We start from the raw sequence: 288,358 nt of genomic DNA, 5'->3' as shown, positions 1-288,358 counted from the left end.
TTGCTTTATCCCATGTTCTACATGTAAAGGTGTAATAACCCAGGCTTTAACTTAATACACGTCTAGGAAATATAACACAGCACACTGCTCTGGCACTATAAACATGTAGAAGGGAGAACTCCACTCAAAACATCAGTAAACTAATCTAATATACAAATATCGACTTTCAATCACATCTTTCTTTCTTTCTTTCTTTCTTTCTTTCTTTCTTCCTTTCTTTGCTGATTGTTCTTCTTGTGACACTGAACTGACCTGATTTGGTTACCCTGAACGCGCCTGTCCGTGTACGGAGCCACAGGGAGTATGAAAATAAACTGTGACATTCTCCCCCAAGGGTGGCTAACGAGGCCCTGCAGCACACCAGAGCTCCCCCAACATGCTGTGATCTAATTGGGAGCCCTAGCCTGCTCGTGGAGGTGTGCTGGGATTGGCATGAATGGCAGGGCAGTCTGCTTTGCCATTCGCCGTCGCCTGCATAACATAGGAATGCTGTTTTATTTGTGTTCCAGTTCTACAGTGGGTCAGCTGCATGAAAAGTGAATGCAGTTGTGGAATTGTGAAGCTATTCTAAGCAGATGCTTCAAAATATAGGTAGTTTGGAGTTCATCTATATTTAATATATAAATATATTAATATTTAATAACTATTATTGGATTGTAACTACATAGTTAATGTACCTGTTTTTTTTAAGTGTTTTATTATTATTATTATTATTATTATTATTATTATTATTATTAATTAGTCATTTAGCAGAAACTTTTATCCAAAGCGACGTACAGAGACTAGGGGGTGAACTATGCATCACAACTGCTGCTGCTTCTTACAATAGGACCTCAGTTTTATGTTTCAGTAATACAAACTTTTCTTTTTTGGATAATTAAATTCTGTAACTGTTAATTTCTTCTGTTGTTTTGAAATAATAATAAAAAATGTAACCACTCATTTAACAAGTGAGCAGGGTGAATGGGTGATTTAAACTCCTACTTTAATAATTCCTCCTGCTAATCCTGCTTTGTTCCTCTATGACTGCCAGGCCACACAACAATTACCCAGCCTCTTTTAAACTGTGCTAAATTGCAGGTTGCTGCTGCTGCATTTATTGCTGAACATTCAACTCAGAAGCAAAGGAAAACAATTGCATTTCTACCTTCCTTTTATTATTGTTTGAGAAGATTTGGAAAAAGGTTGTTTGTTGTGTGATTCGACTTTAAAAAAAAAAAAAAAAGCAATATTATTAATTGAGCCTGTTTGTTAAAGCTAGAATTATGTCTTCTAATTAGAAATTCATCCAGTGATAGTGTTTATACACTTAGAATATCCGTGGCCCCACGAGCATATCTACACGACACACAAACTGATAGCATATTACCAACCTTGTTATACACAGTGGAAGCCCAGGAGGCTACCATCCTGAGAAATAATGAAACAGCAACCTAAATTGTAAAGGTATGAGCCTGACCCTTATTGGTGGTTAGTTTATATACCTGTACAGATACTTCTGAAGTCACAGATGTGACTGGGGTCTGTTTCACTGGACCAATCAACAATCTGTGACTCTTTGATAAGTAGAGCACCAGCTTGCATGCATATAATCTTGTAGTGAATAATGAGAACATGCATACAGCATCGCTAACTTATAAAAGGATACAGAAACTTGTTCCAGACGTTTTGGATCAACTATTATTAAGTGCCATACGCAGCAAATTCACTGTTTGGTTTACTGCAGTACAATTCACTTCTTCACTTTGAGGTCCCCGATATATTTAATGGATAAACACAGGATTAGTCTGCAACTTTTGAGTTAGCTTTTCTAGACCTCCAAACGGGCCTGCAGTGTTGAAAGAGTTAAATGAGTTTTGTTTTTGAGATTTCAGTGTATACAGCACACAGCAGGCAGACCTTATGTGGCTTGAAAGAGAGAAATTCAGGGTTAGAGAAGAGTGAGGGGGGGACATAAGAAAGAGACAGGGTGGGGGGGGGGGGGGTTCTGTCTGAGGAGAGGCAATGGTTATGTGATTTCATTGCAAGAGCATTGGAAACATTTCCTTTAGAAATTAATTGGAATTCAGTGCATCGGTATGTTAGGTTCTTGTCCACCTTTAACTTGACAGCAAACATGTGGGGTATACCACACTCCAAAGCCGCCGGTCTACTGCAGATGGTATGTTTTGTTATTACAGGTTCTTTATAAGAAGAGTCGTATCAATAGCAGGTTAAAAATATAGTAACAGCAGTAATGGCAAGGTCAACTTGCTACAACCTCTCTATCACCATAGGCTAAAATGGTAAAAGATTCCTAGATCTAGAAGGCTTGTTAGCTGCGCAGATTTTCTCTGTGTGTTTTGAAAAGATACCTTAACACACTCAGGTGAGTGGGGGCTGGGCAGTATCCCCTGGCCTGTCTCTGTCAATGTCCTGTGATGGGGAGACTGAAATTAGCCAGCAAAGTATTACAATATTGATGGCCCCCATTCTGTGGCCATGCCTGGCCCATCCATTATTCATTTTACCTTGAAGGTAGCATGTGAGATGGCCCTCATTTCATCCACTCTCTGCACAGTTAGATATTTGCTCCTTTTTCATCGTTATTTAGATTCCAGTCAGCGCTGACATTTTCCACTGCCCTGGCTTTGCTAATTCACAGACAACTCAGTCCGTTTCTGATTGAAGTGGAGTGTGTGTGTGTGCGTGCGTGTGCGTGTGTCTGTGTGTGTGTGTGTGTGTGTGTGTGTGTGGACTCTACCACAAATACCAAGATCCTCCAAGAGCTCACTTAGGTAGGAGAGTTATGGGCATATATTTTCAACTATTGGCAATCTGCAGGCAAATTGCCTACTCCATAATAAATGTATGAAGTGTGCAATTTACCCATAGTGGAAAAATGGGCCCTTGGTGCTAAGAATAGTACTTTTTAAACAAAACTTAGCAGACGTAGTTTTTATAAAACAAATATAGCGCAGCAACATATTTGGGATGTGTCTTTCTTTTGTCTGGAGGTTCAATTGACTAGCACCGTAGGAAAGAAAATTACACTGGTCCGAAATTGGCAATGTATGTTTTGATTGAATCCACCCCCTAGCGTGCATTTTAGCAGCTTGCAAAATGCACATATTACACAGTACTGCTTCTCCAATATTATAAGTGTTTCCTTAGAACTGTCTCTCACTGGCTTTAAGCTATTTTGACTGCTAGGTGCTGACCAGTGTTTAATTTTCCCTTTCCCAAATGTCATGTGATGTTGTAACCTTTAAAATGCTTCATACTATACAATACTATACTATACCATACTGATGAGAAGATGGAGATTAAAATGGATTAAAATGGAAGCTATTTGTATATATATATATATATATATATATATATATATATATATATATATATATATATATATTGTAACACAGCAGGGAGGGGGTTAATCCTCCCTGCATGAAGACAAAAACACCTAGCTCTTTACGAGCACTAACTGAACTTTCAGGAACACCCTGACTACAAGTAGGACAGCTAAGCCGTTTCCCCACCAAACTAAACCCAACAAACTAAAACCACACAGGTTTGACACGGCACTTACTTCGGTATGACTGCTCGGAGACAGAGCACACTATCTGCCTCCTTCTATACAGCAGCCGTGAGCAGACTGACTGCACCCCTTATATACCCTGCACCTGGTCCTAATTTAACAATAATTACCAGGTGCAGGGGATAATTAACAATTAACACAATGTGCATTCCGCACATGTTTTTTCTTCATGCAGGGAGGATTAACCCCCTCCCTGCTGTGTTACACTATATATATATATATATATATATATATATATATATATATACTGTATATTTGTAATGGTGACTGTAACATACAGCAACTTAAACACCATTTTTTGAAATCTGCTTCCCTAGTTGCTGGATGGAATACAATGTAATTGAAAGCCTCAATATCCTCTTCTTGGTGTTCTTGGATTTTTGGAGCTTAGTTTAAGTAGTACCCATATTTACAATTGAACCATTCCCAAAAGTAAGATCTCTTTGAACCTCAACTGCTTGCCACGGTTTTTGTTTAAGACCAAAGAAACCTTTTCCTGGATAAGAGGAACAAGGTGCGGGTTCATGCCAGGCTGGGATTCTGGAAGGGAAAACAGATCCAGATTTGTGATGAGGAATTAGCCCTCTATATACACAATATATTTTCAATAGGGTTAAATTGCTGTAAGCATACCAAGTTCCTCACATTTAATATATATATATATATATATATATATATATGCAACATGCTGTTTTTATGTTGATGAGAGTTGTTATATTCATGGAGTAACTATAACTGAATGAACATCACTTACAGCAGCCCCATGACCTACAGTGCTAGTCCTGGAATCAGCTTACAAGGCAATATGGAGCTCGCCTTTCAAAGTGTTTTCCAGGTGCAATATTTGCTGTCATAAAATGGCAAAAACTTGGGGAGACTCGGGGCTCCTTTCGAGCTTGATTTTTCCTGTTCTTCCTGCAGGGGGCAATCTTGTCTATAAAACAATCCGGACAGTTACTTTCGGTTGAAGGTTAGTCTATTCAGATCACAGATTGTGGTTTCCTGCAACTATTAACCTTCAGCATGACTTCATTATAATGTATTTATTATTTTATCCATTTGAATTGTTGAAATTTGTACTAAACTGGTCACATTTTAAAATACACCACACACACACACACGCACGCACACACGCATGCACACACACACGCACACACACACTAGCACCCTCACCAACACCCACATGTTTGTAATAAATCTTTATTGCAATACACACCCTGGGTGCAAAGGGGTAGTGAACAATATATTTTCCCATTAACAAACTTTATTTGCAGTGCAAATGAGAAGTGAAAAGTTAAACACCACCATATTTTATTTTAACCCATTTAAACTAAATCTTTGTTAACAACAACAACAACAACAATAATAATAATAATAATAATAATAATAATAATAATAATAATAATAATAATAATAATAATAATAATAATAATAATAATAATAATAGGTATATTACATCTGTTTTTGTTCATTATAGAGAAAAGTTTTAAAGCATCATAAACAACTTAACTTAACATATTGAAAAGATAGTGTGTGCAAGTCTTTTAAAATATTATACTTCAGAGGGGTTTTTTTTAAATTATTTTATTATTGTTTTCACTCAAGGTCTCCATTTCCATGATACAATAATTATAAAGAATTATGGTGGAAATGAGCAATTATTGTTTTCTAGTTACATTATAAAAAGGGTGAGAAAACATTGAGAAAACATTGCTTATTCATTTTTTAAAAGTATTCTAATTATTTTTACCATAAAGGTCAGAAATACCTCAATTACAATCTGCAAACAACTCACAATTTGTTCTCAAACTAAAAGCAACTAAATTCAATGACAAACATTTCCTGAGTTTAACTTCAGTAGGAGCCTGCGGTGAGAAAGGATGTTTTGCCAGCTGTATAGCCTGCATGTACAGTGACTATTCTAATATTATTATTATTATTATAATTATTATTATCTTTAGTAGTAATCATAGTAGTCACTGTGGTAATAGTTGTAGTTGTAATACATTGTGGTAAATATGACTCTTGTTGACAAACATAATAGTAAAACAATCTTACTAGAAATATGTATCATTTATTATTTTTATCATTTTTGTTTGCTGTTTGTGAAAAATCTGATTTCTGATTTACAGATTTTTTAAAAGAAGTGTGGTTTCTTGCTTGCTGGCTGTCTCGCTGTCTCGCTGTGCATTTTGTGGTGGTTGTGAGCTGTGTGAAGAGGAGCCACTGTGGCTTGCCTTCTCGTTCGCTCACTCCTCTATGAAGACACTTCATCTTGTCTGACAGCCTGACCACTGCTGCTTGTTCTGATTCATTCAGCATACCTTCATGGCATCATAAATAAATCAGAGAAATTGCTCTTTTTTCCCTTTCCAGGGCAGACTAAGCTATAGAAAAATAGGAAATGGTGCTTACCAGGGTTTTTTTGTGTGTGACTGAGTAATTTTAGGTGTAGAAGCATGAGAAATCCATCAGTTATTCTTAGCATAGTTGTTACTATATTTGGTAGTTTTTAAAATCTGTTATTAGGACAGTGATGCCATACATACAATGTAATAATAGCGTTTGTTCTATAAGATGGACAAAAGGGAGTATATGTATATTATACACTAGTCATAAATACATTATCAGTATATGTGTGTGCAGCTGCCATAGGATAATACTGTACTAATCCATATTACAAATGATAGCTGACAGAAAACTGCACATATTGTGTTTTCCCATTCCTGTTTGCGTCTTATGTATATTTACAGCATGGGTATATTATGTATATGCACCTACGTGTGTCTGTGTGTTGGGGGCTGGGGTGGGGTGTTCTTCCTTGGAAGAGAAAAAGGAAAAAAATGTAAAAATGATTGTCGACTCAGCCCCCCCGAGTAGCTTGAATGCTTGTGTTTGTCTACCGCCAGCCAATTACCTTGAAACCCAGCCCTTATCCCAGACGCAGACATGATATTGCTGCATGATGGGGTTTTTGTATATTGAATTCCATCTCCCGGAGAGATAAAGGCAGCGGGAACAGGGGTCTGCCGCTGCTTCAGATAAGTGTTGCTCGCAAAGCGCTGCTTTCTGCTGCCTGTGACACTGATAATAGAGAAAGGAGACATGGGCGAGGGTGGGGGGTTGTGCAATTAGATTTTTTTTCCTTTTAATTTGCCATAAAACTGAGGAGAGAAGATAGGAGTCTAGTGGAGTGAAAAAGAAAGCGGACTCATTTTTATTTAGTTACTTAATGGTTATGTAAGTTGCAGACAGGCACTCTGATTGAGCTCACTCTGGTATTGTCTACAGCTTCCCTCATTTATCAAACAGTTCCCTGTCTGCTGTTCAGGACTGTATTAAGGTGTGGGGTTATAGGGCCTGAAGATCCCACTGAAAAATATTGAACACCACACTATATTCATTCTAAAGTGTGAATGAAAGTTTTTATCTACAGCACTGCTTTAGTGTTCTCTTTGTCTTCCCACTTACTAAATTGTGCAGATAGGTAGTATAGGGAGTTTCAGATTGAAGGAACCATGATTTTTATTGTAGGACTGACCTAAACCAGTGCATGAACGATTCTACTCCTATAGAAAAGCCACCTGAAATTTGTATTCTGCAGTAATGGTTAGCTGTTGCTATAAACGTCAGCCACAATTTTCTCTTGTTACAGGCCTGAATTAAATCAAGAGTTTATGGTGCCACCATTATTTCCTAAGAATAAAATATACAGCATTCTGTTTATTTCACTGATGTTTTGAAACCAGTCTTGCTCAGTACCACTGAAAGTGGAGAGAGAGTGGATCTCGCCAGCCACATTGGTCACTCAACTGTGTGCGACCTGGCAGGTGTTAATGGAACTCATAAACAAAGGCTCTGAATTTCAAGAACTCAGCCCTTTTTTACAGGTTTTAGAAAACATAAACAGCTGGTCAGGGAAAATAATTTCTCAACCTGAGATCTTAGACAGGGAAAGAAAGAAAGAAAGAAAGAAAGAAAGAAAGAAAGAAAGACAGAAAGAAAGAAAGAATTATTCTATACTATACTATACTATATTTTATGAAGATAACTAAAAGATATGCAATAATGTAAATAAAATCTATACTATTGCTAATATTTATTTATCTGATTTTAATGATTTGAAAAATGTTCTTTTCCCTGAACAATAATTTATTGTATTTATCATATAAGGTATTATAATTGCAAGACCATTTGAGCAATAATAATAATGATTTATTATTATTATTATTATTATTAATTTCTTAGCAGACGCCCTTATCCAGTGCGACTTACAATTGTTACAAGGTATCACATTATTTTTACATACAATTAGCCATTTATACAGTTGGGTTTTATTGGAGCAATCTAGGTAAAGTACCTTGCTCAAGGGTACAGCAGCAGTGTCCCCTACTAGGGATTGAACCCACAACCCTCCGGTCAAGAGTCCAGAGCCCAACCACTGCGCCACACTGCTGCCCTTAGATTTAAATGAGCAGGATTTAGCCCAAAACCTGCTCATTTAAATCTAAGTCTGCATCCTGATAATTGAAATCCAGATGATTGACAAAGAAATCCTGATGGTTCAACTCCAACCTCAAGTCTCAATGATTCAAGTCCAAGTTCATGCCCTGAAAATCCAAGTTTTGAAGAATTTACTTCACTCTGCTGTTTGCATCAATTCACAGCACTTTCACTGAGGCTCCTACCTTTCCCAACATCAGAAGGATTCCTGCTGCCAATGTGTTCAATTAGAGCCCGGCTCTTTGAACCTCATCTCTCCCTTTCCCCACTGAACTTCCCATAAACTTTTCAATGTGGGTATAATTCAGCGTGAAATTACCTACAATTTATAGCCCTTTGGTACAAACTGTCTTTGAGCATTCAAATCAATGAAATCATTTAAAAGAACTCAGTGGAGTGTCTTTGCTCAGCCAGAGACGCTGAAGTTAGGGTAATTCTGTAATGGCAAGGGACCAGGTCTGGGTTATCTACCCTTCTATCTGTCACAGATCAATGTTTTACAACAGCGTGGCTTAACCCTCGCAGTGCTGCTCTCGATGCTGTGACTCTGTAGTGTGACTGTTCCTTAAGGTTTTAATCCAGTTCATGTAACAGGAAGGCTAGGTGGAGCTGTTAATGGGTTAGTGTACTAGCCTTCAGGCTCAATCTTATAACAGTATTTGTCTGGGCTGTGTGTCCATAATATTATACCATGGCATTGATAATCTTCAGTGGTACTACACTACCCAATGCTTTGTTTCTGGGGCATGGTAGCACAGTGGTATCATTTTCAGATTACTGTTGAACCGATACCCACTGGTAATCCATTGCTACAGTATCAGGATGGCTGTGTAAAATCTATCCAAAGTCTATTGTGTTGCCTTTGCTGGGTAATGTAAAGGGTTATAGTGCTAGCTCAATTATACTTTTCCTTTACTTTTATGTATTTCATATACTTCTTAAAGTGGTAAAAATGAGAAGATTCTTCTTAGCAGTGATATCAGTTATCAGTTATCAGTGTTCGGATGTACACGACTAAACCTGGCTGTAGTAACTTCCAGCTCCCTAAACATATTCAGCCAGCCATAGTCATCATTCTCTGAAAGTCCAGGTTAACAAAATATTCAGTTTTTAGCTAGCAAGAAGCCATTTGTAAACTCAGTGTGGGATTTTGTGTGGGTTGGTGCTGGTTTAGTGTGAAATATTGCAGGTTTAGCTGCGAGACACAATTTCTTGTGTATAAAAGGAACTCATTGTGCCTGACTGATTGGCAGCAACAGCAATCACTTGTTTCTGATATATTAGATAGCCGAGGAAATTAAATTCATTCCAAAATGCATGGTCGGAAATTAGATTGCGAAATGTCCTGAAAGAATCTGCAATTGTTTTCCACATCGTGCCCCTGGAGTTGCTGATAACCGCTGATCTGAGCGTTATTAATGAAAAACTTATTTTATATAGAAATAGAAAAGCCTTTTTTTTTTTTTTTTACCAAAGCTGTAATTAACTTCACTATCTTCAAGTCTGGAACCTTTTCTTAACAAGTGATTAGAATCCCAAAAAAGAAAGAAAAAACACCAAGTTACTCAAATCCACTATCTTCCACACTGCAGCCCAGCACTCTAACCACTGAGCTCCTCAAACCTACAACTTTCCACACTGGAGCCTTGCACTCTACCCACTGAGCTAAAGCCCACTATCTTCAAAAAGAGAGTGAGCTAGGTTAAAATAGTCTAGAAGTAAGAGTGAACAAGGTTAGCTAATCAGTTGCATACAGCCTAAACGTGAGAGTGAGTCATTACTGTCTAAGTGAGAGGTGTACTAGAACAGAAGCTGGTTTGGAAGGGTGAGGGACTAAAAGAGTATTCTCCATCCAGCCCTTTCCTACTAACACCCTTCTTACGAGCAGGCAGGCAGGCAGGCAGGCTGTAGCTGGAACGGGATTACTACTAGCTTATAACCTACCAGCCGGCTGATCAGAAATTCATATTGCAGCACATCTATTTCCCCACTCAGCAAGGTTGTGCGACTGAATTTAAATAAGCAAATGGCAAGATGAGGTTTCTTTGACATCCTTAGTCCCTCTCTCTCTTCCTCTTTCTCTTTCTCTTCCTCCCTCTCTCTCTCTCTCTCTCTCTCTCTCTCTCTCTCTATATATATATATATATATATATATATATATATATATATATCACACACACACACACACACACACACACACACACACACACACACACACACACACACACATCCAGTCCAATACAATATTTGATTGTTTTCCTTTTTTCTTTTCTATCTCTCTACACTTTCTCGTCACCAAGGCAGCGCCTCCATTTTCTAGTAGTTGCATGCAAATTGGAAGCAACAGTGATCGGAACTTATTACAAAATGGAGTCTAGCTTGCTAGGAGAGAGTGAGGTAGAGGGGGGGTATGGGAGGGGGGTGCAGCCTGCGCGCAGAATGTAAACAGTTTCAATCACTCTGTGCTGGGGACGTGGAAATTAGATTTCTTTTTTGATGGGGGGGGGGTGTCTTGGTGCGTTTTTTCGGAGAGGAAAAAAATGAAAATGATTTGTGACTAGGTCAGCGTTGCCATTTCTGTTTCTTTCTCGCTCTCTCATTCTGTCACCATTCTGATTGTATCTGCGTTCCTCCCCCCCAGCCCCCCCAGCCCCCCCAGCCTCAAATCATAGACAAAATCCTAGAATAGAGAACGTCCACTACACTGGACAATCAAATAGGTAGTTCACATTAGCAAAACTTTGGAAAGTGTGCTGTTTCTGCATTGAATTGTACAGTCCCCTATGCAAAAGTATAAATGGAATACACAGCATATGTATTTTTATATACATATGTATAGTATATTTGTATATGTATTATATAGTAAGTAGACACTGATGATGATGTGATCTGAAATTTGTATGAGAAAATGACGTCACATATGATTAGCTCTAGTGTTTAATTATTGCAATTTAACTCTATATTTCTAATTAATATAGGATGGATATCAGCTTTTACCATATAGAATCCTATACAATATTATTGTATACATCCTCTTGTCCCAGGCATCCCTTGTGTCTTAACTCCCCTGTCCATCACAAAGAAATGTAAAATACATTTTTTTCAAAACTGAGAGCGTGCGTCCATGTGCAAGTGATTATGTATAATTGAAGTAGTTATGTCACTTGTCCCTCTGACCTTGAACGTATCAGTTTTGCACCTTGTCAAGAATAAGGTCCAGCTCTGGCTTCTAGAATTTCATAGTTGTGTTTGTTCTTTCTGTTTTCTTTTTGGTTTAATTTAGTTCACAATCAGATTTCATAAACTTCTTCAACCAACTGTAACGCTTTTATTATGTCTTCCTCTTATGCCCTGTCTACTCTGTCCATATGAAAAATATATCAACGAAATGGGACTCAAACCCACATCCTTCCACACTGCAGCCCAGCACTCTAACCGCTGAGCTACTCAACAAAATAGGACATATAGGAATTACAAATTCTATATTGTGTATGTAAAAAAATATTTTTGGACCACTTTTAATTATTTTAAATATATTCTATATACAAACTATGTCTTAAATATATCCTAAATATGTTACATTTTCCTGAATGTGCCTCTATATATTGTACCTATGCACTGTAAAAGTAATTGATAGCAAAGTAAATAACATGAGCAAAACGGAACACTTCACTATACAAACAGAAATTCCTTCATAGTGGAAAACACAAAATGACACGATATTCAACAATCTATTTATGCAAAATGCAAAATATTCAATTCTTGTACAAATACAATGGCATTTCTGCTGCTGTAACACTAGAGGGTGGCGTTTGTTTAGAATCTGATCCAGGAAAAACACAATCACGGGGTGGCAGTTTAAACAAGCTTGAGTACTATAAAGAATAGAAATTATATAAAAAAAAAACTGACATATAGATAGATCAAACTCATCCCTCCCTTATCTCTGTCTCTCTTGGCTGTCTTTGTATCTTCCCTCTCTTTCCCTCTATCTCTCTCCTTGCCTCCTTCCTCTTCTGCTCTCTATTCCTCCACCCCATTCGTTTCCACAAGGCTGGCAAGTGATGGGTTACCCCAGAGCTAACATTGCAGAAAAGACAGAACTGTAACTGGAGCTACAGGCTACCAGAAAGTTACCAGTCTGTCACGGTTACATTGCTGCACTTTCCAATAATGTTCTGTAATTCTGCGTGCAAATACAAGGGCTTCACAGCCTACCACTTTGAACACACACTCACTCAAACAGGGAGCCTGCTGGCTTTTATCCTTTATCTTTCTGTGCTAGCTCTGATTTATGTATATAAAAAAAGAAGTAGTGATTTTTGACTAAAGCATGATGGTATGAAAAGAACATATTCATTATAAAGTCAGGCATGTTATGATGTTAGAAAATACTCATTTGGATGTTGAGTATTATTGAGTCAGTTGATGAGAGATGGCAGTTCATCAATGGCTTCCTCGATTAGTTTTGTCCACTGCAATTTGTATTTTAAAGGGGGATGAAAATCAAGGTTTCAAAATCCCTTTTCTTATTAATAATCGCAACAGAATCACTGGAGTCACTTTTCACGTGTAGAAGATCTTTTGGTTCTTTGTTCGCTTTTTATACTTGGTTTCAGGATATGCAATACCTTATCACTTCATCTGGTGTAGGTCAGTTTTACAAACTAAATGTATTTAGGTATCAAGAAACAGAAATTACATTTCTTGGTAACCCTTTACATGAAGTGCCTCTAATTACTGTGTATTTACATAGTAGCTACTTAGTAAATACATGTGTACTTACACATCATTACAATGTTATTATGCACACTCACAATATGCTTAATGTGTAAATCTTTTTGCACGATATACACAATTGTATCAGAAAAGGGTTATGGTTAGGATTAGGGTTATATAGTACAAACAGATTTACACATTGTGTTACCCATTTCTTGTCATGAATGCATTGGTTTTGATCACAATAATCGGGGGACCAGTTGCCTGAAGAAGCAAAAACATATTTTTTAAAGGCTGTCTCAGTTCCTTGATTTCCAGTTAGGGCTGACTGGGGCTGTTCAATATCTTGTGGGCTACCAACAACAACAACAACAAAAAAGTTCAACTACACCTGCATCTGTATCCAAGATAAAAAAAGAGTTACCTGTAATTGAATTCTGTATTCTGAGTCAAATTGTGTGTCAAATGACACTTCCGTGTTTCGTTTACACGTCAATTCAGAAGATTTAAACAGTTTGTAGATCATTTTAAGTCGTTGTTATTGTTTAATTACTACAGTTTAGTTAATAAATTCAAGTATTAATACAGCCGAGTTGAGAGGCTGATAGTATTTGTCAGGAACTGTATACAGTACATACAGACACTTGCTTTCAAGAACACAAGACCACAGGCCTCATTTACATGTACACATGTATAGTCATTATTAACAGTTTATTATTTTGTTTGGTTTAGGATAAAAATGAACTACTCAGTAGTTTTTTTTCCCGTTGATTTCGGAGTCGTTTTTTTTTAAATATTATTATTATTATTATTATTATTATTATTATTATTATTATTATTATTATTATTATTAAAAATACATTTGCAAATGTGGCTTTAAACTTAATTCAATATTTATTAGGACTCAGAAGATTTGTTGAGGATTCAACAGTGTGTCCTTCCTGCATCCTTTTATTTAACAAAAGTGAGCAGCATTCTCCGAATACCCCATCACCAGATCATTCAAGCTGAGGAGGAAGAGCTGGTCAAAATAAGGTCCGGTTTACACCTGCATTTATAGATTGGTTTTCATCATCTCAACACATTTTTGTGTGTAAGTTACTTAAATATTGTGTCCTGTATTTATTTAAGAAAATGTTTTAAAAACCAACAACAAAAATGATGTTGATTGCTGTAATTTGTCCATGAACTCCAAACGGTAAACTTGGAATACCTGTCTGAACATGCTTTTGTATACAATATGCTTTGATTACAGTATGTCTTTTTCAAATTTCAGGTACTACAAACCAAAATAAAAATATCAATTTTATTCTATTTTATTTGTATTTGTATTTGTAATTTAGTTTATTTAGCATAAAAATCAATTCAGAAAGCTGATGTCTGTATTAAACTTCATGAAAGCCCCCTGGTGACAGTTGTAAAAAATGAAAAACACATACATTGTGGTAATGTGTGTAATTAAAAATGCATGGCCAATACAACACGTAGTGTTGATTATAACTGATTGATACAAAAATAATCAAAAAAAAAATACAATGCAAAAAAATGTTGTGCAAAAAATCAAGGTCAATTATCTGTCATCTGGTGATTCCCTTGAAAAGATCTTATTTTATTGTAGTGTTTTTTTAGACTTGGACTCCTGTTTATCATGATTATCATCATATAACATGAAAGAAAATCTAATGGTGAGGGGTTACAGTTGCTAGTTAATTGTTTATTTGAGGATTTGGTCGTTTGAGTACCGCCTTTTACCTCTCCCATTCTGCTCTTTCAAATCTATTTACACAAATACAAAGCAAGACAAAATGTAGAGAGAAGGCATTTCAGTCCAAATGTCTCCTGTTCATCCCTGTGTATTTTAGAGTTGGGGAAGCTGCTCGTGATTATGTGCTGCATTTGTTTAAATTCATGACCAAAAAAAGAAAAAAGAAAAGGAAAAAAACATTTCATTTCGGTGCAGGTCATATAATATGGTCTGACTGCACTGAACCCCTCCCACCCTAGCCAATCAGCAAACCAGTCTGTGACATCCCTGAAAATGAAATATTGTGTTTCAGAGCATCTATCCATCAAAAAAATCTATCAAATAATATTAAAAAGTGGAAAACAAACAAGGTCTTTGCTTTGATAAAAGCTTACATTTAGTTTTAGAATGGTTTCAAGTAAATTGTTTTATTATTACAATGAATTACTGTAATAAAAAAGAAATAAAAATAATAAGCATGCAGAATATCTTAATTAAACTGCAATATGTTAAAGGAAATTCTGTGTTAAATCACTACAAAAAAAAAAGATGACGTATGTGTTTTTTGTGTATACAGCAAATAACAAAATAGTAGGTTGTTTCTTTATCAAAGGTTTACAATTATTGTATCTTTACCACAGGAAGAGCCTTAACATTAATTATGAAATATAAGCAAGTCAATCTGTGTGCATTTTGTATATTTATACTGTATATTTATCAATGGCGAGAAGTATTTTTCTTTATACCTGATTGATCAGGGTGGTAGAAGAGTATCTATATACAGACACCTTCTTCTTCTTCTTCTTCTTCTTCTTCTTCTTCTTCTTCTTCTTCTTCTTCTTCTTCTTCTTCTTCTCTATATAAAACAAGTGAAATGCTAAAAAGCCAACTCTGCTGTGTTTCTGTCCTCTTGCCCTTCCATTTCATCTGCTGCTCTGGCAGCCATGAATCTTGTCACTCACGCTTTTCATCAAGCCTGGCCGTGTGCACAGCGTGGTAACGGAGCAGCTGATAGGATCAGGTTAACCCTGTACTGCACAGCGTCCAGCTCGCAGGGCAGCAGTCATTACAACCAAGCCCGTTTTTTTAATGGACTTTTTAAAGTATGGTTGTGACACGAAGTTTAAAAACAAGATGGGGGTGGGTGGGGGTGCTATCAAGAAAAATGGTCAATATAAAAAGTGTCTTGCTGCAAACCACATCAGAATAAATGTTTATAGAATAAGACAGCTTGAATCATATACATCTCTATCTTTAAATCTTAAAGAAAAGTTTCTGTTACTGTAGGTACTTCTATATTGATTCACATGCACTCTAAAAATGGGCTCTAAAATACAAAAAACTGTGATAAAGATAAGACTTTTTTATTTTTATTTTTTTAGCATAATAGGAATTATTTTCACCACAGCTGTTGTCACTATAAGCGCCAGTATAATGCTGCCCTAATTAAAATATAATCCCCACCTATTTGTTTTTTCAAATACTGTATATTTGTTCTTTAGGACAAGAAGTTGATCTTAAAAACAACACAGTGGTTACAAACACAAATCACAGATTACCAAGGGCACTGTTTAATATCCATATCGGCCCTACAGTAAATGTCTGTTTCACATGACTGTTATTGAGACACCTTAATAGAGTTCTAGTAATTTTAACACTCCAGCAGCTATATCATTAACATATTATAATATACTAATTATGTTTTTAATTTCTTTAAAAAAAAGATAAAAGTTCAATCTCGAAAAAAGAGCCCCTTTTCCTTCCCCTTGAGGTCTAATACTCAATAGAATTCTTAATTAACACCCCAGGTAGGATCATGGATAGTAATGTCTCACCTGAAAGGAACAGTGGTGTAATTGGGCTGCACAGCAGACAGATAGACTGCTTAGTGGGTTAGTTGCTGCGAGGATTTTGTTTCTTAATTGTTCAGATGCTTGAAACCCCAGCAAGAACAAGCCTGTGTGCAGAAGTGAGATACTTTAAGACCTGTCATACTTTTTTGACCTTAATAAATTAATTAAGTCATGCCTTAGGTAACCCTATAGCTGCAAAAATGTAAATACATAGTCCAGACAGTACTGGGATGAAATTAAATTGAGAAAAATGTGTACTGTAATAATAATAATAACAATAATAATAATAATAATTGCAAGATATTTTTAAAAAATGTGCTGTTCATTCCTCTCTCTCTCTGTTGCTATTTGTTTGTTTAATGCTTTCTTTTATGTCACTTCTTTTCACCCATCTCTCCTTGTTAAATTGTATCCCTGTAAGATGGATCTTTTTTGTTATTAATGTCAACTGGGGAAGCATGCTTCCCCCCCCCTTAACAAAAATAGGGAAAGCCGCAACATCAAACAGCACGCTGACACCCGCTGTCTCTCTCTTTCTCCCTCTCTCCTTTTTCTATTTTTCTCCCTCCACACTCATTTTCTGCACTTTTTACGACATGAGAAATTTGCGTTGTCACAAGCAATGTACAGGTAACAGTAAGTATACAAAAATCAGGAAGGTCCAATGAACAAAGTGCACTGCATGTATTTGTCTGTTTAAGACAGGTGGCAGGATATTCAAGATGGATGCCACTTGTAAAAAGAGAGAGAGAGAGAGAGAGAGAGAGAGAGAGAGAGAGAGAGAGAGAGAGCACATAATGAAAATTAAGACCGTATTCCATAAAAAGATGAAAATATGCTAGCAGTCAAACTTTTGGTTGTATTTAATCAGTAGTCAATAGTAAGAGTGACCATTGCTGTCTTCAAGAACAGCTAACGAATGAGACCCCTTTAGACATAAATATAGGCCTGTTTTTCAACTTTTGCTCCAAGGCACATATTTCACTAAATATATTATACATATTCAACATATATATTTTTAAATATTACACATTGGACTATATTGCATGACATAATGGTGTATGTACAGTACATCTGCACATATCATATATTTTACAGTATATTTAAGAATAGAATTAAGCAATTCATGAAGTTAAATAAAAAGATATATATACTTCTATATACTAAAATAAATAGACAATTTAATATTGAATAATACGGCTCACATAGATCATATGCAGGGGTTGAGTAAACTGTCTAACAGTAAATCATTTTAGCTCCTGTTTGTGTGACTGTTTGTTTGTGTGTGTGTGTGAGTGTGTGTGTGTGTGTGTGTTTCTGCACACATTTCCTGTCTCCTCATCATGTGTGATACTGTTTTTCACTTCTGTAACCTGAAGGCATATTACACTACTCTGCTCGGCAGCATCTCTGCCCTTCTTCTTTATATTAGGCAGCTAACCTTTTCAAAAGCAGCTGGACCTGGTAAAATCTGTGGCAGCGATGCTCATGAGAGAGAGAGAGAGAGAGAGAGAGAGAGAGAGAGAGAGAGAGAGAGAGAGAGAGAAAGACAGAAAAATGAAAGAAAGGAATAAAAAAGGTCTTTAAGTTCCCCTTTGTAGAGCGTTTAGCTTTGACCCTCCCTCCCTTGCTTTTTAACTCCCCCCCACACACAACCCCCCCAGCCCACCACCCCAGCGACATATCTACAGGATATCATACCCGCTAGCTTTTTACATCTAGTACAGTACTTGTGTTTTTTTTTTTTTTGTATTATTATGTTTTCTATAGCTACACTATATATGCACCCAGACGGTCACAACAGACAGGGGAAAAGAGGGGCACAGAGAGTGAAGGAAAGGAAGAGAGAGAGGAGAGAGAGAGGAAGAGAGAGGGAAGGAGAGAAGCCTTAGGAAATTGTGGATGGCTATAAAAAAAACATTACAAAGGAAAGAAAGAAAGTGAATTTTACTTCACTACTGGCACAGAAGAAAAAAAAAAACGAGAAAGCTTCTAAGCGGTGAGTACAGGAGTTAGGTTACTTTTTTAAAGGCTGGTTTTGAAGGCTGTTGGATATTAGCTGTTAAGGATTATTATTGGAATTGTTTCGAAAGAAAAGAAAAATAAATAAATACAAAAGTCCTCATGTTGTTGTGACCTGTTCTGCTCTTAACTGTTCTGCTTTGCTTTGCTGATAAGAGCGTGTGCTTATCTGCGTGTGGCGGTTGTGAATATGCAGATGAGGGAACTGTGCAGCATAGAAAAAATACACCACACGTGCCGCTGTTTATATGGATTTGCGTTCTCTATAGGGTGTCTGAACCTCATTAGATTGATGTTGTTTGGTGTGAACGACGACACTGGTGGTGGCACAGGCAGAGACTAGGGTGGGAGGGAGGGAGGGAGGGAGGGTGGGTGGGTGGGAGGGAGGGGAGGTAGGCACACAATAGAGAAAAGGGGGAACAGGGGGCTCCAGGGCTTTTTTTTTTCAGCAGCAGTAGCAACTTGACATGATGATTGCTGCTTTATTTTTTATTTTTTTAACGCGCCACAGCTTTTTTCTAGCTCATTTGCATGTCAAAGCAATGGGGGCTCCGTGCAGATTAGTATGGAGATGACATAATGATGTAATGAACTAAACGCACTTGTTTATGCGAAGCTGTGAGCGGCAGAGAGACCGAGAGGGGAGGATGAGGGAAAGAGAAACAAGGGAGCGAAGATGAGGAAAAAGAGAGGACACAAGGAAAGAGAATAGGAAAGGAAAGTGACAGAGGGATTGATAAAGAGAAAGGGAGGAGGGAGAAAAAGTGAGAAATGGAGGGAGTGAGCAAGAACAAGAGGGAGAGAGATGGAGAGGGCTCTGTCTGTACTAAAAAATATATATTTCAAATAAATATGAAGTAACACATATTTTGTAATGTAATACATCTGCATCTATACAGGAAATAATGAAGGGGTCAATGTTGTATTTGACATATATGGGCAACATTGTTTTTTTGCATATATGGTGTGAAAATACTAGTGTAACTAGTGTAATCAATGAGCTAGGATTGGTTTATCATATCACATAGTAATTCCTTGTAGTGCAAATCTCAAATGATTCACAAATTATTTTGAAAACATTGATAGCAATCTGAATATACAGGATGTGGTACAGTAGTTGTGCAGATTTTTAGGAGTTTATAAAAGTTGGCTTTCTTTCTTTTAATGTTATCTACTGTAAAACAAAAATCAGCCCTTAGTGAATCTAGCAGTTGGTATTGAATTTCATTAAGATTTATAATATTTACAGTTTTAAAAGTCATTTTACATTGTTGCATTGCAGGTTACCATGTGCGTGCGTGTTAATGCACATTTATAAAGGCTACTGCAGGTGCAGCGTCTGGTTGTGCAGGTTATAAATCTCCACTCTCATAGTACTGGGCTGTGTAGCTGTGTTTTAATGGCTTTTAAACCTTTACCCTTCGACTGGCCTCCGTTACCTAATTCTACTGCTGTAGATCAAACAGGGCGAGGAATTGACATTAAAGCTAGATGGACACTCACAGCACCTGTGTAAAATCCTATAAAACGAAGTTCAAGAAATCACTCTCAAAACAAAACAGGATTCATCCCTGGATTCTTGTTTATTAACTGTTAACAACGACTATTACCAAATTCTTTTCAGATCCTAATTTGTGTTAATGGTTAATTAATATACCGTTAACTATAAAGAAACTAATCAAAAGGTGTATTATATTAATAATATATCAAATACACATTCATAATAAAAAGCTTTATGTGATGTTATAAAGTACATTATTTAAGTAGTTTTCTGATATAATGCCTTAATTACTTGTTTATAATACTGTAAGGTTATAGCCATTTAGTATTATTGACAACCATGTAATATTATTCATAACAACCATTACTGTATATCACATTATTAAATGCATATTAGTTAAAATGAACAAAAACGGTGCCTTTTAATGTGCCTTTAAAGAATTATAATAACGATAACCCTAAACGAAAAAGCGTTCCATCAAATAATTTTGCTTAATTCAACGATCTGAATTGATAATATCTTGTATCAATTCTATTGGCCTGTAAAGAAAGAGTATCCTTTATAGATCTTTTTTTCTTATTGAAATACATATTTCAATAAAGACAGATTTATTTTTGCGCAACTCTCCCCCCCCGAAACCCCGGAATACAAAAATAAAAATACTTCATGTGACAGTCTGGCTCGCAGTGGTGACGTCACGGACCAGGAAGTAGAAACCAAAACAATGGATGGGCGGTTGAAGCTGAGTGCAATGGCACTCAGCGTATTTATTAATAAACAAACAAAAGATTTAAACAAACCAACAAAACACAAAACAAAAGGGCACAAGGGCCAAACGAATCAACAAACAAACAAGTAAGTGTCGTGCTGGAGAATCCAGCACGCTTTAGCAATTGTTTTTTAAATGTGACTCGCGCTCTCCGCTCCCCGTACTCTCCTCTGTACACCCAACCTCGAGTGCAGAGAGCTGCAGGTTTATATACTCTGGCCGAGGGATTAACTAGTTGTTAATTATCTTATTATCTCTCGGCCAGAGTCTGCACGCGTTTGGTAAGGATGCATGACTGTCAGCTAGTTAAATAATCAGTAGCTGATCAGCCATGCATCCTCACGGGGTTTTTAAATATAACAATAAAAGACGCTGCGCTTTTACCCGCGCCGCAAACAAAAATACAAATAATAATACATAGGGGCGGGACACTCCGCCACACTTCACCACTGACCTTTTGTTTTATTTTTATTTTTGTGATGTTTATTCATGCTACAAAGATTCAAGAAAATGTGCGGTACCTTCCGTTCTGATGTGCCGTTCCAATAGTGCATAACACAATGTCCACCTAGGCTGTCTCATGAGAAATTAGATGTGATCTTTTGCCAAACATATGCAAAACCTTTTCTTAAAAACAAAGTATGAACAAGGCAGATTTATTTTAGACTGAAGATTACAAAAACGCTAGAAATACAGAACTGAGTTATTTACAACATTCAATGCCCAAGATTTGGAAAGAAATAACACATCTAGGATATCCATCACATTTTGTTTTCATTGCTGGAATCAATGCCTTGCAACTATGGGGCCACAAAATGCTAAAAATTACAAGCAGACCATGGGAGGAAATTCTCATTGCTCAATTGTTACACATTTGATTTCCACAAGCTTTTGCGCCACTGCTATATTTGCACTATTTTGTTCTAAAAGCAAAAAATACATTAAACAAAAATCTATTTTGTATCTTTTTAGGGTCTCTCACACTAACAATATTGTTTTTCTTTCATAAAAATATATGGGTTAACATTTTCACTTGATCAGAAGCTCAAGAAATATGGCCCCAGGGAATCCGATTATCAAACCTGTCCTTTATTTTCTCATAAGAACATAAGAAGAACATAAGAAAGTTTACAAATGAGAGGAGGCCATTCAGCCCATCTTGCTCGTTTGGTTGTTAGTAGCTTATTGATCCCAGAATCTCATCAAGCAGCTTCTTGAAGGATCCCAGGGTGTCAGCTTCAACAACATTACTGGGGAGTTGGTTCCAGACCCTCACAATTCTCTGTGTAAAAAAGTGCCTCTTATTTTCTGTTCTGAATGCCCCTTTATCTGATCTCCATTTGTGACCCCTGGTCCTTGTTTCTTTTTTCAGGTCAAAGAAGTCCCCTGGGTTGACATTGTCTATACCTTTTAGGATTTTGAATGTTTGAATGTTTTATTTTAAATTGTTTCACTGAAATTAGTTCAAAGATCCCCAATTAGTGGTTAAGAGGTACAAATTATGCCCATATGGCACAATACAGTATTTATTAATGGCAGAAAAGTGTTTCCATTGGTGTAAGGTCCATAAAATAAAGTGACCTCTCTTTTTTATAAGTGGAAGGCACATGCCATTATTGAGTGCAAGATTGTATTTGTCTTATAAAAATGGCTTAACCTGTGCAAAGCAACAACAAAGTATTTTGGCAGCACTTGACAAGATCCACGAACCAGACAAATTTCAAAGCTCTTTCTTTCAATCTAACATTTACGTGCATGGTATTGATATTTTAAAGATTATGGATTGCTCATCCTGTTGGGAGATCTTGTATATATTGGGTGTATACAAAGTTAGCATGGAAGAGCAAGCAAATGTATTGATCATATTATTGTACAATGTGCAGGATCCAGTAAGGGAAACGTGGAAAGTGAAATCCCTTGCAGTGGTGGCCTTTGACCATAGGGGGCGCCACCAGCATCACGTGTGAAGGAGCTTCCACTGAGGGGATAAGCTAATAACAGAATTAGGTGGATTCTTCATTATTTATTCTGACACAGATCATTTTCAATGCATAAACTCTTATGCTAAATCAACAATACAGAAATAAAGCATTTATAAAAAAAAAAAAATACACACACACATATATATATATATACTTCAAGTTATATTACATGAATATGTACAATATTTAAATAAATGTCTCATTCATAGATGTATTGTTAAGCAATGTATTAAAAGGGTATAAGTGTATGAAATGCAACAGTACAAAACGGTGCTTAAAGGTGTAATGGATAACTACAATTATATATAAATATATGAACTTAATCTAATATCAGAGATTGATATCCTGTAAAATGAGGAATTAATTAGATCTACACTCACATTTTTCTCCAATTTAATATTTTAACTGGAGACAGACCCAAAGGATGAGTGTCAAGCAAGGGTAGTGTAAGCATTTTAGATGTACTGAAATTGGACTCAAACCATATTTTATTTATAAAAACAGATTATTTTTCAGGTCCCAAAAATAAATGTGTTGTATATTTCAAATATACATTTTCATATATATATATATATAGCAATCCTAGTATGTATTTTTCATAATGGGATAAATGTGTGTTGTAGATGCTTTTGAGTTTTCAGATCAGTGACATATAATGTATCTTTATTCTTATTAAAAGAAAAAGAAAACTGAAAAGTCTATGTTTAAAAGATGATGATTTAAATGGGGATGCACAATGGCAGAAGGTTGCGTATGGATACATTTATGGGATGTTTTGAGAATAATGCACATTTCTCTGACAGCTGACGAGAGTGTATTGATGTGTTTTGTGGGAGTAATGAGCTGTGTTTTGATTGTCTGAAGGATGTGTGATGCTGGTGTTCTTTGGTAAGGTGATGTGATGGTTTGTGACGTTTTTTGCCCAGAGTGTTCCACGTCCAGGGATCCAATCACTGTCTGTGTGACCTTCCCTCTCAGGCTCGCTCGGACGGACACAGTATCACTGCTGGACATTGCCGGAGCATTAAACCTTTATTGCACAACAGCTTTCTAGACATCTAATAATGACCCATACTGGAAAGAATATTTATATAGCACAGTGATATATCAGAGGCCTGAATAAATATACTCTGCATCTACAAGGGCACAAAAAATGATTCACACAGTTACATTTTAATATCCACAGTTAAAATCAATTATGGTAAAAAAGAAAAACTACCTTAATATAATTCTTTAAAAAAACATTTGTCTAACACTAAAAAAAAACCTTTCAAGCTTGGAGCTTTTAGTGCTCAGCTTGCCTTGCCATAGTGTGTAATGTTTTTTTTATAGGCCATTACTAATGAAGTCCTGAAACTTGCTGTATAAACAGTTTGACAGATTGCCACTCATTAGCTTAATTAGCAATATGTGTCTCTAACACCGTTTAAGGCACTGGTATGCAGTCAGAATAATGTTTTGCTTTAATGTAGATGGCTTCACGGTTTGCAGGCTTGTGTAAAATATCTAGGTGATTTGCACACATGTTTGTGTAACACTGCTCTGTGTTTTGCACGTGCATGAGTAACTGAGCAGCGTGTGAATTCACAGAACTCTCTACAGAACCCTGACAGTCTCTGGTCTCTATTGTCAATAACGAGGATAGGCAGGAAAGAGGATTATTGGTATTGATCCACCCAGGGGGATCATTAGGCATCACTATCAATCCCATGCTCTGAGCACACAGCACCGTCCCGCACAGACATTGACAATTTGACCCTATTAGAGAGCCCTGCCTCCAGGTGTCTGCTCAGACAGAGCCTGGCTTTACAACCTGTGTGGGTCTCGGCACACATGCATGCACACTCCTTCATACACACACAAACACACACATTCCCAGCACAAGGACACCAGCGAAAGTCTCTACCGTTTCACCGCAGAGCAATAAAACTCACCAGGTGGCAGCCCCTAACAACCTGTATGGGTCACAGAGGTTACATGAGAATATCAAAAGCCTATAAATTATATCTCATTAGCAGCTTAATATGGCCACCTTTTGTCCATCGTTGCTATGTTATAAATCGCAGCATTTTTTGACAGAGGCATGTAGCATTTCTTCAAGGGAGCCATCCTTCAATTTAGTAAGGAATGTACTTTTTCATCAGTGACTTTATAACAAAATTCCTCCACTGTTTAACTCTACTCTATGGTGTTTTCCCCTTGGGGTTACACCCTTATTAACATTACCTAATACAATAAAAATGCTGAGGAAAGAGGTCTGTGATAAAACTGGTTTATGAGTTTTAGGGCTTTCTTATTAAGATTCATTGTCATTTAGATCGCAACATACACCTTGCGATTGCAAAGCCTCAGGTGCTTATGAACTAGAAACCAGTGAAGATACCAATTCAAGATTTTGATCCAATATTCAGGCCAGGACTGTTTGTTACTGGTGCTTGGCAACTGGGATTGGAATCACAGGTTTATACCATTCAGATGGCACTCTGCGTGTCTGTGTGTGTGCGTGCGTGTGTGTGTACTGTGTCTGTGTGTGTGTGTGTGCGTGTGTGTGTGTGTGTCCTACAAATTACCGACAAGATCAGGTCTAATTCCTGGTTCTGTCAAAGGCCTCATTCGGGCTGTGATGGATGGGAAACAGAAAGTGCCTTCCGTGATCATTAATGGCAGCTATTTTAGGTGCTTCAGACATGACCTTATTTTTTGCTCACCCTTTCCTCTGGGGTTTGTTTGTTATTTAAAAATGTTGAAACAGGAAAAAATCTCAAAAATCTTCGAGATGTGTCATCATGCTACCAAGATCACAAATACTTCCACTTCCATATTGTAACACCCGCTCGCTCAGAGGGGCTACAAAACACAGGGTTATATTTTTAATATGTGGTCCGACTACGCCAGTTCAGTTATTCAGGTACAGAATTAAAATACGGAAACAATGTCACCAAGAAAAAAACACAGAGTCAAAGGATACATATAACAGCAATGAGAATGTATTTATTGGACAGCACGGTTAAAAGGAGCAACAACACATTGTTGAAACATACAACTGTCATTTTTAAATGCCACAGTGCAAACTGCAATATTTAGAAAGTGCTTGGTGCATTTAGGAAAGGTACAGCTCGTTAACCAGGCTTAAAATACAGAATAAAACAAACCATTATAAAAAACACAAAACGTCTGACACGTTGTCTGTGCAGGGGAGGGAACATCAGGAAAATATCTGTATAAACAAACAATCTATTTGCTTTCCATACCATAGGCTCCAATCAGCTACCAACAAGCCAAAACTCTGAATTCACTCACGCTCATTGTTTAAACCGGCACACTGTACACCAGCCGCATACTTATCATCAGGAAAGTCCATGTACAGGCTCATTTCACAGACACAAACCCCCAGGATGGCCATCCAGATTACAATAGATGTGTGCTATTTATATTCAGGTGCATAAAACTATCAATAATTCAATCAGTCAGTACCCAAAGGCATTACAAGTGAACTGGATGGAGAAGCTAGTAGAAAGTGATAAATCAATTACAAAGTGTTAATCAATAATATATAAAACGTGCACTAATCAAATCAAAGTGTAAAATTATAAAAATAAAACATACAGGTGACAAATAAATACATTATTGACCCTGTTACAATATCACCCCAATATATTGCATCCCCACAGTCTGACTGGCATAGAGATATATACAAGGGTTGGACAAAAATTAAAAACACTGGCAATAGGGTGTGGGTCCACCAAGGGCAGCCAGGACAACACTACTTCAACATGATGAGTCTTCAATGTGTGGACATAGTTCTGGCCATTCATTAGGGATTGCTGTCTTAATTCATTCAGGGGATTTGGCAGCGAAAATCTGCATTGAATCCCTTAGGCATAGGGTCACCACTCTTCAATTTGGGCACACCTGCCAACCTAGGGCCTACTGTTATCCCTGCCTGTCAAATCTGAGGTATTGCCCATAGTGACTGAAGCAGGGACATTTTATATGTTACAGAATACTTGGCAGCGAAGCCATTTGAATAACTAATGATATCAGTCATGCAAAGTGCAGCCCCTTTCTCTAAAATTGTGTTCAATGCTGTACTGGAGCCATTGCCATCACACAATGACACAGTGTTTAATGGCTGAAATCTGACCCTTTTACCTGGCGCACATATAGCAGGTACTGCATGTATTATTTACCAGGCTGTAATTCCACCTCTAATTGAATACAGTGGCTTCTAAAATCCCTTCTTTTCTGCTTATCTTCCAAAGCTTGGTGTTATCAGGCATAAACCAGATTTAGTTCAGAGAGAGAAAGCCTCCCATCGCCTCTGCCAGGTGGAGTGAGAGAAAGTGAGCTCAGAGAGGCGGGCACTTATTGGGCAACAAGCAGATCCTGTGTGCCACTCTAAACGTTGTGTTTTGACATCATGTCGTAGGCTGTTGTCACCACTCTGATTTAAACACAACCCAAGCAGATTATTAATGCTCCTTAGTAAATCTACAGTAGCTCAATTCATTGCCTTCCTTTTATAAAGGTTGATGAAACGATTAGAGGAGGGCTAAACAAGGCAATAAAAGCTTATTTCAGTAGCTGATCTCTTATTTTTATGCAGAACTTTTTATTATTATTATTTTCATTCTTTTTGAGATATGCAGCTGTTTCAAGCACCAGGCTCAAGCAAAAGAAAGTCTTTGTGGTAAAGGTCCATTTTTATTGTCCATTTTTGACACAGGAAGTAAATGTGTACCAAAAAGAGCAGTCAAAGCGGTACAGAGATACTGACTGGCTCATGAAGAAATATAGATATATCTCCAATCACAGTAAAAGAAAAGATCATTTTTCAGTATGTATTTTATCACAACAGTGATGTGATTTTGTTGCATTTTTAGTTATCAGCAGTCACTCCTTCTGAGGGTCATGCTGGTCTTTGTCACACAGTTACATCAGGTAAACGACAGGAAACATCCAGGACAAGGTCACAGCAATACAGTAGCAGGCCGATCTTCTATTTTCATCTGGAAGAACAACCGATTGGCAGCACTTTAGATGACAGGGCAAGAATAGCCATGTAATTACATTGCAATAACAGCATAATACCAACGGTTTTACATGGAACTTGTCATGTAACAGCGTTGTGTATCTGTTGTAATTACGTGGTAGCACCGTGGTATAGGTGATTTCTATATAATTATACACTTATCCGACCAGTAGCTACCAGGTAAGAGTGGAGCACATGGGTAGTTATTACCATGTTAATACATGGTTATGTACGCCCTTCAGTCTAAAATGTTACCACAGCTACAAAGACAAAAAATGTCCTTTTCTCTTTTTTTAGCCTGTCTAGAAACAGGAGTAGAACCGATGCTTGGGTTTGTAGAAGATCTTATTACAATTACAGTTAGGTGCCCACTTGGTGCCTATTGATTTTCACGGAGATCTGTTAATCAGAAATAGGTCACACCCACCATCTTTCGCAAAAGCACTGTGTAGATGCTTTGATGATGATATTGTCTGCTGGCTGTAGATACCAGAAGACATAGTTCTAGTTTGTATTGGAAGGCTCCATCAAATTCCAGATTTTCTCTCTTGCAAAAACCTTTCCCTTCTAACATAAAAAGGTAATAGAGGTTTCTTATTGCTTCGGGCACTTGCTTTTCTTGCTCTAGGTTGGCTTTCAAGACCACAAAGGTTTGTTAAATGAGAGGCGTAAACTGAGGCTAAAGAAAGAACGTTCTTATCATCCATTAAAGATACAGCTCCTTATAATAGTCTCAGGCCTTGGTCATTCATTGTTAACGTTTTGGTGCCATATAGGAAACACAAAACAGAATAACCCACGAAAACAAATAATAATTGAATTATTTCTTAAAAGTTCTTATATCTCTAAAATTGTTCTACTGGTCCCCCCAAATTGCAATCAAACTCCAAAAAACGGTTGACCAGTCCCTTTGTTGATTGTTGCAAATTGCTGGGTTGCTGGGTTTGCATGTGAGCTCTTGCGTGTTCCTGCTTGCAGTATACCAGTCTGCAGTACAGTGTACTGTGGTCTGCTGAGAGCCTGGTAGCTCAGTCTATGCAGCAGAGCAGTGGTTATCATTGGCGCAGAGGGAGGTAATGTTTGATTATTGTACATCTTTAAATATTACTCTTTGTTGTTTCAAGCACACACACACACACACACACACACACACACACACACACACACACATACACATTTTCTTCCCTTTATATTCAGACCAATTCTCCATGGTTACAAGAAAAAGTAGCTGATTGCAGCAGCAGTGTACCAACTATATTAGTTCATTTGAAATGATAATTTTCCTTTTACTGTACTGGAATGGGATAGGAGAGGCCCTTAGTCATATGTGAAGAAAGAATAGAATTTCCATCAAAAGTGTGTGAGTCGATTTCTTAAACACAAAAAACAATGGTTTGATTATTATGCATATATCATTATTATATTACATAATCTAAATATGTCTTTTTATACTCTAAATATGTTTTTTTATAATGAAAATATACCCCTTCATTTGGTGATTGTTTTATACATATTGTCATATATTATCCATTGTCCAATTAAGAAATGCGAAAATTAATATTCTAATATATACACACAATTTATATAACACATGTATATACTTACACACTGTAACCAGAATATAAAATGTGACACTATAACACTTTCATATAAATATAATTCCTAGGAATTGTCCTTTACAGAAAAGGCAACACAAGATATATAGATAGGAGTTAATAAAGACTGGAGTAAACACTTTGAAAATATGTCCCTGTGTATTGTAGTAACAGATAGACAATCTAATATTTACAGGTAAAAAGCAGCTTTAAGCAGAAAGTGATGTTATGCTATTTACAAAAATGTTTATGGTGCATGATAAAAATATAAATTGATAATTATTTTTTTTATCAATAAAGAAAAACAATCTTGTAATTTTTATTCTCGTTATTTTTATATTTGGAATCAGTGCATTAACTCACATTTTTGTATATAAACGTGGACAACATTTCTATATTGCTGTCTATATACACACACACACATTCTTATTATGGCATAGAAATCAAGTTGCATGACATCATTAATTTTGATCATGCATATTCCTGTTTTGCTTATATTTAAAACAAATTAAGAATATATGTACATCAATAATGGATATGTGATGCATATATGTAATGTGTGTATATATATATATATATATATATATATATATATATATATATAAAATACAAGTAGGTTTCCAGTTAAGGTGGTAGAAAGCAATATATATATATATATATATATATATATATATATATATATATATATATATATATATATATATATATATATGTGTGTGTGTGTGTGTGTGTGTGTATTTCCTAGCAACTGTTTTTCGGATATTGTAGAACGTTGTCAATTGTATTACATATGTTATGCAGTAAATGTATATGCTACAAATGCTGTATAAAAAACTAAATTAATATGCAAGAAAAAATATCATAATGCTAAGCAATTGTAGATTTTTTTACAAACATATACCGTATTTAAACAAGTTTTGGGCAAGATAAATACATGTGAAGTGACACGGGCTGGTCATTTATTGTCCATTTGACCCCACTCAGACCTCTTGCTCCCGTCTTGATATCCTTTTATAGATAACCATCTCCTCTTCAAACACATGCGCAAGATTGGAACCGTGCCACAAGTGCAGTTGTACTCCAATTACTATCCAATTCCAATGCAAAACATTTTGCTCCAAATGAATGGCAAATGCCAAGACTGGTGTGAAATTAAACATGGTATCAATCTTGGCTCTGCTTGTATTGTACCACGGCTCCTGGCAGGGAAATTTAAATTGCAGTTATGGTATTAAAATCGATGTATTATTGGTGACAACTGATATTACAGACAAACACAAATTTAAATGTATATATTTTTGAATTGGGCAGTATCTGGGATCTCTTATTTACAGCTGGGTGTAGAATCTCCATCTATATAGTAATGCAATGTGTTTTAAAGGGAATGGATAGAGGAATGGGGATCAGGCCTGGAGCTAGGGTCAGTGCTGCTATTTATCGTGGTTGCTTGGTAGGTAAACACAATCCTTCTCTGGGTTGATGTCTGATGCATAATTAAAGCAGCACCTCTCCCCCCTAGCCCCCAACCCCCCAAGCCAAACAAAGAGGAGAGGGAGAGGGAGAGGGAGAGAGAGGCTAGTTTGCACCATATCTATACCGCATGATTAATATCTTTCAATCTCTTTTTTTTATACAAGGGAGCTGAATAACTTGTCTAAATTGACCCTGACGTGAAATATGCTTGATGTCTGCAGTCAGCACGACGTTGCAAAGGTTTTTTTTATTAAGTTCAGCTTGAATGAGAGGTCCCACCAGGACCATAACATTTCTCAGACTGAATTAAAACAAAAGCTATAGAAGTGGCTTCTGGCTTTTGCCGCTGCATGCAGGACAGGAGAGAAAGCGCTACTGTCATTGCTTTAGGTATAAATATCGGAAAGCCCCTCACAGCCTCGTAGTGCCTCTGCATATTTTGTACCACGGCTCTCATCACTGCAGTGTCTTATAGGCTACAGCTTAACAGTGGCATAGCAAAATACAGGTGAGGTTTAGATCATTTAAATGAGGCACTACAGGACTGAGGTTGGGTAAAGCAACATCTACATGCAAGTCCTTTAGGGTGTTTCAGTATATGATAAATACTAGACAAGGCCCCTCTTAAATTACTTAAATGGCACCGTTGTTATGATAATATATTTTAATATAAAAAAATTAATTTGAAATAAAAATTTTAAAAAAACTATAACAATAAGTTCTCAAAATGGGCCACACAAATTTTTCTTTTATTCAGTTTAATGGGAGAAACTCATCTTGAATTAACACCTGTTTTGAGCAGCCACATACATCCATTCAGTCCCAGTTGATTCAGGTTTCAATATATCCTTCCCTTGACAAAGGTAAGTTAAGTATACTGAATCATTTACTCATGACTATAATTTTTTTTTATCTTTAAGCAAAATAGATTGATGAATAGATAAACAGCGATGGACAATGTGTAAGTATGTATCCGCTCTCCACCTATCCTAAATAAAATGCACATACCTTAGTCATTTAGGCTGTTTCTCAGTAGATGCTGATTGATTAGTATATCTACATATCTAAATACAGTTTAATACCATTTAAAAATATTTACATACAGTATCTTTGTACAGTAAGAACAAATTACATCCAAATGGGGAGTCAAATAATAACAGGTTGTAAAAATGACAAGCTGAATCAATTTACACACACTGACACACACCAATACCCCCACACAAATACTGGCGCAGACACTTGAATGGATTTTTAGTATGGTGTTTTTCTATTTATCATTTACTTTTAGTCTGCAGTGATTAATTGATTTTCATCCTTTTGGGATCCTGCTAAACCTGTAATATATAGCGCTGTTTTTATTTCTGTTCACTGTATCTATATAATTACTTTTACATATCTATCTGTCCTGTATTTCCATGACAACCCTGTGTGTATGTCAGTTCCTTTTTTGACATTTCCCTATTTGGTGTGGTTTTGGAATTGCCTCGCCTCCCTGCCAGCCAGCTTGTCATATGAAAAAGAAAAAAAAAATGTATGAAGAATCTAATGCATGTCTGGTCTGATTTTCCTCTGCCATGGCAGTAGAGACAAAGCAGATGAATTGTGAAATGTATTCAGAGAGACTGAAGACAAGTGCATGTCAGAGCCCCCCTCCCTCCATCTCCTTCTCTCTCTCTCTCTCTATCAATGCCCCAACAATTTAATTTCTCCTGTTTCTTTCTTCTTGTCTGACATGCACGCCACATTTGTCCTGACAACAATTGTCTTTTTTTATAACTATATATTATAAAATACAGATAAAAAAAACATAAACATTTTCTCTCTTTCAAATCAATATAATTTTTTAACACTGCGTTCTCTTTGCTGAATATTAAACACAAAACATACCGTACATACTCTCTGTCAGATTAAAATGTTTCAGATATGTATTTTTTAATATTCATTTTAAAGTAGAAGTATTCTACTTTAATACAAAGTAATGATTTTTATATTTTGATGAATAGCAAAACACGAATTACAACGTATACATATTTTTTTCATTTTTTCTAATATATATATATATATATATATATATATATATATATATATATATATATATATATATATATTAACTATTTCATATTCCAAAGCAGTAGGAGAAAGCAATACCTTCTAGATTTCGTTCTGTAGCCTTTTTAATATTTTGTAATATCTTTAATACTCAGTGCATGGAGAGGGGGGAAGAGGAGAGATACAGAACTGGTTATTTATTGGGAAGATAGCATCGTCATGAAAATAAAGTTGGAGGGAGCAAGGTAAAGGGGTGCTGGGAGGGCCTTGTTTATCCCTCTCTCGCTCCCCGCTCGCTCGCAGGGCTTAATAACAGCGAATAAATCAAAAGCCTCCTGTCAGCTCTGCAGCCTTCATTAAAATAAAATGGGAAACTGGCCTCTTCGGATACAATTTTAATAAAACCAGGTAATCAAATATGGGTTTAAAAAATAGGTCATCTTTTCACATCCTCACTGATCTTTCTAGCTGCAAGCGTGTTTTGTGAGCAAGTAATGTAAACCACACTACACATCAATACATATATATATATATATATATATATATATATATATATATATATATATATATATATATATATATATACACACACACACGCAACCATTGTTTAGTATAATGAGATGTTAAGAAAAAAATGATCATGCTGAAAAAAAGCCAGGGATTGCAAGCAGCCATGCATTGTGATCTACAACACAGGTCTAATCCTGCAATGCGTGTGTGTGTGCGTGTGTGTGTGTGTGTGTGTGTGTGTGTGTGTGTGTGTGTGTGTGTGTGTGTGTGTGTGTGTGAGGGATAACAGTATAGCAGTGGTCCAGGCCACACAGTATTGCTCAGATTTTGAGATACAGAATTATACACTTGCTATCAACCCACTAGAATAACAGTGGGCGAAGACAGCTTGTGTTGTCCTGGTGGAGTCTAGTGCTCTATGCTGGCTGTCACTGTGTTGCTGCAATGTTCTGTTCAGCAATATTCTGTTTTTCAGCGCATTATGTTTCAGATACAAAGTGTGCTGTTTGTACTGTATCTAGGGCTAATGTATGCTAATGTGTGCGATACTGGATCACAAACTCTGGGCCACAGAGTATACCGAAGTCAGGTTAAAGCTGGCTTATGCATTGTCCATACCATCTATCTATATTTGTGATCTGTCTGCTGTATCTATTAATTTGATGTTTGGCACCCTAATTCTCAGAGCTTTCTTTCTTTTCCCCGGATAAGGATCCTGCTGTTTATATTGAGGGATTCATGTTAACATCAAATGTAAGACAAGCAATTGTATTCCTTACATTACTGTATTTTTTTTTTTTACTCTAATACTGACTCTAATACAATCAACTTCATTATCTCAGTTCATTAAGTTTCAAGCTTTTTTTTCTATGGTTATTTTCTTTATTTATCCTAGTGTATACCAATGGCAGTAATATTTTATTTACAATTGGGAACTGGGTCAAGAGCTGTAGTATAATACATATTGCATTGTACTTGTTTAGTTTTGAACTTTTACATAGGATTTCTCTCCATGTATTGTTTTCATGCACTGTTGCCTGCTATCTTGAAAGAAGTCTACATTTCTTAAATACATAAAATCAAAACATTTACTTAAAGCAACTTACAGAGAAACATTCTGTGATTCCAAAATTCAGAAAAAAGGACATTTAACTGTATGAATATTATATTATATTATATTTTATTATATCATATCAAAACCTTAATTAACTGCTCACAACAGATTCTGAACATTTGTGGCTGCATAGAGTTTTATTACTGGTTGGTAAGAGGTGTTGCTTAGTTCAGGTGACAGTAAAGACAGTCTACAGTACTAAATCTACAATGCTCCATTGTTTTTGCTATGGCACTGATTTAGTGAAGGGTCCTTACACAGGAAAGTATAGTACCTCTATATGGACAATTTACTGTCAACTTGGCCTAATGGGGAATTAGTTGTACAGGTATTCCCGAATAATTAAATAACAAGGGGCATTACATTTAAAGGCTATTTATTTATTTATATAATGTTTTAAGTGGTAATTTCATACAGGTATTAAAAAGACACCTTACAATATTTTTTTTTATTATTTGGTTTCATTCCGATGGTGAAGGTCTTATTTAAGGTAGTATTTAAGAAGGAGTCTTAATATTTAAAGAGAGAGAGGAGGGGTGCAGGTGTAGTGCTTGTGTATAAATATTATTCTGCTATTGTAATAAAGCCTCCTGACTTGTTTCAGCAGTGATTCAGTACCTTATTCAAAGTCCCGGCAGGGCAGTCCAAACTTCATACAGAGGTGCAAACCATTTCTTTACATTCTTGCATGTACACTATTTGTGCACCAGAAAACACACAAGCATGCTCTTGTTATGTGAGGCTGGCAATATACAGTAAGAACCTCCAACTCTCAGTATTACTGTTGATCATCACAATTCTTTTTTTTTTTCATGGGCAAATACTGTACAGCTATACCTCACTCAGGAAAATATTATTATTACTATTCTTCCTGAATGTTTTATTTTCAATCAATTGAGTTCATTATTTAAGCATTGTAGCAATTAAACAATGTACTTTTTTTTTGATATGTAGAAAAACTACTCTGACGGACACACAAGCATGCTCTTGTTATGTGAGGCTGGCAATATACAGTAAGAACCTCCAACTCTCAGTATTACTGTTGATCATCACAATTCTTTTTTTTTTTCATGGGCAAATACTGTACAGCTATACCTCACTCAGGAAATTATTATTATTACTATTCTTCCTGAATGTTTTATTTTCAATCAATTGAGTTCATTATTTAAGCATTGTAGCAATTAAACAATGTACTTTTTTTTTTTTGATATGTAGAAAAACTACTCTGACGGACACATATAATACATTGAAGCTTAATATGAGCTGTTGCTAGCATTAAAAACATTCCCATAGAAAACAAGTATAGTAGTATATTAGTTTTGCCACACAGTAATACAGTGGATGCCACGGTATTGACAGAAATGATTTCATATGAGATATATACATATACAGTACACAGCATGCATGACATGATTAAAATCAATAGACATTGTTGAACTTTTTTGTTGCAGTGTGTTTTGATGGCTAGCAGAAAACTGAAAGCTGGAAGCTAAGAAAATGTAGTAAATGGGAGAAGTGTTTTTATTGAATATACCTATGTCAAATAGACACATTTAAAATACTGGTATATACAATACAAAACACATGTATCTGTGTTACAAATATAAATTGAACAGATATTATTGCCCATTTGGGTTTTGGTTGGTAGTTTATAAAGATGTTTCATAAAAATCATTAAGTTCAGTGTTTCTCTAAGAATAGCTTGGGCATCGATTTAACTGCTAGTTCAGGTTGCCATGTTAATGCCGCCTCCCTGCTGCTAGCTCTAAACTTCTCTCCTTTATATACATCTTCATATCTGCTTTAGGGAAGGTGTTGGGAACAGACAACAATAACTCTAGCGGGGGGATGCCGCTGAAGGAACGGGGCTGCTGAATACAGAGAAACACCTACTCTGCAGCTGAAACTGTGTTATATATACACTGCATATAAAAGCACAGCCCAAAGGGAAACTGTGTGTTACAAATTAAGAAATATCAATCATATTCCTGCATCCAACATGTGTTGGATAAATACTCTATACATATACTAGATATACTGGATATAAAAGTATGTGCTACACATGAAAGGTGTTTCTAATTGGTTGTCTAATCCCTTTATACACTGCATACAATTAGTTGTTATTCAGCATGTACAGTAAATTATTAGTATTAGTATTAGTATTACTACTACTACTACTACTACTACTACTACTACTACTACTACTACTAATAATAATAATAATAATAATAATAATAATAATAATAATAATAATACAGAAGAAGCCTGAACTTACAAGCACATGAGGAATGGAGAATGTTCCTAAGACTGAAACATCGCTAACTCTGGAACTTGTATTATTTTCAATGATTTAATGTACGAGCATCTTTGACATGACTGGCTTTCACAGTAGCCAGGAGCCTGGTTTCGGGTGCTGTGTTTAGTTGACTGGTCATTTACAAGTGTGGGGTTTGTAATAATAATATTAATAGTAGTATTAAACAAATGTCTGTTTGTGTCCCCTTTGAAATACAGTACACCCTCTGCTCTCATGCCTTTGACCTCTGGAAGGTTCAAATCCAGCTCCGGTCACAAAACGAGTTGGAGTGTCTCAAACTAGCCTCTAGTGGCTGCTTGTCCACATTACAAAGCAGCCTTTGCTTGAAAGGGGCCCAGGACAGAATGGCAGGGGGTGTACAGGTTAGGATTGAGATGTGCTTGCTTGCAGAGCTGTGAAGGGAAACTCATGCCAGTACCGTCCTTGACTATAACCAAGTGCCTTGCTGCTTATCTTTTTGATCATTGAGTTCTGTGCTGAAGCCTGGCTTGGTCTATCTTAGCCTGGCTGTGTTGTACACTGCTCAGCACTTCCCTGCATTATTTCTGAGAGGGGGGGAGGAAATGCTGGGGGAGGCATCGTCAATATTGGAAACTGCAGGGAGACACACAGGCTAGAATGGATGGCCTGTTCTTACGGGGGACCCAGCTATATCATGTACCTCAGTCATTTCTCTTGTGTGCTTAGAACTCAGTCAGGGGTTTAATTGGAATCCAGACTTGAAAGAATCCTTTCACTGCCCCCCTTCTCTCACTCCTAGTCTGCCAGTCGGACTGTATATTACATACATATACAACTATGGAAAGATAGATAGATGAATCAACGTTATCAACACCAGAAATCTTGGTTGTTTCAAAGTTATATTTTATATGTATTTTAATAAAGCAAGCACACAGGAGTTTGGATCAGTCAGTATATATATGTATATGAATTAGAAATGGTTTGTGACACAAATAACGAAAGTGTTGAATTGGGGCAGTCTGCAGGTCTTGTGTCTAGCTTAAGACTACTGTATATTATTTCAATTTTCATCACTGTGGGCCCTATTTTGAAGCACAAAGGTTTATTTTTCTCAGTTTTAAAACAACTGTACTAGCAAGAAACTGTACTAGCAAGAAACAACATATGCTTAGTTATTGGAGAAGCAGTTTGATTATTATATTGACTCATTCCTTTCTAGTTTTTAATTTAGTGCAATTTAAAACGTGACCCTATTTGTATCACTTGTATGGCAGATCCCTTGAGTAATGTTGTATTATAAACCAGGGATATTTTATTAACCACTTTTTAAAAAAGGACATGTTTGTTATAGTATTATGGATTTCAAACCTGTGTTGTTTGTAGACTAAAATAAAGCCTGGTCATTATTATTATTATTATTATTATTATTATTATTATTATTATTATTATTATTATTATTATTATTATCTGTATTTTAAAACATATTTTAAACACATTTTGCACCCCAAAAGAAATAAAAACACAAAATATGAAAAGAGAAAATGTAATTCCAGTATTAAAAACCTGCGACCGTGAGGTTAAATTATTATTATTTTTTTAATATTATTTTGTCGGAGCTAAAGATGAGAGCAAGGGAGAGTCCGAAAGATCAAGGCTTGACAGGATAAAAAAAAGAAGAAAAAAGAGAAAAAGAGACAGAGAGCCCCTCAAATCACAGGAACGTCTGCAGTGCAACACAGCAGGACGTTAGGTTAAAGGCCCTGGACCATCCTTACTACCCAGGCATCAAGCAGCTCACAAACACCACTGCTCAAACATAGAGCTGCAGCAAGCCTAAACTTCAACTCAATTATTTATAATTTTTCATGTTTTGTAAAACTAGTGCATCTACTCCTCTTTCTTTCTTTCTTTCTTTCTTTCTTTCTTGGAAATCTGTAGGATATTTCTTTTGTCAGTACCTTTCACTTCAAACGCATTTAGAAGTGCTCAAAACCAGTCTGGAATCATTAGGAACACCAGATTCATAAAACACAATAAAATATTCACAAAGATGGGTTACATTAGAGTTTTAATTCAGCTAAAGTGGTTCCCTTTCACATGCAGAGACAGGAAGATCATTAGAAAGATGGGGAAGATACACGACAGTTCTGCTTGATATCTATCCCATCTTTATTTTTAAATGAAAAATTAAATATGAAAGCTAAGATGAGGAGAGCGCTCACACCATTAAACGTTACAAGAACAGGCCACCACTTTCTTTGTTTCTTTCTTACTTTCTAAAAAGATATATTAAACACATTTGCAACTGGAACATTCCAAACCAAAAGCAGCCTTGCCCCCACAATCATGTTCAGTTTAACAAAACAAGATCATTCACTTCTTGTTACAGTATACTTAGGGATACCGCCCTTGTTAACCGGAAATGCAGATGTTGTAATCAACACTCATCACAAATATCAGATTTAATATCACACAGGTAAATGTTGCTATACTATAGTTTCTGTACATCACATGGAACACCTTGGAAACACATTTCTCTGTTCATTTTAATTGTTTGAGTCTAGCCTTTAGACTCACGAAAAGCACAGGTGTTTCCAACATAATCATTCCACGTGTAAAGTATATAAACAATCAAATGTGTTTCAAATCTGTTGTGTGAGATTGATGTTTAAACATTTTCTATTTTCTGAAACTGAGAATTGCTATAATAGGTATAAAATGAAGCTTTAATAAAATAAATGTACATATAAAATAAAGAATTCAGTATAACATAATTTTGTTTTGCCTTTATAATCTGACATTGAAAAATTGTTAAGATGATTACATTTTTCTGAGTGCCTCTATGTAAGAGAATCAGTGCATTACAGCTTTGACCAGCTGGAGGCAGCATTCCCACAGACCAGCCTGAGAACACACTCAGACATGCAGACATCCACAGCTATCCACTACACAAAGGCCTGCCACTGCATTTTTTAAAATACAGCTACAGTATTTCTGATAAACCTAAGGAGTAAACATTGGATTAATGCAACAAAAAAAAGAACAGGAATTCCATTGGAAAAGTCCATACAATGTGACTGTTAATGTTCTTAAAAAAATAGCTTTGTGTGCATTTAAAGAAGTGGTAACACAGGCTTTATAATTCAACCCTGTGTTAGAACTAGCTGTGTTACTACTGGTTCTTATGCTGGAGATCTATGCATTCTGCATTAGGATTGTTTTTTTACATCAATGTAGGAAGGACTACACTGCCTTTTCCTGGTTCCTACGCACTTCCTGTGCTGTCTTACCTCCAGTGATCTAGCTGCCATTAGACCATGTGATCAACACACGCTTAAGTATATTTAAAAATCTGCAAATCCGTTAGGTTAAAAAAAAGAACAAAAAGATATTCAGAGCTGTGATGAAGGGGCCAGTAATAATGTCCCTGGTGCTCATGAGGTGAAAGAAAATGGATTTTAAAGCCTTGGTAATCACCCATTTAAGTATTATATTAATCATATATCGTATATCATCTGATTAAAGAATGAAGGGGGTCACTGTGCATAATATATCACTTTTCAAATTGATCAAAGTAGACTAATTTACCTCGAGATCATACTGAATTCAAACCCTGTTTTAAAAGTTTGTACAAGTATGAGCTTTTTCATGCTTAATCTGAATACATACAAAATCTATAAAATTATTAGTTCAAAGCTATTGGCTAAGATAATAACCAAGTTCTGTTACTGTGTGTCATTCCTGGAGGTAAAACAAGCACAAATACTTTTTAGCATAACACATGTGAATAAATTTGCTTAGCAACAGCGGTCTGATTGTTTGGATCAGGAGATGAAATTTTCAAATAAAATGACCCCCCTTACCATTCGTTTTTATTTTGTAGGAGGACGGGGGGTAGCGGTAATCTGTAATTGTAGTTGCAGCAACGTCAGAAGAGCAATAGCAATTCAATGCAGTTTTATTGTCCCTTCCAGTAAGCAGAATTTGTACTTAATATTCCATGAAATTAGGCAGCTCATCAAGCCATTGTAATCGCGTCAGGTTAATAGAAGAAGTAAAATTGTCTACTCTCCCTCTCTCCCTCTCTCCCACCAAGACTTTTGAGCCTGGCAGTATTACTATAGCTTTTTTACATTCTTTTTTCCTTTTTTCGTTCTTTCTTCGTTTCTTTTTCCTTTTTTTGAGGGTAGACTGCTAAAATATTGTGTGAGTGGCTGACATAAGTCCTTTTCAGACAGGGATGACAGCTTTTCAAATCTTAATAGGCTGTTCATTTTGGAGCTGAGAGGGTTTCAGCGTTCTCTCCCTCCCTCACTCCTTCCATCCCTTCCACACACACACACGCATGCACGCACACATGCGCACACACTCAGGGTGACAGGCTGGTGGGGAAGCTGACATTACGAATTGTCGCCTTTTATCTAAAGCAACCCTCTCGTTAAGTGGTCCTCTCCAGAATGGTGTCAATAAGTCAGCAATTAGAATTTGCATCTCACCAGCCTTGTGGAAGAGCGTGGGCCTATCGCAGATTTGTTGAAGTCCTATAGTCTGTATTATATATGCATACAATATACATTGCATTCCACTTCACTGCACATCTGAGACAGGACTAGGTAGTGCTGTATAGAGGTAAGGTTGGTTCCAACTCGATAAAAACCTCAAAAGGAAAATAGATCAGCAGCAGTTGACATGTTTGGCTTCATGACTACATTCCAGCCTAGAAGCATGACTAACTAATTGGCTCTATTGTTTTCTTCAAGAAGTACAGCAAGAGTAAGCACTGCTAGCTATAAAGCCTACTTCAAGAACAGTAAGATAATTAGCTGCATAGCTGTGATGGGCTCTTGGAATAAGAACTATATATGGAAAATTGAACTATGCCCCTGTGCAAGATTTGGTTTGGGGATTCTATAGTTGGTGGCAGAGTGGGATGTATAACCTGGAAAATAGCACAGTTGTTTATTGGTCTCTTGAACATGTTTATTGTGATACTATTCCTTGATTGTTAGAAGAAAAATGCCCAGCACTAAATTGCCTTAAATTAAGCTCACATTTCTCCTCAATTTATGATTCATTTTGGCAGTGTTTGTTTTGCAATTTCTGTTCTGAGATTGAAAAGTATCACTACAACTTTAAGTGATCCTAGTATAAGGCTGTTTAATTTAGTTTTACATTACTGTCAAGTCCTTGGACGGTAATTCCTTCTAAAACAACAATGAAGATACAGTGAGGATTAATTAAGTGGTTCAGACAAATTTGATTCTTCACAGATGTGCAGCGTGACAAGGCAAGGATTAAAAACGCAGAGGCAAAGGAAAAAAATAACTCTTGGTAGTTTAGAAAGAATGTTTTGCCAGGAGGGAAACTGTGACTCTAGTGCTGTAGAAGACTAATTTTGAAACAATTACATGTGCCATGTAATTTTTGGACAATTTAAACATGTTTTGTAATTGGCTCTATATTCCATCGTTTTTAAAATGGTTGTTATATGTGTTTGGTAATGTCACAGAGAAATTATGTTTCTTTGCATGTCCTAAAAAATTATCCAAGATCCACTTTGTGACCTGTCTGTCAGCATCAACTTAAAGTTGAACTGCCTTTCTTTGGAGTGTACTCAAGCTGCTCAAATCCACCACCTTCCACACTGCAGCCCAGCGCTTTCTTTTTGAAACTGCTGAGCTACCTTAACCGAGGAACAGCCATACTGTGCCCATACGGCTAAAGCTAGAACTGTGACCAGCAGGATCTTTTTTTCATGTGAGTCCCAGAGATGTATCATCCATCAGAGGCTGAAGAGGGGGCATGGTTTGGCCCTTTGAGATTAGCAAGCCTTCTCTTTTGCCATTAGCAGTTATAAACACATACATAAATAAGCTGTTTTGTTTTAACTCTTTGGAGGACCAGTGTCACCCCAAAAGCAGAGAGAAGAGAGAGAGATAATCTGATTTATAGCCGGGCCAGACATCACAGCCTTGGGTGCGCCGTGGCAGTGCTTCAAAGGGAGATTGCCAGTGGCCTTCTGCTTGATTCGTGACCCAAGGTGAGATGCCAAGTGATTTATCTGTCCTGTTCCTCTCATCTCCTCTACTCTCCACTCTCCTCCAGCCTGAGGGCTGTGGAGAGGCCACTCTGTAGCAAAGGAAAATCAGAGTGATATTCCAAGTCCTGATGATTTAAGCCCAGGCCCATTTACAAAATATGGACCAGCCTAGACCTGTATTTGAGGACCTAGACCTGTATCTTCAGGCCATGTATCATAAGAACTTGGACTTGAATGATCAGGGCCTGGATTCAGTCATTTGGACTTAAACATTGACTTGAAGTGTGGATTCTTAAACAAGCTTTGGGAACAATGGTAATAAAATGCTCAGGTCTTTTTTGCTTAACTGAATTTGTCCCAGTGTTCGGTCAAGTACGCAGACAAAGAAAATAAAATAAATGTTTTTTTGTGACTGCTTGAGGTTGAAAACCTTGGAGAGGGTGTCAGGTGCAGTTTGTACAAAGTGTTAATTGGCTCTCAGCCTGACTGTACCTCTTGAAAAATATGTCTCCAGCTGTGAGATTGTTTTCTTTGCCGAGAGACAGGACCGCAGTATAGCTGGGCCGTGCACAACGAGGTGAAAATCACTGTGCCAGACAGGGCCGGGAAAGTCCTTAGCTCAAGGGGCCATCACTGACTGGGAGGCCATCCAAGTATAGGGCAAATCCAAGGGGTCACAGGGGCCAGAGAAATACAAGAATATTAATTCTCATTAATTTCACTCTATATCTTGATGCTTCAAGTCCAAATTCAGAAAATTCCTGATGATTCAGACCTCATGGTTTAAGACAATGTCCTGCAGCTTCAAATCCGAGTAATTCAACACCGAGTCCTAATAATTCAACATCAAAATCTAATAAGTCAACATCAGGTTCTCATTATTTAAGATGAAGTTTTGATGCTCCAACTCCAAACCATGATGTCCAACTCCTAATGATTGCAAGTCATGAAGTTTTAGGTCCAAGCCTTGGTGAATCAAGTTCATTCCAAGCAGTTGTGGCTTAGACTTGGAATTAAACCATATAATTTTAATATAATTGTATATCTTAATTCTTGTATACCCAGCTCTGTGTGTCTTGTATCCTTGTTGTTAACGATGACCTCATTAGCATAAGGTTTTCATCGGTCCTGAGCGTCAACCTGCTATTCATAAATGACAGCAAAATGCTGTCAATAACTAGGAGCTATTGAACGCTTTCTACAGTCAAGTCTAAACTAACGACAGCCTCGGCAGACAATTTTTTTAAAGACATATTTTATTACTACACTTGCTATGTTATACAGTTTGACACACCCATGATTAACACTGCCTATTTTGAAAAAAATAAAAAAAAAATCTCTAGCTTTATATGAAGGAAAATGTTTAATATAAATGTACTCACACAAGAACATATTCTCTGGCATAATCATTTTGCAACAGCGCTGTGAAGAGGAGAGCAAGTGGCAACAGTGTGGAGTAGTGGTTAGGGCTCTGGACTCTTGACCGGAGGGTTGTGGGTTCAATCCCCAGTGGGGGACACTGCTGCTGTGCCCTTGAGCAAGGTACTTTACCTAAAATTGCTCCAGTAAAAACCCAACTGTATAAATGGGTAATTGTATGGAAAAATAATGTGATATCTTGTAACAATTGTAAGTCGCCCTGGATAAGGGCGTCTGCTAAGAAATAAATAATAATAATAAAATAATAAGTGAGAGACTGAGAACAGACAGTTATTTTATTATTATTATTTCTTTGCCGTGATTCGCGGCTGACAGCGGTCGTTTTCTTTTTATTTCTTTTACCTGTGATCACAATAAACAGTTTGGACGAATACTGCCTGTGTGAACCTGTTTATTTTCATGCAGCGTTACAATATAGAGTATACAGTCAGCACTCGGATATCCGTTACCCAGACATACAGTACGTCAGTCGCGTTTTACCGCCCTTGTATTAAGAATAAAATCAATCCCCTATATATATATATATATATATATATATATATATATATATATATATATATATATATGTAACAAATTAATGCACTTACCCATCACTTGATTTCCGACTCCGTCACCAGTTTTCTGATACAAAGCCCATCTCTTCAATGTTACAGTTTATCTGAATATCCGTCACAGCTCACGTTTTTAAAAAAAAATCTCTTAATGCCAAATCAGTCTGTCTTGTATTGTGCAGTTACACAGCGCTTCCTTCAGTTTCACCTGACGAAAATGCTGCCAAAACAAAGGGAACGAGACAGGCTAGGGTAATGTAACAGTTAATCATTAAACAGTTTTAGATACTGTGATGTATTTTTATTTTTTATCTGTGATCTTTTGTTGCTTTTGTACATTTTCATTTGCAAGTGAACTGTGAGGCCTTATCGAGCACTATATTCTGCAATTTTGAATACTGACTTTGGATACTGTTAATTCTGGAAACTGATTTTTTTTTTTATCTTTTGGTTTTGCTAAATTGCATTGCCTTTTACATTTTACGCAGTTCTGTGCATGTATAACATTTAGATTTCATTTTGCTGCTAGGTCGCTAATTGGAAATTTCACATACCGCTACAATGCGTACCCAATGCGTACTGCATTACAGTTAACATGTCGTCTCCTTAGTTTTGGCAAGTGATATTTTCAGAATCGTATCGTTCTGAATTAAAATACTACTTCTGTTAAAAATATATAGTACTGTACCAACAAAACCAATACAGTACATCTAAATGGAAGCCTACTTATTTTAAAACACAGTCCTTTCAGATATGTATTTTTGATATTGTCTGTTTTTCAAGGAACACAAAAAAAGATACAAGGGTTGGAACGGGCCAAAATGAAATAATCAGATATGCATCACACGCATTTAACCGTCACTGAAGTCAAGATTTTATAGGGTCGGATATGTGAGTGCTGACTGTACCAGTGCTGCTGATGCAATCAGTGGGAAATTTGGGCTTGCTTGGTATTGCAAAAAAGCGAGGCTTGATGAGAGGGGTATTGCTGCGGAACTAAGGCTTGCACAGCGTAGCTCAAACAGGGTAGTGCTGCATGCGCAACTAGTAATAGCATCATTATATGCTACAGCCCGATCACATGATAAGGGTGATACATTTAGGTACGCACCACAAAACGATCCATTTTGTGTACAGTGTGCAATATGGCTTGAAACTTTCACTGATACATAAACATAAATTGATTCCCTGCTTTAAGCAGGATTTATTATTATTATTATTATTATTATTATTATTATTATTATTATTATTATTATTATTATTATTATTACTAGAATTGCAGTATTATTACCTCCTACAGTGCTTTTTGTTTAGTTTTTTTTTTTTTTTTGGTCCTGCAGTTAAGACTGGAAATCTTATGTGTGTATATGGAAAAGTGTTTACCAGCGTTGCCAAACAAAACGGAAATCCAAAATATTTATTTTAAAAATACTTTTTTTTTTCTAAATTATAACATGTCCCGAATTTTTGGCAGATGCGATAGGGGCATCGGAATCAGGTTTTGCAAACTGCCCGTGACTGGCAGCTGCAGACTCGGGTTTCGGTAGTACTGTTGGTGGATTCAGTTTTTCTTTTTGCAACAGCTACCGACACCACCCAGGGAACATTAAAAATGCTGATGACGTCATCAAAAAGAGGTGGATTTTCATTCTTGAATGACTGTATACCCATTCATAAAGTGCTTTGCAACAGTCGCCCGTTTGCTGAGATCATTTTATGAATAGCAATATGAACGACTTTTGTTAGTTTTAAACAGAATTTGTTTTATTACGGCAGTCGGCAATTACTTTTATGAATAGAGCCCTATGTGTCAGACTTGCATAACCACTACTCCGAGGGCCTTTCTGGACACAGCTTGACAGAATTAACAGGCGATCTACTGGTGTGTGGACTTTATGATGACCTGCAGGGATAACGTTTTCTAGAAAAAAAGGAAAATAACCCACTAGGCTTTAGTACAGAAGCAAAGCGCAGCGATTCTGCCTATACCGATTTATCCGAAGTGGGACCCACATGTAATATGCAGTTTATCCTGAATGTACCTCCCTGACCCTGACCCAATGGCCCTGTCTTTGACAGTGAGTTGTCTTGCTTGACTGCAGCAGCCACTTTATAAATTAGCTCGGATATAAAGCTAGATTGCTCACATTCCATAGACACTAAGAACACTTAAGATAGGTTTGTTGATTGTTTGAGTAGTATTGTTCCTTGGGATAACAAAATACTGAGCTCAAGTCATGTGATTTCATAAAAGCGGCCAGTGTTTGGTATTTGAGTTGAGTTAAAATTGCCAAAATGACTTGATTAAGAATCTGTACAAATAGCCATTCGAAAAGACATGATTTTAATTCACTCAATGAAGTAATGAAGATTGCCTGGTTGCTATCAGCATGACTGAAGGTGGCCTGTCTGTGAGAGAAGTTGCCCAGAGAATGAGATGTTCTGCTTCAACAATCAGCAGACTAGTCCAGAGAAACCAGGAAACCGGCTTTGTGAGGGACATGCCACGTCCTGGAAGGCAGAGGGTCACCACACCGGCCCAGGACCATCACGTCCGACTGATCCATCTGTGTAATCGTTTTCAGACTGCAGTGGCTACAGCGCGAGAAATTCCAGGAAGAAATAACCCGCGCATCAGCAGAATGACTGTAGCTCGCCGTCTGCATGAAAATGATTTGCATGCTCGGAGGCCATTCAGGGATAACATGTTGATAGCTGAGAGATGAAATCATCATCTTCTGCGGGCCAGAGAACATCTGAGGTGGCGGCAGAGAGAGACGTGGAGTGTTTTATTCACCAATGAATGCCGTTTTGCCCTTGACAGACCTGACGGAAGACAACGTGTTGGAGACGTCGTGGTGAGCGTTATGCAGACTGTTGCATTGTTCAAGCCAACCGGTGGAGCGGTGGAAGTGTGATGATGTGGGGATGAATCTCCTTTTACACAAGAACGTCTTTGGTGCAGATTGAGGGCAACCTTTCTGCTCAGCGGTACATTGACGGAGTCCTTGAGGCAACAGTTTTTCCTTTCCTGCAAGCCAATCTGGAAGTGTCAATTTTCCAGCAGGACAATGCAAGACTACACAGTGCTAGGATTACAATTGCACTACTTCAGAAAAACAATGTCGAGGTCTTGCCATGGCCAGCTTTTTCTCCTGACCTGAGTCCAATCTGTGGGACCAAATCGCCAGTGCCATCCACAGGAGACAACCTTCGCCAGCTGGCTGCAGCTCCACAGGAATAGTGGCATAACATCCCACAGCAGTTTATCCAGAGGCTGATCCGGTTTATGCGTCAACTCTGCCAGGATTGTGTTAATGCTTAGGGAGGTCATAACTGATACTAACTGATATGTAATATTTTTATTTTGACAGTGTGTCACGTTTCATACTGAAAACTTATCATGATTCTTTGATCTGTATTTTTGTTTTGTGTGATTTTGTTTGATATCTATGTTTAAAATATTTGTTTAAATCCATAAGACCTAAGTGTTGCGTTTCTTTTCTGCAACATGGTTGTCTACATTTATTACACAAAGTTTCTGTTGCGCTGAAGTGTATATATACAGGAACCTAAATTCACAACATTTTGAACTCATTGCATATACAACAGAAATGCATTCCAGTCTGGAATTTTTTATGATTGAACAGGAATTGAATCATTAGAAATTTGACATGAATATTCAGATTTTGAACTTTGACAAGAATCATAAGGACGTGGATTAGACTTATTTAAACATGGATTTAAATCTTCAGTATATAAGCGTGAATCATCAAGACTTGGACTTTTTTTTATCATCTGGGCTCAAATTATGTGTACTTGGACTTGAATCATTAAGACCCTATGACTTTAACTTGAATCATCTGGATTTGGACTTGAACTTAAATCATCTGGACTTGAAGTGCAGCAGCAGGTTTTATTCTATAACATCTTCTCTGCGGTCAGCATAATTCTTGTAAGGATCTCCCTCCTCCCTCTCCCTGACACATACATTAATGTCAGCAGTCTGGGTTGCAATGGGGGAATCAATCTAATTGATACACAGCAAACTATCCGTTTAAACATGAGCTCTGAGGTGCATGGAGGTGATTACTGTCAAGCCTGACCCTCTCTTTATCTGCTGTCTGTCTGTGGGGAAGGGGGTTTGTTTAGCCAATTTGTGTTTATCTACATGTCTATATTCTTGATTTCATATGCGTCTGCACATGCTGTTGGAACTCCAGGGTTTGCCTGAGATTATTAGTGATGGCTGAACAACAGGAAATATAACCTCTCATTTAATATTCCAGAGATGGTGGGGGTCATTTTGGGAGGGGGGGGTGCAATTTGCTGCAGTACAGTATAATGTGGTAAAGTGTAATAAAGCATAGTTAAACCATGGTAAAGCACAGAGGAGTATCATGTGAATACTATCAACACAACAAATTACAACCTTACCATTTCAATTTACTCAAGTATACAAAGTATATAGAAAATAAGAAAATGTATCTTAAAACATTGGTTGGCACTCCTATAATAAAGTATAACAACAACACGAGCCTCTATAGAACATCAGACTTACCACCCAATACACAAGTATTGAGACTTTTTGTTGAAGAATAGTGTGTATTTCCAACTGGAAGAGAAGTAATATCAGTGCTTTTCCAACCATGCATTGCTCTTACTAAATGTCATGTTTACCTGTCAAGGCGATTATTAATGCGAACTATAATCAGATATATGATTGCTACCCACCAAGGCAGCACAATGTTTTGAGGAGTACAACAAAGGAAACAAAACCACAAGAAAAAAAAAAAGAAAAAAAACATTTGATTGTCTTCCCTATCTGTTCCATTTGTTTTAATGTATGCAGGCATAACAATGGCAGCTCATAATGAATTCTGTTAAATTAAAGATTGTATTTTGTCCTGCCAACGCTGGCTTTGATCTAGGTACCAATTGCGAGTGGTAATTATTATTTTTTTCTTTTTAAAAATCACACAATTGGAATATTCTCTGGGGAGTAGAGTGCTGGCACCCTGGTGACAGTTTTTTTTTCCATTTTTGTTTTGTTTTAGCATTATTATTATGCATACAAAGCTTTTTTTAAAACTGTTTTTTTTTAAATGTGTTGATTCAATTGGAAATTTCATAGAGGGATATTTAACCTGAAAAGAAGTATGTTGACTCCGCTTATGAGATTTGACAGATAAGGCTGTCTTCATCTCAGCAGAGGTACACAAACCAGGGCACGTCTGTATAAATAGTACATCTAAAAATAAGCAAATAAAATACATAAACTAACATTGAGGTTGAGGGAGGGAGGGAAGGTGGGGGTCTGCTTGACATTGTTTTCATAAACAATACATGAGTTGCTTTTTGCAAGTCAAATCCTTAAAGAATCCTTAAAGAATCTGTGACTTTTAAGAAATAACATTGCACGCGAAGGGCTGGTATGAGACTAGACAACTACGAAGGCTGAGAGAGTGGGTATGTATTTTAGTAATAAACAGTACATTAGGAGATAACAGTTGACATGAAAATTGCCCAAATTCCTCAATGTGCAAAGCCTTTTTCCTGAAGTACTCCACAAGTCCCACACGTCCCACTCTGGTCACAGATTCCTTGTGTGTGTCGGTAACGAGCATAACAAATAACATTTATATGTTTGTTTGTTTATTTATTCATAAGTGTTTGTGTTTGGGAATTTTAGAGCTGAAGAAAGGTGAGAGCACTGGCTACGGTCAAAGAAATGGCTTTATTTCAGTGTGATGCACTATTATGGATTGTCTTCCCTGTCTTCAGATGATATAAAGTTAAAAGCTTGATAACCACAAATGCAACTGGCTCTTTTGCATAGTGGTTAAAAAGCATGCTTGTGATGTGTGCGGGGCCAGTCCATGCTCAGCCTCCTCCCTGTTACGTGAGTTATATTCAAGCCCAGTCCTCCAGAGCTGCAAGGCATGACGGCCTAGTTAATTAACCCACTAACTTCTTTTATTTCTTCATTCAGAACACTCAATCGAATATCCAAGGTCAAGCAAACAAAGTGCCTTCATCAGTGTACTTGTCTTGACACTACATGGTATTGTAAATGCATTGGAAAAGTATGGGTTATATTTACTGCAGTCATTTTTTTTTTACAAAGGCTGTACTCTCCTCACTACATGGTCCAATGTAGGGCACTCATACAGAGTTTGTTCTGCTTGCCGGGTGTGCTTTACATGCCTGCCATGTATCCTGGGGGATCCAGCTGTTCCTGGAAAGAAATGCTGTTTATTGTGCTTTGAATTGTCTTGGTGCTCTGAGTCTCCCATATGTTGGTTTCCATTATAATAATTCTTGTTTAAAGAGTAAATAGCTTCAAATACCATTTTAATGTGTGTTTGTGTTTTTATTTTGTTTTGACTTTGTTATTCATATGCAGTAACAGCCCATATCCCACTTTCAGCTTTAAGCACTCTCTCCCTCCCTCTGCTCTAACCCCTAGGCTATATTGCCTCCCTACTAGTTCCTCAGCTGTAACCACTAGGCCACACAACCTCTTTCCCAGACCCTTGCTCGGCCCACTATCTCGCCCCCCCCCCCCCCCCCCCCCCCCCCCATTCTGGAAATCTAGGCCATTTGAACCAAGCAACTGTATGGCTGTTTGAAGACTCACAGGGGGAATTGAAGGTGAATTAAAAGTAAATTAGCTATCACAGCCATCATTCTTCCACCTGTTTTTCTATATTTTTCTGATTACTGAGCCCCCCTTCCTGCATACACTGTGTCCAGAAGGCATTTCCACTCATTTCCAGCTCTCAAGCTCTCTGGCTGGTTTTCTCTCTCTCTCTCTCTCTCTCTCTCTCTCTCTCTCTCTCTCTCTCTCTGTCTTTCTCTCCCTTTTTTCACTCGTCACCAAGGTGAAAATGTATTTCTTTCTATTTTTGGTTTACTGGATTTACTAGATCAAAATAGGTTGTGTGGGCTGTCCTCAGTCCCTCAGCACTAACCACTACTCCTGCTGGCCTTCAGTTATAACCACTACGACACACTTCTCTACCAATCTTTTAACTCTAACCACACTGCCTCCTTCCCAGTCCATCACCTGTAACATCCACGCTCACTGCCTTCCTCCCAGTCCCACAGCTCTCTGTTAATGTTTTTGTTATTGTTTTGAATGCGCCAGTAGCTTCTGTCTGCAATTTGCACATGTGTGCAGCGAAGGGCTTGTGTGTGTCTGCTGTCAGGCAGCGATCCCTCATTGAAAACCTGTTTCCTCTCCTTCGTTCTCTCTCTATCCTTCTAAAAGAGGGAGGGAGAAAGAGATAGAGAGAGAGAGAGAGAGAAAAAAACACTCACAGTGTCAGCGGCCACCCAAGCCGTCCGTGAATTGGTTTCCATGCTTGCATTGACAGATTGGCAAAGCAGTTTGTTCTACCAAATTTAACAATGATATATCATTATCGCAACTTTGGGGGAAATCTATAAAATCAATGGGGCTGTAGGCTGAGAGGGATTAGTATTGCTTACACGCTGAGAGGGTGTCAAGGCGCGGGAGTATGGATTGAGTCGCCGGCCGGATCAATGGCATTTGTGGACACTAAGCTCAATAACAAGTCTTTTTGAATGAGAAAATAAAGAAAGAAATAGATGTAAAAAGGACATTTACCGGGAGACGACCTAATATCCTGTACACGGCTCGTTGAGCTCAGACTCCATTGCAGCTGACGAGAGAGAGAGAGAGAGAGAGAGAGAAAGGGGTGGGGGGGGGCATGTATGCACTGCAATAGCTATAATATATTGCTATTACTAATATATACATACAGTGCCACCAATGAATATTCAGACTTACACCATGTTTCAGTATGCATGTTTTATACACTACAGTGTTAAACAAATCTCCCTCTTTTCAATTTTTTATTCAAATAACTTTTCCAAGCCATGTGTAAAATTGGATTTAATTGTTTAATTGAACTTTTTCATTATTATTATTATTATTATTATTATTATTATTATTATTATTATTATTATTTTCGGAGTTTTACTATGTTTACAGTATAGGTTACTTAGCTTTATTGGAAATTAAAAAAACATTTAAAAAATGATAAATGAGAAGAAAAAAATGTGTGCTAGCAGTAACAGGTGACTTTAAATAATAATAATAATAATAATAATAATAATAATAATAATAATAATAATAATAATACATATTTATGTAGATAATTAGAGTATGTTTATTTCTGTCTGACAATATTTACTTTACAGTGGTTGAGTTATAAGGACAGGGCAAGTAACTGAGTGAGATGGAGGGAGCTGGGAGAGAGGGTGAGAAGGAGAAGGATAGAAGGTCGGGAGGGAAGGAGCCATAACTTCTCATGTTGGGGGGGGGGGGATCCTTACATCACTCTGTTGTGACAGTCAAAGAAAAGAGTTGTAATTAAACAGCTTAATGTGTTTGCAGCTCTTTTGTAGAAAAGATTTTAAAAGGGAGAATAAAAAGTAGAAAATCTTCTCTTTCAATACAAGTAAAGAAGTTTCTTGTGAAGCAGTTATCACAGCATGGGAAATTGCTCTGGCTGCTGAAATAATTTGGATCTTTTTTATCTCCCAGGGCTTGCAAAACAAAAGGCTCCCCTTGGGTCTAATTTGCTCCTCGGGTCTCCCGGGGTGGGGGGTCTGTGTGGACAGAGAGGGCCCAATCTGTGTGTAGGGATTAGAGGGATTGGGAGGTAGAAGCTGCCTGCAATTTAACCCAAAATACTGCAATTGTGCCAGAGATTGAACAGCATCATGCTCATTTCATTTGCCTTTCATTATCCATAGCATATTTATTAAGCTTCATCTCAAAATAGGAGAAAAAAAGCATTTCTTGTAGAGAAGGGTTTTAAACAGCCTCGAGTGTATTATACCCTGGCACTGTGATGCATTTCAATACTGTATGCATGAATAGGTGTCGGTTTTGTTGATGTAGAATCAGAACCATGTCAAATTGTTAAATATATGACTGTGAGCCTATTATCAGTAGAACAGTTACACTCGCCTGCAAACATCAAGCTTTTTAAAACTGTTTTCTTACTACACAAAGGGAGAGAGAAAGCAAGGTGACAAGAGCATTCTCGAATAGTAGAGATGTAACAAGTAAGACTGGCCAGAAGAACAGTACAATTATCCATTTTGAATTTTAACACTATACATTTGGACAACTATAGTGTAAACATTAAAACCATGGGGTAGTTAACATGGGGAACAAGGGTCAGTTTATACTACTACTACTACTACTACTACTACTACTAATAATAATAATAATAATAATAATAATAATAATAATAATAATAATAATAATAATAATAATAATATAATTTTACAATAATAGAAGCCTTGCAATATTGCATTGGATAACTTGAGCCTCACTCAAATAAGGATATAGGCAGAATTTTAATTTTCTTTTGTTCAAACTTAATTACTGCTATTTCTCTGTAATACGTACCCTGATATAAGCGAGATAATGAATTGGGATATTGCGGAGGGACTCTGGGGGCCATGGGCTTGTTAAAAAGGGAGAGGAAGGGAGACACCATCTTTTAAAATTATTCTAGGTGGTGAGTGCTCCCAAGCAGCTTATACAGCTAAGGCCTTGTAATTAAATTGTAATTCAACCTCCTGGTTCAACAGTGAGAGGGCTAGGCTTGTCCGGGGGTGGGGGAGCCAATCGGCAGGATTTACACTTAATGAAATAATAAAGAAACACAGTGGTATTACTCAGAAATAAGAAGGGAGCTTTATTTATCCTTTACTTTATTCTGTAGGGATTGGGGTGTGTGTGTGGTGGGGGGGGGGGGGGGATCGCAAGCTTGTACTGGGACTTGGGGACTATAGTACATTATTGTATGTATTTATTAATTTATTTATTTTAATATTTCAGATTTTTTCGTTTCTGTCCTCACGGCAGTAGTAGCATGAGGCACGGTCCCACAAGCAAACTTCAAGCCCACCCTGGACTAGAGGGGAGCAGTTCAGTCTCAATCTCAGTCTCACACGTTAAAAACTTACAGTATACTCTAACTCCTCTGTCAGCAAACACACAGCACCAAAACATCTACGTATGACATCCAGAAAACAACCTGGGGTACTGAATACTAAAAATGAATTGAGAATGAAGAAAAATTATATTTGTGTAGTTTGTTTGTGGGGGGGGTAATAATTAAATTATTATTATTATTATTATTATTATTATTATTATTATTATTATTATTGTTCATGCTGTAAATCAAGTGACCAAAGCTCAAAACCCAGCTTTATTTTTTGGCAAACTTATGATGATTAGAATACAGGAATGTTAGGCTGGATTTTTAAAATGTTTCCACCCTCAGTGCTCTCCGAATATAAAACCAATATTTTGTGTCCATTAACAGAAACCTTTTCTTTTGGAAAATGAAAGCAATGTTACAGCATCTTTTTGATAGGCAGGTGAGGTGGGCCTGTATACTGAAATATGTATTGAATATAAACATTACAAATTTGGAACACTACGCTATAAGTACAAGGCAGGTAACGTAAGAAAGCAGGATTCGATGTATGTAAATGAGCAACACATCTGTGTTTGTTCAACATTCATTTTTCTGGATCAAATTGATGTGTCAGGGGCTGAGGGGTCTAATTTGATAGAGGATCTGTTGTAATCAAATACTAATTGTGTTCTGGAGAGATGACTGAGTAGTGTGACATTTACAACAAGAGTTCTGACACTTCAGATTCAGGATATACACTGTTAAGAAAGGCTGTCAATTTTTTTGTTAAGTGTGCAAACTGGAAAGTTTACCGTAAGCTAGCAGTAAAAATACAATCTAGTGCATTTTTACAATGTCTTTAAATGGTGTCCAGACATACAGAACATGAATACATACATAAATATATACATACAATTTGTAGGTACAAGTCAGTGACCAGAACTAGAAATAGTTTTCAAAGTGGAGTCCAACTAGAGCATTGTTTAATCTGGGCATAGTTTATCATAGACTCGTATCGCACACTTTTGGCTATGTGGTCCAGTGGTTAAAGAAAAGGGCTTGTAACAAGGAGGTCCCTGGTTCAAATCCCACCTCAGCCACTGACTCATTGTGTGACCCTGAGCAAGTCACTTAACCTCCTTGTGCTCTGTCTTTCGGATGAGACATAGTTGTAAGTGACTCTGCAGCTGATGCATAGTTCACACACCATAGACTCTGTAAGTCGCCTTGGATAAAGGCGTCTGCTAAATAAACAAATAATAATATGTACCCTTCCATTTGGTTAACACTTCTCCCACAGATCATACTTACTCAATTTTTAAAGTACAGCGCAGCATATATTGCATAGTGTTCTTATATAGTACAGTTAACCCTGGCCTCTACCCCCAAATATGTTAATGTGATTTATATCAAATAAAATCACATTAATAACACGTTAAGAGAAATACAATTAGTGTCTGAAACGTTTGAGGGATTTGTGCTGGGTGTTGAGAATTGAAATCGGCTCAGTGCTGCAGCAGGGAAATATTTCAAATAAGAATAATATCATCATGAAACAATTTGCAGCCTTAAAGGTCCGCTTGCAGGCAGTGATTGCAAGCCCTCCAGATCACACAACAGAAACACAGCAGCCCTGCTTGGAGGGTGTGATGTTTGATATTTCATCCTTGTCGTTTTATTAAAGATTTAAACAGTTTTGCATCTGCAACAAATACATATTGAGCAATTTCTTTGACATGTTTTTAGATCTAGCATTGGAGTTTCGTAAGAACCGAGTGCAGCAAAGGGGAGAGGTGGGGGTGGGGATTATTATATTTTATCATATTTTCGGATGTGAATTTAATAAACATAAAGGATGCATTTTTTTTATTGTATTAGGAGTGCTAGGGGCCTTGTGTTAGATTTATCTGGATATGATTCTTGTCAGCTAAACATTCTGCTTTGATGAAAACCTCTCATCTGTTGTGCCTAAATTATTATTATTATTATTATTATTATTATTATTATTATTATTATTATTATTATTATTATTATTATTATTATTACATCAAGGGTTTTTTACTGATAAACCATGAAAGGAAAGAAAATAAACATCCACCATAATAATACTACTACATCTACTATGATTAGTACCACTGCAACTACGTCTAATGCAAACAGTCCAAAATGATACAGTTGTAAGCTTTCTTTTTTTCTCTCTTTCTTCTTCTGCTCTGTTTTTGATTGATTTGTCTCAAGCGTTGGTTCCTGTTTGCACCAGGTTACTGCTAGTATCTTTTTCCCCAGTCGGATGACTTTCGGACCCCCCCACCCACCTTCTTAAGCCTCCCTCCACCATCAACCCCTGACTCTAATTGCAGCATCAATACCCATGCCACTGACGTGACATTGCCAAACCTACATCAATAAACATTTCGGAAACTAAGATTTTTTCTGGAGGTGAATAATTTATAGTGCATGATTAGCAGCTATATTTTGTCGAAATACAATCCCTGTTCGAGGATCTTGTTGCTTGTGTGTTTGTCTTTGTTCTGGAAAAAAACCTTTTCTCTGTCTGACAGGGGGCAGAGGTGGTTCAGCAGAGCAATGCAATACCTTGATTCCTGATTCTAGGCTCATTTACTTATATGTCAATGTGGTTTTGTCAAACTGGGGTCTTACATGTGAACCAAATCAGTTTAAAGGTACAGTTGTCATTACAAAAATGTGTATTGCTTACAGGATGAATTGTAAATGACTGCAATTTCAGTATACTAAGTAGAAGTACAATGATTCAATCTGGCTATAAGAAACAGTCCAATAACAACAATGAAGAAGAAAGAGACATGAAGTCAACTTGTTGTGTGGTTTGCGTTTTGCTCTTCCTTTGTGTTAAAAAAAAAGCAGCGAAAGCACATACAATATCTGAACTCCTCCCCATGATGAGAGGGACGGGGGCTGCTGTTCATTAGCAGAGCGAGCAAGCCAGCATGCAAGCATGCCCGGGGGCCGGGGTATGGAAATTGACCAGTGTGCTCTAACTGTCCGCCTGGTGTACGCCTTTGAAGTGAGCTGTTGAACACTGCTGCTGCCTTTGTTCTTGGTAATTGCCTAAATGATCTTCGTGGAGCGCAGGGCTGCACTACAACTGAACTAATCCTGAGGATCCTACTGTTTCCACAGCAAGCCCCTTTCTCTCCCCCTCTGCCCAGGCCCCCTGTTTTAGGGTTTTATCAGAGGAACACGGCTGGGGGTCCAGGGGATCTGTTGTCGGGGTGAGGGGTGGTTATGTTACAGCAGGCTCTGCCACACGTTTACCCCCCACTCCACATTTAAATGTAAATCAGGAGTCGCTCCATTTGCAAGTCATGGAGGAATAATTGGTCCGGAGCACTTAGCAACAGCAACAATAAAACACGCCTCTGAGTGGAGCTGATCTGCACTTTCTTTCTGATTTAACCCCTTGCCGGCAATCCGACAAGCCCTCTTTCTGTGCCTGTAGAGCCTCACAAGACAAACTCCATGCATTTGCCTGCTGTATATACACCATGGTTTATAGAGTTGTCACGTGACCATTGTCATGGTGTACAGGACAACGAGGGTTAAAACCTACAATCCAATCTGCAACGTAGGTAAACCGTAAAAATGACTATAACATAATGCATCTTTTTTTTTATATTTCCCCATTTATGAATTCACCTATATACAATTTTCCCTAATATGTTGTATATTTCATATTTCACAGACTTCTGTTCTGCCATTGTGTTTATTTCAGCAACTTGCCTCATTGGACGCTCATTAGGTGACTTGGAAAGGACATTTTCTTGATACAAGATGATACAAGACTTTTTCTTTTTTTTTCAAGACTTTTTTTTTTTTGTAGGTGTATGTACATCTCAAGAGATCGTCTTTACCATCATGCATAACAGACAAGCTGGTGTGCAGGTGTGGTTATAGAGCTTTGAACCTCATCTCACCCACAGGGGTCAGACTCCGTAACAACTGTGCATCACGCAACACTACCTGTTACATGGGCATTGCCGTTTCTCTTACACTACACGTAGCAGTAGAAAAGCATTAGACCGTGAATATCTCTCATCTACCATATATAAAAAAGAACATGGTAAATTATTTCATTTGAAGTTTTTGATATATATATGCCTGTCAAAGACATGCAGTATGTTTATTTTGTACTGTGTAGAAGCAGGTTTCAACAATGACTCTGGCTGTGATGGAAGCAGACCAAGCCAGTGACGCATTCTAAACTTGTTTGATCTTGACCTGCTGATACACAGACAGATTTTTAATTTTCAAAACTCATGTGACATGTACATACTGAGAAAATAGAAATACCAGGCGTGCGTTCAAGAAAAAGTATTTGAAAGTAATTACTGCTCTTATTATTATATATGTACAGGAGCACTCCACTTATAATGGACTCCAAGGGACAATGGAAATATGTTGTAAACACAATTAAAAATGCTGTATGAAACTATGAACATAAGTACCTTAAATATAAACAATACAATAAAGCTTAATTGCCAAAGAATGGTAGTTTATTATTTGTACAAAACATGACTCTGTGGGCCGTACAATGTAATAAATAGTACCATTTTATGAATGTATATTTTCACTAAATGTAATTAAAATTGTAAACGTTATATGTTTAAACTGTACAACGGTTGTGCCAATAAAAACATAGAAGAATAAAAGTAAACAGCAACTGTTTTTCCTGCCTGATGTCACAAATGCCACCGTGACTGTCATTTACTTTTCCGGATGTATCTTATTTTTGCAAAATCTACCTTTGGAACAGGAAAACTGTACGTAATAAAACGGTAATGTATATATTAAACTGTACATATTAAATGCAAAAGACCTGCCAGTGGAACAAGAAAACTGTACGCATTAAACGCAAAACATCTGCCTGTGGAACAGGAAAACTGTACATATTAATTAAATGGTATATACATTATAAACAAGTTTGTTTTAACCAGAGTAATTCTCCATTAAAACCCATGTTGTTTGGCAGGGACATGCCTCCTCAATACGTTGTAAATGGAACTCTGTTCTAACAGGATCCGTTATAAGTGGAGTGTACCTGTATGTATATATATGAGGGAGTTTGTGTTTAAAGGGAAAGTTGAAACAGAGGTTTAATACCATCAGTAACAAAGAGCCCCTCAGTGTCCCGGGACAGTGGCAGTACAGGGGGTATCAGGTACTCCTGGGTCCCATATAAAAGCGGCCCCTATGAATTATAAATCACAGGCCATTGAAGCCATGGCCCCTGGGATCGGTGGGGGGGTTCCCGGAACAAAGGATTGGAGGGGGTTGGATTTAAAGGACCATTTCAATTGAATATTTAGCTGGAACGAAACATTTGGGAAATAGCATGTTCAAGCAATAATCTCTTGCTCTCTCTCTCTCTCTCTCACACACACACACTGCACTGACACATTGTTCTGGAGATATTTCTATCAATGTGAGGAACTCATCACTGAAGAACACAATTCATACGTTTCTCATTAACAATTGCACATGCAAATCTAACTATTTTTGAAAAACGTCAAAGCAGAAGATAAAGAGTGAGATCAGAGCAGTTTATTTCAATAGCAACTCAAAACAATAAACAGGCATTTATTCATTGAACCTAACCCAAAGACTAAACCCAAGATTTTGCTGGTTGGGTCTAAATTCCTAAGCTGTAGGGGGCTCTGTTTCCATATGTACCCCTATTCCGGGGCATCTAGGCTCCATTGTTAGCCCACCATGAGTGTTACCCATGTGCCATTCTGAATAGGCAGTGTGAGAGCTAGAATAGCCAGCCCACAGCTTGCTCAGCAGCAAAATAATGAAAATATATATATTTTTTTTTCACTGGGCAGATGAAAGGTTGATTGATGTGGTGTCAGACGCTCTGTGATGGATTAAATTGTGTGTGCAGGTGGCTGTGGACCCGACCAGCCATGGCCATTGCTGTCGTTCTATGTGCCACTGCAGCAGCAGCAGCAGCAACAGCCTCTTTGAGAAAATGTGATTTCCGCAGCTCAGAAACCCACGGCAGAGCCCCTCTCTCTGCTGCCTGAGTTCCATTTAGTTTGAGAGTGCACAAGTGATTCTTTATTGGATGAAATCTGTGCTGGATTGGATAAAGTGTTGGAGCGCTGAGCCATCTATCACTATCACAGCCGCGCCTGGGTTCCGTCTTTAGAGAAAAGGAGAAAAAAAGCCCAGTTACAGGATATCTGGGATTTTTTAAATGAATTGTTTTCAACACAAATCACAGTCCCTCAGCTCTAAACTCTAAACCATATTGCTACCATCCCAGTTCTTCAGCTCTGCTTGCCAGTCTCTCATTTCTAACCACTAGGCAACACTGTTTCAACCAGTCCTTCTATTTTAACCACTAGGCCACACATCCACCCTCCCTATCGCTCATAATTTGAATCCTTAAAATACAGAGTTTCTAGTTAAGTTTAAATTTAAGCCATTTTGTACATTGGGGTAAAGACCTTGATGTAAAGACCTTGATACATATTTCCCTCTGTGCCTTGCTTAACCATCCAGAAATCAAAATATTCACAGAGAAAGAAGTAAGCATATATATACATTATTTAAAACCAAAACTTTAAAGAATTTTTCTGGTATTAATAATGTAATGTTAGCTTTTTTTATGCAGGCCGTATTCTGACCCTTTTCCCCCTAAAATGTCTTTCTGATGCGAATGTCCTCAGGCTGAATAACCTGTAAGGTGTTTTTTGTTAATAAATCATGATTATAGACTGAGAACCTCTTATCTGTGTGGACAATGAGTCCACAGAATGGATAAAAACAACCTCAAGAAACCCACTGCACTCTTTTATTGAAGGTGTTTAGACAGGACTGATACACTGAGGTGCTACAGCTCATTTTCAGGGATGTCTGATGCCTTGATTTCATGGCCAAAGGTTTACTCTTAGTTCTCTTTGTATGCTGTGTGACTACAAACTTGATGTTAATACATATGGATACCATTTATTGTCTCAAGTTCATGATGATGTTCATATATTTGATTATTTGTATTTATTAAAGTAATACACTTGCAAAATAAATGTCCATTACAGGCCAAAACTGGGATGTTTTGAATGACTAATATAAATAATAAATTAATTTTGAATGGATCTTCAGTGGTGTGTGATATCAGCGATTAAATCACTATGCATTAATTTACTCACCTCTGTTGCTAAATTGGTGGGGTGCACCAGTCTGTAAAACTAAATCTGAACTCAGTCCAGTATCTCACTCCATCTGAAGTCTTTGTATAATTACATTTAAAAATGAATTAGTCTAACAGTAATATTTATATGATAGTATAACTAACTTACAGCCAACTGAGGCTTGTCTAAGCCTGCAATTATACTATGTTGTATTGCACTGTACGTAATGGAACATGAAGGTCTTCATACCTGGTGCATCACGCGCATCATCATGAATAGCATACTGTATATCACATCTCAACAGACCCAATTGAACAACGTGTGGTGGACTGCTCATGCATCTCCTCACAGATCTTTTTTTTCTCGCAATTTGAGGCATAACACCTGCCTGTAGCATTCATTGAAGGCTCAAAACAGTTTGATTTTAGTCTTCTGCCAATACAGGGACTGATTTCCGTGACAGATGGAAACATTGCTTTAGCCCCCCTTCCCCCCCAGGACAGACCAGAGAGAAACTCATACACTCAGTACTTCGACACATTTCCTTGAGCCAAAGAGAAAAGAAAAACTGGAGACATTTCTTTGTTGACACATAAAAGATGATAACTTGGAATGCACTTGGAATGGGATCTAAAAAGTAGTAAGATTGGAAATAAAGATGATAAAAAAACAGAAAGTAGCAAGTACATATTTAAGGAAAAATGTGGGCTGGCATGTTTTATTTAGTCTTTTATTTCAAGTTTGATTTAAGATGACAAAAATTAAAAAATTGACACGTTTTTTTATTATTTTTTTTTTTATGGAATACCTGCCCTGAGCTCATCCACTCATAAACGGAATTATATATGTTATAAAATCATTTTGAAAAAAGAGAGAAAAAATCACTCAGAGGATGGAAATCAGAGAAAGATATTAATCTTAATAATTCCTAAAGAAGTTCCTCAGTCCATTTTCCCCTGGCTGGTATTTGATGAAGAAAAAGTATTATTTAACAACGTGCTGGGTTAATGTTATGAGATCAGAACTGCAGATTTCCCTTTGATAGCAAAACTACAAGCCAAAAACTAGCTTAACTCGGAAACAACATTATCTGTACAGAGCTGCGTTTGAAAAGATATTTGGTTTGAATCACAGGCAAAGCCTGTGGAATTGGAAGAAAAGAAATCATGCTAGATTATACACGGCTATAAATTAGCAGGATGCTGTTTGCCTTTACGTCACTCCTTTATAAAAGTTTAGCATGGTAAATTTCCACAATCATTTTACAGTTTAGCATGCTTTATGCATACTTATACAATGTATTCACAGAGCTTCTTTTTTTACCATACCTGTACTTTATGTGATTAACTATCCTTGCCTATGCTTGACCATGGTATGCCACAGTAAACCTTAAGAATGGCAGGCTGATTTTCAATGGTGTGCTGGGATATGCAACCACTGAGCAACCCAATCCCACTGCCTTCTACGGTGCAGCCCAGCAATGGTTTTTTCTAACCACTGAGCTACTGAAACCCATGACTTTCCACGCTGCAGCCCAGCTCTCATACCACTACCTTTCACCCAGCAGCCCAGCAATCTATATTAAGATGCTCACACTCAGGGATTGCAGCCTGTGCCTGGCTCACAGATCGCTGATTGCACCCTTTGACTTGCTGTTACATGTTGACACTGTGTTTTGGAAACACTCTGTGATAATGCTGTTCTATTGATCAGTTATCTGTAGCCCGTGCTGTGAAGAGGTCTGAGGTCTTAAAGCTAGACTGATTACGGATAACAATGTCAACCAGACTGACTTGCAGACCCTAGTACTCAAACCCAAGCCTCCAGAGGTGAAAAGCTAGTGCATTAACCAATTATGCCACCTAGCTCTCTGTGTCTGTTTTAGGCAACACACACACACACACACATACATACACACACACACACACACACACACACACACACACACATATGTGTGTTTGTTTGCTGTAGTTCAACAAAGTTTTATTGTTGTCACATGAACTTTGGCCAATGTACAGGTAAAACGGAGAATCAGTTATTAATTCTTTCAATACAGCAGGCCTGTATAACACCACTCATTACAGCTCACCAGTTAACTGGTCCTGGTCTTGGGTATGGCCCAATATCACATTGATTTGACTAATTAAAACTGCTTAATTAGATACAGTAAGGTTGTCTTTTTGCAAAGTTACTTATTGCTGAATGCTCTAAACAGGGCTCATATTACAAAGTAATTACCATTTAGGTGCAATGTAATATCTGTCTAATTGCAGGGTATTTACTTATTAATAACAACTGGGTAACATGTAAAAAATATCAGTGAAAAGGGCCAAAGTCATTCAAGGTTTATAAAGAAAAGATTGATAATTCTGGTGAACACAAACATAATCATTTTTTGTCATGTTTTAAGCAATGATGGGATATTTTAGTGTACCATGCAGTGCCTTGATTTTATCTGTGCTTTTTGTGCAATATTAACCTAACCCAATTTCCAAGACTCTTCCTCCTGGTCACTGTGTGTGTGTGTGTGTGTGTGTGTGTGTGTGTGTGTATGTGCGCTAGACAATGAGACCCGCTCCCTCGCAGGCTGTGGCAGCGTGAAGGGGCAGTAGTGTGTGAGCCTGTGATAAATCTCACGTGTATCAGTCATGGTGTCAGGATAACTCAGCCGCTCACTCACACAGAGGCACATCTTTCTGCTTCAGTAGCAATGCTGGGCCCAGAAGAAGCCTTTTCAAAATAAAATCTAACATTGGGGGTTATAGGGATGGATAATTAGATAAAGTGCGGATGACCAAACGGACTGCCACTGCTTCGATTTGCAAACCAAGGTATCCCCTTTTATTCTTCATTATTATTGCTATATCAACATTATCTGGTCAGTTTCAAAATGCCAATTCTGATCGCTGCACTGTACAGTACCTCTCTCTCTTCGGGATAAAAAAAATCATATTATAGTACGCTAGTATTATAATGAGTTGATGTTCTGTATATTTCTAAAGGGGGCTGGGTGGCAGTGGAGAGGGGGCTAGGGGCTGTGTTTCAGGCAGATATTTCCTTGCTTGCTCCTTGGAATTACTTTTGGGATTCTGATCGTCCACTGCCTTTCCCCATAATATTCTGTCGTCCCTCTTTCTCTAGATCTCTCTTTAGTCACGTATACTTGTTTATACTGTCCTGGGTGTATTACTTCTAGGGTCTAATTCATTTTAATTTGGTTTTGTATTCAGCGATACATTCAGACTTTTTGCATGGGTTTACCTAATTGCAGTTTACTAATAGCTGTCACATTTTAATTCAATTAGGCTTCATCTGCCAGCACATTTCATGTGATTAGTCTAATTAATGTTTATTTGGATTGATAAATGATGTGTAATTGAATCCAAATTCATATTGCTCCGCCTTTGCTTCATTTATTACACAAACTTGTCATTTTCCAAAACAACTCCCTCCAGTAACAGTAAAAGGTGAATTTAATTTGGCTCTTAGACTTGGATTGAACTAAAACCACCCTAGGCCTAGACTTGGACTAAATGACTTTGAGTTGAACTTAAACTTGGACTTGAATCATTAAGACTTATAAAATCTCTCTTTAAGCTATTGTTTGTGAATTGCCATATACAATCTATATTGTGTTTTCTCTTAGATTATATCAAGAATTTTATATTATGTTCTTGTAAAATGATTTAACAAAGACGTTAACAATGTACCCTATGATTGTAATGTCTCTGTACTACATTGGTTTGTAAAGAGATGTCTTAATAAGAATGATCAATGTTCTTCTAAAATATTAAGCACTTCTCATAAGAAATGTATTTAATATACCTGAATAAAAGGAGATTACAGACTGTTTCTTGGCAGTAATACACATAATTATCCACAGACTTATTGGCAAAACCGGACTGTAATCTCTAATATTTCCAGATGCCAAGGATATTATTACAATTATATGCCAAGACATTTGCAAGTAGGTGTGTAGGGATATTACTTCTGTTGATGAAATCTCAGGAAGGTTCTAAAGGGTTACTGAGCTTTCTTTTTTTTTTTGGGGGGGGGGGGGGGGGGGCAATAAACTTGTAGGTTTTACATTTAGTGACTACAATGAGGCAAGTGTACCCAGATGTATTTACCAGAGTGCACAAACTAGTTACGGTGTTTGTTTTTTTTTTTTTCTTTTCGATAGCTGATTTAACCAAACTAATATTGGGAGATTCTAGTTAGAACAGCCTCTTCTGCAGCATTTCCCAATCCTCTACAGTATGTGGTCTGGGGCAGTTGTGAGATGTGCGTGGAGGGTTAGAACACACTGCAGCCTCATCAGGGGCACACACATGTCTTTGAATCTTCAATATAGCCACGCTTTAATACAAGAGAGACTTTATTCTTTTAGACATCCTAGAAAACTATGTTTGTTTTCTCCATATTGCTCCCTTAAGTGATACTCGATAACCAAACAATACAAGTGTTGAGGTTTAGGAAACACAAGTCAGGATAATCAGCTGTACCATACACAAAAGAATAATCTTTTGAGTAAGGTACTAAAACGAAACTGTGGCTACAGAGTTTATTTTCTTTGTACAACTATATCTTATAATTGAGTGTTTCAAATCCTCTATTTTGAACAACAAAACATAGAGTAGCAAATGCAGTGGCACTATACCCATGGTTATTGAAACTTAGGGTAACTAACTGTCTGTGTTTTGGTGTCACTGTTGGGGGTAGGTGCAATGCTTCCCACAGAAAGCCCCTCAATAATCATAGCCTGAAGGACCATTACCATGCTGTTCTTTTCTAAGCAGAGACTACAAATGATACAGAATTGTATTCAGTTGTGTGGTGTATGAGTAACTGTTTTATTAGTTAATAATAATAACAAAATAATTTGTGCAACTGTGACTTAGATTTTTTTCCTATTTCCTCTTCCAGATTCTGCTGTGTACAATGCATGCATTACATTTACGTGTGGTGAGCAGTGTGTGCCTCAAGACAGATCACTAGCACTGTGTTGGAGATAACACTGCTCTGCACTCTTGTATTACACTGCACTTAGTATGGGTTCTCCAGGGCTGGGATACACAGCTTTTAAAATTAGAAACTGTAGTTTTATTATTCAAAAGCACACACACAGAGACACTCACACAGATACCTAGACTCTGAGAGTCGTTTCTATGAGTTGTAGATTTTTTTTAAAATTTTTTTTAGCAGTCATGATACACAGTCAAAAGATAAAAATATAGTATAACAGTATAGGAATCAACATGATAAATACAGTAAATATAGCAGGTATAATATAAAGCATAGCATGTCAATAAATATAATGAGAATGAAAACCAAATTATTACATGTGGTTAAAATATACTTTTAAAAAATGTAATTCAGTTTTATAAACTTGAATTATATTGTAAATTAAAATAATTGTGATATTGCATTTTTACTAAATCCCCCCTCCCCCCAAAAAGGTAAGTATTATTATTATTATTATTATTATTATTATTATTTATTATTATTTATTATTATAATAATAATAATAATAATAATAATAATAATAATAATAATAATAATAATAATAAAATAACTGATATAGGCCTACCTAGAATTTATTATATTTTGTGTGTGATTGACACCTGCCATCCACACGGCAGTTGTATTGCCATTACATACAAGCAAATGCTCAGGCCTTGCCGAGTTAGTTTAGTTTGGAAATTCTGAAATGTATAATAAGGGTTACAGGAAGGGGGCTTTAGTTGATTAATTAATTTTTGCCACTAGTTTCTTTGTACAGTGGGTGAAGTATAAAGAGCGGTTAAGATCGGTTGCTTTGAGAGGTCTGCAAGCGATGCTGTGGTTTGAGACGGCTTGCTGCAGCTACAGAACCCGGCCTTCAGTAACTTTGTTGTGGGGTGGGAATTTGACAAGAACGCCTGTCGCGAAATAAAAGCCATACGGCGGAGTGTCAGTCTGTTTCAGTCACTGCACGAGATCGGGTCAAGGGCAGGTTGGCTGTGTTCTAACCAAACTATTATTATTATTATTATTATTATTATTATTATTATTATTACAGTAGGCATATTTGTTCTGCAGTCATATTGCCAAAACATGTATTTATTATTCGATAACAAACGCCTATAAGCACATATTTTGAATGCACCTGACAATGCAGTAACTCGGTTCTTTCACTAATTTGTTATGCATTAATTAATTTGTAATGCATAACTATATATCTTGTTGGCTACTATTACCACTACTACTTTTAATATTACTACTGATAATAATTTGAATAATAAATGAGGACTAGGGTGATTAAAGTATGGTTTTATTAAATAGTTGAACTAAAGTATTTGGTTCCATCTCGGATACCTAAAGTAGCGTATGTATACTTACTAACTATTATTTACTTACTAAATATAATTTTTCGTTTTTAATTCTCTAATTTGTATTCAGTCTGTTAAAAATCTCAAACAGCACTAGTTTATGTTTATGATATGAATTATTGCACACATGTAAAATTAAAACTCACCGACTTAAATTATTAATTAGTCTTAATTATTATAATTATTATTATTATTTATTTCTTACATTTATTTATGGGGAAAAAACATTACTAGCTTTAATATAACAAACAATTAAACATATTTTGGAATATGCAAATTGTAGATAGATACATAAATAGACAAGATACTTAACGAAGTGTATATATATATATATATATATATATATATATATATATATATAAAAGATGGGTAGATTTATATTTAACAGATGCAAATATAAGTCGATGCTTCTAGAATGCTTTAATCAGACCAAACTGTTGATTAAATGACTTTTATGTTATTCGTTTAAAAAAAAACCTGAACGAAAATGAGGTCGGCATTTTGAAAAATAGACCGAATAATTTAAATATAGAAAGTTAACATTGCGTTAATTAATTCTAAAATTAAACATTTTAATATTATATATATATATATATATATATATATATATATATATATATATATATATATATATATATATATATATATATATACACACACACACAAACTCTCAGTAGTTTCACTGTATAGCCACATATTCCACATTGCTGTTATACTGTGGATTTTACTTCGAGAAATTCAAAGATTTTAAAGTGACCAATCGTTTGCGTTTCTAGGCTACAGGTATTTCAGCAAAGGTAACATTTAGATGCGCTAGATCGTTTTAATTACCTTTTTTCTTCTTTAAGTAGCCTAGCAATTGTCTGAAATAGGTGCAGGTGGAGCTAAACGTTATTTTCTTATTTTCTTAACATTGTAAAATGAATAATCTAAAACTAAGCTCAATTCATTTTGCTTAATAAATGTAATAATTTATTCAAAAATGCATTTTAACAAAAAGACTTACAATTGTAATTATATTTTAATTGATATAAAACATTGTTTAATTCAGGCTTTGGAAACTGTATTGATAGTTAAGTTGGAAATGGTTCAAAATCTGTAGGTGAATTCTTGAGCGCTTAGATACTGCTAATTAATCCAAGCTATTAAACAGCGATCAAGGATAACTGTACATAATTGGTTCAGAGGTTAAGGCTAATTATTACAGCCTAATTGAAATCCTTTAGAAAACACGGTTTTGTGTAGTCACAGCAGCCGGTCCCGACAAGACGCTTTCTGTTCTAAACACTATTCACATTGAAATGAGAGTCCCAAACTTTGGCACGGAAACAGTCATGAAAACGCCTTTGCGCTCCGAGTCTTTTATTAATGTGATTAACTATTCTAGTCTAGTGATGTATTAACCTGAAGCGAGAAGTTTACTGTTTGGCTCTATTTAGAGTGCTGTCTTAACAATAGAAATACAAACAAGAACAGAGTTTTTTTTTTCAAAAAAAAATTTCGTCACAGCAATCTTCAAAAAAAAAAAAAAAAAAAAAAAAAAATAGTATTCTGCCCGTTTTTTAAAATAAAGTAGGCCTATATTTTCCGGTAATTCGCTGTCTGCACACCTGTTTTATTAAACAGTGACGCACACACCCTCCTCCGACGCCACTTGTATAGATGCTCTGCTTCATCAGACAATAAAGGTGGTAAGGTTTTTTGTTTCAATTTTATCGTTTAACCTTTTTTGTTACTAACGTGAAAATGGGATCTTGTATGTAAAAGTTTAAAATCATTATTTATATAGCAAATTAAATGGATGTTTTTGTTTGTTTTTTGAGGACTGAATCAAATACTTTGTACTTCCTACATTTACATGAAGGTTTAGTTGCTTTGCAAATAAATAATAATAATAATAATAATAATAATAATAATAATAATAATAATAATAATAATAATAATAAATACAATGTAAGTATAAACATTCAAAGAATAGAAAACCAAATAATAATACGTAAAACCAACTTTTACTGTAAATCAATAAAGGTCACATTATAATCACGTTATAATCATTCGTCAAATACTATGATATGTTGCTTCTAAAATATATCAGAAGAATGAAAATCGTTCGTTCACTATCTATACTTGATCATTTTATGCTAAAATATTTAACCCGTCACTTCTGTTTTCGGTACCTGTATGCGAAATAAATACAAATAAAGGGTATTGCAAATGTTCTTTTTAACGATTTTATACAAATGGAACACAGTGTGAGACGTTTAACAACACAATAACAGTGCAGTACTGTAAACAACATGCATTGTATTGCACTAAATGTTATTTCCTAACTTTAAAGGCATGAGGTACGGAGAGGTTAGGGACTATTATATTTCAGATATAGACAGAATGTTTTTTCGACCTGCTATCTATTACATTTCTAGGCATTGTTATATGTAAGCTAATATATTCCTTTCATATAAATATATGGTCCATTTAGACCAATTTATTGTTCTTATACATTTTTAATATATACAATATTGGTCAAAATATATCTGGTATAGCCAAGTTATAACTTATATATCTTGAATATCTTTATTCATATGTACGTTAAAGTGCACACATTAACATACAAAAACGTGCTAAAACTGACACAAAATGTGATTGGTTTAGAACTTTAGAACAACAAATACGTTGTATTAAACGAACTGTTTAAGAATAATCCCTTGGTGTAACATTTAACATTTAACGTTGTCCTTTTATCCCTACAATTGCTGTTTTAATTTTATATACAGGTACGTTAAAAAAAAAGGCTTTCTGTGTAGGGCAGTAGGCTCAAAATATATTGACATTTTACATGTTATACAGTATACAAGTTTAGTGACTCAGTGTGTGTGTGTGTGTGTGTGTGTGTGAGTGAGGGGGAAGGTGTAAGTAATGAATAATAAGTAGAATAATGCATTTAAGGCATATGAGAGCGTTGGCTTCCCATGGAATAATTTTGAATGATAAAAACCAAGTGAACGAACTCCCGGGAGCCACAAGGTCAAGTCCATGACCCCCGACCTCTGGCAGTCTCCGTCTGGAGGGACGCGGGCTGGAGGGGGTGGGGGTGAGTTCTCTCTTCAGCAAAGCGTTTTGGTCCCAGTTCCTCTCAGCTCCAACGTACACTTTATTTATTATTTATTGTACTTATTAAAAGCTATTTTATAAGAGCCAGGTCCTTAGAGATGACACAAGCATCTGTTTTTTTTCAAGCCTGTTACCAAAAAAAAAAAAAAAAAAATGAACACACAAGTCTCCTAAAAATCTAAAATATTTTTTTTTTTAAAAAAAGGAAAGCTGTCTTTAACTATTCAGTATTGGTTTAAATTTAAAATACAATTGTATATTAAAAACGTCATACTATTTCCAGAACAACAGCCAATATGAAAATAAATAAATAACAATAATGCTTACGTTTTTCTTCAATTATATTTTATATTAACACAAAACTATAAAAGTAATGCAGTCGGTACCTTACTGGATCATTCTCTCTAATCTGCAGGGACATGTGTACACTCTTTCTTATCAATTTGGACATTCAGTGCCGACTCACTATCACTAAAACAATTTCTAACCCTAAATATTAGATTTGCAAATTGATGAGCACTGGCCACTCACAAACGCACAAATACATACAAACAGCTGCGTCTTCCGAGGCGACACAGAAGGAGAGAGAGCGAGGGCTGAGAGGTCAGGATGGCAGGAGACAGGCGGGACGGCCGGCTGCCGCGTCTTGAACCTAACAGATGGTGAAGGTTAGGTGACATCCCCTCGCCTGGCCTTTCCCCAGTAATTGAGCATAATTTGAGCGCCGAGAGAGCGGACCTGGCCACTGTCAGGACGTGGAAGGAGAGACGAGGTTAATATGAAAATGATTTCGCATTACCGGCGGCTTTATTTATTTGGCCGCTTTCTCCCCGGGCTTCCTTTAATCCTGCCTCGGGGCTGTGCGGATGAAAAGTCACCCTGGGTCCGCACAGCGTGTTCGGGGATGAATATATCCATTTTAGACTTTTTACCGGCCTCTTATTAACTCGTTCTCTGCCACTTTCTATTACACACTTCCACTCAGGGAGCGTGCCCTAATGTTAGGGTTAAGGATATACCCTCAGCAGCCCTATCCCCTGTGTATGTGTGTGGAAAGAAAAGAACAAAGAACTATGTAATAAAGAAGTGAACTTACTACTGTACAGCAGGCCTCTATGACACTTCACAATAAGGTGTACACTTCCTGTGGTATTCAATGCATGTACAGTTTGTATGAATCAAGGCTGTACTTATGTGTTTTATATTCAGTATCTGAATACAAAAATAATAAATAAATAAAATAGGGGTCTTGTTGTTGGTACTGTAAAACATGTTTTGATTCAGGATAGTTTTAATACAAACTTAACCAGTTTAATTCAGTCTATTCAGAACAGTTCTCAACCATTCACAAACTCTCTCAGATTTGGATAGACAGACCCTACTCTTCAAATATACCACATTTGCACCAGTTTTGAATCCTCATTATTTTCATAAATCAAACAGAAAACTACTGTACCATAGAAATTCTGTGTCAATATAGGAGTAACTTGAGGACCAATCTAGCCAGGAGGGGATGGCTCTTTGGTGTGGGGAAGTCCTTTACAAGTATTGATCCAATAATCAAACTGAGAGATTTAACCTTACAAGCTCAGGAGATTGTTTCAGGGAGTATATAGGCACTCCAGGGAACCTTGCTTCAGTTTAAAGTAATCTTGATGAATCTGATTTATAGTGTTAGTAACACACATAACTGAAGCTGAGATAAAACAAATTCTAACATTTTCATGACTGCATACGTTTTGTGTTTTTTATTATTATTATTATTATTATTATTATTATTATTATTATTATTATTAGTGCATGTTGCTCTTTTGTAAAATAAATTATGTATTTACTGAACCACTTCCATGTTCCTTACCTGACTGTATTCTGCACTGCCTATGTTCTACACACTCTTGATAACAAACTTTGTGTTTTGAATGGAACATTTTGCAAAAAGAAAATACATTTGTTGAAAAAAGCTAAGATAATTGTATTGCCCCATGGCAGATCATATTTAGTGATTTGAGTTTATCGATAACTGTTATCAAATTCTCATCCCCTTCATTATATATCAGCGCAACAATAACATTTTGTTGGTTTGTTTTTAAAATTAACCACACATGGGACACTTTGGAAGAATGTAAATATGCAAAATCACTGTGGAAATTGGTCATAGCAAACATTTTATGAGGCGATACATGCAAGTAAAAGGTGTTACAGTAAGCAATTGCTGCTGAAACAAAGGCATGAACCAGTTTGCATTTTCAATGTATATAAAGGACAGTAAACTGAAGCTGCTGTGTGATGTGTTTGTACCCCAGTAAACTGAAGCTGCTGTGTGATGTGTTTGTACCCCAGTAAGTGCTAAACCTTTTTGTTCTGAAAAACAAGTTTATGTTAACATTTGAATTATATACCGTAATTAAATGAATATAATCTGAATCTTGTGTAGAACATGTATCCTGTGTATAACACGCATATTTGACTAACTTCGGGTTACATCCCTTGTGTAACGTGCACATCTTGTATACTACCCTATGAAAAACACAATAGTATACTATATAGAATACCATAACCTTATTATAACATGCACCTCATACATAACATGCAACCCCTTAATAAAATGCAGAAATTCTCCCATATATTGTTAAAATGACAGTACAGCTGCAAATGCTATTAAATAATGATTATGTCTACAGCTGCTTTTGAACTTGAGTCAGAGAATTATTTTTTTTGGCCATTGTCTGTACCTAAATTGTACTTTTTTTTTTGGCGAATTCAGCACTATCAAAAGTGTGTAACCCACAAATTAAATTTAAAGTATGGCACACGCTATCTTTATAGCAGATTTTAATCACAAATAACTCTGACAACTGTGTGCAATTTAAAAATACTAACACTGCATAAAACACTGAAAAAAACATCAGTTATGTTTATCACAGTTGTTGTGCTATTTGGTACTTTTTATGATATAAGGATTATTATAAACACAGTGGCACCATCATTAAAATTGAACCCAAGGGTAAATGTAAATGATACATATTTGTAAACAATGTATGGTGCAGAGTATTTATTTTCATGAGAAAAAAAAAACATGCTGAATATTAGGAACAGCAGAGCGCAGATAACATTTGAAAAAAAATACATGGTAATAGAACATTCTATTAAATATGTCAAAATAACAAGGGTGCAAGCAGTTAAGGGTATAGAGGTGCCTGCTTTCTAGGAGGAACATTACCTTCACAAGGAGCTTGAAATCTCTCTCAGCTCTCCAAAACATCTTCAAATAAATAATTATTCTACCCCCCCCCCCCCCCCCCCCCCCCAAAACACACAGAGTTGTTACTGACTACTGCTGAATAGTAGACAGCAAAATAAGCCACATTAAATAATGCCAGGCCTCATACTGCTCTATGCATATGGCCACTGTGTGTTATTAACGTGCACGAAATACAGTCAAGAAGAGAGCTGTAATTGTATTTCTCTTTGTAGTAACCCTTGTTATGAAGGGATAAACCGAGGCTAGCCGACTAACAATCCCCCCATCAAGTACGCTTCGGCTGTCATCAGATGTTCTACTTACTTAAGAAAAAAAAAAGAAAGAAAAAGAAATCCATGGCCTAGCTCTCATTTTTTTATTTTTTATTTTTTTCATCCTTTACTTTAATCTTATTGATGATGTCTCGACAGGCTGAGGCATGCTTTCACAGACAGCAATTTCACTGCGCAGTATGCGACTCACACACAAGATAGCGAGGCAGAATTGGTCCTGGCAGGGAAACAGCCAAACATACAGCAATGGACAGAGAGAGAGAGGGAGAGAGACTGTCATTTTGTACTTAACCCTGTGTAACACTGTGTCTAGAACTAAGGACACGTTCAGTATAGCTTTCATATACTAGCACCTGGATAAAAAATTATTCCCTGTTAAATCGCTTTAAAATAAATACAGTACAAATACAAAGATTTTTATTTTCGTCAAAATTGCTCAGCTTCAATTTTTTATGTGTGTTAAAAAAACAAACAAAAGAAAAACGGAATACTAGATTTGGGTTAATTTGATAAATGATGGTCCCCAGAAGTTGTTGTTAATCCACATCACAAAATCAACACCCAGTTTGACAATCTGGCAAATTTAGAAGTCTTGGTTTGTGGTGCAGGACTTCATGGCAGGGGGTGTTCAGGTCAGATTTGAGGTGTGCTCTTGTCACAATTGCGTGTGGAAGCTCTCATGGCGTCTGCCTGACCGGAGCCAGTGCCATTGTCCCTCACCTTCCATGAGCACTAATTTCACAAGCGCCAACATTAAATAATATCCCCAATGCTTTTGTAGCAGAAAAGGTAACACATGAAGGAAAAGTGCTGTTATGGTATCACTCTGTTACATAGCAAGAGAGAGAGCCAGTTCCACTTGTGTTTTCATCATCCATCTTGTTATTTGTATGTGTGCTGTCCACTCTAAATGCTGACACAGACAGCTCCTCGTCTTTTGAAACCCAGCTGACTTACAGTCTCCCTTACCATATATATGTAGTTTATATTAATCTGACCAAAACATTTCACTTGTACAAAAACAGCCCAGTCAGATAAAGGGGATCAGTTATATAATGTTTTGTTATTGTTTTCTGCAAAAAAGGCCAAGTTTAAAAAATATATGCTTTTAGCTCAATAAGATGTGATAGAAAAAAGTAAATCGAGACACAATTTGGGGTTAACCATGGCCCTGTACATTATACATAAAATGCCCTTTGTTTAATTTTTTAAGGGTTTTACAAAGTCTACTGATTTTAACCCAAAATGTGGCCTTCTCAAGCATGTCAAAATACTGATTTTGTTTCTTTTTTTTTCTTAGAATATATTCTTCATATATATTCTTCAGCCATAATTTAGTCCACATTACCAATACAAACCATGACTATTGCTAATTATTAATATTTGTACACAATTTACAGTAGCTATATGCCTAAATAATGTATGCTTTTATATAATAGCCATATAACAGCTGTATGCTTTGTTACCATCTTGTATAATTATTAACTACAATTTAAATAACAAATTGACATTTACCAGATTCCCTTTACCAGAATTTGCTTTTTTTCAGCCATTTTCTTTTCATTTTTGAAGGCAAACAAAATAACCAGAGGGAAAATTCACAAATATTTTACTTCAGCCCAGTCATTACATGTAGCAACATTTATTGTGGAAAATAAAGAGAAAAACTAGAAATAAACAACTTAAAACCACTTCTGAGCCCTTGAATTAAATTCACAATTTGTTTATTGTTTGTGATTTTTTTATATATAGTTTTGTAACAACAATAAGTGTTTTTCTTTTTAAAAAAAAGTGTGCTCATAGTACTCTGCACTACAAGGTGCAAGGCCAGTAATTTCAGGGCCTTTCCTAAACACACAATACGTCCAATTGCAAAGGAAAACATCTGAGAGGAATGAAACAATATCTAACTTAGTTACAAGGATGGGTCAGTTGAATTATTTTTGTGATAATGAGACTCGCATTGTGCTTGTTCTGTTGAATACTATTGAATTGGTTGTTGCTTCATAATGAATACATTGAAGTTTACAGGTTAAAATCGATTGTCTAGTTGTTGCACCTTCAGTAAAGAACAGTGTGAAGTTTGTTTTAATATATTTAATATTGCAATAGATGTTTATTAATGTTTGTGTTTTTGTATGCATATTGTGGCTGCTTCTCGTCAGGTTATGTGAGCAAACATTTTTAATGAAAATGCAAAGTAGGGTATGTAAAGAAAAATATAACGGGATAAACAATATTATTATTATTATTATTATTATTATTATTATTATTATTATTATTATTATTATATATTTTTGCATTGCATATTATAGTGTAAAATAACATCACTTTAAAATGTATAATGCTCTATTTTCAGTTGACATTTACTGCATTATTGTAAATACCTGGATGTAGATGTAGACATATATGGGTTATTCAGCCATCCTCATCTGCAGAATAACTACAGTACTCCATGTATTAATTGCAAAGAGGTTTTTATATATTATGTGAATTTTTTTATCTGCAAATAATTACATTTTTAATGTACAGACAATACAGTTATTTAACATAAGCCTGTTTTCAAACCGCATGAATTAATACACTATAGTGCAAACTATGAAATGGTCAAACTGTAGCTGCTGTTGCTTTAATGAGTGAAGTGTATGTATTCAAATTGATTTGAAAGTCCCAACATTCATAAAATAACCATCAAGACTGAATAAAATTAAACTATCAATATGTTTAGAAATTAAACAATCAAAGCATACTTAAAGAAAGGCAGGTAATAAACGCTTTATGGTTCCCAATGCAGGGCAGCTTTTCAAATGCAATCAGTTTTTTTTTTCTTTCTCCTGAAGTTATTTAGCTCTATTGCATTAAGCCCGTGGCCATTCAATTCGAGTTAACTCCAGTGAAATCAAATAAAATCTAAACAGAGAAAAGATCTCCGACTGGAATGATGACATGGGCAATAATATATCCAGTATCTCCTTACTGGGTCAGTAAAGATGGCCCTCCCTTTGTATTTCTATTAACTGGTGAAATAGAGGGGGGGGGGTGTACTGGTTATTCACACTCCCATTATATTACCAGTGCATTACCTGAAGCAAAACCATTAGTAGATCACAGGGCTGCTGGCAATGGAACACAATAGATGTGGAAAAAATACTGTACACAGGTCCTGATACAGCAGCACACTGTTAAAGATACCACAGTCCTACTGTGGATTACCACTTTGATTTGGTTTACTATTGAGAGGAAGCAATCAGGCCGACTACACCAACTGATTTATGATTATTATTAGTATCCCTACAACTACAATACAGGCTGAGTCTCCCAGCAGCCAAGCTAGTGGATATCTGAGCTTAGTTATCTCCTGAAAGTAGCTGTGGGTGAAAGATGAAAGGGGCAGAGGCAGGGTTGTATTACAATATTGCTTTTTTTTTAGGGCTGCGTGGCTAGATTTGTATTGATTTAAATTTGATAATGATTCTATTAGTTCTATCAAATTAGTATTTATTTTGGATTGTGTTACAAGCCAAAAAAAGAAATAAAAAATTACCAGAGGAAACAAATTGGGGTATATCAGTGGATTCTGTTACATGTAACCTTAGATCGAGGTTATTGGTCAGAATTAGAAGAAAGGACTATGAACTGTGTGGAATTGAAGGGGGTCTGATTGGCACTCCTGCTTCAGCTTTGCATTGGGATTTGATCCCTCTGATGCATTGAATTCAGATTGACAGACATTTAACTAAGCGGCCCACATAACACTAGCGATAAAGTGCAGGGGTCACCATGGGCAGCCAAGACAGCCCAAAATCAACAAGATGAGTCTGTGAGGTGTTTAAATTGTTCTGGAGGGTTACAGGAGCATTCCTCAGTGATTACAGACTCCAGTGCCTTCAGGGAAGTTGTAGAGGATATCTGTAGCAAATCCTGTTTTCCAGCATGGCCCACCAGCAATTTATGTAAAAAAAATGTTTCAAGGTCAAGGACATTTTGTAATCCCCATATTATCCGTGTTTTCCTGAGCAAAATGTGCAAAACAGTGCTGGGTTGGTTGATATTTGCTATTTTGCCCATTTTGACTGTAACTGGCTTGCATTAGAGAGATGCAGGTTTTACTGTATATATCACACGTCAGGCATGGTGTTTGCATCAGCCATTTGAGAGGCAGTCATTTTACACTAAAATATGTGCTAGGTAAGGTGTTTCAGAGACAGTGACACCAAGACAGTTACCATACATTGATATATCTGTAGTTCTATATATTTCAGTGAGTGTATTAGTTATGGCAAGACAATATTGTATACTGTAGCAACAAGGCAAAGTCAGAACAAATGAATCCAGAGGAAACTTCAACAATAACCAAAACATTGAGATACCCACAGCACAACAGAGTTTTTATTTTTTAATTTCTTTTGGTAAGATCTTTTAATAGGATCCGCTGACTATGTATATAATGTACACTGGCTTATGAAATCACAAAGGTTCATATATAATTGATTGTATTGTGCATTGATTTATTAAATCAATTATTCACATTTTTGTGTACCTACATCACCTTTTTTCCTTTTGATTTTGCTCCTTGTGGTGCATATATATATATATATATATATATATATATATATATATATATATATATATATATATATAGCTGATCCTATTAAAAGATATCACCAAAAAAAAAAAAGTGATGTACATTTACTGTATATATAGCACGGCTTATTTTATATTACAGATACCCACAGTGAAAGATTTATTATATTTATTAGCATTTAGTTCTTTAAATGTATTAACTAGAAACCTTGGAATATCTATTGTAAAGGACTCCTTTGTGCAGGTTAGTTTGGAGACATTTGTAACATAGCTACACAGCTCCCAGTCCCCAGCCTGTAGCAGTTAACCTCAGCCCTCCCAACCACTAACTAAATCAGCAGGACCAGGGGAGGGGTCCCTCCTGGGCCTCCCTTTAGGGCTGTGGTAACTGAGGCTGACAAAGAAAAAAGACAGCAGGAATTAGCCAATAAAGACACAGCACGGGACAAAGTATCATGTCGTTTTGAGTGCATTTTATGTTCTGTACACACTGAAACTAAAAGTAATTTTTGGTGACAGACATGCATATTGCTTGATTAAATATAGGATTTAAATCCCTTTTTTGACTTTTTCAGGATGATTCACAATCATTTCTAGGCCTGTTGTATTGCTGTACTGTTAGAGCTGCCTCTTTCACAGTACACTCTTTGACAGGTACATGCCATTTCTACAGTAAAATTGAAGTAAGACTTCTAACTTTTACCTTAGTTAGGGAAGGTACTGTGTTACGGTAAAAGTAAAAAAGCAGACATTATTTGGCGCAGTGGTCTGCAGAATGAAGTGGTGTTTCTTTATCTTTCTCGCTCTCTTTCTCTCCCACACTCAGTTAAAGGCTTGTCCGCACCCCGGGGGCCTCCGTTATTAACACACTAACCACTTGTTTATATATGAGACTTCACAGCCATTGACTGCTGGCCTTCCAATACCAGTCCTACTCGCTGTATCAGCACTAGTCCGAGGTCATGATTGCTGCTGTCAGGCGAGCTGTGGGCAGTGTCCTTTGGGAGTGACCACAAGCTGACCTCGGGTCAGGGCAGGTCAGTGTCCGATTAGCTGGTCTGAGTGAAAAAAGAAACCACAAGGCTGTCCACTCACTCCTCTGATACATACCCATTAGCTAGAGCTGCCACCTTTTGAATTGATACATAACTGCTGCGCTGTTCAAAGTCCCAACAAACTTTGCCAGTTTAAGGCTTCTTATGAAATATTGTGTTAATGTACACCAAAATTTCAAAGTACACCAAATAAAAATACTTCTAATGTAATTAAAAAGGGGCAATAGCCACAGCGCTTTAAGAATGTATTTGTTACCTTGTGCGTATTCGGTTGTCCAGACATTATTTTCACTTTGCCTTGACGTTCACTTCCTGTGCAGCAGCTATTTGAACCCTACCTGCACAGAAATATAGCAGCCACACAGGAAGTGAGTCCATAGTGAAAAATGATTAATGGACTTGCAACAAAGGTGATTTTACAATGTAAAATATATTTATTTATTGTTACATAATTGGTTAAATATCTGGCAGGAATTCATGCTACTTTATATTCCTAACCCAACTGATTTCTTATTACAAAATTCTAAACAGAGTCAGGGTCAATGTAATGTGAATGTACATGAGTGTGTGTGTGTTTGTGTGTGTGTATGTCTGTACGTGCTTGTATGTGTGTGTGTGTCAGTATGTACGTGCTTGTGAATGTACGTGTTTGTATGTGTGTGTGTGTGTGTCTGTACGTGCTTGTGAATGTACATGTCTGTACATGCTTGGAATGTATGTGTGTGTCTGTACGTGCTTGTGAATGTACATATGTGTGTGTGTTTGTGTGCGTGTGTCTGTACGTGCTTGTGAATGTACATGTCTGTACATGCTTGTGAATGTACATTTGTGTGTGTTTGTGTGTCTCTGTACGTGCCTGTGAATGTACATGTCTGTACGTGCTTGTGAATGTACGTGTGTGTCTGTACATGCTTGTGAATGTACATGTGCTTGTCTGTACGTGCTTGTGAATGTACATGCCTGTACGTGCTTGTACATGTATGTGTGTGTGTCTGTACATGCTTGTGAATGTACGTGAGTGTGTGTGTGTTTGTGTGTGTGTGTCTGTACGTGCTTGTGAATGTATGTGTGTGTGTGTCTGTACGTATGTGCTTGTGAATGTAAGTGTGTGTATGTGTGTCTGTACGTGTTTCTGAATGTATGTGTTTGTGTGTCTGTACGTACGTGCTTGTGAATGTATGTGTGTCTGTACGTGCTTGTGAATGTACGTGTCTGTGTGTGTGTGTGTGTGTGTCTGTACGTGCTTGTGAATATGTGTGTGTGTGCGTGTGTCTGTACATGCTTATGAATGTACATGTCTGTATGTGTGTGTGTGTCTGTACGTGCTTGTGAATATGTGTGTGTGTGCGTGTGTCTGTACATGCTTATGAATGTACATGTCTGTATGTGTGTGTGTGTCTGTACGTGCTTGTGAATGTACGTGTGAGTGTGTGTGTCTGTACGTATGTGCTTATGAATGTACGTGTGTGTGCAAGCTCAGGAGTGCAAGGCCAATAGCTGTGAGAGCCCAATTGCTTTCTGAAGAGCTCTTGATCGTCTGCTGTGATGAACTTGAGCTTTGGCCTCCAACCCAGGGAGCTGTGTTTTTAAATCTCTATCCCTCTCCCTCTCTCTCTCAGTACCAACAACTCCGTTAGAGGCACCAACACAGCTCTGTTTTTCAAATTTTTCCCAAGAAAATGCTGAGATGTGAGGATTATAAAATGGCCTTGACCTTCACATATGACCTTCACATAGAGTGTGAGATTATCTGAAAGCTGTACACAAATTTATTTTTCTATATGAATAACTTTTTTAATATTCATTTATAAAAATTATATATATATATATATATATGTATATATATATATATATATATATATATACAGTATATATATATATAATTTTTATAAATGAATATTTAAAAAGTATCTCCTCTCTTTCTGTCCTTTCCTCTTTTCTCTGTCCTTTTATTATTACAATCTCACTTTCCTTCCCCTCTCTCTCCCACTCCCTTCATCTCTCTGCCTTGTTATTACTGTGGACCCTCATTCTCTCTCTCCCTCTGTGCGGACGCAGTCTTATTATTTAAGAGACAAAGGAAGAGAATCTTGGGGAGAGACAGGTGGCTATGCCTGAGTGATGAGAAAATCATAGCAGCAAAACTCAGCCAAAAAATTCCCTTTATCCCAGATAATAATAATAAAAAAGAAACATAGAATTTCCAGGTAATACCATCGTCGGGGGGAGGGGGGGGAGAAAAATGTTTTTTTTCAGATTTAAAAACCCTGCAGAGCGTGAGGTCCAAATGGTCGTCCTTGTTTATTTTTTTCTTGCTCCCAAAGTCATTTCTCCATTATTTACAGCCCTTGCAGGGTTTTGCGGTTTATAATGTAACATCTCACTTTTTAATAGTTTTTATGAATACACTCCAAGCCAGTGAAACCTGAAATAATTGTCACCAAAGCAACTGAATATGTGTGGCTGTTTATTCAATTTCATATACATAGTATTATAATACATAGTTTGGTTCACTACCATTGGCCTTGTTTTTTCTGCAGTGAACAACATTTTTTTTGGTCTATTACTAGTACTGATGTCTGCGACATGCCTTGTAAAAAGTTTGCCAGGATTCTTAATGGACACTAATTTAATTAGCGTAATGTGTCTTTTAACACAGTGGCCTCAATTAAATCAAAATTATGGCACAGCCATAGCCATTAAATAGTAGAGCTGTGGCAGCATTATTAACTTTAATTCAGGCCCGGTTTAGGAATGGCATTGCAACCATCAGAATAAGTTTTAGTTAAATGAATGATTACTTTCTCTGTGAAATTCATTATTTATTTTACTTCAATATTTTACGTCAATTTTGGCGAAATATTTTTTTAAACTAAAGTACTCGATTACAGCACAGTTTACTTCACTGTCTGAATGTGCCTAATCAAATTTTAATGACATAACTTCATCAAAAATACTACTTGTTTTACCATGAGTTCAAAATAAAAATGAATAACAGTAATATATACTATACTATATATTATTATACTATATTTACTATATATATAAAGAACAGCATTGATCCTAAGTACTGACACTAGTGCCTCTTTTGTATGGTGGTCACAGCTTCCTGTTAATTTTGCACAAGTCTGGAAGATATGCCACATTCTCAATACTCAATACATTGTCAGCTTATTCCAACAATGCTCGATGGGATTCAGAACTGAAGACTGGATTAATATTGAAATTAATAGAGGGTGCCAATACTTCTGGGCAGCACAGTATAAACTGTATAGAGAGATAAAGTCTTACATTAATAATAGAACAGTGCATCAAAGATAAATATATGTTTAGATAAGTAGATAGATAGATAGATAGATAGATAGATAGATAGATAGATAGATAGATAGATAGATAGATATGAAGTAAACTAAGTAGTAGTGTTCAGAAAGATGGAATTTTTAGTAAAAAAAAAAAACTAAAAAGAAACTTGCCAGAGCAAATTATCTTTTTGAAATTAATAGTTAATATTTTATTATTGCTATATATTTTTAATAAGCTCTTTGCATTTGTGCAAATATAATGTATCTTTCCACATTCATTTGGCTGCACAGCCTTGATGAGGACTTCAAATGTGAATTAAAGTACTCAATTTTTAAGAGGAAAATGAGTAATAATTCAGAAATATTAATAATAGATAATAATGCTATTCAGTAAAATTGAAACTTAAAAAAAACTGAAAGAGAGAGAAAGACAGAAAATAATTTTCTTAATTGTTTTGATTTAATTGAAAACAGCTGTGTATATATATATATATATATATATATATATATATATATATATATATATATATATATTAATTACACATGTACATACAGACTCCCCAGATGTGCCACTGATGGAATTGCTGGCCACAAACAATGGCATGAAGTGACACCTTCCCACTGCAGCTAATTGATGCACATTAACAGGATTTCTTCCACTAGACTTGCTTGTACCAAACCCATTTAAAAGTCAGTGGTACATGGAATTCATAAATATTCAATGCACTTTTTTGTGTTAATTTTAGCCAATCAGTACTTATTTGCGCTTTTAAAAGTGTCATTCTGACAGTACGTTTGAAGAGTGATATAGACAGCTTATAAAGAGGAAGTAACTGGGCTTTGAACTAGGGCAGAGGCAGGGGAGGGGGCGGGCGATATATTTGTAATATATAGAACTGTGTGAGTGCTAATAAAGTTCTGAGAAGTGCCAGTGCTGGTATCCTATCGACTTACACAAATACTTTGAATGACGTGACCCTGTAATTGCTGAGCATTGTTATAATAATGACTATAAACAATCTATAAACATATTATTAATTATGCTATTAACACTTATGATTGTGTTGTTTATAATCGTTTATAACCGATATATATTCTGTCAGCTTGTCTTGTCAGGTCTGTTTGTCTTTCTATGCCTGTCTGTCTGTCTGTCTGTCTGCCTGTCTGTTTCTCTAACTTTATACGTCTGTGCACCAATTTTATGGGGCGGCTTAGCTTTTCCAATGCAGTTATTATACACTTGCCATTGCTATTGTTTATAATCACCTATAAAGTAGACCTAAATAGTGTTACCGAGTTCTATCAGATCACATGACATATCACGTGGTCACTGACATTTGCAGACATTATCACATTTGTCTTTCATTCTCAAATGTTGGCAGTGCTATATTTAGAAGTGAGGGGTCGCTATTATGTACCCCCCCCCCCTCTCCACCGCCGCTCTCTCAACCCTACCACGCCACCTGCAGTCCCCGTTTCCCCATACACTCAACACAACCACAGTTTATCACTAGTAGTTACGGTATTTGAAAGGGCTAACAAGTGTACCAATTGATTACAAATTCAGACAATCAGGTATTGAGGTATTATTGTAAAGCAACTAAACTTACAGCTATTTATATTAAAGATAAATAAATACACAAATACTGTGCATATTTTCACAACCAGTTTCATACACTAATACACACATGATTAGAATGCCGTTATTATTATTATTATTATTATTATTATTATTATTATTATTATTATTATTATTAATCCTATGTGTAACACTCCCCCACTCCCTCACTCCCCCTTCTCGTATATTGAATGGTTTGGTCCAGAATCAGCTTGTCTCGCTGTCCTATTGCAGCTGCTTAAGAGCGAATGAGACTGAGGTTTTGAAACAGAAGTGCATCCGTTTGCAAAAAAAGATGTGTAAGGCCACAGGTACCCTTTATTTGCTTGTTGCAATTGAGTTTTATTTTTTAAATAAATGTTTAGCTTATTTTTTCTACATTATTTCTTATATATGGGTCTAAAAATAAGAACTGTTCCAATTATTATATCTAATTGTAAAATGCTGACACCTTAACATAGCGTTGATACAGGTTCCCTTCACCTCTCTACATTATTCACACCTGTTGTTCCAGACCCGGCACGCTATATTCAAACTTTTTTCATGATGTATCTCTCAAGGGTTTCTTACGGATATTGTATTCTTTGCTTATTTGTATGGGTTATACACATGTATATCTCCCATATATTAAAATGGAGCAAAACAGTTCAATATTCTACACGTGAAGTACAGAAGCGGTGCTCTCCCTGCCCAAGAGAAGTGGGGGGCGGCGCTCCCCCCGACCCCCCAGCACTACACCTCTGGTGTTCACATTGTATTACATTCCGTTGGAGTTGTGGGGTTCCCTGTCAGTGGCTGTCCTTACAACACTGTTTCGTATATTCCACTGACACTGTGAGTTCTTTGAAGATTAGGTTTACAGAGTTCCGGAAGTGACTGTTGCATAAGTCCTGTTTTGCTCATGTTCTATAGTTTGAATATCTTTTTGACATTACATAGTATACTGCTTGTTGGCAAGAGAACAGCTTTTAACTTTTCATGAGACTGCCAAGGAGAACTCCCTAATGCTTACACAATATTGGCACTGTGCTCAGCAGGTTCAGGGACTCAGTGTTTGGTCTAAAGCCAATGTCTGTATTTTTTATTGAGTAACAAAACTATGTTTCTATCAATACTATTCTAAATGGTTACACTTTAAATAAATACATGGCGAGGAACTTGATGTACTATTTGAACTGTCTTTGCTACTGGTACAAATTCAAAACAGAATTTAAAACCACAATAAATTGTTCATGGATTGAAAAACGCATGAAAGCAAACTATTGCTAAAACTAATGCATCAAAACTTATAGGCTGATAGTAAACATACTGTCACTGTTATTTTAAATGCACTTAAATCTACAAAAATGTATAGAAATAATATTGCTGACTGATTGAGCTCTACGTTGTAGATAAGAAAACACAAGGGGCCTCGTTTTCAAAGTGTTTCCTCCATTCTTTAATCAACTCCTCTTTTTTGAAAGGAGACAAAATCATATTGATGTTACAAAATGAAATACAAAGCACATTGAGAGTGCTTAAGAGAACTTGAAACATATAACTAGTTGTTTGGTTTTAGTTTTGTAAAATTAACTAATATGTTACCTCTTTCATAAAATATCACTTAATTAAAGACTGGAGTAAATGCTTTGAAAACATGGCCCAAGGAGTCTGGTTTATCAAGGCCTTTACAAAATTCCATCGGCACCATTTTTTGGGTGAAAGGAAAATCAAGTTGTTACCATTACAAAACTGCAAAAGTCATTGATGCCTTAAACGAACCCGTGAGTTGTTTGTTGCTAGATTTGTAATATATATTGCATAATATATAGTTTCTGTTAGTCGTCCATCTCCCACTAAAAGCCTGGTTTGGATAAATACACTGAAGAATGCACTAGCCAAACGTTTGTCTACTTGAGTTTCTTAGTTTTACCTTAGACACATAACAGTAGACTCAGTGAATGTGTGGTCTAAACTGTGAAACTGCTGTGAAGCAGCATTGTACTACATTTTAAATCAGCATAGGTAGTAACATATATGCCAGAACCATGGCTGACTGTTAGCCATCGTCTCTCCCTTTTCACAGAGACCGTTCTGATAAATAAATAAATAATAATAATAATTTCATTAAATAAATAAATAAATAAATAAATAAATAAATAAATAAGGAAGATCTCCAAAAATTACTCTCCAACTGATGCAGTTCAATTTCCACCTCTCGGTGCTTCTTGCCATAAATAATAAAAAGAAGGTGCACATTTAAAGGATATTCACAGGCACAGCAGCCACCTCTCACTATGGAGACAGAATTAAACTCTGTTTCTTGAAAAATGAGGCAGCGGACGTTTTTGGACAGCCTCGCTTGCTCAAGCAATAGTGATGACATGAAGCACAACCCCGTCCAAAAAGGGCGACCAGAAAATACGTGTGTTGAGGAGGGTAAATTGAATTAATACAAAAAAAATACATAAATACATAAATAGCTTTTTATTTTCTTCCAGCTGCGTCCAGTTTTCCAAAAGCTTAGTCACCTCCCACTTCCACCCCCAGCCCCCCCACTTCCCTCCAATCCAAATGCAAAAAAAGGTGAAAAAATAATCAAATCATAAGAAAGAAAGAAAGAAAGAAAGAAAGAAAGAAAGAAAGAAAGAAAGAAAGAAAGGGTTTCCTTTACATGGTTTGTGGCATCACACTAATAGGGTAAGAGGAGAGAAGGGGGAGTTGGAGAGGGAGAGAGAGAAGGGGGATGGAGAGAGCGAGAGAGAGAGCGAGAGAGAGAGAGAGAGAGAGAGAGAGAGAGAGAGAGAGAGAGAGAGAGAGAGAGACAAGCATATAACTCATCCATGTGGATCACCCTACTAGATTGGGAGCAATGCCTAGTAGAAATTGTCTTCTAAACACTTAGAGAGGAGACAGACGAGTGCTGGCAGACCGTCCCCCTGTTTCCTTGTGTTCTCCGAATCCTCTCAGCTTGTGCCTGGTGAGCCAAGGTATAGAGACCTCTCAGTGCTGCGTGTGTGCATGTGCCTCTGTCTGTCTGAGCGCCAGTGAGTGTGTGTGTGAGGATCTGGATAGATAGATAGAATTATATAACTATATATATATATATATATATATATATATATATATATATATATATATATACCCTCACACAATAGCTAGCTAGTACTGTGCTACTGCTTATAATAATAATATTAATAAAATAAACAACAACAACAACAACAATAATAATAATAATAATAATAATAATAATAATAACCATTAACCTAATCAGCCTAGTGATTGCAGTTGTAATTACTGCAGCTTTGGCACCAGTAATCTCAAAAGCTAAAATAATGATAATGATAATATTATTAATGTTATGTAGCAGGTATTATAAATAAGTTCTAGCTAGGGAATGAGAAGGAGAAGAGAAGGGGTGATTGGACTTCAGAAAGAAAGAAAGAAAAGAGTAAGGTCAGTAGTCTTTTTTTGTTGTTTATTTGAATATTTGTATATCAGAGTATATAATATGTTTGAATTGTTTGTTGAATTATTTGTTTGTTTATGGCCTTTTCTTTGTAGATTATTATTATTATTATTATTATTATTATTATTATTATTATTATTATACAACCAAACCTGCTGTGTTTTTAGTTAGAGTGGGAATGGACTGTGGTCTTGGTAGGCCGACTGGATAAGCGATATGTGTGTGTGTGTCAGTGTATGTGTGTCCTGGTGGGTTTGGGCTGAAATGGACACCGGCACTTTAAGATCAGTGGGGTCAGTCAGCTGGCTGGGTCTGGAAGGGGGCATGTGTTTTTGTTTTTTAAAGGGGAGGGGGGAGCAGAATGATAGTACCTCATTTGCTTGCACTGTGTGCCGGGGCGGGGGGGAGGGGGGGGGGGGGGGGTTGTTGGTTAAACTGAAGTGCCATTATACCACCCTTATGTGGACATGTACAAAACTGTACAAACACACTGATACACCCTCAGTTCTACACACTATTGACATATGAATATCAACACAGACACAATTTAACAGGGATACACACAGCACAGACATGCTGACACATCCATGATCTTGCATAGACAAAGCCAGCACTCATGGACAAAAATATGAAACACTCTTATCTTATTTACTTCATTTCCATAGAAGCGCCAGCTTTAACAGGAATTATTTCATTGCTTTTGTCACGATTTGAGTAGCTCTACGCAGCATTGCTATAAACAGCATTCATTTAATGCTCTGCACTCTTTGCCAAACTGTTTACTGTTCACATTTGACTTGTTTGTTTCCATTGATAAAATAAAATATTTTTGTTTGAAAAGATTGATAACATTAATGGAACTATAAAGGTTGTGGCAGTCTAAATCGATTTATTGAACCACAGAACTTTTACAAAGAAAGGAAAAGCATTCAGCTAAATACATGTATAAAACTAAACCCATGTCGTCATACAGGGATTTTGCTGTAACACATTTTTGTGTCAAGAAAAAGAAATGTAAAGATTCACAAATGGTAAGCAATGACAGACGCAACAAGAAAACGCTCCCTCACTGGGTGTAGAAGATGATATATTTCTGTAGTGTAAAATAAAACCCATTTGAAATACAACTGATAAATCACATACTGCACACTCAAGTGATTCTGCAACCAAAAACAGAAAGTGACTACACACCAGCTTACCCACATTGCAGTCACTGCTTTATCACACATGCAAACAACCAGACTCACAGTTATAGAAGCATGCATGTCAACTTAAACACAAACATGCATTCTAAATATCTGAAACATAAATACCTTTTAATCCAATAAATGTAACATATTTTCACTTGTCAATGTGTAACCTCTGGAAATACTTAGGTAGGAAATGTGACAGATTTTTAGTGTTCATGTATTTTTTACTAATATATGCAGGTTCATAAAGCGTTTTTGATTCGTAGATATACACAAATCTGTAACAAATGTAGTAGTTTAAGAAGCTGTACGTCATATTTTATTTTTAGAATATACATATATCATTATACATCGTATAATGATATATGTATCATTTACATTGTATATATTGTAAACTGAAATTCATGGTACTAATTTTGCTACAGTGTATCCATTTCATCTGTAATTTAAATGACTGTTGGTTTCATTGTTATCATACAATAGAATAGAACTGATGCCTCCCAATTTTGAATTTCTTGTAAATGACTAAAAAAAAAAGACTTAATGGGGTTTAGTGTCTACTTTTACTTACCACATGTTCTTAAACGGATGCATGCATACATACATGCATATATGCATATATATACATATACATTTTTCTTTGCAGGCATTTACAAATGTACCTACATATGCAGAAATGTACATAATCAATATCATATGTGTATTTACACAAACACACACAGGTCCTCACTGTGCTCATTGGTATACCCAGTGCTGTTTTACGTACAGTCTGCAGTAGAGTCCAGTAGAGTCTGGCTGTGTCCATTTCCGTGTTTGTAATTCTCGTTTTCCTTGACGTATTCTCTCCCTTTCTCTCTGTCCCCAGTTGCAATGACTTTTTTTCCTCGGCTCGCCTGTCATTTTTTATATCACAGATGATAACTCAGGTCCCATACTGTGCGGGCAGATCTATCAGAGCGCACACACCAGCCCCCTCTTTTACCCCCTCACCCCTGTGTTGTGTTGGGTGGGGGTAGGAGAGAAGAAGGGGTGGAGGGGGGGTTCCAGTGATTTTGTGATTTATGCATATCCTTGGTCAGAAGCTGTCTGCTCTTAATATATTTGGGGCCGCTATCAGTTAAGCCAATCTCAGCCTTCGCATTAATAGTCTGGTGAAAAGGGTCCTTGCAGGGTTGTCAGCATCTGAATTTAAAAACAAAGGCCAGTTTTGTGGGCTTGTATCTTAGTCCTTTAACAAAACATCTGGAATGGCATAGACAGACATAAATATATAATTTAATGCACTCGTTGTTTCTGCAACACTTAGCAACTCAAGGTCATTCCACTGCATTAAGTGTACGTTGACTAACAGAAACAATGACTATGTTACACTCCACAAAAGATGTGTGAAAATGAACACTGTACCAGTATTGTCAATTTAGTTTGTAATTCAGGAAAATGCAGTTGCTTTAAATAGAACACAACCAGTGTGCTTTCCTTAATCAAACCCATTTCGTGTCAGGTTTCAATCGTGCTGCAATGATCATTCAAATGAATTGAATAATCATGAATTTTGTATTAATCAATGATTCATAATAAAAAAAAATAGAAAAAGATACCGCTGTGCAGGCAATGTCGATACAGTCTTGTGTCTTAAACTTGACAGGAGTGGAAAGTTTTATATATTTAGTGTATAATAATGAAAAGAAATGCATTTTATATTTTAAATGGTTGTCTTTGTGGTCTGAATGCTATTCTATACAGTACGCAGCAGCTGAATATAAGCATTTGGGAATTAAATTGTGTACATGGAAATAAAAGCAAATTACAACTTGCTAGATTCAAACGCAGTATTCTGTGCACTTCACTGACATCATGAATCTGGTAAGAGAAAAAAAATCTTTACAACTTTGCTTCATTAATTGAAGTTTTTATGCTATATTAAAGACATGTTTAAACAAATTGTAATACACAACATGGTTCAATAAAGAATGTAGAAAAACGCAAAAGATAATTAACATTTGGCAAATAATCAATACATCTTTTCTGATAATCATTTACACAGCACTTATTTTAATACATTTTCTGTTGCTGTTAGGAGGCATAGGAGGCAGTGTGGTCCAGTGGTTAAAGAAAAGGGTTTGTAACCAGGAGGTCCCCGGTTCAAATCCCACCTGAGCCACTGACTCATTGTGTGACCCTGAGCAAGTCACTTAACCTCCTTGTGCTCCGTCTTTCGGGTGAGACGTAATCGTAAGTTACTCTGCAGCTGATGCATAGTTCACACACCCTAGTCTCTGTAAGTCGCCTTGGATAAAGGCGTCTGCTAAATAAACAAATAAACATATAAATGTAGTCATGTTTGGGGGCTTAATACAGAAGGTGGCCATAATATTGAAGGTGACTTACATTGCTGTCAATAGCACAGGCCTTAACTCTGAACTGGCTTTCAAACTGAAGAGGCAGCTCCACGCCAGGTTACCTGTTAAGTGCGGTTGGAGAGGTAGGAGGAGAACCAGGCCAGAGCAGTGCCAGAGATCCCCAGGGTAGGTTTTTTGAGGAGGAGAGTGATAGAGACTTTTTTGAAGGCAGAGGGAAAGATACCAGAAAATAGAGAGGTGTTGAGGAGGGAGGAGATGAAGGGGAGTAGAGCAGGAGCAGCAGCTTGAAAGAGGTGAGTGGGGAGGGGGTCCAAGGCACACGTGGTGGGTTTGTGACCCTGGAGCAGGGAGGAGAGGTCAGAGTCTGAGAGGGGCAAGAAGGTGGAGAAGGAGGGCGAGTTAGTAGGGGATGTAGTGGGTGTAGGGGTTGGAGCAGGAGGGGGTGCGGGGGAGGGAGAGGTGTTAAAGAGTTTGCGGATATCTGAGATTTTAGAAGAGAAGAAGGAGGCAAAGTCATCAGGGGAGATAGAGGGGGGAGGGTTTAGGAGGGAGGATTGGATGATTGTTAGATTTCTTATTAAGGTTTTTGAAAAGGTAACACAATTCAGGTAATTGAAAAAAGAAGAGTGTCTCCCCTTTCAGAATGTTCTAGTTTGTTCAGAATTTAGAGTGATAACTATGGTGTTAAAATCTAGTTTCAAACCCCTCATTAGCACTGATAACAATATCACTGGGCCCGCTTTTCTTATTTTAATGGAAAGGAGATAAGGGGACCAATGCTAAAGTTGCTCAGGCTAATTATATAATAAAAGTAAGCATGGGAGGAATACAGGCAGATCATGCAGGCTTAGCCAGATCTCTACCTCATTAGGCCTCCTAGCTGTAACACAGTCCCCCAGCTCTCCCTTCAGCCATACCTGGGAAACAAACCTGTTACTGGGCTTTACTGGCTAGAAAGAGAACGGTACAGAGGGTGACTGTAAAAGAAAAGGATCTGTAAAATTCTGTAAAAACGCAGCTGTTAAAAAAGGCATTGGACAATTTTTTTTTTTTTTTACTGGTAACTTTATGTAAATTTGCCAGTTTACAGTTAAGGTTATACTGCATGTCTTTGTAATTTTACTATATATATTTTTTTTTAACACTGTGAGTTACCAATGTGTTAAAGCAGATATTGTTGAGTCTAATTGGGAGTCCACAGTCTGGGTGTGTTTATATCTATATTAAATGCCAAAACCTGTAATCCCGTCATATTTATCTGCACACCCTCAATGACAGTTCAAAAGGCTTCTGACTGCTCTCGGATGATGATCAGTTCATTATAAAGGAAAGTTTAGGGCAAAGGGGTTTTTAACTAAAAATATATATATATATATAGAGAGAGAGAGAGAGAGAGAGAGAGAGAGAGAGAGAGAGAGAGAGAGAGAGAGAGAGAGAGAGAGAGAGAGAGATTAACCATTAACCATTCTTGTTAACCATTCAAATGCTTTTCTAAGTTTGCTGTGGGAAAGGGAGAAAACAAATCTGTAATGCTTTATTTTGTTTGACATAAATAAGTATTAAACTGTTATGTAATTACACATGTATTAATGTTAATAAGCAGTGAAAAGACTAATGTACCTATATACAAATGACAATATCTCTGCATTACTCCAAAAGCAGTCTTTTACACTGCTGATTTTTACATCTTAATTTTTTTTTTTTACACCTGGAACATACCGATATTAGTCTTAACATACATACATAGGGAAGTCTAGTCTAGTCTAAACTTCAACAAATAGGTAACTGAGTGTCAATTAAAGAAGTATTTATACCATGTAAAATGAAGCGCTGCTAGGTCTCTGATTCCTTCCTTCCAAACAAACTTTATTCACTGCTTGAAAATTACAAACGAGCAGTGAAGAGGTAAACACGAGGACTCCACTGCCACTAAATCTTTGAAAACACTGAAAAATTTCAGAAGGAATATTTATTTTGAAAATAAATCATTTATAAAGGAGTTCATCTTTGATATTGCACTCCTTTATTTATCACTCAACTTCTTGGGGGCAAGGTTTCTGTTTTCAGTGTTTATTTATTTCCAGTTTGGGTGTTTTAGAACTTTTTATAGATCTTCAAGGCTTAAATTTTGTTATACTTGCCAAAAAGTGAATTGACCGGTGTAACCTGGTGTGTACGTGTCTGGAGCACTAATGTGCTGAGGAAGGTGGAGAAGTAAAATCAGAGTAATCAAAGTCTGCAATATACAGGATGTTCTCTTTGAACCATTTAATTTACTCACAGTCAGGCAGCAAAGATAGACTCCACAGTCAGTGAATTTAAAATAAGTAATCTATATTATTGTTCTATTATTAATCTGTGAACACATAAACAGGTGGTTTAACTAGCACTAATCGTGGACAACCTTCCCTCAAGTAACATTAGGGTCTAGATTAAATCAAAACTATGGCTGTGTCATAGCAATACTTTTAATGTTAACTTCTTTGATTTGATTTAGGCTTAGGTTTGTCTAAAATTAGTGCAAATCAGGTGCTGTGAAACCAGCCTAAAAGGATCTATTGAGAACAGTTATTTCAACAGTATTGTTTGATTGTGTTTTTGACAGCTTTAGGATTACCAGTGTATTTATCAGACGCATTCCAGACGTTTCAGAATTAGCAAAAAAAAAAAAAAAAAAAAAAAAGGTTGGGGAGGGGTCACTTTATAGAACATTATTATTATTATTTATTTCTTAGCAGACGCCCTTATCCAGGGCGACTTACAGTCGTAAAACATTTATTTATGTGCTATTAAAGGTTTTGACTTTTAGAAACAAGGACGATCAGTTCATTGTAATTAAAAGAAGTAGTTGTTTCAGCTTGGGAGAGGAAACTTTTCACACATTTAGCGCTAATATATTTGCTCACCATTTATTTTAAGGGGTATTTTTTTAGTTTATCACCTGTTCACAGCTAGCTCATTAGCAAATTAAAAAATGTAATTGTGTTAAAAGTTGTAGTAACCGAATCCCATTTGCTAAACACTAGCACAGCAATATCTTTGTTCAAAGTGCTTTTAAACTAATTTCATATCATTTCAATGATCTGATAGATTTAAGAGTTGCTAATCTGGAAGTAGGGGTGCTTGCTAATCATTTCAGCTTGCCTTTCTTATAGTTACTACGTTGTGTGTAGGGTGTCTCTTATTGTATAAGAGATCTCATCTCGTGCAGTTTGGGTGAGAGGACCGCGAAGCAAAGCTAGATGATAAAAACAAAGACTGTACTCAGGAATTACTGTTAAACTAAGATCATTGTGTGTAATGCATGAGATGATATATGTACACAAAGTAAGATGTACTGGAATTTTGACAAATAAATAACAGTGATTGGTTCATTTCTTAATACATTGTAAATAGCTTACCATGTATTAACAAACCTTTTTAAAAATATGAAACATTTTTTATGTTATGTCATAGTGCTAAAATAAACTTATTAAATCAACGGCAAATGTTTTGACTACCATTGAGTGTTTCATAGTTATGGATGATTGTTAAACTGAAAAAGTGATATATATATATATATATGGAACAAGCAAACGCTTAGTAAAACTGATCAGATGTTAGTGTGTCAGAAGACAGTTTCTTTCCTGAAGTGGAGGGTGACAGGGTTTGGCTGTCCTCTGTGTCTTGTCTTGTGCGTTGTTGGGTTAGGGGGCTGTGGAAAGGTTGTGGTTGCGTGGGCAAAATGAGCTTGCCCTCGACCATTCATTCTCCGGCCCCCCTGTCTAATTAATGTGCGCTGCGTTCATATGCATTAGTGCTCTGGGGGGGGCTGTCACTCATTAATCATGTGACCTTTGGTGGCATGGTTAATGACTTTGGAGAAGTATATCAGCTGGAGATGGCTGGAGCTTTAGAACAAAATTGTTTCTGGAAGTGCTTACGGTCATCCCAGACAATTTATACAGCGGCCGATCTCAGATCCTGGGTGCAGGGCTCGCTGCCTTGAGCCGAATTTACCAAACCGTGTGGGCTGAGCAAGGGCTGCATGCAACCGCTATGGCCATCTTAGATTTTAAGTAATTTAGGATAGACAGACTAAAGTTATGGATTAAAAAAAAAAACATTTTTGTGGATGATTTTAAACTTGACTCATCCAGATTGGGGCTTGAAATCCCAAAAGTGAATGTGTTAAAGGCTCCATCTCCTTTAAGGCTGCAACCTCACATCTTAGCCAGGTTAGCCAACTCAGCTTTTGTCTGGGATCTTTTTAATTATCTAAAAGGGTTATTTTGTGTTACTGCATTATAGATAGGAACTACATGCTGGTGGGGGGTGCATTCCCTTATCAAGTATGATTCTTCTAATACGCAAAGACCCTTTAATCCATTCTTTCTATCCCTCTCCTTCTCTCTCTTCCTCTGCCCCTCATTTCCCTATTTTTCTCCCACTTAGCCTCTCCCTCTCTCTCTCTATTCCCCTCTCCCTCTCTCTCTCTCTCTCTCTCTCTCTCTCTCTCTCTCTCTCTCTCTCTCTCTCTCTCTCTCTCTCTCTCTCGTGCGGGCTTGATTAATATTTTCTGCTCTTCTGTAACCATGGCAATGAGGTCAGTGCATATGATACTTAATTTAATCTTTCCAGGGCTTTTGTGCACATCTCCTGCGTCCGGACAATAAAAATCTTTGCCTGCTGACTACCCCTTGCCCCTCCCTTCACTCTATCCATCCATTTCTTTCTTTTTTTCTTTCTTCCCCTTTTCTGTATCTTTCTCTCTCACCAACAGTTTATTTCCTATGTCGCTTGTTCTTTCTCTCTGCCCTCTATTGTCACCCTCAACCCTCAAACCTCTCAAAACTCCCTTCACCCCCCTCAGCCCTCTCGTATCTCTATTTAGCGTGAATCTCTGTATCGTTGTTTTCATTTCTAATAAATGCTGGGTATTCAAATTAATAACATAATTATGCAGATATATCTCCACATAAAAATAAGCTACTTTTACAGGACTTCAGAACTGCACTGTGAGTCGTGAACAAGCCCACAAACACGCACAATGTCACTGTAACATTTAAAATATAGATCGCACATATCAAGCCCAAAGACAATACAATCGATAAAGTTAAGACACCAATATTTCACTTTTGCTTGCTAAGCTATAATAAAGCTTGCAAATGGCAAGACCCCACACCTCCTAGACTACTGCTGCAGATAATTTAAACTGTTTCTCTTTCTTTTTTGATTTCTTTCTTTCTTATTTTATTTTATTTTTAAATAATGTGGGACAGAGGGGCACTGCAGCTTTAAATATCCCCAAAGGAAAAAAAAAAAGAAAAACCGAGATCGGATTTGAAACATGCACCATAAAATAACCATTAGCAGCGACATACCACCTGAGCTAACAGCCTATCAATAATGTTACATTTAAAATGGGACAGGTTTGTTGCTGGCTTTAAATCATTAGACTGTTCATACCACTCCCAATGAGACAGGTATGGAATAGCCCATTAACACTTCATGTCATTTTTAATTGTGGGAATTTTAAACAACCAGGCCCTTTCGAACCAACCAAAGAGACCAGTGGCTGTGGAGAGCCATTCCCCACCACCTGGAATCTTGTGGGCATGGGAGTGTGTGCAGTGTGTGCTGCTCGCTCCTGTAAGAACAAGGCACATGGAGGGCGTGCAGCCCTTTGAGGCTCGTCCCTTATAAAAATTTATCACAGAAAATGTGTAAGGTAGTTTCACAGTTTTCTCAGGCTTTTCACAAGGTTATTCTATGCATTTACACAGTTTATCATCTTTTTAAAATATGCTTTAAGCTATGCTTTCACACGGCTTTACTGCACTTTCTATGCTTTTACTATAGTAAACTTTTATAAGGCCAAATCTCTTTTTTTTTTTTCTATGTTAGTTTTTAAATGTTGAGAAAGTAAGTTTAAAAACAATGTTCAATGGGCAATACCTAACAGGTGCGTCAATCTCCGTAAGAACACAGGTAAGACGCCACAGTCAAATAACATGAAATTATGTATAATGTGATATTTTGTAACAATTGTAAGTCGCCCTGGATAAGGGCATCTGCTAAAAAAAAAAGTAAATAAAATAAATAAAATCAATTACTAAAGTGTGTCTCTTAAATAGTTCTAAAATATGTTTTCTGGCCACTTGGATAAAATTAAGTGTAAAGTAGTTGCATGATATTTTCCATTTCTAATTGTACTTTATTAAACTGGTATCACTTAATTAAACCTTGGCCCAAATACATCATGGATACATATCAAGAAAGTAAAGAGAATGGAAGAAAAGAAATGAACAGTAAACAGCAGACAAATTGCAGCACGGAGAGCATATGAATGGGCAGGAAACAATGTGGTTCCAATGCCCAGAGGAGCCCAGGGTGGCTGCCAAGCTTGAAACACAGCAACTCACACACATGTTGCAAGTAAAACAACTACTGTTTGATACAGAGGCATCAGGGTAACCCCCTTCTGCAAACCCCACCTACCTATTCTCTCAGCCCGGCCCTAACTACTGGAACAGGGAACAAGTGTTTCCCAATTACCACGCTTGCCAGCCTCTTCCTTGGCAGCCTGCCTGCCAGTCCTTCTTGTATATAAAGAAATGATTGTGCCCAGGAGGAAGCAAGATGGGGGGTGGGGTGATTTACATACCACTGCCACCACCCCTTGGATGTTAAACAGCAGATGAAGCTTTTCACAGCAGCACAGCAATTAGGGGTCATGTGTCTTATTGTTTTGTGGCACAGTGGTGTGCAGCAGACAGCATGTAGAGTTTATAGACAGGCGGGGACAAAGAGGCAGACAAGCAGGCAAGCAGGGAGGGAGGGAGGATGCACTTTGGGGGATTGTATCGGCACGCGCACCCACACACTCCCTGCTTTGTTGCATTCCTCCACGTGGTGCGCTGCGTTCGGAAGCGAACATGCTGAGACAGGCTCGGCCCCTCTCGCTAGGCCATCTGTGGGCACAAGCATGGCACAGCACTGGGTGCCCCCATGGCAACGCAACATAGCTTTACAAACACATAGACACGCGACAACTGGCTGCTGTTAACCATTAAGCTGCCAAAGTTGGCCTGTTTTTTTGTTTGCTTTGTATTCAAAATAAATATTTGTACACTAAAAGATGTGCTTTATTCACAAAGATGTTTTTATGAACACAGTAAAGTGTAATATTCATTAAACTGTCCGAGACTGTTGTTATTAGTATCAACGTGGATTTTATTAATAAAAAAACAACTTCTGATTTACTGCCTGATGAATTGGGCACGATGTATCAAAATGAAATCAGTTAAAATAATTATAATGAATTAAAAAATGGAGAAATAGTACTTTAACCCTTAAATAACTACTGTGTGTTGATATTTTAAGAGTTTAAGGTCACCTCCCATATTGGGAAAACTATAATATTATATATATATATATATATATATATATATATATATATATATATATATATATATATATATATATATATATATATATATACAATATATATATATATATATATATATATATATATATATATATATATATATATATATATATATATATATATATATATATATAATAGATGGGCTTTAGTGAGTTACAGAAAAATAATTCCATCTAGGGTTTCTGTGACATCATAAATTACGAGACCGAAGGTCGAGTAATTTATAAACTGTCACAGGAACCCGAGATGGAATTGTTTTCCTGTAACTCACTGAAGAGGCCCATCTATTATATATATATATATATATATATATATATATATATATATATATATACTGTATATATATATATATATATATATATATATATATATATATATATATATATATATATATATAATATTATAGTTTTCCCAATATGGGAGGTAAATATATATATATATATATATATATATATATATATATATATATATATATATATATTAGAATATATTGAAAATATATCAATGTGAAAAGAAATATATTTCATAGATAAAGTTCTGTATATATATATATACACACACACACACAATTCTTTTTCATAGGGTCTAATAGCACACATTACAAAATATGTCATCATCACACTAATTAAGACCTGCTGCTTCCAATTTAGTATGCCACTAGAGACACACTGATTGTTTTGTAAAAAAAAAACAACAACTGTGCAGTCACTATTTTGTAACTCTATTTGCGGTATAGTAATAATACAATGTTACTATACAAAAATGTTGTGTTTTTGTACGGTTGCACTGTGCTATTCCCAAATTATTAATGGTTATCATTCTGTCTGATTGTTTCTGCTAAGATAATTTTCTACGAGGTTTTGATCAACCTTTGGGTCTGGCTTTTAAAAGCTAAGGTGGTTTTAGAAATAGCCACAAGGAGTTGGAACTGTAATTTCTGCCCCTATGCAACCGTGGCAACTGTGGGTTGATAAATGGAATAGCTCTATACAAACTCACAGTTTCAGATGGAACAGATGTTTTACAGCTGCAAAGCCCTAGAGGATATTTTTTCAAACCAACTCACTTCAGAAATGTAGCGTTTTGGAGTAAGACCTGGTGGTTGAAAATGAAAAAATAAAAACACCAGTTTGTAAGCCTAGTAAATAATTAAGCAGCAACAAAACAGAGAATGGTGTCCAGTCAACACCAGATAAAAATAAAGTGCAATGTCCCAGTTCCAAAAAAAATCTTCAGTCAATCGGTATAGAAAAGCACTTACTGCTAACTAAACCAGTGAGCACACAGAGCCTGGAGAATATCTTGTAGTGGCATTGGGATCAATATCACACTATATCTCACTCCTTCTTAATCGGAGGCTCATTGCCTTTGTCCAGATTGCGAATAAATCACTCTGAGTTACAGCCACTCTTTACGTTATTAAATTGCAAAAGTAATTAGCAAACAGGGAACTATTGTTACTTCCACCAAGGCAATGTCAACTAAAATGACTAATAATAATAATAATAATAATAATAATAATAATAATAATAATAATAATAATAATAATAATAATAATAACTGCCCAGTCCCTGACCACATTCCGGCGCCTCCTTAAGACTCACCTCTTCAAACAGCACCTGTAGAACTCCTCTGTTGTATCCTGGGACTCTATCACCCTTCATTTAAATATGCTTTATTTTGCTCTTATCCGCCCCCTATTTTACTGCATTTAATCCTGTACCTCAGAATATTGTAATCTGCCAAGTGTTTAATCTGTAGCATTTTGTACTTAATCATATCCTGATGTAACTATCACTATTTAATCATATCCTGATGTAACTTTCACTATTATCTGCTGTATTATTGAATTGTGGTTTGTCACACTTGAGAATTATTGTATTTCTTGTTCTTATTGTATGACTTATATTGTAACACTTGAATGTATTTGTATTTGCTTGCGATTGTAAGTCGCCCTGGATAAGGGCGTCTGCTAAGAAATAAATAATAATAATAATAATAATAATAGGTGTTTGTTGGGGTCACTATAACTCAAAATAGACAGTTCTGATTGTGTGTTTTTGTATATGCCTTATCGAAACACATATATTTTGCACCATATACCACGCCATTTCCTGTATGAAATACAACAAGTCTGGCAATTATTTAGACATTTTTGTCTTTTTAGGTAAAGCTTGTTAACCTGCTAAATAAGACCCTCTGTGTCTGTGGTCTAACTGATGCAGAATCTTTCTCTTCTTGTCTTTTAGGGTTAGTTTGACCTCCACCTTGCCTCAGCTACAGAGGTAGGTAAGTGCTTGACTACTGCTGGTAGTTGACTGTTTGTATGGTTCACAGTTGAAATACCTCCTTAACTGAGCCTCTTGTTACGAGGTAAAAATGGGAGGGAGATTTAAAAGCCAGGATAATATATAAAACTCCTACCATATGGAGCTCCTACTAGTTCGGATGGTATGTAAGTCTGTATCATTATACAGGCTATAGTGATTGAGGATTGTCTCCACATTCAGAGCTTAATAGGGCCAGGTTCCATTCGTGAGGTATTCAGAGAGGGTTCATTACAAGCTCTACAGGTACAGTCCTTGCTGTGAGTTAAATCCTAAGGTCTTTTATGCAAGGTTGCAGTTGTTGACCATATATATATTTAGGTGTTTGTGTGTGTGTGTGTGTGTGTGTTTAATAAACCTAATATATATCTCAATTATTAACTGCCTGGATATAGCTAAGATACAATTCTCTTTACATGAGTTGGTTTGTTGTCCAGTTCTCCTCCCCACTTATTGGCCTAGTCTTGAACTGAGCTGTGCGGTTGAGGTCAGAGGTCAGGTCAGGTATATTGCTCGGATTAGGAAATAGAGGTCAGTTTCTATTAAGGGAGAACGCAACAGGCTGGCCCAGAGGTAGGGCCTCATGTGACACTATTTAGAGCACTGGATGTGTCTGTGTAAACCTTGTAACCAGACCAGAGGGGCTGACCTTTGGCCTGACCTCTCACAGCCTCTGCAGCCAGTTGCCAGTTCTAATCCGACTTCTCATGGAGTCGACAATAGAGTACGATATTGATCAGGCAGTTAAGGACATTGATCTCTGCTTGTAGCAGTGTGTAGTGGGGTGTCGGGGGGATAGTTTAGTTTGTAATCTGATCTCTCAACAGGTAGCATAGAGCTGGCAAGGGTATCCAACACCCCAGATTACTTTCCTCTCAGACCTAGAATTCTTTAGGGGGGCTGATTCAAACTACTTTGAGAAAACATTCTTTTAAGTAAATCATGATGTAAAGTGTACATCGCATATATAATTAAAATATATGTTTTTAAACTTGTTATGAAAGAGGCCTACATTATTTTAGCTTATTGATGATATAGATAGGGCATAGTTTGTGTTTAAAATATGAAAAATGTTGGACTTTATTCAGCAAAAGATGTTAAAAAGTCTAAAATAGAAATTTGTACAATTTGTATCTCTCAACTCATTTTTTTATTCTAAAAATGTTTCACTTATATTTGTTTTCCCAGCCGTTAATGAAGAATACATATTTGCAATGTAGTAAGACTTACAAATCGTTGTCCTTAATTTCATTGAATATTATGCAAGAACAAATGACAAAAGACATGACCTCCCTTTTCAATTATTTATCTTCAATGAAGAGGACAACCTTTTTATTCCTGTTGAAATTCTGCTTCAATTCCCACATTTTTATTCAGAAAAATGAAATCTTGTGTACTGCCACCATGTTTGTTTCAGAGAGAGAAAAAAAAACCTCTTTACCACCATCACTGCTCTCTGATTGGCTCAGCGTCACACAAGTTTACTGTTACAACCACAGCAGCGTACTCCTGATACAGCCTGAGATGATGCTGTACATATACTAGTCAATGCGGAAAGGTAATATCAACAAATTCCCATATTATCAGATTAATTTTCCTTATGCAAACGTTAAAAATATATTCTTGCCAAGAATTCTATCAATTAGACAGAAATCACAAACACAAGGTACATTTTAATGATTTAAGGATGCAATTGTAGCCTACCCTTTGTTAGAGAACAATTTACCTATCCTTAATATTTTAATTATAATGTGGTTTCTAAAGCTATAGAACTTGAATCTCAGCTACAGGTACATTATTCGTGTTTCAAATAATATTTAAATAGTGGCGATAACTGCTAATATCAAATAATATCGTATTCAGTATGAGACACAGTCTTCTCCATCTGTTTTGCAGTGTGTAACTGAAGCCGCTAACCTTCTAGGGATCCCTGAGCTAATGCCAATATCAGCCCAACATCTGGAGTGAGAGAGGCATATAAAAGGGGGTTTCCCTTCTCTCCCCTCACCCCTACCCCCGAAACACACACATTAACTCAAGTAGCCAGAGGTAGAACAACATCAGCTGCCATGGTTTGTGTGATTCAGCCCCCGATAATCCCTTTCCCTTCTCATTACCAGGACTTAAATAAACACAGTCCGCTTCCAGTTGTTCCAACAAATTTCCTGTGAGCGTGTCAGGAGACTGCAGGCAGGGTTGCTGGATCAAAGCTCCATTTCAGAGCCTCTATTTGAACTGGAACAATTATGATGGGTGCACAACAAGAAAGGTTAGGCTGATCCCACCTTGCTGCAAATCAAATAGCCACAATCTAGGGTTCTTCAGAAAAAAACTTGGTTTGCCGTGTAGCCTTCTTCAAGAATAACCCTAGCAGTAGGAGTGAACATTGTTAGCTAGTTTTAGAGAAGAAGATTTCATTCTCGCCGGTGTTGTCTCAAGTAAAACAATAGCCCTGAAATAATTTGCCAAGTACATACTAATGGTATCACAATAATGTGAACCAATACACAGTACTGGTAATCTAATATGATAGTACCATGGTACCATATCTGTACCAGACAGTGAGTTACAGTAACAGGACCACTGTCTAATAGTTGTTCAAAACTAAATCTGTTGCCATTGCTGGTTGTGTTGTGGCTTGTTAAAGTATTTGCTAGGGTGTCTTTGGTGGAATACACAGGACATTTTGTTTCTGTACTAGATACCATGGCACCGAAGCGAGAAGCTATACAATACCTATTGGTTTGTAATGGTTCTGCTAGGGATTCTAGGGTCATTTGTACTGAGGGGGGTGGGGCTGTGTGTTGATAGTCAGCCAGTGATCAGGGTCTCCATTAGGACTAGGTCTGGAGCTGACTCTCGTCTACCATGCATACTGATGAGTATAGGGGCTGCACTGCCTGCCTCTGACACTGTAAGAGAGTCCAGTCCCTCTCCATTACCGGGGAGTGTGATATCTATCATGCACACTGCCACAAACCTACAAGTGCACACTGGCAACAGCAGTGTGATATGCATAGGATAGTATGTCTCAAGGGGGTGCGATATATAGGAGTTAGACCCTGTGGGTGCGATATGTACAGTTAAGAACATAAGAACATAAGAAAGTTTACAAACGAGAGGAGGCCATTCAGCCCATCTTGCTCGTTTGGTTGTTAGTAGCTTATTGATCCCAGAATCTCATCAAGCAGCTTCTTGAAGGATCCCAGGGTGTCAGCTTCAACAACATTACTGGGGAGTTGGTTCCAGACCCTCACAATTCTCTGTGTAAAAAAGTGCTTCCTATTTTCTGTTCTGAATGCCCCTTTATCTAATCTCCATTTGTGACCCCTGGTCCTTGTTTCTTTTTTCAGGTCAAAGAAGTCCCCTGAGTTGACATTGTCTATACCTTTTAGGATTTTGAATGTTTGAATCAGATTGCAGCGTAGTTTATGCTAGTCAGGCTCTGGGGATGCAATAAGGCAGTCAGGTATCCCAATCAATATGAGAACATCTCAGCATTACTGTTTATCAGCCATTTCCATGTACTTTTTCAGGTTTAAATGGGGGGAGTTTCAGTTGCTAGCCCTCAGGCTGTGCAATGGGACCCTGCGGACAGCGGGGTCAGTCACACTCTCTGAAACCCCCACACATTACTGTGTCATTTAAAGCGACTGAACGCCTATTTCCTCCAATAAAAACTAATAACCCTTTCTGTCGAAAATCACTGCAGCCTTCAAGTGCTGTATCAGGGGCCCAGGCCTGTCTGTAATTGCTGCTCTGCAGTCCCTTTGGTTTATTTCTGCAGTGGTTTCAAATTCCTTTTTAAATCTTCTTTGGGGAGGCTGTTTGGTCTCCGTTTTTTTTTTAATCAGCAATGCACAAAAACGTTGTTCAGTTTTAATTATTTTTCCTTGTTCATCCTTGTTTAGCCTTCTGTGCATACTATGCGTTGGCAGTCCAGCTTGTTTACACATATACATGCCCCAGATATCACTTGCAGCAAAAGGAGGTTATTAAGGTGTTTAAGCTCTGTAAAGCTCAGCAAGGGGAACAGAATTCACATTTTGCAGGACATGCCTATAAAGCTGATTTTTTTCATGGGCTCAAAAGGTTAAACCACACAAGGAACTACATTATTAGCTAACAGTAAGCTATAAGAATACAACGGTAAACAGTGGGCAACCTGGAGCTTTATGAAAGGGCATGATTGGTAATATTTTCCTATCTTGGCATACTGATGGAATTACAACGAATAAGCTAACACTTTCTAGTAATCCCTTGCAATGCGATGCCTGGTACTGTCTCAATAACAGACACTGAGCTACTGCATCAGGGCCATTGTGCAATACCTGTTCATTGTGTTGCCTTTGCTGGTTAAGCTGTGGTCTGCCAATGGCTACGCTTGGGTTTTCAGGTTAATATACTCGTTCTATTAGATATTTTCTGTAGAGGTTTAAATGGGAGTCTTGTCCTAACATTATGGACCTGATAATTACGGTCAAGGTTGAGTAACAGTTCTGCTCTGTGTTTGTTATTACTTTGTCTCTGTGTCTCTCTGTGTCCAGTGGTTAATGAAGAGTGTTGATTGTGTGTGTAGAGTGAGAGATGAGATCTAATTCACACCTCTGTAGAGTGAGGGAGGGATGAGCAGTGGGGTGCGTGTGCGTGTGACACACTCAACAATTACGCACTGCTGCAGTGCTGTGCTGGACACACACACAAAATACACACGTACAAATAGAGCGACCATATGTGCCTCATATTAGAGATATTTCTAATACAGATCGAGTCAGTGCTAGAGCTGACCTGCATTCACACATTATGCTTACATCACTGGAGAGAACATTTGAAGGTAGCTGTTCTTTGTCCCAGAGCATTGCAATTTGGTACATAGAGTTCTCATAAGATGTGCTCCACATTGCCGCAACTGGCCCATAGGGGGCACTGCATGTCCCTAATTTACATAACATTGCATTAATTAGCATCTGTGCTGAAGGCAGCTATATGTTTGGCTGCATGCTTTCCAAAAATGGAGGTTTGTATTGAGAGCCAATAATATTCCTCAGGTATCCATACATCACTTCTGAACCTGTGTCGGAGAGCCAATCAGATTGCTAGATTCTTGTCAGCAATGATTGAATTCCTGATAATCTTGCATGGCCATATTTCTAAAAAGGTTGACATTAAAGTGAACAGATGCATGTGTTCAAGAAATGAGTGCACCCAATATTAGAGTGACACCAATAACCCCCCCCCCCCTTGGCTCGACACAGGCTGCGAGCAATCAGCCGTGGATCAATCGGCTTTGAACAGTAATTAACTATTTGCTAAACCTACACAATTGATTTCCATTTAAGCCTGTTTAAATGAAGACCGATATTCTGTGTGGGAGGTTGTGTGTGTGTGCGGAGGGATAGTGGAGGGCGGTTAAGAACTCCAGCACCTGATAAATTGGCCACTTTCTAATTGCCCGATGAAAAACACAACTGGAATTTGGAGGCACAGCTGGGAACTAACTGATGAAGCCGCTTCTCACCGGAGGGGTTAGTGTCATTGCCGTTCATTTCCTCCTGTGTCGCTCAATAGATAACAAGATTCCTCAATCAGGGTTACAGCATGTTAGTGTTAGACAAGAGGCCGGCGACTCCACATACACCATCTGTCCCTGTCAGGCTCTGTCCCCATGCTGGAGTGTGGAGGCAGTAGAGATGCTCTGTCATCGTGCAGTGGTGTGGAGAGAAGTGAACATGCAGGATTTCTACAGGGTAGCCCCTTGGAGAAGCGGACATGCTTGTTTTCCTTATAATCAGGCCTGTCAACAAAGCTGTGGTGTGAAGTTAATAAAGCCCGATCCCCAGGTTTTTGTCAGTGTGCTTGAGAGCCCGCGACTGGATATGGAAGCTTTAGCAGTAGTACGACCCCTTACCTTAAAATATTTTCTGATTACTGCTAAAGTCTGCCTTATTTGATTGTGATGGTTTTGGGGCGGGTTACTCTTCTTTCCGATCTGCTCTGTCCACCTTCGGACCCCCTCCCTCCCCCTGTGTACTTCCCCCAGTCTTTCTAGTACCTGCCCTAGTACTTTCTAGGACTTGGTCTCAGTGGTGTCAGCTTTCAGGGGTAGTCAAACATGCATTGAACTGCCATCGCAGGACAATCAGCCATATGAATAAGAAATGTAGTTTCCTACCTATGTATCTATTTTTTGACAGAGCCACATCTTCATCCCCATTCCAGAGTTTACACAAACTGTTTTAAAATTTCTAAAGAAATAAAAATACAGAAATAAAAAAATGTTAATGCTAATTATGTGTCTGTATGCAACTGTTTAATAAAATAACATATAATGACACAATAAATATTATTCTCATATAAAGCAATTATAAGGTTTTTATCTTACTCCATAAAGTTAACGGGATAGTTGTTTTGTTGAATTGGTTGATTGACAAGTTATTAAAAGGGACGGTCTCTCCTGTAGAGGGGGAACGCGTAAAGAAGGAGATAAATAATCTTACAGCTTTTGGTTCCCCCTTTCAGACAGAAAACCATTAGTGTAGTGGAGGACCCGAAAAGGGGCTTAGGTTTTTGTTTTCATTTTGGTACTTTTGTTTTGTACATAAATAAACACACGCTGTGGCGTTTCATTGTACCTCTGGTGTTCTGGTCTTTGTGTTACAAGAAGTACGTTATAAGAAGGTGGGAATACATCACACCTTCTTATAACATATGGTACTAGAATTTCTATCCTTCCCCCTTATTCCTTCTCTCTTCTTTCTCCTCCTCCCTTTCTCTCCCTCCCAGCCCTCCCCTCTCCGGTCTCACCCCCTCTCTTCTTTGCCCTCTCTGGCAGGACTGTCTCAGGGTGATCTGGCTGCTCTCTCTCTCTCTCTCTCTCTCTCTCTCTCTCTCTCTCTCTCTCTCTCTCTCTCAGCCATCATTTTAATAGTGGACCTCAGAACGGTTGCCATGTCGACCAGCCAGCGCATCGCCATGGCAACCCGTCTGTGCGCGGTGAGCCTGCTGATTAGGTGGGGATGTCTGGTGTAGCCTGGCCGAGCAACCGAGAAAGAGACAGGAAAACTTTGAATACTGTATGTGTCTGTGTCTGCCTGTGTATGCCTCTGTGTGTTTCACATTCCTATTTTAAGTGTTATATTTGAAGTGTTTTTGAACAAAAGAATATGAGCTTTCCTAATAAAAAGAATACAACATATATAGCTGCACTATAGCAACAGCCTTCTATACTGCAGTCCAGCGATTTCTTTCTTTAGCGACTCCAACACATCAAATTCTACACTGCAGCTTTCTGATAATTACATCTGATGACTCAGTTTATAACTTTATAATGCCTTCAACGGAAACGCCTGTGTAGTTGCAATTACACTGTATTTACATATGTGGCTCTGCACTGATGATTTCTATAACCTAATGGATTTTTTTCCCCTTAAATTAGGGTTTTACCCCAAAATGCTGAAGTTAGTGAAGTGTAATATTTAAAAAAAAAGTGAATGTTTTTTCATCTTTGAAAAAAAAGGGGCTACATGAGTAAAAAGAAATGGCTACCTCAGTAAATCCATAGCCCACACAAAATCTGAAATGTTGTGACCATAGCTTGACTCCATCTTAAATGTAGCCCGTATGACTGTAGCCCTGCAGCACTGCTGAGTCGCGGGCGGTGCTTGTAAAATGAACTGGAGAGGAGCTGCTAAAAAGTTGCCTTGCCTCTGGTTTAGCTATTGGGTGCCCTCCAGCCCTCTCTGACCTATCAGGAAAACTAATTACCAGATCTAATTAAACTGCGACTTGGAGATATTGGAGCAATCTATTGCTCATGACCTCCGACTGCCTGCACACACCCGCTCAGGACACTAATTACACCTCATATAATATTTATTTCCACCACTAAATAAGAAGCTGATGTTTAATATTTAAAAACTTTGAATCTGCTAATTGCGCCAAAAGAGATTAAATGTCGAGAATATGTTTTTATTTACTAACAATATCTTTCAGATTAGAAGCATCAATATTATCAGAATAATACTGCAGTACAGGAACACCATTGTAAAAATTCATTGAAAATAGCACTGAAAAATGTGCTTGATGATATGACATCTGATTGCAAAAAGAATGATACTAAACTAACATGTGTTGTCCTCACAGAAAACAATATTTATTAGAATATTTCATATGTTAAATTAGAAGTTTTATGACAAGTGAAATCCTACTGCAATTCACTCGCACTTAAACGTCTTTATTATTTAAAACCAGGACCATATAAAACAAGGAAAGACCAAAGCACCTCACAGCTATAACTAGAGGACGTGCCTAGTGTACTTGGAACACATTCACGATTTAGTCTCACTTGAACCACGTATCTCTTGTACACTCAACACACCTGTATGCAGTTATTGCTAAGTATATTTCAAAATATTACAAAGTATATTCAAATATACAGTATGACTGTTTGATATGCATTATATCAGAACATACTAACATTGTAATATGATGATTTATAAGAAATTGCAGAATCGGTCATGAAAACTAATAATACAGTACTTAATGCAAAGCTGATAACGTTTTAAGAAGGATTTTTCAGACAGAGAAAAAAATCTATACGTTTGTGAAACCTAACTGACAGCCTGCAGTCTCAAAAATAAAGTTACCAACTAGTTCTTTATAGCATTAGAAGAATTCAATTTGAACTTTACTGCTACAGAACTGTCATTTGTATTTGAATGATTTATAAAACATTCTCACCTTTGATCTATAGGGCTTGCTTTGATAGAGTCGAATAGCAGAATCTTGTAGTGTTTTATTAATGCTTTCATGAGAGCATCTACACTGTCTATTAAAATCATATTGTGGTTTAATATACATACCTTGTTCTTCACAAATATTAACTGTTTGCATTGAAGTAGCCTGAGAACCTTCATTGAGACGCATACTCAGACAGGTTAATGTGACTTTTCAGACAACATTGATTGAAAAGTTGGAAAAATCCCACTGGAGGACCACGTCAATGTAAAAGACAGACTATTAGAAGACCTCAGAATTATTAGCTCCATGGAAGTATAGCACCATGGTGGTCCTGATTAGAAGCCATTGTACCATAGCAATGGATTGTATTGAGTCATACCATTAGAATAACATCTGTATGCCATAACATTGAAAGAGATGTGCTGCCACATCTGTGTGGCATGTCTTACATCCACTGTTGCAGATAGACAGGTTAATGGTTACACTGCACCATATGTACTTGGAGCTGAGGCATGACTCTCATATTAAGTACTATGCATAATAACATTGTAATTATGTGGAATGTATTTAATATGTAAATACACAGTAATTAGAGACACTTAATGTAAAGTGGTACCCAAGATCAAGTGGTAATCATCTGGAATTAGAAAAACATACTCACTTAGTTAGCCTTTTACAGTGGCAGTGAAAAATTAAAAACTAGGCAACAGGACAACAGAATTATTTCAAACATTATACAAGACAAGCAGAGGGTAATATTCCAACAAATTACTATACACCCGTCACCCCCCCCCCCCCCCCCCCCCCCCCCCCACCGCCACCCCCCACCCCATCCCCGTCCTCCTGAACTCTCCTGAACCTAGCAATGAGAGCCTCAGCCACTGTTTGATCATCTGGAGGTGAAGAATATCACATAATTAGAAGCTGAGATGGCGTTACACTCATCAGGAATTATAGATGAACGGCCACCCTGCCAAAGAGAGACAGGGAAATAGAGGAGGAGGAAGTGGGGAGATTGCGTTACAGGTAGAGAGGTGAGAGGGAGGGCAAGTAGGACCATACCCTGAAAGAGGCAGCTAAAAAACCTTTGGGCCATATTTATAAAACATTTACCACCGTGCTAAGACTGGACCCTTACAGAACTAGCAAGAGCTTAGCTGCAACACCACTGCTCCTGGACAGAGGAGGAGTATAAAACGAGACTGCTGTAACAAGTCTTGTTAGGTTTGGGTTGATGTGCAACATGCAGGTTGTATGAAACTGGAGAATATGCTGGACTATGTGTGGTAAATATTACATGAATGATGATGATCCCCAACCCTGTGTGTGAAGCCAGAGTGTTTAAACTGGGAATCGCCTGCCATTCCAAGTCTACCCTTGCACCTCCACCAACAGAATATACCCCCTACACTGCCCCTGCAAACTGGTCTCAGGTTTCTTTGCTATTTTATCTCCATGGAATACCATGATTATGTTTTACCAATACACAAATAACAAGAAAAAAAAACACAAACCTCACAATGGACAATTTCGAGGCTATACATTGACTTATCCTATAGCCTCGAAATTGTCCATTGTGAGGTTTGTGTTTTTTTTTCTTGTTATTTGTGTGTTGGTAAAACATAATCATGGTATTCCATGGAGATAAATAGCAAAGAAACCTGAGACCAGTTTGCAGGGGCAGTGTAGGGGGTATATTCTGTTGGTGGAGGTGCAAGGGTAGACTTGGAATGGCAGGCGATTCCCAGTGTTTGGTACAAACTTGGTTCCTTCTGGTTTTAAACAGAAGTAGTATAGGTCATGATAGCTATCAGGAATAGAATTGAATGCCCAATTTGGGTACAATTGTGAACAATTACAGAGTTAGCCACAATCTCGGTTCCTTTTCCTTTTTAAGGAAATCTGTTAAATGGAAGTAGGTCATGCTGCAGATACCAGAATACATGATGAAACAGAAATCAGTCAACCTGATGAGATCCGAAAGACCCTTCTTCTTCGGTGGGCAGTCAGCCCAGTTTCCAGATGAGTTATCAGGTCATGTGACAGTTGTCATCTGCCCCGGTGATTGACAGGTGTCACCATGCTCTGAGATAAATTATTTAAACAAGTTGAGGAATTCAAGATCTTGGCTGCTAATTTACTTTACCATCCCAATTAATTGACAAGCACTTCAACATGCAATCAAGGATTCCGTGCATGCCGATACGAAAGTCTTAATGAGAGTAAGGGTGGAAATATAGCAGTTGAATTATTATCATTATTATTAATATTAGTGATCAAGCAGAGCTAGGGGTGAGGTTGAATGAGTGGATAGAAATACAGCCTTGTATTATATTAGATTATATTACAGAAGAGCTGCCTTTATCCAAACATTTTCTACCAGTATCAAATGAGCATTAATGCCCAATCTTCATGCCTTCAAAAAAAGTGAATTGATCCAATTCTTTCTCGTATTGCCCAAATATCACATTTCTTCTGGAGTTTTGATATGTTGAGGGATTGTGAGAACTTCTCAAATCAAAATAAAATTGCATGCTGTAATCAAAGTGCGAGGGGTAAGGTACCTTTATTGCAACAAATACAAAATACTGCACCGTGAACAGTGGTAAGTGAAAACAAAACTAAGTATGCCTCCTGTGTTCTTTCAGTGTTTAATTTCACTTTTGTTTTGGGGCTGTTTTATAAGTTAAAAACCTTAAAGCAAAATACCTAACTATCACCAATGGATATTGATCTTATATGCTATGTGTCGGAGTAGTGACAAAGAGAATTCTGTTTTGGTCAGGAGTTATATTATTCCTGTTATGAGTACCCTCCTTGCCTTTGGGCAATGATGGGATGGAGAAATAATTTCTCCCCTGGAGGTGCTATTTTATAGCTTGTGTCCATCAGGGTGCCTGCCCTGGGGCAGGGAAGTTGACAGTAAGTGCTCTCAAATTCATCTTTACCATGACACCAAAACAGAGAGAAGGATGGACAGGAGAGGGAGAGAGAGGTATAGATGGGAGAAGAGGGAGAAATTGAGGATAGTAGAGGACAGAGAGAGGGAGGCTGCAGGAGAGAAGTCAAAACTGTAAAAACGTCAAATACCGACCAAAATAAAGATTACTGGCTCTACTCACAAAACTTTATGAAGATGAACAGTTTGATAGTCACAAAACTGTTCTAGACTGATATTGACTTCTTTAACAATATCACAGCCAAATATGTTGTTACACACTCCAAAGTTGTTTATTTCTCATGTTGTAACATTAGTGTTCATCTCAAACACAAATGTTTTCCTTTAAGTAACTGCTTTGAAAATATGCCCCTGTGGTTGGCAGTGTAGTATTTTCAATGTTTTATCATTTTGATTGTTTTGTAACATGTAGGGAACAACAAGCTCCTTTCATCCAGTGAAAACAAAAGAAACACTCAGGCCTGACTTTATTTTTCATCGTTGTGGTTCAAAAACGGTTCTCCTCATTTTTCTTGTCAGCTGAAGGTAATTTGCTGGATTGTAATTCAGGAGGCGAAAAAAAAGCAGTCTGAGTGTCTGATAGGTCACCTCCCCCTCCCACTGTACAGAGGGGCAGCGCGTCCCCCCCCCCCCCCCCCCTCTAAACCTGGCTGCTAAATTAGATAACCGGAGCCAGATAGAGGGGCCAGCCGTGATTAATGAAAGATGCAGCCGGTCCCCAGGGTCATTTTTCTGAGGGTGCAATGTGAAGATGAGGGGAGAGACAATGCCGTCTGCACACACAAAGCACAGGAAATGGAGATAGCACTCCTCCACACACCAACAGCAATATGTATACATAATCACACAATATGCTATTATGGAAATGTTTTTATGGTAATGTATTAGATTATTTGTTTATTTGTCTGTACGGTGCCCTTTAAAGGATGAAGATAGATAGATAGATAGATAGATAGATAGATAGATAGATAGATAGATAGATAGATAGATAGATACCTTATTTTATTGCTTTTTTAAGGGACTTTAGTATCCGGTTATATTGTAATTTAATAGTATTACGTACACTTCACCAATGACTTCAGGGTCAAAGCATGGCAGTGGCTGTAAAGCATTTATTAGGAGAAGCAGCTGGTCCATTAATGACAAGAAAGGGGTTGTAGAAGGGTAAGAGAGAATCTTACGCTCCAGGTGAAATGACCAGCAAAGTGCAAGTATACCTGGAAGTCAGGCATGCAAGCTGAGAGCTTTTTTTAAACCTTGAGTGGTACAAAATCAGGACCGCATAATGAAAGTTCTTACTTTACCGAATAATTAATGGGAAACTAATACTATTCCATATCATATGGGAATTATAAAAGATTGATTTAGTATTGTAGAGTCACCAAACAATTATACTTTAGGATTCAAATTTTGTAAAATTCTCTTTTTTGTTGGTGTGCAAAAAAAAAAAAAAATTAAACCATTTTACGATAGGACATATGAATAATGATGTCCCTTTATCAAGCGATGGCACACATACCTTTGTCAGGTGGTAATGCAGTCGCATTTGCCTTTGAATCTATTATCTTCTTTAAAGATGATTTTATAAAGGCCTCACAGAGGCATTTACCCCCCCCCCCCCCCTCTCCCCAACACACCCTACCCCTCCTTGCAGGACAGAACAATAGCGGGATGATTCTCATTTTCTGCAGGATAATGGCAGTCATACAGAATTGGGAATGCACAGAGGTCAGTGAGTCAGGCTGTGATTAGTGGCAACCTGCACTGACATTTCTGCATTTCACACTGAAATGCTTGCGAACGAGCAGAGAGACTTTAATATCGAGAATCCTAAAGATATGGTTTCAGTATTCTGGTTTGATTTCTATCCTTGAATCGCAATACACCAATCTTGCATCAGTTCGGATTTCAGGGATGTACCTCATTATGTCTGGTTTGTAACCCCCAAATGGTTACCTTATTTCATCCAATAAACGTGGCAAAAAATGATTAACCTGACAGATGCCTTCATAATCAACAATACTCTCCTAACCATTTTTTTTTTGTGTGTGTGTGTATTAAATAAATATTTCTCAGGTGTTTTCTTTGTTAAGATTTATGTTGTTTACTGGTACATCTTAATGGGTTCTTATCCTGGTTCAATAATAAAATAATTTAATTTCTGTATAAAAAAGAATGACAGTAGCACCCAAAAAATATTATTAGTCATACCAATCTGGGTGGTCATAATTTTATGGTAGAAAATAAGAACAATGTCCCACCATGCATACTAGAAAATGGGGTACCACTGTACTTGGGAGATCACGTTTTCTTTAAAATCCTTCATTATTTCAAGCATGTGTGTGTGAGGGGGGGGGGGGGTGGGGGGGGGGTTGCTTTTTTAACCAAGATATAATCAAGGGCTCTGAATGGGGTATAAAATGGACAACAAATGCCCCATCCCCAGCAGTCCTGCTGAGTCAATCTCCAAGTTGACACTATTCACAGATGGGGGTGGGGCTTGCTAAGGCCTGAAGATAATTACAAAGCATTAGAGCACAACATAATACATTTGCAAAGCTGTTAATTGCGTGGCAGTGAAAACAATAACGCACAGCATGTGGCTTAGGGCGGGGGAAGGCATGGGGGGCAGGAAGCAGTGGCAGCAGGCCAGGAGGAGACACCACCACTATCATTCTCACTGGTTAAACGAGTCATAATCATAATCCATTTTCTGCCCTCTGATTAGCATCAGCAACATTAGCACTGCTCCCCATTTGTACTTGCTTTATTTTATTTCACTTTAATTGGGGACATGCAGATTTTACAAGCACCACACAATAGTTTTAGATATCACTTCCTAAGTTGCTAATGCTAATAGGAGGTAAGAACATTTTAAAGCCTTGGGGGTTTTAAATGGCTCGATAGCGCAATGCTTCATGCAATCATTTTTGTAAGGGAACTTGTTTTTGGGTTTTTTTTTTGCATCCTCTTGTTAAGTCAGATGTGTTGTGCCTGGATAGAATCAATGGCCAATGCTTTTGGGCTGCACTGTGTTGCTATTTAATGAGTTTGTAAATGAGCTTTGCAACACCATTTGTATTCATTTGCTGCACTTGAGATTCATATTTAAGTTGGGGCGATGCAAGTGCTGTTGCAGTTTTAACATATTTTACACTTTGAAAGCAGGCTCTCCATAAACCACTTAAATGTCTTGAAAAGCACAAGAGGGGAAATTATTAATATATTACCTAATATATTCTGTTTTTAACAATGGTTAGGTAGCACACATGCACACATTATTCCAGTAAGGCTCCATTAAACAATTCTTATTAAATGTTATAAAGCAAGAGAAACTGGTTGTTGCATTTTATATACAGACATCAATTCCATTGAACGCTTATTTTTTTAGTCTCCAGTTTGTGTTTATTTTATATAGTCTTCACTTTAAAGTCTGTCTACCTATTGATTGGCAGGTGTAGGTCCTTTTTTACTGTGATATTATTGAAGGGCCATATACCATATGTTACATAAATGCTTTTCGTTTGTATCAGCATCAGTTTTACTCCTTTGAAAAAAGAAAATTCTCTGCTGTTATCCAGGTCTGACCTAAAATGGGCATTATTAAAATGCCTTGATATTTGATCAGGTAAATAGGTCATCCAGTTGTGGTTTATCCATGAATTTTAGTTCCATCAGAAAACCGTCAACATTTTAAAAAAATGCAAACACAGGTAAACAGCTAACACCAATCTAGGTTTGGACACTAATGGTAGGGTATGTTCCCAGCAGTATCATCAGCAACACCTGTCCCAGGTACTGTTTGCGATGCCACTTCAAATCTACCCCATGGTGATTACAGCATACACTTGAGGTTGAAGACAGGCAACCAATAGCCTCACACTTTAAACTTGGATATTTTGAAATGTATATTTAAGAACGGGTAATCATAAAGCAATAGAAGAGAGAACCCAAGATCCTAAACTTCTTGCTTGTGTCTTTGTCTGAGCAGGTGGAGTTCCGTACCTAGAGAAAGTCTTTCGAATTGAGAAAGTGGCCGGATCTCCTGACCCTGGTATTCTGAGGTATGCAGTGCTCTATTACTCCATTAGGAAACTGATTAATGGATCAGGTCCAGACATCTAAGAACTATGTATGAGGTGGTAGGAGGGGAAGGGGTTATTGGCGGAATGGTTAGTGAGTGTGTCTCCATGCCACAGACCCTGATCAAGCCCATACAGAGAGCCATCACTTCTTTGACACTCATAAACATCAGTAATAGGAGAAGTCTTGGAGACGGGAGCAACCAAGCTGGCATCCAAACTTCTTCTATTGGCCCTCTCCTGTCTTGTGACATGCATCAGGGAGATGCAGCTTTCATATAGTACAGAATGCATGTCAAGAGTTTTATTTGTATTGTAAATGTCTTATTCATGAGATGGGGTAAACCAATTTGGTAATTCCACAAGATTGATGGTGTCTCACTCTTGCACTCAGTTATTGAGCAGGTCTTGTTTCCAACTTTGCAGCTCCAGTATTTTTCCATATGGCATTTGTGATTCAGTAGATCCAATTTCCACATTTTGCATTATTGTGTTTGTAACTGAACAGTTTCCTTGTACTCCATTTCTATATGGTATTTAGAAATAAACCTTTCCAGTACCCCTCATTTTGGTATCTGCAGGTGCACTATAATCCATTCCAACTGTTATTTGTAATTTAGCAGGTCCAGTATACCTCAATGGAATATGAAATTTGAACACCATTATACATTGTTGCCATATGATATTCGTTCACCAGCTAAGCAAGTCGGTATACCTAGTTTTCATCAAGTATAGTCAACTAAACCTCACTTCTTTCTGGTATTTGTAACCATCCGGTACCATTATGGACCACCACAATTAGGATCCATTCAGTTCAGTTTAGTAGATAATGTTGCACCTGATCCAAATCTAAGCTGTTTTTAGATGGGATCAGGCTAAGAAGCAGTAGGAGTGGCAATGAGGTCAGGGGTGTGGGCGTGATCCAGTGAAGGGTTGAATTAGTCTTTTCTGCACTGGGTGATCTGATAATATCCAGTGATCCAGTATGCACCGCAGGTATGGCCATGAACAGGTCCAGGAATTTGCAGTAATGTACAGCAGGAACCAGCTCCAGGAATAAACAGATCCAGAAAACAGAAAGGTCTGTCTGTGTCAACATGTCCTCCAGTTCAGACAAACAAACACATACACAATCAGACACACACTCAAACTCAAAGACACACAAACACAAAGTCACAAACAGGCGCCCAGACAAACACACTTCCACACAATCATACACTCACACTAGTTCTTCCACAGACACACAACCACACGCACTCAAAACTCCCTAACACACCCACATGCACACAAACCCACTAAACCCAGCTACAGAAAGACACCATCACAAACACAGACGGACACACTCACGTTAACAAACAGAAATACAAACACTCCCAGCGCTCACACGTAGTCATACCGCCACAGAAAGGATCTCTTGGCATGTTGTGCGAAGCTGCTTCCCAGTCATCTGTTACCTCACTGTGTGGGAATTCCCGCTCTCTCTCTCTCTTCATCTCTCTCTCAGTCTGTCACATGTCCAGGGAACCCCCCTCTCCCCCTAACGCCCCTCCCCTTCCCCCGCACTCGAGGCAACAGAATTCCACAGCAGACTCGTTAATACACCCCCTCTGCTTCCTAATGAGATCCGGATTACTACACAATTCCAAATACTTCTGCTTTCCAGCCTATGTCATCTCGCTTTCTCCCTATCAATCATTTATTCTCTTTTTGTCTTTCTCTTTTCCTCTCACTAACCTCCTGTCTCTCGCACCCCTCTTTCTGCAGCAGGCTCTCCTCTCTCTGCCTTCCTTCTTCCTCTTCTTTCTGCAGCTCCTATGCCTCGCTCCTCCCCTCTCGGAGCTGCCGGCTGCGTGGTGTGTGGTTGATCAATACCGGTATTGATCCACTGGCAAAACGTTTAAAATTCCTCTTCAGCAGGAAAGCCCTGAGTAGAGGGAGGGGGATAGGGGAAGCGAAGGGGTAGGGGCAATGCAGGCTGGGCATAGGGGACGTCCTTGATTGGCTCCCAATACTTGTGTGCCTTCTGTCTCCTTCATTGTTCACATCGGGCCCTGGCTTACACAAGCCAACTTCCTCAAGCAAAGCGCCTGCTTAGGCAGACAGGCAAGGAGGCAAGCCGTAGTTTAACCTTTTCACTGCTAGATGTTGGCTGTCAGCCAAACTTCAGCTCCCGCCCCCCCATAGACTGAATTTCCCCCTAGTCTCGATTTGCATAAATTAGCAAGCCGCAGGCAGTGCCAGTGTCTTAATTGGCTGTCGCTTTTGTTTGATTTTTAGTTTGCTTTTTTTTTCTCTCCACACACATATACTCACACGTGCCGTTAACTTCTTATACCAGCTACAACAGGCACTGGCCATCTTCTCAAGGCATTGACTTGTGATTTAAAGACTGCCTGCTTTAATGAGTTCCATAAAGTTTTATATGCCCAACTGTTGTGGCTTACTAACAGTTGAGAACAGTTTCATGAATGCCAAACTTTGTATAATTCAGTAAAACAGACTTTAAAATAAAGCAGTATTTAAATAACTCAGACCTTAAGGGATCCTCGTACCTGATGCACAGAAAAATTAATTTACAGTGTTGTGAGGGAATAAAGGGCTTGGGAAAACTACAATATGTATAGCAAAATTATAAGGGAAAGTTTGTTATGTCAATGAGAGTAAAGAAAACTATTTTAAAGTCTTGGTTATTATAACTCTTTTAAGACTCATGGCAATGCAGTGCTAGAAAGTCAGGATTGCAGGATAAGGACAGCTCTGTTTTCTGCTGTACTGGAATAGCTATATTCCAGCTGTGTAGAGGGAGAGCAGAGGAAGTTGTCAGCCGCTAGTCTCACAAAGAGGTGGGGTCTGACAATACCTCCGCCCCTGGCACGCCCAGACAGGGGTGTGGTTTATTGAACCCCTCCCCCTGGCTGGGTTCCTTGGTCCTGACAGCGACCCAAACCATAGAGCCTGCACACCGGCCATGACGGCATGTCATTGCAGGTAGCTCTCTAATTAAGATGCTGTTTTTAATTAACTGTGGCAGCTACTTATCCCCTCGCTGATTACAGAAGGAACACATAACTAATGTCTTTCAGTGTAAATTTAACTCAACCTCAGCCAACAAATTTGCCTGGATTTTCCTAGCGTAGTTATACATTAGAAATATCCCCCCTCCCCACACACACACACACATTAAACAGACACACACTTTTCCCTACGTTAACTATGCATTTGCCGTGATTTGGCACGATTGAACCATGATTTCAATATGTTTTCACTATGTTTTACTACATTTTGCTATGCTTTTACCATGGTATATAGTGGTAAACTTTAAAATGGTCATACATCAAAAACTTAAAACCCTCAATCAAAAGATACTCATTGGCACCCTTTAAGAACCAACTTGACAAAGATTTGGAATCTATCAGCTACCAGGAACCAGAGAAGCACTGATTGACCGAATGACCTATTGATCCTACATTTTTTTATGTTTTAATAAGTACTATACAAAATAAGCATTTCAACTGAAGTTTTTATCAATATCTTCATGTTCAATTCTCATTGAAACATAATATTTTACATAATAGTTTTTTTTTTTGCAATTCTATAAAAATAAATATTTAGGTCACGCCTTCTAATTTGTATCTCCTGCTCCCCAAAATGTTTTGCAATTTGGTTCTTTAAAAGTATTTTGTAATTTTGTAGTTTTGTAGTTTAAAGATACAATTGTATTTTGTAGTATTTTGTATTTAGTGTTGAAATGACATTTCCCCTTGTGCAAATTCCTGCAGGCACTTGCAGTCTAAGACTCTCAGTGCTAGCCTCTACCCTGGCACACTGTGACTCAGCTCAACCTTAACCCGGGCATGAGATAGTGAGTCAGACCTGACAATAAACATCACAGCAACAGGGCTTTGCCTGCTTCTCACTGCCATCAATGGCGCTTTTGAAAACAGCATCAAACACAACTTAATGTGTGCTCACAACCAGCCCCCCAAGCCCCACCCCTGCCGAGTTTTATTGATCTAAAGAGGAAAAAGAAGAAGAAAATAAGATAGCGAAAAAGAAAGGATATAGCAAGAAAGGCCTTTTTAGTGAAAAGTTAAACAGTCAAGTACGGTGCTGAAAAAGCTAGACTTTTGCTGTTGGAAAAACGCTGCATATGCACAACGATTATACAGCTATCTTGCTGAGTGGATGTGTCCTCGGGTCAGGTCAGACTTCATTTCTACAGACACACAGCCTCTGAATGATATTCATTGGCAATGAAGGCAGTGGCGCCACAATGGCAATGGTTCTGTACTTGTAATAGTAGCACAAAGGCATGAACCATTTAACATTTTTCATATTTTGACAAACCAATCATGGTATGAAATCAATATACCCTCTGTTGGTTATCCACTGTCAGCCCCTCCTTTAGGGCAATACACTGGGATTATAATGGGATACCAACTGGGTTTTTCAGTTCTTTTCTGAATGGTAAAATAACAATACCAGTATGCTACTGTATCAGGGCCACTGTGAAATGTTTGTATTCTCACTGCTGGTAATGTTGTGGAATTACTGGTATATTATTAATGCTACTGCGTTTCATGTCAGTAGAATCAAAGAACTGTGAAAGAGGACGCTTTGTGATCCGGTCAGCTCACCCTTTAGAAAAGTCTTCCTGTGTATTTGCAGAAATTGCTAAGTGCAATTGACAGTACCTTCAATTATGAGCAGCAGTAGCCCAGTAACGCCAAACTCAGGGTTCAAAGGCAAGTCATTCACCGCGAACATCAGTGCTCTCAATTCATTTGCAGGAAAAGAAAAACAATGCATCAATGAATAATCAGCACTCTTGAGTTGAGCACAAGACACACCACTAAAGGTCAGCATCCCTGACAACAGACGGATCGGTTCCTAAATTGAAGAGAAATGGTGCTTTTCAAAATTGATTCCAGTTGTGTGCACACAAGGGCCTTGTTGTTTTCTGAGTGCTCCCTGTCTGCAATGGGTCGGGGGTGGGGGGGTTCTCTCAGGAATATAGTGATTATATGGGAATATAGATTTATAATGCACAACACAAACACAAGCATACAGCTCATGCGCACTTTGATACACATACTGACACACACTGACCGTACACACACAAATATATACAAATTCACTCTGATACTCACACTGACTGGCACACAAATGCACATCTCCAACTAACTTTGTACTCCAACAAACATACACAGACATAAAACAGCACAACTTTTAACACAAATACTATTTATTTGTTTTGCATTCATGTATTCATTGGTTGGCATTATTGAGACGTTCACAATTTAGACGTATCCAAAATGGTTGGCACTCTAAGCATTGGATATTGACAATGTGCTGAATTGCACCCTCTTATAGTGCCCCTCTGTGCTAAGACCCGGGCCAAGAGAAATATGTCAGGCAGAGGTCATGGACAAAGACTGACAGACATCCTTGACAGGTGTGCTCAGTCTGAGAGAGAGAGCTAAAAACAGAACCATCCATAACTTCAAACACTCCAGAGTTCAGTCATTTGGTAATATCCATTTCTTAGGTTCAGCAGGTTACAATAGGCGATTGGCTTGAAGGTGAGGAATGAAGATAGCACGTAGATCTTCAGTCCTCCCGATCACTAAGTGGGTTTCAGCCATGAGAAGACATTTATATTGGAAAACTTATCAAAAATCAATAACAGTGAACACAAACTCAGAAGTAATCTCCAGTGTTCTTTTACTGTTTAAAGGATGAACACCAGTTTTGTTGTATCTCTTTTCATTGGTTGCAAGCTCAAATTAGAAACCCTAGTTGTATTATATGAGAGACAGTGAGAGCAGAGAGTGTGAAATAGTTGCAGGGGTGATTTATCTATCCTGGACACGTATGCCAAATTTCAAGCCTGTTGGTTGAGTTGCTTTGTGTGGCTTTCTCATCATTGGACAGACATTCTTTCCTTGGGAACAAACAGGTTGCGCCTTCTTAACAGAACTGTCCTCTATATACAATCCATGTGAGCATCTGTGGAGGGTTGTCATACGCACGAATCCTGTGGAATCCATCACATGAGTAAATTAAAAGTAGAGCCAAGAACTGTAGCTAAAATAGGTAGCATAACTTAATTTAGCCTTCTGTGCACTTTTAGATATAACTTGTTAATAGTTCATTTTTATTGAAGTAGTAGCAGAGACACACAACTCCTATTAAAGTTTACCACATGCCTCTAACATGCTATGATGATCACACCACACTTTACTATGGTCCATCATGTTTTCAAACCATGCTTTATCTGTCACCGTTCCCACCTGTGTTATTACCATGCTTTCACCATGTTTACTAGACTTTACTTTTACCATGAGACTTTGTCAAATCAGTCCTGATTTCCTACTATTACAATAACATCTCTTTTTTTCTTAATGTTTTTTAAAAAAAACAAAAGTGTAAAAAAAAACTAAACAACTATATGGGGCGCGCCACCTTTAAAGTTTCAGAATTGGGCCTGCTGTCAGATGGCCACACCCCTTTTAAGCCACACCCCACCCATGTTTAGCTAATATCCCACCTCCCTTTCCCTGGTTCCTCCCCTCTCAGGGCAGTGTGATTTGTAGGCAAGATGAGGAATTTCATAAGCATCTTGTAAAACAAGGGCAACTATTTTCCCACAACTATGAAAAAAAATAGAAATCACATCTCTGGAACCTTGGTGACGAGTAGATGGACCAGAGAATTAAAGCTACAGGCACACTCAGCCGTTTCAGAAATCAAACGGAAAAAACAGTAGCACCCAAAAAAAAGTATTGGATTGGGACAGATGAAAAATTACTTTCTGTCATTTTACTGCCACGTTGAATGTTGTACGAGGCTTGGCAGTCACCACTGCTCACATTTCTAGGGGGTAAAATGTAAAATGAAAAACAAATGTCCCACCAAGCTGTTCTGCATTGGTAGCAGAAGGATAACATTGCAGTACCACTGCACTTCTGGGACATCTTTCTTATTAAAATGTTTTGCATAGAAGATGAAGATTGAGACAATTATCTATTCAGGGATACACAGATATTTAGTGTACTGTAGTTTGAAACACAGATAATGCCCCAGGTGGGCTTGCTATAATATGAATTAAGTTGTAATTCCACTCTTTAAACTTGGAATATGGTTCTGTACAACAATTGTGATGTTATGAATAACAGCATTGGGGGTGTGATGTTTTATTTATCTGAAATGGTAGGAAATATTGAACTTTTGGTTTTCAGTTTGAACTAAATCAAGGGGGGATCATTTCAAAACAGTTGAAAACAACATTTTATACAAAACAAGATGTTGGACTGGGATTTTATCTTAACATGTATGGCATATCACAGAGAATCATGGTACAGCATGATTTAAAAAAAAAAAAATACAAAGAAAATACACAGTATACATATGGAAACAATGCCGTAAACTATAGCTGTAATGTCAAACTATTCTAAGTAAGACTGATGCTGGGAAATCCAGTTGGACATTCTCCCAGCTATCTGACATAACAGGGCAGAGGCTACAGTAAGGGGCTGTCCCTGGGCCTATCTGTCAGTGACCTGCGCTCCCCAGGGATTGCCCCCTGCCTCTCAACATGTGGTCCTGATTTCCGCCCTCGATGGGCCCTGCCAAGCAGGACTGTTCTGGCAACCTGCCCACCTGGTCTCGCTCTGTTGCTGCTTACAGCTACAGGCCTCAGGATCTCCTCACTATCTCTCTCTCTCTCTCTCTCTCTCTCTCTCTCTCTCTCTCTCTCCTCTCTCGCTCTCTCTCAGTTCAGTTCAGCTCAATAACATTGTATTGCCATGAAAAGAAATACCGTATTCAGTCTGCTTGCTGTTTTCAGTCTTTTATATTTACATTTAATAAATAAGACTTATAGAGGCTGTCGGTTTAACATACTGTAGTACTCATAACAAAACAAATATCCTCCTACTGGGAGAGTATTAAACAAAAAAAAAAAAAAAAAAAAAAAAAAACAGCCACCCGGCAGACATCCTATGTAATGAGAACATCACTTGTTAATTTTACAAAACTAGAGCCAAGCAACATTAAAGTGTGTCTCTGGCATTAAAAAAAGGAGTTAATTACCAACTGTATAAACTCTATGTGGACCAATGTGTCTTAAGTCATCAAGAATGTTCAGTCATTTCTGGGACTGGTTATTCTGCATATTTGCTTCTCCCTCTCTCTTCCTCTCTCTCTCTCTGTCTGTCTGTATTTGTCTCTATATATTTAACACACTGTGTGAGGGCTGGTGAAAGCACGAGGGGATGGAAATGAAAACAAACCTGCCCTCTCCAAGCCCTGGTAGCTGGCGCTGCTATAAATACCTCGCTGAGGCGTGTCGCTTCCAGTGCCCATGGCATGGGAAAGAGCTCTGTGAGCAGGACAAGCCTGGGAAGAGCAGAGGAGTGGGAGGGAGGAGGGAAGGAGGGAGCTGGGTCTTCCTGAACAGATCCTGGATGAAACTTTCTGTCTATCCCAACTTAGCACTGGCAGCGATTCTCAGCTCAAACCTCACTGGCCTGTTTCTCTTCTTCTCTCTCCATCATTCAATTTTTCTCTCCCCTCCCTCCCACTCCCTCTCTCCATCCCACTTTCTCTCCTCCTCTTCCCCATTATTTCTCCTATTTCTCTCCCTCTCTTTCTCTCTCCCCATTCACCACCTTTCACTCTCTTTCTTTCTTCCCCTCTCTCTGCTCTCCTCTCTCTCCCCTCCCTCTGCCTCTCACAAGGAGCACTTGTTATTTTTTTGTACAAGGTCCTGTAATTAAGTTTGACATAAGCGCAAGGATTAAATATGCGGTTTGGGAGGGGAGAATGAGGCTCTGTTACAATCTCAAGGCCAGTTGTAAAATGGAGCCAGATTGCGACACTCAGAACAGGAAAGTTTGGGAAGGAAGCCGAGACAGGGCTGGCCTGAGCTCCATGTGTGAAGAGAAGGGGGTTGTCTGCAGGAGCAGACCAGACAAATGCTCCTCCATTAACCCCTTCACTTTCACCAAGCAGTTCTGACATTGTTATACCTTGTTATCAAACACCAAAGCATGCAGATAGCTTCTTACCCATGTTAAATGTTTTACAGATTAATGCATTAGTGACATGGTAATGCTAAAACATGAGGATTAAGAGACCTTGATTTATTTTGTATGTTACTTTAATTGTTTGGTTTTGTAAAATGAAAATAAATAGGAGTTAAAGACTACATTAAATGCTTTTAAGGCTAATTTGTCAACCTGCCTTAGTTTTTTACAGTGTTTAAAGATATGGGTGTATTTTTTATTTTTATTTATTTATTTATTTATTTTTGGGGGGGGGGGGGGGCAGTGCTGTAACAGAAACAGAATATACCTGAATATACCTGGCACAGGGAGTACACAACAAGGTCAAATAATAATAATAATAATAATAATAATAATAATAATAATAATAATAATAATAATACTTTTTAGTAAATTTAGTAGCTTGTCACGCTTTAGTTTAAGGATCCGTAAGAATAAAAAAAAAATATCTAAATCCCTAAAGGTTTTGTAATAATGCCTAACTATAAGGCCAGACTTATAAAATTATCTATTATAAAGGATTCTTAAACTAAAGTGAATGACTAAAGATATGATATATTAACATAGTGCATGTTCAAAAAGAACTGCTCTCTTCATTCTTATCCTTATTAGCTTTCTTCAAGGAACCCTACCACATACAAAACTGAATGATACAATTCATGCATTGCCTTTGTAGTGCCAAGTTGCTTATAGTGCAGTATTTTCAAAGTAAAAACATTGCACTGCAAAATATACCCAATACTGGTTTGCAATACATTTTCTTGCAGTAATGCTGAAGTATGTCTTGGTAATAGTTTTAATTATTATCATTTTTTTTCTTTTTTGTTTTAATGAATTTTCTGCTTTATATATATGAAGGACAATCTGAGAATGCACATCTGGCTAGCAGTGGTGTCATTGCAATGGCAGATAACATCTGGAGAGGCTGTAACTAACACAGGATACATGATTCAAGCTCCCTCTTCCACTCATCACATACTGTGCTTTATTGATTGATTCCTCAGTAACCCATTCCATAAGGGGATTGCCTTTTCATTACTTAAAGGGTAAGAAGCTTTATCTTTTTATGATGTTAACATTCATTCTGAGTGGGTCTTTTGCTCTAATATGGGATTTTAATCATGTTTCTCTGTTTTAGAATCCACTTGGCATTCTCTGTGCCTGTAGAATCCTAGTTGCCGACATTTTGAGGACTTCCTTACTCCAAAGAAGTTGCATGATGCTGTGACCTTTCGACTCCACTGACCCCACCTTGCAGTTAATATTGGGGGTTGAAAGGTCACCGGAATCATGAGATTCTGCAGGCACAAATAACTAGGATTCCACAGGCCTGTTGCTTAGGTGAATTCTGATACAGAGAAAATGATAAAAATTAAAACCTCAAAGCTGCTCAGAATGATTGTAAACAACATTTGACGCTACTTACCCTTCAATATTTTACAAATAATCCCAAGAAAATCTAAGATATCAATTTATAATAATCAATGCACTGCAGTAATTACGTTAACAAAGCACACCAGGATATTGTGCCAGACGCTGGTAACATGGGCCGCTATAGCCTGGGACAAAGGAAGGATTCTGAGTGGAAGGAAACAGCTGGGAAGATTACATTAGACATAGCAGGATAACTTATAAGAACGGCATTGACCGACTAACAAACTGGTCTCCACAGAGCACTGTCCGACAAACGTGAATTGGAAGCATAACAGTAGCTACAATGGTATGCGCTATTGGGAGAATGGTAACCTTTTCATATTTTAGCATACCAATAGTGGCCCAATCAATGTGTCTGTTTGTCTGGAACCATATCCGTAGCAGATAGACAGTGTCCTTCTACATCTGGACCAATGTGCAATGTGTTCCAAGTCCATTGTGTTGCCATTGCTGCTAATGTTGTGGTCTGCACATTATTCAAGGGTTTTTTCAGTGTGATGCACGAGGATTATAACTGGGATAGCAAACTTTTCTGGGAGGGTACTTTATGTCAAAACTGAGCTGTGTTCCTCTCTGTGTAATTTCCATTATTTTGAGCTCAATCTAAGGACAATAGCAAACTAATCCAGCCTGAACTGGGATTAATATTAATGACCCAAGGAAGTGGAAATGCTGAATTTGTCGAAAACATTCCAGGAAAACAAATATAAAAAAACAAACATTTTGATTTATTTTTTGTATTTTTTTATTTGCTCAGAGCAGATTTTCTGTTACTCTTTGTAATGATTTTGAAAATAAAAATGTAATAACTGCATGTTGTTTATGGCTGCTCTGTATGCTAAACTGGGTTAAATGCACATTTTCAGTGTTTACAATGGAAAATAGTAAGAGATTATACACCTACATATACAGAAATTCCATCAATGGCCTTCTGTATGTTTACGGCAATCGTGAGAGTTTTTGAAAAAATCCTATTAGTGTAATCCCAGTGTATAAATGTAAGTAACCTTGATAGAACAATTATCAGAACTTAAATATAGTACAAATATTGGACAGTGGCCCTGATACAGTAGCACAGTGGCCCTGACAAGGTACCTTGGTATTGCAATTAAATAACAGTGTGTGTTAGTTCATATCATTGTGATACCTTTGGTATGTAAAGAATTGTGGTACTATTCTACCAATTGCTAATACCCCAATGGCCTTGTACCATTGTACTTTGTACTTAACCATTGCATAGCCATTTTAGTTTCACAACAGGATTGACATTGGAGACCATTAATTCTATGCAAACAGTTTTCAGTCATTGGATGAGCCCTTGATATCAGTTGCTATGTATTACCATATCAGGACCACAGTGAAACGGTGTTCCAAATCCATTGTTCTGCTATTGCTTAAGGTTCTGAAAGGGTTTCTCAAGGGTAATGCAGTGGTATTGTCATGATATCAATGGTGGCTAGCTGGAATCAGAGAGCAGTTCGTCAGCATCACCCCCTCATTGCAGAGAGCCAGGCAGCTTTCTGATTAACTCAGGTTATCCCAGGGGTGTTCTAGTTCCACATCTCACACTGACAACTTCCCTCCAGGACTCTATTATCAGCCTGCACTCCATGACCTCCCTTCACCCCAGACACGGAGTGACCCAGCTGGTCATCACAGACAGCGAGAGAGAGAGAGAGAGAGAGAAGAGAGAGAGTGAGAGAGAGAGAGAGAGAGAGAGAGAGAGAGAGAAGAGAGAGAGAGAGAGAGAGAGAGAGAGAGAGAGAGAGAGAGAGAGAGAGAGAGAGAGAGAGAAAGAGGCCACCCTCCCACCCCGTCCTTCACTCCTTCATTTTTATTCTTCAAACTAACTAAAATACAAACATATTAAAGGAATACTTTTCCTAATATTTCTTTTCTGAACTGTTCAATGTCCAGTTGTGCAACCTCTGCATTATGATTCTCTGCTATTGTTTCTGCTTTGATCCTTATTTGCCTTTCTTATCAACTATTCCAGCAACAAATTGCTTCTCAAGGTAGGTTGTGGGGAAGTGAGGTGGGGAAGAATATCAGTATTACACAGGCTTACGTCTATGGGCTTCAGTGTGCTAGTGCAACGCTAATTAGCTTCCCCACCTCTTTTCAGCCTTGAGGAGTCATTTCAGAAGCAATTTTGCTGGAAGCATTGCAAATAATGATCTAAGCAGAAACTACAGCAGAGCATCCTACAGAACACACACACACATTTTTTTAACAGATACAAGATTAAATATCAGGAATATGTAGAAGATATAATGTATTCCTGTAATGTGTTAGTACACTCAGGAGACTGAAGAATATAATGGCCTCCACAAGAACAAGGAGTGAAGGATTGGATGGCCTCTCTCCAACTCTATCCAGCTTTTAACATGTATTGTTTGTTCTTCTTCATGGTTAGTTTATTTACTTACTTTATTTTCAGGGGCACATAAAAGTGCCCCTGAAAATAAAGTGGATTCATGCTAAGAGTATCCCACGTTACTTAAAAGATTTTTAGAAGATTTTCAATTTTTGTAAAAATCACATGTGTTGTTATTATTCGAAGTTCCGATGTTGGATAGTTGTCTTCTGTTTGTAAGAAGTTAGAAAAAGGGACTTATTGGCCAATTAGCATAAAGAATGTAAAAACAAGATATGCGCAAGGGAGAGTTGTTATAACAGTTTTAAAAGTGCTGAAAAACAACTTTCAACATTTAATTCCAAAACTTTGGAAAATATATCATGACCTTATTTATTTGTTTTAATCCAGTAAATGTTCTACAGCTATGGGGCCACAAAACTACTGGCATTTCTCATTACTGCCTCTTTCTCATTTACATTTGTCGACATGTGTAAACACATACTCTCTCTCTTTTCACACACATTCACACACATACACATACACACACACACACACACACAGTCACAAATCCCTATCCACAAGCCCACAAGTCAATGAATGTGGTTAGCAGCCAAAGAGGCTGACAGATATTTTATTTTGCCAGATGGATTAACCCTAGGGGAGACGGAGAGTAACTAATACTGATTTGTAAAAGTATTGATCACTGCCAGGTCCCTTTAACTTCACAGGCTGGTGAGGGACTCAACTGAACAAACAGATGGTGTTAAATTGACAACGTTTTTATTTAAAAGCAACAGGTTTTTCCTTGCTGCCGGAGCCCATTTCCTCTTCAGTAAGTCAAGAGAAAAAGAACATCTTTTCACCTTGGGGGATTGCACCCATTGGGAATTGATTTCAAAGAGAGGGATCTGAGCTAAAACCCAATAACCTTATTCAGACAGGGGCTGCATTTTAACTCAGTCTGAGGGGGGCTGCATTTGAATTTGGGCCCCTCAGAGAAAAACAGAATGAAATGATACTTAATAAAGGCCACACTGCCTCCCTCCCAATATGTCAGCTCTAACCACTAAGCCACACTGCTTACATCCCAGTTACCTCCCAGTTCCCACTGGGTCATACTGCTTTCATCCCAGTTCTTCAGCTCTTACTATCAGACCACACTGCCTCCCTACCAGTTAGTTTTAACCACTATGCCACACTGCCTAACTCTCAGTCATTCAGCTCTAACCACTAGGCCACACTGCCTCTCACCCAGTTCCTCAGCTCTAACCACTAAGTCACGCAGCTTACCTCTGATTCTCTCAACTGTGACTATTAAGCTACCCAGCAACACAAACACAACCAATAAATGTCTCCAAGAACTCTGACTTGTGCAGCACAGTAAATCCAGCTGATGTATTCCAGATTACTGACCTGTAGCGAGTGGGGTGAGGAAGGTCAGACTGGCCAGAGAGGTCTGGGGCTACAGGGCAGTGTACGAGGAACATGGTTATCTGATAATGAAGTGGTCCCTATTGCCTTTCTGTCACTTAGTAATTAGGGGGGGAGATATGCAGCTGCAGATAGGGACGGGTGAAGAGAAGGCAGCTGCAGAATAGTGAAGAGAAGGTTAGTGACAAATCTATTAAACTGCTTCACTATAGAGTGATCAATATACAGGGGGAGACAGGCAGAAAGCCACAGTACAATGCATTTACCTTAGTTTTTACTAAGCTTTACAACGCGCTCTACATATTTGCACGTGGTTGACCATGCTTTCATAATCCTTTTTATATGGGCACCCAGAAGAAAATATTTCTATAGTACATTATAAACCATGTATAAGTTAATGTTAATGTTAATGATTTGTCGACATTCCAGAACATATCTTATGTACAGATGGCATCCCGTACTTTTCAGTGCTCTTGGCCAAACTGCATAAGGTGCGCATTTCTGTGTAAATGGGATACCCCTTGCATGTCTGATTCATTTGTTATGCCAATGGCATTTCTGACATTTCGGTATTCTGTAATTATTTACATCTGCATCTCCCTGTTGCAAGTCATTTTTAGTCACAATGCTCAAGACCTTAAATCTGACCGGCTTTGATAGAGGGTTGACGGGAGATTGGCAGTTAATGTGGAACAAGCTAAAAAAATGATGATGGTCTCCATATAAAAAATTCCTGTGATACTATGACAAAGTATGATAAAGAGCAAATTAACCATAGTAAAGAACAGTGAATACAGTATACCGTAAGCAGGGGCAAAACATACTTAAGTGTAAATTACTGTGCAAATGTACTGTGGTAAAGTTAAGACAGGAGAGTCTGCAGTGTGTGGTGTACTCTCTGAGCCCCAGTCCTGGCTGTGCTGGGACAGTCCTCCAGGCTCCACTGTCATTCTCCCAGCTAGGGGAGAGAGCTGGGAACAGGGGGACATTCCTCTGCCAGCAGTGCCAAGGGGCTGCTTCCTGGGCTCTCAGAGAGTGAATGAAGGCCTGTCAGCAGGGCAGGTTGGTGTGCGGTTGAAACAGGCACAGTAGTCATCCACAGTGAAGAGGAAAACATTTTAGATTTGCCTTGCTTTTTAGGGATGTTTGCAAAGGTGTTTTGGTTTCTGTTGAATTTGTTTGTCTAGTCTCTGACTAGCTTTTAGATCAATTCAGCTTTGAGATACATACCAGCCCCACATGACATTCTAGAATGAGGAAATCAAAGACGAAGGTAGCAGTCCATGAGCAGCACTGAATGTAGCTGAAATATAGACAGCTAAAGGGGGAAATTATTTAAACTCTATATTGGAGAACTCAACAGAATTCAGAACCATTTAGAATGGTTGCAAACACCTCATACATACAGACTTTTCTAGCTATTTACGTATATATTTTTGGGATAAGCCTCATTGAAGTAGTAGCTGAAATGACAGCAACAAAGTCTCAAATTGCTACAATCATTACTTTTAAACACTAAAGTAAAAAATGCATGCACACACACACTGAGCAAAAATATCAATTTCTGTACCTTTTGCAGGCATATTCCATCGTCGAGTAATTGAATGTTGAACATTCTGTCTTCAAGTCATTCAGCAGCTAACTCTAGTCACTTGTGGCTCCTTTTACGCATATGTCCCCTTATAGCTGTTGAAAAGGAAAGCCTACAGAAGGAATCAAGCCCCACAATCACCTACCCCCTCCCTTCATTTCCCTGTCTGCTAAATAAGCCATTTGGTTAAGTGCAATTGACTTTTATCTCTGATCTGCTACAAGGCTGCTACCGGCGATACAGATTTCCTCCTTGGCCTCTGTCTCACTCTCTCCCTCTGTTTTCTCTGCATCTTGTCATTTACACCACATTTCTACTGGCAGCTCAGCCCATCCTGATCAATAGCCAGTGCTGAGGAATGGCCTGGAGCCCTGCTCGCAGCTGCTGGCCCCGGTATTGATCCTGTCTGTAACCCCGTGCTCCTCCTGTTGCCTGGCAGACAGACAAACAGACAGACTGACAGACAGACAAGCAGACAAGGAACAAAAAACAGCACTGGACTTGAGTCCCATTTGGCAGACTGAGCTGAGGACAAAACATATAAATGAATACTTTAGTATTCTAGAGTTGTGGCCAAATCACTGTGGTTCATTATTGTGTACTACATGCAAACCTATAGGATTCTATAGTAAACTATTGTGTTTTTGCTACAGCTTTTGTGTCACTTTTTGTATAGGTATATTTTTGATACTCATGAAACCTTTCCAGAACAGCTTCCATCAAAACAGGCTTTAAATAACTCATGAGTTTGTGAATAGGATCCAATATCTCATAAAGATATAATATTTGAAAAGTAATGCACTCAGACCATATCAGCAATATAAATCAAATGAATTTGCTGTGTATTTCAGAATTAGTAACTTTCTTGAGCTGAGCAGAGAGAACCTCCCCCTTAATTGAGCTCACTGCGGGAGGTGTCGCCTGGCTTGCTAAGCCCCGCCCAGCCCTGTACCCATGCCAAGGTGCTATTTGTTTTTGTTTCAGTTTTAAGTGCTGCTCCCCGGAGCTCCTCATCAACCGGTTAATAAGCGCTCGGGGGAGCAATTAAACCCATGTTTTAACTCTCTTCTAACCACAGGTAAAAGTAATCATTAAAATGTTGCCAAATAAAAGGGTACCACTGAGACTGCATGGCAGGCAGGATCTTATTCATTCCTTTATTCACTACCTATTGAAGTAGTGTACTTCAGGCCCTCATAGGAATGTGATATAACTGGTGCAAAAAATACTAGAATCATGAAGTTCATGAAGTTTGCTTTTGTTCTTGTTCTCCTAGGTCTTCTGTCCCTGGAAATAGATCTAGCATCCATGTGACCAGGAAGGCAGACACTTATACTACAATCTTAATGACTCACCTGGAACTGTCTGCCATGGGAATTTTTGGAACTCTGGGAATATAACAAACAACACACTGGAATAGAACTATTGGCAAGGTGGTGGCAGTGAGACACTATTCAAAACCTCTTTTTTATCTTTAAAAGAAAAAAAATTAGACAAAGCACTTTGGAAGCATAAGGTCAACCCTTTGTCTAGACCCACCTACCGTTGTGTCTCTAACCTGCTGAGCGCCAACCTTTCTGCCATCGATTCAAACAAGACACTTTAAAGGGAAGGACGGACAGAAGGCCTTTTCTGCTCAGAGGCCAGCTTCACAAGACCCCTATCAGGTAGGGAGGGCACTGCCTGCCTGTGAAGTTCTTTCATAACCCCATGCTAAACCCTCCTGTCAAAGGGTAACTCCTTCACAACCAAGCAGTAAAACACAGCGGCACCAAGTAGTGTACACACAGCAACCCTAATTCTCAATATCCAAAGTTTTCGGTAATTAGCAATATAGTAAAACAGAGTTCCCTTTCTCAAGCTGTGACTAGTTTCTGAATTCACTGTTATCTTCTTGCTGCAATGCGGTATACTATTTTACCGGCTGTGATGGGGTGCCAGCTCGCCCTGTGTGATGCGCCTGCCTGCGGGAACCAAATACGCTACATTGGTGTCAGAAGTGGTCTCCTCACCTCCCCCCCCCCCCCCTTCTTCGTGGCCGGCAGCTCCCCTTTGTGAGGCTCCGGCCACAGTACTTCCTGCTGCCATTCAGGACTGGCAGCGACCCCAGGAGAAGCAGGACCCTCGGGAGGCGACGACGGCAGCGGACCCTCGGGAGGTAAGCTCGGGAGGGGAGCCCCTGGCCGTGAAGACGGCAGCGGGAGCTCCACTTCTCCCTCGTACTCTGCAAACGGTGGCCGCAAAGGTGATGCAGAGCAGCAGGCAACCCCAGGCGAAGCAGGACCTTCGGCAACCCCAGGCGAAGCAGGACCTTTGGCGACCCCAGGCGAAGCAGGACCTTCGGCGACCCTAGGAGGAACAAATTATAGGAGCGAGCTGGCACCCCATTACACCGGCACACTTGAAATTTGCCTTTTGCATAGCTAGACAGCTTTAACGCAATGTTTCCTTAAATCCTGGTTTATATAGGCCTCAATTTTTATTATTTTCTTTAATATTAGTCACATTTTAATGAATCATTGGTACTTAGTTTAATTAAATTGAACTAGAATGTATGAAGCTATGGATATTGAAACTTAGGGTATCCCTTGCATCATTTTCTTTACAGATTGATGATGGGTCTGTGGTTTGCATTCGCCCAAATAACTGTATAGCACTATATCAAGGAATAAGCATAGCAAAGTCAGCAAAGCATACTAAAACCATAAGTTACTCTGGTAAAGCACAGTAAATGCATAGTATTACCTGGTGAAAAAGATGGGAAAAACTGTAAACTTACTAAGCAGAATTACCATGGTAAACCTTTCTAAGGATAGTTATTTGAGGTGTTTTGACTAGTTCTCATTATTAAATGATGGTGCTGGGTAATGTCAGTGCTGGAGAGCTGAGGGTGGAGTGGTTTGTGCTCATTATAAAAGTGCAGAAAGATTTTCTCTTTTTTCCATAAAATGAAGAAAACTGAGCTATGGTCCATTTGCTGGCCCCTAAATAGGATTTGGATTGAAAGTAATTAGTGTTTATAAAATTAGTCATATACAAAACATGCATGACAAAGAAGCAGGGTCTCTTTCCTGCACTCTGTAGTCTTGTAGGTCTTTTGTTTGAAAAATTCATAGTAATTTTGTGGAAAATTAGGTCACTGCAAATTACAAGGACACAGCAGGGAACCATCATTTGCAAAAAACAGCTTTTATATTTTATTTGTGTGTGTGTGTGTGTGTGTGTGTGTGTGTGTGTGTGTGTGTGTGTGTGTGTGTGTGTGTGTGTGTGTGTGTGTGTATGTGTGTGTGCGTGTGCGTGTGGGTGTGTATGTGTGTTTTAAGGGCTGTATGTTAAAAGAAAACACTTGAAAGATTTTTATGGAACAATATCCATAAAATGGAACTAATTAAGGATGTGCACATTACAGACCTTAAGGGTACAATATTTTCGAAAGGGACAAAGATAATGCCAGAGAAGTTAACATAAGTACTGAAAATGCCCCAGAACAATGACGGAACATATCATTAAAATTACTGTATTACCCTAAGGAACCACAATTAGCAATGGATCCACAGTACCACTGATTTGGTACCATTGTACTTACCATACAGTGTGCTTTGATTCATATCTTTGAGATAGCATTTGTATGTCAAAATATGAAAAAAGTTAACACTGGGGTACCACTAGGCTAAAGGCAGCCTCATACCATTGTAGCTGCACCTGTGCTACCATTGCCTCTTCGTACAGAGTCACTGCATAGCCTTTGAACATCATTTGGTAAGTGATGTGCTGCAATGATCAATCCAATGAAAAATACAATGAAAGCAAGTACTTTAGGTCAAGGTGAATAGGGCTTGTGAGAGTGTGGCAGTTACAATTAAAGCATTTAAAATAGCAGTAAACTTACAGAGATGTACATATGAAATGGCTCTTTTATACTGAGCTGCACTTGAACCACTTGTGTGATTATTCACATCCTGCCACTGTCACCTGTTTTTTCGTAGCTAATAAAGAATAGCATGTACTGATAGCTTCTTTCAACTATTTAGATACCCCATTCTATTTCAAGAGTTCAGAAGAATCAAGGTAGATACATTGAAAACAAGATAATGATAGAAAAAACTAACAATTGGTTACTGAAAAGGACAGCCGAAGTGTGACACTTCTGAAAGTTTCAGTTCTTGTGAAATGACCCGCTTTTCGTATTGGTCTTGTGTGTTCACTGTCTCCATTTCCTGGAGCGACATCTCTCAGAAAGTGCAGGGTTAAAATAGCCCTCACCCAAAAATCTTATACAGGTTTACAACAACATGCGTGTCTTTCATAATGCAAAATGAGAGACCTGTGAAGTGGTAGTGATACACCATATTAACTTAGATATACTGGAATTATTTTATTACATTTGTGTCTTGGAGTTTAGGGAGTACTGTGGAGTTCCAGGCAGCTCTGGGAAGTTCTACAGGGTAGTGTCTGTGGTTCTTTTATTGTGGCAAAGCTCAGAGCACCCCAGAGTACAGCCAGCCAAAGGTTTACTTACTTGGGGGGTTACACAATACACTGGCAGGCATTGAAACTGCCCCCTGTGGTGTTAATGTAGTGCAAAAGTAAACACCTCCCCATGCTAATTACCCTAACGAGCTCACACCTAGCTGGGTAATGGACTCACTAATAGTTTCTTTTATAGGACTGTGGGCCCCCAGGCACACATCTCCCACCATTCAAAGTCCAGCCTACTCAGGATATGGGGGGGGGGGGGGGGGGGGGGATAGTCTGCTCTCTTCTTAACTTTCAGGATCTTGGATTCAGTCTTGAATGGCAGAGTGAGCAGGTCCAGGTTACACTTAAACAAACACATGTTCTCAGATTAGACACTGGGGTTTAGTTAATTGAATAGAGGTGTTGCTTTAGTTGTGAAAATTTGGGTGGATAAGTCTCTTTAGTGTGTTCCTGGGGTGGCTGTGTCACTCTGACCTGTCCCCTTGTGCCTTAGTAGAGGTTATTCTGTTCTTTGCTGTGCCAACAAGTCATTTCATGTGAAGGTTCTAAATGACTTTCTGTTCAGAACATGTGGAACTCTATAGACAGCCCAGATATATTCTTTCCTTTACCTCTATTTTCCAATTCTAAGTGGTTCTGAGTTGTTCCAATATTGAGATGTAGGGCTGGATTTTCAACTGTGGACAAATTGCCCATGTAATACACTTACTAAGGACGGGGCCTTTTGCCTATGATTTGTCTATAGAGAAAAACACAGGCAGTAATTATTTTTCTATAATTGTCTTGTTTTGAGCCTTTTTGGAGAATCCTTGTTGTTTGGCTATTATCTGTGCTTCCTATATTCCAGAAATAGTTTTTCAGCTCTGTTCTCACTGTTTCTTTACAATACAGCAGACGGGGCCAACAGAGTTGAAGGTCATAGTATCTAATGCAGATTTAATGATTTGTTATGATGTTTGAAGCTAATGGATGAATTATTCAGACAGTTATACTAAATTTCAAAATCCACAGTGTCAAGTGTGTAAAAAAATCAAAGAAGCTGTAGCCATTTTTAATACGAACACACCTAAAATGTACCTGGTAAATAGCTAAACAGACACAATAAGCTCAATGTGTTATTTAACAACGGTTTAGGTATGGCGTCATGTTTTTTTCTTATACTGTATATTGTATTTAATTGCTTACTTTATTTAAATGCTTCAGATGTATTATTTTTTAGTTAAAAAATGCTTAGCTTTACTAGAAAATATATAACTAGAAAATATAAAACTATAACTATCAAAACATAGTGTATGGGTCTGAAAATATGCTTTGAAAGTGTCATTTATAACCTTCCTCTACTGCAAGTTGTAGGGGGAGGAGATGTGTCCCAACAGCTAACATTTTGGGATTGTAAACGGCAAACGCTTCAACATTGTGAAAAAAAAGCCTTAAACAGACATTAAGGTATGGCTAAAGTGAAAACAAACGCGGGACACTTTTATAATACGTGTTTCGAGAACAAATGTAAAAGTAAATCACTATTTCATCGTATGGGTACATTACGCCCAAACTAAAAGACGAGAAAGTGTGATATTAAAATATATCATTACAGTTTCTTAATTCATTGAGTAATGAAAATTGATTGAGTAAAAAACCTTATAATGAATATAGGCGTTGGTTACAGCGCCCTCTATGACCCGTGACTGTGGACTTGGAATAGTGTTGTCCATATTTCGGGGCGCTCTGTCTGTCAAGAAAAATCACTGCTTGTTGTGAAAGATTGTATTTATTAATTAATTAATTTATTTTTAAAACAACAATGCATAAACACAAAAATAAAAACAAAACAACAGAATCACGTAAAATATGAGTTCTCTACTACGGGTGCTTTGCTTTGCTGAACCACGACCTTTCAAAAGGTGTTAGATATTCACAAAGTTTTAACTCGTGATTTAGGTCTGTTTCGATCAAATATGGACCTTATTTCTATATTGCGAGATCGGAAGTTCAAATACGATATCATTCTTTCGATCAGTTACAACCTCTTGCTATATTCCAGTCGAATCGTAGTTGGTGTCGTGTTTAATCGGACAGGTAGGCTAGCAAATTGTACCTCCATGTCTGAAAATACGTATCTGATTCACACAACATAAGACATATTTTGAATGGTCTTGGAAATTCTTTTTGCGTAATCAATTACGAGACAGAAACTATAGGTTTAAGAGACCTACATCCCATTTTCTATCTAATTTATGCTGTATATGTAGCTACATTTACACGTTTGGAACTTGCTTCATAAAAACAGCATTGCAATAAAGAGTTATTTGATATGTCTAAATTAACTTTTAACTAAGTAAGTATTAAATATGTTAGAACACATGCCACACGTTTAAAGAACAACATATAATAGGAGTACATTTTTTTTTTCTTTTTAATTAACAACCGCGTAACGTTTTCCTCAAAGAGGATGACACTGGAAATTGCAAATAAAATACATGAAGCTAGCGGGTCATAATGTGATCGAACAAAATAAAAGTGCACAGGTTGTAGCACCTTGACCCCACCGACCCACCCCAACAAAAAATAAAGGCGGAGACGGAGTGCGAAAAAACAGAGGGAGGTCCTCAACCACCGCACCCTGCACTCTAGTCTCAGCAGAACAAGAGAGGGACATTGGAACACTGTGGAAAGTCGATCACATATTCTCCCTCTTCAAGCTGTCACAAAAATTTCTTGATCAGAAACCAAAGCGCACACGTCTTCCAATGCCCTCTGTCGCTGTAATTGTCTCAGCCTATGTCTTAAATACACAACATAAATTAGAGCAGCCGTGTTTCGCAAAGTTAAATGAGGGAAATGACTATGGTTTTCCTGTTGTATTTATACGCCAGCTAAATTGATGTCGGTGGAATACGACAGGTAATGTGAGCAACGTTAGAGAAACGCTACTTATCGTCGTGCTAGACTGATACACATTGCACTGGGATATAGAAACGAACGCCTATTTCGAGTTTTAAAGAAATCACCAACACAGTCTAAAACAGTTTCATGTGTGGATAGATTGTGTGGGATAATTCGTCGGCAGTAGGAAATGTCAGTGACACGATTTGAAAACACAGGGTTCAATTAACCCCCACTATCCGCGGGAGATGGACTCTTTTCAGTACACATTCGCTCTGTTAGACGGGGGTGCTGCGGGATTGGAACCGCCCGAGTGCGCAGGTGACTCGCAGTCCGCCGCTTCAGACAGCATTAGAAATTAATGTGCTGGTGTGTCTTTCACAGGCAGCCCGCATGGGTAAAACTGTATCCTCTTGTGCATTATTTATAGCATATTCATAAATATTAAGGATTATGTTGTAGATAGATAGATACATACAAAGATAGAAGCATGCAGTACAGTACAATGTTTATAAATAACTTATTTTATAAAGCACGAATTACACGTGTATTCATTTCAGTTAGTAGTTTACCAATCCCTGATTGAAACCTAAATAAGCTACATAGCGATTAACCAGTTATAAAGTGTTTTAATTACATTATAATCCATTTTCTGGTGGTTGCACTGATTAGTGTTCGTTTGTAATTCATGTTATACATGTCATATAATATTTCCTTTTGAGTTGTGTGTGTGTGTGTGTGTGTGTGTGTGTGTGTGTGTGTGTGTGTGTGTGTGTGTGTGTGTGTGTGTGTGTGTGTGAGAGTGTGTGGTCCATAAAGAATCTAGTTGGTTTTGGATTAGTGTGGTTGACACTACCGCCCGGACAGTATTTTGAACTGAAATTTGCAGGCAGACACACAGAGCAGACTGGATTTTGCTGGTGTGGGGTTGGACGGTTGATTGACGCTGTGTGACATATAATCGGGGCGAATATTTTTGCTGTGTACTGAGAAAAGCAACACATAATACTGTATATATATATATATATATAGCCTTTTTATTACTGTAAAACGTAACGTATTATTCTTATTGTTATTTTCTTCTATGCTGAAATACTATCTAACCTGATTCTTTAACTTACATTTCAATAGCATGGGATACACTGTACCATAAACAAAATAGGTGTATTCCATTATCTTCAGCTTGTCCTGTGATTGTGTTCGTCTGTGTGTGTACAGATAAGGCATGTTAAGTTGATCGTGGTATACAATTCTAAATCGATTTGTATCATCATATCATGCATCAAGCATAATTTCTTTGAAAAGATTTTGAAATGATCGAATAAAACTGGTTTTTAGCATCTCAAAACCTACATTCAAATAGAAATGCGACTCTATGGAACTGTATGGTACTTTCTGTCAACATTCGAAAGGATTTTAACTCAACGCACAAAAACAGGCTACATTAAGTTCCTCCTATCGTAGCCTATACACAAGCGCTTATTTGTAGTATTATTTTTTTAAAATAAGTGTTACTATTTTATTTTATTGCAACAACAATGACGTTCTCTAGATGCAGATGAAACAAAAAAAAACATATGTTCGCCATTTCCTCCCAAATTAAACATTAAAAGGTAAAAAGCTATAAAATATTCTTCAAGGGGTGAGGTTTAAGAGGACGTAATAATACTCAGCCACAGCTGTAGATTCACATCTGTTCTTAACATTAAGGGTTAGTTTTCAAATGTTCAATAAATCAAATTCACAGACAATTCTGATCACTTTTTAAAAAGGCTTCTTTCGGTAAACATTTATTTTCAATTCATAGTTTAAATATCCACAAGTCGATTTTTTGTAATGTATTTTGTTTTGTTTTGTTTTTTTTACAAATATATGACCATAAAACGAATTTAATGAATCTACATCTGATCAAAGTTTGATCAAATAGACCAATCTTATTGAGAAAAGGCTGAGTAGGCCTTTTTTTTTAGAACCACGCCTTTATTACAACACCTGCTTTAACTTTTAAAACGGCTCCTCTTGAAGATTAAACATTTTATTATCATCATCTCATTTAACTTTTAGCTAAAACTAAGCTGAACTTCTTAATTATTTATTTATCTATCGTCTTTTTTTGCGGTTGGTTAAAAGCTATTTATTTATAAAGTATACCTAGGATAGAATTACCATTCATCCGGGGTTACTGAATTGCAATGCATTTACAGGAAAGGACTGAATCAAAACTATAAATACATAGATAGATTTTTTTTTTTTTTTTTTAATGATGACTTGAAATTAGCAAATCTATATGGTCAGTTTGATTTCAAGACATACATGATAGCTTAACTGTTTTCTAAAATCAATTATGATTTTTATAAATATTTTATATTATGAATTAACAAATACAAATATATTATAGCAATTGCATTTAAATAAAATATAAATAGGAATCAATATATCGGTATAGTAAGTTATTTTATATTATTGTTAGTGTGTGGTGTTTATCCAAACAATGTTCCTATTATTATTATTATTATTATTATTATTATTATTATTATTATTAGTTTTAGACAGAATCGTTTTCATCCATTTGCTATTCTGATCAGTAAGTATACCACCTGTGTGACTGGATAAAGGTTCGGCGCTCGAACAAAAAGCGCATCTTAATCAAAGTTGTGAATAAGAAGGATACATTCTAATTTAAGTAGTGTAATAATACGAATATTTATAATAATATTACTATTACTGCTACTAATATTAAACATGACAATAATACTACTGCATAAAATATTACAACATATGCGCCAGTTTACATACTGAATAAAATATTGACAGACAGACAGACAAACAGACAGACAGATAGATAGATAGATAGATAGATAGATAGATAGATAGATAGACAATTTAATGTATAAAGAATAATGATAATTATGTAATGTCTAAATTAAACACCAATTATAACAATGATAATAATAATACTAACGACATGCACCTATTTCTGGATAGAAAGTATCCGATTAGATTTACATAAATTATTTGATTGGAAAATAGCTTTCCTTAAGATGGGTCTTTTTTCATGGTAACAATAAGAGGCACGACTTTGACAGAAATTGGGAGATCTGCATTATATACATCAGAAGCTAAATGCGAGTCGGTGTTTTACAACATCAATTCAGATTCATTTTAATGTTATTGCAAAATATATAGATGCTGTTTAACAGGGTTCACATCAGAAAACCATCATTTAGAAGAAAAAAAAAACGTCAGCGCTGGAGATGATCAGATTAAATATTTATTATGTTCACTGGCTAAGCCAACACAAAGCGAGTCCAGATACAGTATGTGGGGGTTAATAGTTCAGTACAAAATAGCCTCGACATCTAGATCATTATTCAATGCTGATCCATTTATAATAGGACACTACCATATTTAATCACGCTGTAGGCTACCACCCTTACCTGGAATATAGTCAAATACAATGGCATAGAAACTTGTATAATCTTTGTTTTATTTTCAATGCACAATGTTTAATGTTAGACATGGGCAGCAAATGCCTATTTATTTCAATGCAGTACGTATTTGCATGCATATACATTTCTTAGATTTCAAATGTAAATATTGATATGTTCATCTTTGCAAATATATTTTTCTTTTAGCTATTTTTTAAGCAATTAGTATTTAATAATACTTTGAACGTTTTGGTTATGGTACCAGATTAATGTTGCATTTTGTGAAATAAAAACTACATTGTACATGCGTTTACTGTAGGCCTATATGTTAGTATAAATATAAAGCTGATAAATATAATTTTTCATGGCTTAAATCTAAAGATTTTATGGAAATACTGACCTACTGTTATATTTTCCTTTAGAAGGCATGCGCTCTATTAATTTTGCATGCATACAATTTTACCTGCAGGCCCGTTAAGCATTGTTTCGTGTAGTCAATTTTTATACAATGATATGTTTATGGATTCTCATCACCTTAGTGCATAGCGACAGGGATACCTTTTGGATTTCCTAAATCATAGTTTTAAAATTCCATCCCTCGATTTGCATATATGCAAATCAACCGCCGCTTGCCCAGATTTCTGCACTGGCATGTAAAACAGATGCCGCACACAGATGAGTTGTCGATGCTGGGCTTGGACAGCGGTCGAGAGTTAAACGAAGACAGGTTTAAATGTTATTTTCTTGATCCCTTTGGCCAAAGTGAACATAAGAGGGCGCTGCCATTGCACCTGGTGGCTACATGGATGCAATCTATTATGTCCCACCATCTTCAGCCACGCAGCCGGACAATAGCAGTGCTACGTCATCGGACTGCAATTAAAGATACTTTAACTATTAGGAGGGGGGTTCCATTTAGCAATTCAGATACTTCATTTACCTGAGATGGATAGATATCTGCCTATTCTAGATTGTATTATCAAATGCAAAAAATATGCATGCCAACAACGAAAAACTACCACCTGTTCGTCTAAACTAGATAGATAGATAGATAGATAGATAGATAGATAGATAGATAGATAGATAGATAGATAGATAGATAGATAATGTGGGTATAAACTATGTTATCCCGCCTTTGTTCTAGGCGCATTGGTAGATTTTGTTTTCCCAAGAGATGGGGAGGTCAGTATGCGTGCCTCGTTTAAGTAGCAAATATTAATACAAAACATCCCTAAATCCTTAACATCATAATAATCGTAATCGTTTTATTAAGTTGCGGGGCAATAGCCGTCTGGTTCTTTCATCTCTAAATTCTTGCACTCAGCTCTCATTTCCGCGCAATGCAGGCCTTTGTGCATTATTATTGTTTTATTATTTTTATTCTGGGATGGCACGCGCGGTACAGGCGCCGCAGATTTAAAAAAAAAAAAAAAAAAAAACGGGCCTGCATAATATTACAGACCAAATAATAAAAGCAGACCCATTTCCTCGAGTCTCCTGGTTATTAAAGCCAGCAGCGGGTTGCATTCCTCCTGAAATTGAAAGGGGCACACGGGCAGAAAGGGTGCGCATATGCCAACTTGAACAGCAAGCATCAAGGCCATTATTTCATCAGCCTTAAATTAGTCTTATGCAAACCAATATCTGCTAAAGATGTCAACGTTTCCAGACTACAACAGCATACTACTGTATTATTATTGTATTTATTTTTTCTTGAGGAACACTTTTAGAAAGGTTTCTGCACTCACCTATCCGCAGCGTTAAACTCAAACCCCTTTACGTCATTTTCTATGGATAAACTTTATGCCGCCACTCTGTTTCATTTATGCCGTGTAGGCTAAATACATTTTTCTCATTTAAGTTTGAGTCACCACACAGTTTTGTGTCAAATGTCTGATTAGAACCACATCGTGTGTGTTTAACATAAACTGTATCTGCCTTTTCGTTATCAAACAACAGCGCTGTAGAATTTGTTGGGTGAAAAAAAAGACCATTCATACTTCTATGCTGAATACGCTAACGGTAAGATGTGCGTGTTTTATATACTGTATGTTTTCATTTTTCTTTGTTTTTCCTGTGGAGTGTGCTATAGGCATATTTACATGTGAATTGTAAACGTCGATGCTATTGTGATTTTTTTTTTTTTTTTTTTTTTTTTTTTTTGCTTTATTGATGATTATCTCGTTTTTTTCGTTTTTTCAAATGATCATTGAGATCGCTGCTGCTTTGCCTGTTTTAAATCTTTAATAACTGACAGGGCAGGCACTGTTTATTAAGCGAAGATTATCCTTTCTTTCTTTCTTTCTTGCCAGAGTTTGGGTATGCAAGAAGCAAAAGCTCTCTCTCTCTCTCTCTCTCTCTCTCTCTCTCTCTCTCTCTCTCTCTCTCTCTCTCTCTCTCTCTCTCTCTCTCTCTCTCTCTCTCTCTCTCTCTCTCCACGCGTCCCAATCACACAGTCTCTTTATGATCTCAGTGCCCCTCTCACTCCACTTGCACTCTATTTTCTAGCCATTCATTTTTACAATCTCCTCTTCCCAGGAGATCAGACACATCGCGAATCCTGGAGATCCTCTCTGTCTGCTTTTCACAGCTCACTATAATGTGATCTCTGTCTCAAGAACAAATATTAGACCCTATGGTTGTATACACGTGAATGTGTACCTGCACACACACGCACATTAATGCATTTATAGATAGCATACATACGCTACATGTGGTACATACATACACACATAGTTACACACACTGCTGTACCCTGTATACATGCATACATACAATATTCAATATTCATACTTTGACAGTATTTGAAACAGCACTTAAGCCTTACTGCTGTGATATATATTTATTTTAAGTATGGTGTTATTTATCCACCCACTGGGTTCGTGGTTCTGTGTTTAAACTGTTTTTTATTTTGTTGTTTTTTTGTAACAAATATACATTCAGGCCTAAAACGTAGTCAACGGTAAAGATTTATACAAGATAACGTTTTATTTACCAAACCTTAACCTTATTTCCTTTCTCGTGCGTTGGGTTGTGTGGTACATGATCTAAACCAGATTAAAAAAACAAACAAAACACACACACACACACACTCACACACACACACACACACACACACACACACACACACACACACACACACAGAGAAGCAGGCCGCTTAATTTAATTTATTTGATTATTATGTATTACTATTTTTTTAAGGCAAATAAATAAAAAATGAAAGGCATTTTCATGCAAAAAAGCAACCCTACTACAATTATCAGGATGATATTACAATTAAATAATTTTAATATTATGAAAACCCAAAAGTGTGTCGCTCACAAATGTAATTTAGTAAACAGCCATTCTAGTTAATATTACCACTTGTGAGGTTATTGAAATTTAAAAAATGGATACAATACGGTGCAAAAACATAGGCCTATCTTAAAACGAAGACAGCAATGGGTTTGATTATGGATGGCACAGGTTGTTTTACATGTAACACCAACTGTGTTTTTGTTTCCTTATTCAAACACATGACTATTGATTTGAACTTATTGTTGCGTTGTTCATGCATTTGGATATATAATGCAATGTCCATTGAAGGTATGAAACACATTGAAATGGACTGTATACTATAAAACAGATATTTATTCATTTGGAACATTTTTATACAATTCCGTTATATTATAAATCAAACAATACCTTCTATGTTACAAGTGCCTCAACTATCATTTCTGATTTTCCTTTTATTGTGTGTGTGTATGTGTCTGTGTGTGTGTGCGTGTGTGTGTGTATGTGTCTGTGTGTGTGTTTGTGCGTGTGCAATAATAATGTCCTCCTTTTATTGTGTTTCTCGTGGATAGCGCTGAGGGCCATAACAAAAACTACAATGACAAATAAACGGTTGTAATGATTGCTTTTTTCATCTAAAAGATACAAACCTGTCGTTACTCGAATAAACATATTATGTAATAAATGAAAGTAAGCGATTGGGGTTTGTTTGTGGGGATTAGGCTCCCTCGCAGCTCAGTTCGCTTGTGTGTGTGGGGGGGCGGGGGGGTCCAGTTCTTTATAGGGGATCAACAATGGAATTATCATGACAAAGGGGACATTGGGAGCCTCATAAAGGTTTACTCGCCAGCAATAATCTTTCTAGTTTCGGGACAAATCTAGTTGTTTTTACATTTGAAAAATAAGTGATGTTCAAAAACAACAAAAAAAAAAAAAAAGAAAAAGAAAAAACGTGATGTAGCTCAACGATCTATACTACAGTTGTATCTATTGATCAAATGTCACCCCTGTGAACGCAAGCGCTTGAAAGATACCATTTATCGGGAAAATATATAAAATCTAAAAGGGGAAAAATAAACCCTTACCCTTTTTATAAGATTTGTTTTGATGAACATATTTTATTTAAACCTTTTTGCAATGAATTTAAAGCCCACATGTAATTAACTTTTTTTTATGTGTTTGTTTTAATTCATTATGTATGTGCGTGCTTTTTGTTGAAATTAACACATTCCCCCCCCCCCTCCCAAAAAAAAAAATAATCAAAGATTAGATATGTTTTTTCTTCAGACTAATAAATAAGTGAAACAGTTGCAAGCGGATCTTGTAACCATATTGGAGTGGGCTGTGCTTTCTCTTTTACTTTGTCCTGTGAATTAAAATCAAGAAAATACGAATTATAAATTAAACATTTGCTGAACTTGTAACAGTTGTAAATCAGATGCAATTTTAATTGTGTGCTGATTTAGTCCTGCATTGCATAAACCTAAATCAATGTGCAGTAAATGGCTATTAAAAAGAGTATAGCTAACAGCGTATTTTTTCTCACTTTTACAAACTCCCCTGAACCCCTCTCTCTTGTATATCTAATCTCTGCAGGTTACACAAACTCCAGGTTTTATCTGACTGCCAAAACTAAGCCTTGCCCTGCACTAACTTGGTAAGGGATTTGGCTAACGCGTACTATAAATACACACCAGGAAGTTTGGGGCTCGCTTTTTTGTTGTTTTCTCGCAGCTTACGCTGTCTGTTCCGTAAAATAAGTTCTAATTTGTGTTAGCCTATATATAAGTGAGCTACTCTCTGTTTTCCCCATTTTGCTTTGAAATATATTGTTTTAAATTTTTACGCACTTCTGTTCTCGTGCAGGACATTGTATTTCAAATCCTCCCAGGTCGCCCCTTTTTCTAATATCATCGCTTACAAACGCCCTGGGGGAAAACACTTTTTGTCTAAGTATATCTCAGTAGTGAATGGTTGAACTTTGTATCTTCTTTATGCTTGTATTACTACGATTGTTATTGTTTTATCATTTATACCCGAATCCCACATAAGTTACTTCAAAGTCTGAAACCCCAAAAGGGGGGGGGGAGTTTGACTCCCAGCCTTGTTATTTCGCAAATGCTCTTAACATTTGCAAATTAAACTTTTTAATTCATATCCATTATATACCATGTTTATGTCTCACACATCGCCATTAGTGTTTTATATATCTCTATATAGCACACTGTCTTATATATATATATATATATATATATATATATATATATATATATATATATATATATATATATATATAATGTCCAGTATCTGTATCTATCCACTTTCCGGTACCCTTTATTATCTTAAACTGTATGTTTAAGAACATAACTGTCTTATATATTATATTCCGAACAAAATATGAATGCATATATACCACATGTTTTTATGTATTTATTTATTTTAATTGTTTTATTTTTGTTCCTCTTAAAACATACGCCTCTATTCTCTGGTATATTTAATGTTTATTTCTTACATTACTAACTAGAACGCAAAAAAAAGAAAAAAAAAATTATATTTCAAACTCATTGTACCATATATCACGTTTTTTTAATTAAATAAAAAAAAAGTCGACTTTAATTTATTCTGTAATCATTTCCGATCTTTATAATAAAAGAAAGCGAACTGAATGATAAAAAGATTGCTAGTTGTTCAGTAGCATTTCACATACCCATTACCTATTAACTTTGTTGTGAGTGTTTTTGTACACCAAACTCCAAGCATTTCAGTTCCTGCTATCCTCAATTCCCAATATTCAATCCTGATCATGACTTTTCCCTTTTTTCTCCTCTCTATCCATCCATCCATCCATCCATCCATCCCTCCCTCCCTCTCTCTCTCCCTCCCTCCCTCTCTCTCTCGCTCTCTCTCTCTCTCTCCTTTGCTGAATCTTATTGATCCAGAAGGTGGCTAATTAGCCCTTCCCGTCGTGCCTGTGTAATGAAGCACATGCGCACTGAATTAATCACAGCCATTTTTTGCAGGAAACTAATTAGCAGGAATAAAGATCCAAAGAGTTTTTTTCTTTTCAATCATCAGATCTCACTTTCACCTCTTCCTCTCTCCCTCCAACACAAGACACATCGCCTGCTTTGCATCTAAATTATTTTTATATACCCCTTTCAACTAGTACTTTTTTTTTTTTTTTACACTCAAACAACAATGATCTTTCTTTTACCATCCTAAATGCAAACTGACCAAAAGGGACTGCCTTGATGGGATCTTTAGCCAAACCGTCTCAATACTGGATTAAAAAGCGAGGATCACAAAGCGCCAGCAAAAGAATTGTAAGTTTCAACTTTGTTTTTCTCATGTCTCAGGTTATTATTATTTTTTGTTCAGTCTTACACTAACACAGCAGGTTTGTTCGCATTTACCCCATATCCATTACATTGTACGAGGGTTGGTTATTCTCTGAAACGGCAGAATGAATAGGCGATCGCAAGTTTTTTTTTTATATATATATAGATATAAATGTAATTTGTTTATAAATATTTATGTTGTGTTCTATTCGTATCGTTACCTGTGTTTACATCTGGATACGTCCTGGTTCCTCTCAGGGCTTGGGAGAAAAGAAACGGAGAAAGACATAGCGATTCCTTTTAAATGTTGCAGAACAAAAAAAAAAAAGGATTTTGAAACAAAACGTGCATTTTTTTGTAGGTGCAAAAAGTTAAAATAATGACAACAGAATATAGATTTAGAAGAAGATCGCGGAAGAAAGACGTTGTGCTGAGCGTAGCGGGATCTGCTCATGCTCGTACCCAGGAAAGGAGCACATCAGTCCAGTGTGTGGGTCCATCTGTGTCCGGCGCAAGGGAAACGTCGTATATTTTTCTGTACTTTAGCAAATCTGTCAGCCTTTCTGTACTCTTCTTTATTGTTCTCCACCATCATCCCACGTTTGTACGATCCTGGGTTCTGGAAGCTGAATTCACTTTCAAAGTCCTTTTTGTTTTTTTAGTGGTGGATGTTTTTGTCCGCTGTGTTATTTATTTGGAAACAGTGCTTTACTTTTTTCTCTCTCGCTCTCTTCAGTTTATATTTATTTTTATTCCTTTTTGAATGTTGTGAAGGCTTGTTAAAGTCGATTCTTGACGATTCCCTGCCAGTCACATGTAAATCGATTGACGTGTGTGTGTGTGTTTTGTTTTTTTGTGTGTGCGTGTGTGTGGGGGGGTTTAAAACGGAGCCCGGGTCTCCTTCACGACCAGAGCGGAGCTATGAGGCTTCGGAGACGGGAGAGCACAGAGCCGAGCACGGAGGGAGTGAGGGAGGCAGTGTGGGGAGCGGAAAAAAGGAGGACAGACGTGGGGAAAGGTCTAGGGAGAAATAACAGCTACCAATCATACACAATGTGTGGTTATATTTGTAAAAAAAAAGTGGGAAAAATACATTTTCTTAAAAAAAAGAAAGGAACACTGGAATGAAATGTTGACTAAGAACGGAAGGAAGGTTAGGTCAAATGACGAATGAAAAACAAATACTACTAATAATAATTGTAACATATTGTATAAAAATAATACAAAGCGACGTTAATGGCGTAAAAAATAATGAGGATAAATCGTGGAATTTTTTAGTGGGGTGCACTAAAAAAAAGAAAAAACTAAAAAAAAAAAAAAAAAAAAAATGTAATACAAACCAAAGGTGTCCAAAAAAGGAGACTTGCGATAGTAACATAGGGATAATAGGAAGTAGAGACAGACAGACAGACAGACAGGCATGCATGCAGGGCTGGTTTGAGAAAGAGAGCGAGGTGTCCCTGGGAGATAGGGACTGGTAGACAGTGTTGAAAAAGAAAAGCAACCCCCCCCTACAAACAAACAAACAAACATACATACATACATACATACATACATACGTACACATATACCTACTGTAGAATAGCAGAACATCGATAAGAGATAGAATTAGGAGAGATACAGCTCCAGACAGAGAAAGGGATGAGTTTTTGGAGGAGGTAGAGATAGAGAGAGAGATGGCTGAGGGGAAGCAGTTTGCAAGTGGGGATTGTGATGTGTGCCTGGGCTTGGAGGAATGAGAGAGAGGGGGAGGCTTGGAGTCCAGGGGGTCAGACAGCAAGAAACAGGGGACCAGGGGTCACATAGGGAGAGGGAGAGGAAGAAAGAAAGCTGAGCAGCCAGAGGGAAGAGAGAAAAGGAATCAAGGGGGTCACCGCAAACAGGCAGCAGTGAGATTGAAGAAATACTTTAAAGAAAAATAGAAAAAAGGCATCTGAGGGGTCAGGAATGGAGAGACAGTACATCCTGGGGATAGATAGATAGATACAGAGGGATGGAGAGGAGAGGGGGCGCGAGGTAGAAGGGGTCAAATAACAAGGGGTTGCAAAGAAGAGGGATCAGAAAAGAGGTCAGAAAAACAATGCGAGTTTCCAGGACCTTCACAACTTGGCCTCACACAAAAGGGGCAAAAAAAGGGGGAGGGGGGGGGGTGGGTGTCATCCATTCACATAGGCAGGCAGGCAGGCCAGCATATGTATCCAAAAAAAGAACCCAAACCTAAAGGAATCTTCTTACAAACCCCAGTGTGGTCAAGCCAATGGCGCGTTCTTCTGCTTCGTTGCAAATGATGTGCTTAATATTATTCACCAACTTGAGGGCAAGGAAAGAAGTCGTCATTTTTTTGAGAATAGGCAATTGGAGGGCTTTTTGTTTTAAGAGTGCTGGAGACTGGATGGCTTTGCGTGTGTGTATGTGTTTTTGTTTTTTTGTTCTTTTGCTGGAAAGCAATATCAGCTGAGATCCTTTAGTCACCCCGTACTTTTACAGTGTCTAAATAACTTTCAAAATACAGCAGCTGGGAAGAGACACAGAGCTGTTAATAATTACAGAAAAAGGGATACAGCATCTAGTGGTACCCGTACCGCTGCAATTATTACCTCCGATTTCAGCTGTAAAAGGGAGACAGGGATCTGTTTGTTAGTGCTCTTTGGTTCAAAGCCTAGTAATGAGAACACAATGGTATAATAATAATAAAAAAATAGAAGCATACTACCAACTGGAAGATCATTAATATTGCTATTGTTTGAATTAAAATAGAGTATCAATTTAATTTATTACAGTCTTTTCAGTTTGCTGTGGGAAGTGCATTGTCTATTCATTTATTTATATAACATTTAGAAAATGTAGTTTAAGAAAAGTTATTTTCAGCTTTTATATGCATGTGCATGTATGTTTTTACATTTTTTATTAGGTATTTTTGGAAGTATGTTATATATTTTTTTGTTAACAATCTGGTCACCACATATGCACTTAGGAAGCTGAGCAATAAAAAAATAATAATAATCAAAAAGTCATTTTAAATGTTATGAAAATTAAAATGCATTGTTATATTGATGAGTTTGTGATTTATTATTTTTTTGATTTTTCAGTTTATGTTTGCTGCATTTTCCCTACCTTTTCAATAATGTTTTAGATTTTATTCTTACCATCGTAACGTTGAATCATTTTGTGATACGCCATAAAAAATAAAAAGCTGTATTTTAAAAAGGCAAGACACGTAGCAGAAGTTTAGTTTTGTGTTTTACATTCAGTTGTTTAAATTGCATTTTTTGTGATTATTAAAATGGATACTGTATACATTTGCTGTTTATATAAGTGGCTTATTGAAGTGACTAGGAATCTTTAGTGAAGATTAAAAAATAGCTCTCTCCATTCTTCACATCAGGTATTACTGTAGGTCACATATTTTATCTTAACTTGTTGGTTCTAATTAGAGATATGGATTCTATCACAAATAAAAGCAAATACAAATATAGCTGTCTGTGTACAATAGGTGGTTTTTCTTTAATTGTTTTTCATTAGTCGTTTAGGATATTACTGCTCATTTTGTGGTTGTGTAACATTAATGCTTTACACATGGATACAATGTAAAATTTGAAAGACCATTTTTCAAAGATAAGGATGACAGACAAAATATGTAAAAGGTCTGCTAAGTGACTAGGAGCAGAGCACAAAACATGTTCAGAAATAGCGTCTTATGCTGTATACTGATTTCAAATGAGAATTATAATAACAATGATTATAAAAAGGATGATGAAATTAATAATGACCATAACAATGACTAATGTTACTATTCCTAAATGTAAAATTTACAAACATCTTAATATATTTAATTTAATATATATATATATATATATATATATATATATATATATATATATATATATATATATATATAATATATATATACAATCAGAAATTAGAGAATAAAAAAATAAAAAATAAAAAATAGAAAAAAAAGCAGTATTACAATACGTCTAATAAAAGCAATACTAAAAGCAAAGATGTGAAGATATAGGCCTCTTCAGGGGGGCCTCTGTGTTTTGAACCCGTATCGAGATGCTCAGACATGGGTAGTGCAGTAAGGGAGAGTGGGGTGGGAGAACCATGGCCTGGAGATAGAAAGGTCAAAAGCCATTGCTATTTGTCTTTATTAAATTATTTATTTTTTAAATACAACCTTCAGTCAGCAAGTGTCCTGTCTATTTACCTGAGATTAAAAAAATCTCATAAATGCCAATATCCACCCTAACAAGCACAATTTTAGTTATTGTTAGGTCAGTTCAGTGAATGGCTGTGTGTGTAGGCCTGGTTGGTGGTGTAAAGGTAAATTAGCCTTCTGTCCAACCGCTCTTTTTCCTCTATTCATTTCCCTCCCTTTTACGCCTCTCTTTACCCCTTCTTTTTTGTTTTAATCATGCAGCTTTTTTTTGTTCTTTTCTTCTCCCTTTTCCCAGTCTTACGCACCACATGGTCTGAGATAGTAAAGAGTCAAGTAGCATAGTGTACCGATGCAGTCTTTGCTCATGGTTGAGGGGAAAATAAAGTTATCCGCTTAGCAGCAAGAGTAGGGGATCCAGTTACAGTCCACGGTTTTGAATATGCAAGCAACTGCAGACTCGACCTGTTATTCCAGTTGTTACAAACTGAAAAATAATAGCGTACGTGTCAGGCTTGTCATTACAGAGAGAGGGGGGCCTGTTTTAAAAAGGGCATTTCGTCCAGCCCTGCGCTCAGCTCTCCCAGACTGTGCTTTACCTGTCTCTGGTTGGTGAAGTTCACTGCTACAACGCTTTCAAGCCTTGTCCTTTGCTAGGAGCTGGTTTGTTCTGCCAACAACACTTTTTATAATATATAATTTTTTTCTTCTTTTTTTTCTAAACTTGTTCTCGTTGTTCCTTTATCTCCTGGAAGTGGAGTTGGCAGGAGTACTGTGGTTTGCTGTTACACAATATGTTATCGTGTTCATAATCACTAAATCATTGTGGGGTTAGATTTACAATCTTGAAGTATGAGGGGAGGGTTGAAAATGGAAACCGCTGCTGCGTTTAACATTTCTGATAGCTTACCATGTTCATGTTTTAAAGTGTATCTGAAAAAGATAATTCTGCTTTTTAGTGCTATACCTACCCTATATTGTAGCATATCCAAAATATATTTTAAAAAAAATTAGTTTATATATTTAAGAAAAAACAAAAAACAAGTTACTGTATTTGCATTTCTTTAAAACATACAATACCAATCTGCTAAATGCATCTACCCCACAGTTCATGTATTTTGTATAAAGTGTGAGACCGTGTGTGTTTATACACTGCTAGCTGCAGGCCTCTTGGTGTTGTATGAGAGTGCTGCACTGTTGCATACCTTGCAGTATATTAGAAATAAATGCTACTGTATTTGTTTCATTTAGGGAACTAAATATGAAACAGTCCCTCCTCCAGATATATATTTTCAATTCATAATATACCAGTTAATCTATATACAATATTCTCTCTGTCTATATATATATATATATATATATATATATATATATATATATATATATATATATATATATATATATATATATCTATCTATATATATCTATATCTCTATCTTCAGGTATTTTAGTATTTTATTACAATACCCTATTACAATATAACTGAATATTCACTTATTTTTTTCTGCATATTTTAGGGTAGACTATATATCCATATAATTTACACAATATATAATCAAATGAATGGGTGATAAATAACAGCTGGCATGATCAGTCCTACAGATTGATCGATTTTCAAAGGTCACATTTTAAATGATATTTGAGGGGCAGTGAGCATTGGAGTGGGATGGGGGGTAGAGGGGTTAGGGCTGAACCGTCTTCCTGATGTTTGGTCCTGTGCGCCCTGTGCTGGGGAGGTTGTTGTTGCAGCAGGACTGCGTGGACTTGCCCCATGAACTTTCCACCCCCTCCGTCCTTAAGATGGAATGCATGAAACATTGAGGGTGTAAAGACAGTTGGTCGAGAGTGTGTGTTTTTTTTTTTTTTTTTTTTCTCCTTCTTTCTGTCGACCTCATGCTGCGGGGACAATACTCAGAGGCCCCGGCCCTGTGGCTCTGACACCAATTCAGGTGGGGGCGAAACAGTGACTGCCAGCCAGCCATCAGCCTGTCTTCAGTCTGCATTTCAGTTTTATTTATTTATTTATTCATTTATTTATGTATTTGTCTGTTATGTAACTGGAACCTCCAAAACATTAAAAATTCAGAAGTACAAGCTGATTTTAATGCAGCCTCATTAGAGGCTATGGGCGACATGTGGCTGGGGCTTTAAAGGGTTTTTTTGGGCGACACTGGCATAGGAAAAGCATAGGTCTGAGTTCAGCACACAGCAGCTTCACCAATACAGGCTGCTTACAACACTGCTTTTGTACATGAGAAATGTACAGTATCAAGTAAAGAAATACATTGAGTACAGGTACATACTGCAGTGTCTGTATAATTAGTATAGAAGTATATTATTAGTGTGTGTAAATATTTGAATCCTTTGTATATTTATTTGTTAGGCTATGTATTGTATAGCCTTTTATTTTATATTAAACATAGTTATTTTTTTAGGATTTCTTAATAAATAAGAGGATTTTTGTTGTATATACATTTTTAGAAGAAACACATGTAATGGTAGTGAATTTTTAAATATAGTACTGCAGTTAGAAATAATGATAATAAAAAAAAATGTTTTGGATTTGCCTTTTAGAATTGTACTGTAAAAAAAATGGAGGTGTAAGGGAGTGATTTCGAATTTTACAGATTATTATTATTATTTATTTCTTAGCAGACGCCCTTATCCAGGGCGATTTACAATCGTAGATTAGAAACTAAAGGCTTAAACTGTAGCTTATCCCAACATATACAACTTAAAATGTAACATATATGTTTTATAATGCATGTCATTGTCTTGATATACGATGTACATGTGTAATTTATTTTCCTAAGAATGTTATGCTATGGTATTGTATGACCAAAAAAATAATGTTTCCAGAAGCATAGTGACCCACCATGATAATTTTTGTACCATGCAAATGAGGGTGGTGATGGAGAATAAACCTAGATTTGGCAGTTGGTGGACTAGACGCGATGGATTGCTGTTCCTGTCAAGGCCAGGGCTCGGCTGGGTAATAAGGACAGACATTAAAGGAGGGGGTGGGGTAGGGGGGTGTTTTAAAAAAGTATTTTACAGTGAGGATCTCAAGAGGACACGGCCAGTGACAATAATAAAACAACTGCCCATGAATGATGGGGCTTTGCAAAACAGTGTTTTGTTGATTTGAGTATGTGTGAGTGTTTTTATTTTGTATTAAACATTTCTTATTTATTAGTATTTATAATTAGTATTTATTTGTTTTAAAATATTATTTACATGTTTATGGGACTGTAGTTCATTGTAATTTGTATCAGTATCTTTAAGATGTGTTTAAATGTATACCTGTATGCCTGATTTGTGTCTGTGTGCATGTATGTTGGTTTTGTATGTTGGTGTGTGTTCCTCTGGCTGCCCTGTGAGCTGGAATGTAGTGTGGGTATGCAGGACCCCATCAGACCCATGCCATTTCCTCTCCGTGTACGGCACAGCTTATCCTCTTCAGGATTAATGCGAGAAGAAAAGAAAAGAGGGATTCGGAGCCCCCTTCATCAAAAAAAAAAAAAAAGTCTTCCAACAACAAGCGCGATTCACTTGCAAATGTGCGGCTGACTTGAGCAGTCCCCTGCTGGGCGAGCAGTGCAACCACTTTTCCCTTGCGCCCTCCCTCCCTCTGCCTAGCCTCCCCATTCAGGCGAGCGCCTTGTCCTGGCCTTGCTCCTGCCTGCGCCCTTGTGTTCCTTAATTTATGCTCAAACAATAATTGCAAGGTTGCAAGGTCCCCCTTTTATTAGGGAAGGGGTGAGTAAAAATAGGGCCTTGACGGAAAATGACAAATCGTCGTAGGCCGGTCGAACTGAGCAGAAGGAAGCTGTTTATTAAAACGTGTATCATTTTATTTTTATTTTTAAAGAGCAGCTTGGACTGTGTTTGGCAGCTTTTCTTTTGCCCACAGTATTCAATCCCCTCTCCATCCTGTTTGAAGTGGCGAGGACTCTGGGAGGCCAGTTAAAAGCCAGGCTAACCCCTTTGTCCCCGCAGCCCACTCCATTGTTGCGGGAGAATTGAGCTCGGTGGCCCACACTTGACCACAGCAAAGCAATAAAATGGCCTCTAAGTGCTGCTGCTTTCCAAGGCTTTTTGTTGTTGTCGGGCTGTGTGCGTGCACATGTGTGGATGTGCTTTAGATATATACTGTACAACGACAGCTAAGTGACAAAACAGTTATTTTGTCAGTTTTATAATGCATGTCATTGTCTTGAGAAAATACAATTTCAATTACTGTGAATATCCAAAAAAAACACTGATTTTTTTTGTCTTCTGGCCATGGGTTTGTGGAAATTGTCTAATGTGTGTTCTGTGTGGAAGTTTGTGATGTTTGATTTTATGTATATTTATTACAGTATGATCTTGCTTTGGAAGTGTTTTTGAAAAGGGTTTTAATTTGGTCAGTTTAGGATTGTCTCTTGTAAGTATACTGTGAGTCAAGCTCACATCTTTCCCTTGTCCTACATTTATTGAACATATTTTACTACCTGTGGGTTAACTGTCCTGTGGTCAGTGTTCTTGAATGGGAGTGTATACAAATATATAAATATATATTTGAGTAGAGCAGTGACAAGATAGATATTTACAGTAAATACCAGTATAGGAATGGCAGATCTACTGGTCGTGCTTGTTAACACCTTTCGTAAAAAACAAAAAAACAAGCAGTCGGTTTGTATTGCAATATTTTCAAATATAATTATAATATAGTGTAATGCATTACTGTAAAAATGAAAAATGTCCATATTAAAAACAAGCAGTGAAAAAGATAAACTTGAGGGATCCTCCTGCTATATTTCAGTTTTCACACAACGCATTTAAACTAAATGTTTGGGAATTTTAAATACAGAAGCGTCTTTTTTTTTTTAAATTGAAAGTCAGTACTTTACAACTTCAATAATTAAAGTTGAGTGAGTATGCAAGTACATTTCTTTGTTTATGTACACTTCCCTTAGCACATTAAACAGAAGTAAAAGTTTGCTAGTATGAAAATAATGTGAAACTGGCAGCGCATTGTTTCATTAATTGTAACACTAATACGCAAATAAATCCGAATAGTCCTTAAAAATATTCGAGTAGGGGATACAATGATAGGTTGGGTTGCAGCAAACCAACCTATATTATAGCTTTTATATATCAGCAACAGTGCGATCCATATACAAAAAACAAACCCTTATCTTAAATACATTCAGATGCAATTGTTTGTTTATTGTTCATAGAGTAAGGATAGACATGTGGCTGCTGTCTAATTGGCACTGTCCCCTGACCCTCCTGTGTGTAGCTTTACTGGGGGTTTCTGCCAGGTGTCTCACAGACTGTACATTAATTGCCCTGCCCTGCCCAAATTACATCTGACATTTCCTTAGCAATGAAATTATAACATTTTAGCATCTGGGAAAGGATTGCCTCTTCTTGGGTTTGTCTGGGATTGCAGCAGGCAGACTGGGAGACCTCTGAAATCCAGTCAGAAGGACTGTAGATGTCAGACTTAGCTCGGCTCGGAGAGGGGCAGCAGCAGCATTGAGCTCTCGCACACTCGCTCGCTCACACAGGGAGACAGTGGGATTCAAACAAACCTTCTGCTTCAGTTTTGTCTTACACATGCCCCCTCCATGTTGTATTGTATGCTTTGCTGGGAACTGACTGTGTACGGAGCTTCAAAAACACCCCCACCCCCACCCCCTCTGCTCCCCTCCCTTTCAGTGTTACAAGTGAGGAAGGTGGGGGGCAAAAGGGAGCCATGGAATATGGATTTTCCTCCCTTTGGAATTAACATACATACAGCTATGGCCAAAAGTTTTGCATCGCCTAGAACTATATGCAGATAATTTAGATCTTTTATTTAACAAGAAAAAGTCTACTGGAAGCCATAATAATAGTACATTATTTCATGTTCGATTTTGAAATGTCACAATTTTCAATTGGTCAGTTTTTTTGTTAAGTAAATGGAAAACTACAAAGCGGTATGTAATTCAATATGTTATCGTAACAGTATTCAGTATTCAGCAGGTTTCATTTGACTTTATGAAGCTCAATTGGTTAATTCTATAGGGTGATGCAACACTTTTGATCACAGCTGTACATACACGGAACATACAAACATGCATCTTACTGTAGCAGTATGTAAAATACTTTTGGCCAGATGGCTATTGTATCTTCAATGTCTTATCCAGTAGGATATTGGTTGCATTATACACTGGCCTAATAAAATTTAAAAAATGCTGTTTTGTGTTACGTGGCTAATTTTAGTTTCTCACCGAAATATGTTTTACATTAAATTCACCTTGTATTTGAATGTGCTTGCGGTCTTTAAAAAAAAATTAAAAAATTGAGACTAAAATTATTGTGTGTATCATTTAGTTTGTGTGCATGTTTCAGTGGATAAGGGCAACAAACGTGGGCATTCGAGTGTTTGCGTGTCACCTGTAACAGATTACAAACACACTGTCTGACATTCAACAGCCTTGTAGGGGCTGAATTCATAGTGTGGGTTTCAGAAGTATGCTAAAAAAAATGGCGTACATTTTAGTAGCATGCTAAACAAGCTGCCTAAATCATATTATGTTAAAGCCACATTGCCCTGCCAGGGTGAATGCCATATCGTCAACTGTCAATTGATTTTACTAAATATTTAGACTTTTTAGAGACAATTTATTTCAGCAGCCATATAAAAAAATGCCTTTGCCATTCATGTAATTTCAGTTGAGTTAAAGCATACTAGCTTTCTGGTGCTGCCAGAGTATCCTTAGCTATGGAAATACTCCCAGTTCAGAAAGCTTGCTACTGACCTCCCTAGAGGGGTTAGTTTAGGTCTTTCATATTAGAAGGGTTGCCAGCTCTCACCCCCCCCCCCCCCCTCTCTCTCTCATGTGCGCGCGCACGTTGACTGTCTTTCACAAGCTCTTCGTCACAGTTCTTGGTGTGTGTTTTTATTTAACCAGAATCCTAGTGTGGAGAACCCCAGGCGTATTTGTCTGCGTCTTGTCCTGACGCAGTGGGGTTGACCCCAGGATGACTTTGCCTCCCCATCCCCTCCCTGGGATGAGCAGGCATAAACCTCCTTGCCTCTTTCTGTCCTTTTTTTAAAATGCCAAACAAAAGTAAATGCTGCAATAGGAAGATGTGATACAGAATTACAGGTAACTGAAATCACCTGTGAAACTGATGTCAGGTCTCCCAACTTTTTCCACTAGCATTTCCACTCTGTTTGTTCTCAAACTCCACAAATCCATACCGAACCAACTCCCCTTTACCCCCACAAGCAGGTCCTCATTTAAAATACTGACGGTTAATAGGTGTATTAATGTAACAGGTTCTATTACAAGGTAACAACATTTACCTTATAAATACTTCAAGTGAGTTTTTACTTAAAATAGAACTTAAAAACTACAAAACTAAACTTAATAATATTAATAATAATAATAATAAATCCTCTAAGTAACTGATTTCTATTTATTTCATTCAAATCTGCTCTAAATCAAGTATTATACACAGGGCCTTATTTCTTATCAACTTACAACTGTCCCACATCAGCCAAGCATTGCAGGCCGACATCTCGACAAGAAGCACTGATTGAACCATACATCTCTGTAGAACAATAACCGCGTCTGTGTATCAAGCATGTCTGTTGTCACTGTGCATTCTGCCTTTCTTTGGGAGCATCTCTGAGGCAGCCCTCTTTGGATTACAGCGGAGACTTGCTACTCAAATTTGTAAGGCTGCTAATTGATTTGAATAGAGAGGCCTGTTTGTTAACATGCTGCAGTTGTACATGGAAGCGCATTAGCATTGCCAGCTAATCAGTGCCTAAACCAAGCCCTGGGGGTTGAAGAGATTGGCAACACCAAGATTTACACTGTGTTTAAAGTGCCAGCGAGTTTATTCAATCCAGTTCTTAAAACGTGTTTCAATTTAAATATTGACACTGCCGTTGTTTTTTTTTTTTTTTTTATCGGGGAGAGGGGTGCAGTTAAAGAATTAATTTAAAGGTCTGTAGCAAATCTTCAAAAATATTTTGCAGTAGACTTTAGTTTGGTTTTCTGGTTTTCTAGTTCTCTTTCATTTTGACTCAAAAAGGGTCCTGCACTACCTGTTAGCTACTCCAGATCAGTTTATATGGAAACCCCGGATAAAGAGAACATATCCTGAACAGGCCCAAATGCGCAGTTGTGGACCCTGTTGGAGTTCTCGGCCTGCCTGGGTAGTGGGGTTTCATGCCCCCCCCCCACCACCACCAGAGGGGAGAGGTGGAGCTGACACTGCTAATGACTGTGGCTTGTGCCAGCTTGTTTAACACTTGCTTGTAAGCACATTTATATGCAAATGAAAACAGCCAATTGCCAGGTTAATTACAGCAGCCCAATTGTGTCTGTGCCAGCGAGGAGGAGGCGACGGCTAAGGCAACATTCCAGTCTCTTCTGGACTTTCCTTGCTTTTTGATTTTCAGCTCTTTTATTGAGATCATCCTTTTGTGTTCATCTTTGTATATTCTTTTTTTTTCTCTATTCTTTATTTAACAAGGAAACACACATTTGTTTTTTGTTTATCTGCTTGTGCTTTCCAGTCTTTTTCTAATTTATTTTCTTTGTAGTTTCATGGTTTTCCTCACTTTCTAATTTTGATGCTTTTGTGCTACAGAAGGTGATGGGCAATGGCACTGACTGCAGTCATACACCATGCCAACAGGCCTCCCCTTACCGCTCTCAAGCCTAACCTGTATAGCCCCTGCCATTCAGTGCAGGGCCTTTCTCAAATTGTGTCCACTGGCGACCCACAAACTCATTTTGCTTGTGACTACTTTCAAACCCGGGCCTCCAGAAGTGAAAGGGATGAAAGGCTTGAGAATTAGTCTGCTGAGCCACATTGTTGTTCTTCAGCTAATTGTTCTTCCCATTCTTTATCACTGAAGCTCCCACTGGTTAGAGAAATCAGACTGTGCTCTCTCTCTCTCTCTCTCTCTCTCTCTCCCCCGATGAATGTTAAATTAATTACTCTGGGTGTTAAAAATGCATTTAGGTCACATTTTAATCTCATGCAAATTTATTGGCACACAGAAGCAAATATTAACTGTACAGCCATAGGGCAGCCGATGGCTAGGGATGAAGGTACAGTACCTCTTTTAACTGACAAATACAATCTGTTAACCAGCCTGCTGTAACATCAGCGCTCACAGAGAAAAGACAATCTGCCTGGATATTTAACAAAACTGTTACAGTGTACTAATCTATACAATTATGTGATTGTTTGGATTTGTAACAGAAGTGGAGCGACAGTGTAGTCAGTGCAGCTGCATTTTGAAGTGTTCCCATTTGAATTGTTTCTTGGTCATTAATAATACAAAACGCCCTTGAAAGATGTAGGGATATAACTCTACCAGTTTTGTTTTTCATGCAATTGAAACTTTAATATACAGAGCTCTAGATACTGACATTTATCATAATGGTCTGAATTTTTGGTGCCGTTGGGACTTTTGAATAACCATGCTTAATTAATACTCTTAATTACCCAAAGGATTCGCTGTCCCTAAGATCGAAATCTCAGAATCCCAGTCTTCCCAGACCTGTTACTAGTCTCCAGGAAGGAAAATGCTTCTGGTATTGCTTGGTTTGTTTGTTTATTTAAAAACATTTTAACCAGGAAAAAGCTCATTGAAATCTGTCTTAATTCCAAGTGTGTTCTGGCTGGATCACAATGACGACATATCACACATACGCTTTGAAAACAAACTGAAGACAAACAAGCAAGCTGAGTTGTCTGCGCAAACATTGGTGATCACACAGCTCAGTATATCTGTTGGTCATATTTTGATGTTGTAGCCCTGGAGTACGTGGCTCTTCCTGGGTCTAGAGAGGTTATGCTGAGATTATACAATGCCCAGTTAGACCCCACCTAGAATACTGTGTGCAGTTTGGGACCGCTCGCTACAAAAAATGACATCATTGCACTCAAAGGTACTGAAAAGGACAACTAGGCTGATCCCAGGACTATGACATGGGCGATGAGGAAAGGTTAAAATAATTACATCTCTTCAGCCTAGAAAAAGAAGTGAAAGAGAGGACGGCTGAAGTCTATACAATCATAAATGGTATAGATAAAGCTAACGCAAGATGCTATTTCAAATTTAGCACAGAGAGTAGAACAAGAGGGCATAAATTGAAGCTGAGGAAAAGTAAGTTTTAGAGCAGAAGGTAGGGAAAAAAGACTACATTCTGTGCTTTTAAATTTAGTCTCCCAGCCACAGAAGGCCGATATCTGTGTTACAGACATGACTGAGAAAAGACCATGGTGTCCACAATTGCACAACCTAGTCCATATCTGAGGTTTGCCTAACTGCATTCCTCAATAATTTGGTTTTCATTAGAAGGAGGCACAGAATGAGAGAGTAGGGGAGGGAGGGAGTAAGAGGAACAGCATGAAAGAGCAGGGGAGGGAGAGAGTAAGAGGCATAGAATGAGAGAGTAGGGGAGGCAGGGAGAGTTTATTATTAGTAGTGTGTCCTTAACTTAAACACTCATGCAAAATGAACTTTTACTGAAGTTGAGGCACTGCTTTGGTACTTTACCTGTACAGCAGTTCATGCCATTAAAGTTCTGTTGGATATAAACTTGGATATAGAGAGGTTCAAACTTGTGACCGGGTTAAGGAAGCAGGGGATCAAAGAGCCCAAGTGATTTAGCGTGAACTCTGGCCCCTTACAAAAACAGCTGCTTCTTTCTGTCTCTCTCTATTCTTAATAGCTGACAGTGGGAAGAAAAATGATTCCTTTCAGGTCTTGGGAAACAGAGAAGCATCTTGGATTAGGTTTAACAGGAGCTTTCTCCATTTCTCTCCACCTTTCTCCCTCTACCCCCCCTGTCTCTCACGCAAACTTTTTTCTTTATTTAGCCCTCCCATCTCTCTCTCTCTCTCTCTCTCTCTCTCTCTCTCTCTCTCTCTCTCTCTCTCTCTCTCTCTCTCTCTCCTCAAACTCTGACCAAGTTGTGAAAGGCATTCAGCCCCTGATCTGGGCTCCCTCCATCAGGAATGCAAATGGCTGTGATTGTGTGACCCGGCGGGGCGTCGCAACATCTGCAGGAGCTTCTGCTAACATTGGGAGGCTGTGTGCTGCGCTGCAGGCCGCTTTGTGAGCTGCTGGAATTATCCCATTGTTTCGCTTCCTTCACGTCTTTGAACATTTTAGAACATTAACCCTAGATTGCACGAATTACACAGATGTCCTGGGAAAACAGAAAAGGAAAAAAATATACTTTTATTATGTAGTGAAGGCCTGATTCCAACTTCTGATTTCCATGTGTCCTGTGTTTTTATCTTTTCATTTTTTTTTTTTTATAAAGTTAAATCATTTAAAAAAAAGTGTGATAGTCAAGGCTTTACAATCATTTTTTTTACATTTTGATATCCCTGGCGAAGGGGGTATAGTGGAGGCGTCAGTCTGCAAGTGAAATAAAGTTTTATATATGAAGAGAGACGATTGTGCGGTTGTGATATAATAATAATAATAATAATAATAATAATAATAATAATAATAATAATAATAATAATAATAATAATAATAGCAGGAGTTGTAAAAGGGTCTGTGTGTGTGTGTTGGGAGGAGTGGGGAGGGAGCTTGCAAGGAATCCCCCCTCTCCCTTGTCAGAACACCAATTCTGCCTATTGTTATCAAAGCCACAATTAATCATTACATTTCTGCAAGCAGGGGCACTGTTGCCATAGGGACCCAAATGATCCATACTGCTTTGCATATCAACAGAAAAGTTTACAATCGCTGAGGAATTAGGGGCCGAGTTCCTTTGCTCTGAGCAGCGAGGTTGGAATTGAACTTGCTCTCCCGTATTTTGACTGTAATATATATATATATATATATATATATATATATATATATATATATATATATATATATATATATATATATATATATATTACAGTTGTAGTCAAAAGTTTACATACTCCAATGGAAATTTATAATTTCTAAAACATTTTCAAACAAATAATTATAGGAAGAATCTTTTGTAGAAAAAGTTTTGCTTTTGTGGATGAGGAAAAACTCAAAAAATGCCAATTAAAAAGTGTTCATACCCTGACAAGGAAAATTAAATTAATAGCTGGTTGAGGCACTTTCAGCAATAATAACCTCTTTTAAACGATTAGGATATTTGTCAATGAGCTTTTGGCATGATTCTTTAGAGATTTTTGACCATTCTTCAACACAAAATTGTTCCATTTCATTCAAATTCTGAGGACTTGCACAGACTTCTTCAACTCATACCAAAGATTCTCAATCGGATTTCGATCAGGACTCTGACTAGGCTATTCCAGAACCTTGATTTTATTCTTCTTAACCATTCTGGAGTAGATTTTGATGTGTGGTTTGGATCGTTGTTACGTTGGAATGTCCAGTTGCTCTTTAATCCAAGTTTTGTAGCGGACGGTTTCAGATGATTGGCCAGTATCTTTTGGTATGCTATGGAATCCATTTTCCCATGTATTGTAACTAAATTTCCTGTGCTATTAGAGGGAAAACAGCCCCATAGAAGGATATTACCACCTCCATGCTTTACAGTAGGTATGGTGTTCTTTTCTTTGTAAGCCTCACCAGACTTTCTCCAAACGTAACGACTATCGGCATGACCAAATAGCTTTTTACAAAACCTTTGACCAGAACTCCTATCCATTTTGCAAACTTTAAGCGATTGTCCTTGTGACGTTTTCCTAAGAGTGGCTTTTTCCTTGATCTGTGATCATTGAGACCTTTACCAAGCAATATTTGACCTATGGTTAAAATGGAAACCCCAGTCCCACTTGCAGCCAACTTTTAATATCTTTGGCAGTCAATCTCGGATTGTTATTAACCTTCCTCACAATTTTTCTACTTGTTCTTGGTGAAAGAACCTTCTTTCTTCCAGACTGAGGGAGCGTTGTGACAGTACCAGGAGTCTTGTACTTCTTGATAGTAGAAAGAATAGTTGAAATTGGGATACTTAAATGGCTGGAAATCTTCTTGTGTCCTTCTCCAGCTTTATGACAATACATCATTTTCTGTGTGTGTGTGTGTATACCACACAAAGTGGTATGGACTCCACAAAGAGCTAGAAATGTCTCTGTCATGCTCCTCAAACCATTCACACACAGTACTGGAATGCTGGTACCTTATCGTCTTGAAAGCAGCCAGCGTCACCAGGATACATTTGCAATATTGTATCGTAAACAAGGTCTGCACACACAAGCAGCTAAACTGTGGAATAATGTAAGACGCTTTGGCGTTTGTGGTAATGTCAGTCTGGTATAGTTTTGGGCAAAAGAGTTAATTTACTATTGATAACCGGTAGATATCGACAACGTTTTCCTCTCATCTTGTTGTCCTGTCGACAGTTTGATAACCTCTGATTCTCCTGCTGTGTACATATGTGGAATTGAATGTGGAGAGATGCCATCATACATTAGACAACGCTGTGTAAATAGAGGGCCTACAGCAACATCTGTGTGCTTTTATGGAAAAACAACCCTATTCTACTCTTCTTGCAGTTATTGAATAGAAATAGATTGGCACATAAACTAATATTTTGTATTAAATCTAGGAGGACATCAACAATGTAATGGTTGATTTGCATGAGCAGCAATTTAAAGTGTGTAGAACTTAAAATTTTGTATTTTTTCCTGGTCATTAAGAAACTGTATTTGGTACCAAAACACTCCTAGACCAGCTAGACCATTGTGGAGTGATCCTGACCTACAGCACAGGAAGTGATTAGTTACCTGGAAGCAGAAATTTTGAGTAGACTGTGTTTTACTGGTCACATTTGCAGTTTGATTACAGAGGTTTAGAATGACCCAAGTTGTATGTGTGTTTGATTAAAAGTTGATACGCTATTGTCTGAGCTCTTTGACAAAAACAAGCAAACATCACTTGCCTGGAATTCCTTAATTGCAGGTGCAGTGTAGGTTATTGTCCTGGTGAAGCGTTTTCATGCTGGCATGGCACACGTAGATTTATCCAAGTCTGGAGACATCTAAACAAAGCTCTACCCAGCAACTGGTAATTTACACAGGTGTGAAAAAGAAATACACAATTGATGTAAATTCCACCTCTGTGATAATAATAATTGTAATTGAAGTGATAACAATAATGGGGATGCAGACTGAAGTCTGTTTTGGAAATTGGTCTTCTGCTGAGACAATGTATTTGTTTTCATTTATTTAGTTACATTTGTGGTGGAGGGTAAACCTAACACTATATTAGCACCCCCTAGAATCTTGCTTTAAAGTACCCTTTTAAATATCTACATAAATGGTATACAAGTAGTCTGCCCTGTGCTGTATGCCACCATACCAGTCTCCAGCTAAAGATACAATGTCTTTCTAGTTCCCAATCCCTGTTTTTATATTGGCTTACAAAGGGGTGTGAGTCTGGCAATAAACCACTTAGTGGTGTTGAGATTATTGATTCTATCCTGATAGGTAAAACTTTTCCCTTCTCTTTCGACCAAAAAAAAAAAGCCATGCACATAGAAACACATGTGCATGCACAATAATTTATGGCTCCCAGGTTCTTGATCAATTGATAGCAGGGTATCCTTTGGTAAATAGAGTTTTAGACACATTGCCAATAGACCCCGGCTATTGATCAGAGTGTAAATTAAAAACTTAATCAGGTCTCTGAGATAAGCGTTATCTCCGCCCCCGGCAAATTACAGGGCTGGCTCACAGAGCTGATCAGAGCAGGTGTCTGCCTTCCATTGGAACAAGTGGGGCAGCTACTACTGCAGCGTCCCCTTTCACGTGCTTTATAGTAGAGGTACAATCGGCAACTCATTTCCTACTGGAATATCAGACAGGTAATATTCATCAATAATCGATGCATTGAGAACACTTTATTATTCAAAGGCAAGAAGTAAAAAAAACCAAACAAACAAAGAAAATTGTGTGTGTATATGTATATATATATATATATATATATATATATATATATATATATATATATATATATATATATATATAATATATATACTGTTGGTGGGTCTCGAGAGCTAAATACTCTTTACATATTAAAATAGAATCATAGAATCAAGATAAGATGCACACCGTTATAGATTTAGTTTTCACAGTCCCCTTCTAGTAATGATTTAAACAATGGTAGTGAATTGGGGGGGGGGGGGGGGGGGCTAAACTAGTTTTACATGTGACAGAACTGGACTGCAGTATAGAAATGGGTTGGAAGAGCTCAGTGTTTAAAAAAGAAACTGTTGGGTTACAGTGTGGAAGGGAGTGAGTTTACGTAGCTCAGTGGTTAAAGAAAGAAAGTACTGAGCTGCAGTTTTGAAGGTACAGTAGTTAGTTTGAGCAGGTCAATGGTAGAAGCTGAGCACTTGGCCTCAGTGTGGATTGTAAGTAGTTGGTTAGTTCTGTAGTGGTTGCTGTGGTTAAGAAAAGTAGTAGAAATTCATGAAAGTATGCAAGAATAATACTGAGCGCCTAACCTGGCTGCCAAGCTGTGGGTGTCTGTAATAGACGCTTTGTCAGATAAGCCTTGAAAAGACTCGTTTAGTTAGCAAAAGTGCTGGGGGAGCATGCCCTGATAAACCTGCCGTTTTCTCTCTCTAATACCCACGAGCTAAAATCAATAGACAGGATAATGCTGTGGCTAGGCTGCCTGTCTTCTTTATCTTCAGCTTTCTGAACTCCGAATACATTGAGGGGGGGGCATGGGTGAGGGGGCTTATTACACTAATAACCCAAGTACTGGGCCTGTTCCAATTCAAAAGAAGAAAATGGGTTAGACTGCTTTAAAAAAAAAAAAGAGCCATCTGTTTAGTGCATTTTATTTCTGCATCATTTTTGTCTTTGTGTGTGTCTCAAGTTATTTCTGCTGACCCAGGTCTCGCAGTGTCCCTTTCCCTGTGCTTCCCACGGCTCAGGCAGACAGTTTTACAAGGCAGTCCAGGAGCCGTTTATTTTCAGAAGTATGTGTATTTATGTATTTATTTATTAGATTATTTTTGTTTAATTTAATAATTAGTTCATTTAATTATTTGAAGATATTTAAACAGTATAGGGGCATTTTCGTTAGCACAATTACTTGCCAAAAGATTTTATTTTATTTTATTTTAAATATTTAAATCACTGTATTTAACCCTTACTATTAACCTGATGCCCTGTGTCGGAAATCGCCCCTTTTTTTATACTTCACTTTAAAACCGCTCTTCTAATCTCTCTTTGTGCTCATTTTTTCCCCCACACTACCTAAATAATACATGATCAGCATGGGTTGAAACCACATGCTTGCCATTCGCGTCATTCAAAATCATGTTTTCAAAACATAAGGATGGCACGTTTTATTTAGGTAGTGTGGATAATTCCATTAAAAAAATATGCAAGCCAAGTATTATTTGTTGGCCTGAATCCCAGGTCTGACCATTTTTAGGGGTGATATCGTAGACCCTTCATAGTAGGTTTTGCCAGGCAGGAATTTGCCAGTCAGTTAGCAGAGTCTGTTGTCGGGGCTATAAGTGTAAAATATTGCCCAAGGTATTAGCAAGCAGTGATGTTGGCCTGTGGCAGTTACCCAAAGTGCAGTGTATTAAAAAGCAGTTGGGATCCAGAGCATAGTATATCATAGAGCAGAGAGCGATAAGGCCTGTCTTCCTGGCTGTGGATCAATGAAGGTTAGTGACATCATATCGTAAAAGTGAAAGCAAGTGCTCTACCCCAAGCTATTTATCAGCTGCACATCACACACAAGAACACCACTCTTTCACTGTTAGAGCACTTGACTTCTCAACTCGGCCACTTTACCACTTAGAAAAGAGACGGTACCTTTTTCCCCCCCCCCATTGTATCCGAAGCTCTGTACATTACCCTAGAAATATTGAACTTGATCTGTAATTTGAAGGGGTCGTGTAGGTTGGTTATAGGGTAATAACAATAATCAATTGTCCTGCTGTAAAAGCCAGTTTATTTCTTTTAGCTAATTTCAAATCCAAGTTCACAAAAATTTAAGAAATCCACAGAACATAATAGCTTCAATAGACATATGGGCTTATACTTTTGTATACGCTGTTTACTGTGAAAATTCAGTTAGTCCTTTATATTGCCCTTGTGCCTATAAGTGCCCCCAATTTCCCTTTCTACTAAAATAATTCAGCATAAGCACAGACTTGGGTGCTCACACTCATATGAAAACATATTCTTCTCCTAATGTATTATTTGTATTCCAGTTTTCTTGAGAATATAGGAGCAGTTGACTCATCCCTGCACCCAATGTTTGCTCTGGAAGTCCAGGTGTGGTTTCCTGGTTCTGTGTCTGTGAGGGTGAGGGTGAGTGTGGGGCTCTTAGCTGTCCAGTCACCAGTTCTGCACTGTATATGTTTCGCTTATTAGCAGCCTGGGGCATTATCTCAGGGCTTCCCCCTCTGGGTTAGTGTGTAACCGCTCTGTCAATACACTCCTGTCCAGGCTCTGACAGCTGAATAAAACCCACACAACTGCACTGCACTACACTGGTCCACGCAGTGCAGCCACTTATTGAGCAGCCAATAGCAATTTAACTGCTGACAACAGAAGGAGCCTGGATTCCAGAGAGGCCAGCTTTACTCTTAGAGTTTCCATTTTCGAGTTGATCAGAGTGAAACACTGGATCGGCTCAGTGGCGAGCAGGCTAATTAACTAACCCTTCATGCTTTTCACCTCTGGAGGCCCTGGTTCGAATCCAGCTCATAAACAAAATGAGTTTGGAAGGCTCAGCTTGGCCCCCAAGGCATGTTTGTCCCATCACAAAACGACCACGTGACTGAGTGGCAGGCAGGGGGTGTTCAGGTCAGGCTTGAAGTGCGCTCACTTGCAGAGCTGTGTGATTCCTTGGCACTGACACGGATTGAGCTATTAAAGTCTGTATTACAATAGTGGACCTTTTAAAAGCACTGTAACTAATGCAGACTGACAAACTTGTGGCTGTCGAAGGTAGTATAGTTGTAGGGGGCTTTTCAGATTATTGGCACTTTATTGTTGTTGCTTGGTTATGGACAGACAGCTGGCTGGAGGATACAGGGTTAAGAGCGATTCAGCACAGGCAGTGTCATTTTCGACATTCCCTTAGGCAGGAGGAGGGTCACAAACAGCTGTAAAAGCCCTGTTTCCCATCTGGGGAAGTTGTTGAGAAATAAGTGTCAGACATTGGGAGAGATTCCAGCAGTCCTTAAAGGTGTATACAATACAGCTGTGACTTGGGTTTTCTAATTCAGTCCCCTTCCCATTTACTAGCTTCAGGATGTTTTTCAGTCCCCCTTACAGATAGGATTCGAATGCGTTTTCTTAATTTACCTTATTGTCTCTACAGAGCAGCCCTCTCCACCGCGTCCACAGGTATTCCAGTGCCCCAGAATCTGGCTGTCTCTAGAGGGTATATATTCACCTCTGTGTTGTTCACTTATCCCATGGTTTAAGGTAAGCATGATTGCACTGCATGTGTTCAGAAAATTCCAAGTGGACATTTTTCCATCTCAGAAAATCACTACCGAATTGGCAGTTTCTGCTTGAGAAGAGGACCAAGTTCAAATGCGCAGTTATAAGGGGAGCTGTTAAAATACCTGATTTTCACTTTGGAAGCTATCACTGTTAAAAGTGTGTGTGGTTTATGAATGGGTTCTTGACAAATTCTCATAAGCAAATTTGCCCACTTTTGCATTCTATAAACAACAGTATGTTTCAAGGAATCTATTTGCCATCATCGCTCTTGTGTGGAAATCCCCTGCTGTCGGATCTCTCTTGCTGGGATGGGAGCGGATAGGATAGGAGGGCATCGTGTTGGGACGTGTCCTCATTCAGTCACAGATCTGGGAAATTGAACTACTCCACACCCAGATACAAGGCAGGGAATCCTGGGAGTAAAGGAGGCCAAATTCATTGCCACACTTGGATATTGGACTTGATGTTATAACTGAATATGCTGCAGATTTCTTCACGCTGCTGGGAGACTGCCTAAGCACACCTTCTGGACGTCAACCCCATTCCCACAGTAATTGCTTGTGTTCATGAGGCTATAGAGAAATGAACGTGCGGATGTTTAGAAGCCTTGGGAAATTCTGTAAATCTTCAGTATCTGCCGCATAATTGCTGCAGCACCACAACATATTAAGATCACCTTAACAGTATTTTTTTTTATATATATATATATATATATATATATATATATATATATATATATATATATATATATATATATATAGACCCATGCAAAATCTCTTAAAAATAAATACATAAGTCTTAAATACCTTTTTTATTATATACATTTTGCACATTTTTCAAACCCTATTTATCTGTAGTTTTTTTTTTACGTTCACATATTGTTTGTCTGAGGCAGTGTCAGAGATTCAAAACTGATACATTGACAGAGGTAGTTTTAATTTATTGATCAGCAGGCTTTTATGCAAACCATGGCTACATCAACAAGGGTAACATGTCTATTTGCATTGAACTGGGATGTTAGAACCAGGAAGAGAGTGCGTGAAGGTGTGTTCCAGGGGATTTCTGCTTTGAGCTTAGGCACTGTGAAGGGACATGTCTCCACGCGTCACCTGAGGGCTGCAAGTTTTTATCTTTTGGTATCTGTGAGGGGAATAGGTGATTTACTGCTTTGCTTGTAATATTTTGAAGAATCATCTTTTAGGGCTATCAGTGTTTGTTTATTCAGTACTTTTAAACATCATTAAAAAAGGACCTTTGTTTATACACTTTGCTTGTTTGCTTTTATTGAAAGGTAAAAACTGTTTTGGGGTTTGCTGGCTGGAAGGAGTAGATTTAGAAAAAAAAAAAAACTTTATTGTTCAGGTTCAAGATTAAACTGGAACAATGATTATTTTGACATTAGCAAATTAGCATGAAGGCAATTCCCTGAAACTGGTACATGTTGTTTTCGAAGTGAATGGTCTATTCTAATACACAGAAGTTTGATCATGGAATGGTCGCAGCACATGTCACATGCAGTCATTTATAATACAAAAGGCTTCATGAAAACAACTTGCATGCAAAAAAAAAAAAAAAATTATGCAATACAAAAATTCAGGTTCATATTTGGCATTAGTAACAATAGAACTTTTTGAGATTTCTCTGCCAGCTCTCTTCTGATTGGCCTTGATCTCGATCTGCAAACAGCTTATTTGGTGTCCCTGAGGAATGTTGGAGGACACGGCATATGGTCCGTGTTTTTGGTGCTAGTGAGAGGTAGCGTGTGTAACTCGCAGAGGCACTTTTAGTGCTGAGTGGGGAGGCTGGTTAGTTGGTTGAGGAGGAGAGGGTTAGGACACCTCAGTGGTTAGGGAGCTGGGTAAAGACAGCAGACAGCTGTTCCGATTTGCAGTATTGATTGTGTAAGGTCACTGCAGGGAATAGGAAGTTGACCTGTGGGCATTTCTGGGGGGTGGGGGGCTGTTGGATAACATGCTTCCTTCAGTTATCTTGTGTGTCCTACAGCTGCCTTTACTGTACTAGATGGTAAACAGTGTGGTTTGTAGCTAGAGCAAAGGGACTTGAATCCATTTGTCCTTGTAGTTATGGCTGAGGGACACAGAGGGAGGTGTAGTTGACTTTGTTAGAGCTGAGGGACTGGGAAGTTTCACAGTGTGGGTCATGGTTCAAGCTGAGGGAATGGGAGGACGTGGGCAGAGTGGCTTGTTGTTAGAACTGAGGACTCTGTCCTTGTGGCCTGCGGACATGGTTAGAAGCGTGGTGCTTGAAGGCAAGCTTGTTTAATACTGAATGGTAGTTAAGACTGAAAGGATGAGGGAGGAGTTGGTTTCCAAAAGTTCAGGTGCGGTTACAGGGAATCCTAAAGCCTGGGGCAGTAAACAAGGGAGCAGGCAGTCAGCCAGGCACAATTCAACAAACTTTTAACCTCTCCTTGCATTCTCTCTCTCTCTCTCTCTCTCTCTTTCTCTCTCTCTCTCTACTAATCCCTTGTTTTGTCAGTAACTTTTCTCACTGCCTTCTGTTCTATTCCCTCTTTCAGTTCAAGTTAGTTCACTGGCATGACCTTTTGAAACATGTACTGCATCCCCACATCTGTTACAGATTTTAAGCGCACATAAAATGAATAAGCCAAACAAACCAAAATAATGTGGTCATTAACAATGTTAAGTATATGTACAGGGTGATTCATAAACAAGGCACCAGGTGAAAACAATATTATCCCAGAACATGTTGGAATTGAGCTCCACCATTGGATTGGCACATGGTCATTTTCACTACTGTGTGACTTGGCTTTAGTCTGTCTGTGCACCACAAGCACATTGCCCATGATTTTCATAAATGAACAGATATGTTTATCAATACTGTCTACTTGTAAACCTGAAATGAATTTAAATGTTTTATAAGAATGTTTCTTTCCCTGTGGTATGTTGTTTATGATTCACCGTGTATAAATTAGATACACTCCAAGCTGAGAGTAATTGTTTGCTCGGTGTTCCTGGGTTTCTGCTCTTTTGGGGGCTGAACCGTCGTTATAAACGCGGTTCTAACTCTTGGCCTGTCTGAAGCGTCTTTTTGTCTCTGAGTAAAAGGTTAATTACAGGGCTGTGTCTGATGTCACTGCCTGGGCGTCTCTCTCTCTCTCTCTCTCTCACACACACACACACACACACACACACAGACTCTCCCTCTATGTTGCCTCTCCTTTTTCATATATCTCACACAAAGACAGATTTACTTAGCCCTCTGCTCTAATGGCATTAATGGCGAAACTGAGATTTTAACTTGGCATCTCCTGACTTCTAATTCTCAAATTTGAACATGAGGCCAAACTACCATGCAATAAGTTTGCATTTCTAATACAGTAAAACCTGAATTAACTGGTCATCAAACATCTGTGGCAGCTCATCAGAACTATGGAACCAACTTAACCATTGCTAAGTGTAGCTATGGCTGCTGCATAAACTTTGATTTAATTCAGGCCTGTGTGTTTACTTTGTCAATACATAAATAAAAATACATTCAAATACTGATATGTATTATTTTGGAAACAATGGCATCAAGTTATTGTATGGCCCTTTGGCTTTGTAGTTTGAGCCAGGAGGTCAAGTTGGGTTTGATTCACATTGCTCAGGGTGACTGTGACCAAGGGGTGGCTTGGCTACATAGCAGTGCTGAGGACAGGGAGCAAGAAAGCAGTAAACCCAGCAGTGCCCAATTGATGTCTGCCTGGGAAAGGATACTAGAGAATTTTATATTGCTTAGATAGTTACAAGAATCCAGCTCGTCCAGGCAAAAAAGGTTTCGAATTTCTAATATGTGTATACAGTTTCACAGCACAATGGCTCTATTGTACAGTGCAAAATGACCCCCCTTCCTTTGAAATATGCATTCAAAGTGCTTGTAGGGCTGCAAGGACTCTCGGGTTTCTGCTATCTTTGTGTGTTATGTCGTCACTCGCCCCCGCAGGGCTAAATGTGCATCTCTGAGGGCAAACTGCCAAGGCCCATTCCAGCCAGGGATTAGGGAGAATCTGGAAAACAACCATCCTGACAAAACGACAGCATGGCAGGTAACCAGACCCACAGCGGGGCAAGGAGAGAAGGCAGACGATAATTACAGGGCTTTTTGTTTTCGGGACACCTTTAGCTGGCTACTTAAGTGCCTGATCTGAAGTGCGTGCCTTGTAATTACAGTACCGGACCCCATTAGGGCAGATTGTGTTTGCATGTGTGTCTGTGTGGGTGTGCCACTCCAATCGCTCACCTCTCAGTATTTGATAAGTTTCTTTTTGTTACCACTATGGCTATATCTTGGGAACTGTTTGTCCCATCCTGACGTCTGTTAAACATGCTGTAAATGTAGGTTATTGGTGTCTGCAAGGGTATTAAAGAGCTTGGTGTAGTGAATGACCTTGTGACCCCAACACTGCCATACAGTATAGATGTAGTGGTTAGCCAGATTTAAGTGGGTTTAGGCAAGAGTTTTACTCACTCGACTCCTAATAAACTCAAATAAACAAACAAACATATGTATAAGCCTCCTTGCCAGCGCCTTTGGGGCAAAATCTCCAGGCATCCAGGCCTCAGAGAAACAGATTCCTGTCTCTTTAAGCTGTTAGCTTTTCTAATAGATTCTTAAGCACTGGATTTAGTGCCTGTTAAACCAGGATTATCCAATCAATTATGGTCAGTACAAACAAGGGTTACTTAAAACACTACATTTTTCTTGTGGAGAGGCCAAAAGCATGGGCGAAATTATTGCTTCAGATAAGAATCTGTGCAGAGAGAAAGCCAATCCAGGCTTTCCAGTTGCTAACATTCCCGAAATAAGGACTTGAACCCCTAAGGCCAGGGCATCTGCACCGTGAAACCAGTAAAACCTGAAATGTCATCTCGTTCTGTTATCAAACTAGGGCTGCCTTCAGCTGGTAATACCAGCAGTCCAGGCTGCAGCGGGACGTTACATACAGATTGTATCATGTGCTTGTATCATTCCCATTTATACATTTCTTCACCAAACTGTTTCCTTAAGTATGAGAATGGCTTGGACCACAGTCCTGCTGTTGTTGTTTTTATTTAATTTTTTATGATTTATCGCACAGTGGGCATAGGTTATAATTTCGAGGTTTGAGCAATATATTATCTCCTGCCTGATTTTTTAATGATTGGTTCATTATTTCATTTTTTAAATACCATGTTCAGGCTTAGTGCTAAAATGATCAGGTCATACAGTAATAGCAACCCATCTCAACAAAGTCGTGTTTTTAAAAACCTCACGACTGAGAGCTTTTCAAGCCCCATTCATATTAGTGTTCTGCCGTCTACTGCATTCACAATTAACACCTGTATGTTGCAAGAAGAAACATATACTTGTAAAACCAGACTGGTTTTGTATGTGCATGTGTTTTGTTTTTTTTCCCCAAATTAAAAACTCACACACACATCCTAAAGTGCTGCACACCTTTTCAGGTGTTTGAGTTCAGCTGGGATCGACAGGAATTGTCTTTCCCACAAAGACACAGTGTGATCATCAGTACAGGTCTAAACAGAGGGCTGCCTGTACTGTGTATACTATGGAAACATGTGGCTGCATAGCTGCATTGGCAGTCATAAATCATCATTTCAAACTGTAGGGAACTGAATGCTATCTTTTGCATTTTCAAGTTCTTGGTTATGAAAGAAGTGCAGTTCATGAAAGTTATATACTCGTACTACAGTAACGGGGAATCCCAAAAAACCAGAAGCCCTAGGACCAGCTTGTTTTCAGCTTCTCTGCCTTCATGAATCCCTCATAAATAGCTTTTCCAGAAGCTTTTGAACTATCTTGCAATCGCTGTGTCTCCAAATAGTCATGTGATTATGCAGGGATTAAAATAAGACTTCCATTGCTTAGCATTTCGATCCCATCCTGGTTTTGCTATGACTTTAATAAGACACACCTGAGCTTGTTACCTATACACTGGAGCTAATCAAGCTCCGTAGTAAAACCTGGAATGGGTGAAACTGCTATGCAATAGGAGTTTAATTTCCATCTCTGTTATGTGATTAAAAGGGACATACCAAGTCTTAATGAAGAGCTGGTCTCAATTAAGCAGTTTAAAATGTCAGGTTAAGTTAATTAGGGGTAGAAACAGCAGCATTAATAGAGTTATTTAAATCCATTGTTTAGATAACAGTTAATAACAAATAACATGAAAAAGTGTAGAGAAAAGCAGTGTTAACTTTCTCTGTGGGTAGTCTCCCAATTAAATTTGGCAGTTGTCCATTTTAGAATGGCACATTTTAGAATGTAATATTTAGGTTTGCTTTGCAGCTTGTTCTGTGCCATATTTTCTGTGTTTTTGCCCCCATTTTGAAATGAGCACAACTTAATTAAGACGCAATGGGAGTCTGCAGATAGCATTGCTTAATTAGCTTAAGCTGGCTGCTGTAACCAGATCTGCTGCATTAATGACAACACGACCCTTGTGAAAAGGCTCATTGTTCTCCAGATAATTGTCCTTTTAGTTAACGCGGCGAGGGAAGGAGTGTCTCTCTCTTTTAGGAGGTCTGATAGGGGCCCGTAATGGTCCAAGGCGGGGCTGGGAGTAGGACCTGAGTTTTGAGCTGGCCCCTTGCCCGCTGCGACGAGCCACTTGCGAGCCCTGATGAAATCCCTTTGGCAAGCCGTGAAAAAAAAAAAAAAAAGTACAAAAAATAAATAATATCCCTTGGGGGCTCCACGAGTTGTGATGTTAATTATATCCCCTGACTGTTTAATGAATGAAATGCGATCAATATAATAGGGCAGATGTATGCAAACAGTGTGTTGATTGTTATCTAATGGCATATAGTTTAGTATACAGAATAGTGGAACAGTGATGGTGTCTGCAGAATGAGACATCGGAAGTGTGTTTCAGTGCAGTGTTTGAACGGAGTGCAGTTCTGTTGTTGACAACTCCAATACATTACGCTATTGGCTGTTTTGTAGAGATGTCTAGAGCAATTTAGCTTTTAGGTTTTTGAAACCTAAAAAAAGAGGAACTGCCTATTGTGTGGCCCTTCTAGAAGAGTTTAAATAAACATATGTAGTGTCATCGTGTCCCTTTCAATTTTACCAGATTTGGGGAAAAGACAATCCCCTTTTAAATTCTAGTTTTGCTTCCTATTTTAATATGTACAGTACAGGATGACCCATAAGTCAGACAGCATACTGTAGGTAGTACCATACTGTGTGTATTATGCCGATTTAAGGTGTTATCTGCTAAACTGGACAGACACAACGTGTTGATTGCACCACACATCAAACTGGTTCAAATTGGTTCCTCTTTGTTTGAAGACATTTCAACCTGACATAGAGAGACAACAAATATTACAATTATGTCTATGACAACTGATTTATGAGACCCTCTGTATTTAATCACAGTCATGGCAGCTGGAGAATGCTTATGTGGCTCGTATGTTGGTCGAAGCTTGTGCCTCTGCAGCTAAAACTTCCTGTAGCTAGTGTAGACACACTACTACAAAAATGTACGGCAGCAAACACCTTACAGGACTGCTCTTAAAATCAACTTTCTTTTAGCATCACCAGCATTAGCACTGTCCCCTTTCTTGTGTGAAATATCTTTTTGGTGCTTTGTTGTTTTTTTCACAATTTGATTTAAAAAACAAAATAAATGTAAAACATGTTTTCCCGTTTTGTGCGGTAGTTCACTTTTCCTGTATTTGCACATCAGTCAATAGAGTGAAACTGAGCTACAGGAAATTATTTGCTACCAAGTGACAACTAAATACTATAGCGTGCACGGGGAAAGGGGCTGGTAGGTGATGTGATCACACACAAAGACATAAGCCCGATATACGTTCCTTGCAAAGGAGCCGGCTCTTTTGTACAGCGGTATCGACGCTATGCTTTAGTGCGAGAGGTCCCGGGTTCACACTCGCCCTCCGCCTGTGTGTGGATTGCCTCACCCTGTGTGATGCGCCTGCCTGCGTTAACCGAGATTGTCTGTGAAATATCTGCATGTTGCAAACTGAAGTACAAAATACATGCAAAGACAAAAGATCAGTGATAATATTGCCAGTGCTAACAAGAGGAAGTCAATTCTATACATTATCTGCATACAATGGAGCTTGATCGCGGAAGTCTGCAGCTTTTAAACATAAGTGCCTGAGACCCTTTGGCACTTCTTGCACGAGCTGCCCATTGCAGCCTGCTCACCTGTTTGGAGCAGTGCCTGTTGTGTGAGATCTCTATTGTATCCAGACAGCCAGAGCTGTTAGAAATTGTATACGTTCCTTTAAGCAGTGAGGGAGAGCAGCCAAGAATTAACTGCTTTTTCAGTCTGGCAGCAGCTGAGCTTGGTGTCTGATTCAATTCTGAGGAGACCAGGGAAAGAAAAGAAAAAATATCAGTGTGGGAATGGAATCAGAAATGTTTAAGTTAGGTACAAATTCCCCAAAGCCTTGGAATTCTTGGAATAAAATGGGAAATGTTGTTATGTCAGGGTCTTTCACGCAAGTGGGAAAAGTTAGGTAAAAGTGTTTTATATAAAATGTTTTTGAACAACCCTCTATGAAAATTGTTTAATTCTATGATGGACCTTAAAGTGGAGAATGGAGTGTGCTACAGTATTGAGCTACACTGACCTCAATAGGAGTACTATCAATGATAATATCCCGTTTGGACCTGAATGATAAGAGTATGTTGTCTCAGTGTATATCTCAGTGGAAATACTGTGCGATACTTTTATCATAGATCTTAATGAGAATAAAGAATGCTGTTTTTCTAAGATCTCAACGGGAATCGGTTGCTGCATTGGCATGACCCTAAATGAGAACAGAGTGTTCTTCTGGCATGGACCTCGGTTTAGAGAATATAGAATAAGCTGTTGTACAAAACCACAGACCTTTTACTTAATACTGGTTTTGTTGATCAGGCTGTTTTCAACTATAGTGGTGGTGGTGGTGTTGTTGTTGTTGAGGTCCTGTCTCCTTTTAAACACTCCGACTAGACATTTTGAGGTAGAATGTCTAAGTAATAAGGACAAATAGCTGGTAATATTGAAGATTCCACGGAAAAGCAGGATGTTTACAAGCAGGTTTGACATACCTGTCACAGGACGGGAATGCACCGACACACCTGTGTTACGCCAGCACAGGCTCCACTACTAATTACAAGTAATAATATGGTGGCTGTGAGACAAACAGGTGTTGCTTTGCCTTTAGAAAGTCTCCTATTGCCTTCCTTGACTGTACCTTGACTCTGTCTTATGTTATCTTATTTGATAGCCTTGATCATCAGGGGAGTCAGGGGCAGCAGCAATGACCGGTCCAGACTGGTTTAATTGAGATATTGTACAACAGATGGGACCAAGTTGAGAGTTGTAAGATGTGGTTTTCAAACAAAGATTTGACTTGGATGAACTAATATAACCCGGTCCCTGGGTTGGTAGGCTGGAGCTGCCCGTGACCCCCATGGGTAAACCTGGCATCACTGAGTCCAGCACAATTAAGAACTGCAATTAGCAGTCCAGTGCCAATTAGGCAGCTTCTCATTTTACATGGACATGCCACAAGGGCATCCGCTAGAGCTGTACCTTGGGGAGAAGACCTCGGCTCAGCCCAGCCACAGCAAGCAACCAAACAAACTTGGCCAAGAAGATGCCTAATATTGTGCACATAAGATAGATCTGTATAGATCGAGTGATTTTTGAGCAATAAACAACTACCTACCCTCCTGTTGCGTTAAATTTGTTGCAGTCCCTGGAAATACTAAACATGGCAGACTTACATCAAATTAGGCAAAGCCATAAAATGTCGTATTGAAAATAAAAAAAGATAAATAACATTTATGAAACTGTGTAAGTCCAAATAGACTTAAAAGACCTAGTACTACTATGACTTCATAATAATAACAACATGTGTCTACTTAGATTCACTTCAGTTTGGAGAGAGCTCAGTACAGTAAAGTAACTAAACTCTGTAGTTGGGTAACAAGCTGTTGATATCACAGATTTGCAAGTTTACATAATATTTCCCCCTGGCCCAGCTCTGCCAATACAGATGCAGTGTATCAATGATTTGGAGCCACACAGCTGCTGGTACAGTGAGAACACCTTCAGCCCAAGCTGCTGAACCTTCTTCCCAAGTAGGGTAACAAGAATTTCACCAGCTTGTAAATCTCCCCTTTTATCTAAGTCAAAGGAAACTGCACTGGTCACACAGTCTGTTTTAATAACGGTCAGCATCCCTAACTGCTACATTAAGACAGTCTGGGCCATTCCATTCTCAAGGTGTGTCTTTGAGAGGCATACAACCATTTTACTGGGCTAAAACTACAAAACAAGGTTCCAGTGGGTCTATTCATTCTATTCATTCCGACATTTGTATCATTGAAACAGGAGTACCTTTCCTGGCTTTTTTTTTCTTTTTTTCTTTTTACTGACTTAACTTTGCTGCATGAAGGGAGGAATTTTTAATGCAGTTATTTTGGTTTCGCTTATTGAAAAAGACGTTGAATCGTCTTAGTTTCCTACAGTTTTACCTCAAGACATCAGGAACAACATTCCTGAGATAAACAGGTTCATTTTGTAAGCTAAATTCATCTATAGTTGTATACACTCCCTTCACAAACTTTGTCAGACAAACAAGTCAGGTAGACAAACGTGTTTTTATGCAAACATGTTAATTGACACCCATTGTTTTGGAAATATGTACATGCCTAGTTATGTGGGTGGAATACATCTGTAAAAAAAAACAAAAAAAAACTAGATCCCAATCGTTAACCCTGACTTGATTGCTTAGACAGAGTGCTTGAGGTAATGTGAATATGTATTCACTTAACAACGATGAAGGAGTTAAAGTCAGAACGAGATGCTTAATAAGCGAGTAACATTGCCTGTGAGAGATCACAAGTTGTTTTGTGTTCCCAGCTGGATCTGCCCGCTGTCTTGCTACCTAAGCAAAGCTGAGTTTTACTGTGGAGGCATTTTGGCTTTGTGGTTAGAGACTGGGAGGCATTAATGCCTAGTCATGTGAACAGAGGGAGGGTCAGTTATGGAAGGCTTAAGTCCTGTAACAGTTTTAATTCATTTAGAAAGTGACATGCCCAGGAGCATGTTGGCTGTTTACACTCAAGTGTGAGGAAGATAGTATGCCCAAGTGGCTAGAGCGAAGGGACTGGGAGGGAGGCAGTTTAACCTAGTGGTTTGTTATAAGGGACTGGGAGGGAGGCAGTGCATGTGGCCTAGTGATCTTAGCTGAGGGACCAAGAGACATTCATTTAAAATAGTTCATTGCTGTTATACCTTCTCTCCTTAAGTTTCAATGGACACAATTTTAAATAAAATTGAAAACAGGTAAAATCTGAGTGCCTGACCTATTCCACCAAACAGTTTCATTCTCATGCATGAATTGCAGACATTCTCGATTTTGCTAGTGACCAGTGAAGCCCTATCTCAACTGATCGTCTTTATCAATTTCAGATCTCCTGAGCTTGCCTGAGAGTGTTGTAACCAGTCTGCACAGAATGCATAGTGCAGATAAGCTGGGCTCCTGTCCCAATACCCAGCGCAGTTCGCTAGAGATAAAGGTGAATATACTAGCTAAGGAGGGGTTTGATTCTGTTTAAAATTAAAGAACCATCCTATTGGCAGCTCTACATGAATTGCTGAAAGCATTTTTAGTATGCATTTGGAATGTATTTATAATCATTCCGATTCCAATAATGCCTTTTACTGTACAGTATGAGAAGCCCTGCAATGGAGTCCTGTTCCAGTGTGAGCTTCCTCACAATTCCCCACATGCCTCAAGCCAGCCCTGGAGAGACTAGCCTGGGATCTTTATGCCTCTCCAATTCTGTCCCTCTCTTTGACTGCAAAAATACTTTTGACATCCATAGTAACTTGTGGAGGACATGCATGGAACTTGTTGACCCAGGCTTCTGTGGGAACAAGGCCCAGCTTGGACACAAGTGACTAACTTCTGTGAAAAGAAAGTATCGCACTGTATCCCCTTTGCCTCTCCCCGAATTAAAATTCCTTAAGAGATGCATCTTTCATTCTTCTGGATCCTCGATCCTGCAAATAATTACACAACAATGTAAATTGCAGTGTTTACTTCTCCTGGCAAGATTCAGCTTCAACCCCGTATTTCTTTTTTCCACATTGTTACCCGGATTTTCATTTTAAATGGGGGGGGGGGAAATCAACAGTACATTCAATTTCCCTTTTTCTGAGGTAGCTTACAGTAGCTTTATCTCAGCTGATCTCTTGCGCTCTTCGTCTATGCTTGTGTTTCTAACCACTCACCACAGTTTACCAAAAGGAGATCCATGTGTGGCTGTGCCCTCATGTGCTTTTACAATTGATCTTCTCATGGTTCGACGTGTGTGTGCGGTTGTTTTTTTTCAAGCCATTTCTCCAAATATAATGGCTCTTATTGGCTGGGTACCAATAATGATGTTGTGCAGTAGATAGTTTGTGCAGAATACTGCAGTTTTACAAGTAGGTTATTTCATCCTGTGTGGAGTTTAAAATAGGTCCTTGATCATAGTGTTACTATAAACATCATGTGTAAAAAGGCCCTGGGTTTGAGCAGCTCAGTTGATAGAGTGCTGGGCTGCAGTGTGGAAGGTTGATGGTTTGAGCAGCTCAGTAGTTAGTGCTAAGTGTAGTGTGGAGGGTATGAGTGTGAATCTGTAGTGTGTTTTTATTGAATGCAGAGGTGCTGAGTCCCTGAGCGGGCCTGCTTCTGGCTGGTTGGGCTTTGTGCTCCACAGCCTTCCAGCTGTGAACCAGATGTGTGAGGCATGTAGTTTAGTGCTGGAAGGCAGGAGATAAGAGAATTGAGGCTGGCTTACAGCAGTTCAGCTAGATGTTGCGGTTAGTGTGATCTGAACTTTCACAGCCCATGACTAGCGTAATGCCTCACTTCCCAAATACAGCTATCCCCATGATTTATTTTAAACAGGTGCTCAAGGCTAAAATCTAGAGGCAGGCAAGCTGAGGGACTGGGAGGGAGGCTCAGTGGCCCAGTGTTTAGAGCTAAGGGACTAGGAGGCTGTATGATCTAGTGTTTAGGGTGGAATGACCAGAAGGGAAGCAGTGTGGCCCAGTGAATGAGGAAGGTAGTCACAAAATCACTAAATTCAATGGAATGAAGTACAGATTGCAGGTGAAAAAGTATAAGGCAGCTGACATTTGGATCCAATCCTTTTATTATATTGCTCATCACTTTGTTTGTAGTCATGCTTTCTCCTGAGAACATTCTTGGTGTAAAAAGATTGCCACAAAGTAGGCTAGTCCTGAAGATCTTGTTGTGACAAACTGCAGACAAGTTAAGTTATCCTTACATATCCGTTCTGTGAAACTGCAACTCGGCTGATGAGATTTCTTGGCACTCTTGACTGACTGACTGCAGACAAGCAGGCTTCCACAAAGATCACTGCTCGGAGAAAGTGCCAAGAAGTATAACCTGCTTTTTAAAGCTATAGCCTGAAAATAATAACAGAAAAGCTCTGGTTGTAAATGATCCCATATCGACAGTCGTTGAGCAGTGAAGAAGAGATTTTCTTACTGTATTGACAATTGATTTGTATTGTGTTTGCAGCTATGATTGTTTTATAGCCCATAAATTAGATTCAAATACAAACAGCTCCTCATTTTATTTTTTTTAATATATTGTACATATTTACAAGACTGCCTTTTAAGCCATGTTGAAAATATAATTTCTACCATTTTCTATCAAGGTGTCCTTTATAGTAACCTGTGCAATAGAAGGAACATGCCTGTTTGGCTGGGGAAAGCGACTGTTAAACTTGCGTCCCCACAGTTAAAACTACCCTTGAGGAATCCAAACAAACTGGACTGTCAATGTGGTGTGTTTAAAGTGTAATCCACAGAAGGGTAAATTATAGAACAATGTAAAGTACAACAGTAAACAGACACCAAGAGATTATAGTAAAATGTGTGATTTACTGCCTCCTGGATTAGTCAATCTCCTGCTTTTACTAGCCAGTAAACCAGATATTCTTTTGAATGAGGGAAGCATCTTGAATCGAATGCCACTTGTAGTGCAAGAATGAATACACTTGTGGGACACTGCAGCTTTAAGTTTTTTTAAGGAAGTACACAGCTAGGCAGCTTCCCTTTTGAAATTCACCGCGAGCATCTGACCACAAGTCGACTTTCAAGGCTCCGGATAACTTCTTCAGTTATTGTTGTTTCTCCAGTTTTCTGTAAATAAAGTATGAGATAATATGGAAAGACAATGACCCCATTATTCTTCATAAGAATGTTAAGTAATTGCATTTCCACTGTGGACAAATAAACTTCAGCAATAAGCCAGACACACAGTCAGACTGATGTCTGTAATGCGTAGTCTGTTCATTGACTGATTTTAAACATATCGGGTCCTGTTTTGAGGCAAATTGAAATATGTCAGAGAAATTATTTAATTTCAACTGTATACAACTATTAAGAAATTAGTCTGAATACTAATTTATGCTCTTTCTGCAATTACAGGACATTTGGTTGGTTCTTGCTCGTGGTTAATTGTTTTTTTTTTTTTTTAAAGAAAATCTCCCTTTGCAGTTGCTTCGCAATAGGATCCATTGTTTCCTAAAACATGGGAGGTAAACAATAAGCATACTGTTACTATTCTGTTTTGAATCAGGCTTTCTATTCCAATTTCCAGTAACTTCCTCTTTTTTTTGTTGTTCGGTTTTTGAAATTATAATCCAAGTGACCTATGTTGAAGAGATATGCCCAGTCATGTTTTCAATATATTACTACTGCTGAACACCAAGTAATGGCAGTTGTAGAAATAATAATAATAATAATAATTAACAAGACACACTTCATTTTTGTTATCTTAAATTAGGCTAGTAATCAACTTTTCAGCTCCCTTCAGGAATTGTGAAGAAGTGGGTGTGGTTTTACGGCTGTACTGCCTTTCAGAAGCGTGTGTTAATATTAACCATGGTGTTTTTCATCTGACACGACACTACACCTAGTTTCTTTTATTTTAATTGAATTTGTTTATTAAAAAAAACACTCCCTGTTTTATTCTTGAAGTGGCTGAAGCTGTTTGCCAGGATGAGAGCCCTAACTAAGCAGGGAGGAATGCGAGCCAGGCCCATAAAATAAGTATTTTTGTGTACCAGAGAGATTTTCACTTTTCCTTTTTTAAATCGTTGTCATTAATGACTTTAGCACATGTGTAGCGGATAGTGAATGGAGAGCCACCATACTCCTTCAAAGCCTTTCTCTAATTATTTCTCCAGATACAGTATCCCTGCCTAGAATTAGACTTAGGTTCTATTGGCTTTTCTTTTTTTTTTCATTTTAGTATTTCACCAGTATTTCACCAGAATGGGACAGCCCATTTCAAATCCTATCTGTGAAGGAGGTGGGGCTGCATATTCTCTACAGGGATTCCATGGCAACAAGGTCCCTCCACTCTAAAATGGGTCACACTGCCTCCCTATGCTTTAAACACAAGCCACTTTGCTTCCCTTCCGGTCCCTCAGCTCTAACCCCTAGGCTACACTGCCTCTCCCAGTCACTTAGCTGTAACCACTAGGCCAGACTGCCTCCCTCCCAGAAATCTCTCGCCTTCTCCTGTCTGCCATTGGCTAAAGGAAGTTGAGAGGCTCTGTCCCTTTAAGACTGCTATTCCAGGCATACTTGGCTAATTCCAGGTGTCTGTAAGCACTCTGTGCTGTTTTACCAGGTGCAGGGTTCGGTCATTGCTGAGGTATTTGTTTTTTGGATTACTTAAAAAGAGCCTGGATTAAAGGGGCATTATCCCCTGTCTGTCTGGCAGCCTCATCCCCCCGACGTGATTATTTTAATATCATTGCTGTTCAGTAAAAGCTTGTGCTCAACAGTGGAATGCGGGGGGTAATTAACTGTAATATAGCTTTGCGCGTGGTACTGTGGAAGTACCGGCATAAACGTGTTTTTATCAGCTGTGGGCCGCACTGATTGTACTTGCATCAACTAAGATGTGGTCAGCAATCAGGATACCCAGACAGGACATGCAGCCTGGTTTGAAAAATACATCATAAAAATAAAAAAAAATAAACAAAACAGTATTATTCCCAGGTTTAACAGCTAATTTTGAAACTCTAAATAAGCACAAATAATATAGTCTGTTTTATTTTAATGTGCACAATTTTATTTGCATGTTGTTTGCCAGGCATACAAGCTTGTTGACTTGCTCTGGATCCAAGGCGGCGCGCTTTTTGTTTACATAGAATACACAGAGGGCGTGTACTTACAAAGCATTTTCAAAACTGATTCGCTGGTAGTCAGGATGAGACCAGCAAATCAGATGCTAATTAACGCTTCAGCAGGAAAAGAACACGCCCATTGCTTGTCTTTGACAGAAATACTGTAAATAGCAAGGCAGGGTGTTTGGTGCAGTTTCGTTGATAAACGTAAATGTTATTACCTATGCCCATTACAAAAATGTAATTATTTAATCGATTATCCAGTATTTATCTTGATGTATATAATAAGGAATGGAATCAATTGAAAAATCGATTTTCAATTTAATCGTAGCAGCCCTAGTGGTCACAGACCCAGCTATTTCAGTGTCCTGTAGTCTGTCCTTTAGTCTCCGTCCCTCCCTGGACAAAGGTCTCGTGGGTCAGAGTGCTGTAATGCACCGCACTGCTGTCATGACTCCCAGAAGGATCCCTTGTGGAAACATTTACACAGAGCCTAGCGAGTGTCATAATAAACAGTTTTATCATCAGCCTCCCAATCAATAATGCAGCTTCTTAAGGTTTAATATTTCAATGCTATTGATCACCTTAACAACTCTGTTCGCGATGGCTTGCTTTAACCTGTCGCAGGCTGGGTGAGCATGCAGAGGAACTAGAAATCATGTTGGTTTAAATGTTTGTTTGTTTGTTTTTTAATTTCCTTTTCTTAAAAATCACTGCCGTCTGCCCATAAGCAGATAGTGCATGTTATTACTATGTTCTTAAACTTGCCCTCATACCTGCAGTTTTTTTTTACTTTATTTTACATGGAAAGTGCTGTTAGTTCCCCAGGTGTAGCTACTGTATACTGACCTGGGTTCAAATCCTTCTTAAGTCACACATGGATTTTTGGAGCCCTCAGTAAACAGTAGGCCACATGAAAATGGAACCATTAATTTAGCGACACAGGAGGCCCAGGATTTGGTGGGTATGGAAAATAAACTTCTCCCTGACCCCCTGAAAGAAGGGGGCGCTCTCTCCAGCCTAGGGCAGGCGCGAGGTTCTTGCTGACCCCCTGAAAGGGGCGCTTCCTCCAGTCTAGGGCAGGCACGAGGTTCTCGCTGACCCCATGAAAGAAGGGGTGCTCCCTCCAGTCTACAGCAGGCGTGAGGTTCTTGCTGACCCCCTGAAAGAAGGGGCGCTCCCTCCAGTCTAGGGCAGTAGTGAGGTTCTTGCTGACCCCCTGAAAGAAGGGGCGCTTCCTCCAGTCTAGGGCAGGCACAAGGTTCTCTCTGACCCCCTGAAAGAAAGAGTGCTCCCTCCAGTCTAGGGAAGGCGCGAGGCAGGCACTTAAATTTGTTTTCTCTTCTCGTTGCTATATTAACAAAAGAAAAAGAAACTAGTAAGCAGATTTCACTTCCAGTTTTGCTACAGAAAAAAAGCTGATTCCCAGAGATATAAATAGCAGGGTTTGTATAATTAGGGAAAACTAAAGCGTGCTGTCTGGCTATGTCGCTGTGATCTGTGTCTCTAACTTCCCAGCAACCTTTTAGTGTACAGAGACAGTTCCACTCTGCGTCACTTTCTCTCTCTCTCTCTCTCCCCCTTCTCTTTCATTTAACTTTCTCCATTTAATTAACCTCCCCTCCCTCCCAGTCTGTGCTGCTTGCCCCAGTCGTTTCTCCTCAGCGCAGTTGGAGCTGTGTTCTAGCTTCCCTCCCCGTCTCCTGCTGTGTTGTGTGCCAGCTTGCCTGAGGGCGAATGTAGGGTTTGCGGTGTGAGTGTGATTGCCTATCTCTGATTATACATCAATACCTTTATCCCTGGGCTAATTTATGCATTTATATAACACAAACCTTTTATCTAAATGAATCGCTAGGGACAGCACAGGAAAATGATACTGGTTTCTATGACGGTTTTAAAAGAGAATCAGTAAGGGGCTTCTTTTATTAGTGATATTATTAAAATAGTAATATTCTATATATTATGATGGTAATATATATATATATATATATATATATATATATATATATATATATATATATATATATATATATATATATATAGTGGGTCTGCTGTTTACCTTTTTGTCTATACCGGTATATAAAAAAAACCAAAAAAAAAACTGTAATCAAATAGGCAAATGCCTAAACCAGGGGTGCTCAATCCTGGTCCTGGAGGGCCGATGGCCTCCTGGTTTTTGTTCAAACTGTACATTAAATTGATTAATTGGACCAATTAAGCTTGTAATAAGGGCTTGATTGGTCCAATTAAGTAATTTAGGGCACAGTTGCAACAAAAGCCAGGAGGGACATCGGCCCTCCAGGACCAGGATTGGGCACCCCTGGCCTAAACCAATGAGAGTGCTCGATTTTTGTACGTTGTGTATGCCTATGATTGGAAGTAACGTTCCACAGTAAAGGCAACAAAATCTGATCAATTTTCTTACCAACTGCTTACTTAAAAAAAGAAAAAAAAAGAAATAGTAAAAACGACGCATGCCTACAGTAGAAGGGATTTCACCACCAAGCCACGGCATTCCGTGACGCAGTAAGCTTGCATGCAGATCATTTGTAATCCCCCACTGCCGTTGTTGCTCCACAAGCTGGCTGCTAATTGGCAGGAGGGCTGCGGGTTCCCTGCAGAGTGCTCTCCAGCTTTGTTTCGCGTTGTCACCCTGCGAGCTTCTTTCACCAGCTTTCTTGCGAACTGTGTAATTAACCCAGAGCTAATTAACACTTTCTAATTACACCATGGTCCTATCGCGCACACAGAGGCAGGAAGTGTGGAAAAAAATGTCTGCCACCCTCCACTCCTCCCTCTGTTATCTCAGCCAGCTCCCCTTCACACTGATTGGTTGCCTGGCTTGTAGCCATTTTTCATGAAAGCATATGTAGTGTTTGATTCACACGCAGTATATCTTTACAGAAAAAGGACAGTAAAAAGCTTCCTTTGGCGACTCCAGCTAAAGATGTATCCTGTGAAATGACTGGTTCTGTAAGAAATATCTGCTGTGGTTCCCCATACAGATTTAAAATGAGTTGTTATCTTATAAGACCATATTGAAAACAGCCCCAAAAGATTTTTTTTTTAAATGGTTGTAAGAAAATGTATTTTAAAGCCTTAAACTGCATTCCTATAGAAGGTCATACACTAGCTTCTGCAGGGATAGCAATAATACTCCCTTTGCAAAGCAGTTTGATCTATTCCTGGTTTTATTATGAATTTAATAAGACACACCTGAGCTTTTTACCAGTACACTGTGGCTAATCAAACTCATTTTAAAACCTGGAATGGGTGAAATGGCATGCAAAGTCTTACTTCCATTCCTTCTCCGTATGCAGAACATGACTTTCACTGCATAATAAATGCAGTTCTGTACAGTAGTTTCGATGGGCTACAAACTTACCGTCCCTGACCACTTAGTTACTGTATGCCAGCAGCATCTCAAGACAGCACCAGCCTGCAACCCCCCCTCCCCTAGTCCCGCCAGACCAGGAGCTATTTCTGTTCTTCAGACTGATAGCTATAACTGAAGATCATTGATTTTACGGGAAACCGTGTTTACAGACTTAGTGCCATCGACCTGAGTTGACTTTTTGCCTTCTGAAGTACCGGGCTGGAACGTTTCATTCCCGTTTGTATTGAACAGCGGAGGGGGAGGGGTATAAGTCTGAGATCTGAGATTATTATTATTATTATTGTTGTTGTTAATACAAATACAATTTTCTAAACTGCTTTCTAGTGAGGCAGTGTGGCCTAGTGATTTAGAGCTGAGGGATACTGTAGGTGGGAGGCAATAGACAAGTCATTAAAGCAGACGTAAAAGTTTGAGCTGAGGAACCTAAAGGCGGCAGTGTGTTCCAGTGATTTGACAAAGACGTTAAAGTCTGAGGTCTACAGCACAGAGGTGTTTTTTTTTGTTTGTTTGGTTTTTTTTTGGGGGGGGGGGGGGGAGGGGAATAAATAAAAAAAAGTTTCACAAAAAAACCATAAAAATCACAATTAATTGGGCAAGCCCTTTTGCTTTGCCTGAGGAGTACAATGGGTTTTCTATCAATAAACACGTCCCTTGTGCAACATCAAAGGCCTTCTGCTTTATCAATAGGAACCCTTCCTTCCCACATTTTCCTGTAACTTGCTAAGCATTATGCCATTGATTTTTCAATAAGCACAGTAACCCTTGAATGGCTGATACTGTGCTTAGCAAAAAGAAACCGAGGAAGAGAATGTGCCAGCTACTTTAATTGTCTTATCCTGTTTCCCCAGGGTTTTATTTACTTGTGTTCCTGTTGAAGCTGTTTCAAATATTATTCTAGCATAATAGATTCCCAGGAATTGTAGCATAAGGGCGAGTGCCTCCACTACGTAAAGAAAGTTTCCAAACTGATTTGTTTGTTTAATTTGCAGTATGTCCAAGTAATTATACGAGACAACTGGATAAGAACACACCTGTCTTACAACGGCAGTAATGTTCAGTCTCTTTGACAAATGAATCCAATTTCTTTTCCTTAGCTATGGCATGACACCCCATAAAACAATGGCAATAATAGAAATATTAAATTAAATTTTACACATGGCTTGGAGCAGACTGACAATTAATTTTTGGTACCACTGTACAATTAAAAAAAAATTAACTGACTAGACTTGCATTTTCTGTGGCCTGGTTAATTTAATGAAAAAAAGTATTTGATCCCCTCCCCCCGTGAAGGGAGTACTCCTAAGAAGCAGATGTTACATCTTGGTAGATTGTTCATCATGTAAATATAGTTGAAATGAATTCATTCAGGGAGTTCATGCAGGCGCCATGGATTCTGCAGTGTTGATTTCCAGAGATGGACAGAGACAAGCAGGCAGACCAACTAGCACAAGAGAGAAGCCTTTAATCCTTGCAGGTAGACAAGAGGGTCCACCTGCACAAACAGATTACTACTGCCACTGACCACTGTCTGGACAGGACAGAATGTAATAAAGGGGCTCAGACACAGCTGGGCAGTTCCAGGAATTATCTGGACGTTACTCGGCCTGGTGCTCTGCTAGGGTTGGTCTCTGTAATAATGTGTGTCCCCAAGGACTGGAATCCCTTTTTTTTATATACCTGGGATTATCTTGGGCTTCATTTCACATTCAGCCTTCGTGTTGCAGTTTCCCTTTAGGCACCAGGTACGGCAAGTGCATTTTAACTGCATTGAAGAGCTGAGAAAGGAGGGCTTATAATTGTGTTCATTATTATATTAAGATGCAGGTTTACAGTGTTGAGAATAGAGTGCTTCAGTCAGTTCTGTTTGTGGGTTTGATGAGTTTAAGTGTGACCAGTGTGGTTAGTGAATCCCCCCCCCTCCCCCCCCCCCCCCCCAGCACATGGCTATTTTATCGAGCTTTTGCCTTGCGCCGTAAATCCCATTTGTTTATTGGAGACATTAAAGGCTTCCTGACTTTAAACAGGTGTCACTTTGTAACCATAAGTACTGTAGACAACCGTATTATATTCCCAGGCCCATCGGCGGCAGTGCGACTCCTGACAATCCACTAGCACATCAATAACTAGCATTGGCTATTGAATTAGGCCTACTTATTTGTAAAGAGTAATCTTGTTTGGTGCAAACAGCAGACGTGGCAGGTTGACTAGTGGAGCTTTGTGTCGGCCATACTGAGGGTGTAAGATGAGTGGTTAGTGTTGTGGACTGGGACTTAACAGAAACAGCTTTATTGTCATTTCATTAAAAATAACACTTTGGATTACAGACCTACAGTTGATAAAGCTGGCCCAATTGCCTCTATTTGTCCAGAGCTGTTTTCTCCAGAGTGTAATTTGCAAGAAAAAAAACGAATAAATTTAAATTTAAGTTTTGAAACTTTCATTAAAAAGTATGCAATTATACACTACAAAATTGGTAAAAAAAAAAAAAAAAAAAAAAGTATTATGGTGAGGCCTTTGGGACGAAAAAAGTTGGAACAAAATATTTTTAATACATACTGCAGTCAAGGCAGAGTGCAGTATGTTGTAATCTGTTGAGACAAAACACACCTCTTTGTGCCGGGAAACATTGCTCATGTAATATTCAGCAACTCAAGGTTAAAGGCCAGACGAGAGTTACAGGTTTCAGTTGTCGTTCCCCCCCCCCCCCTTAATCAAGGTAAAATGATGCAGGAAGAGATTATGTTGAGGGAATTTTTGATCGCCTTGTTTTAAATTCACACTAGACTCCAAGCGCAAGACAACTAAAAGTCCTATCAACACAGCTCTTTAATTGAAATCAAGCTTTTCTGATCTAAAACTGCTTCTAAATATATAAGCAGCCTGTATATTTTATATACAAGGAATAATCATAACAGAAGTAATGTGATGGGCACTGTAGTTTAGTTGCCAGTATTGTGGCTGCAGAGTTTTCCATCAGTGGCAATTTGTCTGGGAGGATAGCGAAAAAGAATGTTTGAAGCTTAAAAACCCATATCCCATGTTCCATAACCTCTCTTCTCTCCCTTGTGCAGGCCTGGATGCGATGAACGCCTCATGTAGGCATCAAGCATGGAAAGCTGTGAGTCTCCCGCGGTTTCTGGGACAGACGATGGGCTCGCCGCCACCATCTCCCAGCAACAGCAGCACCTGTCGCCGCAGCCCTGGAACGAGCACCCTAGAGCGCCGACCCCTCCCAGCAGCCAGCCCCTCCCCCTTGAGCCCCTGTCACTGTCGGCACCCTACCCCTCCCAGCTCCAGGCTTCTAGTGCTCCCCTGCAAGAGGGAGTGAGAGAGCAGCAGAAACACCCAACGCACACTGCCCCCGGCGAGAGCGCAAAGGCAGAGCGGCAGACGAGAACAGAGGAAGAGGAGGAGGAGGAGGGGAGCTGCGGAGAGGAGGATGATGACGATTTGGATGATCTGGACGACGACGAAGGAATGGATTGTTACCCGAGTTTGCAGCCCTTCCCGGGCATGTCCGTGGCACCTGGAGGGGGGATGCCGGCTCTTCTGGGGCGGCGGACAAGGCAGCCAGTGGAAGCAGAGAGTGGGAGTGAGGAAGGAGAGGAGGAGGAGGAGGAATGCAGCGATGTGGAGAACTTGGCCGGAGAGATAGTCTACCAGCCTGACGGCTCGGCCTACATCGTGGAGAGCATCAGCCAGCTGATCCAAAGCGGAGGGGGTGTGGCACCGTCCGGCCTGCTCCCCACAAACTCTCTTCTCCCCAGCTTGGGGAAACAAGGAGAACCTGCGGGGACCTCTTCCGCAGTGTACCCTCAGATCATCAACACGTTCCACATAGCCTCGTCTTTCGGGAAGTGGTTCGGTTCCTCAGACCAAGGCTTCCCCAATACCTCATCCCTGGCAGGCCTGAGCCCTGTCCTGCACAGTTTCCGCGTCTTCGATGTGCGCCACAAAAGCAACAAGGATTATCTAAACAGCGACGGGTCTGCCAAGAACTCCTGCGTATCCAAAGATGTTCCCAACAACGTGGATTTCTCCAAATTTGACGGGCTGGCCCTCTATGGCCAAGGCAAGCCCATTCTCATGTGTTTCCTCTGCAAGCTGTCCTTCGGCTACGTGCGTTCTTTTGCCACCCATGCTGTGCACGATCACCGAATGACCCTGAGTGAAGATGAGCGCCGGCTCCTGGGGCACAAACCCACCTCCGCCATCATCCAGGGCATCGGCAAGGACAAGGAGCCACTCATCAGCTTCCTGGAACCAAAAAACAAGAGCCCACCTCCCCCACCCACCCTGCTGCCCATGGGCCCTGGGCAGAGCTTCTATGGGACCTTCAGTGGGGTCCAATTGGAAGGGGGGAACAGTAGTAGTAGCGGAGGTGGTGGGGGGAGTGAAGCTCTTAAAAAAGACTTAGATTCTGGCCCCCAGCAAACCTTGTTAGGCTCCCTCGTAACGGTGGGAGGACTGGGAAGTCCCAAGCTGCCCTTGCTTACCTCAGCCCAAGGCCCTGCCAAAGACTCCAGTGTCCCGCCCGAGCGGGGAGGGAGAGCAGAGGGGCCTGCGGGGGGAAGAGGGGGGACACAAAGAGGGGAGAATGAGGAAGGGAATAGGGAAAGGGAGGCAAGGGGGGAGGGGAAAGTACTCTTTCCGAGAGATGATGTCTCGGACGAAGAAGAGGATTTAATAGAAGACGATGAGGAGGAGGAGGATGACATGGGTAACGCAGTCGCCTGCAGCAGCAGTAGCGGCAGAGAAGGGGGGGGAACTGGCTGTCTCAAACCAAAGCATTTCCAAATCTCCTTTACTAATGCCTAGTAGCGCTCTCCAGCCTTCCGCCTGCCCCTTTGAGGCCAGTACTGCACACAGAGACAGCAAAAGCACCTCCTCCATCTCCTCTTCCTCCTTCCTCACTGAGTTGGAAGGTGGGGCCGATGGTGGGGAGAAAAATTCTGAACTCCTAGTGAGCTTTAACTGCCAGGGGATGACTCTCCCTGCAGCAGCAGCAGAGGTGGCGGTGGCAGCAGGCAGAGGAGAAGAGGAGGAAGAAATGGCCTCCAACACTTCCTCTGCCGCTGTCGCATCCACCTCCCCCACCACCATCACCAATGCGACAGAAAGTGCCAATCGAGATAGTGCCACAGCTCCTGAACCAAATGAAAGCCTGGCTGAGGGGGAAGAAGACAGTGGTGCTCTCATGCATCATCACCACCTGCTCCACCACCATCATCACCATCACCTCCTCCACCCCTCCAGCACCCCCACTCGCACCCTCATCCTGGGGCTCCCTGCGAGCTGGCGGGGGCCGGAGAGTGCCCTCAGGATGGAGGGGCCAGCGGCAGCGGGGTGGAATGCCCTAAGTGTGACACTGTCCTGGGCTCCTCCCGCTCCCTGGGCGGCCACATGACCATGATGCACTCTCGCAACTCCTGCAAGACTCTCAAGTGTCCCAAGTGCAACTGGCACTACAAGTACCAGCAGACCCTAGAGGCCCACATGAAGGAGAAGCACCCCGACTTGGGCGGCAGTTGCGTCTACTGTACCTCTGGCCAGTCCCACCCTCGTCTGGCCCGGGGAGAGAGCTATACCTGTGGGTACAAGCCCTTCCGCTGTGAGGTCTGTAACTACTCCACAACCACCAAGGGCAACCTGAGCATCCACATGCAGTCCGATAAGCACCTCAACAACATGCAGAACCTGCAGAACGGAGGCTCCATTGCAGCTGTCACCACCGCCGGGGACCAAGTCTTTGGACACACCCCTGGTGGGGTTGTAGGTGTGCCCTCGGCTGCCCAAGCCCCTGTCCACCACCACCCTGCTCACCACCATCACCACCCTGTCCAGGCCACTGCCCACGCCGCTGGGGCCTGTGGAACTCCCTCCCCCACCAAGCCAAAAAGCAAGCCCATGTGGCGCTGCGAGGTGTGTGATTACGAGACCAACGTGGCCCGCAACCTGCGCATCCACATGACCAGTGAGAAGCACATGCACAACATGATGTTGCTGCAGCAGAACATGAGCCAGATGCAGCACGGCCGGCTCGGCCTGGGGGCCCTGCCCTCGCCCTCGGAGGCTGAGCTCTACCAGTACTACCTGACCCAGAATATGAACCTGCCTCCCAGCCTCAAGATGGACTCCAGCGGGGCTGACACCCAGTACCTGCTGGGTGGATTCCAGCTTGACCCAAACATGGCAGCCCTGGCACCCGCACTCGGTGAGACCCTTGTTTTCTAATCCCGTCAACTTCTTCCTTCTTTTTTTAGGAGAGAAGTGTTACTAGTACTCAAAACAATGGACTATTAAAAAAAGCATTAATAGGGTCCCATTGACAAAACATTTAACATAACTTGTACATATAACATTTAACATAACTTGTACATATGGGCACTATTTGCGGGATACGGCTGATTTTAATTAGATAGCGATTCTTATTTTGAAAGTTGACTGATTTGCTGAGTGTTGGGAAGTAAAAGGTTAATTGAGTCTGCTTGCTCTACTCTCTTACTCACTCTTTTTGGTGGAGCTGCCAGCTCCCTGTGTGCTGCCCCAGGGCACACCTGCCCTGTTGAACTCGGCACGGTTCCTTTTGTTGCCAAGAGGTGTGTGTGTGTGTGTGAGAGAGAGAGAGAGAGAGAGAGAGAGAGAGAGAGAGAGAGAGAGAGAGAGAGAGAGAGAGAGAGAGAGAGAGAGAGAGAGAGAGAGAGAGAGAGAGAGAGAGAGAGAGAGAGAGAGAGAGAGAGAGAGAGAGAGAGAGAGAGAGAGAGAGAGAGAGTGAGAGGAGAGAGAGAGAGAGAGAGAGAGAGAGAGAGAGACTAATGATCACCATGTACACAAAAGGTTTAAGCGATTAAAAATATTTTAATTTCAGGACATTTCAGACAAAAGCCCTTCTTTCCACTGAAATAAATTATTTTGTAATAATTTAAACCTTTTGTGCACAAATTTTTTTAAATTTTATATATATGCTCCCTTGAGATTCCAACTCCCATCAGAAACACTTCAAACAGAACAACCTGATAGCTCTCGCAGGGAGTTCCCACAGCGTAGCTCTTGCATGGTAGCTCACACAGGGTAGTGCTGTGTGCGCAACTCGTAATTTACGCCGTGCTTCATTCACCCTCAACACCGCTACCACGTGTCGATAAACAGTGTATGGGATGGGGAGAACACTGAACACAGTGATTACCTGGTGAGAAATTAATTGGTGATCCACAGCCAATACCCCACAATCCTTAGGTTTAGGGTTCGGTTATTGTTATGAAATAAACTTTGTTTTAGTTCCTAAATTCATCACCCTTATCATGTTATCGGGCTGTAGCATATAATGATGACGTCTATTATGAGTTGCTCACGCATCACTACCCTGTGTGAGCTACCCAGCGAGAGCTACACTGTGGGAGCCTTCGTTCTGCAGCAATACCCCTCTCGACTGGACTGGTGTGAAAGCACTGAAGAGCTGGGAACGGAGTGGTTTCGTTTAGCTGAGAATGGTGTGCTTATCGTTCATTATTAAGGAAAGTGGTAATGACAGGGCTGGAGAGCAGAGTAAGGAGTATTTTAGGGTTCACTAGTAAGGTGCAGGGTAACAACAGCGCTGGAGTGTTTTTAGTGCTTGTTAATATAATGGTAGATAGTGACACGGTTTCCAATAAGATTTCCCTGCACTGAAGAGTAGATAAAGATCACCGTTTATCCATGCATTCATTGGAATGGCTTGGTAGAACACTTTAGTCAATGAAGCCTGATATTTTTATTTGGGTTATAATCACTGGAAAATTCCAGTCTTTGAGACATTATCTTAATTTTCCTAGGACAACCTTTCGGAAAGGAGAGGATAGCATTAGTGACTGTTACACACTCCCTCAGTCAGGCTACCCTAACATTACGCCTTTTATTTGTTGGGGATTATACAGAAACAGCTGGTTTGGTCAGCAACAGATTTTGTTTTCTTTACTTTATAATTGTAGCTATAAATTTGATCTTGATTCTGTTGCCGAGCGAAGTGTTGTGTGTGCCAGACACAACCCCGAAGTTTGTACAGACTTGTCTCAAACTGTCGCGAGTTCAAAGACATAAACAGGAATTGATTGCTGTGACTAATTCTTTTTTCTTTTCTGCCATCTGGTTCATTTTCCTGCAAACGTCTAATAAGCATGTTACGGAATGGTACTGAGGCGTTCTAAGGCTTTTTGTTTTCTGGAAGGGTTGCATACTCTGAGACGCGTGCACATGCTTGCACACGCTCACACACCTGTGTATGCACCCTCTTACACATGGACATTTCAATTGTATTTGAAGTACCATGACTTTAAAGTTCAAGATTTTTTTTTTTTTAAATAACATTGTTGCCTTATAAACTATAATGACAAAAGCATCTCAAAAGTTGTTTAAGAACATCTAGGGGTGAGTCATTAATGGGCCATTTTACTCCATTTAAACCAATAACAACTTGGTATCCTTAAATAGACAATTGTCTCCTTTTCAAATAAATTATAGGCACATTTTGCAGGGGTACCCCAAACACTAATTTTACTACAAATGCCTATGGACTTGGTAGGGACTTTTTGTTCTTAATTACCCCCTAAAAAAGTATTCTGCTAAGGTTGACCCCTAATACTAGTACCCCATTCAGTATGTATTTTTTTTTTATCTGTTCAGGTATTCCAAGATATTTAGTAGTAAATATACATACACTGAATGAGAGTAAGAGGTGAAATAGCGAAATGGCAGAGGCAGGCACTGACAGATTTCAGTGGGTTCACTGAGGTCTTGCATCTGGACGTAAAAACTCAGGTCATGGATAAAAGCCGGACTGAGCCTGCATACCAAGGCAATAAATAAAACCATGCCGCTGGAATTAATTTAGTGTAAAGTCAGGCAGGGTCAGCCAGCACTTTCAGTCTGGGCAATGATAGATTCAAGATCAGGGGAGCGATGGCAACAACTAAAAATGATTTATTTTTTCTGCTTTTACATGGTCTATTGATTTTATTTTTAATGATTTACTTTTCACTTCTTTGTTATAGTTTTTTTCTTCTCATGTAACACTCATGTATTCAATCAGTACCCCCTGTATTACTTCTAACAAGCTTTAAGGCAACACTGAGAAATTGAGGAGGTAGCTCAATTATTATTATTATTATTATTATTATTATTTATTTCTTAGCAGACGCCCTTATCCAGGGCGATTTACAATTGTTACAAGATATCACATTATACATTATTTCACATTATACAGATATCACATTATTTTACATACAATTACCCATTTATACAGTTGGGTTTTTACTGGAGCAATCTAGGTAAAGTACCTTGCTCAAGGGTACAACAGCAGTGTCCCCCACTGGGGATTGAACCCACAACCCTCCGGTCAAGAGTCCAGAGCCCTAACCACTACTCCACACTGCTGCCCATATCAATAAAGGGCTGGATTTGTTTAGAGGTACATATGCTTAAATACAATGAGACACGCTATGGGAACATTTGTAGTCCTTTTTTAAAAAAAGAAAATAAAAATAAATAACAATCTTAAATCTGCTTTGGCTAAATCAGTTCTTCTGTAGCTGGGGTGTATTCAACTGATCCTAAATACTGCTGTCATTTACATAATAAAAATAGGACACTCCCTTGTGTTTTGCATAATTTACAGACTAAAATACACACTTGCATGCACTGTTACTGGTCAACAAAGCCTATTTTAATGACCTGTGAAGTGGTGGGTTTTAGATCAGTCAGATGACTTGAATAAACCCCAGTTTTGTCACTTAAGAACTCGCAGGCGGCACAACTTGATTTAACTTGTGTGTGTGTGTGTGTGTGTGTGTTTGTTTGTGTGTTGTGGTTCTGTTTGCAGTAGGTAGCGAGATCCCTATGGACATGCGCCTAGGGGGCGGGCAGTTGGTGTCTGAGGAGCTGATGTCCCTGGGAGAGAGCCTGTCCCAGTCCAGCGACCCATCCCTCAAGCTATTCCAGTGTGCTGTGTGTAATCGCTTCACCACAGACAACCTGGAGCTGCTGGGGCTCCACATGGGCTCGGAGCGCAGCCTACCTGAGGAAGAGTGGCGTGCCGTGGTGGGAGATTCTCACCAGTGCAAGCTCTGCCGGTACACCACCCAGCTCAAGGCCAACTTCCAGCTGCACTGCAAGACTGACAAGCACGTGCAGAAGTACCAGCTGGTGGCGCACATCAAGGAAGGAGGCAAAGGCAACGAGTGGCGCCTCAAATGTGTGGCCATAGGCAACCCCGTGCACCTAAAGTGCAACGCCTGTGACTACTACACAAACAGCTTGGAGAAGCTTCGTCTGCATACGGTCAACTCGCGCCACGAGGCCAGTCTGAAGCTTTACAAGGTGAGTGAATGTCGGCGTACGCCAACCTTTCTTTCCTTCAATGTAGTTTAGTTCAGTTATGCTTTATTGTCATTAGCCAGAAGCAAAACCATGAATGAATGGATACAAATAAAACAATATTACATTTTTAAGTAAGAGTGGAAGTGAAACTCTATAGATCTGAATCGGGAAATCAAAAGATTTGATAGAAGAAAAAGTAAAGTTGCACCTACCTCTCTCTTTCTTCTCACTCCTCCCTCTCTCTCTCTCTCTCTCTCTCTCTCTCTCTCTCTCTCTCTCTCTCTCTCTCTCTCTCTCTCTCTCTCTCTCTCTCTCTCCGTCTTTCTCATTCCATAGTTATAAAGTCTGTATTTCAATTTGAACTACTGTTGTGGGGTGAGAAATAAACTAAACCACAAAAATTTCCAAATGATTTTGAAAGATGCGACCTTCAAAACTAATTGAAGGTTACCCCTGGGAAATGTTGTACTGTGCTTTTTTAAAATCATTTGCACCATCATCTACCAAGTTCCATTACTCTACCTGTCTTGATAAAAAAAGTAAAAATAATAATTAAAGTGGAAGCCTGAAAGTACTCGAGGCTCTTTCATGCAGCAATGGAATGGGGCATATTCGGACAAACAGGTAAGTTTTGAGTTTCTGAAATGAGTGTTGGGGAATCAAGTTCCATTTCAGGCTTTGCAAGTTAACAGCAGGCTTTTCGGATCAGACCTATACCCGAGTGATGATTAGTAGAGCTCAGCTAAAACAGGTGAGACACAATATTTGGTTTAAGGCAAAACCAGCTTGAGTTTTGAACAAACTGCAGCCTTGAAAGACCAGCCTCAGAGAGAAAGAGAGTGCTAATTTTCCTCCGGCAGAGAGGTCGAATTGTTCTCGACAGCCGTATTGATTTTTACTGGACTCTGAGCTTCACCTTTTCCTCTAATCATTCTATAATGGCCAGTGGATGAACACTCCGGTACAAATCGCCATAAATCTAACTGCCCTGATTCCACTTACATACCCTTCTCCCAGTCCGCTTCGGGCTGATTTAACCCAGACTGACAACACGTTGTCACTGGTGGGAGAGGGGGGAGTGGTCTTAAATCATCCAGCTAGCTGAAGCCCCCACTTTCTCCCATAGCAACAAAAAGAAAAAAAGTTAACACAAAACTGCCTTTAGTTTTTGTAATACAAATCTGAATATATGTGAAGATATGTGACAAACAAATAAAGAACAACATACACGTGATGCAGATCTCCAATTCATTGTTCTAATCTTAGGTCATTCAGTGTTTGTTTGCACATGCATTGACAAAAACTTACTAGCAAAAGCAGCTCTACATTTTGAGAAGAATACAAACTTGAGAATTTTCCTTGTAGCTGACTTCTGACACTGAGGATATATGTTGCTGTGAAAGACCCACACTTGTCCATACTGTATGTGCACAGCTGCAGAGGCAATGATGAGGAGATAGAGAGAGCCCAGTGCTAATCGTCCTCAAAGCTCAAGCCCAGACACGTAGCCAGGATATTTACAAATACCACAATGATTCAAATATGTAACCTAATCCCTCCGACACCATTCAGGGAATAGAGCTAGGGCCTCCAGGCAGATTCAGCAAGAGTCTCGTCTTCAGGAAAAAGTTTGAGGTTTCCAGATTGGCCACCACACTGTGGCTTCTTGCCTAGTTGCCAACAGCAGCTATACTCCTGTTGATAAAAATAAACTCTTCTATCGTCATCCACTTCATTTCCTTCGATAATTGTTTTTCAGAGATGAGTGATTTTTCTTTTTTTTGGTTCAGCCTGTGAGTTGAGGTTTTTGGGGATTCTTACTTGTTAGTAAAGAAGTTGGGAGTTCAAGTAGGATTGAAAGACTGCAGTCTTACCACACTGCCATGACAAACCAAAGCTTTTGAATGTAACTCAGCAGTATTCAGAAATCGGAAAAACGTTAAACAGCATTTGAAGCTGATTTAGTCTTTAACAAACCAATGTTTGATGATGTGCTTACATGGACTGCATAATACGTTACATGTTGAGCACAATAAAAGTACTGTGTATGAGAAGTTCTGTGTAGGGGGCATGGCCGTGGCCCCTGTGTGTGTGCCTTTATTTTACAGTAAGACCTTACAATATGCAACATGTTAAAATAGAAAAATATCCCCGGAGTAAAGAATAAGCTGTATAGGCCTTACTTTACCCCAGTGAATTAACCACAAAACAAAAGATGCCAAATAACAATTCAAGTTAAACATTGTTTTGTTTATTCCCAAAATAAATAGTACATAAAGTTGACAACGCATTTAATTTTTTTTTTTTTCATTCCTTGCCATTGCTGTTTCTTCACAGTAAACAGTGGCCATCGACACGTTTTCATAAAGTAATAACATGAGGTTTACTTGTGCCTTTTTGTAACTGAACAAGCAAATATATATATATACCGAGCATCAAAAGAAACTTTATAACACTAGTATAACATTTATTTTCGGGAAAAAAATAAGGTATATAAATTATGGACATTGACGAAATGTCTTTGGTTTCTTTTTAATCACTCGATCATTCATCCTTGAACATGACACGCTTGAGTGACTATGACTGAAGCATATGCACTTAATCACCTAATTAGTGAGACAGTTGATTGGACACTGGATATGGAGTGATTTCAGCTGTTGAATTGCAAGCTTGAATAAAAGCAATTATGAAAATCACAAAAAAAAAACAATATGCCACGTCTGTCAAGAGAGCCACGCCTTCGTGCAATCGGCATGTTGGAGGCTGGACTAGGGCAGCGTACTGTGACTCGCTGTCTTGGGTGCTCACAGCCAGCAATTTCAAACCTGGCGAGACGGTATAACCAGACATACTCTGTCAGTGACAGGCCACAAACACCTGCCCAAGATCGACAGATCATTTTGCATCATCTTCGTGATGTTAATTGTTAATCAGCACAATAAAAAGTCACTGCACCTGCTCTAAAACAGAGCTTGTCATTTTTTGATCACATCTAGTGAATTTTATCCAAATATAAGTGATCTGTTTCTTTTGATGCTCAAATATAAGTGATAAGTTTCTTTTGATGCTCAGTATATAATATATACAGTTCATATAAAAGTCATATTTTCAGGAAGTTTGGTATTGTTTAAGCGAGGCATTTCAGAATGACGTACTTGCCCCTTTTCTGTCCCATGAGATTCTGGCTCGCTCTAAAGCAGCACGATGTGTTTTTGTCCCAGATGGCTTTCCATAGAGATCACTATGCGTGCATGCGCATAATATGGTTTGTTTACTTTTTGCTGTAAAACTTTTAAATAGAGGCTCAAGAGCTGCTGTGTTGATTCTGTGTTTTTTTTATATATATATTAACCTCACATATCACGTGGAGCTCTTTTTCATTTGCGATTTTTTGAAAATGGCACGCAAGGTATTTTTGTTATTTGTCGCGAATACGAACATCTGTTTTTTTGTATCTGAATATATATATATATAAATTTGTTTTAATATTTGGAAATTTGTCCCAGCACTGATATATATATATATATATATATATATATATATATATATACACAAAGATACATACATACATACATACATACATACATACATACATACATACATATATATATATGCATCGTAAGATGTGGGCGCCCCTTTGGACACTTTGCCCAAATCAGACTGGTTTGCGTTTAGCAGCCCCTTTGTGCGCACAGCTCCATATAAATTGGAGCCTATAATTACTGGAATTAAAAAGGATGATTTCAACTGAGGGCTAAACTGGATGGGGATAATTTGAGAGTCTGTGGTATGCAGTCCCTATTAGGGCTTTCTAAAAATATCCCCCCAAGTATCGGAATGTTCCGAAAGGCTTCTGAAAGTAAGAGTTTCTTGTGCTGACCACAAAGACCACCGGCATGGGAGTGAACCTGCCACATCTGAAAAGGAATTAGATTGAGGCTGCCTCCACTATACATAGAAGTGATATCTGTGCAGCGCAGCGTGGTAATTCTCTAGCTTCTCATAGCTTTCACCTCTCAAGGCTTAGGTTTGAATCTGGTCTCAATCTGGTTCCCAGTGGATATAGGCCCTCATCCCATAACCAACACAATTCAGCATCATTGGCTGTCCCTCCTTCAGAGAGAGACATAGGCCTCAATTGTTTTTTTTTTTTAAATATAGAATCTGTAAAATGTATGTAAAATATTTATTTTGATACATACATGTGTTGAAATATTTGTCAGCTACACTGAAATGAGTGACCACTTTAGCCCTCATTGGACAGTAGTGCAATCTACATCACAGCCCTCCTAAGCCAGCCTAAAGCTGCTGGGCAGTGTGAGGAAATTCACTTTCCACTGCTTGTGTTCTCGTTTACTTTCAGTCTCCATTGCTGCCAATTAAGAATCCATCACAAAGCGAAACTAAATATAATAAAATGGAGTACAATTAAATAAGTTGCTTCTGCTTTGATGGGTGGTTAGCTGTTGTGAGAGTGGGGGCTGTCTGAAAGAGAAGGCCACAGTCCTCCAGCGAGACGGTGCTGTCCAGTCCAGGCAGGCAGACAGGCAGGGAAGGTGGAGGCAGTGCTGGCTGAGTTTGCGCTCTGGAGGACGGGGGTAGGAGGAGAGGTGGAGCGCTGGGGTTAGCTGGCTACCTTCCTTGTCTCGGGGGCCGGTGCGGTCTGCAGTAATTGAGATTGATTGGATGTTATTTTTCCTCTTGCAAATGTAGTCCATTAGCTTGGCACATGCATAATCAGTTTAGAGTGCAGTTAACTGAATGTAATCATGTTCCTCAGTGTCTGCTCACACAAAATCCGCTCCAGATGCAGCTTGGCTGAGGAGAGAGGGAGAAGAAAAGAGAAAGAAAGAAAGTGCAGTTACTATCGCGAGGGGGATCTTCATTACCTCCCGCTGTTTCCAAGTACTATTCGATACACATGCATACCAAGAAGTGATTTTGTAGTTATGAAGACTTGCCTCAGAAGCTCTTGCTAGATCTCAGAAACTAGAAACTAACCCTAATGCTACAAAGAAACAATATACCATTTCAATTATCTTGTTTTTTAGAATTAAAATAGATAGGACCTGAATTTTGGTCTGCACAAGGCTATGGTTTTTTGTTCATATTTGCTATTCCTAACTTCAGCGGGGCATGGATTGCCGCAGCAATAAAAGTTAGGCTAAAGTAAATATTCCTCCTTATTTTCTTTTAAAATATGTTTTATGTTTTAAATACTTCAATTATTTTTTTTATTTTTTTTTTACCCTGTATGCACTGTAAACGTGGCCAGCACACACATGCTAAATAGATCAAGAAAAAGGTAATAGTAAAACTGCATATATGTTTGGAAATTAAATAGTGCATTTTATTCTAAGTATCTAAAGTTTCAGTAAAGATTAGGTTTATATGATTTCATTGACCTAATGTTGTACTGTCATTTCTCTGGAAAAGGGATACACTTGAGCTGGGGAGTGGGTGGAAACCTGTCAGAGCTAAGCCACTCCCCACTCCTGTAAGCCCACCCCCAGGCATCAATCAGGGAGAGTGGCTAAGTCTTTGAAAGGGAGGTTCATTTAGACAAGATACTATATCAATTAGCATGGCTAGCCAGCCAGCATACTGTAATAGAGCTCATTGGGAAAAGTTTGCTGGATTCCTGGAAGCATTGCCCTCATTTACTGGTACTATCCCTCTAATAAAGCACTCACTCTAGATTCACCGGACCTGTCACTCAAACAGCAAGCAAGGCTTCTGTAGCCTTAAAGCAACAGTACTACTTGATTAACAGTTGGCAAAATATACCCTAGCAGTTGTACGGCTTGTTAGTCTGGCGTGGGGGGTGCATATCTCTGAAGATACTTCTCTACATCAAAGTTTCACACCTATAGCTTGAGAACCTCATCCAGTTGTGATGCAAGGTGGTACAGGCATTCCATTGCACAAAGCATCTGGGGCATGGTGACCTACATCACCATGAGTTCTGTCCTCTGATTGGCTAATGAAGCTTGTATCTTAAGCTCATAACCTACATTGATGAAACTTTACATGGACCTTAACTAGATGTTCTTGCACATATTGGGATTGTGGTTCACAGGCACTGTTTCACTGTACTGAAACCACATTGGCTGAGATGAAAGGCAATAACACACTGCACCGCCTAGACTCTTTGGAGAAGAAAGGGGGAAGTAAGAAAAGGTATTTTGAACATTTTTGTAATAGCAAAAATCTAGTTCCGCCACTTCCAAAAGTAAAAAATACCATACTGAACCCTACGTTTTTTTTTCCCTTAAAAAACTGCACACAGTGAACCACACAAAAATAAATACCATCCTGTTTGTTTTCATATTTTATTTATCTCAACATTTAATGTAGATAATTAAATTAGTGTCAAGGCCAGTGCACTGCAGGTACAGAGAAAGATAGAATACTAGCAAGGGTGTGTCTCTCAGGTAGGAGCTGTTTCTATTGGCTGGTTTGAACCCCCTGCCCAGTTTGGAGGCCAGGCCTCACAGATGGAATTTGATAATTGCTGCTGCTTCCACTTCAAAGGGGTCTGGATGTGACCTGACAGGTCTGTTGGTGTTTTTGTTTTTTGTGTCTTTCATTCAAACTATTGATAAAATAGGGTGCAGTTCATTTCAATGCTGTGAATGGGTCAAAAAGCAGACATGTCAACAAACTGTGCTGTTGATTTGAATTCTAACTTAACTGGAGTTCCTACTGTGTTTTAAGAATGCCACTAAAAAGGCATGCTATCTACCAAATAATTAGAAATGTAGTTTTAAAATTATAAGTTATTCAAGCAGGATAAAGTAAATTTCTCTTTTAAAATGTGTATGTATGGTCCGAATAACAGTGTTACTCTAAAGAGCAGTGGGAGTGGCTGTCTGAGGCCTAGTGTTTTTGCTGCCCTCAGTGTGCTCAGAGAATCTGATGCCGGATCAGCATGAGCAGGGAGGTTGGCAGGTATTTTTGAGTCCGTGAGCAGGATTTCCTTTTCTCTCTGAAGCAGAGGAACATCAGACTCTGGGTTGTAACACGGAGCTGAAGTGTTTTTAAAGAGTGTGTGGGTAGAGGAGTCACAGGTCTAGTCCAGCAAACTCCCCAGACTGGGTGTGGCTCCTGCTGTCTTATCCACCCTCTTTCTTTACATTAATATCCATATTGAAATAAATAAATACATACATAAGCTCTAGGTTTGGATTTACATTTGGACTAAATGCAAGGAATATATTATACTTTATTTTCCAAGCTAAGAGCCCCCACCCACCCACACTATGCACATACACCTGATAATACCTTAAAAAAACAAAACAAAAAAAAACTTATCCTGTCCAGTATTACAGTGCTGTGGGTGGTCTTGTTGGACCTTGTCAATGATTAATAACACAAAAAGCCTTATCCCCTCCCCTCCCCACCCCACCCAAATCCTTCTCACCTAACCCTGCTCTCCTTTCATCCTGCCCCCTCCCCTCCGTGCCTTTTCAGCTTACTCCAAACAAGAGGCTTTTTTCCAGAGAATGGACTTTGGTATTTGCACATCACTGTTGTATTTTGTTTTCTTTTGAACAAAGTGGTTTGCCTAAAAAACAATAACCGGCAATAACAACAACAAACAAACAAACAATAAAATGTTTTTCCAACTGGCTTCTTTTTGGGTTCCCGTGTGAAGCGAGTTTTGCAGGGTTTCAGCCCAGGCACAAACCTTTAAAAAATAACCCAAGTTGCAGCTTATTATTAGAAATTGTGTTCGCAGCCTCTGAACTACAACATTTTAAAACAATGACAGGCATTTCTGAATGCATTAGGCAGTAAGCAGGAAATATATTATACAGTAACTCCTGTGAAATTCATCTGCCGCTGACTATTTTCCCGTTTGGATTCAGGTATTTTGGAATGTTTCTGGGTTGGTATTTGAAAGCAAGATTTCTGGAGACTTAGCTAGATTTAAAAACACACCCTCCTAAAGGCGACGCTGCGCTACATGTTTGTCCAGTATGGTTCTTAAAGGCCGTCACAGTGACCCCTGGGATCCTGTGAGCAGGTAAATGCCTCATCCCTTTGATACAGCAGAGCTCAATTGCTCTAATTCTCAATGGGAGCTAAGCTTAGGGTTGGAGAGTGAGACAGACCAGCTTAGTGGCTCACCAGCATCAATACACAGGGGCTTAGCAAGGAGATTAGCAGCCTGAATGTGGTCAGAGCTTTAAACGGCATTTCATTCTCTGTTTGGGCTATTGCAACCTAGCCCAAAGTGAAAATAAGTGCATAATGTAAGACACAAATAGTCTATAAATAAAGATGTAAATAATAATTGATAAATGTATGTGTCGAAATAGGTTTCCATGAGGAGGTATCTTCTGTCTACCCTTCTACTGTATGAGGTCTCATTGCAGCCTCCTACCATTGTGCTGCTCTAATGCTACCATTCAGTACAAAACCGTTGGCATTGTATTGAACTAGAAAGGGTTTTGGTTCTGAAGTATAGGTGGGTTTTTATAGTTATTTCATAGCACAGACTTCTGTTTCTCCTAATTGCCGGCTGCTTTGGTGCGGGGGCGAGGGCTGGCAGCTATAAATCAGCCGTCGTTTTTTGGGACAATGTTTGTTCCAGATGGAGTCGGACGGCTCCATCCCTTTGTAATTAAGCAGCTCAGCCTGGGGTGTCATCTGGTATTTATTGTGGGGGGCTCTGGAAAAAATCATTTCGCACCTTGTTTTCTCATCACAGCTTTTATTCTTGTGAAAAAGGAAAAGTATAATCGAGCAGAGGGGGGGAAACCCCCTCTGTGAATGCCTGTGTCAGAATGTCCGTGTATTGATTTGGGGGGGGGGGGTCATTAAACTTGCAAGTAATCAAAGCAGTCTGTTGCAAAAAATGTAATATGAATGGGCACAGATTGTTCCCAAATGTTTTATGTTTTGCTTTGAGTTCATTAAAGTGCCCCAGATAGTTTTATATTTGTAATATCTTTTTCATATAGCTGTACAACACTGTTGGTTGTATTTCAGCTTAAACTTCCTGTGCTGCGGGGTAGCCTTACTTTGCCAGGAAGTGATATAGTGCCAGGAAGCAGTGGTACCGTATCACTTGTGATTGGGTGAGATGCCTCATAGGGCTGAGCGTAACTCGCACATTCCAGTGCACAGGGTTTCAGTAACAAGGTTTATTCTCTCTCACTTTCCCTCTCTCATTTATATGGCAAGTCGGAGGGTCAGCCTGTCTGGGTTCTGTTTTTTACTAGTTACAGCTGAGTGAAAAAGTTTAAAAAAAAAATAATAATAAAGAATCACTAAGTGTTTTCACACATTTGGGTTTTCTTAAAATCTCCACGTTGATTTTATGACGCAGGATGCCTGTTCAGGTTACCTCATTCTGTGCCCTGTGGCTTTTAGTTTAGCTCCTATAGTCCAGGGGAAGTGAGGAGGTGGCAGAATGGAAAAGCAGTGCTGACGTGATCTCATTTGTTTCCCTTTTAAACTGTGTTGCTCTTTCTCCACCACTGGTTTACTTCAGCTACTGCAAACACCCAAGGTCAGAGGTATAGTTACGGGGGGTATGTGGGTTCAGAAAACCTACAGTCGTGGCTTAACATCCCACACTAAATATCTTCTTTTAAAAATGAATGAAGCATTACTACGCATTATGGCAGCAGCAATTTCAACATTTTGGAGACCATGGTGGCTATAAACCCTGTTGACAGTGTTGCGGCAGGTGCCTGAACAAACTAATATGTTACAAACGACTGCCATAACACTGTCAAAAGGCTTCTATGCCACCATGGGGCAATCAGAATCTAACATCAATCCCACTTCTCATTCCTTCAGGGAAGTTTGAGGGTGGAATTCTAGAGAAAACCCATGGGATTCGGATTCCAGCCCTCTGCCCTGGAATTCAGCACTGTCCGTTGAGTCACTCCCTGCCTCTCACCAGCTCTACAGACTCCCAAGTATTCTACTTTTAAATCATTAAACATGATGAAGCCATCTCCTCAGAGTCAGGTTTTTATGTACAAAAATCAAACAGCATCTGCCATTCCTGATCAGCAGTAACAGCCGTCACACTGGAGTTACAAAGGCAGAACAGGAAAAGCCATTAACTGCCAATCACTGCATCGATCCCCCCTCCCAACAGCCTGCTCCTAGTCCACCACAATTTAGGAGGAGACAACAAGCAATGGAGAGAGTGAGTGAAGGGAGGAAAGAGACTTTGACTTTTTAAAAGTATCTGTATTACAAAATAATAATTACATTAACAAAACCATGAACCACTTATTCAGAATAAATCAATACATCTGATACATATTACAAGTGGAGTTAATGTTCACTTCTCGTTCTTCCACTTAAATGGCTGCCTTTTGCAAACACCTGTCTGCTCTGAGTTTACCACAGAGACAGTGTTTTTTTTTAAATGTATTATTTATTTTTACTGAGTTTTTGCTCTGCTGCAAAAAAAAAAAAAAACAGTTCAAAATGTTCATACACTAGTAAATTAATTTATAACATTTGAGTATTTTTTTTCCTAATTTGAAAACACTTGACAGTGTGTGTGTTAAGTGGTGTGACCATTGTGAAAAGAAAAGGACACATGCCTTTTGCCATTGCTAATAATGACACACATGAAACTCGCTTTATAATTATACATAGCTAGACCAGTTTATTAAATTAACATTAGTTTACAATGTTACCATGAACACTGGTTTAAGTATTCCATCTGTAAATTACATTTTAATATTAATCTTTACTCTAGTGTTTTTCATGTGAATTAATATTACTGTTTAACACACCTAAAATAATATATAAATCTATGGAAATTATAACTGTCTGAATAATTGTTGGTGCCACTGCATGTCAGAAAAAAAAATACACAAAACTATACCTAGAATTATTATTGATTACATTTGCAGTATATGTCATAATATAATGTTTTCATATGGGGAGTCTGGTACAGTCTTCACAATAGTAATAAAGAAAACAGCTTTCTTCAGATGTTCCGTAGAGTCCTTTTTTCAATGGTTTTGAATCCGATTAAAAAAATCTAACAGTGTTGGAAGGAGACAAAAGAAAGAGGGGATTGATTTTTCTTTTTCAATGGTATCGGTAGGACTAAGGGTCATTTAGAAGAATATTTACCTACTTCACAGCTTAATAGAGCTGCTGTAAATCAGAAAGTGATAGGGAGCAGAGGTTAGGACTGGGAGCAATTGCACTGTATGGATTACGGATAGGACAGGGACCCACTGAGTAAGTTCGAATAGAGGCTAGATACACATGAGAGCGGGAGAGATCAACAGAGAACCAGCCATCTATATTCATACATCGAAAAAGAGAACCAGTCAGCTATATCCATACAGAGAAAAAGAGAACTAGCCAGCTATATTCATACAGTGAAAAAGAGAACCAGCCAGCTATATCCATACAGAGAAAAAGCGAACATTATTATTATTAGTTTATTTAGCAGACGCCTTTATCCAAGGCGACTTACAGAGACTAGGATGTGTGAACTATGCATCAGCTGCAGAGTCACTTACAACTACGTCTCACCCGAAAGACGGAGCACAAGGAGGTTAAGTGACTTACTCTGGGTCACACAATGAGTCAGTGGCTAAGGTGGGATTTGAACCGGGGACCTCCTGGTTACAAGCCCGTGTCTTTAACCACTGGACCACACAGCCTGCTTTACATTAACACATTCCTGTCCAAGGTATGAAACAATACACCTTCCTATTCATTGAGGATTTAAAGAAGACTTTTTTTCACACAAATTTGGATATGTTGCTTTTATCCTATATTTAGCTCAAATTGTAGTACACACTTTTAATTATGAACTTGTATATTGGTCTATAGGCAAAAGCACTATAGAAAAGAATGTATCTCTCCTATTCTGCTTTTGCAATATAGGAGAGATAACTCAAAACAGACTAGTAAACTAACACTGTGTTTGTATAACTTTTATTTATGTGTCAGTATAAGGCACTGGGGCTATTTAATTAGATATCTTTGGGTTATCATTCGGTGCTAAAAGTATACACATTTCTGTAGAATATACACTACTAATACAAGTTAGGGTTAATGGTCTGTACATAAGAACTAATTAAGCACTTTCAGTGTCCTATATGGAATTGAGTCCTATAGAAATGATAAAGCGGCATGCTCAAAACCAGGACTGGTTAACTGGTCTATGTTAAGTGAAGCTGTTTTTCTTAGACCCCTTAAGAGGTCTGCAGTGTTTGTAAAAGCCGCTATGAGAATAGCATAGTGCTATAATTAAAACGGAATCAAAGCCACTGTAGACCAACAGCAGCAAAACGGGTACGCTTCTAACATGGGCGTGGCCTGGGTTGAGCTCCACCCATAGGAGCTGACACAATAAACACATGTGGAGACCTGTGCAGGACGCTCTGCCGGGATGATCGATGTGGCCTGGAGCTGCCGGGCTGAGCAGGGGTGCTGCGGGGGACTCATTCACACCTTTGAAGAGGAGAAGGCAGGGGAGGAAGAGACAGTGCTGGAAGTTTTAAAGAGCAGTGTCAGGTTTGCTTTTGCAAAGCAAAAGGAGGGTATGTGTTGCAGATTTTTTCAAATGATGCACTACAGATGAAACATTTTGAATGCTGCTTTCTGGTCTCACTTAATGAAGTCACGTGTGCTGCAGGTCCTGTACTGTTGGTACTGTTAGACCGTTAAGTAAATCTGATTTATGGCGTAGGAAGTGTAATAGAAAAGAAACCTCTGCAAAAATCTGCAATGAAGTTAAATAAACAAGCAAAGAGCCAAGATGTCTTCAGCACGAGAAAAGGGGGACCAGTCAGAATGTTAATAACAAATAAGAAACACAATTTTAAAGCTTTAGAATTTCAGAGACTCAAATAAAACAAACAAACAAAACACTTTTGTACACTTGACTGTTTTTATATCCAAGTTCCTTTTTAGGTATTACTTGATATCAATAATAGATAATTAAATTAGTACCCAGAGAAAGGGCGGGGGGAACCTGATTCCCAGCTAGCTGTGGTCACTGACCCCCGGATTAATAACCTCGGCTCCTGGCAGATGGAGAGAAAGTGAACAAGGAGGCCACTCTTTCTTGACCTCTGTGGGAGAGAGTGTGGGTAGCAGTTGAGAAAGAAAAAAAGGCATTCTCCAAGGAGATTCTGTGCTTTGTCCTAAAAATAGCTGAATAAACAGGGGATTCATCACCAGGACAGTGTGTGGGAGGCAGGCAGAGACCTTTGTCACAGTTTATTTTTATTCTTCTTGTCTTCCCCTTTCCCCACATCCCACCTGACACATTTTGTGCAACTATATAAATAAATAAAATGGCACAGGCCAGCTGCAATAATAATAATGATGAAGAAGCAGCACTGTCTATTTTAATGTTTGGCAAGGTAGTGAAGGTTAGTGTTATAGTTTAGAACCTATTTAAGAAAGGCAGGTGGCCTCCAGAGGTAAAAAAGGGGGCACTATATTGATATAACTAGCCTGTCACACCGGTGTGAGGTGGGATGGCAACTTTGTCAGTGCAGTGCTGTGCTAGTTGGACGCCTGCCTTGGCACCTTTCTCAGGTAAGCCTGTCTGTGCTAGGAAAGAATAATTATACAATAAAGAATATATTGGATGTGCTCCACCTACACCGAAGCAACTCCATAAATTCTCCATCCACGACGGCTTAATGTGCATTATGTCATGTGGTAATTCCTTTGATTCCAACATGTCTTCGTTTGTAAGTACAAGGAGCAGTCAAAAGAGTGTGGTTACTTTACAAGCATGGTGCCCGGGGCATTTTGGTGGAGAATATAAGAGAGCTAAAGTAGGGAGGTTTAATCTGTATACTTTACATAGTATTGTTTTTTTTTTTTTTTATCTGCTGTCCTCCAGCTGAACAACTGAATGCTCAATTGTATTTTAACCTCCCTTTAAAAATACAACATCCCCTTATCGTGCTGTTTAATCTTTTTCTTTTCCACATTATTTATCCCGCCACAACATTGTTGATGGCAGCCATTTCTCGTCGCATTCACTTCTTGTGTTACAGGTGAGGTCACAGTAGCCCATATAGTTTACTATGGGCAGCATAGCATTTGAATGTAAGGCTCCTGTAACATAGGAAGTGAACTTCACCTGAATCAAAGTGTAAATACAGATACAAAAATAAGTGACTTACAAGAATAATGGACTTCTGTGTGCACATGATTTTAAAGCCTGTGTTGTTATCTCTTTTAATGGAGAAAGTTTGAATTGTGTCAATTCATGGAATTGTATGCACATCATTTACCCCCGGCCCAGGAACATGCAGTATGGTTGATAAAGTCCATTCTGCCTGCAATTAGCAGGGCTGCGTTAGTTTTAATGATGATCCCAATTGGCTCTTGCTTGTAATTATGTTGCTTTAGATGGACGAGGCTTTAGGCTATTGATCCCCCATAGATCAATCTGATCAATTCAGACTTTGTTTCTGGAGAATGGAGGTTTGATCTTTAATGACCTCGGTAATGGGGGGGCCTGGCTAATTTGGGACAGAGATTAGCCTGGCGCTGAATTGCTGCAGACAATTGGAGGATCCCCTGGGATCTGCTCTGTTTTAAATGTATTGATGTAGTTATTTTAAAATGTAGTATCAGGATAAACCATTTGAGAAGAAGCACAGCTGAAGGTTTCCAAGGGATGGACAATGAAACAGAAGCGCCTGTCAATGGGCTTTAGTGGCAGATCTTTGTTTTAGTGTTTAAATTGTTCTGGAGGGATACATGACCAATTCCTCAATGATTACCCCCTCTAATTCCTTCAGGGAAATCTGCAGCGAAGACTGATCTCCAATATGAACAATAGAGTACTCACTTTTGTGCCATAAAAACATCAGTAATTTGTGCAGGCTTTGGATACGGCAACACCTGCCAACTGTGCATCAACTATCAGAGCTTTATCAAAGTCTGTCCCATCTACTGTCTTCAGCTTTGTGACTGAAATTGATATGCAATGAATACATTATAGAGATCATGTTTCAACTGGCATTTGTTTAACAACTGAATCCGTCTTGTGCTGGTATGCCTATTTATTTCACTAACTGCTTTAGACCCCACCCAAAAGGTAAATGCCAGGCTTGTAGCAACAGTCTTTGTTTTCCATTTACAATATTTCAGCCAAATCTTTGTAAACAAAGAAACTTCAACAGAAAATGTTTTGAGCTGGGAAAAGCATTTTAGAAAAATATAAATTTGAGCAATAAACAGAGCAAGCTTTACTGACTGTGTAAATGAGATCAAAATCAAATTGCTTATCATTTGATATGTTTATTATTGCACTTAAAGGTAATCACAGTGGGAATATTAACATGTTAAGGTAGCTGTCAAAATGTGTTTCTTTCTGTTAACAGTTTTTCTGTTCCACAAATGGGGGTGAGGGTGCGGCAGTGAAGGTTTTACTCGGAGGAAATGGTATTTAGTGTTAAAACACGATCGCTGAATCCCTCTGACAAAAGAAATTAATGTAATATGCAAATCACAGCATGCTGGCCTCGCTGTACGCCAAGTACTACAACCCCCAAGTCCGATTTGCATTTTAAGGAGGGTATCACTCCAAGGGTCCCCTGCTCCTTTGTTGGCACAGTGATAAAATGAACAGCTCTCCATTTAAGAATCTATTAAATATTTACATTGGCACAGTACCCTGATCAGGGTGGCTAATTAGCTCTTGAGTATGGGGAAGAGGGGGGCTGTTGGGCAGTATCTGTAAGGTTTTTGGAATCAGGCTCCTGCTATTGCTTTTTTTTTTTCTTTCTATTTTAAAATAAAATAAAGGGATGCAAATTTTAACAACCTTATTTCCGTGCCTGGAGCAGCAACCAATTATGTTGTAATTAAATATTTACTCAGTTGATCCGGGAATGCCGGAGGTGTCATCTTGATAACTCATGCCTGACAAGATTTTATTCAAGGCTGTTTTCCAAATACAAACCTGCTCTTTCAAGGGCTGACTGTCAGTCTGTCTTAGAAATCAGGGTTATTTCTTTATTTCTGACGGTTAGGTTTCAGAGCAAATTTTTGCAGCACCAAGATTTGTTTTTTTTTTTTAATTTATTTAATTTCAGTATTTAAAACACTCAACCTTGTATTTTAAGGTAAAACAAATGTTGTTTTAATAGTTTCTGCACAAGAGTGACTGATGAATAAACTTTAAACATACATTTAAAAAGCTTACAATAAAAATAATAATTAACTCCTTTTTTTAATGCTTCTCAACTTTCAAACACAGGGGATTTTGAACCTATGGAGGGGGTAGAGAGAGAATGAGAGAGAACACTGTATGTTTGTTGTCAGAGACAAATGGTGTTTTGGTAATGTTCATATGTGCTGAATTTAATTTTCGAACGCCATATTAATCATCACAAGTGCCTTTTCTTCTCCCTGGTTGCTCAGCCCCTCATTTCTGTGACAGGCAGCCAGCCTGCGGCCCACACCGCCACCCATCCCACAAGGCCATGCAGCAATTGTCTGCCTGGCGTGTGACAAATGGGAGGCTGGCAGGTGTCAGGGTGTATGTCACTTACAAGTGGCGCAAGCAGGCAGGCAGGCAGGAAAATAGTGCTACACAGAGCCATCAAACTGAAGCAAAGAAATGTGTGCTCTAGAGTACGGGTCTCCAACCTTGATGATGGTGTTAAACACATTTTCAACTGAGCCAATACAATGTATATAGCTAATTATTAAAATATATATGTAGCTAATTAATAAAATGAAGTTTTTCAGTTTATCAATTACTTTTCTTCATCGTTACACACACACACATATATATGCGCGCGCACACATTATGAAAAGTAATTGAAAAAAAATTATATATATACAATATACAACTTGTGTTTTTATATACAGAATATTTCTAATTTGTAAGGGCTAGGTGGCGCACTGCAGTGAAGTCACTAGCCTTCCATACCTATCCCCTTTGAACCCAGTGGATATTGAGATAATCCACAAACCAATTTTAGAGCAACTGTCAGTTTCTGCTTGAGATGCCCCAGGACTGAAGGGCAGGCAGTGGGGAGTCAGGTCAGGAATGAGATGTGCTCGCTTGCAGATCTGTGGAGAGAAGCTCACAGTAGTGAATTCCTGTCCTTTTGGAAACACTGAATTCACTGATAAATTGTGCATATTGTTGTTGTTTTAATTTACCTGTGGGTGAACCAGATTTGCTTGAAATTTGCCTCCATTTTGATTGAACTAGGTAAGACTATTATTAATGGGGCCAATTTATTATCTTTTGTATTTAAACAGGAGACTAATATCTATTCAGCTTTTGTGATTGCCTTTCCTTCAGATCTGACATCGGAACTGCAGTTGAGTATAGGTAGCAGTTAAACTGCAGGCCAGCACACTTGTCTGTTGGTTCCAGCTGACTGTGTTTTTCTATAGAGCTCTCTTCCTCCTGTAGCAGAGAGATGTATTTAAAAGGGACAGGAACCCCCCAGGAGGTCTGCTTTACCCCAAAGGGTAGCGTGGCAATGTCACTAACGAATGCAGGTGTGAGATTTTCTCCTATGAAAATCTCCACATGTAGAAAAAGGAAAAAAAAAAGGAATTGTTTCTACTGTTAATTTAAAAAATAAATCATGTTCATGTTTGTTTTAAACAGCACCCTTTCAGTTTGTTTGTTGTATCGCTCCTCTGGTAGCTTGCTTTAATACATGCCTAGTACACTAAATGAGGGTTATGCAGTGCACTGTATATTATGTATGCATATTGTTTAGCAAAGAGGCTAATGAAAGCACAGGCACAGAAAGTAGGTGTCAGTTAGTCAGAGCTGAATATCTAGTGTAGTGCCTAATATATCCTAAGCTGACATAATTTCTTGCAAGCTCCCCTACACTGCAGTATGTTTTTAATGAACTGCATAAACACTGAACCCATTAAATGGCAATCTGTTTATCTGAGTCTAATTAAATCTGTATATGTGGTGTGTGTGTGTGTGTGTGTCCAAATATAGTTAATGAGCAAAACTTAGGACCTCAGGCCTTCCTCAGGGTTTTGAGTGGGGCTCGTTAGCAACGTCCAGTTCATTAATTTCAAAGTTGCATTTTGCGAAAGCCACTTGCCCCATGAATTATCTGGACGCATTGATCAGAGCTGATCGAGAAACATTTCAAAGAACGGAGGTCTAGGTAAGGGGGCTGGGGGGTGAATGGGAAATATATACTATCCAACTGGCCCACCCCTCACCTCTCCTCCCCTCCCCTCCCCTCCCCTCCTCTCCCCACAAATGAGTGGATTTGCAATTAATGTGGCCTGAAAGACTGCTTTTATTGATTGCCTTCCCTCTGCAATTATGTATCTATTGTTTACATTCCAGGACCTTAGTTATTGGCAAGGAATTCAATAATTATTGCATTATTTAATGTTAAATTGTAGTGGAGTTGTTAAAGCCGAGTGCTGGGCTGATTGAGAGAACCGCTGTGCTAGGTGGCCGGCACTCAGTCTCCTCTACTTTTATTGGCTCTTGAACAGGGAGGGACATTAGTGATGGGTAAATAAAAATATTATAGGGAGGATCATGCAATAGTAACTTTTGTATCTGTTTCTAAACTAAAAACTAAATTGCACCAAAATTAAACACATCCAGTAAGATTTGTGGTTTGATTTTTAATGATTATGTATTTAACTAAGGGAATCATTTACATTCATTATGTAGTAAGAAAATGTTGTAAGAAAAATGTCTTGCAGTTAGATGGAGAGTATAAAAAAACTACAGTACCAGCCGCTGTACCCCTGCTTGCTAGCACCTCCTGCAGGGAGAGAGCAGGGCGAGGGGGGGGGGGGCTGGCAGCATGGCGCTCTAGCGCACCGGAAAGGCACGTCTGTTCTTGGAATGGGCACATTGAGTCACTGGGCCGCAATGCAGAGGCTCGGCATGTCGCGGCGCGCAGGAGCTAATTCAAGCCAGCCGTGGAGCTTGGCACTGGGCACTGCTCCTGTGGTTGCTGCTGCTGCTTGGGGATGGAGACTAGCAGAAAGTGTTTTTAACAGGATAAATCTGCTGAGAAGGATTCCTCTTACAAAAAAAGGACATACAGTAATGACTTTCTCATGCAGTACAGTGCGGTAGCCAGTAGAGTAATGTTGCAAATATTGCAGCATTATGGCAAACTACAAGACTGGTACCACAAGACCATTCACAATACATTTTTCTTTTCTTCCCTTTTTTTTTTTTTTTTTTTTTTTTTACTTCTTATATATATTTTGGCTTAAATATGGCATTTATATCCTTCTGTACAACTACCGTGGGTAACGTAAACAAACTAGTAAACCCACGCGGTCTGGTTTTTGATGAAGCCGAGTGCACTGAACTGTGGAAGGAAGCAGTAAACATTCAGCCAGGAATCTTATTTTAGTCTACAATTGAACATGATTGTCGGACACTGCAGCTCTAATAGAATGCAGTTCAAGTATTGGCAGCTGCCACTGTAGAGACCCACCATTGTAAAGGGATAAAATGAAGAACAAATGTCCCAATTATCTTTCCGCCTAGGCCCAAACCGAGAGCTGCTCATGCTCTGCACATTGGTGATGGACGGGAGGCTTTAGTCTTCAGTGCTGTCAGTCACTCGTCTGCCAGGAACGATATATTTACCTTGAGAGAGCACGGTAGAGAAACGGCCTGGCTTTCCCTCTAAGTGCTGGGAATAGTGGCAGTAATTAGAAGGCAATACACATTCATACACTCATTGGATAATTCATGGAGGGATTTCGGCAGCTTCCTGAAAATTGCTAGCTATTTAGCCTGTGGCTAGCCCCTCTTTTTAATGCATTAACTTTATATTATCACTGGACCCCCATTTATTGAAAAAAATGACAGCAGGTCTTAATACCGCTACCATTAAATCAATTAAAATAGAGCCTTTTGTTCACCTTGGTAATGAAAACGAATATTTCTAACAGCGCATGTTTTTGGGGGGTTTTAATTGTCTGTAAAAGTCTGTAAAACACAGTAGTATTTACTAGTGCCTATTGTAATCACCATCAGTTAATGTGAAGTTACATATACACACTAGGTATATTTTATTAATTTTAATTATATATATATACACTTACATTTAGAATAACTATTATTATCTTTTCTTAACTGCTCTTAACTACTTTTTTAAGAAAGTATATGAATAATCATTTTTTCTATTGGTGATTTTAACCATGAGCGAGGTAGAGTGGGCCCCCTGATCTCCCAGGCAGGGGCCTCTTGGTAGCAGGGAGTGGGGAACAGGAGGAGGGGGCAGCCGGGGGGCCGGGGGGTAGCTGAACAGAGGCACCCCAGTGAGTCCATCTCCATTCCCAACATGACTTTTTCATTAAGCTGCTGAATTCCTATGCACCACTTTGACGTGATTTGATTTATCAGTGCAGGGATTCAAGATCATAGGAAAGAGACAGAGAAAGTATAAGGCCTGTCTTTTTTTATTTTAAACTGTGCCTTGGGTGAAAATGAGGAGAAAAAAAGGCGTTATACAGGACATTTGCCTTTTTCCGGTTTTTATGAAACAGGAGGCAATACAGTTTAGTCATCTAGATCTTTCTTCAGGCTTGGACACAAAATTAGAAACACTTGTCATAACACTGTCAGTAGGGTGGATAGCCCATCGTGGGCAGCCAGGATTTGGTGATTCTGCAAGGTGTCTAAATTGTACGCGACAAATATGTTTCTCGGTGGATACCGTTTCTAATTTAGCTTGGAAACTGAAGCACCTGACAATTTTTCTATCTAGAAATGGTTCCAAGGTTTAATTCTGGCCTTTCCTTATTAACAAACTGGCTGTTTGTATTAAGTTTAGTACTATATATCTACTCTGTGTGTCTGTATTGATTACCAAACCTTTCTCGTCTTTCTTGACCTTACTTCTGCCATTGCTCTACAGAAGCCTAGAGCCCTAAACCCCCCATTGGTCTGCCCCGCCACCCCCCACCCCCCCACACACACTTTCCCTGTTGATTCCCGAAAAAGTGCTGGTAAATTATTGTATTTGTCAGCTGGTGGTGAATTGGGGTCCTTTGTGGTTCCCAGTGCAGACACTTGACCCACAGACAGGGAACTCTTAATGGTTCATTTCGAATGGATTAGTCCGATTAGTACTTGGCTGGCTTTCAACATGGTGGGGTGCAGGCAGAGCCCACAGAGCAGGAGAGAGAGAGGGAGAGAGGCTCCCTACAGCTGGGGAGACCTTGGTGCTTCACTGCCTGATCGATCAAGCCACATGGAAGAAAAATATATTATAGAATACAGTAGATTTTAAAATATAATTCACAAATTACATTAAATCCCATTTAGGCCAGGCTATGCTTTACTTTGTAAGGGCCTGTCACTGTCACTGTTCTCTGTGTTTCACAATTTTGACATGCAGGTCAGATAGCGAAATAACAGTGAAAAACTGAAGGTTACAACGTGTTTCAAAATTCCAAACTGGCCTGTTTAATTCATATATTGACAAATATCCTCTTCATATTCAAACCTTATCATTTCACACTCAATAATACTGTATACAAGGTAAAACTAGAAACTCTAGTGTAGAAAGTTTAGCCGCAATGTCTGTCAACTTTTTTAACAATTTATCTGAAAATGTGTAATTTCTTGAAAAAAAAAAAAAAAAGATGCGTTACATTTAAAATAGTGAGATAGTTTTGTAGAGTATTTGTAAAAATCATGCATAACAGTAATATTTCAGGCCATTAACCAAACACCATTGTGGTGGGCATGCACGTGTCAGCGTGATCTTGTTTTGACATGGAAGTGACTTTATGTTCAAGTCTTCCTCTGCGACCTCTCCCCTTTAGAAATAACAAATGTGTGCAGCTGCCTAAAGTCAGAGAGTGTCTTTGTGAGCTCCTCTGTTGAGACACAATTAGGAAATTGCTGTGATGGACAGGCTGTGAAAAGACGTCATAATGGCTTAATAGAATTTAAAATCCTCTGATCGTTTCAGCCAGTCATTGCTCTCCTCGTCTGTGCTGAATCTAGCAAGGCTACCGTCAGTTCCTGCTGGAACACACCCCATGATTTACCATCCACACAGTTTTAAATGCAACCTGTGCTTTTACTGGGAGCTTTCCTCCTAATATAATAACTACTATGCATGTGTTCATTTGTACGTCAGGTGGTTGAGGAAAGGGGAGGCAGAGTGCTTCGTAGTTAGAGCTGAGGTACTGGCAGGACAGGAGCAGTGTGGCCTAGTAGTTTGAGCCTGGTGATTCGAACTCAGGAACTGGGGAGACAGCAGTGTAGCCTAGTGGTTGGAACTGAAGAAAAGGGAGGCCTTTCGGCCTAGGAATTCGAGTTGTGGGTCTGGGAGGGTTGCAGCGTAGTCTAGTGGTTAAAGCTGGATAAGAGTGACTGTCTGGTTTGTATTAAGCCTTAACTAAATCTTTGTTTTAGCTGTCTATTGTACAGTGATTCCTTGAGGCACTGTGTAAATTGAAACTGAATTGTATTGTACGTACACTGCTTTGCAAGACCAGATTATCCCCCCAGTCTATCACAGAAAATCTGTTCAGACAAACCCAAGATTCAGTTTCCCAGATCAGATATGATGATGTAAGTTTTCTTTCAATAAATCTTTCTGTCAAGGGCTGATATACCTGGTGTGCTGCAGCGTGTGAAGGGAGGACAACTATAAATCAGACTGAAGATATTTCCAGCAGCACCTATTCAATTACATCACCCAGCATCAGACACTGAAAAAAAATAACATACCGTCTCGCAAAACCTTTTAAAAAATCACCTTTTAACTCTATTAGGCAGAGCAGTGGGGCTTGCAAACTTATGGTTCCGGGAACCAGAATTCTAATGTACATTTTAGGTGTTGCTGAGTAGAAATACGAAATGTGACACCCCAGCAAGTGTAATACAATTGTGCTGAAAACCCAGTTTAAATATCACAAGAAATTAAATATTGTGAGAAAATGACTGGACCATTTCAGGAAATAGAGGTTTTTAGTATCCATACCTGATGTAGAATTAATTTGGTTAAAAAAATGTGTTTCCGGGGCTCCTGAGTGGCGCATCTGGTAAAGGCACTCCGAGTGGAGTGCAGGATGCGCCCTATAGCCTGGAGGTCGCTGGTTCGAGTTAAGGCTATTCTATTGCAGACCGTAGACGGGAGCTCTCAGTTGGCGGCGCACAATTGGCTGAGCACCGAGCACCGCCCGGGGGGGGCTCAGGTCTGCCAGGGTGTCCTCGGCTCACCGCGCACCAGCGACCCCTGTAGTCTGGCCGGGAGCCTGTGGGCTTGCCTGTAAGAGCTGCGTTGCCCTCCGACGCTGTAGCTCTGAGGTGGCTGCACAGTGAGTCTGCAGTGTGAAAAAAAAGCGGTCGGCTGACAGCACACGCTTCGGAGGACAGCGTGTGCTCGTCTTCGCTGCTCCCGAGTCAGCACGAGGGTGGTAACGGTGAGTCTAAAAAGTAATTGGATATGCCGAATTGGGAGAAAATAATAAAATAATTGGTGATTTTACTAAATTTAAAAAAAAAAAGTTTCCATTGCCTTAACAAAAGCTATGCAGTACAATATGTGCAATTTTAGTGTGCTCGAGGGACAGCGAGGTGCATTCACACATTTTACCTGGAGTGACTGCTGTGGTACTGTAGTTGGGTTTTCTATCCAGGGTCGTAGTTTTGACAACATCTCATCATTGTAGATCAGCTCTAAGGGAGATGGGCTTTCTGGCAGACATCTTGAGAAGGTCAAAAACACCAACACAAGTTGTCATGATACTGTAGTGCTGGAGGCCTCAAATCCAGCAATGGCCACAACAGTAACGGCACCTATATTACCAGGGCCACTGTGCAATGCAGGTATTGCCATTGTTGGTAATTCCTGGGGTCTGCTAATGGTTATACTGGCTAGGGTAATACACTATTAGATATTTCATATACCCCTTTTCTGTAAGGGACGACAAGATGACTGGAGCCTTCAGCAGAAAGCTTAGCTGCTGTGACTTGATTTTTTTTTACTTTCCGGCTTGTTATTTGGTAAAAGGATTTCTTACCCACCTGGGGAGACGTTCAGGAATGTGATGGTTTGTCTCAGAATGTTGCACGCTCTCTCTCTCTCTCTCTCTCTCCCTCCCTCTCTCTCTCCCTCCCTCTCTCTCTCTCTCTCTCTCTCTCTCTCTCTCTCCCTCTCTCTCTCTCTCTCTCTCTCTCTCTCTCTCTCTCTCTCTCTCTCTCTCTCTCTCTGTATCTATCGCTCTCTAAAAGGAAAGATTTGACTGACCCCGATCAATATTGTTTATTCCATGCGTGAAACAAGTAGATGTTTGGAGTTTCCTTTTTAGAAGCTGGAGGAAGCTACAGGCTGCTTCTCTTGCACAGGAATCAATGTTCCCAGTTCAGTACCCTTGTTGGGGTGGGTTTTCTTTGGTTCTTATTGGTCCGGTTTTCCATATAGATTGTAATCAATAGTCCAGCCCAGATAACTGGACTTGGTTTCTTACAATGTTACCTTGAGATACATAATTTCAGTAAACCAGCACAGAAGACTGATGAAGACATTAGCTGAAGCGTTTAACTAACATGACTTAGAAAACAATACATATATCATTACTAGAACTTACTGTCTGCTATGACCAGATGACAGCTCAGGTTAATACCATTCTGTTATCCCGGGAAATAATTGAATTTAGTACTCCTGAAAGACAGACATTGAGACTGGATACAGTCAAGCCTTTCAGCTGTGCAAGAGAGAGCACCTCAATCCTAACCTGAAGACTCTCTACCATCAAGCCCTGGGCCTCTATCTAGCATCAGTGGTTAAGCATTATGTCAGATTGCTTGGTGGTTTTGTGATGTAGGTTACAGTAGTGTCCACTGGGGGCTAGGTTGAAACCACAGTACTTAAAGTCGTATTCAAACCCAGACCTCTTGAGGTGAAAGGCAAAGAAGCCAGTGAATAAATACTGGTCCCATTAGCTATATTTTGTTCTAAAAGGTTTTTCTCTCACCTGTCTCTCTCGCAGCACCTACAGCAGCACGACAGCAGTGTGGAAGGGGAGGCGTGCTATTACCACTGTGTGCTGTGTAACTACTCCACCAAGGCCAAGCTCAACCTGATCCAGCACGTTCGCTCCATGAAGCACCAGCGCAGCGAGAGCCTGCGCAAACTGCAGCGCCTTCAGAAAGGGCTCCCCGAGGAAGAGGAGGAACTGGGCACGATCTTCACTATCCGCAAGTGTCCGTCCGCTGACACAGGTACAACTGTTCCACACACACACACCGAGAGATATCAAAGCCTCACAGTCATGTACCACTTTATACAGCTGCAGGTGGATGCCTCCCAAGTTTTATAAGCAGCAACTTGATAGAGGTGTACATATATCTGGAGAACCACATCACCAGTTATGAAGGTTCTTCATTCTTAAGCCTAGATTATTGAGTGTTTTAGAATGTATGCATAAAAGGAGATATCTGTTCATCTGTATTTGCATACGTTTGTACATCACACGTTTTGGTGTTGATTGCAATATTCTTTACCACAAGTGTTTGAGATTTTCAGAATCTGGGAATAGAAAGTAGAACCCGCCTGTCTATCTGTTCGTGTGTCACGCTTTCATTTTTACATGTACATATGGTGGCTGTACTTTAGGTCATGGTACTTATTCACAATGCTGCTACTTCTAGTTTTACAGCTGTGGCAGTGAATTTATGTTACGAAAATAGTTTTTTGGTACCTTGTTCTCTGCACTCTTTAATTAATTCTCTTTAATTTGCTGGCTTTCATATTTCAAATTCTACACTCATTTTTTTTTTTTTTTTTTTTTTTTGATACTGTTTTGCATTTGCTGGCTAAGATCCTGTTACTGTGTTCTTAATCTGGATTTGTGTACCATTTGTAATGAATTTAAAACCAGGTTAAATGCATGATTGTAGTGATGTTGTTTCCAAAAAAGAAAACACGCTTTGTGCTAAGGGCAATTGCTTACAAAGTGGAGACAAGTAGAGGAAAAATGATAATTACCCCAACTCAGACATTTCCGGAGTCTTTATTGTTCTTGAGAAATTAGAAAGTTATTTGGCTGCTTTTCTCCAAGGAGTAGTTTCCACAAACAGCTGTGAAGAGAGCACAGTCTTATCTTTTGGTGTTTTGATGGATTCTCCTGTACTGTGCATTTACAGTGGTTCACCACGGTTAGCCAGGTTTTTTATAATGCTTTGCTTAGCCGTGAATGTATACAAATATAGCATCACAAAGTTAACCACCAGTGACATCATCAGAATCTAGCAGGGGTTACCATATCAAGTATGAGAAAGGTAGGGAAAGAATATTTAAATTGAAAAGAGAGACCAATCTCCTTGTTTAACATAGATATTGATATTGTGCAGCTTTGTCCACCTGTACTGGCTTTTGCTAGTACAGGTGGACCACCATTTTTATTTAAAAAAATAAACAAGAAAAAAACTGCATGAAATCTATGTAAGAAATGTAATATACCTCCATTGTATAATTACTTTAAGCCCACACTAAAAATATGTTTAGGTTCTTATTTCCATTCCAGTAAAACAAAACAAAAGCGTTTATGTTACAGTGCGTGTCACTCAATTCTACTCCTCGATAAACAGCCTGTTTGGGGCACTGCCGCTCTGCCAGCCCTGCCGATTTAAAGAAGCATTCAGCAATTTTCTGTTCTTTCTTTAGAAAAAAATAAAAAAAAACAAGAAAGGATTTGTTAAAGTCATGATTAAGAGAGTGAGCGTCGCTCAATTAACACATTGTCTTTTCTGTTTTTTTCCTAATTGTTCTGACTCTTGCCCCCTGACTCTGGGTCCTGACAAAGGGGTTCTATTGTGTGCCCCCCTTCCAAGGCACTGGTGTCCTGCTCACAGAGGCTCCTTGTGTTGTTATGTAAAACCAGGCTCTAAAGACGCTTTGTTCCAAGGAGGCAGGGATAATGAAGCCAGGGGCTGGGAAATTACGCAAAAGCCAGTCACAGATCTGAGGCGAAGCATTAGAGAATGTATTTAGCCACGCAATTAAGGACAATTAAGCTTTCTGCTTGCTGCACTCGAAATATGTTAATGACCGTAATACAGTGGACAAGCAGGCAGGCAAGTAGGCTGAGGCAAAAGGCAGTCTGTTTAGGTTAAAAGGAGGGAAATAAAGAACAGCAGCCGTGCTGGGTTTGCAGTTTTTTTTCTGTCTGGTAAGCTTTGAAGTACGTTAATGGATGCCCATGTTTGCAAACAGTACCTTGGTAAAGCCACTTGACAAGAGAAAGTAATAAACAAAACCCACATATCAGGACTGTAGCACAGTGAATAGCTGTGTGTGTTTTATAAGGAAGAAAAATGCACCCAGACATGTTTATCCCTAGTGCACACTTGATAATCTCTTTATGATATTATTAAACACAGAACAAACCCACTAATGCATACTTTCCAGAACAATCACATTGCTTTCCAAAACATGCATTTTAAGGTAAAACTACACTGTAAGAAGAGAAGCAGTGTTGGCAAATGCTTTCATCAGTTTTCTGAGATACACATATACAACCTTTTATATGAAACATGGTAGAATACACAGCTTTCTCACTCTTAACTTTAAATATTACTAACAGAAGTTAAAGGAGGCTAATCTTACGACCAAAGTATCTTTTTTTTTTTTTCGTACAGCTCACTCACGCATGATCAGAGCACAAGCTTACCAAAAACCTGTAGAAATACACATAATAATGTGCACATACAATAGGTGCAGGACATGCACTAAACATACACACTGCCAAACCACTTTTAGGGGGGGGGGGGGGGATTCAGGAAAAAACAAAAAAAACTCAAAATAGGAAGTTTAAAAAAAACAAAAGAAATTATTTCTGTATTTATTTAATTTTTAAGAGGGTCTGTTAAACGAAATGAAGTGTGTAATACAGAGCGTCAGCCTCTCTTTTCTTTCCCAGAGCATCTTGATTTAATTATGCTGATAATGTACATACTTCTTCATCAACAGGCAAGAACTCAGGGATTTCTTAACCTCCACCCCCCCAGTAGAAATGCTCCCTCCTGGTGTAATATTTAATTTCCTCCATGCTATTTCTTGAGAAGCGCAGCGCTCTTTATTGCGGTTGAGGCACTATTGCTAAAGTGGTAAAAGGTTCCCCCGCTTGTTAAAACAAAGCTGGCCCTGGATTTCTGGGTCAGCTCCACAGTAATTCCCCTGGCTGCTGCTGCTGTTGAATTAGAGCAAGGTGCTCTCCGTCTGTTTAGTTGCTTAGCTGCCCCCACCCCCCACCCCCTACTGCCTCAGCGCCTGTCTCTCCAGAGTGTTTAGAGTATTTAGAGTTAAGAAAATGTCAAAGAAAATGCCAGCCATTCCTCTGTTTTAGAAATAATCCAGACAAACCCAGTCTTTATTGAAGTCTTTTTAACTTCAAAGGAGTAGCATCTTCAATATATATTAAAATATATATTACAAATTTAATTTATTATTATTATTATTATTATTATTATTATTATTATTATTTATTTCTTAGCAGACGCCCTTATCCAGGGCGACTTACAATCGTAAGCAAATACATTTCAAGTGTTACAACACAAGCAATACAATAAGAGCAAGAAATACAATAACTTTTGTTCAGGTGTGACAAACCACAATTCAATAATACAGCAGATAATAGTGATAGTTACATCAGGATATGATTAAATAGTGATAGTTACATAAGGATATGATTAAATACAAAATACTACAGGTTAAACACTTGGCAGATTACAGTATTCTGAAGTACAGGATTAAATGCAGTAAGATGGGGGGCAGATAAGAGCAAAATAAAGCACATTTAAATGAAGGGTGATAGTGTCCCAGGATACAAACAGAGGAGTTCTACAGGTGCTGTTTGAAGAGGTGAGTCTTAAGGAGGCGCCGGAATGTGGTCAGGGACTGGGCAATTTCTTGAGGCACACTTACCAAACAACTTTCAGAACATGAGCAGAGCAATAACATAGAATATGTGTTAAACACTAATTTAGTAGTAATAATAATAATAATAATAATAATAATAATAATTGTTTCCCTAATGTTGGCTAACTAAGATAAACACGTTCTGCTCCTGTTGGTTATAGGGTCACAAGAACTCCTCAATAAAAGCTATTGCCACTAGTATTGCCCTTGTAGTTACCCTCTCTGTAACCAGTACACAAGTTATACATATTGATAATTATACACAATTAGAAACTCATAACACTGATGAAGGCATCACTGGAAACATAAGAAAATGTCTACATTACATTACTACATACCTTATCATTTTTCTTCTGAATAAAAAGGAATAATACTTATTCTTGTTATTGGGATGTCTAATACATGCTTTTGGTAAAATAGAAATGAATAATATTTCTGGCAGTATGTGTGAGACTTGCTCATTGGGGAACATGCTGTTTATTTCAGTGCCCAATAGTAATTCCTGCACATGTTGGCATCCCTCTTCTCTACGAACATAAAGGCTTTGTCCCGACCCTGCAAGGATAGTGAAGAGAAGAGAGACAGAGACACAGAGATGATTCCAGCCAGGTTTGGGAACACAAAGCTAAACCAAAAAGGCTTTGTTGGGACCGGAAGGGGCTGAAGAGCAGTCGGCAGGGTTTGATGCCACATGTCTCACTCTCCCTCCCTCCCCACGCTCCCTTCCTCTCCTCTCCTTCAGTCCACAGTGTTCAGGGAGCAGTAAGATGGCAGAAATGAATTTCCCATCCAATTAGACCAGTGCTTGGGATTAAAGACACATATTGTTTTCATTCCTAAGAACAAAAAGTGCTGCTTAAGCATGATGTTTTTTTTTGTTGTTTTTTGTTTTTTTACTTTACTTCAGTTACCTAGCTTAACCCTGTACTAAATAACACAAAATAAACCTTCCCATCTTCTCCAGATGTTCTTCAATTGGAGAGGTGGTGCTGCTCGGTGTTTAGAGCTGAGGGGCTGGGAAGGAGGTAGTGTGGCCTAGTGGTTCAAGTTGGGTGATTTGGAGGGAGGAAAAGTGGTCTGTTTTTTGGTTTGAAAAAGTATAGCCTAGTGGTTAGAGCTAAATTACTGGGAGTAAAGGAAAGTGGCTTAGTGTTAGAACTGAGGGCCTCGGAGAGATGCAGTGTGGCCTGGTGGTTCAAGCTAGGGGACCATTCCAGATGACTTCAGAGGTTTGAGAATTGGGCTATGGTCATTTCACCTGGGAGAGAGATACTATAACTCTTGAATGGAATAAAATCCATTGACACTGTGGATTAGCCCAAGCCTTAAATCTGCAGTTCCCTCCATTGGCTGACAAATGCAGCCCCTTGATCGCTGGACTGTGATAGCTTGGCTGTCCAAGGAGGAAATCCCTGTCTGTCTGAGGGCCAGAAAGCTGGGAGCAGACACTGCTCATTGTCTACACTTTCACAGCCCAGGCAGCCTTCGACAGCATACCTCCCTGCATTGTCGGAGCAGAATGTGGGATAGCAACTGGGTCTATAGAGCAACTGTCAGCAAGTGGGGGTCCAAGGGCTGCTTAGCATTTTGATTGGTATTGGTATACACATTTACTTGAATTCCTATTAAAATGTGAAAGTTAGTGTTCATGAAATGTGAAGGACAGTAATGGTGGCTACAGACACAGTGGTGGCAGGTCAATGAGAGCTTCCCCTCACAGCACTGCAAGTGAGAACACCTCCATCCTGACATAAACACTGCTATTTAGACCTGGCCTCTCTCAATCAGATACGGTCAATAGTGCCAAATTGTACTAACAAACACTGGGGTCTTGGCTGAGGACATCAAACTATAGGATGTAGGGCTACCTTGGGCACACAGGTAACACTGATTGAACATGATGATTCTGCAAGTTTTTTTAAATGATTCTGATGGGATACAAAACCGTCCCTCAATGATATCTGCGTCTAACTCTTTCTCGTAAGTTGAGGGTGGAAATCTGAAGCAAAGTGTGTTTTCTAGAGAGAGCAATCAACTGCCAACCAAGCGGTTCCTATCTACCCGCTATCACAGTCTGTCAGGAATTGCATAACACATGAATACGTCATGTGAACGTGAGACAGACCCATTGCTCACAAGTGTGTACTACACTGTCTTGTATTTCCGATATTAAAAACATGTGGTAATGTGAGACACCTTATGACCCCAGGCGTGAAGACTGATTTCAGTGCATGGAGTATAGGAAAAAGACATTTAAAGAGCCAAATCGGCATATGAGTCTCTTTCTATAGATCAGAAGGTGAAGGCGAGTGGTGAGCTAGTCTGCCCAGCTGTTTCCGCCTCTGGGCTGACTGTCGTGGGGGACGGGGGGGGGGGGGGGTGAGTTAAAATAGTAGCAATGCTAGGAATGTCACCATTTTCCACGCTTGTTAAAAAGAGAAGTAAACCTCAGAAAGAGGATATTATTATCTCTCCCCCCCCCACACCTCCTGCCCTGAAATCACCAAATAAGAAGCGTACTGAAATTCAAACAGTTGGTATATTATCATAAAGTTTATTTTTGCCCTTCGGGGAGGGAGACAAAAAGACAAGGAGAGGGGAGCAGAGGATGCTCGTGGTATCTGTCGGAGGGCTGGCTCTAATCCACAGAGTCGGGGAGGCAACGGAAAGGAAATTGTTTGATTTGCGTGCGGCTGGAGCTGCAGACCGAAAGCATGTCTCCCCAGCCATAAAACGTAGCAGGAATCTCATAAATACATTGCTTCAGCTTGTGACAAAACCAGCAGCTTTTATTTAAAACATCAAGTAACGGCTTTATAGATGATTCCACTTTGCTTTGCTGTGTACGGTTCACTTCTAAAATTCCACCTATCTTAGCAACCCGATCCCTGCTGTTTTAGTTGAAATTATGAAACCGATGACATTTTCTGATTTTATTTAGAATGCTTCACAGTCCTTTTTACCATTTATCTTTCTTATTCCATAGCTATCCTTAATGGAAAGGAGACAGGTACCCCCAAAAGTGCAGGCCCCATAGAAACTCAGAACAGAGTTAATATAGGTTGAACTATAAATGCATGTATTTCCAGGCAACACAGGGTAAACAGACAATCACCTTGATCCAAAAGACAGTCAGAAGAGGTTATTTTACAGCCTTTTAATTCAGCCACATTGAGGAACGTCACACAAAGGAACATTATAATATTGGCTTCCGTCTCCCGCCATTGCAAAGACTCTCTTGAAAGATGATACAAAAGATATACAGTCCATCAGGGGGAGTCATCTCATTTGTACTTAGCAAATGTGCTAATGAGTTTTATTTATAGACTTGGTTGCTTGCATGGTCATTTTCAGGAAACCGAAGAGAATAGCTTAGTGGTTAGAGAATGAAAGCGCTGGTCTGCAGCATGGCAGGCAGTGGGTTTGAGTAGCGTGTTGTTTGAAAGCTTGGCTTAAACAAGCAAGCTGAAGCTAGATGTCTTGTGTATGTATAGGGATATTCGTTCAGTAATCGGCTGTTCCTTTCTGTGACTGGGATTTGACTGGGTGTATCTGGCTGTTGCTTGACTGGGCATTAGAAACAATATTGAAGGTCCTGGTCTTAAAAAATAAACTTTTATCTCAGCTTATTTAGAGACAATTGCTGTATTATAGACCTGCAGATCAACTTAATGAACAGCATACTGCCTGGAATAGTCATTTGGCAATATTGTCAAGTGTTATATTTAAATAAAATCCAATCGAAGTCTTTATCAGGCCGCATTGGGTAGCTAAAATATGTTACATCAGCGAATCCATCTCTGAACATAGGACTTTCTGAGTTAACCTTTTGGCTTCTAGCTCTTTTTTTTTTATCCCCAGCTATAAGTGATATCCGGGCAGCTTCCTTATTGGTACATCTGCAAAAATTGAGAATTAGTATTCGATGAGATACACTGTATTGATTAATAAAGTATTCTATGGTGAGAATATGACAACGTGAAAATGACCCTACATTTTCAAATTCTACCATAAAAATTTAATTTGAATTTTAAAGCTTGCCAAGGTAAAGTTTTGAATTGGAATAAAGAATTAGTTAAAATAATATTGCTTGCACACAATGTATACTCATAATTTGTACGTGGGAAGAAATGCATCACACAATAACAATAGCCAATTTATATTGTATAGTGGCAACTGGAAAAATATGTTTTGCATTAAATCTGACTTTTGCATAATTACCAAGTAATACATCAAATTAGACCATTTTCTTCTCAAATGCCATTCCTGTTATGGAAGGACAATCAGTCTACATGTTTGTTTAATTGTATTACAAAGTTGACTGAATAAAGTGCATGAGCATTACATAAACTGGGGTAGAGAGATATGTAATTAAACCAGCACCAAAATCCGGGAACATTATTAGGAAAATCATCCGGTATTAATAAATATGCTTTGGACATTGCAAGGCTGAACAGATATTGTATAGATTTAATGCAGTAACTTTGAGCAGAACAATGCTGAACACCTGCATGATACATTTTAGTGCACAACATCAATGTATGTGGTGCATCTTCTATTGCACCTTGGTCACTTTGGTCACCCCATCTTGTTTAGGAGGTTATATGGGCTAGGATGTTCTCTGTTTTCCATTTAGGATGCCAGTGCACTGATGTGAGGCTCTAGGTAAAATAATTCAATAGCCGGCCCAGTCTTTATTCTGTATTATCACCTCCCAGAGGGCTGCATATCCCTGCCATTAGGGATGTAGGTGCCTTTTATACCTCTACACCTGTTGAATGGACAATTATTAACTACATTCTTGCTGGTGTTAAAATCTGTGTCTGTGTGTGTGCCTCTGACTTGTGAAACTAGTCAAACTTTGCAATGTTTCAAGAAGCTGTTCAACATACTGTGAATACCACAAGTGTGTCTAGGGTTACCTAGCTGCCCTGTACAATACATGAAGACACTTCTGCAACCACATTTATAGCGTTTTAGTAACTATATGTTTGGTCCTCTGCCCTTCTTTATAATTACTGAGTGAATGAAAATATTCACACACACTAACGCAGACACACATAGTTAGATCCAGCTAGTCTGGTTTTGTTCAGTGGGACTGCAGCAGCACGTTTCTTGTCTTGTACTGGGTGGAGATTTTAACTCTGTTTAACCAGATGTGAGGATTCAGCCCAAGTGACGGTCGGAGACAAGCTGGTATTTGGTTTTGACAAACTGGGACATTCCTGCCATTTGACTCGAGGAGATTTATGTTGCTCCCACCCCCACCCCAATCGGACAGGAGATTCTTGACAGAGTCTCTTTGTTCGGTGGAGCCTGCCTCAGTGTCATCGCTATTTTATTAGCTGCTGCTGGACAGATTTCCCTGCACCATGTTTGGATAGTCCACGGAAATATATGTGTGCATCTGTGCATGTTTGTGTGCGTTCATATTGACTGATGTTGATTTACAGAGCATAAAAATGACTTTCAGAGTGTTTTTAAACAGCAGCTTGCTTGTCAGGGTTTTTTTTTTGGTGTGTTTCTCTTTATGGTGTGTATTACCCTTTAATAAGAAATCTGTAATTTCTATGCTGTGAAAAAAGTTTTGTTGGGGTGGTGGAATGCACTATGGATTTTTTTTTTTTATCCCCCAAGACCTCTTGCTCTAATACTTGAATCTGTGAATAGACATTTGTCTCCTTTTCAAATAAATGCAAAACACTTAAATGAGTACAATATTTGAATGAGCAAATTGTCCCACAAGTTTAGTGAAAATACAATCCATTTTGTACCAAAGCGTAAAAACTGGACTGGACATTTTGTTCTTCATTTTACCCTCAAAAATGGGTTCTGCTGTGAATTTCATATACATCTTGGCAGTCCCCATTGCTGAAATCCAATTTTGGAGTTAAAATGAATAACAGATACTACACTCAGGTCTTCCTACATTGTTTACTGTGTATGTGAAAACAGCATTATTATATACAGCATTATTATATACTGTACCGTATCTATTGTAGAGCTTGGTCAGGCTTTGTGTATTTTTGTTGTGCTCCTCACCCAGCACAGCCTCTAATCAGGCAGAGGGTTTCGCTCAAGGTCGACAAGGCTTCCCGTGACCTTTTAGAAAGTGATACTGAGGGAAGATTTCATCGGATTGCGTTCCTTGTATCCTAACAGGGATGTGTTCAGGCTGTGGGGGGTCAGGGGTCGCTGCTAATGCCTTCAGCTAAAGGGGTCACTACAGGAGGGTTCTTTTCATATCGGTGGAAACTGTGAATCATGGCATTTCTTCAGAAAACAAACAATAACAGCAACAATAAGGCCTCATTAATAATACCTATGAAGGACAGAGCAGCAGGGTCATAGTGCTTTTCGGTAAGGTCAGCCCCACACCCATGAACATTATTAATGAGTTTCACAGTTAAATGGCTTTTTAAAAACTACACATCCCATAATCCCTTTCCTGCAGCTGTATTTTATTTTCATTTATGTCTACCCAGCGAGAGGTCAGTTATGACCCTGAGTGTGGTAAATATGGGCTTGCATCCTGCAGCACTCTTTACTATATTTGCTTTCTAATATATTGTTAAATAAGAATAATTTAAACAGCAAAACTAATCTTAATGTGACATCATTTCTATTTGATGCAGACTCTGACACAAAGAAACCTCAGGTGGCTCTATCACACCAGTATTAGGGTCTACTCAATAATATAAAATAGTAGAATAGAATATAGCGTAGTAGTATGAATAATTATAATAATAATAATACTAATAATAATCATTTTAGTTACTTTGTCGAGCAACAACACTGAAGGGTGTACAGTATATTACCTTCTTAGATCCCAGATCCCCAATAAATGTAACATTACTAGAATCTTGTTGACCATCATTTGGTGACTCCACCTGCAATATATGATTGCACTTCAATGAATCGTTTTTAAACTGCAACAGTGCTGTCTCAATGTGTTCATATTTATTCATCAATAGTTTGCAGTATTAATTACTTTTTTTTTTTCTTTTTGTTTGAATGCACACTCTGACCTGTTAGTGTCAATCACCTGCAGGCCGGCTTGCTTTAACCTAAACTCGTCTCTTATCTGAGGTGCTTGTGTCAAGTGTACATTATATGGCAAGGGAATTAGGAAAAATAGCCTCTTTTTTTTACTTATTTTTTATTTGTCATGTAAAATGGGGGCCGAGAAATATAATTGGGTGGGGGAAGAGAGAGCTTTCGCTCCTTTGTTTAACCGCCTTCTGCAGTCACTTCGCAGCCCCCATTGTGAGAACACAATAGCATTCATTTCTGCTCTTAACCCTGGCTCTTCCTTTCCCTCAGTCAACCCCTGTCCGTTCCACTCGGCCTGCACACTTCACATCCACGCTCCAGTGCCGCTAAGGGGGGGGGGGGGGGGTGTTGAAAAAATATATCCTTTCAGAATCCTCCCTCCCCAGTTAAAAAAAAAAAAAGAAAAAAAAGGGGACATTTCTTTGTTCTGGTGGATGCAGTAGCCCCTCCAATCCACTTTAAGGTCATTGCTTGTATTTGTTGCCATTAGTTGCCATTGTAAGGTTTGTGTCCCCTGAATAAAAATAGCGGTACTAATGTGTTAGCATTTGTTTGTTTCAGTGGGACATGGAATGTTTCATCATTGCAGAAACCTGTTTATTAAAGTAAAATGAACTGCAAGATATTGAATGCCATATTCACAAAGCAATACACTTGGTGCTTACATTAACCGTTTGTTTTGCTGCTAAAAAAAGTGCTGCAACAGGGGTAAAAGCTTTGTGAGTGTGGTAAAATTAGCAATATATAGTTCTGCTTTTCCTAATGTACAGTTTTCTTGCTAAGACACCCCCTGTAAACTGCCGTCCCTGACATATTTTGCCCTCCTTGAACTAGCACAGTTTCTACTACAATTCAGTGATATCAACATTTCTTAGTAAACAACATCCTGATTAGGTACAATGGACAATAAACGGCCCACCCCTGCCATTAATCATGTATTCATCTGTCACAATACTTGCTGGAGGGTTATTGAGTATATTTTATATGTGGACCACTCAACACAGTTCACCAAATGGGTAGAGGACGGAAAATATAAAATAAAGAGGAGTTTGTTTTGTTTCAAAATGAACTCCAGTTTGATTAGAATGTGTCTGTTATCTGCTATCTGCTAAGCCCCCCACCCCTGTGTGCAAATTGAATAACGACTAACCTTGTCTTATTTAGTGCACCAGTAATGGCCGCGTGCCTCATGAAGGTGTAATCATGCCGCAATAAAATCCAGCCGAAGTTACTAAGCTATGAGCAGTCTTCTGCGCATTAAAATGTCCTTTTTTTTGTTTAAAAGGTCATTCATAACTTGGCCGTGCCACTGATGTACAGTGAGCGATATTGATTGATTAATGCATAAAGTGCTCCAAATCCATTTGCTTCTATGAAAGAGAGTAAAGCTAGGACTGGTCTCTCGCTCTCTCCTATATTTTCATCTCTTCTCCATTGTTTGTAGGGCATAATTTTTCACCGACTGAGTTTAAGGGACAAAAGGCCTGTTTCTGCCAAGTAACGCATTCAAAGGAACATTGATTCTCATCAGTGTCAGTTGAATTACCCTCAAAGGCTTGACAAGGAGTTGCTCTTATATTAACCTCCCACTTTTTCCTTCTCTAGAAGAATTTGTTGTGGGCTTTTAGTGGAAACCGACACAACATGCAGTTCAATTCTGGAATTTCTCAGTTTTTAAATATTGTTCCAATAAAAATTGATATTTTTTTTTCTTTCTTGTTTTTAAAGCACATGCACACAGACACAGAGTCAATGCCTGCAAGGTGATTTAAATGGTTCAGGAGGGATGAACAAGCATTCCTCAAAGACTCATGTCTCCTTCTGGGAAGCTGGGAGTCACACCTTCTGTCAGCCTTAAAAACCTGTCAGGCATTATGATTAAAAGCAACTTGCAGCAGAGAGATCCAGCTTTTATATATTACATGACGTGTCAGGGTTGCCATTTTCATAGCAAATTAATTTCCACAAAAGTTTGTACTGTTGTACTGCTAAAGTATTTTAGACGCAGTTTGCTTTTCATGTTATTCCAAACAACCCATAATGTGAATTAATTATTTTAAACTACTGTCTAATGGCTATTATCAAAAAAAGATTAATAAAATAAATAATGAAATACAATTTGCATATGGCTTCAAAAAATATTTAACTAAAATGTGTTTAGATGGCACCCACACAATTGAACCTAACAATAAAATACTGTACTTTGTATAAAGTGATGGATTTTAATATATCGAATAACTGTCTAATATCTAATAATTGAATCTTATTTGATGCCACTGCACCAAATATCATAGAGATTAAATCTATAACAGTTCAAAGGACGAGTGATCCAGACTTTAGATTGTGGGTTTGATTCTGAATTCTAAATTAAATTGTAGCCTAGATGTAGTAAATAGTGATAGGGGAAAAAATCAAATAAATAAATAAATAAATACATAAATAAATAAAATGAGAAGAACAGAGAAGGGTGATTGAAGGAGAAATCCACTGGCTCCCTGGGAATGTATACACGCCATCCTGAATCATCTTTATTGTCGGGCTCTGTGCAGAGCTGTGCTGCTAATGGTTTGTGGGCTGACCACAGTGTGGGTGTCCTGACAGCAGTGTGCCACAGTCCCTCCCCAGCTCCAGAGAGCTCCACTAACTGCTCACATTGGGCTGGCATTCTGATTCACGCAAATTTGACTAAATGATGAAACAGTCGGGGTAACAGGGATTCCTAGGCTGGGGATACAGGTGACATTCGCTTCTGGACAGACATACCGCAGTTTCTGTTTGTTTATTTTTTTTTACAGTGCGTTTGGAAATACAAATTGTGCGTTCATGTCAGTGCTCTTTAGCAGGAGTATAACGGGACACTAAGGGCCTGATTTTTAAAGCTAGGGAACTGAACTTGAGTAATTTTCAGACCAAAAAAAAAAAAACATTTTTCCATGCTTACATAAACACCATAACTTCACTGAATAAAACATAATATGAAGGTTGAGATAGAAAAAAAGCAATGCAAATTTGTATTTTTGAAATCAATAAAAGCGAGTACATTTATTTAAAATCCGCTTGCATATTAAAAACCAGTCCCAAAGTCCCTACTCATGATTCATTGCATATCTCAGTACCTTCTTGTACTTGTTTTAAGTACAAAGCAATAGATTCATCATTTCCTGTGCAGTAGGCTACATGGTTAGTTGCAGATTGACCTACAGCACAGGACGGACGTTGCTAACTGGAAGTCTTCTATGTAAAATCACCTGGGAGGAGCTTATTATGTCCTAGGGGGTGTATATATGATTGCGGGGATGTAGTGGAGGGGCATGTACTTGCATGTATATGTATGTCAGATTTACGGTATATTTTGACATGTAACTAATTTTGACATGTAACTAAGTTCTTGTTAGTATTGGAACCTAGGTCATGTGGCTATTCTATTTTAGCAAGCAGTTGCCTGGATTTAATGAAACTTTCCAATGTTGTTACAAGAGTTTTTTGAGCTTCCAGAGTGTTCCAGGTCAGTTACAATATGCGTCAGCCTTTTAGGTCAATTGAATAGGTTTCTGTTGCTGTGATACACTGTGGCTAGTTGGAGCTGTAGAGCCAGGTGAGTTAATGTACCCTTCTGTTTCATAGCATTCTGCGAACTGGCCAGGATTGAAAGGGTTTTATAATATATTTATATCGTCTCCTTGCATGCTTCTCGTCCACTGCATTAATAATCCACGCTTTTGTGCAGTCCACTGGACACCTCAGGCCTGGTCAAATAATAATGGCCGTTAAATTATTTAGCAGGGTTTTGGTGCCAGCTTGCAGACTGTACATTTCATTTTTTATTATTTCTTTTTTTACTCGCAAGGCTATATTTCGGTCAAAGATTGTTTCAGAAACCATTATTGGTATAAAATTGAATAAATGAATAGAAATGTTCTCCTGTTCATGAGTAAAGTTTAAAATCAAACACACCATCTTCAAGGAAAGGAAGCAACGTACAGCACTGTGTTTGTATTGTGCTTATTGGTCTACTGGTGCACTGCTTCCATAGTGATTTTTCAAATACGCTTCAAAATGCAGCATGCTGTCGTTACATGTTTTCTTGTCTGCTACATTATTCATTGCATCCAAATTCAGCAGAATAGCTATATTAAATACAGGTTAATAATGAATGTATTTCCACAACTTGGTTATCCTCACTGTTACTAGACTGCATGCTAATTACATTGTAAATATTGCTTACATTTTGCCACACCCCATTGCAAATAGCTTCTCAATATATGCATTACATCTCTGCGTTTAATTAAAATACATACATTCAGTTCATCTCATCTGAACTATAAAGCATGAGCTCACATCCCCCACATCAAATGTGAAACCAGGTCTAATTTAGGTTGTGCCGTGGAAATCATTTTCAAAATCACTGGACACAAGCAGGACCCCCCCCCCCCCCCCCTCGCCCCCACTGGAAAAAGGAGGAGGGCAAGTGACTCCCCTTCCTTCCACAGGGAATTAATTCCTTAACAAAAAGAATAAAATTGCTAAATAAAAAACAAAACAACAATGGTGCTTGCCAGCTATCTCATTCCCCTATGAGTGACAATGTAGAGCAAAATATTTATCGAAGACAAAGGCTTTGTCTCCTTGCCGGGCCTCTTCAATGAATTAAATACCCCCCCAGCTTTTTAATTAAATGGCTGCAGCTCCATCTCCCTATCCGTAGCTCCCCATTACAGAGGCCAGATAAGGGATTATATCTCTAGCATGTTAAGAAAGGCTTCTGGGCTGCGGCTCCTCATGAAATTTGTCACAAGATCTCATTTTCTTCATTGCCAGACGTGATGCTTATAATTGATGTGGAGGCAGCAGTAATTTATTGGCCGTCTGCAATTATCATCCCCTCCAAGCTGGGAGATGTGACTGCAATTTAGATTGGGGGAGGTGGGTGTATTAGAAGTAGAATCTGTTTTGTTTTTTTTTCCTTTCCTGAAACCACTACTGGATGCAAATTTATGACAGCCTCATATCCTAAACAATATGTCATTTATCACGCAGTCGCCGCCACGCGTGTGTCCCTTCCCCGACTCAAGGGTGGTGAGGCATTCATTCAGCCAGCTGGACTTTCACACAGTGTTAGAGGGGAGAGGGGGGGGGGCACTGCTTTCCTTCATAACCTCATGTCTGCTCAATCTGCCTTCATTCAAATAATTCTATTTCTAAATGAAAGTAATACAAAAGATTACGTTTTTCATTTTTCCCTTGTTCACAATTTGATAATTCACATATTCACAGTAAATGTGCATGCATTATACTTTGCAATTCACTGCCCTTAATATGGTATTTTAAATGTAAGCTTGTGAAATAAGGGTTAGTAATTATTAAATACCCGCCTGTCACTAAATATCACAGCGACAGAACGTAACGTTTAGAGTATGTAAACAAACAGGAAAGCAAACATTGTAGTTGTATGGTAGAGGGGTAAACTATGAAAGAATGTAAAATCAGGCACTGCATTTCAATACTGAACGAGGGATGCTGCAGCTTTAATATCTTACCTCTTTTTTAATATCCATTCTAAATGAAGAGCAGTGAAGTCTAGATCCAATAATATCTCTAGCCGCTGTTAAGAGTGAACGGAGGGGGTGTGGGGCTATGCCCTTCATGCTATTATCTTTATGGCATAGCAAAACATGCTCCAGGCAATCGGCATGAAATTCTTAATTGCTTAGCCCACTTGTGCGTTGCTCAGGGGACAGAGCCTGTGAATGGAGTTGCCAGGAGGACCCTTGTGTTAGTGCTTGGGTCCCTGCCTGTCTGCCTGCCTGCCTGCCTGTGTGTCGCACAGAGGGAGAGCATTTTTAACTAACGCTTTGTTGAGCCAGCAAGTGTGCACGCAATTGTTTTTGTAGAGCTGGAAGGATACAGGGGTTGAGCAAAAAAATAAGTTGCTTCCGCGATACGTGGCACACACATTTGAGTAAAAAATAAGCTGTTCCGTAGATGCCTGATTTAAATTATTAAGCTAACTGAGCCTCTCACGCAACATATACTTTAATAAATACAAGCTGCATCTCTCAGCTCTGACAGGCTTTGATAGAGGGCTCACAGTGGGCTCTATAGTTGTATAGATTACTTTGTTTCAAGGAACAGCCTCAAATTGAATTGATTGTCCTTGTTAGATAAATGTGTTTCCTCAAAACCTTAAGATTATTATCTGGCTAATAGACAAGCAGAATATATTTTGGGGGAGTAAATTAGAGCAAGTGTCTTGTCTATGACAAGATAACTTTGGTTTAAATGTGATGGGGAGGGAATCTCAATATAATGTATTTCTCTAGTGAAATATAACAAGCTTGTTCACAAGTAAAGCCTTTATTTATGGCTTGATTGATGACAAACAGACACAAATACTACCCTTTAAAATTGTGGCTGCAGAGCACTCAACCACTATTGTAAGTAAAGTAAACATTATTTTGTATGACTGTGACAGCGGAGAAGAAATTTCAGACAGAAGTTACAATTCCAAATTGGTTTGTAGATGAAATATAAAAATAAACCTGCTTGAACTGGGAAGAGATGCTAAGTGCAAATCAATGAGTCTTAAAAAGCAGCATTGATCTCGATTAAAAAGTTTGAGAAGGAAAGCATGTAGTAAGGCAGAAAGGGGATTTACTGAGAGACTGAGGGAGAGTGGTCACGCACTACATTTATTTGCAACTGGGAATGTTACAGAATAAATCCAGTACCTGTTCCTTTTTTATTTCACCTGCATTCTAAATGGAATGGTTTGAATGTACAGAAAGAGCCCGAACAAAAGGATTAGAGGCCACATAAAGATGTGAGCCCTCTAAAAACAGACAAAAAGCATCAGTGGCATTAAGGTGTGATATAAAAATGTCTAGTTAAAATTAAACAAGGCACCATGGGGCCTATTCTGAAAGCAATTTAGTCCAGTCTGTAATTTACTAAGTAGTTTAATTTAAGGTATCTAAAGCACACTCCAGTTGTTTGTTTATCCTTTTTTTTGTCTTTCAAAGAACAGGACTAAATTACAGAGCAAAGTGTATTCTTTATGAGAGTATAGGCCCCTTTTGGCCAAACTTGGTTTACAAACCGGCATTTTTTTTCAACATCTGCACCAGTGCAAAATTTGCTATTCGCAAAATACCAGTTGGGCTACACTGACGATTCTTTTTTTTCCATTGGGGGAATAAATGGTGCAAATTATGCAGTAGAGCATAAAAAACTTTGAAAGTCGTCCTTTTGATTTCATGAAAAGAAGATATTTAGTCTGAGTTGAGAGGGGGGCAAAAATGACATTTTCTCACACTTACCTATTACAAACGTCCTGGCTCAAGCCTTTATAGCATTCACGAAGGTCACCAACGCTTCAGATTTATTCACTCACTTTAAAGTGGCCACTGATCTGGAGGGATCTGCAAACTAGCCCCAAGAAGCAGTTGGAGATAGCAGGGGGCCACACCTTGGGTCCCCAGGGCTGCATGTGGTCATCGGACAGCATCATGAGGACCACTTCCATAGCCACACATACAGTGTTGATCCCATACCCTGACTGTAGTTCGTGAAACTGCAAACCCATCGTTCAGATTAGCCGAGGAATCCCAGTGTAGCTATGAGATGCAATCACTGCCAGTAAATTGAACGTGCACCTTAACTTAATTAAAAATTAACAAAGCCTTCAATAAAGGCCTATTTGACATCAGTCTTTTGTCTTCCACATTCTAACACGCTGAGCGAGGGGAGGGGGAGTGGAGGGAGAGGGTGGAATGGCAGCTGCTAGCCAGGAATTGATTGCATTAATTGAGATGCCAATATGTAAGCTTGTTACATCCACCATTGCTTAGGATGATAGCTAACAAGTCCTGCTGATCAATGGGACCAATAAAGGCTTCACCCATTAATGAGCAATGTGGTAATTAATTTTATCCATAAACCAATTAGAGTGGGTAGTGTGTCTGCTGGTTAGCACAGCGAGTGGCACTATAGTAGAATTGAAGATCTGTGTGGATCTCCTTGTTTGTATCCCAGGCTAGATGGATGTCTGCATTGTTGGAGTCTGGACTGTCTTTGTATCAGTAGTTTATTTCGCAGTACACTGCTGAAGGCATTAGCCAAAATATTTGTCCACTTTTTGGCTTGTATACTGTAGTTTTCTCCCTCCGAATTTATGAGTGTTTTAAGATATTTATAAACAACTTACGATAATGTAAGAAAAAAATATTCAGGAGGAATAACAAAAAACATTTGCAGTGTCTTCATTGGTTGTTATTATTATTATTATTATTATTATTATTATTATTATTATTATTATTATTATTATTATTATTATAATATTACTGCCATATGTAGAAACAACTCATATGTGTTAGTGATCACATAAGGGTTGAGGAACACCCTAAAGCTCCTGTAAGTGTTGAATGAGAATATGACCATTGGCAATTTTGAACACTGTGTTCTTTCTTTGGTACATTATATACATTTATGTACTTTCAAATAAATATCGCTTTAATAAGTTGGATGTTTCAAAAGAGGTCTTTTAGATATAAAAATACATTGTAATGGATCCTTCCTATTTACTTTTTCTACTGCTATTGTGTGATTTCTATATAGTGAATATAGTTTTCAGAGGGGTAATAAAACATATTTCCTCCCAAAACAAACTTTATTCAAACTATAAAAAATACAAAACAGCAGTCAATAGGTAAACTGCAATACATGTCTGTTTTTCACATAGCTCATTTTAACTGAACCGTTGGAAGATGGAAGAAATTCAACACTTTAACAGTTTAAAACACCCTCTCTTGCACATCGCACTAGATCACACGGAAGTGTGAGTGAGGTACTGAATTCCTAGATTGACAGGTCTTGCCAGTGATTTCGAAAAACAATAGTATTGATTGATAACAGTGTTGTAGTTCCTGTCCTGACTGGCTGTCTATCACAGGCACTTTTTATTGAGTGCGCAGGCCTGTTGTTTCGGGCTCTTCCAGCTGTTTGCAAGGTGAAGCGCTGCAGCTGTGGTGAGGAGGAGGAACAACACCAGCAGATCCTGACCAGCCTGGCCTGGTCCTGCAGCAGAGAGGTCTGAACCGGGTGGAGAGAGACGTCATCTGATGAGGACGTCACCTTGGGAAATCGTTTCTTATGGAATACAAACCCTTAAAGGGAATTATAAGAAAGGTCAGGTAGAAAAAGTTTTGGCTAATGGTTTCAGCAGTGTTATAAGGCACTGATTAAGGCATTAGCTAAAACATCTTTTTTAATGATCTACTGTAAGTAGTGCTATAACTGAATTTTAACATTATACATTTGGAAGACATAATAAAAGGTAGTTAACAGTAGAGATTTGAGGCACAGGACTTATTCTAAAAAATAACTGTTGTGTTGTTTTCATGAAAGCCTATGCATATTCCGTCATATTACTGATTTATTTATTTTTTATTGAAAAACCGATCATGGTCTAGCTAAACTAAAATGTGGTAGAACAAACCAAAACAACACTATTCATTCTATCAATGCAACTGAGTGGCCACAAAATGCTAAATATTGCTCAAGTAACAAATAAACCAGTCCAATCTTTAGCCGGCACCGAATCAGATGGGTGTATAGAAGCTTGCTGGGTTGGAACCGTGCTTTATATTGTAGCTGCTGCTTCTACAGACGAGCTGCGAAGCACAATTGGGAAAAAAAGAAAACGCCATCAGTCTTTCTGCATGAAACCTGCAGCCTTAATCAGTACTTACAGCAAGGCAGGCTAAATAAACAGTAAGTAAGTTGTCTTGGGCAGGAGAACGTCAATGCCTGCAACTTGCTCAAGCCTTTGCTTTGAATGGTTCTGTATTGACCCTGAGGGACCCCTGGAGGATTCCCTAATTGAAAATTAATATCGAATCAATGCCGCGGGCCATTTGCATATTGATCATAAACAACTAGGAAGGCACCAAGTATGTGGCGGATCAATAGGGTCTTCTTTAGCGGCGAGTGCAGTACATCACAGTATAGCCACCTGCTCCAGAGGTTACTCACTGCCGCTTGTTAAGGTGGAATCCTGCCACAAGGATTCTTTATAAGGCCTCCCCAAGGGGGCACTATCCTGACAGCCACAGGGGAGTGGTGGGTGTATATAGGGTGCCTTGTCATAGTGAAAACCTGTGGCTTAAATATATCACTTTGATGTTTAGTTTTATTTTACTTTGGTTTTCTTCGGTTTTGGGATAATCTGAATTGCATATATATATATATATATATTTGGATTATTAAATAGGTCAAACAGGCTTTTTCAAAAAATGTTGTGCTAAAATATTCAGAGCATTAGTATACCAGGATAAAAGCGCAGTAATGGTTTCCACATGCTTTTGAAGCAGTTGAGATTCTTCTGGCCTGACTTTACTCAGAAGCCAGCTTCCAATGTGCCAGGTTATCCCGTTAACTTGTTCAGTGCCAGGTGAGAACAACCCAGTATTGACCGTCCTGCTTCCTGACTGCCTTTGCGTGGGAGATGAGTGTCGCTGAATAAAGAACCCAGGGAAAGAGAGAGAGGGAGCAGCTTATCCTCCAGTCTATGAAGTGAGGCCCAGGAATTAATGGCACTGTTGAGTCTGTCTTCCCCTGTGCTGTGAGCCAGGCCCGGAGAGTCAGCCTGCATCTGATTACCTCATTACAGGCCCTTTCATTGACTTGGCTGCACTGAACTGATGAACTGAGGCTGTGGACAAGAGCACATAATTGGGAGAAATGAATTCTTATCACAGGCCCTCTTTGGAGGCCACAGCAGGCAGTGCTGGGCTCTGTAGCTGTGTGTGCTTGTGAGAGGGAGAGCCCAGGGAGGCAAAGATGTAGTGGGAATAAGATTTGTTTTTATATAGTGGTGCATTTAGTGCTCATGATAAGCGAGGGACAAATGGGACTGGATACATTGCACATTGCCAGCAAGCTTCTCCTCACAGCTCTGCAAAGAGAGAGCTCACTTCAATCCATACCTGAACATTCAGTCCTGGGACTGTCACAAGCATAGACAGCCTATTGTGGAATAATGTGTTTTGTGAAAGTCTGTTGGATCTGCTGTCTTACCCATCATGACTGACACTGAGTCGCAGGAGATGCAGCTCTTATATATGTCAGGGATTACTAGTCAACTGTGGGACAGGGTAACCACACAGAAGTGTGTGCTATATATCAGAGGTGTATGACTTCTGCAGTAGGTGTTTTGCTACGTGGAACCAATTTCTCTGAGTGGAGTCTCGGAGGGACCCAATTTGTTAATCCTCTGCACTGCCCGAGCGAGACTGAGGCTCCCTTCCTGCTGCCTTTCAGCTCATTTCCATGTTTATTTGTGGAGTCAGCAAAACCACCCAGCTAACCTTTCATTTCACAAATGTTGCTGATGTGAACCTGAGACCATTAAGCTAACAGTTTCCTCTCAGTTAGAAAGAAATATTAAATTATCTGGTGGCGGATCTCTCATAATGTTTCTGCACTGCATAAATTAATAAGCCCATTTAGTAACACAGCTGTTAGGCTGTTTTTAATACAAATTGCTTTCAGCCTGATGCGCATAAAGACTGCTCAACAAAGGTAATTTTTTAATTACAATACACCAAAATAAGCAAGAGACAAGTGATCCAATACTATAGGTCCAATAGAAACTCAGTTATAACAGTGTATAAGTCACTCGCTCCTATACAGATAGCTCAGAGACAGAGACCGAGAGAGAGGCAGGCACCCCCAGCAGTATGGGTCTATAACACTTTGCATGCAATGCTGCACCAGCACAACCCCACCACACAAAGAGGAGATGAGGCAGTGTGAGAGACACACGGAGAGGAGAGCGAATTAGAACACTGAACGGTTGTAAAGTACAGATATTTTTCGGGGCTCAGCTAAGAATTAAATCTCCACGACTGTCTGACTGCAGTTAAAAGCCCAAATGGTGTGCAGTAGGAAATTGAAAAGAAATGAAGTGTGCTCACTTGACATGTGGTGACCCCAGCCGGTGGAGCTGAATACGGAGAGCTTGCTGTGGAAGTGCAGTCAGTTTAGATTATGAGAGAGAGAGAGAGAGAGAGAGAGAGAGAGAGAGAGAGAGAGATGGCTGGTGAATATAGAAAACTGAACACAGACAAGTTTATTTGATTGGGTTGAGATGGTTGCTAGAGAGCAACCAAGAGCACTGTTACAGTGATATTTAGGAATTCCGCCCTACTTGTATACAACAGTGTGTGTTGCATTGTAATAGGAGCTTTTGCAAATTACTGACATGGTGGGCTGCATAATGTCATCAAAAAATGTATTTACTGCTTTCTATGTATTGCTGTTTATGTCGAGACCAAAATACATGTTGACTGTGTGTGCATACATACATACAAACATGCATACATGCATGCATACGTACGTAAATACATACAGAATGTGTTCTCGTTTTCATTTCAGGTTTGCTTCTTGAGCTTAGAAATGTTACTTGTAGAGCTGGTTTTACTGACCTTGATTAGCACTAATCTTGGACTACTTTACTTAACATTAGGTAATCCAGCCAGTAAGACCCTGTAGTGCTGCTGCATGTAGTTTGTGTCCTTACAGTCGATACTACTTGTAGGGAATGTAGACAAATCAACAAGGCCATACAGAGAGAGCAGAAGGCCAGATTGTAACAATGCACAGACACCAAGGAATTCAGGTTGAGTGTAAAATTGAGCATATTTGCAGGACACTGCGGCCTAAAGATTAAAATTGTACATTTATGGCATATCGTTTAATTTGTGTAAAAGGAAAGCCATAATTATCTGAAATATTTGTCTGCATTTGGAAGCCCTGGTGTATAATACATTGAGATGTTCTGTAGAGACCCCTTAGTTTTGTGAGGCATGTGTATTTTCAGGCAGGAATGTTCAGTGAGGTTGAATTATTTCCACATCGTCGTCTCCCCAAGAACGGCGTGCGCAGTGCTGGATCTCTCTCAGTCCAGGGGAAAATGTTTCTCTCTGCTCTGAGAGCCGAAATGCGCTGAGCCTTTAAATGTACTGGTGATGCTTTTTATGCATTGTATGTACGTATTGCATCGTATTGCTTATTTACTGGCGCTGCAAAAGACAGTCTTGCTTCCACTGTAGCATGTTTTTAACATGAACATTTGGATGCAAATTAATTAAAAACTAGAATATGTTTATATATTTGTGATGCACTGACATCACATATTCATTATTTTTTATTCAGTTACTTAAAATATGATGGAATAATAATATTTTAGGACTTGGGGGGGGGGGGGGGGACTACATTTGTGAAATATGCTCAAATAATATTACTGTAATAATAATATCAATCATAATGATTAATACTAGCACTTAGAAGATGACGAATACAATGATTTATTTGGCAAAAAACATTTAAGTATTTATTATTATTATTATTATTATTATTATTATTATTACTATTATTAATATATTTGATTAGGACATATTTGTGTTAATTGTAACTTCAATAGGAAACGTATAATTTAATACTGCTTTAATATTAATGGTAATGATGATATTAATAATAATGATTTGCTCGGAACCCAGTACATTGTTTGAAAGTGATTGCTTGTTCACTTTGACATTTGCTCTCAGTTCCAGTTTGTGGGGGGAGGGTGCATTTTGCTTACAGGCTCTGATGCTTCTTGTTAAATTATTTATCTCTGCGCCGGGGTGGCTACAATAAAGAGACCAGCAGCTGAGATCTTTGAAGCTTGTGGAGTTTCTCAAAGCCACTGGACACTGACACTGTGGGGAGGTAGATTGTGATCCCCCACACTCCTGCCCTTACACACAATAGAAGGATGGCTCAGATTTATTTAGATCAAAGTGTTTTAAGTTTTTAATTAAAAAAAAAAAAAAAAAACCTGAAAGAAACAACCACCCGTTTTAGCTATTAAAGGAAAATGTGAAACGCCGTCGTGGAGCGCGAGTCTGAACGTGTCCCTTTGTTGTGTCCCTTGACATTGCAGGCTAATTTTTCATGGTTATTTGAACTGGAAAATGAAAGAGAGGTTTGTGATTATTTCCTATAAGTGACGACACAATCGCATTACGCTCCAGTACAAATGCAGAGAAGATATTGCCTCTTCATATTTCATGTGAAAGTAATGGCAGAGCCATAGAAAGAAAGAGAAAGAAAAAGGCAGACAATTTCATTAAAATGAAGAAGACAATGGTGAAAAATAGGGGGAATTTTTTTACCTTTGTCTCTTTCCTTGTTAGGGTTTTAACTTTTTGTCTTCTGTTTTTTGTATTCCTAGTAGTTTATTATGAATTTTATTATTTAGGGTGCATAGACAGGTGCTGTTAGTGTTTGTGTCTGCTTGTACAATTTAGAAACCTGAATAGATGACAGTGCACATAAACAAAAGGTTTCTGGCAGCTTTGATCTGAGTTCATCTTAGAATAATCTGTGCCTACTGCCAGTGAGTCAAGAAACCAAAACACTGCTGACACTATTTTCTTGTAAAACTAAAATCAGTTCATTTTATTGAAAGAACATCTTGTTTCCCACACAGTAACGTTTCGGCATGCAGCTTTAGTATTAGGATTTAATTTAAAAAAAAGTGCCATCATCGTCAATAGGGTGTGGGGTCACCAGTGGGCACCCAGGACAGCACTGATTTCAGTTCGACAGGTCAGCAAGGCGTTCAAACTGGACGGATATGTGATCAGTCCTCAATGATGTGTGACTCCTATAGGGAATCAGCAGAAAGGCACAGTTATTACTTTTGTTACCGGTGCAACATCAAGGAGATGCATATTTGACATTATTTTTAACAATGTAATCAGTTGTGTAAGGGACTGCACTGCCCATGCTCCAAACTGCATAAAGCATGCTAACATATGTCCCTATTGGTATACCTTATCCCGTCATGATGGTTTACACTTGTATCCACATCTTTACAGTATTTATTACTGTAGTATACACCTGAACTTGGTCTATACATATATAAATATAGTATTAGGGCCCAACAGCAGAGGTTAGCTGTTAGAACTAAGAGTAGATACTGTGGCGTAGTGGCTGGTGATACATCTAGACAAATCTACTGATAAGTAAATACTCTACATAGATATGTTAATTGATTGATAGGTAGACAGGCTGCACACATTCACACAGACAGCTAGATGGGTATAGATAGATGGCAAACAGGCAGGTTAATATACAAGTACCTATTTGTTTTATTAAAATACTTAAAACACTAAATTGTATATAGTGCATACATTGATGAAGAAATTGTAAAGACTTTTGTAAAATATATAGCCAGGTTCTAATGTCAGACTAAAAATTGAGGGGTACAAATTGAGGAGTACATGGCTGCTAGATAGACAGACAGACAGACATGTATCCTGATGGACAGATACGTTGATAAGCAGGCAGATTAAGAAGATGGATAAATATATTTGTATCCTCATAAAAAGATATTATTGTTGTTTAAATATCAATTATATTTAATGTTGGCGTGTTTGTTATTTTGAAAAAAATCATTAAACCATTATTCTAATAATAATAATAATAATAATAATAATAATAATAATAATAAAATGCAAAACACCAATAAGAAGCCAGTCGTTCTTTTTTTTCCTTTCGAAAAACAGTGGTTTTGAAATGTGTTCTCCCGAGGGAGGTCGGTCTTCCGCGTACCTGGTAATTAAAGTGCATTTGTGGCAAAAGCCAAACCGTGGGAGAGATGAGCTATGAACAAAAGGGCTGTGACAGTTTCAGGTTATGTGATTTTTTTTGTCTATTTTTTTTATGCCAAATGAAAAATCAATACATTTTCTAGGTTATACATATTAAGAATGCCTCCGATGTTTCCATCCCAATTGTGAAATGGGCGGTAGGGCTTTCTCTGGCTGTCAGAACTGTTTCATCGCATTTTCCAAGCCACTGGTGAATATTCCAGAGTTGATGTGATTGCCCTTCGTGACAACGTTAATGGTTATTCCGCCTACCCCCCCCCCCCCCCCAACCATGTTATGCTCTAAGTTTTAAATATTGTTTTAATAATTTGCGGTCCCTGTCGTTTCGTTTTTTTAAAAAGGAACGAAATGTTTTGTATAATTACAAAAAAATTAGAAAGTGTACTTATAGAACAAAGTATTATTATTATTATTATTATTATTATTATTATTATTATTATTCATTTGCAGTAGTCGTATTTGTAACAAAGCTCATTAGAAAAAATAAAATGTGTTAACTACAATTGTATATAGTAAATGTTTTTTCTCCGGTATTCATGTGGCTGCTTAGCCTATTTTAACTAAAAAATAAAGGACTTATGCATCATACAATTGTGTGTGTGTGTGTGTATATATATATATATATATATATATATATATATATATATATATATATACACACACACGGTGAGATAATATTGGTTAACAGAAGAGTTATTTTGAAAACAAAAGGGTCTTTATATTATTACAGTAATAAACAGCAAATGTACTTATCTTACTAAGGTGAAATCCTTCACATAACAAATGGGTCAGGAAACGCTATGTTGTGTCAAACACTGTCTAAACAAACTGCACGTAAGTATATATTTTTTTACTTTGAGTCCCCAAAATATGAACACGACACTAGTGCTTGTTTGTAATACCACTCTGCCTCTTCCGCCTTTGTGGTTTGGGGAGGGGAAAACTCGTCATCCCTTCAGTGGTCGTTATGACGTCACCGAGCACGTATTGTAATTGAGATGGTATGCGCGCGCATTCGGACCTAAGCCGGCTCAGGACACAACCGCAGTGTAAACGCTACGTGAAAAATGATAAGAACCTCTGCGATCAGTTGGACCTGAGTCGGCTTAGGTCCAAGGTGGTAGTGTAAACGTAGCACTAGAAATAGTTGAGCTGGTACACAGTGTAAGAGAGAGAGGGAGACAGTGTCTGTCTATCCAGTCTGTCTCTTTGTGTAGGAAAATAACCTCCAGGCATCCATGTAAAATGACCGGTGAGCTCTTAGCCCTGCACTAAGGCCTTTAGACCACTGCTCGGCAGGGAAATGAGCATCAATCTCTGTTTGTACATCTGTTACAAGGAGCCTAATGGCTTGTCTTTGTTGTGTGTTTTTTGTCAAGCAGGAAGATAATAAAAAGTATTCCAAGCTGTTTGATGTAACCCAACCATTCCTACCATTCGCTGCTAGTTTGTGCTCTTGGTTGCTTCTCTGGTTTTTAGAATGAGATGTTGTTTTCTTCGTACTTCATGCTGTCCTCTGATTGGTCACTACGGGGCAAGTGAGGGTCTTTTGCTATCTGCATTTTTTTCTTGTGCACATAATAATTATATGACTGAAAGCCTGAGATTTATGCTATTCTCATCGACAATAATACCATTTGTATTTCATAAGTTGACACCAAAATGTTCCCACAGTGTGTGTGTGTATATATATTATATATTATGTATATATATTCTAGTCGCCAGGGGGTTGCAGCAGTGAACCGGGATTAATCATCACACAATTCGCGATTCCAAATTGGTGAGAAAAAAATTGGGTAAAATCATTGGCAACGACTAAATAAAAAAAATTAAAAAAAAAAAAAAAAAGCCAAAATATTTAGTTTGTTGTCGACTTTCACCCTGTGTGGAGTTTTGTGTAACTGGAGTTAGAAATAGTAAATAAACATATAGTGAGAGTCAGTGAGAAGTCCCCACAAATATAGGAATGCAAATGTGTGTGCGTGTGTGTGTGTGAACTGAACCATTTCCCACTGCTGATTTCCTATGGAAATAGACCAAGGCTAGGAAACTTGCCCAATCTGCCTTCTTCGTTCAGATTCAAGTCTGAGGAACACAGCTGAGATGCCTGCTTGTGACCTTGACAACTGCAGTGTCCGGAGGTCAGCCCTGCAGCTCACTGAAGCAGAGAAGCTTTCTCCAAATTACCACTGTTCATGACGGGACAACGGGAGGCTCATTAAAACTGAAATCTGATCAGAAAACTGTATCTCGTTGCAGAGAAAAGATTTAACCAGCTTAAAATACATTCATGTATATATATATATATATATATATATATATATATATATATATATATATATATATATATATATATATATATATAATTATTATTATTAGTATATGTATGTGTATATATATATATATATATATATATATATATATATATATATATATATATATATATTATTTTTAAAGACATGAATTCCACTGGTGTAAATTAGATTTTCCCCTTATTAGCCTTTTATGCCTGCTGTGGCGCCCACTTTTAAATCATGACAGATAAAATTAATTCAGCGAAACTGACCCAGAATGACCCGTGTGTGTATAATGTCCACCCAAATGGCCTGCAATTTTCAAAAGCTAAAATGGTGGGTGGGTGGGGTGGAGAGGGGAGATCAAATTAAGTGCTGGACAGTGTAAGGGGGATGGGAATGGGGGATTGGGGGGGGGGGGGCAGTATTGTTCTAAGGCAGTCCGCAAATCCCTGCTGTTTGTAATTAACTCAGCGTTTAAAGTTTTTTAGCTATTTGCTGTCCTAACCCCCACCCCCAGCCTCCTACCCCCCTGCACTTTAAGCCCTGTGGCGAGACAAAGTATTCATTCACATTTAGATTCGTCTACTGTTGGAGGGGTCAAGTCAGGGGCAGGAGGGGAGAGAGGCATGTCTGAGAAAAGCCAGGTTAGAAATCTTACACGTAATTTAGACACATACCACGGGAGAAAGAGAAAGAGAGATGCATCCTTACAGCAAATAAAAAAAAAGGTATGCTTGTTTCATATTCTTACTAGAGGGGAAGCTGAATTGTGGGGTGTGTGTGTGTTTGCCTGCCTGCCTGCCTGCCTGTGCTTGTGAACATTTATCTTTTTTTGGGTAGTGAGTTGGTATGCTCAGTGTAATTGTTTCCCTATGTAGAGAAGTGCATTTTGTATGTGTATGCATGCATTTCAGTATCACAGTGTGATGAAGGGTGCTATCAATTTTCTAAATGCAAGTCCAGTTGTAAAACAACCTAAACTTCATGAATGCAACAAATGATTGGACAGTAGACTGAGGCTGGTTTTGACAGGTGTGTTACTTCCTGAAGACATTGTTCTGGATTTGTATGTTTTTATTTAATTTGATAAATATTAATATATTTCATTTTAGCTTGGGGTTTTAAATTATAATAAAATGTTTTATTAGTATAGAAGCCATATACCAAGTACAAGTATTTGATTTATGTTTCAGATAGAGTTCTTTTTAGATGTTGTATATATATATATATTTTTTTATTTTATATTTGGGAAATATTTTTTTATATGAGAAACTTCAAACATCCACTCCAAAAATCTCCAGTAACACTAAAAGAAAGTTTATGGAGACAAGAGGAATTTTAACATCAGGAAATATCGAAAATAAATATATTTTGTAGGTACTGTTAAAAGAATAATAATAATAATAATAATAATAATAATAATAATAATAATAATAATAATAATAATACAAAAATAGAAGGTTAATTCAAGGACTCTAGAATTAACCATGAATTAACTTTATAGTTTCTTGTCCTGTAGTAAACACAGTCAACAAACACAGTCCAGCCCATGGTTATAGACCTAGCCCTGTAAACTGCTTTTGGTATTAGGAGTCTTGTTTTTTTTTTTTTTTTTTGTATTTTATTTTGTGAAATCCTGACTGAAACAACAACTGGACACTCCCCCTAGATAGGGGATTATTTTGGAGGGGTGTGAGTGTTGTGGAGAGGTGCTGATATAAGGAGAGGACAATGCATGAAAGCTTCCCAGCGCGAGTCCTGTGTCCCATTGTCCTGCTGTACGCTCCTGTCACTTTCATTTTACACCGCACAGCCTGGAGACAGGACTGCTTTGATACAGGGAAAAGGAGGGGGGGTTCAAAAAGGAGAAGGTCCAGAGAGGCTGTGAGGTGTGAAATAAGATTGCTTTTATCTGACACCGCTGCGTAAAAAAAAAAAAAGAAAGCTGCTGAGGCTGGTTTGTTCTTGTGAGGAGAGCAGTATGACGGGAAAGGTTAATGTATTTCAGAATATTACAAAGCAGGAATTATTTAATTAATTTATTTAGAATTACCAGGAGAGAATCCTAATTGAGCCATTGGGACAGAATTATGTATTTCCGCCAAAGTGCTGGAAACAAGAAGCTGCCTCTATGTTGTGTTACTATTTTAAATATTATTAACAGTTTTCCTTTTGCAACAAAATTGTAGCAATTGTTTAAAGGTCTTGATTAAGTGTTAGTGATGTCTGTCTGTCTTTCTGCCTGTGGTGGAATCAGTTCCTGTTCTCTTCTGTCTGAGAGCTGTGTTGAGACGCAAACTGTTCTTCAGCCACTTCATATTGCATTTAGTTTAAAGGGAGCAAGGTGCTGTAAATCGGCTTGCTCGCTCCCATACAGAACACAGGTTGGAGTTGAGTTATGTATTTGTCTTGCACTGTATTTGCAATTTTCACCCTTGTTCTTTCCTTATTTTATTTTTGCCAGTTTGTCTCTCTCCTTTTTTTGCTTTCTTTATTTTTTATTTGTTGATGCTTTCTTTCTTGTTTTCGGTCTTTCTGTCTTTTGTTATTTCATGTTCTCTGTCTTTCTGTTGGTGTATCTTTCTTCCTCTCCATCTCTTTCTCTCTTGCTCAGCTTGTGTAGGGTGACACCTATAGGCCTGCCACAGATTCAACGCTGAGAAACAACATTGAGCTTTAGAAAATACACTCTGGGATTCCTTTAGCCACAACCAAACCGGGGCACACACCACACCTGCCTCAATTCTCTTCAGTTTGAGATGAGCTGTGGTGATGCCAGTTTATATAATAAGTAACAAATAGAGAAAGCATACAGCTGAATTATTAAGTAGAGCATTACATAGATAAAGCAAAGCTCCTACACTGCAAAAAGTACTTTTCTGTGATTTGATTTATTTTTATTTACTTTTTTGCCACTAGTAACTTTGGTATCTATTATTTAGTATTTATTTTATATATGTATATATATATATATATATATATATATATATATATATATATATATATATATATATATATATATATATATATATATAGCTCCACTGTTTGTTTTCAAACACACTTTCCCTTGACAGTGGTACGTTAAACATACAAATAGAGAGAAGCTGGCTCTTATGAGTAATATATATATATATATATATATATATATATATATATATATATATATATATATATATATATATATATATATAAAAATTAGCTGAAGTACCCGCCGTTGCCCAGGGAAATTCAGTATTTCATTATTTCAAACATGACAAATTGGGGAACGGTAGCCTCATGGTTTCCTATAAGTTACCGATCTTGGGTGTCGCACAATGCGCTTGGACCCCTTTCCCTTTTTTTAACTTGATTTTTTTAGTTTTTTGTCATTTTTACATTCCTTTTACATTTTTGTTCTTTTTATTTTTATTTGGTTTTGTGGGTTTGTTTGATTTGAGATACATGGCTACTATTGTGATCCAGCAATGAGGTTACTAAATAAAGTACCCCGTGGGTCAAAATTTCTTTCCCCTTCTCAAGGGAGCATATATATAAAATTAAAAAAAAATTGTGCACAAAAGGTTTAAATTATTACAAAATAATTTATTTCAGAGGAAAGAAGGGCTTTTGTCTGAAATGTCCTGAAATTAAAAGATTTTTAATCGCTTAAACCTTTTGTGTACATGGTGATCATTAGTAGCTTAGTAGCTCTCTCTCTCTCTCCTCTCTCTCTCTCTCTCTCTCTCTCTCTCTCTCTCTCTCTCTCTCTCCCTCCCTTTCCCTTTTGGACGGAAATTGGAGGTTACCACGGAAACATAATAGAAACATGCTTTATAATAGAAAAAATATGCATGTAGGATCTTGGGAACACTTAAATGTGCTTTCTACTCCAAGCCAGTTATCCTACTTAAATACCTTTATTTAAAACACAAGATCTCAGCATTCTCAGTGCACTAGTGCCTAACAGCATAATCCATAGTCCAATAATTTGGTTTTAAACAGACGCATGGAAATGTGCACGGATATGAACCTTAAGAAGGGCTGTTTTGGTTTAAATTTGCAAAAAGAAGAAAAAAAGCTTTTGGTCTGAAAAGCTCTGAAATGAGTGAAAATAACTAGACTAGGGATCTCCAACCTGGTCCTGGAGAGCTACTGTGGCTGCTGGCTTTTGTTTCAACCAAGCTCTCAGTTACTTAATTGAACCAAATGGCTTAATTAGTCAAGATTAACAGGTGTTCCAGATCTTTAGCCACTGATGATGTAAAGACACCTAGAAAACCTGCTGGATAGGGGCTCTCCAGGACCACGGTTGGAGACCCCTGAACTAGACACTCCACCCCGCACCCTAAAAACTATAGCTTTATCACAGAGTTCCTTGCTGGCCTCACAATAAGATTAGCCAACCATATTTTGTTGCTTCTTATCCCCCTTTTTTGTGCCAGTGGTTTGTCAAGAATCACTCAAATAGTCAGCCCTCAATGCCTCTTAAGTACTTCCTTTAAGGAACAGCAGTTTTGCCAAAAAGGTCTGTAGAAAAGGGGTGTAATTTTAAAGACATTTTTTAAGTTTTGTATCGCTTTGATCCATGGTATGTAACCGCTGCAAAAATGACAGGGTGTCAAACGTGGGTTTCAGGGGAAGAGGTTTCCTCCGGCTAAAATGGCCTTTGGGGAAGATAAACAAACTAGAATGTGAACAAGGCTTGCCTTCTGGGAAAGGTGCGTGTACAGAAAGAAAACTGCTATATTTTAGTATGTGATTGTATGACAAGTCATATTTAAGTGGAATATAAACTTCCTATTGAGCCATTATCTAAAAATGATCGTCTGACCCTCTACAAAAAACAGACAGACTTTATCGTTGAACTGGGATTTATTTCACTGTCCAGTCCTGGCTTCATATAAAAGGGCACTGGATGAAGCTAAACTTGCACTAAAAACAACCCCAGCCCAGAGCATGTGATTTATTGTGGCATGCTTCTATTTTCCAGATTGCAAGATAAATCTGTTCTGTCTGCTTGTTCCATTCTTAATTTGATTATTTTATTATTTTTGACCATCTTGAAGACATTACCTCCAATAAGCACATTACAGAAGGTCATAGAATCCCACAGCTGTATGTATTTTTTAGTGTTTTCTTTTATTTTGTTAATTATTTTTTTTTATGACTTTTCTTCAAAAAAAACTTGGCATTTATACGGCAATTTTCTAAACACTATTGGCAATTTAAAACGAGGAAACAATCGCTTATGTGCAATTTAAGAACTATAACAGGTACAGTAAAAGACAGATTAGAACAGGTACAGTAAAAGCCAGATTATTTATGTGGATCTTGTTCTGGGTAGAAAATAGATTATAAACAGCAGAAGGCTTAATGTGGAAGTATATTTGTTTGGTTGAACTCTTCCACTTTTTAAATTGGGCATATTACTTTCATCCCCAAGAGTCCTTCTTGCTAGTTCATTTTTTCTTTTCTTTTCTTTTTTTTAAATGTCATTTTAATTCATGAAGTTAGGATTTGAATGGCTTGGACTCAAGTAAATATGCTCATCTCAAATAATCTCCTGCTCTTGCTAATCTCAACACGGTGACTGCAGACAGATCCATTTCCATTCCATTTCCGACTGAGCATAAACATATTGTATTAATACAATTATTTGTTTAGTTCCTTGCAGAAGCCACTAACTGATTTTATTTTCTATTATTTATTCACATTTCTTAAACAAATCTAGAGAAAAATGTGTGATGCAAAAATGACCATGTTATTTGTTTTGTCGGATAATTTGGTGGAGTACAGGGTTAAATAATACTATATTTATTTTTATAATTCTGAATACTGTTCTATTTATATCTTTACTACACCACATTATTTCTGTAGAAGAGGTTCACTTTAGAAGATTTTTGGAGGGGGCAGGTTGGTTTTTGTAACTTGAGGTTCTGCAGTTCAAAGGAGCAACACAGTCGATTTCACGAAGCTGTTTTTACCTGTCAGGCTTGGTTAGCTGTCTGAATTTGACTGAAGTGTAAATATTTAAACAGGATATATATTTTTTTGTTGTTGTTGTTAAGCCATCAATATATCAATAATCTGATGTGCAGAGAATAGTGTGTGGAAGCATTTTCAAAGAACATTTAAGTACATTTGCCAAGAATTAGCTGACTTCTGTAATAACTGATTGGGGCTTATTGACTGAGGAACAGTCTACTATCGGCGGATCAATTTTGTCATCTATCAGTCCTACTACTTTTAAACAAACTTAAAGGCGAGGGAGGGGGAGGCTGGGAGTCACTGGGGGGGAATAAAGAAGATTGATGCTCATTTTATTAGCTTTTTTGTTCATGCTTTTTTTCTTCTGCATTACTTACAGATGACATTATCGCTTCTCCCATTGTTTTGAGTTCATTCCCTTTTAAATGGTCTTGGATATTGACCAAATGCTTTTTAACTGGCAGTAAAATAAATTGCAGAAATGAAAAAAGAAAGGTTTAAATATTTATGATTTATAATTTGCATTACCTGTGCAATTACACAAAAAAAACACGGGTTGAGAATTGGAAAGCGTGCTGATTTTTAAATGGATAATGAATTTGGAGGAAGTAAAACTGTTCTCAGTTTATGCACAGTACAGTTGCTGACTTTTTTGTCTGTATAGAAAATGGGTGTCATTTTGATGATGTATATGAAGTTTTGTATTGTTTTAATTTTAAATTAATGTTAGGATTTTTGTTTTATTGTATATAAATAACAACAAGGAAACTGTATTTTTAAAATGGTAAAATTGTATTATTAGTAGTAGTAGTAGTACTGGAAGCAGCAGCAGTAGTAGTAGTAGTATACATTTAAAATACGTTTTCATAAAAAAACAAATCAGATATAGAAGTTGCTTCTTCAGAAAGAAAATGGTCTTATACTCTTATAAAAAAAATACCAATATTTCTGAAGCAACTGATTAATTGGAAATCTAGTTACATGTCTTCCTCCATAGAAAATAAATATAATTAGCTGATGTTGTATTGCCAGGCTCATCCCCTGTGCTGTTGTATTCCATTGTATATTATGCAGTACACTACATTTTATAGAAATTCCTTTTTATAACCTTGTAATTGAATGTCACTGGGTGTAAATGCCTCCTATAGAAAAAAGGAAAGCCAGCCCTTTAATAGAATCAGCCAATTCTGAGTGAGGTTATTTACATGTCCTGTGCTCTCCTCCCCCTCTAGGAGAGCTGAGTGAGGATGTGGAGGCTGCCAGTGAGACCACTACAGACCAGGAGGACCAAACCAAAGACAGAGACAGTGGGGGGGAAAAGGAGCTCACCAAAGGGACAGGTAAGGCCCATCTTTGTGTCTTCCACAATCAACCAGTACGACAGGCATTCAGTCAAAAGTCTTGGGCCTTTATTAATTAATGAATTGATTGACTTATTTATTCATTCACTCATTCCTTTATGAGGCCTCAGTGCTGAGCTGCCTGAAGTTATCAAACTGTTTACTCCCATCTATAATTTGCACCATTTTTGGTTGAAATGGAATGAACATGATAAGGAGTCCTTTGTTAAAATAATATTCTGAGTGTATTTCACTCTATAGTTTTGAACAAACATTGTTAGTTGTATTGTTCTGTGCATATTACATGCTGGAGCAAAAGACTGTGATAAATGGGGGCCAGTGTATTTTGACAGGGCCTGGGTTGGGCAGTTCCTTGGCTTCTTCAGTGGCTGCATTTACCTCTAAGACCTGGTTAAAATCATATGAATGCACAGTGAGTTGTATTTATGCAGGCAGTGGTTTTTATATTTAGCTTTTATTTAGTTAACCCACGTCACAAATTCAAAATTAGCACAAGAGTAGGGTGAGAGGGCGCAAATGGAAGCTGAGTAAAAGTTCAGAACAGAACATGTTAAAAATGCATGGAATAGTTTACAAGGTGAAGTAGTAACTTCTAAAACACTGAGCATTAAAAAAAAAAACAACAGTTAGGTTCTGCCCTACGGAATTAGATTCCATTAGGTGGAGCAAATGGTGTGCTAGCAAGGGATGAGCCATGATGGGCTGCACAGCCTCTTCTCGTTCAACATGTTCACATGTTCTCATATTCGTATATCCAATGTAAGCATTAGGTTTGGGAATAATGAAAAAAAGCTTTTACCAAAAGCTCTGCCTTTCAATTTGGGGGTGAGGTGAAGTTTCTATCTAGATTCACAGTAGAGGGATGGGACTAAGATACAATAAGGTCACAAGGGGGACCTGTGGGTCAGTTTAGCTGTGATCTCCTGCCTTCTAGCTAGAGGAGTCTGAGGTAATGCTGACAGGCTGTTTTTAAAACATGTATTATTCATTCTTTCTGTAAGTGTTTTGGAGGTATTTAAATTGCTGGACCGACGATCCTACTCTAAACGTTAATGATGTGCGAAGGGACTATTTTATTAGTTGTCATGGAAACAGTGGTTGTGAGGTTGTTTCTGCAGCACTCAATAGCCAAAATGAGTTCCGGTTGATGTCATTGGGAGCAGGGGGTGGAGGGTCCAGAACTTGCTTACCAATGGTCCATTCTGGTATCCAGTGCTGGTGACAAATTTGTCCTCACTTCTTAACTGGGAATCTAATAACTGATTGGTGTCTGGTAAACTGTTCTTGTGCATGGCTTTCGAATCGTAGCACCTGCATTTGCCCTTTTATTTTATTTAGCATGTAGCTGTAGTCACACTTATAAAACCATCTGCTTGTATATAGCTGGGTTTCAATTTCAAGACTCACACTAACATTAAAATACACTGTATAGACAACCTTGTCATTGTAAGGCAGTGTCTGATTGTACTTTAATGCATTTAAACACTTACAAATGAATGCTTTCAAATGAGCAGTGTTATTAATTATTTAATATTACCTGTAGAATACAGGATGAAAATGCAGCATAAGACAAGCATACTCAATTTATATTCCTTCCACCTGTCAGTGCCTAATCTCTAAATAAGTGTATTTCTGTGTTTTCATAAAGGAAGTGTGCATTCCGGATGGAAATTGTAAAAGTTATTTCGCGGTTTATTAAAGCTCTTTGTTAAAAATAGAATCTGCATTAGTCTCAAACACTTGCATACCGTTTGATGTCTGTGGAACCGCTATAGGTGGGATGCTTTGAAAGTGGAAAGAGCCTGTCTGTGGTTTGATAAATAAGGACACACATGTCTACAGCATTGTGTTTTACATGAGGCTTTCTTCAGAAGATCAGGATTTACTTACTGACCCCTATTAGAGTCAAGTCAAGTGGCTTATTCACTAACTAGGAGAATTCAACAAGCAGTGAAAATAAACGCATAAATAAAAAAATAAATAATAATAATAATAATGATAATAATAATAATAATGATAATAATAATAATAATAATATTTGATTTATGCGTTTATTTTCACTGTCTATTTTTCACATTACAAATTTGCTTGCTGAATTATCCTAGTTTAGACTAAATTTAACAAGCAATGATGTTTATTATTTAAAAAAATAGTATTTTTAAGTAACATAGGTTACATGTTACATGGCTACATACAGTACAATATAAAATATTTTTCTTTGTGCTAAAAATAATGTAGCGATTCAGGGATGGAAAAGACATTCTTTACCAGCACCTCAAATTAGGCGTGAATGGCAGGGGGGTTGTAATAAATCTGAAATTAAATCTGTGAAAGCAATCTATTTTAAAAGACTGGGAAATTGACAGCTGCTTATTGTAGGGCACTCAGACAACTGACAACATACAGCACAACAGAGCTTTTAGAGGCCAGACTCCCAATGCACATTTTTTAAAATTACTCAGGCTGACTGTTTCAATAAGGAAAAACAGCTGGAGCATAGTGCAAAAAAAAAACAAAAAACAAAAAAAACATAAATAAACTGTGTTTGAAAGAGAGGGAGGGGGTTGGAAATGAAATTATAGTAGTATTGATAAACATTGTAGATAAAAATATAAAAACAATAATGGACAATGATTTAAAATATATATAAACACCTATATTTTTGCACAGTTATTGTAAGCAGTCTGGGAGAGAGATGGAGAGAGAAAGAAATGTGGCTTGGCATTAAAATCATTCATTATTTAAACAATAAACATTGTGTTGGCAAAAACCACAATTTAGCCACCTTTCCCAATAAGCAATCCTGGGGTTGTGTCTAATGTTAAGAATAAAATATTTATAAACGGCCAGCCCCAAGGTTTTTCTTTTTTTTTTTTTTCTTTCCTTGTACACCTAGCTAACGCAGTTAGGGAAATGGAGCGTTTCCGCTCGAGGATGGAAAGTCAAATCACTATTAAAGAAGAGGAGGTATTAATGTAGCGGCTGAGCGCATCGCAATGGGGGGGGGGCTGCAGAGAGAGGGAGAGAGGGCTGTTAATACACTTTAGTGCTGGGAGGCACAGTTGCAATAGAATTTGACATGTTTAACATAAATGTAAGTGGGGGTGGGGGGGTGTAGTCGAGGGTTATGAATAATTCCTCTCCAGCCCCCCTCCCTGACTTTCAAATTACTGAGAGGTTTGGGGGGGTGGTGGGGGATAATAAAATGAAACAGGTCATCCGCATTCTGACTCCAGCCACATCCGACCAAATTGGTTTCTTGTCTCTCTTCTCTCTCTTTTTTTTTGGTAATATCAGACAGTTGATGAGCGGCAAAGCTCTTGGGCAGCTTTGCCCCACATGTAAAATAAATGGGCCAGTTTGATATTTTTTACATATACAGTGCAAACCGAATTGAGGGGTCACCAAATGGATGTTTCTGGTCGCTTAAGACAAGTGGCTGTTTATTCAAGTCATCTCTGGCATTGTATTGAAAGTAGAAAATCTGTAGTACAGGTGGCTGACATACTCCATACTGTATGTATGTATATGTGTGTGTGTGTGTGTGTGTGTGTGTGTGTGTGTGTGTATATTTCTACAACCATATCTAAAGGTGTATTATATTAAGCTAGTTATTATATTGTTGTTTCTTAATTCCATTCCTTTTTTTCTGTGTGCTGAAATGCCACGACGGTCTATGTAGAAAGTTGGTGTACCTAATTTAATTTCAAATATTTTACACTAAGGATTCAGAGAACAGACATGCTTCAGTATTAGGGTGATTTGGAGGCAGGCTTTCAGTGTAATTTTCTTTATATGAAATTAATTGATACAAAGTAATTACTTGACTAGAAAGGGGTGAAATGGAAAATAACCCCACATAGCTCAAGGCTCTATCATTGATTGTAGATGTTTTTTTTCTTTCAAAAAGTATATATTCAATTATATTTAGCGTTGAAAGAAATAACAGCACTGGGATTTTGACTTAATGGTTAAATAGCTAAGGGACTGGGAAGAAGTGTGGCCTACAATGGTTAGACAATGGACAGAATAAAAAAGCTGTGGTTTAGGGCATGTGGGGGAATCAGAGTGGCCAAGTGGTTAAAGCTAAGGGAATTGGAGAGAGGGAGTGTGACCTAACAGTTATAGCTGAGGGACGAAGAGGGAATCAGTGTGATCTTCTGTGTAGCTAAGGGACTGGGAGGGAGCTAGTGTCACCTAGTGGTTAGAGCTGAGGGACAACAAGGCAGTGTGGTCTACTGGGTAAAGCCCAGGGGCTGGAAGGAAGGCTGTGTGACCTAGTGGTTAGAGCTGAGAGACAAATAATCCTGTATTTTTTTTCCCTGACTAACTCCATAAATATGTGTCAGAAAGTCGTGTACCCCTCTGTGTTAGCAAGCAAAGCAGACCAAGGCCCCAGTTAGAGCTCCATCGGCCTGTATATCAGAACTCTTTTCTCCCCTTGAAACTGAGTGCTCAAGAGACCCAAGACTCTCTGTCTGCGTCCTTGCAGTTAGAGTTAATGCACTCTGACTAGGTGAGGGAAGGTGCCAAAGTCCAATTTGCTTACGGGACTTGACAGCACAGAAGCACCCAGTTTACGGAAAGGACCATGAATTAATAATCACCAAATTGACTCTTAGATTTTTTTTTTTTTACTTGTGCTGGAAGATGGAAGCTCATTCCCTCAGCCTGTCAGAATAGGTTTATTCTCATTGTTCTGAGCTGAAAAGAACATGGATTGTACCATCAAGGTCATAGTGCAAACTGGAAGGTAAGACTGATTTTCATGTATGTGTTTATATAAAACCTTTATATAGGTGAGTTAGGCATTTTCAGATGAAACCCTTAGGATTAATGTTGGTGAATCTAACACTCATGAAAGGTGAGGGACATGGGTCCTAGCTGCATTCAAACACATTGCCAACAGACACCATGAGCGCACTTCAACCCTTTCCTGCACATCTGAGCACCGGGCCTCTCTCAAGCAGAGAATGAAAGTAGTGTTGAATGGTGTGGTGGTTTGGGGATGTGGATGATGTCAAGTTAATTTCACTTGAGACTTGAGCCGGATTCAAACAAGTCCAGGGATGCAAATAAGACTCCCACTGCATAGCAGTTTCACCCATTCCTGATTTTACTACCAGCCTAGGTGTTTCTTGTTAATCTCATAGTAAAACCAGGAGTGAATCAAACTGCTATGCAATGTGGGTCTTATTTCCATCCCTGCAAGCCTTCAGAGGTGTGAGGTCTGCTGTATCCCCCAGCCTCCCCTAACTAGTAATTAATATATACCTATAAACATATACTGCAATATTGCTGTAATACATTGCAGTGCAATTCAGTTTTTTGAACAACGAAGGTTGTATTTTAGATCTTGTATCGCTACCAGTTTCCACCGTATTTTTTAGTGAGTCAACTGGATAAGGGGTTCAGTACCAGCGGAGTTAAAATATTAGTTAGAGAGTAGTGGTATTCAAATTCAGTACTGTTTAGATCATTAAAATGGACCCCAGCCACTTGAATGCAGCACAATGCAGATACCAGTCTTTATCAAGCTCACAGTGTGCTTCGCCCTTCACTAAATAAATAAATAAAATTAGTATCCTGCTGTTCAGACTCTCTGCTAATTGCTGATCAATTATAAACCCATTTAGCTGAGATCGATAAACACGGTTTGGAAAGTCAGCTCCCCCCCCCCCCCCTGCCCCCCGAACTGTTGAAGTAGCAGTTTGCTTTGTTTTGATTGTTGGTTTGTTTTGATGTATTGCTCATTAATACACTCGGATGATTTCAAAGGAAGCTGCTACTTTAAAAAATGTAATGTTATTTATTTTAAATACAGACAAAGTTCCTTATAACAGCAGCTCTATCTCAAAGTGGTCTTTAAAGACAGGTGGTCTTTTTAATACAGCTCCTTTTAACTGGCTGAAAATAAATATACTCTATATAAAATATAAAATAATATATATATACTCGGTTCTGGATCTGAGAACCAGCAAATGTATTATTACAGCATAGTGCCAGCCAGTATAGTATAGAGAATTCAGTACTGGCAATCAGAGAGACATGATATTTTCTCCTTGGATACTCATTGAGAGTAAGTTCTGTCTAAAGCCTAGACTAAAGGTTAATTTTAGCACTTCACCCCAGTTCCGAATGGGAGGTCCTTTTGTTTAACGTTTCCTTTGTTTATTGGTGGCTGTGTTTAACAGGATTGGGTCTGACTGGACCTAATCGCCCCTCTTTGCCTTTGCCTCGGTCACTCTTGAGAGATCCAGTGGGCAGCACTAACGGGGCTCCCACTGAGTAATCAGCTCAGCTGTCTGTGCGCTGATTGGAGCTGACATTTTAATGTCTGGAACAGGAGAGCGTGGGTCAGCTGTGATTAACCTGCCCCCACCCCCCTACCCAATTTGCCCTTCCAGGAGTCTACAAATCAGGCCAAATTTTACTCTTTATGACCTTGTTATGGGCCAGCAAGACACCTTCTGAAGTTTCACATTAAATTCTTACTGCTCACATTGCAAGCCACTACAGCCTTCTCATGTTCACTCCGCCTTGATTTTTGAAGATCTTTTATGAGGGAGTGTTTTTACCAGTCTGCTATGATGTGCGTGTATGTTTATCAGTTTAAAAAAAAAAAGTGTTTCATGTACAGCAGGAGGCGACTGACTTGGTTAGCAGTCTGTTTTATCTTTAGGCTGTCAGAGCGAGAAAGCTACACAATGGATTGTTAATCCTGCACGGATTGAATTAAAAGGATTACCAGAGCAAAATGCTCTGTCAGTTTCTGATCTTGTTTTACAGCAGTATCTGTTTTTTATTCCTTGTATCAATTAAGATTCCTGTTCTTCAAACAGGGTATTCCAAACTGGCAAGTTTTGGTCTATGTAGATACATGTACCACCGATATACCAAATAACATACAGGGCAGTGTGCAGGATGCAATGTAGCTCTTCAGTTACATTCTGAATACAAGCGTTTTCTTTTTCTGTACATGTCCCTGGGTTTATTTTTCAGGTGCAACATCTGGAAAATCTAAATTCTAATGTGCACTTTTCTTCGTGAGCTGAATCAAAATGTAGTCAACTCAGCCATCTTCATCAAGTCCCTCCAAAAAAATGAGAATCAGTAAAGCAGTGTACTGCATTCAACCCTATTTGTTATGTTTTTTTCTCACCTTGAATCTATTATTATTATTATTATTATTATTATTATTATTATTATTATTATTATTATTATTATTATTATTATTATTATTACTTTTTTTTTTTTACAAAATGCACTGCATCATTTTATGTCAACTTTAAAATGTCACAACGGATAAGAGACCTAATTTCTAATATCTTCCTGTCGTCACGTAGTACCTTAAGTTGAAAGCAAGGTGCTAGAACTGGCTGTCACAACCCACGTGGTCCACTGAGATATGTTGAGTAAGCTTAGCTGGTTAAAGTATTTTCCAATTAAGACAAGAATTGCAATGGCACTCAGTGCTGCTCAGGCACAAAAGAACTGAGGGGACTTGCCCTGGAGGGACACATAGTTAAGACTAAGGATATTGAAACTTGCAGATATAACCACACTGCTTACCACCTAGTCCTTTAGCTCTAACTACAATGCCATACTGTCACCACCCATAATCCCTCACTTTACCTAGGCCACACTGCTTTCCACTCAGTCCCTCCTATTTAATTACTAGGCCCCACAGTTTACCTCCAAGCTCTGAGCCACTAGGCCACATTTAACTTCTCACATTCTTACTCTCGTGCTGTCTTATTTTAGGTTCAATCATCAGTGGCTATATATATTTGTTTGTGGAGTGGCAGTCTGGTTATAGGGTTACAATTATCATTTTGTGGATTTGTTGTAATTTATTTTTTGGTTGGCTTTCTGAAATGTGTCATCTCTGCTTTCTTGGGGTGGTGGGTACTGTATATTAAACCTGTACTACCAAAACCTGGTATTGATGGTGTTTCCCAGCAATTAAAAAATAGATTAAAACAACAACAACAAAAAAAACCTTACTTGGAAGCGAGACTTTAAAAGTGACACCCTATGGCGACGAATGAAACCTTAGATTTTGTTAGGCTGAGCCCCATCTTCAATTATCCTGCTTTTGTTTTATCCAGCAGCATCCAGCCTGGTGGAGAAGGACCAGACGGACTCCTCACTCCCCTCCAAACGACCTTCTTCAGGGTCCGGGGCAACAGAGGCATCCCTTGCCTCCAAGCGTCCCAGGACGACAGACCAGACTTCTGTTGAGCAGGTAAGAATGCACACTGGGATTAAGAAAGGCAGCATTTCTCTCTAGCATCTCTTTCAAAATAGTTTGGAAATCCCATTGAGATACTATTGTAATTCCAGTGCATTATCCTGAAGAAACCCTAGCTGAACCATAAGCATACCACACCATCCATGGCAATGCATTTAGAACAGATTTTGTACCGTTGTCCAGACTTGGTAGGGTAACACATTGATAGGGTGTTACAATGGGTTACCAGCAGTGTGTGTCATGTCATAAATATGTCAAAATATGAAAATATTACCACTGTGGTTCCATATCATATATTCTGTATGTAGCGCTGTCCCCATGGCGAGTTATCTGCCAGGTAATGGCTACTGTGCTGGGTGTGGCTGCTTGCTCTCAGTGAAGCCAGTATAGCCGTCAACACTTCAGTATTTGCTGTGTTCCTCTCAGATGTACCAGTGCCCGTACTGTAAGTACAGCAACACAGACGTGAACCGCATCAGGATGCACGTGATGACACAACACTCGGTCCAGCCCATGTTCCGCTGCCCTCTCTGTCAGGACATGCTCAACAACAAGATCCACCTGCAGTTCCACCTTACCCACCTGCACAGTGTGGCACCAGACTGCGTAGAGAAGCTCATCGCCACGGTGAGTGTGTGTGCCAGCTTGTATTCTTTAAATAAATAAATAAATGTAACCTCTGTGGCCCCTCGTACAGCTTTCCCACAATTATTTTAAACTTAAAGAAATGTGTTCATGTACTGTGAATAATATAGAAGTGGCTTTCTTGCAAATACTTACTGATCTGTTTGTTGCACTCTAGTTGGTGGGTTTTGTCCCAAATCTAGAATTTATCAGTCTAGACAGTTTCTGTATTTACAGCAATCGTGAAATTCATAGGGTAATATGGCCAAGCCACTCTAGATTTGTAATTTGATGTGTGCAATCGTTTCATGATAGACCCAGCAGTTGTGCATCTCTTCCTTCCACTCAAAAATAACAACCAGAAGAGAAATGGTGAGCACATTAGTATGTAAGGCAGCAGTATTTTTTTTTAGAGGTAATGCACCAAGCTTTAAAAAAAAAAAAAAAAAAAAAAAAAAAGGCTGGAGAGAGAGAGAAGCGGAGATAATATAATGCGCATTAAAACCAGCTCTTTTTTTTTTTTTTTTTTTTTACAAATGGAAATAAATTGAAAGGTACTATCTCCTTTCGCATGTCTCTCTCAGATGGGCGTAATGAATTCTGAAATAGGTGACTTTTATTTCTTGCCAACTATGCATAAAGATGTGCTTTCTCGCTCGCTTTCTCTCTCTCTCTTTCTCTGCGCTCCTGCACTCTCGCTCCCTCACTCTCTGTGTCTCATTTGCTGTCTGTCTGAGATAGGGGTAATGAAAATAATTGTGCTTCATTAATTCTGAGTCTGGCTAGATGATAGCCATTTTGAACTATATTTGCCAATTAGACGGTCTAAATTAAAAGTGACCTTGGGATACTCTTGGTGCTTGCCTCCCCTTTCCTAATGAAGCAGTTATTTAGAAACAGTCCACTTTGTAATGGAAATCACTGCTGTTATTATTATTATGTATTTTTGTGTTGTTTTTTTTTTTACTTTGTACACTGGGCTGCAATAATTTGGCACTTTTAGTTTTAGTTAACAACCCTCTCTGCCTCCCTTTCTTTCCTGTATCTTCCGTGATTATACTAATTGCATGAAGATCAGGGAAAAAGAGTATTTACTTCATCCTTTAACCCTTCACCCCTTCAAAGTGCTTCAACAGGAAAGGAACTCCACTTTTATAAATAGAAGCCGCTCACAGCTGTACAGAAAGAAGCCCACAGAAACATCTTTGTGGTTTGCTTTGTCAAGCCAGATGTCCCTAATTGTCGGTCGATTAGGAATAGCTTGTGGCTATGACAGGCTAGGCAGACAGTTTTGGATTGCTCAATTTGTGTTCGGAATGACAGTGGAGCAGTTCATTGTGATTTCATCTTTCTGCAAAGGCACGTGATCGTGCTACTTTATCCCTTCCCTTTATCTCCCAGCCCTCACAAAATACATATCTCAGGTAGGGCATCCCAAATGTTTTTATCAAACCTATTGCAAAATTCTATACACAAATGATATTTTTGTTAGAAAATATTGCAGAACATACATAGCAGATATTTCCAACGTGGGCTTTTATATTAGTAAATCATAATTGGAAGTTCATTATGAGGTGTTGCATTTGTTTAGTTTTTTCATTCTGATAAAGAAAGTTTTGCTGTGGTAAGAAGGTAGTTAGGTACTGTATGTGTGCAGGAAGGGTTGCAGTGCCACAGTGGATATTGAAGGTTCTGGATGATCTTTTTCAATGGTAAATGTAGAGGGGGGGGAGAAAGCGAGAGATGCTGCATATTGAAATGCAGAGTGGGGAGCGAAGCTGATTATTCTGTTTCAGGAGTTAATTGAAGGAAGGTGAAGCCGCCAGTACCGCGTCTCCCAAGCCTCTTCGAATCTCAGTCACTGATTATTGTTAAATAGGAGCCTGCTAATGAGAGTTCTTGATGAATTGTTGTCTTTTTTTTGGGGGGGGGGGGGGGGCACTGTCATTCACACATGATTGACTTTAACCTTTCGAGTGCAGAAAAAAACCCTGCCACTGTTGTCTCACTTTCTAATCAATATTCATTGCTCCTTGAGATCTTCTAATTACAAAATGAAATTAGAGTATACAGCAGCATATCATATCTATCTATCTGTCTGTCTGTCTGTCTGTCTATCTGTCTAGCTATGTGCTGAGGTTGGACAGTTTAAAAAAAGAAACTGCAATACGTAGACACACTACATATATGACTAGTTAATTTATTAAGCAAATGAGATCCCTGACATGTACTCCTATAATATAGAAAAGCTTGATCTCCCTATTTCAACTCAATGAGGGATAGTCCCTGATCTCTAAAGAATAATTTAAACCCCTTACGTCTCTTTGCCTCCTGGCTTGCCTCTTGGCAGGTGTCATGCCATGTAAAATATATCTGTACGTTTCTGTTTCTCTGGCCCTTGCCAGTGGGTTCACTATAATGCCCAATCATCTAAGCCTTTCCCTGTTGGTCACCACTCTGCATCGCAGTCACTCTTATTTGCACAGGAACCCTAGATCACTTTCCCCTAGTTACTCACTATTTTTGCCTAGCCAATGAATTTCTGCACCATACTCTTATTGTAGAGTATGACGGCATCCCTCCACATTGCTCCATTCACCAAGAATGAGATGCAGTTTTTACAAGGAAGAGTGATTTAATTAGGCCCCCTAATAAGCTTTTTAGTCGGCCAAGGTAGGCCTTTCAGCCCATCTCACTAATTGGCTGCAGTAGAAGTTTCTAGGCGTGTGATACACTGCCTGTGATCAAAGTGTGAATTCCGAGATGGTAAATAAAGTAAAAAATAATATTTGTGTCTTAGGGAGGCTGTAAGAATTTATCAAAAGTGTAAGTTTAACCAGAGAGGCATTATTTATAAAAACACACACACTCAGACACCCTCGCTGAAGCACTCCCCCATAATATTCCCAGCATGGCTAAGTTATACTGTCAGGAAATGTATAATGCTACGGAGGAGCCTGCTTCGTACTATTTAGAGAACTTTAGGATTGGAGTAATACAATAATCCTAACTATTGATATAATATGACATTTCAGCAATAATATTGTGATATTTCAGTATGGCTGCATCAAAATAAAGAATTGAATTAGGTCAGTGGTGTAATATCTTCTGCTACAATGATGGAAAGAATGCATTACAAGGGTTGAATGGACTTTTATAGAGGGCAGAAAGCATTATAGGAATCCCACAGTGGCTGACGGTTAAATCACTGAGCATTAAATACAGTTTGTAGGTTTGTATCTATGTATTATGCTGATGCTAGAATACATTTCCTTTCTTTGCAGCATGGTGGCACCAAGTTAGAATTAGTTAGACCAGGGAAGCTTACTAGCAATATCAAAAAGTAGAGCAGCAGTCAATATTTGGGCTTTGTGTTTTATTCTACAGGTAACAGCATCAGAGGTTCTGCCCGCAAGCATGTTCTTACCAGTGCCAGGCCCAGAACGGGATGGACAGAACCCGTCTCAGACAGCAGCCAACTCTAGCGCTGACGACTCAAATAAGAAACCAGGTCAGTCCGTGTCTAAAAACGTAAACTGACGCAAATAAGCAGTTCCATTCTCAAGCTGTTGCTGCAAACGGTTAGTCTGTGTTACAAAACATTGCATGGCTTTTAGAACATTCTCAGTATTTATTGTTGTTGGTTTTTGTGTACTAGCGTTCACAACAGCAGCTTCTCCAATTAGAATGTCATATCATAGCATATCTGTGCAAATAAAAGTCCCTCGCTGTTACTGTTGTAAAACAGGAATGTGGACTTTTACTTGGGCAGAGGCATACAACAAAATGATGTTCTGAAGGAGCTGGATATTTTTTGAAGACAGTACAGTAGTGGGGCAGTGCAATTACATTAGGAGCATTGGGATTAAAATAATAGAACATTTCAAACCAGGAGGCAAAAGTAATGAGAATGTTGTAAAAGTCACAGGGTATTCTACCACATTATATTATAAAAATGAATTAAAATGATACGCAAAAGGGAAAGAACAAAGATGTGTTTGGTGCTTTATGTTGGGAATGCAACATCTCAAAATCGGGGTGACTGTAGGCCAAACATTAGTTGAACGAAAGTCATCAGGCAAAAATATTCCTATTGAAAAGAATGCTCTTTCTGCATCAGGGGGAGCCACTGAATGAATTCTTATTTTTTGTCCTGCAAAAAAAAAAAAACCTACCCTGGGGGACATGCTTTTTCAAATGCTACAAGGACCCCAAGAGAAACAAGATGAAGTGTCCTCGGTTTGGTCTATGCAATGGAAATAAATTCTATTACAAGAGTCCGCCTTCGTGGGAGCCACTGTAATTCATTTGAATTATCTTTTTATTGTTCAGCAGAAACCTCGGAGGCCGAGCCTGAGAAAGCCCCCCAGCCTTCGGAAGGTACAGAGGCACACAAGTCCCCACTGCAAGACCAGGGATCGGCAAAGGAAGATGGTGCCGGCTTCCTCTGCTGGAAGAAGGGATGCAACCAGGTCTTCAAATCATCCAACGCGCTCCAGACACACTTCAACGATGTGCACAACAAGAGGCCCCAGCTCCCCGTCTCAGATCGTCATGTCTATAAGTACCGTTGCAACCAGTGCAGCTTGGCCTTCAAAACAGTGGAGAAGCTACAGCTTCACTCACAGTACCATGTCATCAGAGCAGCTACCATGTGCTGCCTCTGCCAGCGCAGCTTCAGGACCCTGCAAGCCTTGAAGAAGCACCTCGAGACGAGCCACTTGGAGCTAAGCGAAGCTGACATCCAGCAACTTTATGGTGGCTTGCTGATCAATGGGGACTTGATGGTCATGGGGGATCCTTCTTTGGGAGAGGATCAGGGACCTATGGGTGAGGATGAAAAGGAATGTGAGGAGAGTGATCCAGAGGAGAAACCAAGCCCGGTCGGCAGCGACTCAGGCTCCATGCTGGAAGACTCCGGATCGGAACCTAAGAGAGCTCTGCCCTTCCGAAAGGGCCCCAACTTCACATTGGAGAAGTTTCTGGACCCATCTAGGCCCTTTAAGTGCACAGTGTGCAAGGAGTCCTTCACCCAGAAGAACATCCTCCTAGTCCACTACAACTCTGTCTCCCACCTGCACAAGGTCAAGAGAGCCTTGCAGGAGTCCACCACCGGCCAGCCTGAGCCGGCCAACAGCCCAGACAACAAGCCGTTCAAGTGCAGCACCTGCACCGTGGCCTACAGCCAGAGCTCCACATTGGAGATACACATGCGCTCTGTCCTCCACCAGACCAAAGCTAGGGCTGCAAAGCTGGAGGCAGCAGGTGCCAGCAGCACCAGTGTTGGTGGGTGCACTCCTGGTGGTGGTGCCTCCTCTGTGGGCACCTCTACACCCAGCCCAAAACCAGCTACCAACACTGTGACGACCACAAGCAACAGTTCTTCTACTGTGGGCCAGAACTCCCAAAGCATGCTGGGGGGGAGCCAAGTGCCACAACATCATCCAGTAGATAACCATGGGATGCCCTCTGTGGCTGGCCTCCCCTCCCCTTCAGAAAATAGAGAGGCAAAGAAGAAGAAGTTGGCAGATGTGCTGTCCTCTAGGGGACAGCAGCAGCAGCAACAGCAACAGAAGTTCCAGCAGCAGCAGCAGCAGCAACAACAGCAGCAACAACAGCAACAGTTAGCTCAGGCTCAGGCCCAGGCTCAGGCCCAGCTTCAGCAAGAGCTTCAACAGCAAGCTGCCCTTATCCAGTCCCAGCTCTTTAACCCAGCACTCCTGCAACACTTCCCCATGACCACTGAAGCACTGATGCAGCTCCAGCAGCAACAGTTGCTCTTCCCTTTTTACATCCCAGGAGCTGAGTTCCAGCTCAACCCAGAGATTAACCTGCCGATTAGCAGCTCATCCCTTAGCCTGCCTGGGTCCTCCTCCCTACTGGAGGACCTTAAGCAACAAGCACAGCAGACTTGCCTTCAGCAGCAACTAATCCACCATCACCAACAGCAGCAGCAGCACCAACAGCAGCAGCAGCAGCAACAACAACAGGGGCAATTAGCTTTGCTCCAGCAGAATGCATCGCTCCACCACCAAGCTGAGAAAAAGCCAAAGCCACAGTGTCATGTTGATAAAGAAAGGGAAGGACAAAGAGACAAGGAGATGAATGAGAAGATGGAGGACAGAAGTTTTCTGTCTAAAGAAGGCACTTTGGAGAAAACCAAAGATAAGAAAGAGCAGCAGCAGACATCAGCTGCTGGGTGCTCAGAGTCTGGCTTTCCTCCTCCCAGGATTGCCTCTGATGCCCGAGGGAATGCCACCAAGGCCCTTCTGGAGAACTTTGGCTTTGAGTTGGTGATCCAGTACAACGAGAATAAGCAGAAGGTTCAGAAAAAGGCTGGAATGGTCGGAGTTGCAGGGGCAAGTGGCCACAGCAACGGCAACCGAGGTGCTGAGTTGAAGGAGGGTTTGGAGAAGTTGGAGTGCGAGTCTTGTGGAAAGCTCTTTTCCAACATATTGATCCTAAAGAGTCACCAGGAGCATGTCCACCAAGCCTTCTTCCCCTTCCGGTCCCTAGAGAGGTTTGCCAAGGAGTACAGGGAGCACTATGACAAGCTCTATCCCATCAGACCTCAGACTCCTGAAACTGCTCCACCGCCTCCTCCACCCCCACCACCTCCTCTACCCCCACCCCAGCCAGCTCCTACTCCAAACATCCAAACTGCTGTACCCCCCCTTACCCCACCCGCCATCTCTACCCCACAGCCTCCCGTACCACTGAACCAACTTTCTATGTCCATGGAACTCCCCCTCTTTTCGCCACTTATGATGCAATCCATGCCTGTTACATCCTTGCCCACACAGATGTCCTCTATGGAACCCCTGTCAACTGACCTGGCTCAGCTCTACCAACAACAGCTCACCCCCGCCATGCTCCAGCAGCAGCAGCAAAATAAGAGGCCCCGAACTCGCATCACTGACGATCAGCTACGGGTCCTGCGGCAGTATTTTGATATTAACAACTCTCCCAACGAAGACCAGATTAAGGAGATGGCAGATAAGTCTGGCCTGCCCCAGAAGGTCATCAAGCACTGGTTCCGCAACACACTTTTCAAGGAGCGTCAACGCAACAAAGATTCTCCCTACAACTTCAACAACCCGCCTGTTACCACCCTAGAGGAGCCTAAGATTGACTCCAAACCACCTTCCCCGGAGCCCCAGAGAGCAGAGTACTATGGGTCCAAGAGATCGTCCAGGACCAGGTTCACTGACTACCAGCTGAGGGTCCTGCAGGATTTCTTTGATGCTAATGCATACCCAAAGGATGATGAGTTTGAGCAGCTGTCCAACCTGTTGAACCTCCCCACACGGGTCATTGTGGTCTGGTTCCAGAATGCCCGCCAGAAAGCCCGTAAGAACTATGAGAATCAAAGTGATGGTGGGAAAGAAGGAGAGAGGAGGGAGCTGTCCAACGACCGCTACATTCGCACCACCAACCTCAACTACCAGTGCAAAAAGTGCAGCCTGGTTTTCCAGCGAATCTTCGATCTCATCAAGCACCAGAAGAAGCTGTGCTACAAAGATGAGGATGATGAGGGGCAATATGACAGTCAGAATGAAGACTCTATGGATGCCATGCATGAATATAACACCCCGTCAGGCTCCTCCTGTAGCACTCCCCTGCCGTGCTCCTCCTCGTCCAATCTCTGCCCTCTCCCTGTATCCACTGTCTCTTTCTCCAATATGAACCCGACAACATCTTCCTTGGAGAAGGAAGAAGCCGTTCCCACTACCGGACAGAACTCTTACGATGAGAAGACAAAGCAGTCAGCTGAACCGCTCTCTCAAGACCAGACACAGGAGAACCAGGGTCCACCCAAACAAGACATCTCCCAGCAGCCACAACCTGAGCAACAACAAGAGGAGAAAGTGCAGGCAACACCAAAGACCCCACAGCAATCATCTCCTTCCCCATCTCAGCAGCTGCAGATTGGACCGGCAGTGTCCCAAGCCAGCCCTAGTCCATCGCAGATCTCCCACGTAAACATCAACCCCCTCCTGACCTCCACCCCTCAGCAGCAGCAACAACAGCAGCAATTGGGAAACATGCAGATGATCCCTTACCAGTGTGACCAGTGCAAGTTGGCCTTCCCCTCCTTCGAACACTGGCAGGAACACCAGCAGCTTCACTTCCTCACGGTGCAGAATCAGTTCATGCACCCCCAGTTCCTTGATCGGCCCATGGACATGCCCTTCATGCTGTTTGATCCCAACAACCCCCTCCTGGCCAGCCAGTTGCTCTCTGGATCCCTGCCTCAGATCCCCACCAGCTCGGCTACCTCTCCCTCTACTCCCACGTCCACCATGAACTCCCTGAAGAGGAAGATAGAGGAGAAGGCAGGGGCGAGCCCTGGGGAGAATGACAGTGGGAACAGCGGGGAGGAACCTCATAGAGACAAGCGTCTCCGCACCACCATTACCCCAGAGCAGCTTGAGATCCTCTACCAGAAATACCTGCTTGACTCTAACCCCACCCGCAAAATGCTAGACCACATTGCTCACGAGGTGGGGCTGAAGAAAAGGGTAGTGCAAGTCTGGTTCCAAAACACCCGGGCCCGGGAGAGGAAGGGCCAGTTTCGGGCAGTCGGGCCTGCCCAAGCCCATCGCCGCTGCCCTTTCTGCCGGGCTCTCTTTAAAGCCAAAACTGCACTTGAGGCTCACATCAGATCACGCCACTGGCATGAAGCAAAGCGTGCAGGCTACAACCTGTCTCTATCCAGCATGCTCCCAGACCATGAAGGTTTTCAACTAAAAGGGGAAGCCCTGGACGGCCCCAGCTATTCCCTCCTTCCCCCCTCAAACAGCGACGGGCAATGTTCCTCTCTGTCACCAGTGAGCAAAGGCATTGACCTGTCCCCCCGGGCTCTCCTCAGCCCGTCCTCTATCAAGGTAGAAGGGATGGAGGACTTTGAAAGCCCAACCATGTCCTCCGTCAACCTGAGCTTTGATCAAAACAAGCTGGATAATGACGATTGCTCATCAGTAAACACAGCTATTACTGATACTACAACTGGGGATGAAGCTAACGCAGATAATGATAGTGCAACTGTAGGTGAGACAAAACAAGGCCACATTCCAGGCGACCTGCTGTCCAAATCTGGAGGGACAGCCCTTTCACTGGAGAATGAAGACCAGATGTCTTCAGGGCTGGTGAGCCCTGCCACCAGTTACTACGCTAAAGACTATGAAAATGAAACCATGGTGGATTACAGCGAGACCTCCAGCATGGCGGACCCCTGTTCACCCAGCCCTGGTGCAAGCACCTCTGGGAGCAAGAGTCTGGATGAACGACCAGGCCAAAAGCGCTACCGAACCCAAATGACCAACCTGCAGCTGAAGGTCCTGAAATCCTGCTTCAATGACTACAGGACACCCACCATGTTGGAATGTGAGGTGCTTGGCAACGACATTGGACTTCCAAAGAGAGTGGTGCAGGTGTGGTTCCAGAATGCACGGGCCAAGGAGAAAAAGTCCAAACTCAGCATGGCCAAGCACTTCGGCATCAACCAGACATCCTACGAGGGGCCAAAAACAGAGTGCACTTTGTGTGGCATCAAGTACAGTGCCCGGCACTCAGTGCGAGACCACATATTCTCCCTGCAACACATCTGCAAGGTGAAGGACACCATCGGGAGCCAGCTGGACAAAGAGAAAGAGTACTTTGACCCAGCCACCGTCCGCCAGCTGATGGCCCAGCAAGAGCTTGACCGAATCAAGAAAGCCAACGAGGTCTTGGGGCTTGCGGCGCAGCAGCAGGTCATGTTTGATAACTTGCCCCTCCAGGCTCTGAACATCTCCTCTGCTTACCCTACCCTGCAGGGAATCCCCCCAGTCCCACTGCCAGTAGTCAGCAGCCCCTCTTTACCAGGTTTTGCTTCATCAAACACAGGTAGGTTCCACAAGGATTTTGCTCCTGCCGCTGGTCCCCTCCCAGAGTTGTAAGCATGCAGGAAGTAGAGTCTCATCATTGACATCAATGCCATTCTAACTTTCTAGCTCCAGAACCTCAATTTTGAGTTCAGGCTGAGATAGTACTGACTCTGTAATGGCACCAATGCAGACATTTCAGCATTTACTTTTATTTGAGTTGGTCTGAATTAGAACAGGCAACCAGTAAACTGAGTTTTGTGCACCCCAAGCCTATTAAGCAAACATAGTATTGGTACTGTTGATTGCCAGAGTACAAGAAGGGGTTGTAATGAGTTTATTCTTCTGTTTTCCGTGTCTGAATAACTCTATTGTAAGTGAGATGGAGTGCTATGTTACTATGGCTGCTCAGAAATTATACTGTGCATCTTGGTGCACTATTTCAGGTGGAAAGAATGTGATAAAATGTTTTAAATAAAATACATTTCCACCCAAAAACTGTGTGCAGAAGTATTAAGTGGTGAGCATCATGAGCTGCAGCACCACAGAATGTATACAGAATGAGATGAAGCACTGTAATCAGCTAGTGCACTACTGTTCATGTCCACTCATACTCTTCACGTTATTGTAGTATGTGGATTTTATTATTGAGGCACCCAGAAATGTTGTTGTTTAATTCCTTTGTTTTAACAAATGTTATGCAAATCTTAACTTGAAAAATAAAACCTGGAGTAAAGTCTGCCCAGGATTTCAATCAACAATTTCAAATATTATTCATCAGATTCAGACCTACTATGCTAATATTGTTATTTATGATAATCTCTCATTCACGTCTCTACTTGTTCTGTCTTACAGCTTTAACGTCTCCAAAAACTTCTAACCTCTTGAGCATGCCTGGTATCAGCGTGCCCTCACCCAGCCTCCCAACGTCCGGACTGCCCAACAAGCCTCCCACCTCCTCCTCCCTGGCCTCCCCCAGCCCGGCTCAGGGTAGTACCTCCACTCCACACCCAGCCCCCTCCTCAACCGTCTCCACGTCCCAACCGAACCCCCGGGTCGAGCCCTCCAAGGACCACGACACTGAGAGGACCCGTGAGAAAGATAAAGACAAGGCCAAGGACAAGACGGAACAGCAGCAGCCTCTGCAAGCTGCCGTAGCAGCAGTGCCCGCCTCCACAGCTAAAAAAGAGAAATCCGAACCTGCTGCGCCCGCCACCTCCATTCCAACACCCGGCATGGAGTATGTGGTGGATCCAGCCCAGCTTCAAGCACTGCAGACAGCCCTAACTTCAGACCCTACCGCCCTGCTTACCAGCCAGTTTCTACCCTACTTCATGCCAGGCTTCTCCCCTTACTATGCGCCCCAGATCCCTGGGGCTTTGCAAGGGGGCTACCTGCAACCCATGTATGGCATGGAGGGCCTGTTTCCTTACAACCCATCTCTGTCGCAAGCGCTGATGGGGCTGTCTCCGGGATCCTTGCTGCAGCACTACCAGCAATATCAGCAAAGCCTGCAGGAGGCGCTCCAGCAGCAGCAACGGCAGCTACAGCTGCAGCACCAACAACAACAACAGCAACAGCAACAGCAACAGCAACAGCAACAACAGCAACAGAAGCAACTTCAGCAGCAGCAACAGCAACAACAGCTCCAGCAACCCAAAGCAAGCCAAACGCCAGCCCCTCCTACAACGCCAGGGACCCACAATCACCCGAACCACAAAGAACCTGCCAAAGATCCAGCGAAAACTGAAGAACAGAAAGGCGAGGCCTCTTCTTCCTCCCCCCCCTCATCTTCCTCCTCCCTCCAAAACCAAGCCTCTGAGCAGCATGAGATGGAAAGCAAAAGCGCAGCCCACCACAAACCCCACCATCACCTCCTCCTCGACCAGTACATTGTCCCCAAGGTGCAGTACAGGCTGGCCTGCCGCAAGTGTCAAGCCGTCTTCAGCAAGGAAGAGGCGGCGGTCAGCCACCTGAAGTCGATCTGCTTTTTCGGTCAGCCTGTGGCAAACATGCAAGAGATATTGCTTCGGGTCCCCACCCCTGGCAGCGGTGGCCCTTCGGGGGGCAGCTACGACTGCCTGGCCTGCGAGACCACATTGAAAGGGGACGAAGCCCTGAGTCAACACCTGGAGTCGGCCTTGCACAAACACAGAACAATCAAGCGATCAGCCAGAAATGCCAAAGAGCACGCTACTAGTTTATTACCTCACTCTTCAGCCTGCTTCCCCGATCCTAACACCGCATCTACCTCGCAGCCTGCCTCTCACACTACCAACAACATCCCCACTCCCCTGCCAACAACCACTCCGTCCTCTTCTGTGTCATCATCGTGCTCCACCACAACGACCCCCTCACACACGACAACCGCCGGCAAGTCCTGGGCCCAGGCCCCCCTCACCAGAGCTTTAGCTGGGAAGGCCACAACTTCTTCTTCTTCTTCTCCTCCTCCTCCTTCTTATTTTCCTCCAGTATCCTCACCTTCAACGGTTACCTCAAGTTCATTGAGCACCTCAGGGGTTCAGACCTCGATACCAACAGACGTCTTTTCCGACGAGTCAGACTCTGACTCCAGTCAGAAGTCGTCGGGCAGACTGGGCAGGCAAACAGAGGAGCCGCAAGACCCCAGCTGTCACAAAGACAGTAGTAGTAGTCTCGCTAGCGTAGGAACGGACTCCATCAGATTGTAAAAGAGCTTTCGACGATGGACAATATTTAAAAGAAGAAAAAAAGCGATGTTAAAACAAAAAAAAAGAAATGTTTAAAAAATATACAAACCAATTTCAAAATGTGTAAAGACTAACTGCAATTCCAAAGCTTGTAACCAAAAATTAAATGTTAGTGGATTGTTTTCCCATATCGACATGCTGGTTTTTGTTTCTTTCAACACACAAAAAAACACTGCGGTTAAGTTTTTTGGGTACTGTTAGTCGAGGAATGCTGTATAGCGATGAACTGCCTCAAAAAAGTGATCAACAAGGTCCCCTCCCCCCATTCAAAGAGTTACATTTGTTTGCAAAACTATTCCCAGCTAATAGCACAGTAAAGCCAGTATGTAATATATGGGAGAATAGTCTTACATTTACAGTTTTCTTGCTATCTTAAGCGTTCAGATACCAATAGCTTGCTAAAATAAAAAATAAATAATGTAATGTCTATTTTATTCTCAGGTCAACAGCTCACAACCTTTTTTTCTGTTACAGAAAATCATTGTTTTTTTTTTTGTTTGGTTTTTTTTGTTCCAGGAGAAAAACTGAAAGAAAAAGTTTCCGTTTTTTTTTAACACAATAATTTAACAGGCAGAAAGTATTAAAAATGAAAAAATAAAATGATACTACCGGTATTTTAAAGGCATAGCTTTCTAGGGATTCAAAAAGGGTAGCTGATCTGCTTAATTTAAACACAAATTATTTGGGGAAACAAACCCCTCCCGCTTTACTTAAGACACTCCATTAGTGTTGAGGACTTGTAGGTTTAAAAAAAAAAAGAAAAAAAGATTTTTTTTAAGATAAAAACTTTGTGTATTTATGATAGATATGAACATTTTTGGTGTTAAGTAGATTGTTGCATTGGAAATGAATTTAAACAGTATGGTAGAATGAAAAACTTTGTGTACATTTAGCTTTTGTATCGTCCAACTTTAAAGGCGCTTCATTGGATGTTGTCTTGGTCATTCCGATAGAATAGATTTAGGGGCAGTAACTGGTCTATACTTTGATTTCTGTCTGAGTGTCCTCTTTTTCTCGGCTTTCTTTCATTCAGCCACCTCTTGTTGTCAAAGGTGGTCTCCATTTTGTAGGGACTAAAACAAGCAATTCATTTACGTGTTCTGTTCTTTTTTGGTCAAAACATGGGGGTGACACTTTAAAGAAAGTATGTAATTCTATTTACCTGTATTACCTTCGTGCACTTAACACTCTGTCTTGTTCGTTTCTTTTCTCTCTGCTTTTGTAGTCACTGAGGAGATGTCTCTCTCCTGTTGAGCTGTTGAGCAGATATTTGTTCTTTGTGTGCTGTGGCTACAGTCTGTTTTCATTTTAACTTGTTTTCTTTGTCATAGAAGAAAATGAAAAATAATAATAATAATAATAATAATAATAATAATAATAATAATAATAATAATTCTCACGCTTTAAAACAAACAAAAAAAAATCCAAAGACAAAACACTTTCACCATTGGTGCATAAAGATGAGAAAAAAGAGGCTTCTTTATACTTGAGAATTTGTTGCTGTTTAAAAAAAAAAAAAAAGAATAAAAAACGTTTTAAAAATAAAGGAGTATTAGCATCTGAGTTGCTGTTTTTGCTTCTTGTGCAAGCAGACAGGCGGCTTTTTAAATAAATAACAAGAATACCAAAAACCAAAAAAGGGCGCTTGCCCTTTCATTGTGGAGTAGCACCGTTATAGAGCCATTGCAGTTTGTAAGATCGGGGTTCCAACGC

At 38.9% G+C, this 288,358-nt stretch overlaps 1 protein-coding gene across 1 annotated transcript; it reads left to right on the top strand.

Moving 5' to 3' along the window:
- The first annotated feature begins 150,831 nt into the window (after positions 1-150,831).
- LOC117425577 (zinc finger homeobox protein 3-like) lies at positions 150,832-287,522 on the top strand. The gene is given in 12 exon segments (XM_034042592.3): positions 150,832-151,279; positions 196,599-198,285; positions 198,287-198,779; positions 198,782-199,741; positions 203,381-203,877; positions 228,850-229,081; positions 265,044-265,151; positions 273,284-273,420; positions 273,853-274,053; positions 277,438-277,561; positions 278,386-283,938; positions 284,772-287,522. Coding segments are annotated over 11 exon segments (11,790 nt in total). The 5' UTR covers positions 150,832-151,279; positions 196,599-196,635; the 3' UTR covers positions 286,607-287,522.
- The last annotated feature ends 836 nt before the right edge of the window (positions 287,523-288,358 follow it).

Source organism: Acipenser ruthenus, chromosome 20 (assembly GCF_902713425.1).
Source record: "Acipenser ruthenus chromosome 20, fAciRut3.2 maternal haplotype, whole genome shotgun sequence".
NCBI classification, from domain to species: domain Eukaryota; kingdom Metazoa; phylum Chordata; class Actinopteri; order Acipenseriformes; family Acipenseridae; genus Acipenser; species Acipenser ruthenus.
This window is presented reverse-complemented; position numbering and strand designations above follow the sequence as displayed.